Here is a 288,358-nt window from a genome sequence, read left to right as displayed (position 1 = left end):
ACTTGAATAAAGATTTTGCACTTAACAGATAGTATACCCGTAAGGGTCATCACATTTCATAGTTAGTTAATAATTTTACTGTTTTATTAAAGTTCTCTATCTATCCGTGGAAGTACGAGTACAATGTACATAGTCAATGCAACTTTCAAGTGTCCTCACCTCCCATAGAGGGAAGCTTAGATATAATATTAATTTGTTTTATAGCATTCCAAAAAATTGTATATCTGTTTGCTAACCTGTAACTGTTGTTTTCTTTTCCCAGTCCGGGAGTACTGGATTTAACAGGGGGGAGTGCGGCACCCCAGGGTCCTGGTCATCGCAGTGGTATTGCTTTCCTCTTGGGGAGAGTGATGCTACGTTTGGAGGCAAAGAAGGATAACTGCATCCAGGTATCACGGACATGCAACACATTTCACACTCCAGACCACCAGGGGGAGCTTCTGCTCCTATTTATTAGGTCACTCCCCATATATATATATAACTGGTAGTCTGTAGGGAAAGTCAGTCAGTTCCTGGCAGAGCTCCAGACAGGAGTTCTGTTAGTTCCAGACCAGAGTCTGAGGAGGACAGAAGGTTAAAGGAGCTGTGCATGCCCTCAGAGCTGCAGCTCCCAGAAAGAGACATTGAAAGGCAGAATTGTATTGCAGGGAGCGTGAAGGAAGTCGAAGCAAAGGAGAGGATACCAGAAGGGGACCAGCCCCGCTCAAGCTGTCTACTTCTTAAGCGCAACATCCCGGTAGCCGGAACACCGAGGGAGTAAGGACCTCTACGCCTTATTTCAAAGACCGGCAGGACAGCTAATTGCAGGTTACATGTTCGCACCTACACCCAGGAGGCACGGTGACACCTACAGAGCCGGGTTATCTAAGAGACCCTATAAACAAGCTCAAGTCACCAGTCATACGGGTTTTGTCCTATCCTACATGGGGGACAGAGAAAATGAACACCACATCTGTGAGACCCTTATATGAAGCCATAGGCCATAAGGGACTACACCACTGCAGCGCAAAGGAAAGCTATTGATTTCCACCTGGACAAGGGGACTCAGGACTTGCCTCCAAATTGGCCGGACTCTGCCTGCCCCATGATCTGGTGCCCTGGACTGTGGATGCTGAAGTCTTCAGTAAAGGTAAAGAGACTGCAACCCTGTGTCCTCGTTCTTCATTGCGCCATTCATCATTCACCATCTACACACTGAGAAGCCCTGGGGACATACTTTACCTGTGGGAAGGTATACCATCTAGCTGCCATCACATCACCCCAGTGGACCCCTTAAAGCAGCGTCGGTCACCCTGACCGAATACCACAGGTGGTGTCGCGAACCTAATCTCTATCACTTTAAAGACCTTTCCCTTTTACTTGGGCGCCCCAGGGTCATGGACCGGGTCAGCCACCGTGACATCCCCCTTTGAGCCGACCGGACCCGGTACCGAGTACCCCCTTGCCCTGACGGGGCGCTCCAAATGTCCCCTGGGTTCCCCCTTTATAATAATGTCCTGAGAACCGCATAAAAAGTAATAATGCTGCAGGGTTTAACTTTGGACTCCGATACAGTTAAGGGTTGGGGTACTGCCTGGTAGAAGTCAAGCCATGACCTTCCCTACCAAACTGGAGACCCCCAAGGCTCTACAGACACAGGAATAGATTACATAGTGTCCTATGGGGTTATGCTGTAGAACCCCAAGAGTTATGTGGTCAGACTGTGAATCATATTATGGCCGAGTCATATCAAATTATATGTTGTTTTTTTTCACTTGTGGAGAAATCAATAAGGTAGAAATATAATAAAGTACGATGTGCCCCCTGCCAAAACATCCTTAAAATAAAGGCAGACCGTCCATGTCTTGCTTCCACATAAACCATGTCCCATTCTCCTAGGCCATGCCTGCAATGTAAGATAGTGTGCTCCTTTGTGTATAGGAACAGGAGACTTCCCAATGAAAAACTGTCTAATTAAAGGAATGGGATTCTGGCAACAACTCCGAATCCCTCGGCCACCAAAGTTAGGGGCATATAAAACAGGCAGCGAGTATAATTCACTGTGACAGGGTGTTGGCGCTAATTCATCCTTCATCTAGTGCTCACGATGTTATTGTGGCTGCATGATATTTCCCCGGAACTGTGACCGGTGGCATTGTGACAAGGAGGACAGAGGTTGGAATTGACCCAAACTTGCCAACTTTTTTACATGGAGATGATGGGATTGTGGCCAAATTTTTATTTGCAGACTATGCCTCATCCATCCACACCCTATTTCCTGACCCCAGCATGTGGATGCTGGTGCTTGAGCTGTAGGCACAAAAATTTGGGACATTTTTTTTAGACACATTGGGACAACAATAAATTAACTGTAGCTTGCTTAAGTTTGTCCAGCTTTAGGACCATTTTTTTTTACTTACATTTATGCATTTGGGACTAAAAATAATTTTCCAATTGGACTTTGATAAAACTTTTGCCTTCTATAATCTCTGTGTTGCACTGTTTATTGCTGGCTGCAGAATAAGTTCACTGAAAATCTGTCCGTGAGCTCACTCAGATTGAATGATGGGAGAGTTTATTTCTCTGGACCATGAAGATAAATCAACTGAGAAGAGCTTTGTAAGAGACAGATACGTTGCAAAGAGCCCGTAAAAGCCAAATGTTGCACAATTTTAATAAAACCCAATTGCAAAAAGAAAGATTTTAAGCCAACAAATACATGAATTAAAATAATGAAAATAGTAATTGTTTCCAATGTTGGAAAAAGTGATGGCCATATGGAACTGGTGACAGCTTAAAATTTTCACTAGGTGGTGAAGTGAGTGGTGGGTTGATTGTTTTTTTAAAATGAATCTGTCAGTAGGGTTTTGCTATGTAGTCTGAGAGCAGCATGATGTAGGGGCAGAGATCCTGATTCCACTCCCTGGACTTCTTGGTGCAATTTTGATAATATCTCTTTTTTAGAGTTCTCTGAATGCTGAGCTGTGTATAACCCCGCCCACATCACTGATTGGTGTACATTGTCAACAAACTGCCAATCAGTGGTGGGGGCGCAGTTATACAGATTAGATGGACTACCAGACATGTAACACCTAGTCCTGCAGTGATAATTTCCTACTGATAAAACACTGATTGTATTGAAACTACAGCAAGTTTCTGAACAAGTGAAACATCGTTGGAATCAGGCTCTCTGCATTTACATTATGCTGCTCTCAGATTAAATAGCAAAAACCTGCTGCCAGATTCCCTTTAAATATCCAAATAAATAAAGGTAGACATAGCTAGCGGAAGGTCAAATGTTGAAGTCCCACCAGATTCTCATATAATAATTATAGGGGATAACTCAGGAGACTCTTTGCGTGGAACAAGACAACTACAGGACACAGTTTTATAAGTGGTAAAGTCTATATTATCACACAGTGATTCAAACAGGTGCAGAGAGAAACTCAAGTCCACAACACTTGGTGCAAATAATAAACGCAGCTTAGCAGTCTATAGGAAACTTCAGAGGAAAATGCAATCAAGCAGAAAGTCTATGAAGCACAGTTATTCTTGAGGATACTTGACACAAATAAATCCTTGTCTTAGTCCAGACACAGATAGATATGCTTATAGGCAGTTCAAATCATATCTTAAGCTCAACCAGGGAGGCCTGGTTAATAGTCTCAGGTTAATGCAAAGTAGCAGCTGCTTACGTGTCCAGCAAATGCAGATGAAGTAAACACGAGCAGCAGATGAAGGAGGATTACTGGAAACTTGTGTATGCAGCAGGAACTCAGAGCAGAGTAGCAGGACCACCCCACAGGTTCACAGGAGCAGGTATATAGCCAGGGAGTAATCAGAGGTCAGGAGCTGGATGCAAGGCAGAATACTCTAGCACAGACTGAAGGCTGGGGTGGAGTTTTATAGCAGGAAGACACAGTGCACATGAGACCAAAGATGCCATCTTGGAAGAGGGCAGTAATGCACAAAAGGTAAAAAATGTTCAGAGTCCTGACACCTCATGTCTAAGGGTATGTTTCCACGTTCAGGAAATGCTGCATGTTTGACGCTGCTTAGTGCCGCAGCGTCAAACACGCAGCATCCAGATGTTACAGCATAATGGAGGGGATTTCATGAAATCCCGTCTCCGCTATGCAGTAAATCACGCAGGCAGCAGATCCGCGTAAATGGACATGCGGCGTGTCTTTTCAGAACGCAGCATGCCTGTTTACAATGCGGCGACGCTACGTCGCCGCGCCGTAAATGTACCATAGACTATTATTAGATGCGGTAAAACCGCATCTAATGATTAGTCACATGCATAGTAACTGCGTAAATGCAGCTTACTACGCATGTCTGCTGGCTCACCTGTCCCGCCGCCGGAAGTCCCTCGTCCACTTCAGTTCTCGCGATAACTTATCTTATCGCGAGAACTGCCGTGCACGTGACCGGGGGTTATCTCCAGTCACTAGGCTGATTCTCACAAACAGCTGATCAGCTGATTGTGAGAACGCTGCAGTGTAGGTGATCACTGGAGAGTTATCTCTGGTGATCATCTACAGGCTCTGCTACATCTAGATGTCAGGCATCCAGATGTAGGAGAGCCGGACTCGTCTAGACTGTGTGCACATACAACACACAACATAGAACATACGCCATACAACATACACCATGCAACATACAACATGCAACATGCACCATGCGACATACAACTTGCACCATGCGACATACAACATGCACCTGGATCACCCCCAGGCGCAGGGCAGTGGGGTACTCGGTACCGGGTCCCTTCTGTCTCGGTTCTGGGGATGTCACGGTTGCCCGACCCGGTCCGTGGCCCTGCTAAGGGGCGCCCAATTAAAGGTGTAGTTAGTTGTTGGTACGGTGTTCGTGACGCCACCTGTGGTGTTCGGTCAGGGTAACCGACTCTGCTTAGGGGTCCGCTGGGGTGATGTTATGGCAGCTAGATGGAATACCTTCCCGCAGGTGAAGTATATCCCCAGGGCTTCCCAGTAAGGTAGATGATGATGGTGTAGGTCGCAGTAAATAAAGAGGACACAGGGTTGCAGTCTCTTTACCTTTTACTGTAGACTTCAGCATCCACAATCCAGAGCACTGCTAACAGGGCTAGTTGAATCCGGCCGGTCCGAAAGCACATCCAGAGTTCCCTTTGCAGGTGGAAATCAGTAGCCTTCCTACTAGCGCCTGTGTGTTGTAGTACCTCCCTGCTGAGCACCACGGGATAGTCCTGACAACTGTTGTGTATGTTTCTGATATTCTCTCTCTCTCCGTTCCCCAGATGGTATGGATAGGACGACCCATATGACGGGGTAGGCCTGGAGCTATTTTTTAGGGACCCTAGAGACGCCCCTCTCCCACAATTTGCCTCCGTTGTCTTCATTAGGTTAAAGGTTGGGCAGCCAACTTGGAATTAACTGTCCTGCCGTAGTTTGAAGTAATGCGTACAGCCTATTACTCCCTCGGTGTTCCGGCCACCGGCTACGCGCCTCAGAAGGATGTTGCCAATCTTAAGGCAGAACTCCTCCCGGTGTTATCTCCTTGTGCTGTGATCTCGTTTCTCACTTCTCCACAATATACTTCGCTTCTTGTCCTTTCTTAGGATGCTGCCGCAATGAGGTGCAGGCGCAGCTCCGTAACGTTCTATCTCTCGCTCAGTCTCTGCCAGGATCCCACCCCTGACAGGGACCTCTGTCTGCAGCTCAGATGTTCCTCCTTCTCTCCCTGTCTGCCTGACAGGTCTTTCCTGGGTCTCACCCAGAAGCGTTCTCTCCTAACTTCCTATCCAACCCCCAGTTTTACCCGAGTGTGAGGAGTGGCCTAATAGATAGAACCTTTTACCTCCCTGCTGAGCACCATGGGATAGTGTCATGTCGGACGCTATTCACACTAGGGCGTCCGACAGACAGCGGTAATTCCGCATTCGTCCACTATGCGCTCAGTGGCACCAGCTAGATTTCATCTAGGTTGTCCGGGGTTAATCTAGCTGATACTCGGATTACAGGCTGGGTCTCGCCCACTGCCTTTAAATCAGAGGTGTCAAACTGCATTCCTCGAGGGCCGCCAACAGGTCATGTTTTCAGGATTTCCTTGTATTGCACAGGTGATAATTTAATCACCTGCACAGAATGATTCCAGCACCTTGTGGAATGCTAAGTTAATCCTGAAAACATGACCTGTTGGCGGCCCTCGAGGAATGCAGTTTGACACCTCTGCTTTAAATAGTTCTGCTGAACTTTTGGTGTCGCCGATTATAGCTTGTGTCTTGTGCCTGGTGATCTCGGTCTGGAGTGGTGGTATAGGAGAGGAAATATCGTATCTGGTGGTGTATTATCCTTTGTCATATTTCTCCTTCCTATATTTGTATTTGTTTTGCCCTGTGCACACTATAGTGTTTTCCTGTGTGTCTGCGGCGTGGTGCGTTTTTAGTTTTCCCTGTCTGTGCTTTCTGTAGGGGTTGGTGTGAGGTTTTATCACTGGGTGGCGGGTGGAGGTTTCAGCTTAGTACTGAAACAGGAGTCAGGGTCAGGCCTGGCGGCCCAAACATGCACACCTTCACTGTAAACTCTGGGAGAGGGCAGACAGGGTTTCGCTAGTCTGAGGGATATTGCAGGTGCCCGGGTAATCAGCTGTAGTCTACCCAGTACCCCCGTGACATTATAATCGGCCCCAAAAAATTTTATTCCATGGATCCCATGACTTCCATAACCCGCCAGCAGGAGGCGCTGTCCTTACAGGTCACTGAGTTGAAAGGGGCAGTCCAGCAGCAGGGTCTTGTAGTATCTAATGTGCAAGCTGAAAATGCAGGTAGAGTTGCAGAGCCAAAGATCCTTTTGCCTGAGAGGTTTGCTGGGGAACGCAGTAAATTTGTTGTCTTTCATGAAGCTTGCAAATTGTATTTTCGTATGCGCCTGATTTCCTCGGGTAATGAGGCTCAGCGTGTGGGCCTGGTGTTGTCATTGCTGAACGGAGACCCCCAAGCTTGGGCGTTTTCTTTACCATCTGATTCAGCTGCATTTAACTCAGTGGAGAGTTTTTTTTCTGCTCTTGGACTCATTTATGATGATCCGGACAGATTGGCTTTAGTAGAATCTAAAATTCGCGCTCTCCACCAGGGGAGTGAATGGCGGAGGATTACTGTTCTGAATTTCGCCGCTGGGCAGTGGACACGCAGTGGAATGACCCGGTGCTGCGGAGTCAATTTGTTCATGGGGTTTTGAGAAGGGTTAAACAAGCCCTTCTGATGTATGAGACTCCTGCTTCTCTAGAGTCTGCTATGAGTCTTGTTGTTCGCATTGATCGCCGTTTGCGTCAGGGGGTACAAGAGACGTCGCCTTTGGGTGAAGGCGTAGGCGCACGTGAGGTTGCTGCATGTGAGCCCACGGAGCCTATGCAAATCGCAGGGGTGTCACATCCTCGAGTCCCCTCACTCAGGAAGCAGGGAGCCTGTTTTTGCTGTGGTAAAGATGGGCATTATGTAAATGCTTGTCCTCTGTTACCTAAGAAAAAGCGCATCAGCGGAAAACTACTAAGCTCAGAGGGTGTGGAGGAGACTAATCTGAGTTTATGCATATCTTCCATTGTGGTCTCTCAATGTATGCTCCCTTCCAGGGTTTTGGTCGCTGGCAGAGGGCTGCCTATCACTGTTTTTGTGGATAGTGGTTCGGCCACTAATCTCATTGATGAGGAGTTTGTGCGCACGGCCGGGTTCACGGTCGAAAAACTGCCTCATCCTATCCGGGTGGTCACCATCATTGCTGCTCCTCTCCCACAGGGGGAAATTACTGAGTTTGTGGCTGAAGTGAAACTCCACATTGGGGTCCTACATTCTGAGCAGGTTACATGTAGGGTGCTCAGTAATCTTCCTGCACAAATGGTTTTGGGTTTTCCATGGTTATCTTTGCATAACCCGGTGATTGATTGGAAAACTCAGGACATAATCCAGTGGAGCGGATTTTGCCAGAAGAATTGCCTGGCCACATGTGTGTCAGCCGTGACTCCTAGCATTCCTGAGTCACTGCTGGATTTTGCGGATGTGTTCTCAGAGAAGGGTTGCTCAGAATTGCCACCACATCGCCCCTATGACTGTACTATCAGGTTTAAACCTGGGGCCAAATTGCCTAAAGCTAGGATATTTAACATCTCTGGTCCTGAGAGGCAAGCATTAAAGGATTACATTGCTGAGAGTCTGAGCAAAGGGCACATCAGGCCTTCGTCCTCGCCTGTGGCAGCGGGGTTCTTCTTTAAAAAGAAAGATGGCGGACTACGCCCGTGTCTGGATTTCAGGGAGTTAAACCAGATTACGGTTCGTGATCCATACCCTATGCCACTTATACCTGATTTGTTCAACCAGGTGGCTAGTGCTAAGTGGTTCTCCAAGCTTGACCTCAGGGGACGTACAACCTCATAAGAGTCCGTCAAGGTGATGAGTGGAAGACAGCTTTTAATACTCCTGAGGGTCATTTTGAACATTTGGTGATGCCATTTGGGTTGACCAACGCGCCTGCAGTATTTCAACATTTCATAAATGATGTGTTCTCGCATGTTTTGGGGAAATTCGTTATTGTGTACTTAGATGACATTCTCATTTATTCATGCAACTGTGATACTCATTTACAGCATGTCAGGCAGGTGTTACAGCTTCTCAGAGAGAATAAGCTCTATGCTAAACTTGAGAAATGTGTATTTTCGGTTCAGGAGTTGCCTTTCTTGGGTTATATTGTGTCCGCTTCAGGGTTTAAAATGGACGCCGCTAAGGTGCAAGCGGTGCTGAGTTGGGAACGGCCTGATAACCTAAAAGCGCTTTAGCGGTTCCTTGGGTTTTCTAACTACTATAGGAAGTTTATCAAAGATTTTTCTACCATTGCTAAACCGCTTACTGACATGACGAAAAAGAGTACCAATTTCTCCGCCTGGCCTGAGGCTGCTGTGCGCGCATTCGAATTTCTTAAGAACAGGTTTGCTTCGGCCCCCATTCTGGTGCAGCTGGATGTATCGAAACCATTCACCGTGGAAGTCGATGCGTCTGAGGTTGCAGTGGGGGCGGTGCTGTCACAAGGCTCATCTTTGGGCGAGTTGCGTCCATGCGCCTACTTTTCCAAGAAGCTGTCACCCGCCGAACGTAACTACGATATCGGCAACAGGGAATTGTTGGCTATTAAGTTGGCTTTTGAGGAATGGCGACACTTCTTGGAGGGGTTAGTCCACCAGGTTACAGTTATCACCAACCATAAAAACCTGATTTATCTGGAGTCAGCCCAGCGCCTGTCCCCCAGGCAGGCTCGCTGGGCATTGTTTTTCACGCGGTTTAACTTTTTTGTTACTTACCTACCGGGGTCTAAGAACACTAAAGCAGATGCTTTATTCAGGTGTTTTCCGGGGGGAGAGCCTCGGGAAGATCCGGTACCCATCCTCCAAAAAGGTGTAGTGGTCTCGGCTCTCACGACAGAGGTTGAGGCTGAGATTGCCCGAGGCTCAGGAGGAAGTACCACCAGAGCTTCCCATTAACAAATCGTTTGTACCGCTCCATCTTCGCCTAAAGGTGTTGGGTGAGCATCATGATGCTGTCCTGGCTTGCCATCCAGGGGTTAGGGGTACCTTGGAGTTGGTGTCGCGTCGGTTTTGGTGGCCCAAAAATCTGACAGGATGTGGTCTTGTACGTGTCAGCATGTACCACGTGTGCTAGGGCTAAGACGTCTCGCTCCTGTCCTGCTGGCACTTTACATCCGCTAGGGGTACCCAGTAGGCCATGGACGGAGATCTCCATGGATTTTATTACAGATTTGCCCTCCTCAGCTGGGAACACGGTCATCTTGGTGGTTGTTGATCAGTTCTCAAAAATGTCTCACTTTGTGTCCTTACCTTCGTTGCCTAACGCTAAGACTCTGGCTCAGGTATTTGTACAGGAGGTGGTCAGACTTCACGGGGTTCCGTCTGACATTGTGTCTGATAGAGGTACTCAGTTTGTGGCAAAATTTTGGAAAGCATTTTACTCACGGCTGGGGATCAAGTTATCACATTCTTCGGCGTTTCATCCTCAGTCAAATGGTCAGACCGAGCGTATGAACCAGAATTTAGAGCAGTATTTACGCTGCTTTGTTTCTGACAATCAGGAGGAGTGGTCGAAGTTCCTTCCTTTGGCGGAGTTTGCGATAAATAATCACCGCCAGGAATCATCTGGGGAGTCCCCGTTCTTTTGTGTTTACGGGCATCATCCTCAATTTTCTACTCTGCGTCAGAGGGGCTCTGCTGGCGTCCCGGAGGAGGACCAGCTAGGAGCACAACTGTCATCTGTCTGGAGGAGAGTGAAACAGCTCTTGCTGAGTGTGGGTGCTAGGTACAAACGTGTGGCTGACAGTAGACGTGTGCCAGGTGCGGACCTGAGTGTGGGTGACTGGGTGTGGTTGTCCACAAAAAACATCAAACTCAAAATACCATCCCTGAAATTAGGTCCAAGGTTTATTGATATATAACGTTGATATATAACGTGTTCCACAGATCGTTGTTAAAAAAGGTGGTGGGTTCCGTGGACACGATGCCGACGTCATCTCCAGTTTTGGTGGATGGCAATTTGGAATTTGAAGTCTCCAAGGTGGTTGACTCTCGAGTAGTGCGCCGCACATTACAGTACCTGGTACACTGGCGAGGTTATGGGCCGGAGTAGAGGTCTTGGGTACCAGCCTCAGACATTCATGCGGACCGGCTGGTCAGTATGTTTCACCGCCGCCATCCGGACAAGCCGGGTCCTATAAGTCGTCCCTGGGGTCCCTCGTTAAAGGCGGGGTACTGTCAGGTCGGACGCTATTCATACTAGGGCGTCCGACAGACAGCGGTAATTCCGCATTCGTCCACTATGCGCTCAGTGGCGCCGGCTAGATTTTATCTAGGTTGTCCGGGGTTAATCTAGCTGGTACTCGGATTGCAGGCTGGGTCTCGCCCACTGCCTTTAAATAGTTCTGCTGAACTTTGGGCGTTGCCGATTATAGCTTGTGTCTTGTGCCTGGTGATCTCGGTCTGGAGTGGTGGTCTAGGAGAGGAAATATCGTATCTGGTGGTGTATTATCCTTCGTCATATTTCTCCTTCCTATATTTGTATTTGTTTTGCCCTGTGCACATTATAGTGTTTTCCTGTGTGTCTGTGGCGTGGTGCGTTTTTAGTTTATCCTGTCTGTGCTTTCTGTAGGGATTGGTGTGAGGTTTTATCACTGGGTGGCGGGTGGAGGTTTCAGCTTAGTACTGAAACAGGAGTCAGGGTCAGGCCTGGCGGCCCAGACATGCACACCTTCAGTGTAAACTCTAGGAGAGGGACAGACAGGGTTTCCCTAGTCTGAGGGATATTGCAGGGGCCCGGGTAATCAGCTGTAGTCTACCCAGTAGCCCCGTGACAGATAGTCCTCACAACTGTCGTGTATGTTTCTGATATTCTCTCTCTCTCCATCCCCCAGATGGTATGGATAGGACGACCCGTATGACGGGGTAGGCCTGAAGCTATTTTATAGGGACCCTATAACCAAACAGAAACTTAGCTTCTCTTGGAGAGACTGACAACGAATGAATTCAGGAGAGATCAAAATAGCACTGAATACATCGACAGCAGGCGACAACTGAAAGTCCAGGTGAGCTAAATAGGAAACCAGCTAACAGATAACGAGACAGCTGATGCCAGCCCCAGACCTGCAGAATGACACAAAGAGCCACCAGAGGGAGCCCAAAGACAGCACTCACACAGTACCACTTGTGACCACAAGAGGGAGCCCAAAAACAGAGTTCACAACAGTACCCCCCCCTTGAGGAGGGGTCACCGAACCCTCATCAAAACCCCCAGGGCGATCAGGATGAGCCACATGGAAGGCATGAACCAAATCGGCCACATGAACATCAGAGGCGACAACCCAGGAATTATCCTCCTGACCATAGCCCTTCCACTTAACCAAATACTGAAGCCTCCGTCTAGAAATACGAGAATCCAAGATCTTCTCCACCACGTACTCCAATTCGCCCTCAACCAGCACCGGGGCAGGGGGCTCAACAGAAGGAACCACAGGCACCACATACCTCCGCAACAAAGACCTATGGAACACGTTATGAATGGCAAACGACGCTGGGAGGTCGAAACGAAATGACACCGGGTTAAGGATTTCCAAAATCTTATAAGGACCGATGAAGCGAGGCTTGAATTTAGGAGAGGAGACCTTCATAGGAACTTACTGAGAAGACAGCCATACCAAATCCCCAACACGAAGTTGGGGACCCACACCACGACGGCGGTTGGCAAAGCGCTGAGCCTTCTCCTGTGACAACTTCAAATTGTCCACCACATGGTTCCAAATCTGCTGCAACCTATCCACCACAGAATCCACCCCAGGACAGTCAGAAGGCTCAACCTGACCCGAGGAAAAACGAGGATGAAAACCAGAATTGCAGAAAAAAGGCGAAACCAAAGTAGCAGAACTAGCCCGATTATTAAGGGCAAACTCGGCCAATGGCAAAAAAAGTCACCCAATCATCCTGATCAGCAGAAACAAAACATCTCAAATAAGTTTCCAAGGTCTGATTAGTTCGCTCGGTTTGGCCATTCGTCTGAGGATGGAAGGCCGACGAAAAAGACAAATCAGTGCCCATCTTAGCACAAAAGATCCACCAAAATCTGGACACAAACTGGGATCCTCTGTCAGACACAATATTTTCAGGGATGCCGTGCAAGCGAACCACATTCTGAAAAAATAGAGGAACCAAATCGGAGGAGGAAGGCAACTTAGGCAAGGGCACCAAATGGACCATTTTGGAAAAACGATCACACACCACCCAGATGACAGACATTCTCTGAGAGACTGGAAGATCCGAAATAAAATCCATGGAAATGTGCGTCCAAGGCCTCTTCGGGACAGGCAAAGGCAAAAGCAAACCGCTGGCACGAGAACAGCAAGGCTTAGCCCGAGCACAAATCCCACAGGACTGCACAAAGGAATGCACATCCCGCGACAAGGAAGGCCACCAGAAAGACCTAGCCACCAAATCTCTGGTACCAAAAATCCCAGGATGGCCTGCCAACACCGAAGAATGAACCTCGGAAATAACTCTGCTGGTCCATCTATCTGGGACAAACAGTCTCTCTGGTGGGCAACGGTCAGGTCTATCTGCCTGAAATTTCTGCAGCACTCGTTGCAAATCTGGGGAAATGGCAGACAAAATCACTCCCTCTCTGAGGATACCAGCCGGCTCTGAAACTCCCGGAGAGTCAGGCACAAAACTCCTAGAAAGAGCATCAGCCTTCACGTTCTTCGAACCAGGCAGGTACGAGACCACGAAATCGAAACGGGAGAAAAACAATGACCAACGAGCCTGTCTAGGATTCAGCCACTTGGCAGACTCGAGATAAATCAGATTTTTGTGATCAGTCAAGACCACCACACGATGCTTAGCTCCCTCGAGCCAATGTCGCCACTCCTCAAATGCCCACTTCATAGCCAACAACTCCCGATTACCAACATCATAATTCCGCTCGGCAGGCGAAAACTTTCTTGAAAAGAAAGCACAAGGCTTCATCGCAGAGCAATCAGAGCTTCTCTGCGACAAAACAGCCCCTGCTCCAATCTCAGAAGCATCAACCTCGACCTGAAAAGGAAGAGAGACATCAGGCTGACACAAAACTGGAGCCGAAGAAAACCGGCGCTTCAGCTCCCGAAAGGCTTCCACGGCCGCAGGAGACCAATTAGTTACATCAGAACCCTTCTTGGTCAAATCCGTCAAAGGTTTAACCACGCCAGAAAAATTAGCAATGAAGCGACGGTAAAAATTAGCAAAACCCAAGAACTTCTGAAGACTCTTAACAGATGTAGGCTGACTCCAGTCATGAATAGCCTGGACCTTGACTGGGTCAATCTCAATAGTAGAAGGGGAAAAAATAAAACCCAAAAAGGAAACCTTCTGTACTCCGAAGAGACATTTTGAGCCCTTCACAAATAAGGCATTAGCACGCAGGACCTGAAATACCATCCTGACCTGCTTCACATGGGACTCCCAATCCTCAGAAAAGACCAAAATGTCATCCAGATACACAATCATAAATTTATCCAGATATTCTCGGAGATGTCATGCATGAAGGACTGGAACGCAGAAGGAGCATTAGAGAGTCCAAAAGGCATCACCAAGTACTCAAAATGGCCTTCGGGCGTATTAAATGCTGTTTTCCATTCATCCCCCTGTTTAATACGCACAAGGTTATACGCACCACGAAGATCTATCTTGGTGAACCAACTGGACCCCTTAATCCGAGCAAACAGATCAGATAATAATGGCAAAGGATACTGAAATTTGACCGTGATTTTATTTAAAAGACGATAATCTATACAAGGTCTCAGAGAACCATCCTTCATGGCCACAAAAAAGAATCCTGCACCAAGAGGGGAGGAGGACGGGCAAATATGTCCCTTCTCTAAAGACTCCTTTATATAACTCCGCATCGCGGCATGTTCTGGTACAGACAAATTAAAAAGTCGTCCCTTAGGGAACTTACTACCAGGAATCAAATTTATAGCACAATCACAATCCCTGTGAGGAGGCAGGGCACCGGATCTGGGCTCATCAAATACATCCTGGTAGTCCGACAAAAACTTAGGGACCTCAGAAGGAGTGGAAGAAGCAATTGACACCAAAGGAGCATCGCTATGAATCCCCTGGCAACCCCAACTTGAAACAGACATAGCTTTCCAATCCAGTACTGGATTATGGGCCTGCAACCATGGCAGACCCAAAACGACAACATCATGTAAATTATGCAGCACAAGAAAGCGAATCACCTCCTGATGTACAGGAGTCATGCACATGGTCATTTGAGTCCAATACTGAGGCTTATTCTCAGCCAATGGTGTAGCATCAATTCCCCTCAGTGGAATAGGGAATTCTAAAGGCTCCAGGACAAAACCACAGCGCCTGGCAAACGACAAATCCATCAGGTTCAGGGCAGCACCTGAATCCACAAAAGCCATAACCGAGTAGGATGACAAAGAACAAATTAAAGTAACAGACAAAATGAACTTAGGCTGTATAGTACCAACGGTGACAGTTTTAGCGATTTTTTTTAAGCGCTTAGAGCATGATGAGATAACATGAGTTGAATCACCACAGTAAAAGCACAACCCATTTTGACGTCTATGACTTTGCCGCTCAATTCTGGTCAGAATTCGGTCACATTGCATAGACTCAGGTCTCTGTTCAGAAAACACCGCCAGATGGTGCGCAGATTTGCGCTCCCGCAAACGCCGATCAATCTGAATGGCCAAAGCCATTGAGTCATTCAGACTTGCAGGCGTGGGGAACCCCACCATAACATTCTTAATGGCTTCAGAAAGACCTTCTCTGAAATTTGCAGCCAGGGCACACTCATTCCATTGAGTAAGCACCAACCATTTCCGAAATTTTTGACAATACACCTCAGCTTCATCCTGACCCTGAGAGAGAGCCAGCAAGGCCTTTTCTGCCTGGTTCTCAAGATTAGGTTCCTCATAAAGCAATCCAAGCGCCAGAAAAAACGCATCCACATTCAGCAATGCAGGATCTCCTGGCACCAGGGAGAAAGCCCAATCTTGAGGGTCACCACGTAACAGGGAGATAACAATTCTAACTTGCTGAGCGGAATCACCAGAGGAACGAGGTCTCAAAGAAAGAAATAATTTACAATTATTCTTAAAATTCAGAAACCTAGATCTATCTCCAGAAAACAACTCAGGAATAGGTACTTTTGGCTCAGACATAGGACTGTGAACAACAAAATCCTGAATGCTTTGCACTCTTGCAGCAAGACGATCCACACTAGAAGTCAGACTCTGAATATCCATGTCTGCAGCTGAACTTAAAGCCACCCAGAGATTAAGGGGATGAGAGAAGCTGGACAGACTGCAGCAAAGGGAGAGGAAAAAAAAAAATTGTACTCAGGACTTCTCTTATCCCACTTCTGCGATGCATTAAACACTTTTTGGCCTGCTGTACTGTTATGATCCTTAGTGGCTGAGGATCACAGTATAGACTAGCTAAGTTACTGAACATAGAACGAGCTCTAGGGAGGTGGTAACTGGACTGACCGCAAACCTGATCCTAACAAACACACTAAAGGTAGCCGGTGAACGTGCCTAAATTCCTGGACGTCTCGACGCAGCCTGAGAAACTTGCTACCCCTATAGAGAAAGTAAGACCTCACTTGCCTCAGAGAAATGACCCCAAAGATATAGGAAGCCCCCAACAAATAATAACGGTGAGGTAAGGGGAAAATACAAAACGTAGAAATGAAAACAGATACAGCAAATGAGGCCCACTAATACTAGATAGCAGAAGACAGACAGGGAACTGTGCGGTCAGTAAAAAACCCTATACAAAATATCCACGCTGAGAATTCAAGAACCCCCACACCAACTAACGGTGTGAGGGGAGAAACTCAGCCCCCTAGAGCTATCAGCAAGCAAGGAAATCACATATTAGCAAGCTGGGCAAGGACAAATAAATAACCAAGAAACATATAGAACACTGATGAGCAAAAAATAACCAAACAGAAACTTAGCTTCTCTTGGAGAGACTGACAAAGAATGAATTCAGGAGAGATCAAAATAGCACTGAATACATCGACAGCAGGCGACAACTGAAAGTCCAGGTGTGCTAAATAGGAAACCAGCTAACAGATAACGAGACAGCTGATGCCAGCCCCAGACATGCAGAATGACACAAAGAGCCACCAGAGGGAGCCCAAAGACAGCACTCACACAGTACCACTTGTGACCACAAGAGGGAGCCCAAAAACAGAGTTCACAACATTCTCCACAATATACTCCGCTTCTTGTCCTTTCTTAGGATGCTGCCGCAATGAGGTGCAGGCGCAGCTCCGTAACGTTCTATCTCTTGCTCAGTCTCTGCCAGGATCCCACCCCTGACAGGGACCTCTGTCTGCAGCTCAGATGTTCCTCCTTCTCTCCCTGTCTGCCTGACAGGTCTTTCCTGGGTCTCACCCAGTAGTGTTCTCTCCTAACTTCCTATCCAACCCCCAGTTTTACCCGAGTGTGAGGAGTGGCCTAATAGATAGAACCTTTTGCTCCCCCTGGTGGCCGGAGTGTGAAGTGTAGTGTGTGACTGTGATACCTGGTCAGGTGAACTCCTTTAGTGCCATCAGACGTACCATCACTCCCCCTGGTGGAAAAGCGACAATACTGCAACGACCAGGACTCTGGGGCGCTGCACACCATGCGACATACGACATGTACCATGCAACATGCAACATACAACATGCACCATGAGACATGCACCATGCAACATACAACATGCACCATGCAACATACAACATGTACCATGTGATATGCGACATACAACATGCACCATGCGACATACAACATGTACCATGAGACATACAACATGCAACATGCGACACACAACATGCACCATGTGACATGCAACATACGACATGCAACATGCGACATGCACCATGCGACATGCAACATACAACACATACATACACTACATACATATAGACATACAGTACATTAAACATAGAGTACATACTCACCATCACCTTGTCACCTTGATCCCCGAAGCCATTATCACCTGTAAAAAATATTAAAATAGTAAACAAACACTATAGTCCCTGAGTCCACAGATATCCAATTAAAACGAGTGTCCCACGACGATTTCCCGTGGAGAGCAGCCACATCAGCTGATGCGACCGCTCTCCAGGGGCTCCAGGAATACAATGACAGAAGGTATCCTTCAGCAATATATTCCTACGCCCCTGTGAGAAATAGTCTCTAGTCTCACATGTGGCACTGCTGTGTGGGAAAATTCCCACGCAGCTTTTGCCATAAAGTGAGACCCTGAACTAAGGTAACCTCAGTGATACACAGCAGGAGCCATTGTCTCCTGTCAGTGTGTCACTGGAGGGCCTATAGAGCAGTGACATCACCCGATGTCAGTGTTCTATAGGGGACATCGTCGTGGAACATTCGTTATTAATTGAACTACGGCGGACAGGTAGTATACGGTTGGTTTATTATTTTAATTTTTTTGCAGGCGATTGAGTATGGTAAGTACCCAGTCATCTAGGTAATTTCGCAATGCATCTCTGGGGACGGAAGCTGCCGAGAGCATCGGGAGGAGCGGGAAAGCTGTGGAGGTGACGGAAGGTCAGAATAGCATGATTTTTTTATTTTTTTATATCTTTTTACTATTGATGCTGCATAGTCAGCATCAATAGTAAAAGTAAAAAGTTGGTCCGGGATGGGGCGACACACTGGCGCTGACTGGAGGGAAGTAGGGAGGGGCCAATTTGCTGCCGGACTAAACCTGTCGCTGATTGCTCGCGGCCGTCCGTCCGCGACCAATCAGCGACTCAGGATTTCCGTTACAGACAGAAAGACAGACAGACAAACAGACGGAAGCACCCCTTAGACGATTATATAGATAGATGGATAATCTATCTATAGATATATTTATAGATAGATATATCGATAGATACATAGATATACTAAACATCGGGCTTGGTATTATCTATATATCGTATCTATCTATTATCTATCTATCATCTATCTATTTATCTATCTATTATCTATCTATCGATATATCTATCTATCTATCTATAGATATATCTATCGATAGATATATTTATAGATAGATAATAGATACGATAGATACGATAGATACGATAGATAGATACGATAGATACGATAGATAGATAGATACGATAGATCTATCTATTATCTATCTATCCGATATCTACCATCTATCTCTCTGTGTGTGTAAACATTATTCTTCAATGGAGTATGTAAATGAAGAAAGAGGTTGGACAAGAAATGACATCACGATTTTTTTTGTGTATCTTTATTGAGCTTACAAAAACACACACAAATCTGCATGAAAAAAGCGCATGAAAAACGCAGGTGACCTGCCAGTGACCTCAGGTGCAGATTTGGTGCAGATTTTACTTGCGTCAAATTCTGATGGCATCCTGATGCAATCCTGACGGTGGAAACATACCCTAAGAGGGGCCAAATGTCCCTCTGCTACATAAGGAGACACCTAACACAAGATGGGTGGGGGGCTATGACCACATTTGCATTGGAGGCCCTGAACTTCTCTTATTAAACCTGTCATCATAGCTCTTTAAAAATATGAAGCAAACGATTCATTCATGGTGGTACTGTCGGAGGGTGGGAGATTTCCAGGCAAGACTCATGGGGCAGCACTGGTTAATTTCCTAAGTGCAGTTTTACAAGTGACACCATCAATCATGGTCCCTTCCTGCAGCTCCCGGCTGTAACAATCACTTATTATCTATGAGGTTTGCACTCTGTGGAGCTGAGATTGAAAGCCGTTGTGTTTATTGGATGTTTTTAAATGATCATTGCCCCCATTTTCTTCCTGCGCTCCATAACGCTGAGCGTAACCAACCACATTTCCAAAAATGGACTAAACTTTTGATTCCAGTTTGTATCAGCGATCGCGCCATGCATCTTTTTGCATTCGGGCTGTCTGTAATCAGAGAACAGCGCCTGCTTTTTACAAAGTGCAACTCCTGTCCATGAGTTCGCCTGACTCCCATTCCCCTTGGGCTAAATCTCATACACAGCCAAGTAGACCGTTTCTCCTAATCTCTTCGAGCCCCTTTAGGAGCGTGTTCACACGCATACATTTTCGGCTGTGGATTTTGTACCCAAGCTATGGCAAATCCGCACCAAAATCTATTAGTGTTAAGTGGAGTTTTGTAGTAGATTTTGATGTGGATTTGTTACACCCTTTGGCATGGCAAAATCTGAGATGCAAATCGGCAGCATAAATTGACACGCCGTGGAATTCAAATTTTTGCAATAGGTCAATTTCTGCTGTGGATTTTTGGCCATAGCGTGTAAATGGGATTTAATGACCACAATGCTGCCAAAAAAGAAGCTGGAGATTTTCAACCCTCAAATCCGGAGGGAAAATCTGCAGCATGTTTGAACATACCGAAAGGAAGTGTCACAGCAAAGTGGCTCAAGAAGTGGAGGAAAAGTGCTAATGAGTGGGCGGGAGAAACAGACAGAAGGAGGTGGTATAAAGAGTGGTGTGAAGTGGAAAGCGCCTCTACGAGACAAGAATAGGACAGTGAAGTGGCTCCCTCTGTCACATTTTCTGCATTACTAGTGATAACCAGGTTCAGTTCTTATATCTAGGGCAGTGTTTACTAAAGTCTGGTCTATACAGCCCCCAACATGTCATGTTTTCAGGATTTTCATAGTATTGTGTAAACAGGTGACGAGATGAAACACGCAGATAAGAGCAAGGCGGAATTAACCAACTTACCTGTTTATTTCAATAAACCTGTCCCGCCTGCTGCACTAACCCAGACTGTACCCCGTACCGTATGTCAGTGCTGGAAGAAAAGGCCCGGCACACTCGTGCCTCCGATCCACCAGGACTGATGTCCACTTCCAGGTCAGTGTTGCCTGGACGAACGAGAGTTGGGTCCCAGGACTTGACCAGCGCAGAGTGGTTCTCCGATCTTGCCTGATGTGGATCTGGACTTGAGGTATTGACTGGCATGGCCTGGTTCATGGAACTTGACTGGCATCATCTGGACCCCACTCATGTGCACACTTCAACCCGCGGGTTCAGGCCTCATGGCTCATTCTGGGATCTCAGCCTCGGCGTTCCTCTGAACCCACATCCTGATCATCTCACTGGTTGGCGCCAAATCCTTTCCCACCTCACTGCTCTGGCCTCTTATATTGGGGAACTATGTCATCAAGGCCACGTGACCCAGTGCTCTGTCTTGACTCCTCCTTCCCAAAACTCATTCCCTTGCTTTTGGTTCCATAGGGTCCTGATTGGGCAGTGGGTGGCAGTCTCCGAACACAGTTGATGCATAGCACTATGTGATCTCAACCTTTGCGGAACACCTTCTTACAATTGCACAGGTGATGGGGGTGTCATCAAGGCATCAGGAATTCTCTCAGCTGTGCAATGCCATTGAAATTCTGAAAACAGGAACTGTTGGGGGCCGTGAGGACTGGAGTTTGGGAAACACTAATCTAAGGTCAGGATATGTCCACATATTTCTGTTTTCTGAAAATCTGTAGACTGGAGATTTATCATGTACAGATTCACTGCCGGTTGCGCAGACAAACCTGTTATTGATCCACTTTCTTCCCATATAGATTTTTATTTGCCAACCCAGGATGTTGGGATATCTCATAGAAACTAATTATTTGATTTTCTGAAATGTGGTCCCAGGTTTCAAGCTCCCAACCTCTTGCACAGCAGGAAGGAGTTTTAGTAATAAGTCACAGGCTGGACTGCTAAAGATAGCAGGATTGTTTTTTTCTGTTTAATTGCCAGTCCTAACGCTAAACATAGAATAAAAGCTCACCGACACAAAAAGAGGACTTTGAAATCCTCCAAAAATTGAAAAAAGTCACAGAGAAAAAAGCAGAGATGTTTACCTGCTGAAGCCTCTAACCAAATGCACTAGCAGGGTGCAGCAGACCCGATTAATGATGGCAAAATGTAAGGACCCTTGATGCGGGTTGCCAGCTTACGTATTGAGGCCCCAATATAAACTAATACCTTACATACATTGATATCTGGGTTTTTTTTTGCACTTTATCTTGCAGGGCGCAGTCGGACCAAGATGGCTCTGTAAACTGTAGGCCTCTATTCACACAGCATGCATTTTGTAGCACTGGGCGGCCCGCCTGTATGTGCGTTAGTAATAGGCTGTAAACCAGATGCTCTGCATTGCGTGTGTGAACAACGCCACATACAGACTATTATCTCTTATCTTTTTGTGCACTAATGCCAAACAGCCAACACTGGATTGAAAGTGGTTGTTTCATCGGTATTTTTTACACCTGTGTGTTTGCCATCATTAATCGGGTCCGCTGCACCCTGCTAGTGCATTTGGTTGGAGGCTTCAGCAGGTAAACATCTCTGCTTTTTTTGTCTGTGACTTTTTTAATATTAAAGGTAGAATAAAAGTCAAGAAAAAAAAAACAAACCTAATATGATGAAACTTACGCAATAAATAAGAAGGAATTGCTATAACAAAAATGCATCTGTGGTCATCTGAACAAGTGCATAAAAAATGTCACTGTGTATATGTGTGTTTAATGTGTACATACATATTGTAGGATTTACTTTCTCTGGTAGGCATTAGACCTTAGGTGTCAGTCACACAGGCAATGTAAGCTTTGACACGTGAAATTTTTATTGCATTCCACAGGTTGCACAGCACCAAAACAAAATCATAAACATAAATCCCTAGCCTTGTCCAGGTGCTAACTAAACAGAACAGGCCCTGGCTACTCATACATGGGTGAGCTAGCCCCAGCCCGATCAAACAAAACAGCTATTGTGCATAGCAACCACTGAGCAACTACTTGTGGTTCTCTGCACACGGCCTGTGCATTTAATTAGGATCACATATGTCAGTGTGGGCTCACCTAAAGAGGTTAAAGTCCTTTCTTCCAGAGCAGACTTCATACACAGAAGAGGCACAATCCCACCAATTGCAGTATCTCCTTCAGCCCGAGCTCCAGCAACTTCCAGTCTCCATTCAGAGAGAAACCCTAGCATGTCTCTCTCTCTGCTTCAGTACACATTTTGGCTGATCATTCACCAGCAGCATATTCAACTCTGCTTCTTTCAGCAGACTGCCACTCCATGAAGCTACTTCCTGGTTCTTTAGCAAAACCCTACAGGTGAATCTAATCAACACCTTTCAGAGCTGGGATCCAACCCTGTCCTTCCCCGCTACGTTTCCCCCTCTCTGCCTAAAGCCGAGGGCTGGGCACCATTGTGACAACAGAGGGTCATTCTACCAAAATTGGTTATTGGTTCCCAGCTCCTGGGAGACATCATTCACACATTTCAAGCAGGGTTCTGCTCTCAACAGGTTACACACAGAGCCCTGCCACTACACAATACACGCAATGCTCTGCCACCTACAGACTACATCATGTACATAGGCTCTGCAACCTGCACATCACGCGCACAGGCCCTACTGCCTGCTACATGCAGTTACTCAAGTATCACTGTCAGTGTCTGTTCCTGGTATGGATCCCCAAAATTCTGATGAATATTCCATAGGTATGGTGAATTTAGGATTTGTTGGTGTCCCTGGGATTTGTCTGGCAAATTAGACACTGCTGGGGATTTATTGTGCTCCTGAGCTGGTGGTGGTGGGCAGGGGTAAAACTATATTAATACATTTCATTGGCTGGGGGCTATAATGGGATGTGTTGTGTTAACATTACATTATCAGTTTTTACGGACCACCCTTCAGCGTTTGAGCAGTGAGGGTTCCACCTCTAGGACATGCACATCTGCACTTAAAGGGGTTGTCCATTACTGAACAACTTCTTAACAGCTCCATTGTCCATCCTAAAATAGAAAAAATGTCATATCTCTCAGACTGGCGCTGTTCCTCCAACTGAAGTGCTGTGTCCTCTGGTAACATTGTTACATGTCATGACCGCTGCAGCCAGTCAACAATCGCTGATTGACTGCAGCTTTACTGCTGCGCAGAGTGGACAGAATACTGATGATAGGATGATGATGCTCATTTTCTTGATGCACCCTACTGTCCAGGTAGTTATGCCCCTAGAATATCTTCCATCTCTGTGATAAAAAGGCCAAAAGTCCAGTTTTTTTAAATCAGACCACTAAGGTGATGGTTATACAATACTGCATAAAAAATGTTTTGTTTTTTTTCAGCTTTTGAAGATGTACCTGAATAATACATGGGTTGAGAAAACAAATGTCCCATGATTTATGGCTCAAATGGAATACAGCCTTTTGAGCTGTTGGACCCGAGAGTGCTCTACTCAATTGTGGGTCTAAACCTAAGATAGAAACGAAATTAGCAAATACCCTGCTGCAAGGAAATAAAATGTAATATTGTATAATTAATAATATAGAGTTCTTATTAAACACTATTTTTGATTAAAAAAAAGCATAAAAACCATCCCACCGCGTCAAGGTGACTTTATTGGGACAGTTCTATTCTATCTCTAATATTAAAATCTTACCATGTGTCAAAAATGACCTCAATGTGAATAAGGGCTGAGCAAGAGCGAGGCCCAACTGTGGACACCCGGCAATGGGAAGCTGTATAAATACTAAGTCCAGATCAAAGAAAGGGAGACCAAACCGAGACAAATGAGCCTGAAAATAAGTTGGTATATATAGTATGCAACATATAGGATCATGTTCAAACTGGCCAGTAAACAGACAAGACCTAAAGATAGATAATATACGTTGCATTAAATTTTGAAAATAAGTGTTGCAAAGTAACGGAGACGACTATCGTGGAGTCTGATGCCCACAATGGCTTCTCTGTTACTCATGTGGACACCAATAAAAATAAAATATCAACATTTGGGATCACATTAAAAAAATAACAGTGAGACTCCCAAATGGAAAAAAATCTTACTATGAAATATCAGGTTAGATATAATTGATAATGACTTCACCTCCGTCTATGAGATATGCCACCAAGCACTGTAACCAATAGCCAAAACATGATAGTAAATCAATAATGATGGTCTCCATGCTCATATACATGCCATAAGGACAACTCCACAAAGTAGAGATAATCTGTTTATTTCCCCTTCACCCGTCGACGGTAGAGAGAATGGAGGAAAAGAGGAAAGGAAAAGAAGGAGAATTAGGTTTGGGAACAAAGCATCGTCATTGTGGAAGCAATTAACACCGAGGAGATGACCCTGCCACAGCGAGAATTTCATTGCTGGGATTGCCAAGGATTATTCGCAGCATAATAAAACATTTGTAGGACACAATTATCTGCTTATGACTATGTAATTACGGTAGGCCATGGGATGAATGTCTTGTTTGCTTTATAAAAATCAACACAAGGTAATTTGCTTTACGAGAAGATCCACCTTCACATTTCACGAAATGGCCCCAAGTTTAAATTGGAAGAGTTCAGAGAAGATTGTCAAAATATTAATTCTGTGCGCCCCTTCAGGCTTTGATCAGATCATTTTTACTGTATGCCTTTGGTATGGACTAGAAGTATGACATTGGACATTGAAAAGGTACGGTATTTATAGAAACATAATGTGGCGCCCCAGGGTCCTGGTCGTCACAGTAGAATTGCTTTCCTCACGGGGAGAGTGATGTTACGTTTGAAGGCAAGAAGGGATAACTGTAACCAGGTACCACATACATGCAACACATTCACACACCAGGCCACCAGGGGGAGCTTTTTATCCTATTTACTAGGTGATTCCCTATATATATATATATATATACAGTATATATATATATATCTGGTAGTCTGTAGGAAAAGTCAGTGAGTTCTTGCCAGGAAACAGACTGGATCAGTCTGGGCAGCAGAGGGTTTACGGAGCTGTGTAGCCGCAGTGAAACAGTTCCCGGAAAGAGACATTCAGAAAGCCGAATACATTGCAGAGAACGTGCAGGAGAGCAGAGCACAGGAGAAGATACCAGGGGGAGACCAGCCCCGAGCAGGCTGCCTCCTCAGGCACAGAGACCAGTAGCCAGAACACCGAGGATCATAAGACTTACATCAGAGACCGGCAGGACAGCTGAATTCCACGTTCCCTGTCCGTCTTAGCACCCAGGAGGCACGTTGACACCCTTAGAGGCTGGGGCGTGCTAGAGTCCCTATAAACTGCCTCAAGTCACCAGTCATAAGGGTCGTGTCCTATCCTATATGGGGGACAGAGAGAAAGAACATCTGGGAGGACCTTATGTGAAGCCATAGGCAGTAAGGGACTACAACACCACGACGCTAGAGGAAGGCTTTGATTTCCATCTGGGTAAGGGGACTCCTAACTTGCCTCCAAGCCGGCCGGACCCTGCCTGCCCTGTGATCTGGTGCCCTGGACTGTGGCTGCCTAGAGACCTCAGTAAACAAGGTAAAGAGAATGCAAACCTGTGTCCTCGTTCTTCACTGCACCTTTCACCATCTACCATCTACACACCGGGAGCCCTGGGGATATACTTCACCTGTGGGAAGGTATACCATCTAGCTGCCATAAAATCACCCCAGAGGACCCCTTAAAGCAGCGTCGGTCCCCACTGACCGAATACCACCGGTGGCGTCACGAACACAAACTTTATTCCCTTTAAAGGCCTTTCCCTTTTACATGGGTGCCCAGGGCCACTGACCGGGTCGCAGCCACCGTGACATCCCCGTGAGAACAGCAGGACCCAGTACCGAGTACCCCACGGTCCTGGTGGGCGACTCAATAACGTCCCAAGGAAGGCCAGAAGGACAAATTTTTGGCTTCTGTTGGGTCAATGGAGTGCTATTAATGAATTACACAAGTAGTTCAGTTGACTGCCTATAAACATTCATATGGAGAGGTAACTTTCTATATCTCTGAAGTCTGCGTATTGTGTACATCAGCAGCATTTCCATTCACTGCATTTTGCAGAGGAAGGTACCATAGGTTCTTTTTAGCTAAAATAGTGATTTTTGTATACTAAGTGAAGGCTTTGCTCTAAGAGAGCTTTGATAGATCACCAAAATGTATCTTTTCTAATTTCGACATATACTGTATGCATGCATGATATATACATCTTAAACCAAGATAGCAAACGTAAATTCTACTTAGAACAGATGAGCAAATTAATTAGTTAAACTGAATTGAATTTTTAGGAATTTGCTGAACATTCCATAAGCTAGAGAAGGATTACATGATCTTGTCCACTCCCCATAATGCATTGCCGCTATCACATCACATGGTGCAGCACAGCAAATAAAAAAGGAAAATTAGAGCCAGTATAAAAGTCAAAATAGGAAATGCAGCAGCCACTTTGTGGTGAATCTGGATAGTGAGCAGACATAAACAGCTGTGAACTTAATCATAGAGATAGGGAGAGAAAAAAACATTATTGATAGTGTTGTGAATTTGGTTTCTGGGCTCCCCCGGTGGTTTCTGGTGGTACTGCACTTATGTGCTTCATCTCCTCTGTTCACCTGTTTCCATCAGGATGTGGGAGTTGTCTATTTAGCCTTGCTCCTCAGTCATTTCTATGCCGGCCAACAATGTTACCAGAAGCCTTTCTGTTGCATGTTCCTGCTCCTAGACTACTATCAGCTAAGTTGGACTTTTAGTCCTAAGTTTGTTTTGCATTTTTGTTCCAGTTCTCTGTGTTAGAATATTTCTGAGGCTGGAAGCTCTTGTGAGCTGAAATTGCCACTCTGGTGTCATGAGTTGATATTAGAGTCTTAAAGTAATTTCAGGATGGTGTTTTGAAAGGGTTTTCAGCTGACTGTGAAGTTCCCTTTTCTGTCTTCCTACTATCTAGTAAGCGGACCTCAATTTGCTAAACCTATTTTCATACTTCGTATGTCAATTTCCTCTGAAATCACCGACAATATATGTGGGGGCTACTGTCTGCCTTTTGGGGAAAATTTCTCTAGAGGTAAGCCAGGTCTGTGTTTTCCTCTGCTAGGGTCAGTCAGTCCTCCGGCTGGCGCTGGGCGTCTAGGGATAAAACGTAGGCACGCTACCCGGCCACTGTTAGTTGTGCGGTAGGTTTAGCTCACGGTCAGCTCGAGTTCCCATCTTCCAAGAGCTAGTCCTTTGTATGCTTTACTACGTTCTCTTGCCATTGAGAACCATGACATGATAGCGTGTGTGACAGGACAGCAATGAAGAACAGCTGCTATCCATTTAGCCATAGCCATATAGAGTTGTGCTTTCTTGGCCTTGTGTGAATTCTACTTTATGGGACAAATAAAAATTGGACAGCACCCGGACGACGACAATCACATCGCAATCCTTGGACTGACCGGCGCTCGTCACCCGAGCATGACAGATGTATAGAAATACCCTCAGGTCAGGAGAGCCGCCGGCCAGTCCGAACACTTGATAGTGATAGTCATGCAAGTTATATGGCCTCCAGACTGCACCTCAGGCTAAGGTCCTGCAATGAGTATTTTGCTACAGTACATGCGATTTATTGTGTTTCCACACATATAGCCCGGCAACCTCATGTACCCCTGTAACCCCCACATACTGTATATCCCTCAACCCCCACATGCATCCCTGCAACCCCCATATATAGCCCCGCATATGTACCCCCACATATGTACACCTCCATAGCCCTACAACCCCCATATGTATCCCCACATAGTCCTGCATATATACCCCCACATAGCCCTGCAACCCCCATATCAGTCAGTGCACTGTCCGTGTGAAAACTGAACACATATCAAGACAGCAAAAGGCCACTGTAAATGCTGATCTGCCTGAGCCCCAAGGCCACATTCACACATCCATTGTGAGAGATAAAATCCAAGAGAAACAGACCAATGTTTTCTCAGGTGTCATCCTAGTTGTACCTATTTGCTTCTGTGGGTAGAGGAGTCCATGCTTCCAAGGCAATAAAAACCTTTGGAAGATCATGATTTTACTCAAGTTTATCACTAAGCAACAAATCCATGATGAAAAATGGAAGCAAAAGTGAAGTCTCCGATCTGCATCCGTGTCTCACGGATCCCCATAGACCTGAGTGACCAAGTCTGATCAGCTGATAGGATCAGATTAAGACCTGTTCTAAGTTACAGGGATCTCACTACCAGATCAATGTGTGACTGAATACATCTATTCTACTTTATGGGACAAATATGGGAAAAATAATTGGACAGCACTCGGACAACAACAATAGCATCGCAATGCTTGGACTGACCGACAGCTCTTGTCACCCGAGCATGACAAGTGTATAGAAATACGCTCAGGTCAGGAGAGCCGCCGGCCAGTCCGAGCACTTCGATGTGATAGTCATTCAAGTTATACGGCCTCCTGACTGCGCCTCAGGCTAAGGTCCTGCAATGAGTATATTGCTACATGCGATTTATTGCATTTCCGTACATATAGCCCAGCAAACCCATATGTAGCCCTGCATATGTACCCCTGCAACCCCCACATATATCCCTCAACCCCACTTACAGCCTGCAATCCCCACATAGTCCTGCAACCCCACAGCCCTGCATATGTACCCCCACATAGCCCTGCAACCTCCACATATAACCCTGCAACCCCCATATCTACCCCCACATAGTCCTACATACCCCATATCTACCACCCTGCAACCCCCCATATCTAACCCCCATGTTTAACCCCACATAGTCCTGCAACCTCCATATCTACCCCCACATAGCCCTGTAACCCCCATATCTACCACCACATAAACCTGTAACCCCCATATAGCCCTGCAACCCCCATATCTACCCCCACATAGCCCTGCAACCCCATAATAATAATTACCCCCCAAAATAATAATGACCCCCAAATAGTCCTGCAACCCCCATATCTACCACCACATAGTCCTGAAACCCTACATCCCTCCATATCAACCCCCAGATAGTACTGAAACCTCCATATCTACCCCCACATAGCCCTGCAACCCCCACATATACCCTGTAACCCCATAATAATAATTACTCCCAAAAATAATAATGACCCCACATAGTCCTGCAACCCCCATATCTACCCCCACATAGCCCTGCAACCCCCACATACACCCTGTAACCCCATAATAATAATTACCCCCCAAAATAATAATGATCCCACATAGTCCTGCAACCCCCATATCTACCACCACACAGTCCTGAAACCCTACATCCCTCCATATCTATCCCCACATAGTCCTGCAACCCCCATATCTACCCCCACATAGTCCTACATCCCCCATATCTACCACCGTACAACCCCTCATATTTAACCCCATATTTAACCCAACATAGTCCTGCAACCTCCATATCTACCACATAAACCTGTAACCTCCACATAGCCCTGTAACCCCCATATCTACCACATAAACCTGAAACCCCCATATAGCCCTGCAACGCCCATATCTAACTCCCACCCATATCTACCCCCACATAGTCCTGCAACTTCCATATTTACCACCACATAAACCTGTAACCCCCATATCTACCACAACATATTCCTGCAACCCCTATATCCAACCCCAACATAGTCCTGCAGTCTCCATTTCTACCCCCACATAGTCCTGCAACCCCCATTTCTACCACCCATATCTACCCCCACATAGTCCTGCAACCTCCATTTCTACCACCCATATCTACCCCCACATAGTTCTGTAAACTCCATATCTACCATCACATAAACCTGTAACCTCCATATCTACCACCACATATTCCTGCAACCCCTATATCTAACCCCCACATAGTCCTGAAACCTCCATATCTACCCCCACATAGCCCTGTAACCCCATAATAATAATTACCCCAAAAAATAATAATGACCCCCATATCTACCCCCACATACCCCTGCAACCCCATAATAATAATAATTACCCCCAAAAATAATAATGACCCCCATATCTACCCCCACATAGTCCTACATCCCCCATATCTACCACCCTGCAACCCCCATATCTAACCCCCCATATTTAACCCCACATAGTCTGCAACCTCCATATCTGCCCCCGCATAGCCCTGTAACCCCCATATCTACCACATAAACCTGTAACCCCCATATAGCCCTGCAACCCCCATATCTAACCCCCACCCATATCTACCCCCACATAGTCCTGCAACCTCCATATCTACCACTACATAAACCTGTAACCCCCATATCTACCACCACATATTCCTGCAATCCCATTATCTAACCCCCACATAGGCCTGCATCTCTCATATCTAACCCCATATAGTCCTGCAGCCTATATTTCTACCCCCACATAGTCCTGCAACCTCCATATCTAACCCCCACATAGTCCTGCATTCTACCACCCATATCTACCCCCAACATAGTCCTGCAACCTCCACATAGTTATGCAACCCCATAATAATTACCCCAAAAAATAATAATGGCCCCCATATCTACCCCCATATTTACCCCCAAATAGTCCTACCACCACATAGTCCTACCACCACATAGTCGAACCTCCATTTCTACCACTCATATCTACCACCACATAGGCCTGCAACCTCCATATCTAACCCTACATAGCCCTACAACCCCCATATCTAACCCCCACATAGGCCTGCAACCTCCATTTCTACCCCCACATAGTCCTGCTACCTCCATATCTACCACCACATAGTCCTGCAACCCTACATCCCCCCATATGCACCCCCCACATAGTCCTGCATCCCCCACATAAAGCCCCGTATATGTACCACCACAGAGTCTTATAACCCCCACATATAAAACCCCATATCTAACCCCCACATAGGCCTGCAACCTCCATATCTACCACCACATGGAGGTCTGCAACCCCCATATCTACCCCTACATAGTCCTGCAACCTCCATATCTACCAGCACATACACCTGTAACCCCCAAATTTACCACCACATATTCCTGCAACCCCTATATCTAACCCCACATAGTCCTGCAACCTCCATTTCTACCCCTACATAGTCCCGAAACCTCCATATCTACCACCAACCTCCAAATCTACCACCTCATATTCCTGTCCTGCCACCTCCACATATTCCTGCAACCTCCACATATTCCTGCAACCCCTATATCTAACCCCCCACATAGGCCTGCAACCTCAATTTCTACCACCACATAGTCCTACAAGCCCCCATATATAACCCCCACATAATCATGCATCCCCCACATATGTACAACCTCTGTCTTGTAACCCCCACATATGTACCCATTGACAATCCATCACAGGGTCAACATGAAATCTTTTTTCAACACTCGGTGGGCAGGGAATTATTCATGCGTTCATCTATATATAAGCTTCTGATCAGCACTCCCCAGGACTTGAACTCATGTCTCCACGTTCAAAGGCTGTTGCTCTACCCCCTATGTCTACCCCCACATAGTACTGCAACCTCCATATCTACCACTACATAGTCCTGCAACCCCCATATCTAACCCAACATAGTCCTGCAACCTCCACATAGTCCTGCAACCCCATAATAATTACCCCCAAAAATATATGCTTCTGATCAGCACTACCCAGGATTTAAAACTCATGTCTCCACGTTCAAAGGCTGTTGCTCTACCACTGAGCCATAGCTTGTAATGAATTTGGTCATCTTGACCTCTATTGCAGGCACGGAATCCAGTAAAAACAAAAACTCCATATCTACCCCCACCTAGGGCTTCAACCTCCATATCTACCCCCACATAGGCCTGCAACCTCCCTTTCTACCACCCATATCTAAGCTCCACATAGGCATGCAACCTCTATATCTAACCCCCACATAGCCCTGCAACCTCCATATCTAACCCCCACATGTAATGAGAGCGAGGAGAGAATTTGGTCATCTTGACCTCTATTGCAGGCACTGAATCCAGTAACAAGAACATACATATCCATAGAGATACATTGAATATATAACAATGTATTTCTATGGTCCCTGTATACTAAGGTGAAGAAAAATATTGATTCCCATTTCTACCCCCACATAGTCCTGCAACCTCCATATCTAACCCCCACATAGTCCTGCAGCCTCCATATGTACCACAACATGGAGGTCTGCAACCCCACTTCTAACCCCCACATAGACCTTCAACCCTATATCCCACCCATATGTACCCCCACATAGTCCTGCATCCCCCACACATAGCCCCACTACATAGTCTTGTAACCCCCACCTATGTACCACATGACAACCCATCACAGGGTCTATATCCAACCTTTTTTCAACCCTCAGTGGGCAGGGAAATATTCATGTGTTAATTTACGTATATATAAGCTTCTGATCAGCACTCCCCATAACTTGAATTCATGTCTCCACATTCAAAGGCTGTTGCTCTACCACTGACCCACAGCTTGTAATGAGAGCCAGGAGAGAATTTGGTCATCTTGACCTCTAGTGCAGGCACTGAATCCAGTAAAAACAATATACATATCCATAGAGATACATATACATACATATACATATCCATAGAGATACATATACATATACATATAACAATTAATTTCTATGGTACCTGTATACTGAGGTGAAAAAAAAATATTGACCCGCATATCTACCCCCACATAGGCCTGCAACCTCCATTTCTACCCACACATAGTCCTGCAACCCCCATTTCTAAGCTCCACATAGGCCTGCAACCACTATATCTACCACCACAAATTCCTTGCAACCTCTATATCTATCCCCCACACAAGCATGCAACCTCCATTTCTAACCCTCATATAGGCCACACGTATCTAACCCCCACATAGCCCTGCAACCCCCATTTCTATGCTCCACATAGGCCTGCAACCTCTATATCTAATCCCCACATAGGCCTGCAACCTCTATATCTAACCCTCAGATATCCCTACAACCCCCATATAGGCCTGCAACCTCAATTTCTACCACCATATACAGGTCCTTCTCAAAAAATTAGCATATAGTGTTAAATTTCATTATTTACCATAATGTAATGATTACAATTAAACTTTCATATATTATAGATTCATTATCCACCAACTGAAATTTGTCAGGTCTTTTATTGTTTTAATACTGATGATTTTGGCATACAACTCCTGATAACCCAAAAAACCTGTCTCAATAAATTAGCATATTTCACCCGTCCAATCAAATAAAAGTGTTTTTTAATAACAAACAAAAAACCATCAAATAATAATGTTTAGTTATGCACTCAATATTGGTCGGGAATCCTTTGGCAGAAATGACTGCTTCAATGCGGCGTGGCATGGAGGCAATCAGCCTGTGACACTGCTGAGATGTTATGGAGGCCCAGGATGCTTCAATAGCGGCCTTAAGCTCATCCAGAGTGTTGGGTCTTGCGTCTCTCAACTTTCTCTTCACAATATCCCACAGATTCTCTATGGGGTTCAGGTCAGGAGAGTTGGCAGGCCAATTGAGCACAGTAATACCATGGACAGTAAACCATTTACCAGTGGTTTTGGCACTGTGAGCAGGTGCCAGGTCGTGCTGAAAAATGAAATCTTCATCTCCATAAAGCATTTCAGCCGATAGAAGCATGAAGTGCTCCAAAATCTCCTGATAGCTAGCTGCATTGACCCTGCCCTTGATGAAACACAGTGGACCAACACCAGCAGCTGACATGGCACCCCACACCATCACTGACTGTGGGTACTTGACACTGGACTTCAGGCATTTTGGCATTTCCTTCTCCCCAGTCTTCCTCAAGACTCTGGCACCTTGATTTCCGAATGACATGCAAAATTTGCTTTCATCAGAAAAAAGTACTTGGGACCACTTAGCAACAGTAAAGTGCTGCTTTTAAGTGGCTTTACCTGGGGAATGCGGCACCTGTAGCCCATTTCCTGCCCACGCCTGTGCACGGTGGCTCTGGATGTTTCCACACCAGACTCAGTCCACTGCTTCCTCAGGTTCCCCAAGGTCTGGAATCGGTCCTTCTCCACAATCTTCCTCAGGGTCCGGTCACCTCTTCTCGTTGTACAGCGTTTTCTGCCACATTGTTTCCTTCCAACAGACTTACCATTGAGGTGCCTTGATACAGCACTCTGGGAACAGCCTATTTGTTGAGAAATTTCTTTCTGGGTCTAACCCTCTTGCTTGAGGGTGTCAATGATGGCCTTCTTGACATCTGTCAGGTCGCTAGTCTTACCCATGATGGGGGTTTTGAGTAATGAACCAGGCAGGGAGTTTTTAAAAGCCTCAGGTATCTTTTGCATGTGTTTAGAGTTAATTAGTTGATTCAGAAGATTAGGGTAATAGGTCGTTTAGAGAACCTTTTCTTGATATGCTAATTTATTGAGACAGGTTTTTTGGGTTATCAGGAGTTGTATGCCAAAATCATCAGTATTAAAACAATAAAAGACCTGACAAATTTCAGTTGGTGTATAATGAATCTATAATATATGAAAGTTTAATTGTAATCATTACATTATGGTAAATAATGAAATTTAACACTATATGCTAATTTTTTGAGAAGGACCTGCATAGTCCTACAACCCTACATCCCCCCATAGTCATGCATCCCCCACATATGTACAACCTCTGTCTTGTAACCCCCACCTATGTACCCCAGGACATCCTTTTTTCAACACTCGGTGGGCAGGGAATTATTCATGCCTTAATTTATACTTAATCTTCTGATCAGCACTCCCCAGGACTTGAACTCATATCTCCACATTCAAAGGCTGTTGCTCTACCACTGACCCACAGCTTGTAATGAGAGCCAAAAGACACTGAATCCAGTAAAAACAATATACATATCTGTAGAGATCCATTCATTATATAACAATGTATTTCTATGGTCCCTGTATACTGAGGTGAAGAAAAATATTGATCCCCACATCTACCCCCACATAGTCCTGCAACCTCCATATCTAACCCCCACATAGTCCTGCAGCCTCCATTTCTACCCTCACATAGTCCTGCAACCCCCATTTCTACCAACCATATCTACCACCACATAGTCCTGCAACCTCCATATCTACCACCACATATTCCAGCAACCCGTATATCTAACCACCACATAGGCCTGCAACCCCATATCTAACCCCACATAGTCCTGCAGCCTCCATTTTTACCCCCACACAGTCCTTCAACCTCCATATCTACCACCACATATTCATGAAACCCCTATATCTAACCACCCACATAGTCCTCCAGCCTCCTTTTCTACCCATACATAGTCCTGCAACCCCCATTTCTACCACCCATATCTACCCCAACATAGTCCTGCAACCTCCACATAGTCCTGCAACCCCATAATAATAATTACTCCAAAAAATAATAAAGGCCGCCAAATCTACCACATAACCCTGCAACCCCCATTTCTTCCACCCATATCTAACCTCTACATAGTCCTGCAACCTCCATATCTACCACCACATATTCATGAAACCCCTATATCTAACCACCCACATAGTCCTCCAGCCTCTATTTCAACCCCCATATAGTCCTGCAACCCCCATTTCTACCACCCATATCTACCCCCACATAGTCCTGCAACCTCCATATCTACCACCACATAGTCCAGCAACCTGTATATCTAACCCCCACATAGGCCTGCAACCCCCATATCTAATCCCACATAGTCCTACAGCCTCCATTTATACCCATACATAGTCCTGCAACCCCCATTTCTACCACCCATATCTACCCCAACATAGTCCTGCAACCTCCACATAGTCCTGCAACCCCATAATAATAATTACTCCAAAAAATAATAAAGGCCACCATATTTACCACATAACCCTGCAACCCCCATTTCTTCCCCCCCCATATCTAACCTCTACACAATCCTGCAACCTCCTTATCTACCACCACATATCCCTGCAACCCCCACTTCTAACCCCCACATAGGCCTGCCACCTCCGATTCTACCACCCATATCTATCCTCCACAACCTCCATTTCTACCCCCACATAGGCCTGCAACCTCCGTTTCTACCATCCATATCTACCCCAACATAGTCTTTACACCACCATATCTACCTCCACATGGAGGTCTGCAATCCCCATTTCTAACCCCCCACATCGGCCTGAAACCTCCGTTTCTACCACCCATATCTATACCCTCACATAGGCCTGCAACATCTACTGTATATCTACGACCACATGGAGGTCTGCAAACCTCATATCTACCCCCACATAGGGCTGCAACCCCCATATCTAACCCCCCACATAGGCCTGCAACCTCAATTTCTACCACCACATAGTCCTACAACCCCCCACATATGTACAGCCTCTGTCTTGTAACCCCCACCTATGTACCCCATGACAACCCATCACAGGGTCTATATCCAACCCTCAGTGGACAGGGAATTATTCATGCGTTAATTTATATATAAGCTTCTGATCAGCACTCCCCAGAACTTGAACTCATGTCTCCACGTTCAAAGGCTGTTGCTCTACCTCCATTTCTACCCCCACATAGTCCTGCAATCTCCATATCTACCACCGCATGGAGGTACGCAACCCCCACATAGCCCTGCAACCCCATAATAATAATTACCCCAAAAAATAATAATGACCCCCCATACTACCCCCACATAGTACTGCAACCTCCATATCTACCACCACATAGTCCTGCAACCTACATATCTACCCCCACATAGGCCTCAAATCTCCATTTCTACCACCCATATCTAACCCCCACATAGGCCTGCAACCTCCGTTTCTATGACCCATATCTAACCCCGCATAGTCCTGCAACCTCCATATCTACCCCCACATAGGCCTGTAATCTCCATTTCTACCACCCATATCTAACCCCCACATAGGCCTGCAACCTCCGTTTCTACCACCCATATCTATCCCCCACAACCTCCATTTCTACCACCCATATCTAACCCCACATAGTCCTGCAACCCCAATTTCTACACCACATAGCCCTGCAACCCCCATATCTAAACCCCACAAAGGCCTGCAACCTCAATTTCTACCCCACATAGCCCTACAACCCCCATTTCTACCATTTATATCTATCCCCCACATTTCTATGGTCCCTGTATACTGAGGTGAAAAAAAATATTGACCCGCATATCTACCCCCACATAGGCCTGCAACCTTAATTTCTACCTACACATAGTCCTGCAACCCCCATTTCTACCACCCACATCTAAGCTCCACATAGGCCTGCAGCTTCTATATCTAACCCCCACATAGCCCTGCAACCTCTGTTTCTAACACCCATATGGTAGAACCCCCCTGCAACCCCCATATCCTCCATTTATACCCTCACTTCCTGCAACTTCCATATCTACCACCACATAGCCCTGCAACCCCCATATCTAACCCCCACATAGGCCTGCAACCTCCATTTCTACCACCAATATCTACCCCCCACAACCTCCATTGCTACCACCCATATGGTAGAACCCCCCTGAACCCCCATAACTACCTTTTCTACCTCCACATAGGCCTACAACCTTCATTTCTTCCACCAATATCTACCCCCACATAGGCCTGTAACCTCCATTTCTACCCCCACATAGTCCTGCAACTGCCATATCTACCACCACATGGAGGTCTGCAACCCCCATATCTACCCCCACATAGGCCTGCAACCTCTGTTTCTACCACTCATATCTACCCCCAGATATCCCTACAACCCCCACATATGCCTGCAACCTCAATTTCTACCACCACATAGTCCTGTAACCCTACATCCCCCACCTATGCACTCCATCACAGGTAATACTCAGCACACTCCTCAGCGTTAATTTATACAACCCAGGCAAAAATTATGGAATCACCGGCCTTGGAGGATGTTCATCCAGTTGTTTAATTTTGTAGAAAAAAGCAGATCACAGACATGGCACAAAACTAAAGTCATTTCAAATGGCAACTTTCTGGCTTTAACAAACACTAAAAGAAATCAAGAACAAAAAAATATGGTAGTCAGTAATGGTTACTTATTTTAACCAAGCATAGTGGAAAATTATGGAATCACTCAATTCTGAGGAAAAAATTATGGAATCATGAAAAGCAAACAAACAAAAAAACACTCCAACACATCACTAGTATTTTGTTGCACCACCTCTGGCTTGCAGCTTGCAGTCTCTGAGGCATGAACCTAATGAGTTTCAAACAGGACTCTTCATCAATCTGGCTCCAACTTTCTCTGATTACTGCTGCCAGATCAGCTTTGCAGGTTGGAGCCTTGTCATGGACCATTTTCTTCAACTTCCACCAAAGATTTTCAATTGGATTGAGATCCGGACTATTTGCAGGCCATGACATTGACCTTATGTGTCTTTTTTCAAGGAATGTTTTTCACAGTTTCTGCTCTATGGCAGGATGCATTATCATGTTGAAAAATGATTTCATCATCCCCAAACATCCTTTCAATTGATGGGATAAGAAAAGTGTCCAAAATATCAACACAAATTTGTGCATTTATTGAAGATGTAATGACAGCCATCTCCCCAGTGCCTTTACCTGACATGCAGCCCCATATCATCAATGACTGTGGAAATTTGCATGTTCTCTTCAGGCAGTCATCTTTATAAATCTCATTGGAACGGCACCAAACAAAAGTTCCAGCATCATCACCTTGCCCAATGCAGATTCGCGATTCATCACTGAATATGACTTTCATCCAGTCATCCACAGTCCACGATTGCTTTTCCTTTGCCTATTATAACCATGTTTTTTTTCTGTTTAGGTGTTAATCATGGCTTTCGTTTAGCTTTTCTGTATGTAAATCCCATTTCCTTTAAGTGGTTTCTTACCGTTCGGTCACAGACGTTGACTCCAGTTTCCACCCATTCGTTCCTCATTTGTTTTGTTGTGCATTTCCTGTTTTGGAGACATATTGCTTTAAGATTCAGGTCTTGACGCTTTGATGTCTTCCTTGGTCTACCAGTATGTTTGCCTTTAACAACCTTCCCATGTTGTTTGTATTTGGTCCAGATTTTAGACACAGCTGACTGTGAACAACCAACTTCTTTTGCAACATTGTGTGATGATTTACCCTCTTTTAAGAGTTTGATAATCCTCTCCTTTGTTTCAATTGACATCTCTCGTTTTGGGGCAATGATTCATGTCAGTCCACTTGGTGCAACAGCTCTCCAAGGTGTGATCACTCCTTTTTAGATGCAGACTAACGAGCAGATCTAATTTGATGCAGGTGTTATTTTTTGGTTTGAAAATTTACAGGGTGATTCCATAATTTTTTCCTCAGAATTGAGTGATTCCATAATTTTTCCCCTATGCTTGGTTAAAAAAGTAACCATTACTGACTACTACATTTCTTGTTTTCTTTTAGTGTTTCTTAAAGCCAGAAAGTTGCCATATGAAATTACTTTAGTTTTGTGTCATGATCTTCTTTTTTTCTACGAAACTAAACAACTGAATGAACATCATCCAAGGCTGGTGATTCCATAATTTTTGTCAGCACTCCCCAGGATTTGAACTCATGTCTCCACATTCAAATGCAGTTGTTCCACCACTGAGCCACAGCTTGTAATGAGAGCCAGGAGAGTATTTGGTCGTCTTGACCTCTATTGCAGGCACTGAATCCAGTAACAACAATATACATATTCATAGAGATACATTGAATATATAACAATGTATTTCTATGGTCCCTGTATACTGAGGTGAAGAAAAACTTTGATTCCCATATCTACCCCCACATAGGCCTGCAACCTCCATATCTAACCTCCATATCTATCCCCCCACATAGTCCTGCAACCTCCATATCTACCACCACATATTCCAGCAACCCGTATATCTAACACCTACATAGGCCTGCGACCCTCATATCTAAGGCTACTTTCACACTAGCGTTTTTTTGCATACGTCGCAATGCGTCGTTTTTGCGAAAAATGCATCCTGCAAAGTCGTTTGCAGGATGCTTTTTTTCCCCATAGATTTACATTAGCGATGCATTGCGACATATTGACACACGTCGCAACCGTCGTGCGACGGTTGCGTCGTGTTGTGGCGGACCGCCGGCCGCAAAAAACGTTACATGTAACTTTTTTTGTGCCAACGGTCCGCCATTTCCGACCGCGCATGCGCGGCCGGAACTCAACCCCCACCTCCCCGCACCTCACAATGGGGCAGCGGATGCGTGGAAAAACAGCATCCGCTGCCCCCGTTGTGCGGCGCTTGCACAGTATGCGTCGGTACATCGGGCCGACGCAGCGCGACGGCCCCGTACCGACGCTAGTGTGAAAGTAGCCTAACCCCACATAGTCCTGCAGCCTCCATTTCTACCCCCACATAGTCCTGCAATCTCCATATCTACCACCACATGGAGGTACGCAACCCCCACATAGCCCTGCAACCCCATAGTAATAATTACCCCAAAAAATAATAATAACCCCCCATAGTACTGCTACCTCCATATCTACCACCACATAGTCCTGCAACATACATATTTACCCCTTGAACTCATGTCTCCACATTCAAAGGCAGTTGCTCTACCACTGAGCCACAGCTTGTAATGAGAGCCAGGAGAGAATTTGGTCTTGACCTCTACTGCAGGCACTGAATCCAGTAACAACAATATACATATTCATAGAGATACTTTGAATATATAACAATGTATTTCTATGGTCCCTGTATACTGAGGTGAAGAAAAATATATTTTTTCCCATAAAAGAAGTAATATCAGCCTCAACACTGCAATTCTCCAATGCAGGTTCTTAGGCCTCAACACTGCAGTTCACTGCATGGGCAAACATTATGGGAGTATCAACTTCCTAATAATGGGAACATTGCTTTCAGGTGGCTATCCTGTACGTCTGTTCAAAGGGTTATTGGGGTCAGGGCCGGCGTGAGCACCTGGCGTACCCAGGCAAGTGCCAGGGACCTGAGCAGGCAGGGGGCCAACTCGCCATCGGAGACACCTGCGCACTATGGGGGCCCGGTGTCTGTGCTAGTGCAGACACCCGCGAGTGGGCCCCTCTGCTTGATCAGGGTCCTGGCACTTGCGATACTTACCTCTCTCAGCTCCACCGCTGCAGCGTTTGATGACTGTGACTTTCAGGTCAGAGGGAGTAATGATATCACATCTGTGCGCCCTCTGCCTGAGCAGTCACAGTTGAGAGAGCTGGAAGACGACGAAGCTGAGGAGTCCGGAGCAGAGCAGCAGCCAGCGATGAGAGGTGAGTATTTAATTTTTTATGTTAGGAGCATTATATATGGGGACCATCATACACTGGAGCATCATATATGGGGCCCATCATGTATGGGGCTCATTATGCACTGGAGCATTACATATCGGCCCATCATACACTGGAGCATCATATATGGGGCCAATTATATATGGAGCATGATATGGGCACATCATACACTGGAGCATTATATTTGGGGCCCATTATATATAGAGCATTATATGGGGCCCATCATATACTGTATGGATCATTATGTGAGGCTTATTATACTATAAGGACCATTATTTGGGGCTCATTATACTGTATGGAGAAATATATGGGGCTCATTATACTCTATGGGGCCCTGGAGCATTATATGGGGCCAACTATATATGGAGCAATATATGGGGCCCATCATATACTGGAGCATTATATGGAGCCCATCATATACTGTATGGAACATTATATGGGACCCATTATGTATGGAGCAATATATGGGGCCCATTATACAGTACGGAGTAATACATGGGGCTCATTATATTGTATGGTGCAATATATGGGGCCTATTATTCTGAATGGAGCAATATATGGTGCCCATAATACTGTACGGAGCAATATATGTGGCTCATTGCACTATATGTAAGCATATAACCCAGGCCCATCGCCGTAAGCTCAGAGGTGGGCAACACTCCATTCAAATATTAAACATAGTGATCCAAAGGGCAGTTATTAAACTGCATACTGAATCAAAGAAGTGTCAACTTTTTGAATAAAATGTTATAACTTTATTAATATACACAACACATAAAATCAGACACACATAATAAAAACAATGCCTCATCAACTTAACCCCTTAGTGACAGAGCCAATTTGGTACTTAATGACCGAGCCAATTTTTACAATTCTGACCAGTGTCACTTTATGAGGTTATAACTCTGGAACGCTTTATCGGATCCCGCTGATTCTGAGACTGTTTTTTCGTGACATGTTGTACTTCAAGTTAGTGGTAACATTTCTTCAATATTACTTGCGATTATTTATGAAAAAAATGGAAATATGGCGAAAATTTTTAAAATTTTGCAATTTTCAAACTTTGTATTTTTATGCCCTTAAATCAGAGAGATATGTCACAAAAAATAGTTAATAAATAACATTTCTCACATGTCTACTTTACATCAGCACAATTTTGGAAACAATTTTTTTTTTTGTTAGGGAGTTATAAGGGTTAAAAGTTGACCAGCAATTTCTCATTTTTACAACACCATGTTTTTTTTAGGGACCACATCACCTTTGAAGTGATTTTGAGGGGTCTATATGATAGAAAATAACCAAGTGTGACACCATTCTAAAAACTGCACCCCTCAAGCTGCTCAAAACCACATTCAAGAAGTTTATTAACCCTTTACGTACTTCACAGGAACTAAAACAATGTGGAAGAAAAAAATGAACATTTTACTTTTTTTTGCAAACATTTTACTTCAGAACCATTTTTTTTAATTTTCACAAGTGTAAAAACAGAAATTTAACCACAAATTTTGTTGTGCAATTTTTCCTGAGTACACCGATACCCCATATGTGGAGGTAAACCACTGTTTGGGCGCAGAGCTTGGAAGTGAAGGAGCACCGTTTGACTGTTTCAATGCAGAATTGGCTGGAATTGAGATCGGACGCCATGTCGCGTTTGGAGAGCCCCTAATGTGCCTAAACAGTGGAAACCGCCCACAAGTGACACCATTTTGGAAACTAGACCCCCCAAGGAACTTATCTAGATGTGTGGTGAGCACTTTGAACCCCCAAGTGCTTCACAGAAGTTTATAACGTAGAGCCGTGAAAATAAAAAATCGGATATGTTTTCACAAAAATGATTTTTTCGCCCACAAATTCTTATTTTCACAAGGGTAACAGGAGAAATTAGACCACAAAAGTTGTTGTGCAATTTCTCCTGAGTACGTCGATACCCCATATGTGGAGGTAAACCACTGTTTGGGCGCACCGCAGAGCTTGGAATTGAAGGAGCACCGTTTGACTTTTTCAATGCAGAATTGGCTGGAATTGAGATCGGATGCCATGTCGCGTTTGGAGAGTCCCTGATGTGCCTAAACAGTGGAAACCCCCCACAAGTGATACCATTTTGGAAACTAGACCCCTTAAGGAACTTATCTAGATGTGTGGTGAGCACTTTGAACCCCCAAGTGCTTCACAGAAGTTTATAACGTAGAGCCGTGAAAATAAAAAATCTCATTTTTTCTACAAAAATGATCTTTTTGCCCCCAAATTTTTATTTTCACAAGGGTAACAGGAGAAATTAGACCACAAAAGTTGTTGTGCAATTTCTCCTGAGTACGTCGATACCCCATATATGGGGGTAAACCACTGTTTGGGCGCACCGCAGAGCTTGGAAGAGAAGGAGCGTCGTTTTACTTTTTCAATGTAGAATTGGCTGGAATTGAGATCGGACGCCATGTCACGTTTGGAGAGCCGCTGATGTGCCTAAACAGTAGAGACCCCCCACATATGACACCATTTTGGAAACTAGACCCCTTAAGGAACTTATCTAGATGTGTGGTGAGCACTTTAAACCCCCAGGTGCTTCACAGAAGTTTATAACGTAGAGCCGTGAAAATAAAAAAATCGCATTTATTCTACAAAAATGATCTTTTTGCCTCCAAATTTTTATTTTACCAAGGGTAACAGGAGAAAATGGACCCCAGAAGCTGTTGTACAATTTGTCTTGAGTACGCCGACACCCTATATGTGGGGGTAAACCACTGTTTGGGCGCATGGCTGAGCTCGGAAGCAAAGGAGCGCCATTTGACTTTTCAATGCAAAATTGACTGGAATTGAGATCGGACGCCATGTCGCGTTTGGAGAGCCCCTGATGTGCCTAAACAGCAGAAACCCCCCAAAAGTGACCCCATTTTGGAAACTAGACCCCCCATGGAACTTATCTAGATGTGTAGTGAGAACTTTGAATGCCCAAGTGCATCACAGAAGTTTATAATGCAGAGTCGTGAAAATAAAAAATATATATTTTTTAACAATAAAGATTTTTTAGCCCCCAAGTTTTTATTTTCACAAGGGTAACAAGAGAAATTGGACCCCAAAAGTTGTTGTCCAATTTGTCCTGAGTATGCTGGTACCCCATATGTGGGGGTAAACCACTGTTTGGGCGCACGGCAGAGCTCGGAAGGGAAGGAGTGCCATTTTGGAATGCAGACTTTGATAGAATTGTCTGCGGGCGTTATGTTGCGTTTGCAGACCCCTAATGTACCTAAACAGTAGAAACCCCCAACAAGTGACCCCATTTTGGAAAATAGACCCCCCAAGGAACTTATCTAGATATGTGGTGAGAACTTTGAATGCCCAAGTGCTTCACAGAAGTTTATAATGCAGAGTAGTGAAAATAAAAAATATTTTTTTTCCCACAAAAAAGATTTTTTTAGCCCCCAAGTTTTTATTTTCACAAGGGTAACAAGAGAAATTGGACCCCAAAAGTTGTTGTCCAATTTGTCCTGAGTATGCTGGTACCCCATATGTGGGGGTAAACCACTGTTTGGGCGCACGGCAGAGCTCGGAAGGGAAGGAGCGCCATTTTGGAATGCAGACTTTGATAGAATTGTCTGCGGGCGTTATGTTGCGTTTGCAGACCCCTAATGTACCTAAACAGTAGAAACCCCCAACAAGTGACCCCATTTTGGAAAATAGACCCCCCAAGAAACTTATCTAGATATGTGGTGAGAACTTTGAATGCCCAAGTGCTTCACAGAAGTTTATAATGCAGAGTAGTGAAAATAAAAAATATTTTTTTTCCCACAAAAAAGATTTTTTTAGCCCCCAAATTTTTATTTTCACAAGGGTAACAAGAGAAATTGGACCCCAAAAGTTGTTGTTCAATTTGTCCTGAGTATGCTGGTACCCCATATGTGGGGGTAAACCACTGTTTGGGCGCACGGCAGAGCTCGGAAGGGAAGGAGCGCCATTTTGGAATGCAGACTTTGATAGAATTGTCTGCGGGCGTTATGTTGCGTTTGCAGACCCCTAATGTACCTAAACAGTAGAAACCCCCACAAGTGACCAAATTTTGGAAACTAGACCCCCTAAGGAACTTATCTAGATATGTGGTGAGAACTTTGAAAGCTCAAGTGCTTCACAGAAATTTATAATGCAGAGTAGTGAAAATATAAAAATATATTTTTTTCCAACAAAAAAGATTTTTAGCCCCCAAGTTTTTATTTTCACAAGGGTAACAGGAGAAATTGGACCCCAAAAGTTGTTGTCCAATTTATCCCGAGTACGCTGATGCCCCATATGTGGGGGTAAACCACTGTTTGGGCGCACGGCAGAGCTCAGAAGTGAGGGAGTACCATTTGACTTTTTTAGCGCAAAATTGGCTGTCGTGTTTGGAGACCCCCTGATGTACCTAAACAGTGGAAACCCCCCAATTCTAACTCCAACCCTAACCCCAACACAGCCCTAACCCTAATCTCAACCCGATCCATAATCCTAATCACAACCCTAACGATAATCACAACCCTAACCCCAAAACAGCCCTAATCTCAACCCTAACCATAACCCTAATCAAAACCCTAAATCCAACACACCCCTAACCCTAATCCCAACCCTAACCCTAATCCCAACCCTAATCCCAAACGTAACACTAATCCCAACCCTAATCCAAACGCTAACCCTAATCCCAACTCTAACCCTAACTTTAGCCCCAACCCTAACTTTAGCCCCAACCCTAACCATAACTTTAGCCCCCGTCGTCACAAAAAAAGTTCAATGTAACCTTTTTTTTGTACGTCGCGTCCGCCATTTCCGCGGATGCGTGGCCGTAACTCTGCCCCCTCCTCCCCAGGACATAGACTGGGCAGCGGATGCGTTGAAAAACTGCATCCGCTGCCCACGTTGTGCACAATTTTCACAACGTGCGTCGGTACATCGGGCCGACGCATTGCGACCGCCCCGTACCGACGCAAGTGTGAAAGAAGCCTAAGGCTACTTTCACACTAGCGTCGTACTCGGCCCATCGCAGTGTGTCGGGCCGACGTACCGACGCTAGCGTTGTAAGCGCCGCACAACGGGTGCAGCGGATGCTGTTTTTTCAACGCATCCGCTGCCCCATTGTAAGGTGCGGGGAGGCGGGGGCGGAGTTCCGGCCACGCATGCGCGGTCGGAAATGGCGGACACGTCGCACAAAAAAGTTACATGTAGTTTTTTTTGTGTCGACGGTCCGCCGAAGCACGACGCATCCGTCGCACGACGGATGCGACATGTGGCAATCCGTCGCAATGCGTCGCTAATGCAAGCCAATGGAGAAAAAACGCATCCTGCAAGCACTTTTGCAGGATGCGTTTTTTCTCCAACGACGCATTGCGACGGAAGCCAAAAAACGCTAGTGTGAAAGTAGCCTAACTCTAACCCTAGCCCTAACCCTAACCCTAAATTTAGCCCCAACCCTAACCCTAACCCTAACTCTAACCCTAACTCTAACCCTAACTCTAACCCTAACCCTAACCCTAACCCTAACTCTAACCCTAACCCTAACCCTAACTCTAACCCTAACTCTAACCCTAACCCTAACCCTAACCCTAACCCTAACTCTAACCCTAACCCTAACCCTAACCCTAATTTTAGCCCCAACTTGTCTTCTCCTGCCGGCCGGCAGATGGCAGCAGATGGCGGGCGCACTGCGCATGCGCCCGCCATGATGAAAAAGCCGGCTGGCAGGAGAAGACAGAAGAGGACCCAGGGACCCCGGGTGAGTATGATAGGGTCCCCGAATCCCCCTATTTCTCTGTCCTCTGATGTGCGATCACATCAGAGGACAGAGAAATAACTGATCGCTTTTTTTTTTTTTTTTTTTTTTGCGGTCGCCGGTAAACTGTTAATTACCGGCGATCGCAAAGCAGGGGTCGGTGCAAACCGACCCCGATCATGTTCTTTGGGGTCTTGGCTGCCGGGGGGGGTCTCGGCTACCCCCGGCAGCCGAGACCCCAAAGAACATCCGGGTGCCGGGCGGCGGGTGCACTGCGCGTGCGCCCGCCATTTTTTCCCGGAAAAAAGATGGCGGCGCCCATGGGGAGACACGAGGAGCACCGGGGGAGGTAGGTAAGTATTGGGGGGCTATTGGGGGCCATCGGGGACCACATTTCTCTGTCCTCCGATGTGCGATCACATCGGAGGACAGAGAAATTAAACGGCAAATCGCGTTTTGTTTTTTTTTGTTGCGACCGCCGGTAAACGGTTAATTACCGGCGATCGCAACTCGGGGGTCGGTAAAAACCCCCCGAATCATGTTCTCTGGGGTCTCGGCTACCCTCGGCAACCGAGACCCCAGAGAAAATCCGACTCTGGGGGGCGCTATTCACTTTTTCCACAGCGCCGTTAATTAACGGCGCTGTGGATTAAGTACCCTTAGCGGCCGCCGTTAAAAGGCGTATCGGCGGTCGTTAAGGGGTTAAAATAAATATTATGGCAGATAGGAGTAGAATAAATCTAATGGCTAACAGAAACACCTGCGGGAATATATGTATTACTATTGTTAAGTAGCCTGGTGCACACAGAGACTAAGGGTACCGTCACACAGTGCAATTTTGATCGCTACGACGGCACGATTTGTGATGTTCCAGCGATGCATTTACGATATCGCTGTGTCTGACACGCTACTGCGATCCGGATCCCCGCTGAGAATCGTACGTCGTAGCAGATCGTTTGAAACTTTCTTTCGTCGTCTAGTGTCCCGCTGTGGCGGCATGATTGCATTGTGTGACACAGGTTGTATACGATGTGCGCACAGTAACCAACGGCTTCTACATCGCAAATACGTCATGAAATTATCGCTCCAGCGCCGTGTATTGCAACGTGTGACCGCAGTATACGACGCTGGAGCGATAATTATACGACGCTGCAACGTCACGAATCGTGCCGTCGTAGCGATGAAAATGGCACTGTGTGACGGTACCCTAAGTCTCATACCAAAATTGGGTGTGGCACCTATAGGAAAGCGCTTAGTTCCCTTTATTTAATAATTGCAATACTGCATATAATGCGAATATTATTCTCAACAAAGTGCTACAAATACAGAGAAAAACTGTTGCGACGTAGTATATGGGCAAAGGTGAAATGCCCAATATACACGTCCAAAAAGGCAAAAGCACCAAAATCAGCCTTTAGATCTCACACTAAAGTAGTTCAGTGATAATAATCAACATAAGCTGCATCAAAAACACGCCCCCAAGAGGAAGCTATTGCGAAACGTGCGTAGGGGTTAGTGCAGAGACTGGCGTGCCACATGTGGCTGGCTGCAGGAGACACCACATTTGAGGTAATATGTATTAATAAAGTCTTGTTCCCTTTTATCCAAACTGTGTAACACATCTGTGTTCAGTGAGCTATTGCCTGTATGAGATGTATTATATGAGTAGGCGAACGTATTGAATTAAGGTCAGCTTCACTGTGTGCTGCGCACTGTTTTTGATGCAGCTTATGTTGATTATTATCACTGAACTACTTTAGTGTGAGATCTAAAGGCTGATTTTGGTGCTTTTGCCTTTTTGGACGTGTATATTGGGCATTTCACCTTTGCCCATATACTACGTCGCAACAGTTTTTCTCTGTATTTGTAGCACTTTGTTGAGAATAATATTCGCATTATATGCAGTATTGCAATTATTAAATAAAGGGAACTAAGCGCTTTCCTATAGGTGCCACACCCAATTTTGGTATGAGACTTAGGGTACCGTCACACTAAGCGACGCTGCAGCGATAGCGACAGCGATGCCGATCGCTGCAGCGTCGCTGTGTGGTCGCTGGAGAGCTGTCACACAGACCGCTCTCCAGCGACCAACGATGCCGAGGTCCCCGGGTAACCAGGGTAAACATCGGGTTGCTAAGCGCAGGGCCGCGCTTAGTAACCCGATGTTTACCCTGGTTACCAGCGTAAAATGTAAGTACATACTTACATGCGTCCCCCGGCGTCCGCTTCCTGTAATGACTGAGCGCCGGCAGTAGCAGGGCACAGCGGTGACGTCACCGCTGTGCTGTGCTTTCACTTTCAATTTGCGGCGCTCTGTCAGTGTGGGAAGCGGACGCCGGGGGAAGCATGTGAGTATGTAATGTTTGTTTTTTTTTTACATTTTACGCTGATAACCAGGGTAAACATCGGGTTACTAAGCGCGGCCCTGCGCTTAGTAACCCGATGTTTACCCTGGTTACCAGCGTAAAATGTCGCTGGTATGGTTGCTTTTGCTGTCAAACACGGCGATACACGGCGACCTAGCGACCAAATAAAGTGCAGACCTTCTAGCAGCGACCAGCAATTTCACAGCGGGATCTAGATCGCTGCTGCGTGTCAAATACAGCGATATCGCTACCTAGGACGCTGCAACGTCACAGATCGCTGGCGACGTTGCTTAGTGTGACGGTACCTTAAGTCTCTGTGTGCACCAGGCTACTTAACAATAGTAATACATATATTCCCGCAGGTGTTTCTGTTAGCCATTAGATTTATTCTACTCCTATCTGCCATAATATTTATTTTAAGTTGATGAGGCATTGTTTTTATTATGTGTGTCTGATTTTATGTGTTGTGTATATTAATAAAGTTATAACATTTTATTCAAAAAGTTGACACTTCTTTGATTCAGTATGCAGTTTAATAACTGCCCTTTGGATCACTATGTTTAATCATTGTACTATATGCAGCATTATATGTGGCTCATTATACTGTATGGAGCATTGCATGGGGTACATTATTCTGTATGGAGCAATATATGTTGTTCATTATTCTGTATGGAGCAATATGTAAGGCTCATTATTATGTATGGAGCATTATGTAATGCTCATAATACTGTATGGAGCAATATATGGGGCACTTTATTCTGTATGGAGCACTATGTGGTGCCCAAAATACTGTAAGGAGCAAAATATGGGGCACATTATTCTGCATGGAGAATTATGTGATGCCCAAAATACTGTATGGAGGACTATACTTTCTGGTTTCTGACCTATTGAAGAATTTACAATAGATATCACTCATGTAATGTAAGAAGTGAAATCTTTGGCATTGTACTATACCTATATTTCTCTGCTGTAACTGTGCATTATGAATTGTGGTATGTGTTAAAGGGGCCTACTGAGACTCCTTCACCCGGGGCCCACGAAAACCTGAAGCCAGCCCTGATTGGGGTGCGACCACATTTGGGGAAGGTCTTGCATTCACTTCATGGGCAAACAGTATGGGAGTACCAATTTCCAAATAATGGGAACGCTGCTTTCAGGTGGCACTCATTTACATCTGTTCAAAGGGTTATTGAGGTGCGTCCACATTTGGGGCAGGTGCTACATTCACTGCATAGGCAAACAGTATGGGAGTATCAACTTCCTAATAATGGGAACATTGCTTTCAGGTGGCCACCCTGTACGTCTGTTCAAAGGGTTATTGGGGTGCGTCTTAAATTTGGGCCAGGACAGGCCGTGCATTCACTCATGGGTAAACAGTATCGGAGTACCAACTTCCAAATAATGGGAACGTTGCTTTCAGGTGGCACTCATCTACGTCTGTTCAAAGGGTTATTGGGGTGCATCTACATTTGGGGAAGGCCTTGCATTCACTTCATGGGCAAACAGTATGGGAGTACCAACTTCCTAATAATGGGAACATTGATTTCAGGTGGCCATCCTGTACTGTACGTCTGTTCAAAGGGTTATTGGGGGTGTGTCTAAATTTGGGCCAGGGCAGGCCTTGCATTCACTTAATGGGCAAACAGTATAGGAGTACCACCTTCCTAATAATGGGAACATTGCTTTCAGATGGTCATGCTGTACGTCTGTTGAAAGGTTTATTGGGGTGCGCTCACATTTGGGGAAGGCATTGCACTCACTTCATGGGCAAACAGTATGGGAGTACCAACTTCCTAATAATGGGAACATTGCTTTCAGGTGGCACTCACTGACGTCTGTTCAAAGGGATATTGGGATGCGCCTAAATTTGGCGCAGGGCGGGCCTTGCATTCAATGCATAGAGAAACAGTATGGGAGTACCAAATTCCTAATAATGGGAACATTGATTTCAGGAGGCCCTCCTGTACGTCTCTTCAAAGGGGTATTGGTGTGCATCAAAATTTTGGGCAGCCCTGCCAATCACTGCATACGCAACAACAGTATAGGAGACCCAGTGTTTAATAATGGGAACAACAAAGCATAGCCGGCTGATGGCTCTCTAAAAAGAGGCTTTGTGACTTTCAGAGTCCCTCCTTCATAAATGAAACAGGATGTGTCTGATAATGTCACACACCACATGGCCAGATAAGGTTGCAAAATGACATTTCCCAGTGAATGCATTTGTCTTGGTTGAAAGCAATGCTAAAGTTGAAAAATGCATAAAAAACGCTACGTGTGAACATAGCCCAAGTGGTGGAGGAGAATTTTTGTTTTTGGTTATTTATTTTGCCGTATATACAAGTCATAACCCTGGAAAGGATATTCCTTCACATATTTCCCAGGAAAATCCATTTTGATTTCGTTTTTGTATGTTTTATTGTGAGTATGTAAAAGTGGCGTAAGACTCTGACAACATTGTTCACAGCAGTGACCTGGGAGTCATAAATGTTTCCGGGGTCTTCCCCATGCTGATCCCATGTCATTTCAGTACTGTTCCCATTGATTTCCGTAATTTTTAGTCCATCTGCAGACTGCCGGGGGGGGGGGGGGGCCATGGTAAAAATGCTCACGTTTCCCAAAGACTTACATTGGGCTCGTTGCTCGGGTCGAGCACCCCAGCATTCCAATTTGCTCGATCCGAGCAACGAGCACCTGAGCATTTTAGTGCTCGCCCATCACTACTTCTTTCCCGCGCTTCCTGTACACTACACACGGGTCATGGGACCTGTCCGGTCCCCCATTCTTTCCCTTCGGCAATGCTGGACACAGCCTCGACCTGGCATGACTTAGGTACCCTCAGCCCGGTCTTCCTCCTTACACTCCCGCCCACCTTTACCTCGCCATTCCATGGGCGAGAGTTTCTTCATCAGACGTTCACACTTTTCCATTTCTTGCATAATTCATTGCCAAATAAACTGGTCTTGTTCATAACGATTGGGAGGTATTCCAGCTATCGTTCGTTCCATACGACGTAGTTCAGGTGCAGTGGTAGAGGATGGGAGCATATCTTGATCTGACTAATCGGCCATCTCTGGGGTTTCAGGCCTACGTATTTGCAGCGCCCCAGAGTCCTGGTCGTTGCAGTACTGATGCTCCGCCGCTAAGGGGGGTGTCAGTATGTCTGATGGCACTTAAGGAGTTCACCTGACCAGGTATCACAGACACCAATACACTTCACGGTCTGGCCTCCAGGGGGAGCTAAGGGTGCTATGTATTAGGCCACTTCTCACAATCTGGTAAAACTGGGGGTTAGATAGGAAGTTAGTCAGAAGCTGACTGGGTTGGAACCAGGCAACATCCTGTGGCACAGGGTGTTGCAGGGGAAGATTCAGGGGGGTCCCTGTCAGGGGTGGGATCCTGACAGAGGCCTAGCGAACAGAAAGAACGTTACGGGACCGCGCCTGCACTTCATTGCGGCGGTACCCCAAGAAAGGATAAGAAGCGAGGTTTATTATGAAGAGTGAGAAACAAGATCAACGCACCAAGGAGATAACACCAGTAGGAGTCGTGCTGCAAGACAGAGGCAACATCCTACTGAGGCGCGTAGCCGGTGGCCGGAAACGCCAAGGAAGTATTGAGCTCCAGGCCTTACTTCAAACCTACGGCAGGACAGTCAGTTATAGGCGGGCTGTCTTACCCAAAATCACCTAAGCAGACATAGGGGGCAACAGTTGGAGAGGGGCGACTCTAGGGTCCCGGAAGACCTCCAGGCCTACCCGTCATACGGGTGCGTCCTAGCCATATCATCTGGGGGACGAAGAAGAACATCAGAATCAGTTGTGAGGGAACTTCAGAAACAGACACAACAGTTGTGAGGACTATCCCGTGGTGCTAAGCAGGGAAGGACTACAACACACAAGCGCTAGCAGGTAGGCACAGATTTCCACCTGCAAAGGGAACTCTGGAGGTGCCATCGGACCGGCCGGTCTCAGACAGCCCTGTTAACCGTACTCCGGATTGAGGATCCTGAAGCCTTCAGTAAAGAGTAGTGTTGAGCATTCCGATACCGCAAGTATCGGGTATCGGCCGATACTTGCGGGTATCGGAATTCCGATACCGAGATCCGATACTTTTGTGATATCGGGAATCGGTATCGGGATTAATATCAATGTGTAAAATAAAGAATTAAAATAAAAAATATTGCTATACTCACCTCTCCGACGCAGCCTGCACCTTACCGAGGGAACCGGGAGCCTTCTTTGCTTAAAAGGCGCGCGTTTACTGCCTTCCGTGACGTCACAGCTTCTGATTGGTCGCGTGCCGCCCATGTGACGGCGACGCGACCAATCACAACAAGCCGTGACGTAATTTCAGGTCCTGAATGCCTAATTCTAGGCATTCAGGATTTGAAAATTACGTCACGGCTTGTGATTGGTCGCGTGCCGCCCATGTGACGGCGACGCGACCAATCACAACAAGCCGTGACGTAATTTCAGGTCCTGAATGCCTAATTCTAGGCATTCAGGATTTGAAAATTACGTCACGGCTTGTGATTGGTCGCGTGCCGCCCATGTGACCGCGACGCGACCAATCACAAGCCGTGATGTAATTTTCAAATCCTGAATGCCTAGAATTAGGCATTCAGGACCTGAAATTACGTCACGGCTTGTTGTGATTGGTCGCGTCGCCGTCACATGGGCGGCACGCGACCAATCAGAAGCCGTGACGTCACGGAAGGCAGTAAACGCGCGCATTTTAAGCAAAGAAGGCTCCCGGTTCCCTCGGTAAGGTCCAGGCTGCGTCGGAGAGGTGAGTATAGCAATATTTTTTATTTTAATTCTTTATTTTACACAGTAATATGGATCCCAGGGCCTGAAGGAGAGTTTCCTCTCCTTCAGACCCTGGGAACCATCAGGGATACCGTCCGATACTTGAGTCCCATTGACTTGTATTGGTATCGGGTATCGGTATCGGATTAGATCCGATACTTTGCCGGTATCGGCCGATACTTTCCGATACCGATACTTTCAAGTATCGGACGGTATCGCTCAACACTAGTAAAGAGGTAAAGAGACTGCAACCTGGTGTCCTCGTTATTCATCGCGACCTGCACCACACCACAACATTCTCAACTTTCATTGGACGCCCCTCAGCAGGGTCACGGACCGGGTCTAGCCACCGTGACACTCCCAGAACCGAGACAGAGAGGCCCGGTACCGGGTACCCCTCGGCCCTGCGGCAGTGGGGGCGCTCCATATTTCCCTAGGACTGACAGGCAGCAGACTATCCAAATCCAAGAACAAGGCGAGTGTTTCTTCTTCATCACAGTCGAGAACCGTTGGGGTGAGTGTCTCAGTGGTGTTCGGTACTCTCTCTCCTTCTTAAGGACCCTGTGACAAGCAAGGACGCAAAATTCTGCAGTGGACTATTCAGCTAGGCGCTCCTTCTTCCCGTTCAGGTTGAACTCCATACACTAGCCCATTGGACCCAACTCGGAGTTTGACTCGATATTTTTTTTTTCCCATCGATGCTTCAACTTGCCCCAGGGCCGCTTGTTTCAGACCAACACTCTGTCTCCGGCCTTGAGAGCTGTCCCTCGAATAGGTGTCGTTTCATGGTGTTGGAGTTCCTGAAACTTAGTCTGCACCAACCGGTGAAGAGTCTGCAACCGATGTCGATGTTCTCAGACCCAGGAAGACACACCCATGTCCATGGACAGTCTTCTTCCGGATCCAACTCCAGCTCTGTAATTTCCTGTCCCTTTCGCCCGAACAGCAGGGTATACGGAGTGTATCCTGTTGTACTGTGCACTCGGTTGTTGTGCACCCAGATCAAATAAGCCATATACTCAGGCCACCCTATTTTCCGATCATCTTTCAATGTCCTGAGCATCTGAATCAGCATCCGATTGAAGGATTCACAGGCTCCATTCCCCTGAGGATGACAGGGCATCGTCCTTCTCTTCTCAATCTGGTACAGACGATGTAACTCCTCCATCACTTGACCTTGGAAACAAGCGCCTTAGTCAGAATGGATCCTCTTCGGGCAACCATACACCCTGATGAAGTCTCGGCAGATGGCAGTCCGATCCCGAGTTGGAGTCAACATAGCGAACTTGGTAAAGTGGTCAGTCATCACCAGACATTGTTCATACCCTAGAGGAGCTGGGCCCACGATCAAGAAATCGATCATCACATCCGATTAAATTCAAACAATTCCATGGGCAGTATGAACACTGTCTTCAGCCGATCATGTTCAACCATGGGCACCTGCCAGTATCCACTGGTCAGAACCAGGGACAAGAAATATTTTGCCTTTCCCTAGGCAGATAACAACTCCTCGATTTGGGGTAGTGGATAGGAGTCCCGCACCGTACAGACATTCAGTTGTCCGTAATCGACACAAAATCACAGGGTTCCATCCTTTTTCTGGACTAAAACGATGGGAGCCGTCCACAGGCTCTGACTCTTCCATATGATTCCACTCTGCAGCATGTGAGCCAGCATCTCCTTTACCTCTTTGTACATCGGAGGTGGTATCTGCCGATATCTCTCCCGGATCAGGGCAGCACTTCCTATATGAATTTCATGGGTTACAGCCGTGGTACACCAAAAGTCATCTTCATGATGAGCGAAGACCTCCTGGTAGTGCTCCAGTACAGCTTACACCTGTTGCACCTGTTGCGAGGAGAGTCCCATCAGTTCGGCCCGCTTATGTTCCAGAATTTGGCAGCCCTCCTTCAGGCCTCCAGTCGGATGTTCCAGCATCATCGTGACGGCTAGGGTCCAGGGGTCCCCTTACATGGCTGCCAATTGTACGGCTTCTGGTTGTATCAGCTCTTCCGGCATTCCCAACACCTGAGCCACTTCACTTTTAGGCGAGAAGGTGAGATCTTCTTCCCCCAGATTGATGCACCGCACTACCACGTTACCATCATGGACTGTGGCTAATGTCCAAGCGACGAGGAGTCCCGAGGGTATCTGATCCACTACAGTTTGGCTCGATCTGCACCTCCACCCCTTCGAGAGGCGTACAAGCCTGTACTGGCAACGTGAGCACGGTCTGACCAGGCAGTAGAGCGAGTTTAGCTGTTGCAGGGACTATCACCTTTCCTAGAACCTTCCCTTTGCTTGACGTTTCCTGGGCCTGGTCAACCTATATCAATTGTTGAAACACCTTCATCTGGTGGGTGCGTCGACTCCATTGGTCCAGAATAGCATCTTGTGACTCCCTTATCAAGAGGGTTCCGAGTTCCTTCAGCACTTTCATTCCCAGAGTCACCGCAGGACCGATGCCAGTGCTGCTGGTGACTAACACGACTCCTTTCTGGCCCACATCTTTGCCACATACCATAATCTGCATCCAGACCACCCCCGCGACTGGGATGGGCAACTGATTGGCTGCCGTCAGCTTGATTACTGGGCCCCATTCTGGCCGCGTCACCTGAGGAAAATAACGTCTGAATTGTGTTTCCTGCATGGTGGTTACCTGCGATCCAGTATCGACCAGACAGCGAACGGCTCATCCATTCATCTGAGCCCATTCTAGGGAACTCATAGAAATTAAACATTTTGACTGCATTCTCTCCTCCTTGGTCTTTCAGGCTCCGGGTGGCGTCTCCCAGCCACGGAGCCCACTAGTTCAACGGCCACAGAGCTAGGGGACGCCCTCGTCTCGCGCACCCTCGGGCATAGTGTCCGGTGTCCCCACACTTGAAACAAGTCGGATTTCTCTCTGTGCGGGGTTGTCCCATTTCTTGGCACTGTTCAACTAGCAAGCGGGGCTTGGAGTCACTCCTATCTCTAGGCACCTTCGAGGCTGCAGCGGGGGCTCCTCTTAGGCTGGACCACTCTTCTCGCATGTCCCACATTTCCTTCCGGATCTCACGGGCCCTTTCTGGTTCTGTTGCGGGCGAGGTGGGTACCCCATTGCTCTGGACCATCCCTGCTAAGGCTGCTGTCCTCTGCTCCTGCTCTCTTTCACGTGCTTCTGCCCCAGCTTTTAAGAAGGTCATGCGCGGCCTAGCACGCTGGCACTTCTGCCAAGCTTGATTATTAGTGAGGTGTGTCTAGGGCCCGCCACGAACTGGTCTCTCAATATGACATCACGGGGCCCTACTCCTATTACCCCCACATCATACCGCCGGGCAATATGTGTGTGTATCTCTTGTAACGCATTAATGTATTGCGTCACTGACTCCCCCCCTTTGGATACGGCTGAACAAGCACATCCGCAATTCTCCAACATTGGTGGGGTCTCCATGCATCTCTTCCAGAATCTTGAACACCTTGGTCAGCGTGTCCTGTTCATGAGGGGCCTCACCGTCATCACCGTCCAGGGCCATCATAGCAATCTCTGCCTGCATGGCAGGAGTTATGGGATGCATCCTTAACATGCCTTTAACTTGCTCAGTGCAGTCCCACAGCATAATATTACTCCCCGTAAATTTAGGGAGATTGCTGAGCATGGCCCCCAGCGGGGGCGGTGACCTCAGATGAATCCCAAACAAAATCACGGTCCATCTTCTGGCGGCAACGGGCGGTCACCAGTTTTGCACACTGAGCCCTTAGTCCATAAATCTGTGCAGCCGAAGTGGGGATCGCTACAAGAGTCTATGTCTAACTCAGGTGCTGCTGCGCATCTGTCAGAAATGAGGAACACACCTCAGGGTCCTGCATCTGGCCCCCGTTCACCTGCGTGAGCACTGTACTCTGCTTAGCCAGGCGCACGGCACTCTACACACCCACTGTCTCACTGGAGCGTTCACGCAAGTTCTGCTGAGGCACATCTCCACACTGCCTCTGTAACTGCGGAGTGCACCGCACACCTCCCTATGCTCTTCCCACGCTTCCTGTACACTACCCAACTTAGCCACGCCCCCTCTACCGGGGTCATGGGACCTGTCCGGTCCCCCATTCTTTCTCCCCGGCAACACTGGACGCAGCCTCGACAGTTCCGGACCCGCCATGACGTAGATTCCCACAGGCCGGTCTTCCTCCTTACACATGTACAGGGTACATAGTTACAGTAGTAACTGAATGTTTGCATTGCCAAAAGAAAGCCTACTCAAAAGTCACTTAGGGACCACTGTTCCCCTTGTGGACAATGTCAGTATTCATAGGTAAACGTAAAGGTCAGGCAATGCTATCTGGGAAAAAATTAAGCAAATTAGCTCATGGACGAAGAATACTCTACAGGTCAATGTCCAACTGATTAATAAGCGTTGCTACATGACTTATAGGGTGGTTACCTCCAAAGGAGGCACCAAAGAGCAAGCAAAGGAGAACACATTTGCATACTTATTCTAACTAGAACCCCCCTTTAAGTACATTTTTTGGTTATTAATCTGTAGTAATACCGTATATTTCTACCTTCCTTCTAACAAGATATTAAGTTTTAGGAATAGGTCTTCGCTGGACGTCCATCTCTTGACCACTACACATCCCTTGAACCTCAATGGCCCCAATGCAAAATCTCCACCAGGGTCCTCAATCATCACGAGTCTTTAATAGTACCGAACTTCTGATATGGACCAAAGAGACCTTTCGGGCCGCCCTAGTGAGTGAAGGTTATGAGCGGAGCACTACCTGGGCCATAAATTATGCACATAATCAGATACACATTGTCTTTTTTTTATGTATCGCCAAACCATCAGAGTGGAGCTTGTGATATCAGATCAACCACTAAATAATGAATGGAGTCATTAGCCAAATGTATCGAAGCTTGGACCATTACCCAACCTTCTACGCCTCCCCGCTCTCACATACGCTGACCATCTTGGCAGCAGGTATATAGGATGGTGGATGTTCTGCCAGATGTTTTTTTTTTAGGATGTGAGTGATTTGTACTGTGAGATTCCCAGTCTGTACCCTGCAGCATCAGAGAGAGGAGGAGCAGAGCGTCCAGGCTCGGTGGATGATATCACTGTGTAGCTCTCTGCTCCTCTCAAATCCACAGCTGCAATCCTGCTGCTCCCCTCGCCTCTATTCGAAAGGCAAGCACACCCAGAACGAGGAGGGGAGGCACACGCCGCTGACATCCCTTTTGTTCCTTCTCCTACCAGGTAGGCTGTGATGCACTGAGTGGCATCCACATCCGTACGCCATTCGATGCGGTGTATGGGATCACGGCGGGGGAGACATGTCAGCGAATGAACCTGCTCGCTCTCATTTGCATGCTATTGCATTGTTTGCTTCCTTCAATGTCTCTTCGTTGGAAGCGATGAGGTACAATACGTTTCTCCCTTAGGGTTGCACAATGTAACGGTACAGTGCGTGCAAGATCCGAAAAATGGTATATGTACCCCTATAGAGGATAGCAATGTACAGAGGCGCCACTTCATATTACAGTATCTCCACCTATCCATGGATGTGTCTATATGGGCGTGTGTGTATGGCGACAATGTATGTCACATATGTATTATGGGGAGGCCAATAGATAAGAATTATCTCTGCAGATCCCCATCATTTTGGCCTCTTCAACCATTTTTATACAACCTGAGATTTATTTATTTTATTTATTTATTTACATAATATCGGATTGAATATTTTATAGAATGTCATTGTATCGTTTCAATTTTAATCTATAGAACGTATATATAAATGCTGATTAAAAAAAAAAAGGAAAAAGTCAGATTGTACAAAAATGGTGAAGGGACCGATGTATGACGTCAGCAGATGCTTACAGAGTTGGGGGATGGGATTAAGTTTTCTCCAGTGGGATGTGAAAGATAACAGTGGACCCCATTCATAAATGTGTACCGGAGGGCTCTCCTCAATCATCCAATTAACCCCATCGTTTCTTACGAAGCACAGGAACCACTAGGAATCCTACGTGACGAGGCTCCCTATCGATTCTTGCAGCCTCATGTTTTAGGCATTCTATAGGGGGCTTATTGAGTTGTATAGGTGGGGATTGGACAGCTGGCCGCTCCTGGTGAGACAGGACTGAGGTATTCTCAAGGTTACGTATTGTTACTGAAAGCTGGGCACAGGGAGGAACTTGCGGTACAGAAGGGAGCGGGGCTGGGCAGTTGCCTTCACCGTCCTTACTTGACCAGGTAAGGTTGGTGGTCCCCAAGTGACCACCAGCTCGTCTACTAGTGGATAGATCTGGTTTTCCACAGCAGCTTTCCTCATCTATAAACCAGAAAGTAAAAAGTTTTAGGTTCAGAATTTACCAAAATCACAGAAAACAGGAGCAAGAAATGTGTCACTGTAATACCATGGAAGCAAAATAGCAAGCAATAGCCACAATTTAGTTACCGCCGGGCGTGAGGTGGTGACGTCACGTCCATGATTTACGTGACTGCTGCAGCCAATCACAGGCATCAGTGGGGATGCATGCATGCACAGCACATGACCGCTGTGGCCAGTGATCGGCTGCAGCACTCACATTCATGATAGACGGGATGTCATTATAAGGCTGGCAGGAACCATGGGAGTGGCAGGGCATCACATAGGCGAGTAATGGTTATTTTATCATTCTTACATATTTCCTGCTCTCAGGCCATTTTTAAAAATTCCAGAAAATCCTTTACATTTTTTGGGTGATTTATTTGGTTGTCACTTTTGAGATAGGAAAGGTGTTATAAAGATTGTAGCTTTCAAGATGGAAACAGGATCTATCTATCTATCTATCTATCTATCTATCTATCTATCTATCTATCTATTGTATCTATATATCTATTATCTATCTATCTATTATTTATCATCTATCTATCTATCTATCTATCTATCTATCTATCTATCTATCTATCTATCTATCTATCTATCCATTATCTGTCTATTATCTATCTATTATCTATATATCTATTATATTATCTATATCTATTATCTATCTATCTATTATCTATCTATCTATCTATTATCTATCTATCTATTATATTATCTATATATTATCTATCTATCATCTATCTACTATTTATTATCTTAGAAAATCTATCATTTATCTATTAATTATTATCTATCATCTATCTATCTATTTATCTATTATCTATCTATCTATCTATCTATCTATCTATCTATCTATCTATCTATCTATCCATCTATCTATCATCTATCAATCTATTATCTATTATCTATCTATTATCTATCTATTATATTATCCATCTATTATCTATCTAACATCTATCTATCTATCTATCTATCTATCTATCTATATATCTATCTATCATCTATCTATTATCTATCTATTATCTTTCTATCTATCATCTATCTATTAATAATTATCTATCATCTATCTATTTATCTATTACCTATCTATCATCTATCTATCATCTATCTATCTATCTATCTATCTTTCTATCTATTATATATCTATCTATTATCTATTTATGTATCTATCTATCCATCTATCTATCTATCAGATATCCATCTATTATCTATCATCGATCTATCTATCTATCTATCTATCTATCTATCTATCTATCTATCTATCTATCTATCTATCTATCTATGTGCAACGTTTCAGTCTAGGATGTGGACCTTTCTCAAGCTTGAGAAAGGTCCACATCCTGGACTGAAACGTTGCACATGGGCCAATAAACCACTTTTATTTTTTCTATTGAAGTGCTGCCTTCATTTTTCTGGACAATAGCATGAGGTTTGGTATATACCTGGAAGGATTTTTTGCACCCTTTGTTTTCTTTTGGTGCTGCTTTTTGTTTTCTTTTTCTATATCTATCTATCTATCTATCTATCTATCTATCTATCTATCTATCTATCTATCTATCTATGGTAAGTGGGCAGAGTTGTCGGTGTCCATCTTTGCACAGTAATCTCAGTGTCAGGATGGATGTCTTCTACTCATTATGGATGCTGCTTTCCATTTCTCCAAGGCTTATGATCAATAACTGTGTCACTCTCTGGGTACACACTTCAGATAGGACTTTTCTTCTTTAACCACATGAGGGCACAGATTGTACATTGTGCATGGGGATCTGGGTGTCAGGCTGCAGCTGGGGGTGGGTGGGAGAGAGACGCGATAACTGTTGCTTGAGCCAAATACGTGCTTTAGTCTATTTTTACATGGATGCTGATAATTATTGCTAAGTAGGATTTACCCTTAAAGGGAACATGACAGTGTGGAGAAGAGCATGATTTAGAGCAGAATGAGCTGAGCAGATTGATGTATAGTTTTGTGAGAAAAGCTTCAGCACAACATGTAAATTGACTGATCTAAATTCTGGTCTGAGGAGTCCGGTGGGCGGTGCTAACCTCCTACTAGACTCCTCTAAGAGCAAAAAGAGCAGAGCTTTAGAGCATGAAAAGACAAGTAATACAGAATATTTTCGCATAAAACTATATATCAATCTTCTCGTCTCCTCCTGCTCTATAACATGCAGTATTCAGAATGGACATTTTAATTTGACAATTTAAAAAAAGCTAATTTATCAAAATATTTGGTCTGATGTTGTTGAAGGCCAGCTTCTTTGATCTCATGGTTGGAATTAGCTTACACAGACTTATTTTGAGACCCAAGATGTTTCTGTAACGTAACCCAAATGGATGGATGAGGGTGCGTATGTCTACGTATCTTCTGTGCATGGTCAGATCTCTGCGGTGGAGCATCCTTCTGTTGACTCGAAATGTCTTCCAGTCAGAGGCGTTCTGTATAATGAGCGAGTCTTGATGTTTTGTTACCAAGGAGATGGGAAACCTGATTACTGGGACAGGGAATTGGGAAATGGGTGGAGAGAGATCATGTAAGATTGCTGCCAATACAAAGACTTGCTCTGTAATCTGGCCGCTCTCACTATCTGCGTGATGCTACCCAGAAGATGAGCCGGATGCTGATGCCAATGATTTTATTAAATTAATGAAGTCCACACAAATTATCTCTGTTTCTGCTGTGGGAAGTAAGGCTCTGTTCACATTTCTGTTTGTAATTAATCCGGTAGTAAAAAAAAAAAAAGAGGGATCAAAGACGAATGCAGCTTTTGGTTTCCGTTCTGCACCCCTTTTTGTTCCAGGTTCTTATAAGCGGTATCTCTGAGCCTCTCTAGTATCCTGGGCTCAAATGGATGACTATCCATTACCATCCTTTTCTCATAGACTTGAATGTAAAAAAAAAAACTGATCCAGCAGCTATCCATACATTGGGCCAGATGTAAAGGTTGTGTTTTGATCTGGCTAAAAAATGGCTAGCCGCTGAATTATAATCAGACTGAAAAGATTTTAGGACATGTTCGTCCCCCATGGATGGATCTGTTTTTTATTATGCCAAAATGGATCCAAAAAAACAGAAATGAGTACGGAGCATATGAGAATAGCCTAAAATAGCTTTAGAGGTTTACTATATGGTTTCATTTAGCAGCATATCCCAGCTAGTGATGAGCGAGTGATCGCTACTTCAGTTTGCATTGGGTGCTCGGGTACACACTGAGTATGGCGGGTGCCTGAGCAACATGATCGAGTCGCCACCCTGCATGTTTCGCAGTTGTTAGACAGCCAACAAACATGTGGGGACAGCCTGCTTTCCACCTTTATTGGCTGTCTAACAACTGCAAAACATATGTGGTGGGGACTTAAGCATGCCGGTGTGTAGCCGAGCACCCCAGGCACCCCAGACACTTCAGTAGTGAGCACTTTCGCTCATCACTAGTCACGACATATTAGTAGTAGATTAACTTCTCACCCCAAGCATACCTACTACATCAACTTCATCATCCTTAAAGGGATCAATTCAACTCTGCTACATCTTTGGTAAATGGAGATCTTCCATTGGCCGTGGTATACTATATGTGATAATCTATCCCTAGGATATGCCACATTTAGGTGAACAGTGACATTTTGACTACCGGTACCATCAGGGATCATGGGAATGAAAGCACCATAGGTGCTGTTATAATGGGGCGCATCGGGGTTATGGTGCCTAAGGGTTTCCATAGCTATCGTACTAATAATGGTTTGCTTGATCATTCATCCGCCAGTTATCTCCCCCATAGTCCTCCATATACAGGAGTGTTCCTGTGTCCTCTACATTAAAGCCACGGCCAGAGTTCATATTTTTTTGAGAAAACTAAAATATCAGACATGCTGGATCCTTATCTCTTCCTACATCATCAGTCTGGGTACAGTCGGAAGGCCACCATACACATTAGACTGTCAGCTGAGCCGGCCGATATTGATGGGTTTGGCCAACATATGGGGGCATTAAGGGGGACCAAAGAGCTCTTTACCACATAAGAAGACATCAGTATTATACAGTTGCCGCTGATCAAGTCACTGCTTTCACTTTATCACACTCATAACATAATGTCTTCATATGCGACACAGGAGTCTTTGCACCCCCACAAGCGCCAGGACCGGTGTGTGAATACATCCCCTCTAGCCATGGTCCCATTATGTATTCTGCTCTAGAAAATGACATCCAAAATCTGGTTATGAACCAAAACTAAGCTACGTGTTCTCTTTACTCATCTGTTCTGTCAAATGACGCGTCTTAAAAGAGCCTTAAAGAGATTTTCCATAACAGATTATTGAGGATATCGATGTTTTGTTTTATCCATAGTGGCCTGACCCCTGGCTATTATAAGAGTGTAGAAGTAGTGTTTTTCCAGAAACAGCAGCACATCCATTCATCAGGCTAACCAACTTTCAGGATATCTGGGAGGTCTCTGACCACATAAATTCTTAGCCCCTTTTTAAGTCATGCCCATTCCACTCCCCACTACTCTATACCCCATTATTTTCTCCATGGGGCTCTATCTCCATCAGCCCAGGGTCGCGCACACTAAATCTACTGGAGCGTCATCTTCATTTAGGTTTCAACAGCGCTCAGGAAATTGTCATTTCTTCTTGGAGACTGAAAAGTCCCCTTTTTCCAAGAGCCTCTCGGACATCCCACTTTCCTTTGGCAAGCTTGTGGCACATGCAGCTGTGCCTGATATGGCAGCGAAATACCATTCAGCTGAATAGGACTGAACTGTTCACCCAAAGATGTGGTCGAGTAATAGCCCCTTTATGCTACCGATCAGCAGGCGTCCTGTTGGGTCAGACCTCACAGATTAAATGTTCATTGCCTATCTTTAGGATGGGACACCAATATTTAGTCTTGGAAAACTTCTTTAACCCCTATTCTTATTCGCCTGTAACTGAGTGTGAAGAAATATGGCTGTGGACTACAACATTGACTAAAAGATATCAAGCGTTGGGTTATCCTTCCATGTGGCATGTCTCCTACATACTTCAGGATATTTCAATGCAACAAAAATGCAAAAATCAGCACAATATAAATGGCCATTCAGAGTGCAACAAAAGCAATATGGTTCTGAACACCCAAAATTACCAAAAGCCGCAAAGATCTGTTGCTGCTTCAGTTGAGTAGCCCCCTAACTTTCCTCCACGGACCTTTCCACCATCACAGTTCTGCCTCAAATGTGTCTACATAAGTACCTCAACACCTTCACATGGATGAGATAACATTGAATAAATATTGGAAGAAGGCAGGGCCGGACTGGCCATCTGGCAATTCTGGCAAATGTCAGGTGGGCTGGTCCAGTTGTGGGCCGCATTTAATTATTCTATTAACAGAATATAGGCCTATGTGCTTTGAATTGCCAGGGCTGAATTTCACTCCAAGTCCGTCCCAGGGAGAAGATATACACTCACCGGCCACTTTATTAGGTACACCATGCTAGTAACGGGTTGGACCCCCTTTTGCCTTCAGAACTGCCTCAATTCTTCGTGGCATAGATTCAACAAGGTGCTGGAAGCATTCCTCAGAGATTTTGGTCCATATTGACATGATGGCATCACACAGTTGCCGCAGATTTGTCGGCTGCACATCCCAAAGATGCTCCATACAAGGCAGGATGGATCCATGCTTTCATGTTGTTTACGCCAAATTCTGACCCTACCATCCGAATGTTGCAGCAGAAATCGAGACTCATCAGACCAAGCAACGTTTTTCCAATCTTCTACTGTCCAATTTCGATGAGCTTGTACAAATTGTAGCCTCAGTTTCCTGTTCTTAGCTGAAAGGAGTGGTACCCGGTGTGGTCTTCTGCTGCTGTAGCCCATCTGCCTCAAAGTTCGACGCACTGTGCGTTCAGAGATGCTCTTAGGCCTACCTTGGTTGTAACGGGTGGCGATTTGAGTCACTGTTGCCTTTCTATCAGCTCGAACCAGTCTGCCCATTCTCCTCTGACCTCTGGCATCAACAAGGCATTTCCGCCCACAGAACTGCCGCTCACTGGATTTTTTTTCATTTTCGGACCATTCTCTGTAAACCCTAGAGATGGTTGTGCGTGAAAATCCCAGTAGATCAGCAGTTTCTGAAATACTCAGACCAGCCCTTCTGGCACCAACAACCATGCCACGTTCAAAGGCACTCAAATCACCTTTCTTCCCCATACTGATGCTCGGTTTGAACTGCAGGAGATTGTCTTGACCATGTCTACATGCCTAAATGCAGTGAGTTGCCGCCATGTGATTGGCTGATTAGAAATTAAGTGTTAACAAGAAGTTGGACAGGTGTACCTAATAAAGTGGCCGGTGAGTGTATATCTAAAATGCATCCTTGGAAGACAATGTGATAGTTTTTTTTGCCAGAAATTGTAGAAGTTTTTGAATCTTGGATTGTACTCCTGGTGTGCAGGTAGATCTACGAGCCTGAACTCTTAGCTAAGAAGGTCGATTGTATGTAAAATTATTGTAGGAAACAAAGACGTGAACATATTGCATCTATGCTGCAGTCCATAATTTTGAAATCAATATCGGGCAGGCATGCTTACTCAGGCTTTAAGAGACATCGTATGCTTCATCGTAAGTGCCAGATGGTTGAATGATCAGTCAAAAGCCAACAACTCCAGGCTTAAATACGTACATTTATATTCCTTGTCATAACATCTTTGTGTTTTTGTTCTGATGAAGAAGCAGTGTTGCCCTGAAACAAACAAACAAAAATCCGTATTTTCAGCTATTTCTTAAAATTTCTGGTATTGATATGCCCAAGGGTGCACTACTAAAATACAATGGGGCAGATCTATCAATATGCTAGGGAAAGACGTTCTTCATGGTGTATTGCCTATAAACCAACACATGAGACCTCCTTGTATTGAAGACTTTTATAAATTGTGATTTCGAGGATGTGTGGGGACAGTAGCTAAAATGTAATGTGCTTGTATCTTCTTCTCGTTTGGTGGGAGGAATGATTGGAAGCCCCCTATATACATCATGTGGTCTACCAGTCTTGCAGCAATAGGTACATTTGGCTATTACCCTAATGCGTATGGGCAGGTGAAATATCAGCTGTCATGGTAAATGTGGCTTGTCATGTCCCGTGTGTGGTTATTCTAGTAGGCACAGACATGTCAGGGTCTTGCTTTCTAAGGTAACGTGAGTGCCAATCATTAGCCTGAATGATATAGAAGGGAGAGGAGGGAGGAGACAGTAAAGAAATGGCCATCTCATCTTGTATATAGGTAGGTGGTTGGTAAAATTAAAACTTAGTCCAGAATGGATGACTATGGCTGCAGCATCCTTTAGTTACAGAGGTATTCTTTGTAGAGTAATTTCATTGACAAAGACAAGAATATTTCATATGGGGAGAGGAGAAGTGTTAGGAGACAGCCAGGAAGTGTCCATGTACACTTGTATGCAGGTGGGTGACTGCGAGACCAAAACACTCAACTCTATAACTCCAAAATGGTTATAACATCATCATATTACAGGAATAGGTTTTATAAAGTAACATGATTGACAAACATAAGACTGACAGATATGAGGAGGGGAAAAGTGTCAGGAGACAGTAAGGAAAAGTCCATGTACACTTGCATGCAGGTGGGTGACCGGGAGACCAAAACACTCAACTTTATAACTCCAAAATGGATGACTATGGTTGCAACATCCTTAAATTACAGGGATATATATGTTTTGTAGAGTAACATGGTTGACAAACGCACAATTGACAGATATGGGGAGACGAAAAGTGTTAGGAGACAGTAAGGAAGTGTCCATGTACACTTGTATGCAGGTGGGTGACCGGGAAACCAAAAAACTCAACTCTATATATCCAAAATGGCTGTAATATTTTCATATTACAGGGATATGTTTTGTAGAGTAACATGATTGACAAACACAATAATGACCGATATGGGGAGAGGAAAAGTGTTAGGAGACAGTATGGAGGTGTCTATTTATACACGTAGTCAGGTAGGTGACCAAAAGAGCAAGACTCTCAGCTCTATGGCTAAAAAATGGATAGACTATGGTTGCAATATGTTCTAATTGCAGGGATTTTCTTACCTGATTAACAGGAATGACAAATGCAAGACTGAGATATATGGGTAGAGGAGAAGAAGGAGACTACAGGGAAGTGTCTATGTGTACTTGTATGCAGGCGGGTGACCGGGAATCCAAACCATTCAGCTTTGTAACAATTATTGACTATGAGTGAAATATCCTCTAATTACAGTAGGAAGTTGATACTATAATGTAAAAGACATATATAACATAAAACTACAACTCTATAAAATACAACAAATATAGTAAATATATATTTAAGAAATAGGAAATGACTGAATCAACTGCCTTGTCACGCCATGGCATCTTTGACACCACATCGCTGGTGCGAGTCCATCAGTTTCCCTAATTACATCCTGAACTACACATTTATTGGTAACCCAATCTTTGCCGATACCGTAGTACACATGTTACAGACTGCAGAGGTATCATTTACAATACACAGCACTTAATGTAACTAAGATAAAGCTTCTGAGCTTAGTCCTTCCAGCGTGATGGTTGGAGATTGATCAAAGCTGGAGCAATGGTGGGTCCGGGGAAGTGAATGAATGACTTGTAGTCTATGTTGGATCTCTGGGGAGCACCGGCTGCTCACGTTCTGTGATTATTACACAGCTCGGTGCTTCCATGGGGCGGTGGCTCTTGGAAAAGGAGACTCTGTGTTCATGTTCAGCAGCAGGGGGTCTCAGTGAGCAGTTCGAGAGAAGATAAATGGGTCTGGAGGACTATCGGAAGTTCATTTACTCTGTCGCCTTTTTTCGGCCTTCTGAATACAAATTCCTGTACATGAGCAACAGTGTATCTGTGAAGTCGTCATTTACAATAGCAGTTGACTACATATCAGGAGACCATACATTGAGTGCATATTAATAATTAATTTTGAAAAATGCGGTGGCATCTGTCATAGTACCACCCATAAGGTCCTATCTTAATGGGGTTGTTCAGGTTTGGCACAAAAGTCTGCAGTCATTCTATGTGACTACAGACTTGTGAACCCTCACAACACGCACAATGCGCGCTGTCAGGATTTTCTGGTGACAGCGTTGAGACCAGGTGGACATGAGACTACAAGTTTGCAACATGCATACATCCAGCCACATTTTGACTTGATGTGCCTAACCGCCATCAATCCACTTGTATTGACCAACTGAGGCCGCGCACGTCTATGTTGAACGTGGCCAGGAGTATCCCTTCGCTACCATCAGAGAATCCTGACATGGTGCACTGTGCGCCCTGTGAGTATTCACAAATCTGCAGTTAGACAGAATGACTGCAGACTTTTGTGCCAAACCTGGACAACCAGGCAAGAACTGCACGCTTGCAAGATCTTTGCTATAGAGTATGTAAGTGCTGCTCTGAAGATGCCTGGATCTGACCAGACTCTGGGCATGGAGTGCATCCAGTTTGGACCAGCAGCACAAGCATGCCAATCTGTCAATTATTCAGAGGCACAGTGCAAAGTAGGAAGCCAGGAGCCAGGGGAGCAGTGCGCTCCTGCAGATGGAAGATGAGAACAAACCTCAAATGGTCCTTAAATGTAAAATTTATTTGAATTCTTTTTTTGCGTGTTGCAATTTAAGATAAGGGGCTTGCATTTCTCCCCGTTTCTTCTTATAATTGGAAACACAGAATTTTTTGTGATTCTACATCACCCACAGAAATGGGGAGAAGTCTGAACTCAGATCTCCAGCCCCATAGGTGTTACATGGATGTGATATTAGAAATGTCATCATTGCTTGAGACCCCATTAGAAGCCCCAACAATACCTATGACAAAGGGGATATGGTGTGATGCTTGGTGAACTTTTTTTTCTAAAAAAAAGTCAAAACTGTGTCTGAAATTAAAGCTGAGCCTCATTTACCTTAATTCTAGTCCTGAGTTGAATCCCATTGATTAGTCAATGATTAAAGCTTATGGTGGAGAACCCCCTTAAAGGGTTTTATGGTTGAAACTAGAAGTTGGCACACCATGAATATCTGTTCTTAAAGAGTTCATATTGACCAAGGGGATATTTTTGGCCAAAGTTACTAATGAGCCAATGCTGTCTAGTTCGTCCTGATGGCCTAAAGGTTACTGGTGGCTTCACTACAGAACCTCAAATAGAGATGCTTTGAGTATGGAGGATGCTGGATTGAGACGGTTTTACTCTCATGTTGGTTGTTCTGTTGCCTTGGGAGAATCTGTAATCATTTACCAGCTCGATGGACCCATAATATGTGCAAATAACTCCTCCGAATAAAGGACAAAGTCTTCACGTGCCAAACATGGGCATGACTTGGTTCCGGCTCGTGTGTAAAGTGAACCTTTCACTACTCCAAAGTTGTCTCTTTTAGTTTATGCTTGTATTTTTCATTAAATAAAAATTCTTAGGCACTAGTGAAGAGCGAATCTGCTGAAATCTGAATTCGGCAGATTCTCTCAAATTTGCACCAAAAATTTGATTTCCATTGAATTTATTAGTCATAAATCCAATGTACATGAACATATGTAAAAAAGGTGAAAAAATTATACTGTCCCATCGGGCGGTTCTGCTCCGGTCTGGTGACCGGTGTGGTCTTCTCTGGGCCATCTTTGGAATCTTCCTGCCATATCCACCACATTCTGGTACTCAGGATCATTGGCAACTTCTGGGCTGGTTAGACTGCAACGTTATGACGTTGCGTGATACATGTCACAATGTCCTGTGACATCATGACATCCCGATTGAATCAGTGCAGAAGACACCAAATATGCCGGGCATTGGAAGAAGCCAAACATGGCACTGGTGACTGTACAAAAGATAGATGAAGGCACGGTGAGAATTATTATTATTTTATTTTTTTTAACCCCATCCTAGAACTTCCTTTTAATCCAGCTCCATCAAAAAAAGTGTTTACTTTGTTGGATTCACATGAATCAAAACACAACAAAAAGTATTCTGGTGAATCGGAATTTTTTTGTGCGAAATTCGAAGTAAATTAACTTTAAAGTTATCATTCTGCATTGTGCTGTTCCTCATGGGTGTTACCATGTTATCAAAGGGGTGTGTCCTTACAGCTCTGGATATGGTCTGCTCTGCATCATAGTGTGCCGTGACACACCCTCAGCAGGTAACACCCAGTTTTCAATGTATTCATAGACTTCTAGGAGGAGAAACAGAGGAATGGAACAATGAGTTATAGGGATAAATGTCCCAGAATTGTTCATTCGCCAAGAATACAAGAATTTACCAAGTCAGACATGTCAGGAGTGCTGAACGATTCTTCTATATATAGTTTTGGGGTGTCTATCTGTCTGACAAAAAATAGAGTTGGATACATCCTTTTTGGAGACTCTGTTTCTATGGCCTAAAACAAAATGTTGGACGAGTATCCACAAGGGCTCGTGTGCATTACCCTGGCATTGGGATCCATTATACCATGAGCATTTGCAGTTTCTAAATGACATAAGAGGTAAAGGGAGTGAGGAAAGTAAAGTAAGAAAATTTGAGAAGTGGCTTTTAAATGCCGTTGTATAAATCCAATCATGTCCCCATTGTATAATGACAGCAGGAATCAATCAGCGGCATTACCCCAGGTGAGAGCGACACTGTGTTGCTAAGCAACAGGAGTCGTGTAGGAAACGCCACTCTCCGCTCTTATTGATTTCTTGGCACAAGAAGAACAGTAAAACCACGTGTGAACACTACTTTTGACCACATAAAACAGGTTTTCCTTGAAAACTGGGATTATGAAAACATCTTAATTACTGTAGTAGCAAAATATTTCTATCTATCTATTCAAAGAAGCTTTATTGGCCGGACTACATATACATTAGTTTTGCCAAAGCAAATGTAGAGTAGGGAATAGGGACTGTAGGGATGATGGATGGGGGCACATCTGGGGTGAGGGCTATTTATTAGGGATGAGCGAGTGTGCTCGTTGATAATCGGGTATCAGGACCCTGTGGTCCGGAACCGGCCCCTTTCCTGGAACCACCAAGGCCCGAACCCAGGCCACAGCCTTCCCTGTTGGGGCTCTTGCGGACTGCGGATGAGAGCCAGGATCCAGGAACTGGTGAGCCGGCAGCGAGGTCTAGGCTGGTCAGAAGAACAAGGAGGTGAGCCAAGGCCAAAGCTGGAGAAATGCTAGCTCACTTTCCTGCCGCAAGGTACCGAGAGTTGACATCCCAGGGGGAGGTTGTTACATACTGTATGACTAGCAGCAGAGATAAGGGTCCATCGAAGAATTTGGCTCCCGTCATCACATCTCGTTCAACCAGAGGAAAGCAGAGACAGAACACTTATCTTGAAGGCTGCAAGAGCAGACGGCTGAAACCATGGTCACGTTCTCAAAATAGAGGGGCAACATTGCGGGTATACAATGGGTGTGATCCCAGAAAGAAGGGCGCAGGACGAACCCTTCTTGAGGCATGAGGGGGCCTGGGAGAGGCTCCTTGAGGTGGCTCAAGATGAGGCTAATACCACCCCCAGAGATCAGACTGTTCTTGGGGTTTCCCACCTCCTATGCGGGAGCAGGCAATGGTGCAGGTGATACAGAGGGCTGTCGCCCATTTCTACATGTCGGGGGCTCCAGTACTACCAAAAGCCGGGTCACTTACAGCACAGGATCCTGGGAATCGGGCTCCAGAAAGCAGGTAGAGGCAGTCCCCTCAGCCTCCCAAGGAAGGAGAACCGGACACCTGAAAAGGATTACTGTATTACCTCCCTTATAATTTGTTCCTGACTTTGAACTTTGTGCAAAGCCTTTATCTTTATGAGTGTAGGAATGCAGCAACTGCACTTTAAAATTCTTTGAATGAGTCCCACCAGTTACTTGCTTTCTGGGGTCTATGGATGACTGGATGACCGTCCTTATCATTTTCTGATGATTTTACACCTTGTGCCAAGCTTTTATGAGTGTAGGAGTACAGCAACTACACTTAAAAAATATTTGCATGAGGCCCGCCAGTTGTTTCCTTTCAGGGGTCTATGGTTGACTGTATGACTCTGCTTTATAATTTTTTCCTGGCTTTGAACTTTCTGCAAAACCTTTATGAATGTAGGAATAAAGCACTACACTTTAAAAAATATTTGAATGAGGCTCGCCAGTTGTTTCCTTTCTGGGGTCTGTGGATGACTGGATGACCCTCCTTATAATTTTTTTTTTGGATTTCCACTTTCTGTAAAGCCTTTATGAGTGTACGAGAACATCAACCAATCTTTCAAAATATTTACATTCAAAACATATATCTGGATTCAATTACTCTTACATACAGTATTAATTTCTTTGAGGTACTTTTCTGTGTTATATAACACTCCAAATAAGCATTGAAAAATTTGTCTGAATTCAGTTAGTGATCCATAGAGCATTATGTGTTTTCTGTGACATTAGGGTGGTATATAACAGTCCCAAAAAACATTTAAAAATTTGTCTGGATTCAATTAGTCATCCATAGAGTTTTAGATGCTTTTTGTGACATTAGGGTGGTATACAACACTCTAAAAAAGCATTGAAAATTTTGTCTGGATTAAGTTAGTCATCCATCCACTGTTAGGTGCTTTTTGTTAAAATTTGGTGGTACATAACGCACCAAACAAGTGTTGAAAATTTAATCTGGATTCAATTTGTCATCCATAGAGTATTTGGTGCTTTCTGTGAAATTTTGCTGGTACATAACACTCCAAAAAAAGCCTTGAAAAATGTGTTAGATATCCATAGAGTATTACATGCTTTGTGTTAAATTTTGATGGTATATAACACTCTAAAAAAGCATTGAAAAATTTGTCTAGATTCAATTTGTCATCCATACAGTTTTAGGTGCTTCCTGTTAAATTTTGGTGGTATATAACACTCCAAAAAAGAGTTGAAAAATGTGTCTTAATTCAATTTGTCATCCATAGAGTATTTGGTGCGTACTATTACATTTTAGTGGTATATAACACTACAAAAAAGTGTTGAAAAATTTGACTGGATTAATGTCATCCATACAGTATCAAGTGCTTTCTGTGACATTAGTGTGGTATATAATACTCCAAAAAAGCATTGAAAAATATGTCTGGATTCAATTAGTCCTCCATAGAGTATTAGGTGCTTTCTGTTACATTTTGGTGGTATATAATACTCCTAAACAAGCGTTGAAAAATTTGTCTGGATTCAATAGCTCATCCAGACAGCATTACATGCTTTGTGTTAAATTTCAGTTGAAAATAAAACAAGAAAAAAAACCAAGGTTTCTATGGATTCAATTATTCATCCCTACAGTTTAACATGGTTCCTGTTGCATTATGGTCATATATAAAACAAAAAAAGTTCCAAAATTTGTTATGGATTCAATTAGTCATCCATACAGTTTACACTCAATCCAATTGGTAATTCAGCTCAGGCAGTCTCTTCAAAACTTTCACATTTTATTAGAAAAATTATTTAAAATAAGTAATCTATTCAGCATAGAAGTCACAAGCCCCCAATGTGGGAGGAGTTCTATGGACAGACACATTTCTAACCTAGCAGTTCTTAATCCTTGCATACCATCCTGGACAAAAAAACAACCTTATATACCAAATCCTATCACAGCCATGTGATTGTTACCACATAATCACTAATAGTATTCTTCATCTGTTGAGAAATATGCATTATTTAGTTAACTCATTATATAAGCTAAATACATTTTCTTTTATAAAACACACATATACACGATAGACATCAAAAACAAAAACAAAACAAAAAAATAAAGGCTGCAATAAATTTAGAAATGTATGCATAAATGATGTCAAATCCTTTTTGATATTCATCCTAAAGGTGCTCTCGTTTGCATCATATAGATCCACCACCATTCCCTATTTAAAAGTTTTCTATGGTGGTCACCTCCTCTACATGGTTTAAAAACCTTTTCTAATCTGATAACCCTCCACATAAGTGGTGTCCCCATTATGGTGTAATGAAAAATGTCTTGAAGCCACTGAGCATTTCTCCATCTTAATATTAGCTGCATTAGATAGATGGCATCTAATCCTGACCTTTAATTGATTAGTGGTACATCCCACATACTGGATTTTACAAATTAAATATACTACATAAGTGGTGTTGCAATTTATAAATTTCTTAACTTTATATGATTTATTGGTAATCGTGGAGGAGAATTCCCTAGTATTCTCGACATATGGACATCGCACTTGTATTTGTTGCAATCATGTCAAGAATACTAGGGAATCACTTATTCCTCTGCAACCTTCAGCTATTGGGCCTCAAAGCTGGATACCTGGCATGAGCTGTCCCTCTATACCTTGGAGATGTTGTGTTGCTGAGTAAGTGGATTTTAAGTGTCAAAACCGACAGGCGTTTTCGCCTGTCAACAGAAAATGCTGACAGGCTCACTCTAATAAAAATGAACAAAGCCTGGATTAGCCCCAACTTTTCCATACCAGCAGATGACAGCAACACATAAAGTGTTTTTAATCTTCAATATTTGAATGAAACCTGACAGTTGTTGACTCAAAGAGTGTATGGATGACCCTGCTTATAATTTTTTCCTGGTTTGCACTGCGTGCAAAGCCTTTATGAGTGAAGGAGTACACAACAATACTCTGTTCAGAATATTTGAATGAAGTACTACAGTTGGTGCTTTCAAGGGTCTATGGATGACCCTGCTTGTAATTTTTGGCAGGCTTTCCACTGTGCAGAACTTTTATGAGGATAGGAGTACCACAACTATACTTTGTTCATAATATTTGAATGAGGCAAAAAAGTTGGTGCCTTGAAGGGTGTATGGATGACCCTGCTTGTAATTTTTGGCAGGCTTTGTACATAGTGCATAGCCTTTATGAGTCTAGGGGTACCACTACATGGCAATTTGAACAGAATGTGTATGAGACACTCCTTTATGTTTAATACAGGGTGTATCATTTTGGCAGTATTTACTTCCTTCATAAATTTAACTGAAATTTCCATTTTTTTTAATAAACAATTAAATTTTGGTTTACTTAAATTCTAATTTTTTAAACATCCTTCTTAAATGTTGCCTTATTATCATTATACAGGAAAAAATGTTTCTTAACATTTTTTTTCCTGCGAGCTCCAATTACTCGATTTTGAATGTTTTATTGTCAGTCCTTAAAGTGGAGTAAAAGTGTGACCCTATTGTTCTCAGAAGAGATCTGGGAGTTAGAGATGCTTCCAAGGGTCTTCCTCATGCTGTGCTCCTTCTATTCAGCACTTTTTCCATCCAGTTGAATATTTTTACTGCCCCCCAGACCTCCTTGTAGGGTCTGCTGGAAAAATGCTGGGATTTTCCATTGACTCCCATTACACTCATTACCTTAGCGTACTCTGTATGAATAAACCTATAGTAAATCCTCGGATGGTTCCTGAATCTTCCGACCACCGTCATTCTTCTTTTACTAGATTACCTGTAAGATACATTGGCTTTTGTATGTTTTTCTTTTTAGCAGAAAACATAAAATTGCTTTTATCTGTGACCTCCGCGCCTCTTCTGTCAATGCAATTTACCCATCGCATATGTCAGAACGTCTATAAAGCGGCTCATTTATTCATAATGGAGGTTCATGCTCGTCGTTATGTTTGCTGGACAAGACATTATCCAATTATTGCTGTGTCCGTATGCGATATGCCTTTTATGTGACATTTTAAATGGCAATTGCACATCAAATAGAAGAATCATCTATTATGATTTCATCAATATATATTAGAAATATAAATAATATTAAACCATTATATCTTAGTTATTTAAAGGAGTTGTCTGGGTCAGAAAATCAGATTTCAGTCACTATAGGAGGGAGTCCCAGCTATCAGCCATGGGAAGGAGCACCCAGCACAGCTGTACAATCCACAGACAGATCACTAATGTCAGTGAGAATTGTGCAATACTCCATTTCACCTCTGGAGGCACTGCAGGGAAATAAGAATCTTGATGATCAACTCCCCCCATTCCCACTCCAAACTTCCCACAAGATCACAGCTGATCGCTGGAGGTTTTTAAGCAGCTGTTAAAAAAAATGATGAAAAGTAGGAACTCTTTCATAAAAGAAGTGATAATATATTATTTTTATCAATTGCCAAAATGCAAAGTGAGTGAAGAAAAGTGAAATCTAAATCCCATCAATATTTGATGATCGCCCTTTGCCTTCACCAATTTGTCTCGGCACTTGTACTTGCACATAGTTTTTGAAGGAACTAAGCAGGAGATTGTTCCAAACATCTTGGAGAACTGACCACAGATCTTCTGTGGATGTCACTTGTGTAAATCCTTCTGTGTCTCCATGTGATCCCACACAGACTTGATGACGTGAGCTCAGGGATCCATGGGGCCCTGATCATTACTTTCCGGACTCCTTGTACTTAATGACATTGGCTGGATTTTTGGGGTCTGACTCTTTGTTCTACTGTAGAATATATTTAAGGCGAATCACACGCCTCCCTGATGATATTATATGATGGATAAGTATCTGCCTGGACTTCTTAGCATTGAGGACATCATTAATCCTGACCAAATCTCCAACTCCATTTGCTAAAATGCAACCCCAAGCTTGCAGGACCATCTTCACTGCTCCTGCAGACTCTCATTATTGTGCCGCTCTCCAGCCCTTCAGCAAACCAACTACCTTCTGTTACAGCCAAATATTTGACATTTTGACTCATTGGTCCATAGCATCTGCAGCAGTTTTTCTGCACCCCAATTCCTATGATTTGTGCATACGTAGTTAGGTCTCTTGGTCTTGTTTCCATGTTGAAGGTATGGTTTTTGGCCACAATTCTTCCATGAAGATCACTTTTCTGAACACTAAATGGGCGTAACTGGGTCCCAGTGGTTACTGCCAGTTCTGAGTTGATGGCACTGCTGGACATCTTCCAATTTTGAAGGTAAGTAAACATGATGTGTCCTTCATCTGCTGCACTAAGGGTACCGTCACACAGTGGCATTTTCATCGCTACGACGGCACGATTCGTGACGTTCTAGCGATATAGTTACGATCTCGCAGTGTCTGACACGCAGCAGCGATCAGGGACCCTGCTGAGAATCGTACGTCGTAGCAGATCGTTTGAAACTTTCTTTTGTCGCTGGATCTCCCGCTGTCATCGCTGGATCGTTGTGTGTGACAGCGATCCAGCGATGCGTTCGCTGGTAACCAGGGTAAACATCGGGTTACTAAGCGCAGGGCCGCGCTTAGTAACCCGATGTTTACCGTGGTTACCAGCGTAAAAGTAAAAAAAAAAAACAGTACATACTCACCATCTGATGTCCGTCAGGTCCCTTGCCGTCTGCTTCCCGCTCTGACTGACTGCCGGCCGGAAAGTGAGAGCAGATCACAGCGGTGACGTCACCGCTGCACTCTGCTCTCACTGTACGGCGGCACTCAGTCAGAGCAGGAAGCAGACGGCTAGGGACCTGACGGACATCAGATGGTGAGTATGTACGGTTTGTTTTTTTTTACATTTACGCTGGTAACCAGGGTAAACATCGGGTTACTAAGCGCGGCCCTGCGTTTAGTAACCCGATGTTTACCCTGGTTACCAGCGAACCTCGGCATCGTTGGTTGCTAGAGAGCGGTCTGTGTGACAGCTCCCCAGCGACCACACAACGACTTACCAACGATCACGGCCAGGTCGTATCGCAGGTCGTGATCGTTGGTAAATCGTATAGTGAGACGGTACCCTAAGTTTCCTTGGCCGACCATTGCATCTACGGTCCTCAACGTTGACCATTCTTAGTGCTTCTTTTAAAGAGCTTGAAGAGCAGATCTTGGAATCCCAGTCTTTGCCACAAAGAGACCTTGCTGATGCCATATAACTACCTTGTGTCTTGTTGCAGTGCTTAGATTTGCCAGGGTGTATGACCCATGACATAAAACTGCCTACTTTGTAGAAGAGATTGGCTGTCCCTCACCCAATTTGAAGCCTCCTACACAGCTGTTTCTCTTTTAATTCAGTTGTTCTAGTCATCTACTCTATCTATATCCCAGTCTTTATGTCTTCCTCTCATCTATTATTCCAGGTGAACTCAGGGGCTTGATTAAAGTAATACTATATACAAGACAACAAGTAGAGAGAAGGGGGGGGGGACATAAAGTCAGGGAGAGTGTTGGTATGTATTAAAGGGGTTTTCCTCTATAGACACATATCCTCTTCCTTATCTCTTATTTCTGTGCAGCTCAACTAATCCCCCCTTGCAGTCGCAGAACATTAATTACATTAAAGGGGAGGTTCTGGATCAATACAGTATCGGATAGCCCTAAACATGGTATTTGTGTGATCATTTACAGTATTCAACACATCCCTGGAAGACGTAGAAACTATTTTCCACTCGATTGATTCCCTTTAATCGATTACCTCCACCACAATGGACGGTCCCTATGATACATAGAAGAATTTATTGCAATAAGTGCATTTTCACTGGTTTTCTAGATAGTGGTAATATTATTGATGTAGCAGATCTGAGTGTGCAAAACAGATCAATATATAAGGTTTTGAGATACCCGATGTGACCAGACTTGGTTTATATATGATGGCCACCATCATTTAACCTTCATAGTAGTACCCGTGTTTGTGGTTGACCGCTACCTTTACGGCTGATATATGTGACTTTTCTACAAGCTCATCACTAGAACTGAGCGTCTATTCCTGCCACTGTTTTAGGCATCTTGTTTCCCTGCCCTTGCTCCAGGGTATACGACCTTAGTTTTCTCCAGATTCTCACCAAACACATCCATTGTTCTATTATTGCAGATGTTAAGGCCAGGGGGCAGCTAACTTAATTTGGAAGAGGTTAGGCTGCATCCATGTTCTACATGCTTGCCTCTGTTTTTTAAAGAGTTAATTTAATTCCGTCTTTAATTATTTCGGAAGTCCGGTGAGTCCGGCAGTCACTTTCTTGCCTGTGAACACTTCGCTCTCTGGTGAGGCTGCGGGAACAGTTTGTAATGGAAGCATCAAGAGGACATTGACTGCCGGCAGATTTGTTTTTGCCTTCAGTTCCCAATTAGGAAAATGTTTGTTTCTTTTCTAAATATTTAGAATTTTTATAATAATTTAAATAAGATTTGCAAAGTTGAGCTCCCCCTGTCTGCGATATTCTGGTGGGAAAATAAAGGCAATGAAATTCTACAGTATGGAGAACATAACTGGATGTACATCTACTCATCAATGGAGGAGAGCGCACACATCGTGGTGGTGGTGGCGGTGCATTTATTGACATGGTTTTCTTAAGGCCAAATTTATAGGTTTGCGGTTTGGAATGGATGCCATGCAGAAGAAGCAGGTATGGCATCTGTGTGCCTTCTATGAAATCTATGAGTTTGGTCCACGAAACTCGGACATGTCCCCACCTTCTTGGAAGACCGTAGACTATCATCTGTGATATCTGATAAAAAGTGAAAGGCACACTGTGTGAAACATGGAGGTGTGAATGAGCCCCTAATGACAGACTGCCTCAATGTGTAAAACCTAATCTACCATGTTCCATTATTTGAGCAGGCACAATCATGTGAGTGCACACAATTGTGTAAGCCTGCTGTGACACCGGTACCGATGCTTTTCTCCTCGACTCCAGCTTCGCAGAGTGACCATTCTTGGGATTTGAGGCTCTGGCCAGTGCAGAAGCAATAGGGCTAATGTTATTAGTTTTGGGTTTCTTCCTGCTGTCAGCACTGGGTGGGGGCTGCTCTTTACAGAAAACACCTGAGAGTCAGTTTCCACTGCCAGTCAATGTTGTTGCTACCTGGTTTTACATGTGCTCTGTCCATCTGTTCTTTCACCCTGAGTTATCCTGTTCTCTGACATCGGCTAGTTTACTGAGATTGACAATTTTGTGCCTCCTGTCCCAGCTACCCGACTATTTTTCTTGCCATCTTGCACCACTGAACAGCAGTTGACTCCGTGGCCCTAGCCAAGGGAACCCCAGTGTAAGTCCAGATCTATGTTCAGGAGTTAAAGGGTAAAGTTCAGGGCAACCCCTGTGTTCCGAAAAATGGCGTAGTTAGTATGAAACCTGTTCATGGTAGCCATTTTGGAGATGCCACGTGACCATGGACAATGTTCTTGTGACACATGCATGTGTGCAGGTACAAACATGTGAGCACACCCAATTATGTAGGCAGGCGCAATCATGTGAGCAGGCACAATTATGTAAGTACGTACAGTTATGGGAGAGTGTGCAATCAAGTGCACGCACAATGAGCACAACCGGTCATGTGAGCAGTCAGTTGACCCTACCCCACCATGCACACATTACTTATGTATGTAAACACATCTCATGAATCATTAATTTAATGAATGATGGAAGATTGCTACAAAAGCTTAAAATTGAAGCTGCTGCTAGAGAGGAAAAAATGGGGTCAGGTCTCTCTTGACTAACCCACATGACACCTGTGCCGACCCTGAAGGATTCTAGAATGGCCCTGATGATATTGTTATTGCTCATATTCCACCTGCCATTTGCCATAAGTTTGTCTTTTTTTCCTGCTTTCCTTGACCTTGGAGAGGTTTTCTTTTGTTCCTGTGTCTATCCTTTCACACTCCTCTTCCCTGTATATAAATCTAGTATTTTTATCCAAATTGGTGTGGTCCTCAAGAAGAGACCCACATAAAGAAGTGGAAGACCACACCCCTTTGACTATCAAGAGGAAAGTAGAGTGTGGACACAATGTATCAGGCTTCTTTTCCATTCTCCTGGTGACTTTTTATTATGTTGGGCGAATTACTTTTTGGACAACAATTCCCCTCCCGACCGCCGCACACATCAGTTTGGCAGAGTGTGCATGTGTTCTGAATAGGGAGAGGGCAGTAAGCCGCAGTCAGATACTTCTGCCATCTTCTAATAAGTTAAGGATTGGACTCCAACAGTGTATTGCTTCTTTCCTCAGATATCTGCCATTAAAGAAAAATGTAGCCTCTCCAGTGTGGTCTTGGACCTTCACAAAGAAAGCAGCCATGATTTTCTAATCTTGGCCAACCCCCCAGCCGATCTCATGTTTTAGTAAATATTTGTTTTTCCTTTATAATCCTGGGGTATCTTTTCCTATCTGTTCCTGCTAGAAATGCAATAATAAACTGACTACTATTGAATAGCATAAATCCTCCCAAATTCTGCACCCCCTATTGACAACGGTAACATCTAATTGACAATTTATTCATACATTTCCAGGAGGAATAACAAAGGGATAACTCGTTGCACAGGTAAAAATACAAAAAAAGACATTCAATCAAGCGGGACCTTTTTAGGGGTTTACGTCTCAATAAACGGATTCTAATTGATTGCATTTTCTTTGACTTTTTTTTTGCTCATTGTTTTTGATTATGGGGCTGTAAGCAGCGAAGTCTGCAGAGGACACAGATTGCAGCCAGTGGAGCGTACTCGCTTGTCCTTTCTAGAAGACTGGACCATTGAGGCTCTGCTGGTGTAACAGAGGGAATGTTAATGGAAGGAGGGGCGAGAGGGACACCAGGCCAGCTCTTGAGTAATTTCGGGAGCAGATGGAAGCCTCAGGGACATAGAAGAAGAAAATTATATTATTATAGTAATCTAATGTACAGGGAAAATTCTAGATAAAGTCACCGTAGACCCCAGCAGATCTAGGCAGACAACCAAATTATTGCCTTTTATTTGCTTTCTGTGACCATTATGTGGCTTATGATGATGAGGGCGTCCAAGCAGAACTTATCTCTGGCTGCCCCTGAGGACCAGCCCCAGCAGCTGGACCATTGGGAATTTTACTGGGGTGACTGGTTGGGTCTATGTAAGGTGACCTCTCCGCTCCTGTTTCATGAACATGTTAAGATAAGGCGGAAAATTGACAGATATTTAGACAAAGGGAACAGGACTTTATAAAGAGGGATGAGGTCAGTTCCCGGAAGATGATAGCAGAGGACTGGGGGGTTGATAAGCAGTAAGGGCTGACTGGGGGGGAGGGGAAAACATTACCAGGTATTTCCGATCATCGTTGAGTCACAAAATTGTAATCTACATGGATTTTATTTACATAATTCTGAAAAGTGAAATAGAAAATTAGGAGACCACCCGAAATGAAATGCAATGGGAAATGGTCATTAGTAGCAAGTCGTAAAAGGAGGGATTGTAGATGGATAGATATATATATGCAGCGTCCCAGAGTCCTGGTCGTTGCAGTACTGTGGCTCCGCCACTATGGGGAGCTACGGTGCGTCCGATGGCACTGAAGGAGTTCATCTGATCAGGTATCACAGACACCAATACATTTCACAGCCGGGCCTCCGGGGGGAGCTAAGGGTGCTATTCATTAGGCCACTCCCCACCATAGTGGGTAAACTGGGGGTCAGGCAGGAAGTTAGATCAGAAAGCTGACTGGATTGGACGAAGCAACACCTAGTGGCAGAGGGTGTTGTGGAGGAAGAGACAGTAGGGTCTCTGTCAGGGGTGGGATCCTGACAGAGGCTTGGCATTGGAAAGAACGTAACGGGTCCGCGCCAGCTCCGGGAAGCGGCGGGGCCCAAGAAAGGACTAGAAGCGAGATAGATTGTGCTGAGTGAGAAACGAGATCAAGCAATAGGAGAATTCCAGTAGGGGTCGTGCTGTAAGACCGGAGCAACACCCTACTGAGGCGCATTACCGGTGGCCGGAACGCCGAGGGAGTATTATAACATTCAGCTTCAAGCAATACTCTAAACAGCGGCAGGACAGTCAGTTTAAGGCGGGCTGTCTAACACATATCACCTATGCAGTCTTGGGAGGCAATTGCGGGAGAGGGGCGTCTCTAGGGTCCCGGAAGAACTCCAGGCCTACCCGACAAACGGGTGCCGTTCTAACTGTAACATCAGGAAGGGACGGACGATTAGAAGAACATCATTTAATCGAGTTGTGAGGGAACTTAAGAAACAGACACAACAGTTGTGGGGTACTTTCCGTAAGCACAGCAGGGAAGGACTACAACACATAGCGCTAAGCAGGAAGGCACCGATTTCCACCTGTGAAGAGAACTCTGGAGGTGCCATTGGACCGGCCGGACTTGCGCAGCTTGGTGAACCGTATTCTGGACTGAGGACTCAGAGATCTCCAGTAAAGAGGTAAAGAGACTGCAACCTGGTGTCCTCGTTATTTACCGCGACCTGCACCCCACAACTGCACCGTTACAACACCACTTATTGCACCGGACGTCTGTTGTGAATTTGGATTCTGGGCTCCCCCGGTGGCTACTGGTGGAATTGAACTGGTGTCTTCATCTTCTCTGTTCACCTGTTCCCATCAAGATGTGGGAGTCGCTATATAACCTTGCTGCTCTGTTAGTTGCTTGCCGGTCATCAATGTTATCAGAAGCCTCTCTGTGCTTGTTCCTGCTCCTAGACAACTACTAGATAAGTTGGACTCTTGTCCATGTTTGTTTTTGCATTTTGTTCCAGTTCACAGCTGTAGTTTCGTTACTGTGTCTGGAAAGCTCTTGTGAACAGGAATTGCCACTCTGGTGTTATGAGTTAATGCCAGAGTTTTAAAGTAATTTCTGGATGGTGTTTTTGATAGGGTTTTCAGCTGACCATGAAAGTGTCCTTTCTGTCTTCTGCTATGTAGTAAGTGGACCTCAAATTTGCTAAACCTATTTTCATACTACGTTTGTTATTTCATCTCAACTCACCGCCAATACATGTGGGGGGCCTCTGTCTCCTTTCGGGGTATTTCTCTAGAGGTGAGCTAGGACTAATATTTTCCTCTGCTAGCTTTATTTAGTCCTCCGGCTGGGCTGGGCATCTAGAATCAACGTAGGCATGCTACCCGGCCACTGCTAGTTGTGCGTTAGGTTTAGTTCATGGTCAGCTCAGTTCCCATCTTCCAAGAGCTAGTTCCTATATATGCTTATGCTATGTTCTCTTGCCATTGAGATCATGACAGTTTGACCGGCCCGCAAAGTGTTAATTGTTTGGGCTGAAGCAGGAGAAAAAGAAGTGTTGAAGGGAAATTTTTTTTTTTTTTTTTTTTCCCCTCAGAGTTTTGCTGCCTAGCCCTTAATTGCTGTCTAGCTGCTTCTTACCTCCTCTTAACCCTTGAATGGCTCTGTGTCCACCTGTTTGTAATGGATCTTCAGAGTGTAACTGCAGGTTTGAATAATCTCGCCACGAAGGTACAAAATTTGCAAGATTTTGTTTGTCATGCACCTGTATCTGAGCCGAGAATTCCTTTGCCGGAATTTTTCTCGGGGAATAGATCCGGGTTTCAGAATTTTCGAAATAATTGCAAATTATTTTTGTCTCTGAAATCTCGCTCTGCCGGAGACCCTGCACAGCAGGTCAGGATTGTGATTTCCTTGCTCCGGGGCGACCCTCAAGACTGGGCATTTTCATTGACACCAGGGGATCCTGCGTTGCTCAATGTGGATGCGTTTTTTCTGGCCTTGGGGTTGCTTTATGACGAACCTCATTTGGAGCTTCAGGCAGAAAAAACTTTGATGTCCCTATCTCAGGGGCAAGATGAAGCGGAAATTTACTGCCAAAGATTCCGTAAATGGTCTGTGCTTACTCAGTGGAATGAGTGCGCCCTGGCGGCGACTTTCAGAGAGGGTCTCTCTGATGCCATTAAGGATGTTATGGTGGGGTTCCCTGTGCCTGCGGGTCTGAATGAGTCCATGACAATGGCTATTCAGATCGATAGGCGTTTGCGGGAGCGCAAACCAGTGCACCATCTGGCGGTGTCCACTGAGAAGTCGCCAGAGAGTATGCAGTGTGATAGAATTCTGTCCCGAAGCGAGCGGCAGAATTTTAGACGGAAAAATGGGTTGTGTTTCTATTGTGGTGATTCTACTCATGTTATATCAGCATGCTCTAAGCGCACTAAAAAGCTTGGTAAATCTGTTTCCATTTGCACCTTACCGTCTAAATTTATTCTATCTGTGACCCTGATTTGCTCTTTGTCATCTATTACCACGGACGCCTATGTCGACTCTGGCGCCGCTTTGAGTTTTATGGATTGGTCCTTTGCTAAACGCTGTGGGTATGATTTAGAGCCTTTGGAGACTTCTATTCCTCTGAAGGGGATTGACTCCACCCCATTGGCTAATAATAAACCACAATACTGGACACAAGTAACTATGCGTATTAATCCGGATCACCAGGAGATTATTCGCTTTCTGGTGCTGTATAATCTACATGATGATTTGGTGCTAGGATTGCCTTGGCTGCAATCTCACAACCCAGTCCTCGACTGGAGAGCTATGTCTGTGTTGAGCTGGGGATGTAAGGGGGCTCATGGGGATGTACCTGTGGTTTCCATTTCATCATCCATTCCCTCTGAAATTCCTGAGTTCCTGTCTGACTATCGTGACGTCTTTGAAGAATCCAAGCTTGGTTCGTTACCTCCGCACCGAGAGTGCGATTGTGCCATAGATTTAATCCCGGGTAGTAAATACCCAAAGGGTCGTTTATTTAATCTGTCTGTGCCTGAACATGCTGCTATGCGAGAATATATAAAGGAGTCCTTGGAAAAGGGATATATTCGTCCATCGTCATCTCCCTTAGGAGCCGGTTTTTTCTTTGTGTCAAAAAAAGACGGCTCTTTGAGACCATGTATTGATTATCGGCTTTTGAATAAAATCACTGTTAAATATCAATACCCATTGCCGTTGCTGACTGATTTGTTTGCTCGCATAAAGGGGGCCAAGTGGTTCTCTAAGATTGACCTTCGTGGGGCGTATAATTTGGTGCGAATCAGGCAGGGGGATGAGTGGAAAACCGCATTTAATACGCCCGAGGGCCACTTTGAGTATTTAGTGATGCCTTTTGGTCTTTCTAATGCTCCGTCAGTTTTCCAGTCCTTTATGCATGATATTTTTTGCGATTATTTGGATAAATTTATGATTGTGTATCTGGATGATATTCTGATTTTTTCGGATGACTGGGACTCTCATGTCCAGCAAGTCAGGAGGGTTTTTCAGGTTTTGCGGTCTAATTCTTTGTGTGTGAAGGGTTCTAAGTGTGTTTTTGGGGTACAGAAGATTTCCTTTTTGGGATATATTTTTTCCCCCTCTTCCATTGAAATGGATCCTGTCAAGGTTCAAGCTATTTGTGATTGGACGCAGCCCTCTTCTCTTAAGAGTCTTCAGAAATTTTTGGGCTTTGCTAACTTTTATCGTCGATTTATTGCTGGTTTTTCGGATATTGCTAAGCCATTGACCGATTTGACTAAGAAGGGTGCTGATGTTGCTGATTGGTCCCCTGATGCTGTGGAGGCCTTTCGGGAGCTTAAGCGCCGTTTTTCCTCTGCCCCTGTGTTGCGTCAGCCTGATGTTGCTCTACCTTTTCAGGTTGAGGTCGACGCTTCTGAGATCGGAGCTGGGGCAGTGTTGTCGCAGAAAAGTTCTGACTGCTCCGTGTTGAGGCCTTGTGCCTTCTTTTCCCGTAAATTTTCGCCCGCTGAGCGGAATTATGATGTTGGGAATCGGGAGCTTTTGGCCATGAAGTGGGCTTTTGAGGAGTGGCGCCATTGGCTTGAGGGGGCCAGACATCAGGTGGTGGTATTGACTGACCACAAAAATTTGATTTATCTTGAGACCGCCAGGCGCCTGAATCCTAGACAGGCGCGCTGGTCATTATTTTTCTCTCGGTTTAATTTTGTGGTGTCATACCTACCGGGTTCTAAGAATGTTAAGGCGGATGCCCTTTCTAGGAGTTTTGAGCCTGACTCGCCTGGTAACTCTGAGCCCACAGGTATCCTTAAGGATGGAGTGGTATTGTCAGCCGTTTCTCCAGACCTGCGGCGGGCCTTGCAGGAGTTTCAGGCGGAGAGACCTGATCGTTGCCCACCTGATAAACTGTTTGTTCCTGATGATTGGACCAGTAGAGTCATCTCTGAGGTTCATTCTTCTGCGTTGGCAGGTCATCCTGGCATTTTTGGTACCAGGGATTTGGTGGCAAGGTCCTTCTGGTGGCCTTCCCTGTCACGAGATGTGCGAGGCTTTGTGCAGTCTTGTGACGTTTGTGCTCGGGCCAAGCCTTGTTGTTCTCGGGCTAGTGGATTATTGTTGCCCTTGCCTATTCCTAAGAGGCCTTGGACGCACATCTCGATGGATTTTATTTCAGATCTGCCTGTTTCTCAGAAGATGTCTGTCATCTGGGTGGTGTGTGACCGTTTTTCTAAGATGGTCCATTTGGTTCCTCTGCCCAAGTTACCTTCTTCTTCCGAGTTGGTTCCTCTGTTTTTTCAAAATGTTGTTCGTTTGCATGGTATTCCTGAGAATATCGTTTCTGACAGAGGGACCCAATTCGTGTCTAGATTTTGGCGGGCATTCTGTGCTAGGATGGGCATAGATTTGTCTTTTTCGTCCGCTTTCCATCCTCAGACGAATGGCCAGACCGAGCGGATTAATCAGACCCTGGAGACATATCTGAGGTGTTTTGTGTCTGCTGACCAGGATGATTGGGTTGCTTTTTTGCCATTGGCGGAGTTCGCTCTCAATAATCGGGCCAGCTCTGCCACTTTGGTGTCCCCGTTTTTCTGTAATTCGGGGTTTCATCCTCGATTTTCCTCTGGTCAGGTGGAATCTTCGGATTGTCCTGGAGTGGATGCTGTGGTGGAGAGATTGCATCAGATCTGGGGGCAGGTGGTGGACAATTTGAGGTTGTCCCAGGAGAAGACTCAGCTTTTTGCCAACCGCCACCGTCGTGTTGGTCCTCGGCTTTCTGTTGGGGATTTGGTGTGGTTGTCTTCTCGTTTTGTCCCTATGAGGGTCTCTTCTCCTAAGTTTAAGCCTCGGTTTATCGGCCCGTATAAGATATTGGAGATTCTTAACCCTGTTTCCTTCCGTTTGGACCTCCCTGCATCCTTTTCTATTCATAACGTTTTTCATCGGTCATTATTGCGCAGGTATGAGGTACCGGTTGTGCCTTCCGTTGAGCCTCCTGCTCCGGTGTTGGTTGAGGGTGAGTTGGAGTACGTTGTGGAGAAAATTTTGGACTCTCGTGTTTCCAGACGGAGACTCCAGTATCTGGTCAAGTGGAAGGGATACGGCCAGGAGGATAATTCTTGGGTGAATGCATCTGATGTTCATGCCTCCGATCTGGTTCGTGCCTTTCATAGGGCCCATCCTGATCGCCCTGGTGGTTCTGGTGAGGGTTCGGTGCCCCCTCCTTGAGGGGGGGGTACTGTTGTGAATTTGGATTCTGGGCTCCCCCGGTGGCTACTGGTGGAATTGAACTGGTGTCTTCATCTTCTCTGTTCACCTGTTCCCATCAAGATGTGGGAGTCGCTATATAACCTTGCTGCTCTGTTAGTTGCTTGCCGGTCATCAATGTTATCAGAAGCCTCTCTGTGCTTGTTCCTGCTCCTAGACAACTACTAGATAAGTTGGACTCTTGTCCATGTTTGTTTTTGCATTTTGTTCCAGTTCACAGCTGTAGTTTCGTTACTGTGTCTGGAAAGCTCTTGTGAACAGGAATTGCCACTCTGGTGTTATGAGTTAATGCCAGAGTTTTAAAGTAATTTCTGGATGGTGTTTTTGATAGGGTTTTCAGCTGACCATGAAAGTGTCCTTTCTGTCTTCTGCTATGTAGTAAGTGGACCTCAAATTTGCTAAACCTATTTTCATACTACGTTTGTTATTTCATCTCAACTCACCGCCAATACATGTGGGGGGCCTCTGTCTCCTTTCGGGGTATTTCTCTAGAGGTGAGCTAGGACTAATATTTTCCTCTGCTAGCTTTATTTAGTCCTCCGGCTGGGCTGGGCATCTAGAATCAACGTAGGCATGCTACCCGGCCACTGCTAGTTGTGCGTTAGGTTTAGTTCATGGTCAGCTCAGTTCCCATCTTCCAAGAGCTAGTTCCTATATATGCTTATGCTATGTTCTCTTGCCATTGAGATCATGACAGACGTCCCCCACTGACAGACAGGGCCACGGACCGGGTCTAGCCACCGTGACAACCCCAGGACTGAGACCCAGAGGCCCGGCTCCGGGTACCCCTCGGCCCTGCGGCGGTGTGGGGGCGCTCCAACTTGGCGTCACGAACAGGATCTACTTAAGCCTGAAGAATCAGGTCATGTGTGCCTTGGAACTGTGATTTACTGTGCTTGGACTGTACTTTATTTGCAAAGACTGTGGATTGTCGCTTGCCGCCAAAAGTTCGCGCCAAAACCGCCGCCATTACAGCGCTGAGGAGAGCGCAGGAGAAGAAGAAGGGCGTGGAAGTGGGCGTGAACAAGCTGGAGAGCGCGAAAGACAATGGCCGCCCAGTCTAAATATCTCGGCCCCTTGAAGACGTGTCCGTCAGCAGCCGAGATCCGCCTCCTGATCCTCAATGGTGGGCAGAGACAGAGAAAACGAAACCGCCCACGAAGGAGAGAGCGGGAAAAGGACCAGGAAGAAGAAGTGAGCGACATGGAGGACGCCATGGCGAGCCGCCCGGAGCGTGGGGTCGGAGCAGAGGACTCCCCCAGCCACCCGGAGGGGCACCGCAACCAGGCCTCCACCGCTGATGCTGAATTCCTGCAGGCCGGATTGGACGAGCTCAGCGACCGACCCCGGCGGACGCAGCTGAGCACTGAGGCCGGGTGGAAGAAGGCCATCATCAGGAGCCTCACCAGACGTCTGTCGGCAGCCTCATCTGGTCCGGAGCAGGAAAGAAGTCCCAGCGCTCCGAAGCTGGAAAGCAAGGCCCTGCCGGAAAGCGAGATGCTGCAAACGGAGATGACAACGCCGCAGCACAAGGCCCCGCAACCAGCGTTCCAGACCCCAGCGGAGACGGAGCAGATCGGCACCGGAGGAACCGCATCTGAAGCAGGTATGAAGGACGACCCTGCCCTGACAACTGACACCCCTCCAGCGACTGCTAGTGCCACAGCTGCTGACCTCTTTCCAGTGACTGATCTTGCAGCAGCCGCTACCTCTGCTGCAGCAAATACCCATACTCAAGCTGCGCAGACCTCCATCGCTGCGCATGATTTAACAGTACATGAAAGATGGATTAACGGCGTTTGTCCAGCACTGGGTGTAACCCTGGACCTCACTTTTCCCAGGCCAGGAAGGGTTAAGTGCCAGGTGCAGCCCTGGAAGCCGTCCAACTAAACCTCGGAAACCTGAAACTGTAAATAGTTAACTGTTTATTTCCTTGCTGTTTTGCTGCTAAAACCCGTCCTGGGTTAACTCTTAAAGGGATCCCTATTGCTTTTTATTTTTGCTTTCACTTTCATTTTTGCTTTTTTGTTCCACAATGTTATAAAAACTGCTGAATCATGAACAATGCATGATACAAACTTCTTGTAAATAGTTTGCACCTTCTTAAAGGTGCTATCTACTGGTTCTATATGAAGCAAGGACACTTTGCGAAGATATTGTTTTTTGAAAACATCACTGGAGTCCTTATTACAAACAGACTTGCAGCTTGAGGAGTTGCACTACCTCATAGAGACTTGGTCCCCTCTTAAAGGGGATGTTCACTGATGGTACTTAGAGAATGATGTTGCTCTAAAAAGAAAGTTAATGATGCTGCTGATATGTACAAGTTGTATGTAACTAAATTGTTGAAAGAAAGAAGTGTTTAATAATGTGTTCTGAGATAAAGTAATTATTGGAAAGATGCAGTAGACCCGTAGGGGCAGACATAGTGTCCTGCATAGTTGTTAGCAAGAAAGTAAAGATAGAAGTTAATGCTCTAAGAAAATGTTTGGTAATGTTGATAGAAAATGGGGATAGAAGGTAAACCCTGAGTCCTCCGTAGAAAGCCAGTTCATTGTAAAGAAAGAGTTAAAAATGTGTTGCAGAGGACAGAAAGTGAACCCGTAGGGGTTAGGTAGTGAGTCCTCTTAGGAGCCATACGTAGATGGCTCAGTGCTTCTAAAACTGAAAGTAATGTTATGTTCTATACTGTGTATAGTAGTTGAAAAGGCAGTAGGCCCTGGCTGAACGGGGCGGTCCTGTAACTGAAAGGAGAGGCAGTAGGTCTGGTGCCGATAGGACAGGCGGTCCTGCAGATTTAAAGAAGGAGAATGGAAAAAGTTAAATTACCTTATAATGTGATTATAGGAAGGTCTTTAGTGGATTAAGAGTGTATGTCCTTAAAGGCAATGTTAAATTATTGTTCAACAATTTTGCACTTAGTAGAATACCCGGTTGGGTAACAGAAGTTAATTATAGCATGTTGCTATGATATTTTACTATGTTTGTAACGTTCAAGTGTCCTTACCTCCCATAAAGGGAAGCCTGTTCAAATATGCTTATTGTTATTGCACTCAACAAAATTGTATGTCTTTTTGCTAACTTGTATTGTTGTTTTCTTCCCAGTCCCGGAGTACTGTGTTTAACCAGGGGGGAGTGCAGCGCCCCAGAGTCCTGGTCGTTGCAGTACTGTGGCTCCACCACTAAGGGGAGCTACGGTGCGTCCGATGGCACTGAAGGAGTTCATCTGATCAGGTATCACAGACACCAATACATTTCACAGCCGGGCCTCCGGGGGGAGCTAAGGGTGCTATTCATTAGGCCACTCCCCACCATAGTGGGTAAACTGGGGGTCAGGCAGGAAGTTAGATGAGAAAGCTGACTGGATTGGACGAAGCAACACCTAGTGGCAGAGGGTGTTGTGGAGGAAGAGACAGTAGGGTCTCTGTCAGGGGTGGGATCCTGACAGAGGCTTGGCATTGGAAAGAACGTAACGGGTCCGCGCCAGCTCCGGGAAGCGGCGGGGCCCAAGAAAGGACTAGAAGCGAGATAGATTGTGCTGAGTGAGAAACGAGATCAAGCGATAGGAGAATTCCAGTAGGGGTCGTGCTGTAAGACCGGAGCAACACCCTACTGAGGCGCACTACCGGTGGCCGGAACGCCGAGGGAGTATTATAACATTCAGCTTCAAGCAATACTCTAAACAGCGGCAGGACAGTCAGTTTAAGGCGGGCTGTCTAACACATATCACCTATGAAGTCTTGGGAGGCAATTGCGGGAGAGGGGCGTCTCTAGGGTCCCGGAAGAACTCCAGGCCTACCCGACAAACGGGTGCCGTTCTAACTGTAACATCAGGAAGGGACGGACGATTAGAAGAACATCATTTAATCGAGTTGTGAGGGAACTTAAGAAACAGACACAACAGTTGTGGGGTACTTTCCGTAAGCACAGCAGGGAAGGACTACAACACATAGCGCTAAGAAGGAAGGCACCGATTTCCACCTGTGAAGAGAACTCTGGAGGTGCCATTGGACCGGCCGGACTTGCGCAGCTTGGTGAACCGTATTCTGGACTGAGGACTCAGAGATCTCCAGTAAAGAGGTAAAGAGACTGCAACCTGGTGTCCTCGTTATTTACCGCGACCTGCACCCCACAACTGCACCGTTACAACACCACTTATTGCACCGGACGTCCCCCACTGACAGACAGGGCCACGGACCGGGTCTAGCCACCGTGACAACCCCAGGACTGAGACCCAGAGGCCCGGCTCCGGGTACCCCTCGGCCCTGCGGCGGTGTGGGGGCGCTCCATATACACTGCTCAAAAAAATAAAGGAAATACTAAAATACCACATCCTAGATATCTCTGAATGAAATATTCCAGTTGCAAATCTTTATTCATTACATTGTGGAATGTGTTCAAAACAATAAAAATGTTCAATGTGAATCAAAATTAATATACCATGGAGGTCTGGATTTGGAATGATACTCAAAACCGAAGTGGAAAATCAAATTACAGGCTGATCCAACTTCAGTGGAAATGCCTCAAAACAAGGAAATGATGCTCAGTAGTGTGTGTGTCCTCCACGTGCCTCCCTACAACGCTTGGGAATGCTCCTGATGAGGTGGTGGACATTCTCCTAAAGGATCTCCTCCCAGACCTAGTTTAAAGCATCAGTCAACTCCTGGACAGTCTGTGGTGCAATGTGGATGGAACGAGACATGATGTTCCAGATGTCCTCGATTGGTTTCAGGTCTGGGGAACGCGCGGGTCAGTCCATAGCATCAATGCCTTCATCTTGCAGGAACTGCTAACACACTACAGCCACATGACGCCTAGCATTGTCAATCATCAGAAGGAACCCAGGGCCCACTGCATCTGCATATTGCCTTAAAATTGGTCTGAGGATCTCAACCCAGTACCTAATGGCAGTCAGGGCACCTCTGACTACCACATGGAGGGCTGTGCGCCCCTCCAAAGAAATGCCTCCCTACATCATTACTGACCACTGCCAAATCGGCCACGCTGGAGGATGCTGCAAGCAGCAGAACATTCTCCACGGCGTCTCCAGACTGTTACATGTGCTCAGTGTGAACTTGCTCTCATCTGTGAAGAGCACAGGGCGCCAATGTAGAATCTGCCAATCTTGGTGTTCTCGGGCAAATGCCAATCACCCTGCATGGTGTTGGGCTGTAACCACAACAATCACTTGTGGACGTCGGGCCCTCATACCACCCTCATGCAGTCTGTTTCTGACACTTTGAGCAGATACATGGATGTTAGTGGCCTGCTAGAGGTCATTTTCCAAGGCTCTGGCAGTGCTCCTTCTGCTCCTCCTTGCACAAAGGAGGAGGTAGCGGTCCTGCTGCTGGGTTGTTGCCCTCTTATGGCCCCCTCCACGTCTCCTGGTGTACTGGCCTGTGTCCTGGTATCTGCTCCATGCTCTGCACACTGTGCTGTCAAACACAGCAAACCTTCTTGCCACAGATCGCAATGATGTGCCATCCTGGTTGAGCTGCACTACCTGAGCCACTTGTGTGGGTTGTAGACACCATCTCATGTTTCTGTATCTTTAGGGGTGAGAGCAATAACGAAATGCTAAAGTGACAAAAACTACAGCCAAAAAGAATGAGGACAGAGGAATGGTCTGTGGTCACCCGCTGCAGAACCACTCCTTTTTAGAGATTGTCTTGCCAGTTTCCTATCATTTCTACCTGCTGTCTGTTCCATTTGCACAACAGCAGGAAAAATTGATTCACAATCAGTGTCAGTGTTGCTTCATAACTGGACAGGTTGGTTTCACAGAAGTGTAATTGACTTGGAGTTACATTGTGTTGTTTAAATGTTCCCTTTATTTTTCGATCAGTGTTTATAGATGATAGATAGATAGATGATAGATAGATAGATAAATGATAGATAGATAATAGATACTGTAGATGATCGATAGATAATATATAGATAATAGATAGATAGCAGATAGATGATAGATAGATAGATAGATAGATAGATAATAGATGGATAGATAATAGATAGATGATAGATAATAGATAATAGATGGATAGATAATAGATAGATGATAGATAGATAATAGATGGATAGATAGATAATAGATGGATAGATAAATAGATAGATAGACAGACAGATAGATAGATAGACAGATAGATAAAAGATGGATAGATAATAGATTAGATGATAGTTAGATAATAGATAGATGATAGATAGATAGATAGATAGATAGATAGATAGATAGATAGATAGATAGATAGATAGACAGTTTTGGTCAACAACCCCCAGAGCCCTTCTTCCCGACTTCCCAGCCCTCCACCTCCAAAACCAACTTCTCCACCATTACAGAAGATCAACTCTCCACTCTACTCTCAAGATCGCATCTCACCACCTGTGCACTTGACCCGCTCCCATCCCACTTCATCCCAAACCTCGCCACAGTCTTTATCCCAGCCCTAACCCATCTCTTCAACCTATCACTAACAACTGGTGTTTTCCCCTCAAGCTTTAAACATGCCTCCATCACACCTATCCTCAAAAAGCCTTCTCTTGACCCATCCTCGGTATCTAGCTATCGCCCTATATCACTTCTCCCCTATGCCTCCAAACTACTGGAACAACACATCTACCTTGAACTGTCCTCCCATCTCTCTTCTTGCTCCCTCTTTGACCGCTTACAATCTGGCTTCAGGTCACACCATTCTACTGAAACTGCCCTAACTAAGGTCACCAATGACATCTTAACCGCCAAGAGCAAGCGACACTACTCTGTCCTCCTCCTCGACCTGTCGGCTGCCTTTGACACGTGGACCATTCCCTATTACTACAGACCCTCTCATCCCTTGGCATCACAGACTTGGCCCTATCCTGGATCTCATCATACCTAACAGACCGGACATTCAGCGTCTCCCACTCACACACCACCTCCTCACCTCACCCCCTATCTGTCGGAGTCCCACAAGGTTCAGTCCTTGGGCCCCTGCTCTTCTCCATTTACACCTTTGGCCTGGGACAGCTCATAGAATCTCATGGCTTTCAGTATCACCTCTATGCTGATGACACGCAGATCTACATCTCTGGACCAGATATCACCTCCCTACTAACCAGAATCCCTCAATGTCTGTCCACTCTTTCATCCTTCTTCTCCGCTAGATTTCTGAAACTTAACATGGACAAAACAGAATTCATCATCTTTCCCCCATCTCACCCCCCAACGAACATATCCATTACAGTAAATGGCTGCCCACTCTCCCCAGTCCCACAAGCTCGCTGCCTCGGGGTAATCCTTGACGCTGATCTCTCCTTCAAACCACATATCCAAGCCCTTTCCACTTCCTGCCGACTTCAACTCAAAAATATTTCATGGATCCGTACATTCCTCAACCAAGAATTTGCAAAAACCCTAGTCCATACCATCATCATCTCTCGCCTTGACTACTGCAACCTCCTGCTCTGTGGCCTCCCCTCTAACACTCTCGCACCCCTCCAACCTAATCTAAACTCTGCTGCCCGACTAATCCACCTTTCCCCCTGCTATTCCCCGGCCTCTCCCCTCTGTCAATCCCTTCACTGGCTCCCCATTGCCCAGTGACTCCACTACAAAACCCTAACCATGATGTACAAAGCCATCCACAACCTGTCTCCTCCATACATCTGTGACCTCGTCTCCCGGTACTTACCTACACACAACCTGCAGTAACCACCGATCGACCAAACCGCTGCATGACCAGCTCTATCCTTACCTACTGTATTCTCACCCATCCCTTGTAGATTGCGAGCCTTCGCGGGCAGGGTCCTCTCTCCTCCTGTACCAGTTATGACTTGTATTGTTTAAGATTATTGTACTTGTTTTTATTATGTATACCCCTCCTCACAGGTAAAGCGCCATGGAATAAATGGCGCTATAACAATAAATAATAATAATAATAATAGATAGATAGATAGATAGATAGATAGATAGATAGAAGGAGATAGATGAGGTAGATTAATAGACAATAGATTTAACCCCTTAACGACCGCCGATACGCCTTTTAACGGCGGCCGCTAAGGGTACTTAAACCACAGCGCCGTTAATTAACGGCGCTGTGGAAAAAGTGAATAGCGCCCCCCAGAGTCGGATTTTCTCTGGGGTCTCGGTTGCCGAGGGTAGCCGAGACCCCAGAGAACATGATTCGGGGGGTTTTTACCGACCCCCGAGTTGCGATCGCCGGTAATTAACCGTTTACCGGCGGTCGCAACAAAAAAAAAAAACGCGATTTGCCGTTTAATTTCTCTGTCCTCCGATGTGATCGCACATCGGAGGACAGAGAAATGTGGTCCCCGATGGCCCCCAATAGCCCCCCAATACTTACCTACCTCCCCCGGTGCTCCTCGTGTCTCCCCATGGGCGCCGCCATCTTTTTTCCGGGAAAAAATGGCGGGCGCACGCGCAGTGCGCCCGCCGCCCGGATGTTCTTTGGGGTCTCGGCTGCCGGGGGTAGCCGAGACCCCAAAGAACATGATCGGGGTCGATTTGCACCAACCCCTGCTTTGCGATCGCCGGTAATTAACAGTTTACCGGCGACCGCAAAAAAAAAAAAAAAAAGCGATCAGTTATTTCTCTGTCCTCTGATGTGATCGCACATCAGAGGACAGAGAAATAGGGGGATTCGGGGACCCTATCATACTCACCCGGGGTCCCTGGGTCCTCTTCTGTCTTCTCCTGCCAGCCGGCTTTTTCATCATGGCAGGCGCATGCGCAGTGCGCCCGCCATCTGCTGCCATCTGCCGGCCGGCAGGAGAAGACAAGTTGGGGCTAAAATTAGGGTTAGGGTTAGGGTTAGGGTTAGGGTTAGAGTTAGGGTTAGGGTTAGAGTTAGGGTTAGGGTTGGGGCTAAATTTAGGGTTAGGGTTAGGGCTAGGGTTAGGGTTAGGCTACTTTCACACTAGCGTTTTTTGGCTTCCGTCGCAATGCGTCGTTGGAGAAAAAACGCATCCTGCAAAAGTGCTTGCAGGATGCGTTTTTTCTCCATTGGCTTGCATTAGCGACGCATTGCGACGGATTGCCACATGTCGCATCCGTCGTGCGACGGATGCGTCGTGCTTCGGCAGACCGTCGACACAAAAAAAACTACATGTAACTTTTTTGTGCGACGTGTCCCACATATTTCAGTGCCACGTGCCACGTATTTAAGTGACACGTGCCACGTATCAAAGTGCCACGTGCCACATATTTCAGTGCCACGTATCAAAGTGCCACGTGCCACGTATCAAAGTGCCACGTGCCACGTATCAAAGTGCCACGTGCCACGTATCAAAGTGCCACGTGCCACATATTTCAGTGCCACGTGCCACGTATCAAAGTGCCACGTGCCACGTATCAAAGTGCCACATGCCACATCTTTCAGTGCCACGTATTTAAGAGACACGTGCCACGTATCAAAGTGCCACATGCCACATATTTCAGTGCCACGTGCCACGTATTTAAGTGACACGTGCCACGTATCAAAGTGCCACGTATCACGTATTTCAGTGCCACGTATTTAAGTGACACGTATCATGTATAAGTGCCACGTGTCACGTATTTAATTGCCACATATTTAAGTGCCACATATCAAGATTTTCCATGGAGAACAGACACATCCAGAGATATGTCTGCTCTCCACGGCTGCAGCAACACACTGACAGGAGCCATAGTTCCTGTCGGTGTGTCACTGCGCATGCGCGAGCGAGTTTACCGGCGGTCATTGACCCCGGCACTCTCGCTTAACGGCAGTGCTGCGTGGGAAAGTTCAACGCAGCTGTACTGCTGTTAACCGAGACGCCGGAGTCATTGAACTCCGGAACAGTACGCGATACACTGCTAGGAGCTTCGCTCCTGGCAGTGTATCGCCGGAGAGCAGCCGATCGGCGTGGGACACTCGTTTTATGGATTCTGCGGACAGGGAGTATGAATTTGGTTTATTATTTTTGGATTTTTTCCTGGAGGATCGAGGGCTTCGCCTACAAGTGTGCTGTTGGTGAGTATATACTCTGTGTTATATGTTGTATGTACTGTGTGTCATGTATGTGTATTGTGTGTAGGTGTTTTGTGTAACTTTACAATTGTGCTAAGTCGCCGGACACAGGGACAACTCTCCCATCATAATACCGGATGGGAGTAGTAGTCCCATACGGCGACTTAGCACAATGGTGGCACTAGCGTCGCATGGGGACACACACACGCACACACACGCACACACACGCACACACACACACACAGAAGGACTCCATGCTGCTTCACTGGGGGGCGGGGGCTTCCCTCTTCCTGTCCGACGTCACGTCCGGTCCTGGGTGTCAACCCCTCCGTACAAAGACGCCGACACCCAGGACAAAGGCGCTGTGTGTGGAAGGTAATATGGGGCCCTAGGGGGATACGCAGACACGCCGCTGCGTAAAGAATTGACATGTCAACTCTTTTTACGCCGGCGTGTTTGCAGACAAAAGCGCCGCGTTTTTTTGCGGTGTGTCTGAACGGCAAAGTGAATTTCTCATTCACTTTGCCGGCAGACGAAAATGACATTGCGCATTTTTGAAAAGCGCCCGCAAAATAGCGCTCAAAAATGCGCTATGTCTGAAAGTAGCCTAAGGCTTCTTTCACACTTGCGTCGGTACGGGGCGGTCGCAATGCGTCGGCCCGATGTACCGACGCACGTTGTGAAAATTGTGCACAACGTGGGCAGCGGATGCAGTTTTTCAACGCATCCGCTGCCCAGTCTATGTCCTGGGGAGGAGGGGGCAGAGTTACGGCCACGCATCCGCGGAAATGGCGGACGCGACGTACAAAAAAAAGGTTACATTGAACTTTTTTTGTGACGACGGGGGCTAAAGTTATGGTTAGGGTTGGGGCTAAAGTTAGGGTTGGGGCTAAAGTTAGGGTTAGAGTTGGGATTAGGGTTAGGGTTTGGATTAGGGTTGGGATTAGTGTTACGTTTGGGATTAGGGTTGGGATTAGGGTTAGGGTTGGGATTAGGGTTAGGGGTGTGTTGGATTTAGGGTTTTGATTAGGGTTATGGTTAGGGTTGAGATTAGGGCTGTTTTGGGGTTAGGGTTGTGATTATCGTTAGGGTTGTGATTAGGATTATGGATCGGGTTGAGATTAGGGTTAGGGCTGTGTTGGGGTTAGGGTTGGAGTTAGAATTGGGGGGTTTCCACTGTTTAGGTACATCAGGGGGTCTCCAAACACGACAGCCAATTTTGCGCTAAAAAAGTCAAATGGTACTCCCTCCCTTCTGAGCTCTGCCGTGCGCCCAAACAGTGGTTTACCCCCACATATGGGGCATCAGCGTACTCGGGATAAATTGGACAACAACTTTTGGGGTCCAATTTCTCCTGTTACCCTTGTGAAAATAAAAACTTGGGGGCTAAAAATCTTTTTTGTTGGAAAAAAATATATTTTTTTATTTTCACTACTCTGCATTATAAATTTCTGTGAAGCACTTGAGCTTTCAAAGTTCTCACCACATATCTAGATAAGTTCCTTAGGGGGTCTAGTTTCCAAAATTTGGTCACTTGTGGGGGGTTTCTACTGTTTAGGTACATCAGGGTCTCTGCAAACGCAACATAATGCCCGCAGACCATTCTATCAAAGTCTGCATTCCAAGATGGCGTTCCTTCCCTTCCGAGCTCTGCCATGTGCTCAAGCAGTGGTCCCCCCCACACATGGGGTATCAGTGTACTCAGGACAATTTTGACAACAACTTTTGGGGTCCAATTTCTCTTGTTACCCTTGTGAAAATAAAAACTTGGGGGCTAAAAAATCTTTATTGTTAAAAAATATATATTTTTTATTTTCACGACTCTGCATTATAAACTTCTGTGATGCACTTGGGCATTCAAAGTTCTCACTACACATCTAGATAAGATCCATGGGGGGTCTAGTTTCCAAAATGGGGTCACTTTTGGGGGGTTTCTGCTGTTTAGGCACATCAGGGGCTCTCCAAACGCGACATGGCGTCCGATCTCAATTCCAGTCAATTTTGCATTGAAAAGTCAAATGGCGCTCCTTTGCTTCCGAGCTCAGCCATGCGCCCAAACAGTGGTTTACCCCCACATATGGGGTGTCGGCGTACTCAAGACAAATTGTACAACAGCTTCTGGGGTCCATTTTCTCCTGTTACCCTTGGTAAAATAAAAATTTGGAGGCAAAAAGATCATTTTTGTAGAAAAAATGCGATTTTTTTATTTTCACGGCTCTACGTTATAAACTTCTGTGAAGCACCTGGGGGTTTAAAGTGCTCACCACACATCTAGATAAGTTCCTTAAGGGGTCTAGTTTCCAAAATGGTGTCATATGTGGGGGGTCTCTACTGTTTAGGCACATCAGCGGCTCTCCAAACGTGACATGGCGTCCGATCTCAATTCCAGCCAATTCTACATTGAAAAAGTAAAACGACACTCCTTCTCTTCCAAGCTCTGCGGTGCGCCCAAACAGTGGTTTACCCCCATATATGGGGTATCGACGTACTCAGGAGAAATTGCACAACAACTTTTGTGGTCTAATTTCTCCTGTTACCCTTGTGAAAATAAAAATTTTGGGGCAAAAAGATCATTTTTGTAGAAAAAATGAGATTTTTTATTTTCACGGCTCTACGTTATAAACTTCTGTGAAGCACTTGGGGGTTCAAAGTGCTCACCACACATCTAGATAAGTTCCTTGGGGGGTCTAGTTTCCAAAATGGTATCACTTGTGGGGGGTTTCCACTGTTTAGGCACATCAGGGACTCTCCAAACGCGACATGGCATCCGATCTCAATTCCAGCCAATTCTGCATTGAAAAAGTCAAACGGTGCTCCTTCACTTCCAAGCTCTGCGGTGCGCCCAAACAGTGGTTTACCTCCACATATGGGGTATCGACGTACTCAGGAGAAATTGCACAACAACTTTTGTGGTCTAATTTCTCCTGTTACCCTTGTGAAAATAAGAATTTGTGGGCGAAAAAATCATTTTTGTGAAAACAAATGCGATTTTTTATTTTCACGGCTCTACGTTATAAACTTCTGTGAAGCACTTGGGGGTTCAAAGTGCTCACCACACATCTAGATAAGTTCCTTGGGGGGTCTAGTTTCCAAAATGGTGTCACTTGTGGGGGGTTTCCACTGTTTAGGCACATTAGGGGCTCTCCAAACGCGACATGGCGTCCGATCTCAATTCCAGCCAATTCTGCATTGAAACAGTCAAACGGTGCTCCTTCACTTCCAAGCTCTGCGGTGCGCCCAAACAGTGGTTTACCTCCACATATGGGGTATCGGCGTACTCAGGAAAAATTGCACAACAAAATTTGTGGTTAAATTTCTGTTTTTACACTTGTGAAAATTAAAAAAAATGGTTCTGAAGTAAAATGTTTGCAAAAAAAAGTAAAATGTTAATTTTTTTCTTCCACATTGTTTTAGTTCCTGTGAAGTACGTAAAGGGTTAATAAACTTCTTGAATGTGGTTTTGAGCAGATTGAGGGGTGCAGTTTTTAGAATGGTGTCACACTTGGTTATTTTCTATCATATAGACCCCTCAAAATCACTTCAAAGGTGATGTGGTCCCTAAAAAAAACATGGTGTTGTAAAAATGAGAAATTGCTGGTCAACTTTTAACCCTTATAACTCCCTAACAAAAAAAAAAATTGTTTCCAAAATTGTGCTGATGTAAAGTAGACATGTGAGAAATGTTATTTATTAACTATTTTTTGTGACATATCTCTCTGATTTAAGGGCATAAAAATACAAAGTTTGAAAATTGCAAAATTTTAAAAATTTTCGCCATATTTCCATTTTTTTCATAAATAATCGCAAGTAATATCGAAGAAATGTTACCACTAACTTGAAGTACAACATGTCACGAAAAAACAATCTCAGAATCAGCGGGATCCGATAAAGCGTTCCAGAGTTATAACCTCATAAAGTGACACTGGTCAGAATTGTAAAAATTGGCTCGGTCATTAAGTACCAAATTGGCTCTGTCACTAAGGGGTTAAAGATAGTAAAACTATATATAATAACAGATAAGTAGATAGATCGATACATATAATGGCTGGGTAACTGTGTTATTATTATTTTTTGCTGTTTTCCTCCTCTCTTTTCTCCATGTTGTCTTCCTCTGAGGTCTTTGCTCCTTAGTCCTCTCTGCCTGTTGTCAGTGCGGTTTTCTTTGCGGTTCCTGGGCGGCATTGGGTGTAATGAATGGCCCCAGTCTCTTCCTCCGCTCTTGCACTGGCAGCTCAGTGTTCTGGCTCCTCGCTCCGCACAGTCGGTCTTTTGTTCGCCTGAAGTTGCTCTTTGATTTCATTATTTCTTTCTTTCTTCCTTACTCCACTTGGCCTTTCTTTCAGTTCTTTGCCTTGTTCCAAGAATTGCTCTGGGCCAGTCACAAACAGCTGTGGGGACGATTAACTCCACATCCAGACTCCCAGAAGGGTTCCTCACCAGCTTGTGTGTTGTACAGAAACATCTGTCTACATGGAAACTGCCAACAAGTTGCTGTTAACAGATCTGTTATCTCTATTTATTCACTGCTTTGAGTATAGAATAATGCCATGTCATTAAGGAATTAGAAAGACCCATAAAACAAAATAAGTGGAAATGTGATTAGTCACTTAACCTGCTTGCTGATGGTTTCCTTGTTGAGACTTTTTTTTATATATTGCTAAAGGAAAAAAAATAAATAAAAAATAAATACATATATACCTACATAAGAGGCAGCATATGTGCTTATCACTACATAACAATAGGGGCTAATTATTATTACTATTATTATTATTATTATGGAGTGATAAGTATACTTGCTGCCTCTTACATTGCTATTTCTTTGTGGCTAGACTGTGACTACATCTCTTTTATGTGATTATGGCTTGATTATATAATATTGGCATAGTATATTGGCATTTTGTTGTCCTCTCTTTTTTATTATTATTATTATTATTAGATGATGTGCAGCGCCCCAGAGTTCTGGTCGTTGCAGTACTGTGGATCCGCCACTATGGGGAGCCATGGTGCGTTCGATGGCACTGAAGGAGTTCATCTGACCAGGTATCACAGACACCAATATGTTTCACAGCAGGGCCTCCGGGGGGAGCTAAGGGTGCTATTCATTAGGCCACTCCCCACCATAGTGGGTAAACTGGGGGTCAGGCAGGAAGTTAGAGGAGAAAGCTGACTGGATTGAACGAAGCAACACCTTGTGGCAGAGGGTGTTGTGGAGGAAGAGACAGTAGGGTCTCTGTCAGGGGTGGGATCCTGACAGAGGCTTGGCATTAGAAAGAACGTAACGGGACCGTGCCTGCTCAGCATAGCGGCGGTGCCCAAGAAAGGACTAGAAGCGAGATAGATTGTGCTGAGTGAGAAACGAGATCAAGCAAAAAGGAGAATACCAGTAGGGGTCATGCTGTAGGACCGGAGCAACATCCTACTGAGGCGCATTACCGGTGGCCGGAACGCCGAGGGAGTGGAATAGCATACAGCTTCAAGCCATACTCCAAACAGCGGCAGGGCAGTCAGTTTAAGGCGGGCTGTCTACCACATATCACCTATGAAGTCTTGGGGGGCAATTGCGGGAGAGGGGCGTCTCTAGGGTCCCGGAAGAACTCCAGGCCTACCTGACAAACGGGTGCCGTTCCAACCTGAATAACAGGGAGGGATGGAATACGAGAAGAACATCAGTGAATCGAGTTGTGAGGGAACTTAAGAAACAGACACAACAGTTGTGGGGTACTTTCCGTGAGCACAGCAGGGAAGGACTACAACACATAGCGCTAAGAAGGAGGGCACTGATTTCCACCTGTGAGGAGAACTCTGGAAGTGCCATCGGACCGACCGGACTTGCGCAGCCTGGTGAACCGTATTCTGGACTGCGGACTGAGAGATCTCCAGTAAAGAGGTAAAGAGACTGCAACCTGGTGTCCTCGTTATTTACCGCGACTTACACCACCGTTACTGCACCATCATCATCACTTATTCTACCGGACGTCCCCCACTGACAGACAGGGCCACGGACCGGGTCTAGCCACCGTGACAACCCCAGGACTGAGACCCAGAGGCCCGGCTCCGGGTACCCCTAGGCCCTGCGGCGGTGTGGGGGCGCTCCAGATGTGTCCATCATTTTGTCTGTTTTCTTTATTGATATGGTCCGGCCACTAGGCACATTCATTAAGCAGTACGACGCATGTTGTGAATTGTTACGCTGTTTTTCTTATCTGTGCCCCTACATATTAGATCATACACACAATCCTGGTCTTCTTAAGGTACCGTCACATTAAGCGACGCTGCAGCGATATAGACAACGATGCCGATCGCTGCAGCGTCGCTGTTTCGTCGTTGTGTGGTCGCTGGAGAGCTGTCACACAGACAGCTCTCCAGCGACCAACTATGCCGAAGTCCCCGGGTAAAAATGTTAAAAAAAACAAACACTACATACTTACAATCCGGTGTCTGTCGCGTCCCCCGGCGTCCGCTTCCCTGCACTGTGTCAGCGCCGGCCCTAAAGCAGAGCGGTGACGTCACCGCTGTGCCCTGCTTTACGGCCAGCCGGCGCTGACACAGTGCAGGGAAGCGGACGCCGGGGGACGCGACAGACATCAGAACGTGAGTATGTAGTGTTTGTTTTTTTTTACATTTACACTGGTAACCAGGGTAAATATCGGGTTACTAAGCGCGGCCCTGCGCTTAGTAACCCGATATTTACCCTGGTTACCAGTGAAGACATCGCTGGATCGGTGTCACACACACCGATCCAGCGATGTCAGCGGGTGATCCAGCGACGAAATAAGGTGCTGGCCTTCTAGCTCCGACCAACGATGTCACAGCAGGATCCTGATCGCTGCTGCGTGTCAAACACAACGATATCGCTATCCAGGACGCTGCAACGTCACGGATCGTTGTCGTTATCGTTGTTAAGTTGTTCAGTGTGAAGGTATCTTTAGGGTCCATTACAATCACATCTTGTGGTTTTGGAATAATTCCTTATAGCCACTAGGCTTTTTTAAATGGTTTTAAATGCATGTTTTTTTTGCAAGTAATCAATAAAACAATGTTTGATATTATGGTGATCCTTGTGTACACATACCTCTTTGCTCTTACCTATTGTGAATTGTGGATCCTGTGTTATCTACTGTATATAGAGGTGTTATCAGTCATTGTACAGGAGGAGGAGGTGAGCTGTGACATCACTATTCTGAATGGTGGATCCTGTGTTATCTACTGTATATAGAGGAGTTATCAGTCATTGTACAGTAGGAGGTGAGCTGTGACACCATCTATTGTGAATTGTGGATCCTGTGTTATCTACTGTATATAGAGGTGTTATCAGTCATTGTACAGGAGGAGGAGGTGAGCTGTGACATCACTATTGTGAATGGTGGATCCTGTGTTATCTACTGTATATAGAGGAGTTATCAGTCATTGAATAAGAGGAGGAGGGAGGAGGTGAGCTGTGACATTCCCTATTGTGAATGGTGGATCCTGTGTTATCTACGGTATTTAGAGGTGTTATCAGTCATTGTAGAGGAGGAGGAGGTGAGCTGTGACATCACTATTGTGAATGGTGGATCCTGTGTTATCTACTGTATATAGAGGAGTTATCAGTCATTGTACAGGAGGAGGATGTGAGCTGTGACACCACCTATTGTGAATTGTGGATCCTGTGTTATCTACTGTATATAGAGGTGTTATCAGTCATTGTACAGGAGGAGGAGGTGAGCTGTGACATCACCTATTGTGAATGGTGAATCCTGTGTTATCTACTGTATATAGAGGTGTTATCAGTCATTGCACAGGAGGAGGAGGTGAGCTGTGACATCACCTATTGTGAATGGTGAATCCTGTGTTATCTACTGTATATAGAGGTGTTATCAGTCATTGTACAGGACGAGGAGGTGAGCTGTGACATTCCCTATTGTGAATGGTGGATCCTGTGTTATCTACTGTATATAGAGGTGTTATCAGTTATTGTACAGGAGAAGGAGGTGAGCTGTGACATCACCTATTGTGAATGGTGGATCCTGTGTTATCTACTGTATATAGAGGTGTTATCAGTCATTGTACAGGAGGAGGAGGTGAGCTGTGACATCACCTATTGTGAATGGTGGATCCTGTGTTATCTACTGTATATAGAGGTGTTATCAGTCATTGTACAGGAGGAGGAGGGAGGAGGTGAGCTGTGACATTCCCTATTGTTAATGGTGGATCCTGTGTTTTCTACTGTATATAGAGGTGTTATCAGTCATTGTACAGGAGGAGGAGGTGAGCTGTGACATCACCTATTGTGAATGGTGGATCCTGTGTTATCTACTGTATATAGAGGTGTTATCAGTCATTGTACAGGAGGAGGTGAGCTGTGAACACCTATTGTGAATGGTGGATCCTGTGTTATCTACTGTATAGAGAGGTGCTAGTGCAGCACCCCAGAGTCCTGGTCGTTGCAGTAATGTTGTTCTTCCACCAGGAGGAGTGATATTACGTCTGATGGCAATAAAGGAGATCTTCTGTCCAGGTATCAGAACCACACATAACACACTTCACACTCCAGTCCACCAGGGGGAGCAAAGGTTCTATCTACTAGGCCACTCCTCACAGTTAGGTAAAACTGGTGGGTTGGTTAGGAAGTTAGGCAGAAGCTGACTGGGCTTCACCCAAACATTAAGAGCTGGATGGAATTTGGCAGAAGCTGGCTGGAGTGGGTTCCAGCCAGATCCAAACTGCGGTCTGAGGAGTACGAGGGTCCACGGAGCTGCGCCTGCCCCACGTGCGGCAGCATCCAAAGAAAGAGACATTGAAAGGAAGTGTATTGCAGTGAGTGAGAAACGAAGGCATAGCAACAAGTGGATACCAGAGAGGATAGTGACCGAAGAGAAGCAGTATCTTCTGGTGCGCGATCCAGTAGCCAGAATACCGAGGGAGTAAAGTGCTCTACGCCTTGCTTCAGAGATTGGCAGGACAGTCAATCCCAAGTTGGCTGCCCGACCTTAATACCTAGGAAGACACGGTGGCAACTTGTGGGGGTCGGGGCGTCTCTAGGGTCCCTATAAACAAGCCTCAGGCCATCAGTCATACGGGTTTTGTTCTATCCGACCACGGGGAACAGTGAGAAGAGTAATAACAGTGAGGACCTTATTAGAGCTTATGCAAGTGAGGACCTACTGTGTAACTGGGCGCATAGGAAGGCTATTGAATTCCACCTGGACAAGGAGACTGGATTTGCCTTCAGACCGGCCGGACTCTGCCTACCCTGTGATCCGGTGCCCTGGACTGTGGACACTGAAGCATTCAGTAAAGGTAAAGAGACTGCAACCTTGTGTCCTCGTTATTCACTGCGCCTCACACCATCCATCGCCTACACCTCTGGGAAGCCCTGGGGATACACTTCACCTGTGGGAAGGTATACCATCTAGCTGCCATAACATCACCCCAGCGGACGCCTAAGCAGCGTCGGTCACCCTGACCGAATACCACAGTTAGGGTCACGAACATCATATAAACTTTTCCTTTTATTGGACACCCCTCAAAGGGCCACGGACCAGGTCAGGCCACCGTGACATCCCCCGAACCGAAGGACCCGGTGCAGAGTACCCCATTGCCCTTACTGTGGGGGCGCTCCAAAATCTTGGCGTCATGAACAGGATCTACTTAAGCCTGAAAATCGGGTCATGTGCGCCTAAGAATTGTGCCAGAACTGTGATTTGCTTAAGGACTGTGTACTGCCGTTTACCGCCAAAACCGCCGCCATTACCGCACCATGTGGCGTGCAGGAGGAGTGGGGCATGTCATCGTGGGCGTAGCCTGGAAGAACGGCGCGAAAGTGGAACCAGCCCCTCACAGAAACTACTATGTCAGAAAAATATGCCCATCAACCAAAGGAATCCACCTCCTAGTTTGGGATGGTGGAGGAAGAAGGAACCGCCCTCCAGAAGAGGAGGAGGGGGAGAATACCTGCAGTGCTGTCCGCCAATCAGAAGCCGAAGAGGCCCCGCCGCCATGTATGAACCCGGAGGTTCTCAGCGCGGAAGTCGAGGAGCTGTGCCGCCAGCTCCGGAAATCCTAGTACCACGCAGCTGCCAGCGTCCAGGAGCAGCTGCGCAGCCAGCCGACGGAGCCGCCATCTGCAGTGGAGGAGACCGGCACCGGAGACACCACAGCTGCAGGTAAGCAATCCGAACTTGCCCCAGCCACCGATGAGACCCTCCTAGTGCCCATCGACTCCCTGCCATCGCCACCTAGAGACTCGGAGCCATTGTCACCAGAGGCTCCACATTGCCCAACATCGCCCTCATCTGGCCAGGTGAGGGAACCAACAACAGCCGCCATTCCTGAAAGAGCACCTGTCGTTCTGTGCTCCAGATGTGCTGGTGCCTTAGTGGAGCAAAGAACTGTGAGCACGCAGACTCCCATCAGGAGTACAGACACACTCTACGTAGTACCTGGTGGTAGCCGAAACCCAGCAGGACCACCTCCACCGGTACTACCCCCAGAGTGGCACCAATAAACCTCGAAGGATCTGAAGATTGTATATAGTTTAAAAAAAAAAACTTTTCCTGTTTGTTTTGCTGCTTAAAAGCCCGTCCTGGGTTATGCCTTAAAGGGATCCTCAGTTCCAGGAGGATTCCAAGTTTAAACCTGTTTTGTACACGTTGTCCTTGTTTTTAAAGAACTGCAGAAACATGGACTGTTGCATGATCACAAACTGTTCCTGTAAATAGCTTGCACCTTCTTAAAGGTGCTCTCTACTGGTTTTACAAGAAGAGCTTTTCGAAGAGACTGTTCCCGATGACATCGTGAAAGTTCTTGCTGTTTTACAAATTGATGATTGACTTGCATCCTGATTAAGTTGCACTACCTCAGAAGAGACTGGAGATTTCCTCTTAAAGGGAATGTTAGTTGTTGCACTTTCTCCAAGAATGATAGTGTTGCCTTAAATAGTTAGATAGCAATAATGTTTTACATAGTGATAGTATGTAGCTAGGAATTGAAATGTTTAATGATGTACTTTGAATAAAATTGAAGTTAAAGTAAATGTTAGGTTTTATAGGAATAAACTGAAGAAAAATGCAGTGAGCCCGTAGGGGTAGACAGATAGTCCTGCATATGTAGAAGAAGTGAGAATAGCATATTGATTTGCACTTTGAAGTTTTATAGTATGCCCTTAGAGGGTACTCGCACTTAAAGAAAGAAAGACACAGTTTGTACTTGCACTTAATAGATAGTATACCCGTATGGGTGATGGTCGTTTATAGTTAGTTAATAATGGTTATTTGCTTAATTTAAAGTCGCGCGCACAATGTAAATATGTTATTGTTTGCAACGTTCAAGTGTCCTCACCTCCCATAAAGGGAAGCACTGTTAAATTAATTTGTTTTATAGCATTTCAAAAATTTTGTAAGTCTTTTTGCTAATGCATTGATGTTTTCTTTTCCCAGCCCGGGAGTGCTGGATTTAACAGGGGGGGAGTTTAGGAGTGCAGCGCCCCAGAGTCCTGGTCATTGCAGTAATGTCGTTCTTCCACCTGGGGGAGTGATATTACGTCTGATGGCAATAAAGGAGATCTTCTGTCCAGGTATCACAACCACGCACAACACACTTCATACTCCAGTCCACCAGGGGGAGCAAAGGTTCTATCCACTAGGCCACTCCTCACAGTTAGGTAAAACTGGTGGGTTGGTTAGGAAGTTAGACAGAAGCTGACTGGGCTTCACCCAGACAGTAAGAGCTGGACGGAGTTTGGCAGAAGCTGGCTGGAGTGGGTTCCAGCCAGATCCAGACTGCAGTCTGAGGAGTACGAGGGTTCACGGAGCTGCGCCTGCCCCACGTGCGGCAGCATCCAAAGAAAGAGACATTGAAAGGAAGTGTATTGCAGTGAGTGAGAAACGAAGGCATAGCAACAAGTGGATACCAGAGAGGATAGTGACCGAAGAGAAGCTGCATCCTTCTGGTGCGCGATCTGGTAGCCAGAATACCGAGGGAGTAAAGTGCTCTACGCCTTGCTTCAGAGACTGGCAGGACAGTCAATTCCAAGTTGGCTGCCCGACCTTAATACCTAGGAAGACACGGTTGCAACTTGTGGGGGTCGGGGCGTCTCTAGGGTCCCTATAAACAAGCCTCAGGCCATCAGTCATACGGGTTTTGTTCTATCCGACCGCGGGGAACAGTGAGAAGAGTAATAACAGTGAGGACCTTATTAGAGCTTATGCAAGTGAGGACCTACTGTGTAACTGGGCGCATAGGAAGGCTATTGAATTCCACCTGGACAAGGAGACTCTGGATTTGCCTTCATACCGGCCGGACTCTGCCTACCCTGTGATCCAGTGCCCTGGACTGTGGACACTGAAGCCTTCAGTAAAGGTAAAGAGACTGCAACCTTGTGTCCTCGTTATTCACTGCGCCTCACACCATCACCTACACCTCTGGGAAGCCCTAAGGAAACACTTCACCTGTGGGAAGGTATACCATCTAGCTGCCATAACATCACCCCAGCGGACCCCTAAGCAGCGTCGGTCACCCTGACCGAACACCACAGGTGGCGTCAAGAACATCATATAAACTTTTCCTTTTATTGGACACCCCTCAAAGGGCCACGGACCGGGTCAGGCCACCGTGACATCCCCCTATTGTGAATGATGGATCCTGTGTTATCTACTGTATAGAGGGGTTATCAGTCATTGTACAGGAGGAGGAGGGGAGCTGTGAACACCTGTTGTGGATGGTGGATCCTATGTTATCTACCGTATATAGAGGTGTTATCAGTCATTGTACAGGAGGAGGAGGTGAGCTGTAACATCACCTATTGTGAATGATGGATCCTGTGTTATCTACTGTATATAGAGGTGTTATCAGTCATTCTACAGGAGGAGGAGGTGAGCTGTGACATCACATATTGTGAATGGTGGATCCTGTGTTATCTACTGTATATAGAGGTGTTATCAGTCATTGTACAGGAGAGGGGAGGTGAGCTGTAACATCACCTATTGTGAATGATGGATCCTGTGTTATCTACTGTATATAGAGGTGTTATCAGTCATTGTACAGGAGGAGGAGGTGGGCTGTGACATTACCTATTGTGAATGGTGGATCTTGTGGTTATCTACTGTATATTGAGGTGTTATATGTGATTGTACAGGAGGAGGAGGTGAGCTGTGACATTACCTATTGTGAATGGTGGATCCTGTGTTATTTGCTGTATACAGAGGTATTAACAGTCATTGTACAGGGGGAGGAGGAGGTGAGCTGTGATATCACCTATTGTGAATGGTAGATCATGTGTTATCTACTGTATGTAGAGGTGTTATCAGTCATTGTACAGGAGGATATGGTGAGCTGTGACATCACCTATTGTGAATGGTGGATCTTGTGTTATCTACTGCATATACAGGTGTTATCAGTCATTATAAAGGAAGGAGGAGGAGGTGAGCTGTGACATCACCTATTGTGAATGGTGGATCCTGTGTTATCAGCTGTGTATAGAGGTGTTATCAGTCATTGTACAGGAGGAGGAGGAGGTGAGCTGTGACATCACCTATTGTGAATGGTGGATCCTGTGTTATCAGCTGTATATAGAGGTGTTATCAGTCATATTACAGGGGGAGGAGGTGAGCTGTGACAACACCTGTTATGAATGGTGGATACTGTGTTATCTACTGAATATAGAGGTGTTATCAGTCATTGTACAGGGGGAGGAGGTGAGCTGTGACATCACCAATTGCGTATGATGGATCCTATGTTATCTACTGTATATAGAGGTGTTAGTTATTATACAGGAGGGGGAGGAGGTGAGCTGTGACATCACCTATTGTGGATGGTGGATCCTGTGTTATCTACTGTATATTGAAGTGATATCAGTCATTGTACAGGAAGAGGAGGTGAGCTGTGACATCACCAATTGCGAATGATGGATCCTATGTTATCTACTGTAGAAGTACAGTATGATGACAATTGTACAGGAGGAGGAGGTGAGCTGTGACATCCCCTATTGTGAATGGTGGATCCTGTGTTATCTACTGTATATAGAGGTGTTATCAGTCACTATACAGGTGGAGGAGGTGAGCTGGAACATCACCTATTGTGATTGGTGGATCCTGTGTTTTCAACTGTGTAAATAGAGCGCCCCCACTGCCGCAGGGCTGAGGGGCACCCGGTACCGGGCCTCTGCGTCTCAGTTCTGGGGTTGTCACGGTGGCTAGGCCCGGTCCATGACCTTGCTGAGGGGCGTCCAGTGAAAGTTGAGAATGTGATGATGTTGTGGTGCGGTGCAGGTCGCGGTGAATAACGAGGACACCAGGTTGCAGTCTCTTTACCTCTTTACTGAAGGCTTCAGGGTCCTCAGTCCGGAATACGGTTAACCGGGCTACCTGAGTCCGGCCGGTCCGATGGCACCTCCAGAGTTCCCTTTGCAGGTGGAAATCTGTGCCTACCTTCTAGCGCTTGTGTGTTGTAGTCCTTCCCTGCTGTGCTTACGGGATAGTCCTCACAACTGTTGTGTCTCTTTCTGAAGTTCCCTCACAACTCGATTATGATGTGACCCTACAGTCGCCCCTCTCCAAATGTTGCCCCCTGTGTCTACTTAGGTGATTTTGGGTGAGACAGCCCGCCTAGAACTGACTGTCCTGCCGTAGGTTTGAAGTAAGGCCTGGAGCTCAATACTTCCTCTGCGTTTCCGGCCACCAGCTACGCGCCTCAGTAGGATGTTGCCTCGTCTTACAGCACGACTCCTACTGGTGATTCTCCTTGTTGCGTTGATCTCGTTTCTCACTCAGCACAATATACCTCGCTTCTTGTCCTTTCTTGGGGTACCGCCGCGATGAAGTGCAGGCGCGGTCCCATAACGTTCTTTCTGTTCGCTAGGCCTCTGTCAGGATCCCACCCCTGACAGGGACCCTCCTGAATCTTCCCCTGCAACACCCTCTGCCACAGGATGTTGCCTGGTTCCAACCCAGTCAGCTTCTCTCTAACTTCCTATCTAACCCCCCGTTTTACCAGATTGTGAGGAGTGGCCTAATACATAGCACCCTTAGCTCCCCCTGGAGGCCAGACCGTGAAGTGTATTGGTGTCTGTGATACCTGGTCAGGTGAACTCCTTCAGTGCCATCAGACATACCATAGCCCCCCTTAGCGGTGGAGCAACAGTACTGCAATGACCAGGACTCTGGGGCGCTGCATAAATATCTAAAACCTGTTTTAAACATTATGTCACTTCCAGATGATACATTCAGATGACGCTATACCTTGTGCCTTATTGCTAATTTCGGACATATTCCATTACTCCATCACGCAGTACTTTCACCACTAGGGGCACTCTTTGAATGGTCAGCATTTCAGCCTCCATATTTAATTATAGAATTCCAATAATTAACACCAGCGTCCTTCCAATAGCGGTAAACTCTTTTCTTAACAGCAGCTATTGATTATGTTTGTCAGGATATTCCAGACCTGCCCTTGTGCCCCTCAATCCAATCTCAGCTGCATTCTCTCTTTTAAAGCTGCAAGGATCAATAGTGACGTGAGAAGTCCCATAAATAATGAGTGATGTATGGAGTGGAGTCGGCCCCCCGGTCTGCATGCAATATCGCTAATTGCATCCCCCTTATGTGACGATATACACAGAATAATGCGCAACGACGATCTACTGGCGACATACCCTCCTTATACCGTATAGTCGGGACCTATGGCAGACACAGACAGAAGGGGCCCCTGAGCAAGAGCAATATATGGACCCCCTGCAGCAGAATACCTCATCATAAAGCACAATTCCACCTGCTTTGGAGGTGGATGTGGCCCTGTTACCTCTTGGACCCCTGTGCGGGTGGATGCATCAATAATATGTGCGCCCCTGCATGGGATATGGAAGGATTTAAGTCTTTCTAAACTCCATGCGTCTGGATGCAGCAGTGGCGCCATATGTTTCTCCAGACTTCGTGCTTTTTATATAGATTTTCTATATTGGTAAGAAACAGATGCGGCAAAGAAAAGTTTCCCAACTTAGTTTGGAATTTGTCACAACTCACAAAAGTTTGGTTCATGAGCAATAATACGCTGAACTCTGCTACATCTTTATGGGCTATACTGTCCATTTGTTCATCAGTACGTGACTTAGACACTTAGATACTTAGAAGGAAACAGAGAAAACCTTTTTTTCTTATTTTTCCTGTCCAGTGATGGTGATCGGCAATGACTCATTCAGCGGAAAAAAATGGATACTATATGCATAATTCATTACAATACAGCAATATTAAAACTGCCCAGCAGGCGTTCAATAGTCATGGACAGAGCAGATAATGTGGTCTTCTGACCCCTGTAAATCTCCACATTATGCTACCCATAAGGACTCATTCCTATTTCGCTCCATGCTTCTCTTGTTCTAAAGGGAGTAACATTCCCTTTAAGGTGCAATGAATAGAGTGAGGAGAAACTGATTATCCAGTCTCTTCTTCAGGATCCTCATCTAAAATAAAAAGAGGTACAAAAGGTGTCTCTTGCTTTGGAGGACCTAGAATTTCCAAGCATTGTATTTCTACTTTGTAATGAAGCATTTGACCTATGGGGGCACTGCAGGGGAATTGAATACTTGCAGCCAGCTTTCCTCAGCAGATTCCTAGAGGTCTTAGCATCCCAAAACCCAATTGTAAAACTTCCTCAAATCATCCAGAAACCTTATGAGTTGCAGTTTCCTAGGTCATACCATATGAATTCCTCAAATTTCAACTGCATTATCCAAAAAGTAACTGTTTGTAGAAGTAGAAAGAATATATGGCAGTGGCCCTCTGAGGCCTTCATTGCCAAGTCTTAGTGAACACTGAGTCCCAGCAAGAGTAAACAGTGGCAATCATGATGGTGCGCGTAGCTCTCCATAAATGGTGCCCATTCACAAGGTGAAGCGTGTAGCTCTCCATAGATGGTGCACCATCCACAAAGTGAAGGGTATACCTCTCCATAGATGGTGCATCATCCACAAGGTGAAGCTTGTACCTCTCCATAGATGGTGCCCATCCAAAAGGTGAAGCTTGTACCTTTCCATAGATGGTGCCCATTCAAAAGGTGAAGCTTGTAGCTCCCCATAGATGGTGCCAATCCACAAGGTGAAGCTTGTAGCTCTCCATAGATGGTGCCCATCCACGAGGTGAAGCGTGTACCTCTCCTTAGATGGTGCACTGTCCACAAGGTGAAGCATGTAGCTTTCCTCAGCAGATTCCTAGAGGTCTTAGCATCTGGAAACCCAATTAAGAAACTTCCTCAAATCATCCAGAAACCTTATACAGTGGGGAAAAAAGTATTTAGTCAGCCACCAATTGTGCAAGTTCTCCCACTTAAAAAGATGAGATAGGCCTGTAATTGACGTCATAGGTAGGCCACAACTATGAGAGTCAAAATGAGAAAACAAATCCAGAAAATCACCTTGTCTGATTTGGCAAGATTTATTTTTCAACTTATGGTGGAAAATAAGTATTTGGTCACCTAAAAAGATGCAAGATTTCTGGTTCTCACAGACCTGTAACTTCTTTAAGAGGCTCCTCTGTCCTCCACTCATTACCTGTAGTAATGGCACCTGTTTGAACTTGTTATAAGTATAAAAGACACCTGTCCACAACCATAGATGGTGCCCATCCACAAGTTGAAGCTTGTATCTCTCCATAGATGGTGCACTATCCACAAGGTGAAGCTTGTACCTCTCCATAGATGGTGCACCATCCACAAGGTGAAGCTTGTACCTCTCCATAGATGGTGCCCAGTGTTTTGGAAATTTCTCCTCTCAGATGGGCAGCTGGCACATATATTGGCACTACAATGAACAATGGGCACTACTCTCAATGTAATGTAGTAAAGGGCCGGCACTATAGGTACCAAAGTAAAAAATGAGGTTGGCACTATATACACTACATTAAACTACGGAGCTCAGTACTGTTGGCAACATAGTGAACTATAAGGCTGGCACCACACTAAATAATGAGGCTGGGCACAGGTAGGACAGGGGCGACCCCAGTGTGAGATACACATTAGCACGGGCACAGAGCCGTGATTGTGCTCAGGATGGGTACAGACACATGGCCGTGCGGGGCACAGATTGCCTGTAGACCAGAGAGAGAATATTAGCTTTGTGGTATCACATTAGGGAATTGTCATTTCCCTCATTGCTCTGCAGATTCCCGAGGTCTCGTTACACCGGACACGACTCTACTGCATCCAAGCCGTACCTCATCCGGTGTCAGTGCAACGTACCGCGGCTTGTTCCAGGTCTGAACGTTCGCTGAGCCACCATTAGAAATTTATTTCATGTAGTTGTTATCTCATCGCTTATCTGGACTATCAAGTCAAAAATATCTCCCCAAAATAATAGAATCTAATAAATAATAATATAAAATAATGCAAATAAATCCTAACAAAGTAACAAATGATACGAAATAAATCCATAAAATAAATGTATATAAAATACAACTAATGATACAAAAATAATGCAACAAGTCCTAACAGAAACACACAGAGAACGTCCCTCATAGTGGCCATATTCTTCTGCCCCTTGACCCACTCACAAACTTGACTATTTTATCTACTCATTCCCATTTGTCTTCAGATCCGATTGATGGGATTGATCTTAGTACGTTTTATTTAAAGGCAATGTTTTTCTTTTCTTCCTGTGTCTCTCTGTTCCTGAGATATGGACGATCTCCTTGTAAATAAATATAGCCCTGTTAGCTAAGTGGGTGTGGCCCTCAACTGTTCAACACGCCCACTTGGTTATATGGACTGGACTTGATTTACAGTATATTTTGTAGAGAGGGGGTTGTATCTCAGGAACGGAGAGGAGGAGGAACACAAGAAAAACATTGCTGGATTCAGGAGACCAGTGGCATTTACACCAGGTAAAAGCATTACACAATTGTGACAGGTGACAAGTCGTCTTCCAAGGGGTTATCCGTCCAATATGTATCACAAATCCATAGGCTAGATCACAAGTGTATGGTCTGCGGGGTCCAATCACTGGGACCTCCACTGATTACAGATACAGGAGTCCGGTAGAGGCGGCAGAAGTGAGCATGTGTGACACCGCTCCAGTGGCTGCCTATAGGAGTGGTGATTGCGCATGCTTGTATACATGTAGAAGTGAATGGAGCAGGGATCACACATGGAGGCGAAGGCTTCATTTACACAAGGGATACGGTAACCACATTCTCATAATTGGTAGCGGGCTCAGTGGTCAGACCCCCAGCAATCATTGCATGCTCATAGCACTACTCTACTAATACTAGTGCAGAGGTAATACAGTTTAGGAAAGGAATTTAAAAAAGAAAGGAAAAAAGAGAGGAAAAAAGAGAGGACAAAAGAGATGAAGGACAGAAAGAAAGAGAGAAAGAAAGAAGAAAAAAGAGCAATCTAGAACAAAAGAATGAGAGGGAAAAAAGAAAGGGGAGAAAGAAAAAAGGAAAAAAGAGAGAAAATAAAAAAGAGAGGAAAGAAAGAGAAAAGAAAGAAAGGAAAAAAGAAAGAACAATTGGAATAAAGAAAGGAGAGAGAAAAAAGAGAGAAAGAAAGAAAGAAAAAAAGAAAGAAAGGAAAAATAGAGAGAATAAAAAAAGAGACGAAAAAAGAAAGAAAGAAGGAGAGAAAGAAAGTCACCTTGCTATATGTGAATGCTATGGCCAGTCGCCTTCAGGGCTAGCACTACATATACCATCCTACATACATTTTTCCAGAGTGTTCCTTTAATAATATGAGCACATAATTCTGGATTTATTAACAGCTTTAACATCGGAGGTTTCATTAGAAAGATGCATTGTGAGACTTGTACATAATTCTTCGTTATGACGTTACAATTGTAGATGTCTCTCTAACATTGTGCAGAGTTTAATGTCTCCAGAAACCGCAGCCTGAATTACCATAAGCGCGGAGTATCTGCCGGTGTTGTGCCCATAAATTGCGCAGACAAGCACAGCGTGTTCCCTGTCAGTGCAAGGGAAGAAAATCATTTGTATTATTTTGGAGAAAGAGCAAGAAGCACAGGCTGCAGAGAACATACGAAGCCGTCAGACAGATCAGCCCTTGTTACAACTCTCCAGCTGAAGTTTGCTGCCTTGTTTTTTTTATGGATCGCTCAATACCTTTTTAATTTCAGCTCAGGGGATTTAAAAACAATATATATTTTATTTCTCACCATAAAGATGCTTAGATAAAAGGTTTTTTTTCAATAGAAACAGCGCCACTCTTGTTAGTAGGTTGTGCCTGGTATTACAGCTTAGTCTTGTGCGGCAATAACAGATCAGTCAGAAACAAAAAATCACAATAAAGCTGTTTGTAGACGTCATATTTTCATTATGACGAGAATGAGGTTTAGAAAAAAACTTTTATTTATGAGTAAACTGCCCTCACATCTACACAGAAGAACCCTGGATCAGGTTCATAGTAAGAAAAGACTGATGTAGCGCTTGTGTGTCCATATTTGGTCTTTGGATCGTGTTGTTTTTCTTTTCGAAAGAACGGCAAATAAATACTAAATATGCAGAATCCTCTCCGACTTGACATTTTGCCTTTCAGCAACATTGGACCATGGGTTGTGTCTCCTCCGCTGCTCTCGTCTGAGGTCTCATCCATTTCTATTATTTATAATGTTCTGTAAACATTTCATCTCGTTCTTTTAGACGAGCCTGCAGAAAAGAAAGTTTTGGTGAAGAGTTTTGAGCGGTACAAGTGATGAGTCATCTAGATCCGGGCCAACGGTAAAATAAAAAGATCTCTTGCTGATGTCAGACATTGATTTTAACAATGAAGAAGTTTGATAGCTGCACTTAACCCGCGGAACTCGGAGGAGAAGAATGTTCTACTTACCGAAAGAGAAAAACATTTCTATTTGTAAACAGATTTAGTCTAAATGGAAGCAAGAATGAAAGAACGTCGTCCCACCCAGGACCCACATCTGTCACTGTCCCAAGCCATTCAGACGGAATTGGAGATACGGTTCGCATGTTGGGCTCTTCCCATTCTTTAGGACCTCCAAAAATTGAGCTCACCTCTGTCAAACGAGGTGGGGCTAATGTTGTCCTTCTTGGTTCATCTCATCATTGGAGATCGAGTCTGCTATTACCATCCATCCATGATGGAGCACATTGGTTTTTTGGGAACCTTTTGGGTGGATGTTAGGAGTAGGGGTTATAGACATGGACCCAAGTCTTTTTTTTTTAATCAAACGTGAGAAATCTTTTTCGATCTACAGATGTTATTTCGCAACATGCAATGGCAAAGTTGGCCAGGTCCCGCAGAGTATTATTGAAGCCTGGTTCCGACACTCCAGCTAAAGACATCCTTCCCTGGAGGTGACTTTGGAGCCACCACTTTCCTCCAGGTTTTCTAATATAATGTATATGTGTAACGTGGGGCTGGGCGGTAGCCGTGGTGAAGGTATTAGTCTCTTACGCTCCCGGCACGCTACATGAATATGGGGTCCTGACCGGTTGTGTGGGCTTCATCTATCAGGGCGTTATGGCTTTGCAGGCTGTGTGATGCCGGTGACTTTGGCTAGCCAGGACTGGATGTTGGGCAATTCAGTGAGGGAGAGACCGCCACTTGAAAATAAACAGTCTTTTATGTAGCATTACCTTTGTGGGAGCTATGTACAATAGATTGCGGGGGCATCACTTCTCAAACATTTCCTTTACAACATGGAGCATCTTCACACACGGTCTCTCTACTTCTTCCAAGTTTACTTGTTCCTGCGTCAGGTTCCTCTGTCCTCACCACCACCCAGCACACTACTATAGCTCAGTAAGGGAGAGTCCTGTACTTCATCCCGCGGTTCCATGACTGTTTTCCTTTAGGGGAGTCAGCTTGCCACTATGGCCGGTACTTAGCTTCTCTGCTTGCTGACGCCTTGGATCTCCTACTCGGGGTACTCTCTCTTTTCATCTCGCACGTCCTGTTCCATCATGATGCCTTACCTCTCTGAGTTGTAGACTCGGTGCCATACTGATAGGTGTCCTGTCCCAGGAAATATCTCCATTGCATCACTCTGTCCTTAGGTTAATGTCCTTCCTCTATTCTAGATCTCGCTATCCACTGTCTCGGTCTTCACCTACGTCAGGGACACGCACATCACGCAGCTCTGTTCACTCTTCTGACCTTAGGTCTGCTTCTGGAGCATGATGGGCACTATCTTCTTTCCTGGCAGTAAACTGTCTCTGTCCCTTCACCTTAACTCTCCCGATCAGGTCTACTCCCAAACATTAACTCTAACACTCCCTACTGTCTGGTGTTAAACAACACTGTCACTAATGGTAAAGTTCCAATACACATTTCACACTATAACAATGCACATTATACATCATAACAATACTCATGTCTTCAGGGGGGAAAGTGAGCAATATGTCCATCTCCTTACATTTGTATGGTAATATGTATATATGAACATGTTCTGCATAGATGGAGGCTGGGACCTTAGAATAATTTTTCTCTGGTGGGACCAAGAATCTCCAGTCGAACACTAGATAACAGCTATGGTCACCACTACCCAACTCAATAGTATGTTGACCACACAGTGGATAAAAGCAGGCTACACCTTGTGTCATATTTGCCTTAAATCATGATTCTTCGATACTCTGTGTACAGATATTAATGCTACATGTGCCAATATATGACCACCCTGTCGTTTTGATTTATGAGCTGCCGCCTGCTGAGAGATTTGCTGTCATGTGGCATTAATGTAGAAAAGTTGTAGACAGGTAAGGGTGGTCACATCTTTTTTCCACTATTACATTAGCAAATTTCCTAATGGATCAAGTTTTCGAGGATAGGTTCTTTCACCCAGAGTTTTCTCTATAGATACTGGGAAGTCATATTTTTGGTCTGAAAATAATGGATGTTCATTAGAAGGGGAAAGTTGGAAAGGTCAATGATAAATGTTCAATATTCTCCTCCATGTATATCTTATTGGTTCACCAAAGTCATTAAAGGTAACAATTCACATCGAAACTCATTAAACAGTTCCTTGGGTTATCATCGATTGATCCTTTAGGACTAGAGACATGATTCTGGCAGCATCTAATAACCATGTTGTTCACTTAGAGAATGTCTGGGTTTCAGCTAGATCCAGCAGAGAGCATCATTAATTAGTGGAATAGCCAGGGTGCTCGGAGAAAGCATGGATGCAGCCATCTGATGCAGAACAGAGAGTTTTTTGGTGTAACACTATGAATTCCGCACTCACATTCCGTTCCCTTGTAGCTTCAGTGAATGTGGCTCCATTGTGTGTGACCGAGGAGCTCAAGCTCTTGGCAGATGAAAGCAGAGGAACAGTTGTGGTGCCCAAAACATTCTTCTACTGTAATTGGGGTCATTCTGGTGACTTTCCATAACCTTTGCTCCTGCCTTAGATAAATTAGCTACAATAACCACTGGTTAATGTAATAAGGAAACTGGGAAGAAGACGTTTATTTGTCTGTTATCGATCGATATGTCCAGTATTCCACTCTAAAATAGATTTTCCATCCCTGAGACTTAAAATTGAGACCTTATATATGGAAGTTTATTTCTCAGGGGATAATATAAGGGTAGGTAGATTCCTAGTATAATTTCGAGATCAAGTTATCATTGTCTTTAAGATCTTTGATTTCAGTCAATGAATAAGAATGATTCTTGGTAAAGCTATGATGACACAGGTGCATGGCGGGTCGTGTTGGCATTAGCTTTTAACCTTTTTAGCATTCCAGTTCCTTGGACTATCCCAGCAAAATATGGACTGCTGGGATTTATGGTACTGGACGTTTTATGGGTCAATCAGCAGTGAGTCCATCACAGTAGTGAAAATTAACCAGATAACCAGACTGAAGAGGAGAAGACAAGTCCTAGACCACTGGGTCCAAGTTATGGCTATTGGTCCCAGCGTGGTTACTGGTTGCATGCCAGGCAAGGAACAAGGCACAGCAATGGTCAAATCAAGAGGCAAAGCAGAGATTATTAGAAGGTGTGGTGTCATGATCTCAATGGCAAGAGAACATAGCATAAGCATATATAGGAACTAGCTCTTGGAAGATGGGAACTGAGCTGACCATGAACTAAACCTAACGCACAACTAGCAGTGGCCGGGTAGCATGCCTACGTTGATTCTAGATGCCCAGCACCAGCCGGAGGACTAAATAAAGCTAGCAGAGGAAAATATTAGTCCTAGCTCACCTCTAAAGAAATACCCCGAAAGGAGACAGAGGCCCCCCACATGTATTGGCGGTGAGTTGAGATGAAATAACAAACGTAGTATGAAAATAGGTTTAGCAAATTTGAGGTCCACTTACTACATAGCAGAAGACAGAAAGGACACTTTCATGGTCAGCTGAAAACCCTATCAAAAACACCATCCAGAAATTACTTTAAAACTCTGGCATTAACTCATAACACCAGAGTGGCAATTCCTGTTCACAAGAGCTTTCCAGACACAGTAACGAAACTACAGCTGTGAACTGGAACAAAAATGCAAAAACAAACATGGACAAGAGTCCAACTTATCTAGTAGTTGTCTAGGAGCAGGAACAAGCACAGAGAGGCTTCTGATAACATTGTTGACCGGCAAGCAACTAACAGAGCAGCAAGGTTATATAGCGACTCCCACATCTTGATGGGAACAGGTGAACAGAGAAGATGAAGACACCAGTTCAATTCCACCAGTAGCCACCGGGGGAGCCCAGAATCCAAATTCACAACAGTACCCCCCCCTCAAGGAGGGGGCACCGAACCCTCACCAGAACCACCAGGGCGATCAGGATGGGCCCTATGAAAGGCACGAACCAGATCGGAGGCATGAACATCAGATGCATTCACCCAAGAATTATCCTCCTGGCCGTATCCCTTCCACTTGACCAGATACTGGAGTCTCCGTCTGGAAACACGAGAGTCTAAGATTTTCTCCACAACGTACTCCAACTCACCCTCAACCAACACCGGAGCAGGAGGCTCAACGGAAGGCACAACCGGTACCTCATACCTGCGCAATAATGACCAGCGCGCCTGTCTAGGATTCAGGCGCCTGGCGGTCTCAAGATAAATCAAATTTTTGTGGTCAGTCAATACCACCACCTGATGTCTGGCCCCCTCAAGCCAATGGCGCCACTCCTCAAAAGCCCACTTCATGGCCAAAAGCTCCCGATTCCCAACATCATAATTCCGCTCAGCGGGCGAAAATTTACAGGAAAAGAAGGCACAAGGCCTCATCACGGAGCAGTCAGAACTTTTCTGCGACAACACTGCCCCAGCTCCGATCTCAGAAGCGTCGACCTCAACCTGAAAAGGTAGAGCAACATCAGGCTGACGCAACACAGGGGCAGAGGAAAAACGGCGCTTAAGCTCCCGAAAGGCCTCCACAGCATCAGGGGACCAATCAGCAACATCAGCACCCTTCTTAGTCAAATCGGTCAATGGTTTAGCAATATCCGAAAAACCAGCAATAAATCGACGATAAAAGTTAGCAAAGCCCAAAAATTTCTGAAGACTCTTAAGAGAAGAGGGCTGCGTCCAATCACAAATAGCTTGAACCTTGACAGGATCCATTTCAATGGAAGAGGGGGAAAAAATATATCCCAAAAAGGAAATCCTCTGTACCCCAAAAACACACTTAGAACCCTTCACACACAAAAAATTAGACCGCAAAACCTGAAAAACCCTCCTGACATGCTGGACATGAGAGTCCCAGTCATCCGAAAAAATCAGAATATCATCCAGATACACAATCATAAATTTATCCAAATAATCGCGAAAAATATCATGCATAAAGGACTGGAAAACTGACGGAGCATTAGAAAGACCAAAAGGCATCACTAAATACTCAAAGTGGCCCTCGGGCGTATTAAATGCGGTTTTCCACTCATCCCCCTGCCTGATTCGCACCAAATTATACGCCCCACGAAGGTCAATCTTAGAGAACCACTTGGCCCCCTTTATGCGAGCAAACAAATCCGTCAGCAACGGCAATGGGTATTGATATTTAACAGTGATTTTATTCAAAAGCCGATAATCAATACATGGTCTCAAAGAGCCGTCTTTTTTTGACACAAAGAAAAAACCGGCTCCTAAGGGAGATGACGATGGACGAATATGCCCCTTTTCCAAGGACTCCTTTATATATTCTCGCATAGCAGCATGTTCAGGCACAGACAGATTAAATAAACGACCCTTTGGGTATTTACTACCCGGGATTAAATCTATGGCACAATCGCACTCTCGGTGCGGAGGTAACGAACCAAGCTTGGATTCTTCAAAGACGTCACGATAGTCAGACAGGAACTCAGGAATTTCAGAGGGAATGGATGATGAAATGGAAACCACAGGTACATCCCCATGAGCCCCCTTACATCCCCAGCTCAACACAGACATAGCTCTCCAGTCGAGGACTGGGTTGTGAGATTGCAGCCAAGGCAATCCTAGCACCAAATCATCATGTAGATTATACAGCACCAGAAAGCGAATAATCTCCTGGTGATCCGGATTAATACGCATAGTTACTTGTGTCCAGTATTGTGGTTTATTATTAGCCAATGGGGTGGAGTCAATCCCCTTCAGAGGAATAGGAGTCTCCAAAGGCTCTAAATCATACCCACAGCGTTTGGCAAAGGACCAATCCATAAGACTCAAAGCGGCGCCAGAGTCGACATAGGCGTCCGTGGTAATAGATGACAAAGAGCAAATCAGGGTCACAGATAGAATAAATTTAGACGGTAAGGTGCAAATGGAAACAGATTTACCAAGCTTTTTAGTGCGCTTAGAGCATGCTGATATAACATGAGTAGAATCACCACAATAGAAACACAACCCATTTTTCCGTCTAAAATTCTGCCGCTCGCTTCGGGACAGAATTCTATCACACTGCATACTCTCTGGCGACTTCTCAGTGGACACCGCCAGATGGTGCACTGGTTTGCGCTCCCGCAAACGCCTATCGATCTGAATAGCCATTGTCATGGACTCATTCAGACCCGCAGGCACAGGGAACCCCACCATAACATCCTTAATGGCATCAGAGAGACCCTCTCTGAAAGTCGCCGCCAGGGCGCACTCATTCCACTGAGTAAGCACAGACCATTTACGGAATCTTTGGCAGTAAATTTCCGCTTCATCTTGCCCCTGAGATAGGAACATCAAAGTTTTTTCTGCCTGAAGCTCCAAATGAGGTTCGTCATAAAGCAACCCCAAGGCCAGAAAAAACGCATCCACATTGAGCAACGCAGGATCCCCTGGTGTCAATGAAAAAGCCCAGTCTTGAGGGTCGCCCCGGAGCAAGGAAATCACAATCCTGACCTGCTGTGCAGGGTCTCCGGCAGAGCGAGATTTCAGGGACAAAAATAATTTGCAATTATTTCGAAAATTCTGAAACCCGGATCTATTCCCCGAGAAAAATTCCGGCAAAGGAATTCTCGGCTCAGATACAGGTGCATGACAAACAAAATCTTGCAAATTTTGTACCTTCGTGGCGAGATTATTCAAACCTGCAGTTACACTCTGAAGATCCATTACAAACAGGTGGACACAGAGCCATTCAAGGGTAAAGAGGAGGTAAGAAGCAGCTAGACAGCAATTAAGGGCTAGGCAGCAAAACTCTGAGGGGAAAAAAAAAAAATAAATAAAAATATTTCCCTTCAACACTTCTTTTTCTCCTGCTTCAGCCCAAACAATTAACACTTTGAGGGCCGGTCAAACTGTCATGATCTCAATGGCAAGAGAACATAGCATAAGCATATATAGGAACTAGCTCTTGGAAGATGGGAACTGAGCTGACCATGAACTAAACCTAACGCACAACTAGCAGTGGCCGGGTAGCATGCCTACGTTGATTCTAGATGCCCAGCACCAGCCGGAGGACTAAATAAAGCTAGCAGAGGAAAATATTAGTCCTAGCTCACCTCTAAAGAAATACCCCGAAAGGAGACAGAGGCCCCCCACATGTATTGGCGGTGAGTTGAGATGAAATAACAAACGTAGTATGAAAATAGGTTTAGCAAATTTGAGGTCCACTTACTACATAGCAGAAGACAGAAAGGACACTTTCATGGTCAGCTGAAAACCCTATCAAAAACACCATCCAGAAATTACTTTAAAACTCTGGCATTAACTCATAACACCAGAGTGGCAATTCCTGTTCACAAGAGCTTTCCAGACACAGTAACGAAACTACAGCTGTGAACTGGAACAAAAATGCAAAAACAAACATGGACAAGAGTCCAACTTATCTAGTAGTTGTCTAGGAGCAGGAACAAGCACAGAGAGGCTTCTGATAACATTGTTGACCGGCAAGCAACTAACAGAGCAGCAAGGTTATATAGCGACTCCCACATCTTGATGGGAACAGGTGAACAGAGAAGATGAAGACACCAGTTCAATTCCACCAGTAGCCACCGGGGGAGCCCAGAATCCAAATTCACAACAGTGTGGGCTGCGTTCGTGGTAAGGATGTGATCTGGAGAAAATAAGAAAGGTTTCTTATTCACATCAATGCATTTCAGCACCGGACTGGAACCTTTCTCAAGGTTTTTTACCTTGATAAAGGTGCTGTTTCGCTGAGAGACTGACACCTTTCTCAAAGTTTTTCACCTTGACAAAGGTGCCGTTTCGCCGATGGACTGATGCCTTTCTCAAAGTTTTTCACTTTGATAAAGGTGCCGTTTCACCAATGGACTGATGCATTTCTCAAAGTTTTTCACTTTGATAAAGGTGCCGTTTCGCTGACAAACTGACACCTTTCTCAAAAATTTTCACCTTGATAAAGGTGCCATTTCGCCAATGGACTGACGCGTTTCTCAAAGTTTTTCACCTTGATAAAGGTGTCGTTTTGCCGATCGACTGATGCCTTTCCCAAAGTTTTTCACCTTGATAAAGGTGTCATTTTGCCGATGGATTGATGCCTTTCCCAGAGTTTTTCACCTTGATAAAGGTGCCGTTTCGCTGACGGACTGATGCCTTTCTCAAAGTTTTTCACCTTAATAAAGGTGTCGTTTCACCGATAGACTGACAACATTCTCAAAGTTTTTCACCTGGATAAAGGTGCCGTTTTGCCAATGGACAGACGCATTTCTCAAAGTTTTTCACCTGGATAAAGGTGCCGTTTTGCCGATGAACTGATGCCTTTCTCAAAGTCTTTTACCTTGATAAAGGTGCTATTTTGGCACCAGACTGGAACCTTTCTCAAGATTGCTTACCTGGAGAAAGGTGCCGAAATGTGCTGGTGTGAATACAAACTCTTTTTATTCTTCTACATCTTTATCTTTCCATATTTCTAAATATAAGTCTTTTATATTTCTACAATAATAGATAAAAATCTGTTTTAGTGAATATATATTTTCCCAGACAGATGACAGTTGGTGCTTGTAAAATTCTATGGAGAACTTGCAGCCGAATGTCTGTGTCTACCTCCAGCTCCTCCCACCTCTATAGAGTTTTAAAAGCCCCAACTGTCAATTCTTCTCTCACTAATGGGAATGTCTGTATTTACTGAATACATATTTTAGACATTTGTTCCCATGAATTGAGACTGAAACGCTAAGTCCAGGAAGAGGAAAAAGCAGATTTCGCTGATAAGATATATTATAAAGTTGCTTATTTTCACATATACTATTGACTTATGAACTAAAAATGAAAAGGATAATCTTTAACTCCTTATGAGGTACACGAGAAAATGGTTTTCAGGCTGGGGCAACAGTGTCATATTGCACCCTACTGTTTGCAACACCTTTGACATATTTGCCACGGGCTCCTCAATCCCGGCAGATCTTGGCCTCTGTTCAGATTCGCCTGGTGCCGATGCTGGCCCCATGTTGAATAATCTAATAGGCGGCAAATTGGACATATCCAGAAGCGTATTATGAAGTGCAAAGTATGAGGGCACCAGTGCATGCATTTCTGTAAGATTCCCCCGGCTATTCATAAGGGGGTGCACATACTTGTGCAGATATGGACGGCTTGTTTCTGATAATAAGGGGATTTACTATTCAAAGACCGATTGTTAAGGGATGGCTGGTGCCGGATTTAATATTCATCTGGACGTTTGCGGTTTGCTTTTCGCTCCTTTCTTGCTCCGTAATGAATGCATGTGGTTGGAACGTTCTGCATTTCTCACCTCGGTGGATGGATTATTTATAGCCCTATTAAATGAGCTGAGGACCGGCTCCTAATCCATAATTGGCTCCATAATTAATCTCAGCTTGTACCGTGGCTCGGCTGCATCCCCAATTCAGTGTCATTTTGGTTGATAATAGTGAAAACCTGCACCCTCTCCCCTCCGGTCTCCGCTCCCCTTGTGTACAAATAAACAGCGCCAATTATTCTGAATTACTGTATGTTCTGCTGGAGTATCGGTCATACCGTCAGGCAGGTTGGATGTAGGGCAGGATGACGATTTTCATAGAGAATTTTTTTAGGAGGATTTTGAATACTCTCCCTGTTTGTTTCAATGTAAAATCCATTCTGCTGTTCACACAGCAAGGTTTTTTTCTACTTTTTTATGAGATTTATAAAATTCAGGAAAAAAAGAAGTGACCTGTCATTTCTTTGCAATGGATTCCTTGTGGAACCAGCTCCAAAATTGACACTGTTGTCATGTCAAACGGCTGCATGGAAAAACAAACTTTTCAGGGATGTAAAACAAATTCAAAAAGCACACAAAATACGCTCACATGCATATATACAGTAAACATTACACACACCATACAAAGCAGTGCAGTCAGTGGCTCACTGGTAGTATTACTGCCTTCTGTGGCTCACTGGTAGAATTTCTGCTTCTGTGGCTCACTGGTACAGTTTCTGTATTATGTGGCTTACTGGTAGAATTTCTATCTTCTGTGGCTTACTGGTAGTGTTTCTGTGTTGTGTGGCTCATTGGTAGAGTTTCTGCCTTCTGTGGCTCACTAGTAGAGTTTCTGTCTCCTCTAACTCACTTGCAGAGTTTCTGTCTTCTATGGCTCACTGGTACAGTTTCTGCATTCTGTGGCTTACTGGTACAATTTCTGCATTCGGTGGCTTACTGGTAGAATTTATGTCTTCTGTTGCTCACTGGTAGCGTTTCTGACTTGTGTGGCCCACTGGTACAGTTTCTGTGTTGTGTGTCTCATTGGTAGAGTTTCAGCCTTCTGTGCCTCACTTTTAGAGTTTCTGCCTTCTGTGGCTCACTGGTAGAGTTTCTGTCTCCTCTAACTCACTTGTAGAATGTCTGCCTTCTGTGGCTCACTGGTGCAGTTTCTGCATTCTGTGGCTCGCTTGTAGTGTTTCTGACTTTTCTGGCTCACTGGTACAGTTTCTGTGTTATGGGGCTCATTGGTAGAGTTTCTGCCTTCTGTGCCTCACTTCTAGAGTTTCTGCCTTCTGTGGCTCACTGGTAGAGTTTCTGTCTCCTGTAACTCACTTGTAGAGTTTCTGCTATCTGTGGCTCACTGGTAGAGTTACCGCCTTCTGTGGCTCACTGGCAGAATGTCTGTCTGCTGTGGCTCACTGGCACAGTTTCTGCCTTGTGTAACTCAGTGGTACAGTTTCTGCCTTGTGTAACTCACTGGTACAGTTTCTGTCTTGTGTGGCTCAGTGGTACAGTTTCTGTGTTGTGTGGCTCATTGGTAGAGTTTTTGCCTTCTGTGCCTTACTTGCAGAATTTCTGCCTCCTGTAACTCACTTGTAGAGTTTCTGCCTCCTCTAACTCACTTGTAGAATGTCTGCCTTCTGTTGCTCACTGGTACAGTTTCTGCATTCTGAGGATTATTGGCAAAATTTCTGTCTTCTGTGGCTTACTGGTAGAGTTTCTGCCTTCTGTGGCTCACTGATGGTGTTTCTTCCTTGTGTGGCTCACTGGTACAGTTTCTGCCTTGTGTGACTCACTGGTACAGTTTCTGTCTTGTGTGACTCACTGGTAGAGTTTTTGCCTCCTGTAACTCACTTGTAGAGTTTCTGCTATCTGTGGCTCACTGGTAGAGATACCGCCTTCTGTGACTCACTGGTAGGGTTTCTGCCTTCTAAGACTCACTAATAAAGTTTCTGCCTTCTGTGGCTCACTGGTAGAGTTTCTACCTTAAGTGGCTTACTGGTAGAGATTCTGCCTTCTGTGGCTTACTGGTCCAGTTTCTGCCTTCTGTGGCTCACTGATAGAGTTTTTGTGTTCTGCGGCTCAGAGGTAGAGTTTCTGCCTTCTATGCCAAAGTTCTAAGTTTCAGTCCTGAAAAAGTTAGTTTATCCAGGATTCTATAATTTTTTTTTTACTAAGGGTCTAAGAAATAACAGGAACCCAGTTGTTACCTACTTGCCTGTTGTGCCCTTTAACAATCCCTGCTGGCAGAGAGCAGTCACAGACTGCTCCGCTCCTGCGGCTTCCACTGGCATCACGTTGACAAAGCAGTTGCTTCTTATCCCATCTGCTCTGTTGATGGGCCATGCCTGCTGATTTTGACCACACTCTTGGACATGTTGCTGCGATTTTGCATGGACCACTTGGTCTGAGGACTCATTTGGACATGTGAACGACCCCATAGACTGACATAGGTAGGAGAGCGATTCCTGAAAATCACTGATAGCTCTCGTATGAAAAAAACTGATGTGTGAATGAGAGCTTACTGGGCAGGGCCGGACTGGGACTAAAATTCAGCCCTGGCATTTGAAGTTACACAGGCCCACTTGTCACATGGTGACTGTATAATATCTTTGTACACTTGTAGGCAGGGCCGGTTTTAGGCAAAGTGGGGCCCTAGGCAAAGTTTAAAATGGGTCCCCAAATGCTAACATATTGCACATCACACAGAAGCCTTTCTGTTGTATTTACGTGCGCTGATCTCAGGCCGCTAAACGAGTTTGATCGACAATACTGAAGTTGTTCCACGCTTGTTTCCCGGCCTCTTTCCACCAGCTGAGGAATAATGATGAGACAGAACGATCACTAATAGATCACTAACAGATCACCATACAGTATCATGTTTTCAGCAGCACATCTACAGTTTACACTGGCAATGTGCTGCTGACAACAAGGCTTTTTGTTCCAGCAAAAACAATCCGAATATGCAGCATTTTACTTGTTTAGTAAAATACACCCCATAGTCCTCCATATATTATAATGTGCTCCATAGTCCTCCATATAGTATAATACACTCCCTATAGTCCTCCATATATTAAAATACACTGCTCAGTCCTCCACATAGTATAATACACTCCTCATAGTCCTCCATATAGCATAATACAATCCTCATAGTCCTCCATATAGCATAATACAATCCTCATAGTGCTCCATATAGTATAATGCACCGCCACAGTCATCCATGTAGTACAATTCACTTCCCATAGTATAATGCACCCCATAGTTCTTCATATAGTATAACGTATTCCCCATAGTCCTCGATACAGTATAATGCAGCCCACATATAGTATAATGCAGCCACCCCAGAGTATAATGCAGCCACCCCAGAGTATAATGCAGCCACCCCAGAGTATAATGCAGCCACCGCACAGAGTATAATGCAGCCACCCCAGAGTATGTAACCCCCATAGAATATAATACAGCCCACCTCCCCATAATATATAATGTAGCCCCCCATAGAATATAATGCAGCCCCCCATAGTATATAACGCAGCCTCCCCCATAGAATATAATATACCCCCACAATAGTATATAACACAGCCACATAGTACATAACATGGCCTCCCCCATAGAATATAATATACTCCCCATAGTATATAGCAAAGCCCGCATATTATATAGCACAAACCGCATAGTATACAGCACAGCCTGCATACTATAGCACAGCTCGCGTAGTAGATAACACAGCCCACACAGCAGTATTCAGCACAGACCACACAGTAGTATACAGCACAGACCACACAGTAGTATACAGCACAGCCCACGTAGAAGTATACAGCACAGTCCACACAGTAGTATACAGCACAGCCCACAGAGTAATATATACAGCACAGCCCACAAAGTAATATATACAGCACAGCCCACAAAGTAATATATACAGCACAGCCCACAGAGAACTATATACAGCACAGCCCACAGAGAACTATATACAGCACAGCCCACAGAGAACTATATAAAGCACAGCCCAGAGTACTATATACAGCACAGCCCAGAGTACTATATAAAGCACAGCCCAGAGAGTACTATATACAGCACAGCCCAGAGAGTACTATATACAGCACAGCCCAGAGAGTACTATATACAGCACAGCCCACAGAGTACTATATACAGCACAGCCCACAGAGTACTATACACAGCACAGCCCACAGAGTACTATATACAGCACAGCCCACAGAGTACTATATACAGCACAGCCCACAGAGTACTATATACAGCACAGCCCAGAGAACTATATACAGCACACAGTAGTATACAGCACAGAGCACAGCCCACAGAGAACTATATACAGCCCACAGTAGTATACAGCACAGAGCACAGCCCACAGAGAACTATATACAGCCCACAGTAGTATACAGCACAGAGCACAGCCCACAGAGAACTATATACAGCACAGCCCACAAAGTAATATATACAGCACAGCCCACAGAGAACTATATACAGCACAGCCCACAGAGAACTATATACAGCACAGCCCACAGAGAACTATATAAAGCACAGCCCAGAGTACTATATACAGCACAGCCCAGAGTACTATATAAAGCACAGCCCAGAGAGTACTATATACAGCACAGCCCAGAGAGTACTATATACAGCACAGCCCAGAGAGTACTATATACAGCACAGCCAACAGAGTACTATATACAGCACAGCCCACAGAGTACTATACACAGCACAGCCCACAGAGTACTATATACAGCACAGCCCAGAGTACTATACACAGCACAGCCCACAGAGTACTATATACAGCACAGCCCACAGAGTACTATATACAGCACAGCCCACAGAGTACTATATACAGCACAGCCCAGAGAACTATATACAGCACACAGTAGTATACAGCACAGAGCACAGCCCACAGAGAACTATATACAGCCCACAGTAGTATACAGCACAGAGCACAGCCCACAGAGAACTATATACAGCACAGAGCACAGCCCACAGGGAACTATATACAGCCCACAGTAGCATTCAGCACAGAGCACAGCCCACAGATAACTATATACAGCCCACAGTAGTATACAGCACAGAGCACAGCCCACAGAGTACTATATACAGCCCACAGTAGTATACAGCACAGAGCACAGCCCACAGAGTACTATATACAGCCCACAGTAGTATACAGCACAGAGCACAGCCCAGAGAACTATATATAGCACACAGTAGTATACAGCACAGAGCACAGCCCACAGAGTACTATATATAGCACAGAGCACACAGTAGTATACAGCACAGAGCACAGCCCACAGAGAGCTATATACAGCCCACAGTAGTATACAGCACAGAGCACAGCCCTCAGAGAGCTATATACAGCCCACAGCAGTATACAGCACAGAGCACAGCCCACAGAGTACTATATACAGCCCACAGTAGTATACAGCACAGAGCACAGCCCACAGAGTACTATATACAGCCCACAGTAGTATACAGCACAGAGCACAGCCCACAGAGTACTATATACAGCCCACAGTAGTATACAGCACAGCCCACAGAGTACTATATACAGCCCACAGTAGTATACAGCACAGAGCACAGCCCACAGAGTACTATATACAGCCCACAGTAGTATACAGCACAGAGCACAGCCCAGAGAACTATATATAGCACACAGTAGTATACAGCACAGAGCACAGCCCAGAGTACTATATATAGCACAGAGCACACAGTAGTATACAGCACAGAGCACAGCCCAGAGAACTATATATAGCACACAGTAGTATACAGCACAGCCCACAGAGTACTATATATAGCACAGAGCACACAGCAGTATACAGCACAGAGCACAGCCCACAGAGAGCTATATACAGCCCACAGTAGTATACAGCACAGAGCACAGCCCACAGAGAGCTATATACAGCCCACAGTAGTATACAGCACAGAGCACAGCCCACAGAGAGCTATATACAGCCCACAGTAGTATACAGCACAGAGCACAGCCCACAGAGAGCTATATACAGCACAGAGCACAGCCCACAGAGAACTATATACAGCCCACAGAGAACTATATATAGCACAGAGCCCACAGTAGTATACAGCACAGAGCACAGCCCAGAGAGCTATATACAGCCCACAGCAGTATACAGCACAGAGCACAGCCCACGAGTACTATATACAGCCCACAGTAGTATACAGCACAGAGCACAGCCCACAGAGAACTATATACAGCCCACAGCAGTATACAGCACAGAGCACAGCCCACAGAGAACTATATACAGCCCACAGCAGTATACAGCACAGAGCACAGCCCACAGATAACTATATACAGCCCACAGCAGTATACAGCACAGCCCACAGATAACTATATACAGCCCACAGTAGTATACAGCACAGAGCACAGCCCACAGAGAACTATATACAGCCCACAGTAGTATACAGCACAGAGCACAGCCCACAGAGAGCTATATACAGCCCACATCTCTTCTCTTCCTCCCCTCACCTCCTCCGAGAATGGCCCCACAGTCCAGAAAAAAAAACAAACTCTCCTCACCTCTCCTCGTGCCCAGCGTTGCTTCCTGGTTCCTGCTCCTGTCTCAGCAGCTGCAGTCTGCCCGGGACACAGCAGGTGCGCGATGATATGACATCATCGCGCACCCGCAGTGTCAGAGGCAGAGCGGGGAATGATGGGCTCTCTCCTCCATCATTGCATTCAACTGTACCGGCGTCTATACGCCGGTATAGTTGAATGCGACGGCGGGGGCGGCGGATTGAGCGGCCCACCACTGGCACCGGCCCTTCTGGCATTTGCCAGAAGTGCCCTATGGCCAGTCCGGCCCTGTTACTGGGGTATTTAGATACCGTCACAGCCCAAGAGCTGGATCTTTGCCCTGCGGGCAGGAGAACCTTCTGTAGACCTAGCACAATGCAATCTCATCTTCAGTCTTCAGAATGCAGTCATTTTCTTTTTGATAGGAGTTATACATATTATTTGTATTTCAGGAAGGGAACGTTTGATGGTTGTTTTGTAATAGACTGGGATTGATCGGTCGTAGAGGCTCAGGGCCAAGTAGGAATGAGACAGGTTCTATACAATAGCCGCACTTGGGAAGTAGAAAAGAAACAGCAAAAATAGTTTATTTCCCCGGTCTGCAGAAAATTAGTGGGTAGAAGCCAAATCCCCTTCGCACAATGTGTCTTTGCAATTCCAGATACCGGTAGATCCTTTTTTTATTCAACCCCTTTAAGGAACAGACATGCAGGTCTGAATGGAAACAAAGCCTGAATCTGCATTGCACAAGGGCCATATTTCAAGCTGTGATATCTGGGAAAGCGCTAGTCATGAATTTGAAAAAGGTTTATAGCAGGAGAGAAGTGAAGCGATTTTCAGGCCGTCTCTCCGAGGATCAGATCTGTCATACCGAAAAACCATTTTGATGTTCCTGCCTCTTTAGAGGATTTTCGCACTCCTGTCCCCCTCTTCTCTTTTCTTTTGTATGAAAGGCACAATCCACGGAGTAAAAATCCTTGAAGGGGAAAACATCATAAAAGGATTTATTCTAAAATGTATCATCCGAACTGTAAACATTGCAAACGTTGCGTCCATTCAGTGTGTGACCGCTGATGGCAAAGGTGGATGGGTATTAATAGCGGCCTCACCATTCACCCTACACCAATTTCTTCACGAATCCAAGGTCTAAAATAAGTCCAGAAAATGATCTACTGTTTAAATCAGATTTTTATGTTATTTTTTTTAAATATCACTATGTGTAAAAAAATATATAATTCTAATTTCTAATGAATGGGTCCAAAGGTCATTGTACAGGAGGAGAGCTGTGACATCACCTATTGTGGATGGTGGATCCTGTGTTATCTACTGTATATAGAGGTGTTATCAGTCATTGTACAGGAGGAGGAGGTGAGCTGTGACATCACCTATTGTGAATGGTGGATCCTGTCTTATCTACTGTATATAGAGGTGTTATCAGTCACGGTACAGGAGGAGGAGGTGAGCTGTGACACCACCTATTGTGGATGGTGGATCCTGTGTTATCTACTGTATATAGAGGTGTTATCAGTCATTGTACAGGAGGAGGAGGTGAGCTGTGACATCACCTATTGTGAATGGTGGATCCTGTCTTATCTACTGTATATAGAGGTGCTATCAGTCACGGTACAGGAGGAGGAGGTGAGCTGTGACACCACCTATTGTGAATGGTGGATCCTGTGTTATCTACTGTATATAGAGGTGTTATCAGTCATTGTACTGGAGGAGAAGGTGAGCTGTGACATCACCTACTGTGAATGGTGGATCCTGGGTTATCTACTGTATATAGAGGTGTTATCAGTCATTGTACAGGAGGAGGAGGTGAGCTGTGACATCACCTATTGTGAATGGTGGATCCTGTGCTATCTACTGTATATAGAGGTGTTATCAGTCATTGTACAGGAGGAGGAGGTGAGCTGTGACATCACCTATTGTGAATGGTGGATCCTGTGTTATCTACTGTATATAGAGGTGTTATCAGTCATTGTACAGGAGGAGGAGGTGAGCTGTGACATCACCTATTGTGAATGGTGGATCCTGTGTTATCTACTGTATATAGAGGTGTTATCAGTCATTGTACAGGAGGAGGAGGTGAGCTGTGTCATCACCCATTGTGAATGGTGGGTCCTGTGTTATCTACTGTGCATAAAGGTGTTATCAGTCATTGTACAGGAGGAGGAGGTGAGCTGTGATATCACCTATTGTGAATGGTGGATCCTGTGTTATCTACTGTATATAGAGGTGTTATCAGTCATTGTACAGGAGGAGGAGGTGAGCTGTGATATCACCTATTGTGGATGGTGGATCCTGTATTATCTACTGTATATAGAGATGTTATCAGTGACTGTACAGGAGGAGGAGGTGAGCTGTGACATCACCTATTGTGAATGGTGGATCCTGTGTTATCTTCTGTATATAGAGGTGTTATCAGTCATTGTGCAGGAGGAGGAGGTGAGCTGTGACATCACCTACTGTGAATGGTGGATCTTGTGTTATCTACTGAATATAGAGGTGTTATCAGTCATTGTACAGGAGGAGGAGGTGAGCTGTGACATCACCTATTGTGAATGGTGGATCCTGTGTTATCTTCTGTATATAGAGGTGTTATCAGTCATTGTACAGGAGGAGGAGGTGAGCTGTGACATCACCTATTGTGAATCGTGGATCCTGTGTTATCTTCTGTATATAGAGGTGTTATCAGTCATTGTACAGGAGGAGGAGGTGAGCTGTGACATCACCTATTGTGAATCGTGGATCCTGTGTTATATGCTGTACAGTCAGAGCAGGAGAAGTATCAGTGGGTCCACAACCAGTAGACCACCAGCAATAGCATTCTCTAAGACTTGCAGTATTAGATTATTTTGTAATGGGGACAATTGCCAGTGGACAGTGTGTTAGACAATCCGTCTAGTAGGTCCAAGAGGAACTCTGGCCTTTATCCCCTACACAGGTACCTGGATTTAGACAGGGCCCCGTAGATTGCATCCACAGAGCGGCTGCTGGTCAGTGCAGCGATTTGGCAGATGTTGATCAGAATGCTGGTCGGTAACAAGAGGTCACAATCTGGGACAAAATCATAATATTGTAGAAAATTGAAAGCACAATCCAAGGTTAATGACTGGTATAAAGCGGCTGAGGAAGAGCTGGGACATAGGAGGGCACCAGGGAAGTGTAAGCTACAGTAAGGGAAATAAGTATTTGATCCCTTGCTGATTTGGTAAGTTTGCCCACTGACAAAGACATGAACAGTCTATAATTTTAAGGGTAGGTTCATTTTATCATTGAGAGATAGAATATCAAAAATAAAAGCCAGAAAATCACACTGCATAAATTATATAAATGTATTTGCATTTTGCAGTGAGAAATAAGTATTTGATCCCTCTGGCAAACAAGACTTAATACTTGTGGTAAAATCATTGTTGGCAAGCACAGCAGTCAGACGTTTTTTGTAGTTGATGACGATGAGGTTTGTGCACGTCAGGAGGAATTTTGGTCCACTCCTCTTTGCAGATCATCTCTAAATCACTAAGATTTTGAGGCTATCGCTTGGCAACTCGGAGCTTCATCTCCCTCCATAAGATTTCTATGGGATTAAGGTCTGGAGACTGGCTAGGCCACTCCATGACCTTAAAGGGACTTTGTCACCTCAAATTGGCGGGATATTTAAATGACTTTCTACCTGTCCGATGGGCGGCGTTTCATCTTCATTTCTCCATCCCGTTCGTCCCTGTTGTCTGCAATATATTAGTGAATTAACCTCAAATTGGTGGGATATTTAAATGACTTTTTACCTGTCCGATGGGCAGCGTTTCATCGTCATTTCTCCATCCCGTTCGTCCCTGTTGTCTGCAATATATTAGTGAATTAGAGTACTTGAGCTCCATAGTTGGCGCTTGCGCAATGCAATCTTCGATCGTGCACGCGCAGTATGCTTTGCCCAACTGCGGGCAAAGCCAAAAAGCATTACTGCGCATGCGTCCGCACACTATGTCCCAAAATTATTTCGCTGTGTTGCGGGACATAGTGCGTGGGCGCATGCGCAATAATGCTTTTTGGCTTTGCCTGCAGTTGGGAAAAGCATACTGCGCATGCACGACTGAAGATTGCATTGCGCACACGCCAACTATGGAGCACAAGTACTCTAATTCACTAATATATTGCAGACAACAGGGACGAACGGGATGGAGAAATGACGATGAAACGCTGCCCATCGGACAGGTAAAAAGTCATTTAAATATCCCACCAATTTGAGGTGACAGAGTCCCTTTAATGTGCTTTTTGAGCCACTCCTTTGTTGCCTTGGCTGTATGTTTTGGGTCATTGTCTTGCTGGAAGAAGCAGCCACTACCCATTTTTAATGTCCTGGCGGAGGGAAGGATGTTGTCACTCAGGATTTTATGGTACATGGCTCCATCCATTCTCCCATTGATACGGTGAAGTAGTCCTGTGCCCTTAGCAGAGAAACACCCCCAAAACATAATGATTCCACCTCCATGCTTGACAGTGGGGACGGTGTTCCTTGGGTCATAGGTAGCATTTCTCTTCCTCCAAAAACAGCGAGTTGAGTGAATTCCAAAGACCTCAGTTTTTGTGTCATCTGTCCACAGCACCTTCTCACAATCACTCATAGAATCATCCAGGTGTTCATTGGTAAACTTCAGATGGGCCTGCCCATATGCCTTCTTGAGCAGGGGGACCTTGCAGGCACTGCAGGATTTTAAACTTTTACGGCGTAATGTCTTAGCAATGGTTTTCTTGGTGACTGTGGTCCCAGCTGCCTTCAGTTCATTAACAAGTTCCCCCCGTGTAATTTTAGGTTGATCTCTCACCTTCCTCATGATCAAGGATACCCCATGAGGTGAGATTTTGCATGGTGCCCCAAATCGATGTTGATTGACAGTCATTTTGTATTTCTTCCATTTGCTTACTATTGCACCAACAGTTGTCTCCTTCTCACCCAGCGTCTTACTTATGGTTTTGTAGCCCATTCCAGCTTCGTGCAGGTCTATGATCTTGTCCCTGACATCCTTAGAAAGCTCTTTGGTCTCGCCCATGTTGTAGAGGTTAGAGTCTGACTGATTAATTGAGTCTGTGGACAGGAGTCTTTTTTAATGGTGACTATGTAAGACTGCTGTCTTTACTGCAGGTGACGAGTTGATAAGGAGCGTCTAACTCAGGGGTGGGCAATTAATTTTGCCATGGGGCCGCATGAGAAATTGGGATGGTTTTAGAGGGCCGGACTAATATAATTAACTCTGCTGTACAGGCATCGGCAGGGTCAGTTGCAGTTTCTAGTGTTTTACCTATTTACCCCTGTGAGTTCTACACAATCAGAATACCGGTGTGACGGAGACACTGAAGACATGGGGCCAATACAGACCTGGTCCTGGCAGCAGAGTGAGACCTGAAGGGCCACACTGAGGCCATGTCATAGGGAGGAAGGAACAGGAGACTGGAGGGGCCACACTGAGGCCATGTCATACAAAGCAAGTCATCTGCACTAATAGGAGAAGACAACATGTGCAGAGTCTGTCTGTTCTCCCCGTGTTTCCTCCCGCATTCCAGAGACTGATAGGGAATTAGATTGTGATAATGTCTGTACAGGGCTGAGGACTATGGTGGCGCCATATAAGAGAGTGACAGAAACACACACACATACCTCCTCCTGCAGAGCGGCCCCGCCGTGGGCGGACAGGACCTGTGTGACGTCACAGTCATGTGATCTGTCACATGGGGAGGGGTCACATGATCAGGAGCAGAGCTCCAGATTTCCAGGACTCTGATATGCTAAAATCCGGTCACAAGAATGATTGACACAGCCGGGAGCCAATGCCTCCTGTTGCTGTGTCAAGCGCATACAGTTCCGACAGCGTGTGGATGAGCTCGGGGCCTTCACTCCAGCCGCCAGTGGTCCTCCTCAGAAGCGTCTGGCCGAGCGGTGCCGGGGGCGGCTGTCTGAAGTGACAGCTAGCTGGCGGGCAGTTTAAAATCATCAGGCTGGCCGGACGCGGACCGCGGGCCGCATCTTGCCCAGGTCTGGTCTAACTGGTCTGTAGGAGCCAGAACTCGTTAATGGTTGGTAGGGGAACAAATACGTATTTCTCACTGCGAAATGCAAATACATATATATAATTTATACAATGTGATTTTCTGGATTTTATTTTTCATATTCTATCTCTCAATGTTAAAATTAACCTACCCTTAAAATTATAGACTGTTCATGTCTTTGTCAGTGACCAAACTTACAAAATCAGCAACGTATCAAATACTTATTTCCTCCACTGTATAACTGGCACCTCTCAGCAGTATGCTGGGAGTTTCTTTCAGGTGTGATGCTTTCTCATTTGTCATAGCAGGGATCTGATTCCTCCTGCTGGACGGTGCACACCCATACTGCGAGACTGGGTGGCACTACAGGTCCCAGCCACACTACCAGGAGATTCTGATCCTGACATCTCCTTCACCAACGCTGCCTACAGAATGGCTGATGACAGATGCAGACTGATGCAGACATTACAGGAGCAGGTCCGGATGGAGACGTGACAAATATCTGTCAAACAAACCAATTTTGGTTGAACTGGCTGACAGTGTGTAAGGGGGCTTCCTGAGTGACCCCCTGACAGATAATATCCGGAGGAAGACATGTCTAATTGCACTGCCCATTCAAGGTTCACACCAACGCTCTGATTTCCGTCATTCTTTTAGAATTAGATTTATGGAATTAATGGCCGAGACTCATTCATTAAATGGCTGATTCGATGGCATCAGATGTACCCCAGTGACTTAAAATGGGGGCCTTCAGGGGTGGTGCCAGTTTACCAGAAGCTCCTGGACAGATGTGACCCTGCCGCAAACGTAGACAAAGTCCACGGGAGTGTGTACTGACGTAAGTGATCGGCTCGTATCATAAAATGTACTGTGATCAATGAAGAAGACCCCTGTGCAAGAACAGTATATGGGCCCTTTGCAGTCCAGGTAGTGGCCCCCTGACCTCTCAGGCCCCTTGGTGCACCGGTTGCACCAATGATGTGTCCGCCCCTGTATACTTTTTGTAATATTTGACCCACCCTATGTATCTTGACTTTCTATGCAGTGACTTCTCAATGCTCGATACACAATGAATCACTTCATTCTCGGGAAGAATTAGTCATAAATAATGGAGGTTCCAAGTCAAGGCCATGCTGACGTTTTTCTCTACCGTCGTGGCTTTTTTACCGCAATGCAAGGTCTTCCCTTCTTTACAAAGTCTCAATATGAAAAGAACAGAAGGTGCTACTTATGTAACCAAGAGATGGCATAAAGCACATCCCCCTCAGTGTCTGCTGCGACAAGGTCCCGCCAGCTCTACAATAACCATGCATCAAGCTTATGTTATAGCAGAACCTTTGTCAAGCTTATTATCTGATGTTCTAAGTCCATAGAAAAAAAAGTAATATTAATAAAAGTTAAGAAAATAGTAGCTTCCGTCAACTCAAATGCATGAAAGGGCTGAAAGTAAAGAACTATACTTCTAGAAACAGCGCCACGTGCTTGGTATTGCAGCCTACTCACTTGAGTAGGAGTTGATTTGTAGTATCTAGGAACAGCCACTAAATTCTAGACATTTATTCTGATTTCAATTATATACAGCCGGAGCTGATCACCGGGGGTTTGGAACCCACACCGATCTGATGTTGATGGTTTATCCAATATATAGGTCATCAATATATCAATTCTGGACAGCCCTTTAATTTCTTATTGGTGGAAGTCCAACTCTCAGCTCCCTCAGTGATCGGGCTGCATCACTCCAGAAGTAGCACGACTCCATACATCATGTAGTGGCCATAAATGGTACTGCAGCCTCTCCCAGTATTAAGAAGAAGGTGCCCTTAGAATGGAGGTGACTAAATATCACAGTGTCCATCTCATTATGGTGATGGGTTGTGCCACCTAAAATAGAAGGGCTCGGCCTTTTCTTCCCTCTGCTTATCACTTTCCAATCTGAAGCATGCACAGTACGCAACCAACAATGGACCCTAAGACCAGATCTGGTTTATAGGATACCTCTATGTTCAAAAGCCCTTTACAGAATCTGTCAGCAGGTTTTGTTATGTAATCTGAGAGCAGCATTATGTCGGGGCAGAGACTCTGATTTCAGCGATGTATTGCTTATTGGGCTTGGTGCAGTTTTGTTGCAATCTCTGTTGTCTCTTCTGTAGATGTAGCAGTGGTCAGAATACCGAGCCTTGTATAACCCGCCTACAGTTCTGATTGGCAGCCTCCTGTGTACACTGTACATAACCTGCCAATCAGTGGAGGAGGCGGAGTTACACAGATTAGCTGGACTGTGGCACTTGAGACCTAGTCTTGTAGTGATAATCTCCTTCTGATAAAACACTAATTGTATTGAAGCTACAGCTCGCAGCCTAATACGTGACACATCCCTGGAATCAGGCTCTGCCCCTGTATCAGATTAAATAGAAAATAACTGCTGACAGATTCCCTTTAAAGAGGTGGGATGATAAAAGAAATCTAGCATGGAATGTAGAAACACTGACCTCTCTATAGGTTTTCCTTCCTTTCTGTAGGGAAATATATCTCACAATTGATTTTCATTACATAAACTCATATGATGATCTGCGTCTGATATTTAACCTGTTTTCCGTTCTATTTCGGGAGGATAGTTTTAATGAAATCCCAGTTTACGGAAACTCATTCTCATCCATCCATTCTTCCCGAACAACAAACCTATGATGAGATTCCATGGCGGCCATCCTGACCTCCATTACGGGCTACCATTGCCCGGATCCGGTTGTGTAGAGGTTGTTTATTCTCTATTTCTGTTCCTACATTTGTTGTCAGAGGCTTGGAATTTCCAGTCCAGTAATATGTGGGTTGTGAGGACAAAGCTCCCACTTGTTCCAGTGGGAAAGGACAGAACTGGAGTCATTTCCTCTTCGGAGAATCTATATTTTGAGTGATTTTGGCATTCACGCTGGGCATGTGACCAGAATGACTTGTTATGAAGATTTCTATGTGCGCCATTCTTACACATGCTGGGTCTACAACATATACATTATGATCAAAGACAAAGCAAAGTAATTGCTGGAAAATGAGTAAGATAAGACCTTGGTGGAAATGGTGACTACTGTGAAGCCTACTGTTATGGAGGACAAGTCATTCTACGACTTTCCTGACACTTCTCTACATCCTAAAGGAACACTATGCCTAGAAATGAAGGTTTAACCATCCTTCATTATTTGTTAGTGGTGTCTCTTATCAGTGTTGTGTTCAATTGCAAACAGAAAAAAGGGGAGAGGCTCCTGCTGCAGAAAATTTTGTCTTACAGCAAAACAAAGGAGAGGGAGGCAGAAGGGCAGTGACTATTTTGACACACGAAGATTTTATTATATATTTCTCAGTTTACTGACACAGGTGCTGAGCTGACCCATCACTGTGTCACACTGTGACTGTATGCAATTAGGGATAGGGGCCCTGCATAGTACCTTAGGCTGGGGCCCTAACTATCCCTGCTCTCAAAGCTACCTCTGAAAGTGAGGAGGTTTGGACCTCGTGTCTCACTGCTCTCCTATTATACCCTAAAGGCCCCGTCTCACTAAGCGATTTACCAACGATCACGACCAGCGATACGACCTGGCCGTGATCGTTGGTAAGTCGCTGTGTGGTCGCTGGGGAGCTGTCACACAGACCGCTCTCTCCAGCGACCAACGATCAGGGGAACGACTTCGGCATCGTTGAAACTGTCTTCAACGATGCCGAAGTCCCCTTGCAGCACCCGGGTAACCAGGGTAAACATCGGGTTACTAAGCGCAGGGCCGCGCTTAGTAACCCGATGTTTACCCTGGTTACCAAAAAAAACAAACAGTACATACTCGCCTTTCGGTGTCCAGGTCCCTTGCCGTCTGCTTCCTGCTCTGACTGAGATCCGGCCGTACAGTGAGAGCAGAGCGCAGCGGTGACGTCACTGCTGTGCTCTCAGTGTACGGCCGGCAGTCAGTGAGAGCAGGAAGCAGACGGCAAGGGACCTGACGGACATCAGAAGGCGAGTATGTATTGTTTGTGTTTTTTTACATTTACGCTGGTAACCAGGGTAAACATCGGGTTACTAAGCGCGGCCCTGCGCTTAGTAACCCGATGTTTACCCTGGTTACCAGTGAAGACATCGCTGGATCGGTGTCACACACACCGATTCAGCGATGTCAGCGGGGCCTCAACGACCAAAAAAAGGTCCAGGCCATTCCGACACGACCAGCGATCTCGCAGCAGGGGCCTGATCGCTGGTACGTGTCACACATAGCGAGATCGCTATGGAGGTCGCTGTTGCGTCACAAAACTTGTAACTCAGCAGCGATCTCGCTAGCGATCTCGCTATGTGAGACGGGGCCTTAAGATGTCCCCTCACCCTCCTCCAGGAATCCCAGGACAGAACTGATAGTATATTCACTTAAGACAAACAGGGATAACAAAAAGCAACAAACATACAAAGCACTCACCAAAGGTAGAGAGGTATAAAGGGAAGGGTATAAATGTACAAACCAAATGGGAATAAGACAATGAGAAAAGCATACATCCAAAAACAGCACACAACAATCTCCATCAGCAAAAATGATCTCCCACTCAGCACAGCAACTCCAGGGAACCAGGAAGTAGAACTTTCACTGGCAAGGAAGAGAAGGTCTGGCCAGATTTTATAGAGAGAGGAAATGACCAGATCAGAAGCAGCTGTGAGATGTGAGCAGCTGCATGTTCCTAACCAGCATAGAAAGGGCCTTTAACCTCTTCAGGACTAAAGGAAACGAAAGCCATTTATTATGGGACACGAAACACACAGGTTAAATGGAAGACCTGCGATTCACAATATGTAATGATTTTCTAATCCTGGATCTCCCAGCAGGACGTGACACACTGCCATCTTCCATACTCCAAGTGAGTACGTTCTGATATTAGTGCAGCTGAAGGCAGGAACATCCTATATAGTGTTGATATTACTGCAAACCTGTCAAGTTTCCTAACGCTAATTTTACAAGTTATGCTCCAGAATTGTTGTGTTCTGGGGGATGCAATTAAATAGTATAATAGAACAGGTGCCAGATTAAGGTTAGCACATGGTTTAGTCTCTATAAGATTTCTGGAACCTGACCCCCACCTGTCGCCCTCTATCACTGCCATGTATAGGAGAAGTCATGTGTATGGACAGCGATTTATATTAGAGCAATGTCTGTGTTTTTAGCTTTCCTAATTTGTTAAGGAGTAACATTTCTCCTTGTGTAGAGTGACATGCCTGGCATACCAGTGTAAGGAGACTTATAGGCCTTATGCTCCTCTCTCAAATTAAATATGCAAATTGCCTTTTTAGTAAGGAAGAGGACTTGAACTCTTGTGCCACTTATTGGAAGTAGCAATAATAAAAGTCAATATCGATCCTTTATCAAGCTTTGCCACATGACTTAGGATAAAAGCCACACCAGAATATCAATTTACAGACACGGTGTTTCGGGTGCTGCTCCTCGTCAGTGCTTGCTGAATGGAGCTCTCTTTTCCTGAGACATGGAGCTATTAGAGATAAACAATATATTCAGCACCCATATAAACAGTGACTACTGTGGATATAACTTTAATTAATAGGGTTGAGACTTGTTGCAAACTTTAAAAAAATAACCTTTTCCCCTTTAAATTTGGTGCAGGCATTTCCCTTTAAAGTGACCCTCTATCCTGGGAATGGAAAGTGACTACATTTCTCATGTATAGTCATCCTAGTTGGTACTCTCCATTTGCTTCCTCTGATCAGATCGGCGTTCCTTTCCTTTTAATCCCAAAATGTCCACTGCAGTGACATGGGGCTTGCATCTCTTAATCAGGAGGAACGTACCGCCAATATGAGTAAAGGAGGCGGCTGGAGGCAAATGTGAGTATATATTCCAGTCCTAGGGTGGAGAGTTACTTTAATATTGAACCATTGGCCATATATACAGTTTGGGCACGCCTGGCCAAAATTACTGTTATTGTGAACAATTAAGCAAGTTGAAGATGAAATGATCTCTTTAAGGCCTAAAGCGAAAAAGAGGATACATTTCCTTTAAATTTTAGGAAAAAAAAAATATATTTTTTTCATCTTTTACATTTAAAAAATTACAAAAAGGAAAATGGACCAATGCAAAAGTTTGGGCACCCTGCATGGTTAGTACCCAGTAGCACCCCTTTTGAAAGTATCACAGCTTGTAAACACTTTTTGTAGCCAGACAATAGCCTTTCAATTCTTGTTTGAGGGATTTTCATCCATTCTTCCTGTGAGAATTTCTCCAGTTCTGTGAGATTCCTGGGTTGTGTTGCTTCCTCTGCTATTTTGAGGTCTAGCCACAGATTTTCAATGATGTTGAGATCAGGGGACTGTGAGGGCCATTGTAAAACCTTCAACTTGCGCCTTTTGAGGTCGTCTATTGTGGATTTTGACGTGTGTTTAGGATCATTACCCATTTGTAGAAGCCGTTCTCTTTTCACCTTCAGATTTTTTACAGACGGTATTATGTTTGCATCAAACACTTGTTGATATTTCATTGAATCCACTCTTCCCTCTAACCATGAAATGTTCCCCGTGCCTTTGGCTGCAACACAACCCCAAAGCATGATTGGTTCACCCCAATGCTTAATGGTTGGCGAGATGTTCTTTTTCTGAAATGTCGTGCCATTTTTTCTCCACACATACCTTTGATCACTGTGGCCAAAGAATTGTATTTTAACCTCATCGGTCCATAGGATTTGTTTCCAAAATGCATCAGGCTTGTTTAAACGTTCTTTTGCAGACTTCTGATGCTGAATTTTATGATGAGGATGCAAGAGAGGTTTTCTTCCAATGACTCTTCCAAAAAGGCCATATTTGTGCAGGTGTCTCTGAACAGTAGAACAATGTACCACAACTCCAGTCTGCTAAATCTTTCTGAAGGTCTTTTGCAGTCACGTGGGGGTTCTGATTTGTCTCTCTAGCAATCCTACATGCAGCTTAAATTTGCTTGGTCTTCCAGACCTTATCTTGATCTCCACTGTTTCTGTTAACTGATATTTCTTAGTTACATTTTGAGCTGAGGAAAGGGCAACTTGAAAACGCTTTGCTATCTTCTTATAGCCTTATCATGCTTTGTGGGCCTCCACCATTTTCATTTTCAGAGTGTTAGGCAACTGCTTGGTAGAACCCATGGCTGCTGGTTTTTGGCACAAGGTTAGCAGAGGCTGGGATCTTATAAAGCTGGGAAATTTGTATCACCTGGCCTTTCCCAGTGATGATAGTGAACAAGCCATAATCCTAACAGGATAATTAAGGTCTGAAACCTTGGTCACAGTTATCTGAGCACGCACATCATTATCCTTTTTGTAATTTTTTTCATATTTCCTTTTTGTAATGCTTCATTTCACCTCTGGAGGTGCTGTAGGGAAATTTAACTCTTGCTGCAGGACACGTTCATAGATCACTTCTGGTGAGTGCATGATTCTATTTTGGGGACGTAGATTACAGTACTCCAACCCCTTTAACAGTACTGGGCTTTGCTACTTAACTCTCGTGTTCCTCCCTGTGACACTTGTGGTTGTATCGGCTGATACACATATTATCCACCCATTTGTGCATTTGCATTATGTTCTATAAATGTTGCTCCTGTTTTTCCCTCTTGTGGTAAAGTCAAGTCAGCATCAATAACCGCCCAGAATCCTTCTTTCAACTATAAAATTGACATTCCTTATGCTCCCCTGCCTGATATATGGATGTATTTCCTAGCATAGACATCCGATGCAATCACTATGCTTCCAAAACCGTCACCTCCCTCCTCCCTTCCTATCTGCATCAAGCCCCCCCAGTCTGTATTAACCATCGACTGGAAATGCATTGCTAAGGAGAATGCTAATAGTGTGCCACTGTTAATGGCGAGGCTTTCAAGCCTTGCATTACCTGTAAGTGCTGCCATAATGGAGATCATAATTGCCCAGGAAAATGTCATTTTATTTCAGTCTGCTTCTTGCAAGCTTCAGCCGCACCCTATTTACGATTTGCAGAAATGAATGCAGCAGACGAGATCCTGGAGCACAGCGTCCGCCTGACTCCATCCCTGTACCCGCAGGTTCTTTCAAGATTTTTTTTTCCAGTTGACTTTCCTTTTATTCTTGCCGTTTGGTAATCTGATGAGCGAAAAAATGAAAAAATAATATCAAGAGCAGGCTATGATTATACTGGTTGACCCATCGGAGTTTTGGTTGGTCAACTGGCAAGAGACAGGGGCTCCATGGGGGCAGATGGGACTGGTGGCGATGTTGGCTGTAGTCATATCGGAACATATTGTAACATCTCTGTGGTTATCCTTGAGGTTCAGTGCTCATGTAGACACATGGCATCACAGCTCATCCAGTCACCTTGGCCAAGATGCACGGCATTCAAATTCTGTATAGTTGCACTTCTTATTCCAAGAGTTAAGAAAGATCATGATACTCCAAAGAGATGAGTTTTCAATAGAAGATTCTTTAGTGTCTTGGAAGTCCATCTTTATTATGCATGGGATGTTTCTTTTGGTGTGTTCACAGCTAGTGGCGTAACTAGAGTCCAATGGGCCCCTGTGTAAAAGTTGGACTGCCCGCCGCCTACTTATTGGTCAAATATATTGGCTCTTGTAGAGTTCTAAATCCTATAAGGCTAAATGTGTTCCCCTCCCTCCCCCATTGTGAAGTAATGTCCCCCATCCTGTACAAATGTCCCCCATCCAGGGACCCTTCCAGGTATATATATCCCCCTATCCCGATATATATATCCCCCATCCTGGGCCCATTCATGGTAAAATGCCCTCCATCCCAGTATATATGGCCCCCTTCCTGGACCTCTTAATGGTAAAATGTCTCCCATCTTGGGCCGCTTTCTCGTAGATGTGTCCCCCATCCTGGTATATATGTCCCCCATCCTGGTATACATAACCCCCATCCTGGTATATATATCCCCCATCTTGCTATATATGTCCCTCATCCTGGTATATATGTCTCCCATCCTGGTATACATAACCCCCATCCTGGTATACATGACCCCCATCCTGGTATATATGACCCCCATTCAGGTATACATGACCCCCATCCTGGTATATATGACCCACAATCTGGTATATATGAATACCATCCTGGTATATATGTCCCTTCTTGCTGAAACTCTCTCTCATGGTACAATCTGGTGAAGGTCTCAAGGACCGAAATGTAACCTGTATAAAGTTGGATTGCCTACTCATCAATTGCACCCTAGCTCAGTAATGAGATGTTAGTAGAGCCATCGTTCTGGCATGAGTTTGTACATGAGTAGATAAGCCCAGATCATTTAGTAGACATTAGCAGCTGTTCATGTGCAGTTAAGTGCGTGTATTGTAAGAAAGATTATAGATATATCGTACTCTTCAAACATCCATTTAGGAAATTTACGGGCTGCTGGCAGCTCTGGCTTCTTGTGTCTGGCATTCGGTAGAGTCCTTAGTCTTCCCGGAGTCATTTCTTAGTTTTGGCTATTGACTTCTACTTTGAAAATGAAGCCATTGCATCCTCATTTTAGTATTTGTAAGGAAGAACAATTTTTTTTCCCATGGTTTTAGGATGAGGCTAACGACACTTCTGGCCAGGGTGACTTTGTGGTTGTAGAATAAAATGCATTGCTTAGTGTGTGCGCTGGACACAAGGAGGAAAGATGCCAACTAGCAAGCCACCTGACTTTCTTTGGTCTGAGACAGTATTCAGACACAAATACTTTGTCTCAATTCAAGGAAAGTTTGATGTTGCATCAATGAAGTTTGGTGCAATATACAATTACATGGAGCAAGACCGCCACCCAAGAGTCATGGTCAACTAATACCCCACCATAAAGTCCTAGACTCAAGGCCCCATACACATTAGACAAACGTTGGCCAAACATGCTTACATCGTCAGGCACAGCCAACAGTCTAATATTCTCCTCGCCTCTCGAGTCTCCTCCGACAACTGATATCTGTGGAGATTCGGATCTTCCATGTCCGATTTCTGACAGCCAAACATTACAGGAGATGAAAAGAAACTCTCTCCAGTGTTAAAGCAAAGCCAGAAATGGACAAGTTTAATTTTTTTTTAGCTGATAAATTACTTTAAATGGGTTATCTCATCGGTCTGTAATGCTTTCACATATGGCATCACAGAGGGAGGTAAGGACCCTCTTATGTGCCACAATGGAGATCACTCTGTAAGAGCATCCCCCAATCTGGCACTTTTGAGCCATCAATGTATTTCATGGACACCCATTTACTTGAATAGCCGCCATGTAACGATACATGGCTTCCCCTTGGCAAAATCATTTGTTTGCCTGTGGTGCCGAGAGCCGTATTCTGACGAACTCAATCTCAGTTCTGGTTAAATGAGCAATAACTATGTAGTGTCCATGCACCATGATTATGGACTGATTAGTACTCGGCAGGGTGGCTGGAGTTTCAAGGTTGTGCCATGTATAAAAGGGGCTCATTTCAAAAGCTAAGCCAGCCCCATTCTCTGTCTCTGCATCATCAAAAATTCAATACAGGTATAATTTGAGTATCCACTATCTTCCAAAACATATCAGTTAATCACTTGCTCTGAAATTGCCCTCTGTATTACTTTGTAAGGAAATTTAGATTTTAACCTCCTGTATTTAGACACGCATAGATCTTGTGGGCTACATAACATAACAATTTTTTTTGGTCTGCCAGCAATTCAGTGGCTTCCGCTTATGGCACATGGACAGAGCAGCAGCTTCTTTTCTGCTCTCCTATATTGATGAGGCGTGGCTGCTGATGTCATGCTGACTTCTGTCAATCAGCATGATGTCAGCAATCACGCCTCGTTGACAGAGCAGCCTGGGAGAAGTAGAACTGCTCTGTTGATGTTGAGCAGATGAATCGACGGCGGGAGCGGTCAATGACCAGCGCTGGGTATAATAATAGTTAGCAACTACCTACCTGTTAGCTTATGGCCCTTAGTAAAAAAAAAAAGTAGTCCCAGATAACCCCTTTAATGGGGACCATTATTTTCTATCAGCCCTGGGATTCAGGGTTCAAATCTTACAAAAGAGTAACATCTACATAGAGTTTCTGTGTTCTTCCTTGAGAGGATTTTCTCTCCCCAAAAATCCCATTCATATGCTTCCCAAATTAGTGTTGACTTAACCCTTTCATCTCATCAATTTTTATAATATAAGAATAAGACGTAAGAGCCTAGAAGAATTAATGCCAGAAGGCAAGATGCATTATGTATCCCACAACTAAGTTCTATACCATTTTCCCTAAAGGCCAGCAAGACACTATCATCTAGAAGCATACCCTGAATTATCTTCTTGAGTCGAGTTGTCTCATTAAAACCCGATGCTTGTGTTTATAAATATAAGTATTTAAAAAGGAGGGGGAACCACATAAATGTAAGGATAACTGGTGGAAAGTCTTCTATTTCTACAACCTTGTACTTCCATCAGGCGTTAACGATAAGTCGTTTGTTTCCTGGAGGTTTCATTAATGAGATGTAGAATTAGTAATCCTTTTCTGTAATCCTTATCCACCGGGAAGTCATGCTTGTTATCGGTCTGTAATCACAGAGCAGCCTTTAACCATTTAGCTGCTAGGATGCCGGCAAGTGTTGACTTTACGTCGGCTTTTAAAACTATTAATTGCTTTTCAAGCATAAAGGGTTAACTTTTTTAGGATAATTGGTCTCAGGATCCCAAGATGATTAAATTGCTGAAAAAACTTAGGGACACGTATGTGTGGTTATTTATCAATTGTACACATGCAACCAAGAGCCGACCAAGATGCACACAACGTTCATAGCACTGGTCTCGTAAGGGGTGAAGGGACCTGTTTTTGGCACCCGCAGAATACAGGACCCTGCAAATCAATTGTTATACCCCTGCATGCTTCACAGTACAGTATAGGAGCGCTGGTAAAAAATCTAGGCAGTACATTTTCTAACTGAGGAGGGGGCCGAGCTTGCATCAGGAGACTTATAAGCCAGGCCATGATTTTCTAGGAAGACTGGATGCAAATAGTCACTTTAAAGAGGAAGAGAACAGTCATAGTTCCACCTATTGGAGGTAACCACCCTATAAATGACCCTATATCGAGGTTCACCACATGATATTCAGCCAAACCAGTGTCTTCTCCAAAAGGAAAAGATCTTCATCCATCAACAACTGTGTCTACCTTTTTGCCTCTTGTCAGTGCAAAGTAGGAGACTGGTTGGGTGGAATAAAAGCCGTAAAAATGTGACGATATGAGGTCCCAGATGACCTGTAGTGGTGACCATTGGAGAAAAGGACATCTTAATCTCCCTTAAATGAGTATTCTGAGATGAAACGTCTTGATAATGGATGGTCGTGCCACATGGTAGCCAATCACAACATGTTCTCGGAGAAACATCATCTCTGGTCATCTGATGTCACCAGAGACTTTATAAGATTAATTAATGTCTCAGTATACCCTTCAAGGAGTAGAGTCACCCATGATAAAAACAAAAAAAAATCCATGGGGTGATAATGTTTTTCGTGTTGCGTTGGTCTCTAATCGTATGCTGTGTTTAGACCACCCGACTTGTGGCACTAAACAACCGTTGATTGGCTATTTGGTAGCTGATCAACATTTAATAGTCTGTATATATAGGTCAACTGTGCTTGCGATGATCACAGAATGATCAGTCATGGATCATTTTGTGAATATAGGCTAACTTTGTTCTCGGCAGCACAGGATGATGTGCTGCCGAGAGTGATGATCTTTTATGAAAACCAAAATATTTTTTCAAAAACTAGAAAAAATGTCAATTCAGCTCAACACTTATGTTTTAGAGATAAGTGTCCCAGGAGACTTCCAGGGTGGACAGTCCTTGGTCTGGATGTGGTGCATAGAGTATGACCTGGTCTGGCTTCCAGGTCAACTAGTTCTCAATGGTCCAAAAAGCTGAAGTTTTCCAACCCCAAAGAAAAGTAATGAAAACTTAGCCTTTAATTAAATAGGATAGAAAAAAGAAGACTATAATGACGCGTTTTGGGTTTTTCTACCAGAATCATGTAAGCAATATGGGTCTTCTTTTTTAATATGTGCATATACTCCAAATTTTTTTTTATCGTATATGGTTGAAGCTGGAAAACATCCTCTTTCAAATATTTTTTCACCAGACAAACAAGCGGTTTGCTAATTCACTGTGTGGTTGGATGCCTGTATACACTGCCCAATTATTGGAAAAAGAGCATTTCTAGGAACAATTGTTACCGACACACGTGATCTTCTGTACAGAAATGCGAAGGGTCTAAAAAATGGGCATCCACGGTGGTTGTCACTCTTTGACCTAAAATTCTGTTCCCAAAATGATATACTGAATGGCAATACCCTTTATTTTACCGTAACCCATTCGAAGGGTGCTCTTTTCTTGAGGCTCGGGTCAATGATATGAGATTTGTAACACCATCATGCCCTTAATCAAAGTGATTAATGTATGGAGATGCTTCCCGATCTGCCTCATTAGCAAGTTTCTCATGTTCCTTACTTGAAGTCCTGATTGTATTATTCCTATGACTCATCTTCTGGTCTCTTAGTGTTTCCTGGATTGTATGTGATACACAAGACGGGCAGAAAATTTATTCTCAAGGTGTCTGGGATGGAACATGAGTAGACGTCGGAGTGCTTCATGTGGAAGTCGGTCTTCAGTCAATTACTTGGAATTTGTTCTCCTTGTCCTTCATTTAGTGAACGCAAGGTGCAACGTTTTGGGCATAAATCTGTCAATCAGCTCTTGATAAACCATAATTGTCTACTCCGTCTTCACAGGGAAAGGCTTCCAACTTCTTGAAATAGGCTCTTTCTTATTGAAAACCTTCAATTTTTTACTGACATGATTTGTATAGTCTGAATATGTAGAACTTACTGAAGTCATCAAGAATCTGTAGGACAAAAAAGGGTCATTTAGAAGCTGGAACGTATCGGCATAGTCATTCTTATGTCCACCTGTTTGTTTTTGTGTGTCATATTTTGTTGGCGTTTACTCATAGTTCACCCAGGGGTAAGTGCAGCGCCCCAGAGACCTGGTCGTTGCAGTGATGTCGCTCTGCCACTAAGGGGGGCGATGTTACGTCTGATTGCACTAAAGGAGTTCACCTGACCAGGTATCACAGACACACTCCGGCCACCAGGGGGAGCAAAGGGTTCTATGTATTAGGCCACTCCTCACACTCTGGTAAAACTGGGGGTTGGATAGGAAGTTAGAGAGAAGCTGACTGGGTTTGCCCAGGTAACATCTAGTGAGAGGAGAGCGTTACTTGGGAAGATTCAGGGGGGTCTCTGTCAGGGGTGGGATCCTGACAAAGGCCTAGCGAAAGGACAGATCGTTACGGAGCCGTGCCTGCACCTCATTGCGGCGGCATCTTAAGAAAGGACAAGAAGCGAAGGATATTGTGGAGAAGTGAGAAACGAGATCACAGCACAAAGGTAATAGAACCAGTAGGAGTCGTGCCCCCGAGATCGGCAACATCCTGAGGCGCGTAGCCGGTGGCTGGAACGCCGAGAATGTAACAGACTCTACGCATTACTTTAAACAAACGGCAGGGCAGTTAACTCTAGGTTGGCTGTCTCACCTTTTACACCTAATGAAGACAACGGAGGCAATTGTGGGAGAGGGGCGTCTCTAGGGTCGCTATAAAATAACTCCAGGCCTACCCCGTCATACGGGTGCGTCCTATCCATATCATCTGGGGGACGGAGAGAAAGAACAGAAACATACACGACAGTTGTGAGGACTATCCCGTGGTGCTCAGCAGGGAGGTACTACAACACCCAGGCGCTAGTAGGTAGGCACTGATTTCCACCTGTAAAGGGAACTCTGGATGTGCCTTCGGACCGGCCGGTCTCAGCCAGCCCTGTTAGCAGTGCTCTGGATTGTGGATGCCGAAGCCTTCAGTAAAGAGGTAAAGAGACTGCAACCCTGTGTCCTCGTTATTTACTGCGACCTACACCACCTCCTACACCTTTAATTGGACGCCCCTTAGCAGGGCCACGGACCGGGTCAGGCCACCGTGACATCCCTAGAACCGAGAGAGACCCGGTACCGAGTACCCCGCTGCCCTGCGCTTGCGGCCGCTCCAACTTCATACTAAAGTGGATCGCGTAGTAAGCATCAAAATTGGTGCCCATTACCATTCCAATTTTTGGTAAATGTTTGCCCTCTAGACCTTTTCCATAATTTGTGGACCAATCCTCCCACTATTCTGGAAGTAAGAGCTCTACGCAGATCCTTTCCACCCAATATCAGAGGGAATGGCACCAAGATTGGGGTCCCACTTTCCCATGACCCCGTAGCACCCATATTTTACATCAGAGCAAGTCCTTCCCATAAACCCTATAAGGGTATATTGACTTCATTAAAATGAATCGTTTTTGCTCCCCATCTGAGAGCAGCTTATTGTGGTGGCAGAGACCCTCATTCCAGCAATGTGTCGCTTACCGGGCTGCTTGCAGTTTTATCTGCTGCAGATTTAGAATGCTCTGAATGCTGAGCTCCATATAACCCCACCCACACCACAGATTGGCAGCTTTCTGTGTGTACATTGTGCATATGCAAAAAGCTGGAGGGGCGGGGTTACACAAAGCTTATGAATATGGAAGACTACCTGGCAGCAGGTTTACTAGTCCTCTAGTGATAATCTCTTGCTGATAAAACACTGATTTTATCAAAACTACAGCAAGCAGCCCAGTAAGTGACACATCACTGGAATCAGAGTCTCTGCCCCTACATCATGCTTCTCTCAGATTAGGTAGCAAATACCTTATGATAGAATCTCTTTAAGGGTACACTGAAGTCTTCCTGTAATCATGTGTATATCGTGGCATATTGGGTACGTGAATGGCCACTACAACATCCCCAGGTGATGTGTAGTAACCTAAATTTTAGCCTTTATGTCAGGAGAACATCCCCTTCCAACTTCAAACTGTGGAATCTGTTGCAATTTTAGGCAAACAGCAAGTGAAAATGTAAAAGGATTTTTTCATGTTGATCATGCAGTCTGATCTGCCAGCGTCATGTTAGGGAGCAGGAGGAGCCGAGTAGATCGATGTCTAGTTTGGTGGAAAAATATTTAGTAGATCTTGTCTTCTATTCATTTTTATTTTCTGCTTTAGCGTTCAGTGGGCGGTCCTAACAGCTGCTCTGCATAATTACACATACAAATAACAGTAGGACCGCCCACCGGACTCCAAAGCTCAGAATGAGCAGGAATTAAAATGAATATATTATGGGATCTGATAAATCTTTTCCTACAAAACTATATATCAATCTACTCAGCTAATACGGCTCTATAATATTCTGCCTGCAGGCGGACTGGAAAATCAACATGACAAGTTTCCTTTAAGGAAACTTAAAGAATTCTTTTTACAAAAACGGCACCTTTATTGTCAATCTAACATCCCTGCTCCTATTTTAGATGAGTATCTAGAATTTTTCCAATCCTAGAGGATTTTTGATTAGGCGACTTGACTATTGGCTGACTACAGCCGACCTTCAATAAGGCTCAGCTTGTATCTGACAGCTCCCCCACCCCCACACCTTTCCTCTTCCAGCTGATTCAGGTCCTCGATGATGATGATGATCATCCAGATGTTGGCGCACAGGGACCGTGCAGTGCAGAATGATGAGCACAGGAGATCAATTGTCCCATCATTCTATGTGGCTGCAGTAATGGATCTGTCGATACGCGGTTATGTTTTCAGCTTTTTAACCCTGTAACCTTTTCTGGAATTCTTCGAACATTTTTTTTCTTTCTTACAAGCACAGATCGGATATAGAGAAATGGCACGCCGTAATCATTTATTAATAAGCCGGTCTGGCTATAATAAGCCAATTACAGGAAGATTATAGTGCATTTTTGGCCCTGTCTGGTAAGCTTAAAAGGTCCCATTAAATCCTATTTAATGGTTCCCATCGTGACACGGTTAATCGAAAGAGGGGTTTCGCCCGCTTAGCATCCCCCCCAAGGAGTATACACCTACAAGGAGCCTAGTCTTGGTTGGTCCAGTTCCATTTGCTACTAGGTATCAAGAACCTGTTTGGGGCAATTGGCGCCTGCAAGGTCTATAACAAAGAGTTTGTAAGCGTAGCGCTCCTTATCTAGGAGATGGGCGGCCACCTCTGATAGACTGCAGAGGTGGCCGCTAACCTATTCATTGAGCCGTAAACCGTAGAATTTACAATTCCTCAATTCTTGAGAACAGAGATAATTTTTAATGGGAAGTAAATTGCAAAATTGTTGGTTGACTTTGCAAATTTTACCCCTTTAAATGATCCCTTGCTTTAAATAATCCCCGTCAGAGTGGCCGTATAAGCCTTATAATAAAATGAGCTGGACATAAACCATTAGACGGCCATTCTGATACAGAATTTACAAAGCACAGTAAGTACACCAGCCTCATCGGGTCTAACAGATCTATAATGTATGCAGTTTGTGGTCTGAAATTTGGTGACAGATCGCCTTTAAAATCCAACATCCAGGATTGGTCGGGGAGCTGATTTTGTCTATGTTACGTAGGATAAATCTACACGACAAACACGACTCTGCTGCGTCTGACACGCTCGGCTCTGCTATGTCTGTAGCACACATTGAAATATTAAAGAAACACGTTGGCAATGGAATCAGACCAGAAAAGCGTGCGGCGGAGCTGCGGTGTCGTGTCACTGTGTTACATTGTGTTCACTGCCGCAGGTTCTAATTGTTTTGCAGCCAGGGATGGAGATATACATAAATCATGACATCACCGGCAGCCAATCAGAAGCCTCCGCTGCAGAGACCAGAGCCTGCGGCTGTCATTACAGGAGTCTTTTAACTATTTGGCTGCCATGATCAAAGCTAATAACACATTTTATTATGGCAATATATATTATCTATTTCCGTTAGGATTCTTTACTGTCAAAGCCAAAAATGCATCCTACCAGATAAATTGGAGGTTTTATGGAGAGCGATGTCTTCACAGCCACAGTGACTGCTCTGCCTGTAGAAGGGCTCCTGCACATGGCGGTATTATGTCTGTGTGGTATATGCAGCTGCAATAGGGCTGCCAAGGAGGTGCACGAGTTCTCCCCCATTCTCCAGGTAGATGACTATTTTCAATGTCCCCTAGTGGGGACTAAAAAAAAAAAATATATATTAATAAATTACTTAAATTTTAAATCATCTTCCTTTCCCTTTAAGATGTTATACGTGCCCCTCAACGGTATTAATAAAAACACCATCTCGCCACGCTACAAAAAGCGTCTTCACACTCCTGCTTCTATGGAAAATTTAAGAATTTACGAATTTTCAGATCTCAGAAAATAGCGTCACAAACCAATTTTTTTCTTACGAAATTCGGATTTGTAACCTTTACAATATGAAAAACTATACAAGTTTGCTATCGTGCACCTGGAGGCCCTGGCTGAACAATGCTTTCGAGTCTGATTAAGGGGTTTATTTTACTTGCTTATATAGATCTTTACCCACATCATCACTGTACCCATTGGGGCTTACAAAACACAGACCTGCATAACCAACAACCTTTGAAAAGGTTTGTTGCGGTCCCCAGAGAACTGAGAGATGCCGGCTGCCTTCTTCCTATATTCAAATATATACGCATCTTATCATTGTTAAACGCATACTAGCAGTTGTAGGTTCATGCGATACAACTGTATATTAAACATTGCAATTGATCATTGTACTTAGCTTGGTGCTTTATTCATGTACTGATGGTGGTTCTGGTGATGTATTCATGTACTTACGGTGGCTCTGATGATGCGTTCATGTCCTGATGGTGGTTTTAGTGCTGCATTCATGTACTGATGGTGATTCTGGAACTGTATTTATGTATTTACAGTGGTTCTGGTGATGCATTCATTTACTGACAGTAGTTTTGCATTGCATTCATGTATTGATGGTGGTTATGGTGCTGCACTCATGTACTGATGGTGGTTCTGGTGATGTATTCATGTACTTACGGTGGCTCATGTCCTGATGGTGGTTTTAGTGCTGCATTCATGTACTGATGGTGATTCTGGAACTGTATTTATGCACTTACAGTGGTTCTGATGATGCATTAATTTACTGACAGTAGTTTTGGCATTGCATTCATGTACTGATGGTGGTTCTGGTGCTAAATTTATGTACTGATGTTGGTTTTAGCACTGCACTCATGTACTGATGTTGGTTTTAGCACTGCATTCATGTACTGATATTGTTCTGGCCCTGCATTCACGTACTGATGGTAGTTCTGGCACTGCATTAATGTACTGACAGTGTTTCTAGCACTGCATTCATATACTGATGGTGGTTCTGGTGCTGCACTCATGTACTTATAGTGGTTCTGAAGCTGCATTCATGTGCTAATGGTGGTTCTGAAGCGGCATTCTTTTACTGATGATGGTTTTGGTGCTGCATTCATGTACTGATTGTGCTTCTGGAGCCATATTCGTATGATGACAGTGGCTCTGATCTTGTACACATGCAATCGATAACATCATTCACGGCTGTGTTAATACTTAAAAATCCTCTAACCTAAGAGTCTTGAGAGAATGAGGATGATTTGGCAAGTTTCTGCTCAGATTCTGCTCCAAAAACTCAGTGTAAATTAGGCTACTTTCACACATCAGTTTTTGTGCCGTCAGGCACAATCCGTCAAATTTTGAAAAAAAAACGGATCCGGCAAAAGTTGCCGCCGGATCCGTTTTTTCTCATAGACTTGTATTAGCGAAGGATTGGGACAGATGGCCTCACATTTCATCCGTTTTTCGCTGGGACTGTCGAAAATTGTATTTCTGGCGACCGGAGAAAACGGACATTGTAACGTTTTTGTGGTGTCCGTCGAAAAAAGGGACAGTGACCGATCCATCGCCCTCCGTCATTTGCTATAATGGAACCCTATGACGCCGGATTCAGTTTTTTTAAACTAAGCATGCATTATCCATTCTGGGGTCTCTCCCTCTCTCCTGGTCGGATCCGGTGGAAAAAACGGACCCGTCGCATCAGTTTTTCACAATTTGCAAAGGATCAGTTTTTTTCAAAATTCGTCGGATTGAGCTTGACCGCAAAAAACTGATGGGTGAAAGTAGCCTTAGTGTGTTCACACTGATTTTTTGCAAGAGAAACTCTTCAAAGCCTCAAAACTTGATTCTGGTAATGCATTAATGTACTTATGGTGGTTCTGGTGCTGTATTCATTTAAGTAACCCTTTAATTTTTTTTTGCTGCCCTTGGGATTGGTTCAGTATGTCAATGTGGCTCTTGGACCAAATAATAATATGCACCCCTGCCCTATCACTATGTCTTTGGAGTGTGGGAGAAAACCAGAGACCCGGGAATAAACCCATGCAAACACGGGGAGAACATACAGACTCCTTGTAGATGTTGTCATTGGTGGGATTTGAACCCAGGACCCAAGTGCTGCTGTTTAGGGACTTTTTGGGACATTTAGGGTAATTATTTCTCAACTATTTACCAAAGTTCTATGGAAACCACACAACATATTCCAACATTATTGTAGCTTCCTTGCTATAGTAAGTTATTTGGGCAGCTGGAGTTCGGTGAACATAAAGCGACGTAATTCTTCTTGCCATGGAGATGCCGCTGATCACATAAGAATGTGGATTCTCGGTGCAGTCAATCATTCCACCACCATCAAATTAATACTTCCTTAAGGACAGCAGCCGTTTATGTCTTCTGCTGATTCATTATTCTCTAGTGCATAAACCACCAGACACTTTTTTTTGCACTAGTAGATAAATGTGCGGCTGTATAAGCAGGATGTCGGAAGAAGGCGGCTGCTGAAGAGTTGCTCAGAGCTTCCTTCTACTTCTGTCATCAGGCAACTAAAGAAGTGTTCTACAGATATTCCTAGATACTGATTTCTGTACCCTCACAATAATTAGACCACCCACTAAAAGGAACCGACGTCCATGTGGTAATGTCTGGTACTGCACCCAGACCTTAGAACGTTCTTGCAGAGCGCATGTGGGCAATTCATTTTTCAAAAGGGCCATTTGCGGAACTAAGATTTGCGTACATGGCCCAACGAATTGAGTAGGTCGAAAACTTGATTTAAGTTATGTTCCAACCAGATCTACAAAACTCAAATAAAAAATGGCAGCACTTATTTCAAAAAGGTGAAGAATGGTATTTGTTCAAAGTCCACGTGCGCAATGTTTTGGCTCTGGGAATGAGCCGTTTATAAGAAATTGCCAGAGCCAAAAAGACTTGGGCTTGGAATAAATACTAGACTTCGACTTTTTGGAAATGGGAGTGCTGCCATTTTTTTTATTTTATATCTTCAGTAGTCTAGTGGCCCTCACTCTGTTGTTTGCTCCCGTTCTTTATTTAATTGGTGGTGTTTTATTTTTTCTTTGAATTATATATATATATATATATATATATATATATATATATATATATATATATATATATATATTAGCTTCAAGCCCAAATGCAATATCTATAGATTTTGGCACATTTTTTGCCTGCGTCTAGGCACTCACTGTTGACCTCTAAGATGAAGTTTGCAACTATTATGGATCATCAAAAAACAGACAAGTACAGTGCTTCCAAGTTCCAAGTTATGGTTTTTTTCACAAATAAATGCAAGTCATATCGAAGAAGTTTTACCACTATCATGAAGTACAATATGTCACGAGAAAACAATATCAGAATCACCAGGATCCGTTGAAGCGTTTCAGAGTTATGACCTCATAAAGTGACAGTGGTCAGAATTGTAAAAATTGGCCCTGTCACTTAGGTGAAAACAGGCCTCGGGGTGAAGGGGTTAAACGCAGCTTAGCAGTCTATATGAAACTTCAGAGGAAAATGCAATCAAGCAGAAAGTCTATGAAGCACAGTTATTTTTGAGGATACTTGACACGAATAAATCCTTGTCTTAGTCCAAACACAGAGATAAGCTTATAAGGCAGTTCAAATCATATCTTAGCTCAACCAGGGAGGCCTGGTTAATAGTCTCAGGTTCTTGCAGAGCAGAAACAGCTTACATATCCAGCAAATGCAGATGAAGTAAACACGAGCAGCAGATGAAGGAGGATTACTGGAACTGGTGGATGCAGCGGGAACTCAGAGCAGAGTAGCAGGATAACACCACAGGTTCACAGGAGCAGGGAGTCACCAGAGGTCAGGAGCTGGATGCAAGGCAGAATACTCTAGCACAGACTGAAGGCTGGGGTGGAGTTTTATAGCAAGAAGACACAGTGCACATGAGACCAAAGATGCCATCTTGGAAAAGGGCAGTAATGCACAAAAGGTAAAAAATGTTCAGAGTCCTGACATTAGGGATAATATACACAGTGATGTCACAGTACAGGGATAATACAAACAGCAATGTCACAGTACAGGGATAATATACACAGCAATGTCACAGTACAGGGATAATAAACACAGTGATGTCACAGTACAGGGATAATACACACAGCGATGTCACAGTACAGGGATAATACACACAGTGATGTCACAGTACAGGGATAATACACAAAGTGATGTCACAGTACAGGGATAATACACACAGTGATGTCACAGTACAGAGATAATATGCACATTGATGTCACAGTACAGGGATAATATACACAGTGATGTCACAGTACAGGGATAAAATACACAGTGATGTCACAGTACAGGGATAATACACACAGTGATGTCACAGTACAGGGATAATACACACAGTGATGTCACAGTACAGAGATAATATACACAGTGATGTCACAGTACAGAGATAATATGCACAGTGATGTCACAGTACAGGGATAACATGCACAGTGATGTCACAGTACAGGGATAATATACACAGTGATGTCACAGTACAGAGATAATATGCACAGTGATGTCACAGTACAGGGATAATATACACAGTGATGTCACAGTACAGGGATAATATACACAGTGATGTCACAGTACAGGGATAATAAACACAGTGATATCACAGTACAGGGATAATATACACATGTCACAGTACAGGGATAATACACACAGTGATGTCACAGTACAGGGATAATACAAACAGCAATGTCACAGTACAGGGATAATGTACACAGTGATGTCACAGTATAGAGATAACACACACAGTGATGTCACAGTACAGGGATAATACACACAGTGATGTCACAGTACAGGGATAATACACACAGTGATGTCACAGTACAAGGATAATACTCACAGTGATGTCACAGTACAGGGATAATACACACAGTGATGTCACAGTACAGGGATAATACACACAATGATGTCACAGTACAGGGATAATACACACAGTGATGTCACAGTACAGGGATAATACACAGTGGTCACAGTACAGGGATGATACACACAGTGATGTCACAGTACAGGGATGATACACACAGTGATGTCACAGTACAGGGATGATACACACAGTGATGTCACAGTACAGGGATAATACACACAGTGATGTCACAGTACAGGGATAATACACACAGTGATGTCACAGTACAGGGATAAAACACACAGTGATGTCACAGTACAGGGATAATACACACAGTGATGTCACAGTACAGGGATAATGCACACAGTGATGTCACAGTACAGAGATAATACACACAGTGATGTCACAGTACAGGGATAATACACACAGTGATGTCACAGTACAGGGATAATGCACACAGTGATGTCACAGTACAGGGATAATACACAGTGATGTCACAGTACAGGGATAATACACACAGTGATGTCACAGTACAGGGATAATACACACAGTGATGTCACAGTACAGGGATAATACACACAGTGATGTCACAGTACAGGGATAATACACACAGTGATGTCACAGTACAGGGATAATACACAGTGATGTCACAGTACAGGGATAATACACACAGTGATATCACAGTACAGGGATAATGAACACAGTGATGTCACAATACAGGGATAATACACACAGTGATGTCACAGTACAAGGATAATACTCACAGTGATGTCATAGTACATTGATAATAAACAGTGATGTCACAGTACAGGGATAATATACACAGTGATGTCACAGTACAGGGATAATATACAAAGTGATGTCAAAGTACAGGGCTAATACACACAGTGATGTCACAGAACAGATAATGCACACAGTGATGTCACAGTACAGGGATAATACACACAGTGATGTCACAGTACAGAGATAATATACACAGTGATGTCACAATACAGGGATAATACACACAGTGATGTCACAGTACAGGGATAATACACAGTGATGTCACAATACAGGGATAATACACACAGTGATGTCACAGTACAGGGATAATATACACAGTGATGTCACAGTACAGGGATAATACACACAGTGATGTCACAGTACAGGGATAATACACACAGTGATGTCACAGTACAGGGATAATACACAGTGATGTCACAGTACAGAGATAATATACACAGTGATGTCACAATACAGGGATAATACACACAGTGATGTCACAGTACAGGGATAATACACAGTGATGTCACAATACAGGGATAATACACACAGTGATGTCACAGTACAGGGATAATATACACAGTGATGTCACAGTACAGGGATAATACACACAGTGATGCCACAGTACAGGGATAATACACACAGTGATGTCACAGTACAGGGATAATACACAGTGATGTCACAGTACAGAGATAATATACACAGTGATGTCACAGTACAGGGATGATACACACAGTGATGTCACAGTACAGGGATGATACACACAGTGATGTCACAGTACAGGGATAATACACACAGTGATGTCACAGTACAGGGATAATACACATAGTGATGTCACAATACAGGGATAAAACACACAGTGATGTCACAGTACAGGGATAATACACACAGTGATGTCACAGTACAGGGATAATGCATACAGTGATGTCACAGTACAGAGATAATACACACAGTGATGTCACAGTACAAGGATAATACTCACAGTGATGTCACAGTACAGGGATAATACACACAGTGATGTCACAGTACAGGGATAATACACACAGTGATGTCACAGTACAAGGATAATACTCACAGTGATGTCACAGTACAGGGATAATACACACAGTGATGTCACAGTACAGGGATAATACACACAGTGATGTCACAGTACAGGGATAATACACAGTGATGTCACAGTACAGGGATAATACACACAGTGATATCACAGTACAGGGATAATGAACACAGTGATGTCACAGTACAGGGATAATACACACAGTGATGTCACAGTACAAGGATAATACTCACAGTGATGTCATAGTACATTGATAATAAACAGTGATGTCACAGTACAGGGATATTATACACAGTGATGTCACAGTACAGGGATAATATACAAAGTGATGTCACAGTACAGGGCTAATACACACAGTGATGTCACAGAACAGATAATGCACACAGTGATGTCACAGTACAGGGATAATACACACAGTGATGTCACAGTACAGAGATAATATACACAGTGATGTCACAATACAGGGATAATACACACAGTGATGTCACAGTACAGGGATAATACACACAGTGATGTCACAATACAGGGATAATACACACAGTGATGTCACAGTACAGGGATAATACACACAGTGATGTCACAGTACAGGGATAATAAACACAGTGATGTCACAGTACAGGGATAATACACACAGTGATGTCACAGTACAGGGATAATATACACAGTAATGTCACAGTACAGGGAGAGCCTGAAGATCCACCTCTTCCGACAAGTCTACAACCTGTAGTAACCACCGATCGACCAAACCGCTGCATGACCAGCTCTATCCTCACCTACTGTATTCTCTCCCATCCCTTGTAGATTGTGAGCCTTCGAGGGCAGGGTCCTCTCTCCTCCTGTACCAGTTATGACTTGTATTGTTTAAGATTATTGTACTTGTTTTTATTATGTATACCCCTCCTCACATGTAAAGCGCCATGGAATAAATGGCGCTATAACAATAAGTAACAATAATAATAATAATAATACACACAGTGATGTCACAGTACAGGGATAATTGTTATGATCTGGTAACCTTGGAGCCGCATGAGAGACTTTCTCAGGAGAGGTGGTACCTGTACTGACCGCAAACCCTAAACTAACACCGCAACTAGAAGTAGTCGTGGGATGTACCTAACACGTCCTAGACATCTCGACACAGCCGGAGGACTAAATACCCCTATAGATGGAATTGGGAATTCTATCTTGCCTCAGAGCAGAACCCCAAAGGATAGGCAGCCCCCCACAAATATTGACTGTGAGTATAAGAGGAAAGACACACACAGGCAGAAAAACAGGATTTAGCAAAAGAGGCACTTCTAGCTAAATAGAAAAGGATAGGACAGAATTCTAAGCGGTCAGTATTAAAATCCTAAAAATATCCACAGCAGATAATACAAATATTCCACATCTAACTAAAGACATAGAAAGTATATCTGCATCTCCTGAGAATCCAGCATGACTGAAAAATCCAAACAAAGTCTAAGCTGGACAAAAACACAATAAATTGCACTGAATTGCAAAGCACACTGCATGTGTGCAGAGACAAAAAACCAGACACTTAGCTGAATTTGGCAGCAAGGCATGAGGAGCCAGAGAGAGATGCAATCCCTCCAAGTACAATGGACAACTGGCACAGACTCATGGATCCTGCACACCTAAATACCTAATAGAGCTGCAATCAGCAGAAACACCTGCCCGGATTACAACCCCAAGACAACTGCACTACCACCAACAACCACCGGAGGGAGCCCAAGAGCAGAATTCACAACAGTACCCCCCTCTTGAAGAGGGGTCACCGAACCCTCACCAGAGCCCCCAGGCCGATCAGGACAAGCCAGATGAAAGGCACGGACCAAATCAGCAGCATGGACATCAGAGGCAAAAACCCAAGAATTATCCTCCTGGCCATAACCCTTCCATTTGACAAGGTACTGAAGCCTCCGCCTCGAAAAGCGAGAATCCAAAATCTTCTCAACCACATACTCCAACTCCCCATCAACCAACACAGGAGCAGGAGGATCAACAGAGGGAACAACGGGCACCACATATTTCCGCAATAAAAATCTATAGAAAACATTATGGATGGCAAGAGAGGCCGGAAGGGCCAAACGAAAAGACACCGGATTGATAATCTCAGAAATCCTATAAGGACCAATAAACCGAGGCTTAAACTTAGGGGAAGAAACCTTCATAGGAACATGACGGGAAGACAACCAGACCAAATCCCCAACCCGAAGCCGGGAACCAACACACCGACGACGGTTAGCAAAACGCTGAGCCTCCTCCTGAGACAACACCAAATTGTTCACCACATGAGCCCAAATCTGCTGCAACCTGTCAACCACAGAATCCACACCAGGACAATCAGAAGGTTCAACTTGCCCCGAAGTAAAACGAGGATGAAAACCAGAGTTACAAAAGAAGGGTGAAACCAAGGTAGCAGAACTAGCCCGATTATTAAGGGCAAACTCGGCCAATGGCAAGAAAGCCACCCAATCATCCTGATCAGCAGACACAAAGCATCTCAAATAAGTTTCCAAAGTCTGATTAGTTCGCTCGGTCTTGCCATTTGTCTGAGGATGAAATGCGGAAGAAAAAGACAAATCAATGCCCAGGCTAGCACAAAAGGCCCGCCAAAACCTAGAAACGAACTGGGAACCTCTGTCAGACACAATATTCTCCGGAATACCATGCAAACGAACCACATGCTGAAAAAACAACGGAACCAAATCAGAAGAGGAAGGCAATTTAGGCAAAGGCACCAAATGAACCATCTTAGAAAACCGGTCACAAACCACCCAGATAACCGACATCCTCTGGGAAACTGGAAGATCTGAAATAAAATCCATAGAAATATGCGTCCAGGGCCTCTCAGGGACCGGCAATGGCAAAAGTAACCCACTAGCACGGGAACAACAAGGCTTGGCCCGCGCACAAGTCCCACAGGACTGCACAAAAGAACGCACATCACGCGACAAAGAAGGCCACCAAAAGGACCTACCAACCAAATCTCTGGTACCAAAAATACCAGGATGGCCAGCCAACACAGAACAATGAACCTCAGAAATCACTCTACTAGTCCATCTATCAGGAACAAAGAGTTTCCCCACTGGACAGCGGTCAGGTTTGTCAGCCTGAAATTCCTGCAGAACCCGTCGCAAATCAGGGGAAATGGCAGAAAGGACCACCCCTTCCTTCAGAATGCCGACCGGCTCAAGTACCTCAGGAGAATCAGGCAAAAAACTCCTAGAGAGGGCATCAGCCTTAATATTCTTAGAACCCGGAAGATACGAAACCACGAAATCAAAGCGGGAGAAAAACAGGGACCATCGAGCCGTTTGGCAGATTCGAGGTAAATCAGATTTTTATGATCAGTCAAGACCACAATACGGTGCTTGGCTCCCTCAAGCCAATGTCGCCATTCCTCAAACGCCCACTTTATAGCCAACAACTCCCGATTGCCGACATCATAATTGCGTTCAGCAGGCGAAAACTTACGGGAAAAGAAAGCACACGGTTTCATCAAGGAACCATCAGAATTCCTCTGAGACAAAACGGCCCCTGCCCCAATCTCAGAAGCGTCAACCTCAACCTGAAACGGAAGAGAAACATCTGGCTGACGTAACACCGGGGCAGAAGTAAATCGGCGTTTAAGCTCCTGAAAGGCAGAGACAGCCACAGAGGACCAATTCGTTACATCAGCGCCTTTCTTAGTCAAATCGGTCAGGGGTTTAACCACACTGGAGAAGTTAGCAATGAAACGGCGATAAAAATTAGCAAAGCCCAAAAACTTCTGAAGGCTCTTCACGGATGTGGGCTGAATCCAATCATGAATGGCCTGAACCTTAACCGGATCCATCTCTATAGATGAAGGAGAAAAAATGAAGCCCAAAAAAGAAACCTTCTGCACTCCAAAGAGACACTTAGACCCCTTCACAAACAAAGCATTATCACGAAGGATCTGAAATACCATCCTGACCTGTTTCACATGAGACTCCCAATCATCGGAAAAAATTAAGATGTCATCCAAATATACAATCATGAATTTATCAAGATAATTCCGGAAGATATCATGCATGAAGGACTGAAAAACAGATGGAGCATTAGAGAGCCCGAATGGCATCACAAGGTATTCAAAATGGCCTTCGGGCGTATTAAACGCAGTTTTCCATTTGTCACCCTGCTTAATACGAACAAGATTATATGCCCCCCGAAGGTCAATTTTAGTAAACCAACTAGCCCCCTTAATCCTGGCAAACAAATCGGAAAGCAAAGGTAAAGGGTATTGAAACTTGACCGTGATCTTATTCAAGAGGCGATAATCAATACAGGGTCTCAAGGAGCCATCCTTCTTAGCAACAAAAAAAATCCCGCTCCCAACGGTGAAGAAGATGGCCGAATATGGCCTTTCTCCAAAGACTCCTTAACATAACTCCGCATGGCGGTATGTTCCGGCACAGACAGGTTGAAAAGTCATCCCTTAGGAAACTTACAGCCTGGAATCAAGTCAATAGCACAATCACAGTCCCTATGCGGTGGAAGGGAACTGGACTTGGGCTCATCGAATACATCCTGAAAATCAGACAAAAACTCTGGAACTTCAGGAGAGGAGGAAGAGGAGATTGACATCACAGGAACGTCATCATGAACCCCCTGACAACCCCAACTAGTCACAGACATAGACTTCCAATCCAGCACAGGATTATGTACCTGCAACCATGGAAAACCCAGCACAATAGCATCATGCAAATTATGCAACACCAGAAAACGACAATGTTCCTGATGGGCTGGCGCCATGCACATGGTCACCTGTGTCCAAAACTGGGGTTTATTTTTAGCCAAAGGTGTAGCATCAATGCCCCTTAAAGGAATAGGGTTCTGCAAAGACTGCAAGGGGAAACCACAACGCCTGGCAAATTCAAAGTCCATTAAGTTCAAAGCGGCTCCTGAATCCACAAACGCCATGACAGAAAATGACGACAATGAGCAGATCAAGGTCACAGATAACAGAAATTTAGGTTGTACAGTTCCGATGGTAACCGAACTAGCGATTCTCTTTGTATGCTTTGGGCAGACTGAAATGACATGAGAAGCATCGCCACAATAAAAACACAACTTATTCTGACGTCTGAATCCTTGTTGTTCCGTTCTAGACAGAATCCTATCACACTGCATAGGCTCAGGCATCTGCTCTGAGGACAACGCCACAGCACGCACAGGTCTGCGCTCCCGCAAGCGCCGATCGATCTGAATGGCCAGAGACATAGAATCACTCAGACCAACAGGCGTGGGAAACCCCACCATAACATCTTTAACAGATTCAGAAAGACCCTTTCTGAAAATTGCCGCCAAAGCATCCTCATTCCATTTAGTCAGCACAGACCATTTTCTAAATTTCTGACAATACAATTCTGCCGCTTCTTGACCCTGAGACAGGGCCAACAAGGTCTTCTCCTCTTGATCCACAGAATTTGGTTCATCATATAATAATCCTAGAGCCTGAAAAAATGCATCTACAATAAGCAAGGCCGGTTTCCCAGATTCCAGGGAAAATGCCCAATCCTGAGGGCCGCCACGCAGCAGGGAGATGACAATTTTAATCTGCTGAATGGGATCACCAGAGGAACGAGGCTTCAGAGCAAAAAACAATTTACAGTTGTTTTTAAAACTCAAAAATTTGGACCTGTCCCCAAAAAACAAATCAGGAGTAGGAATCCTAGGCTCTAAAAGTGGAGTCTGAGCAATATAATCAGAAATACCTTGTACCCTAGCAGCAAGCTGGTCTACATGAGAAACTAATCCCTGAACATCCATGCTAGCACAAGACTCCTCAGTCACCCAGAGGAAAAGAGGGAAGAAAAGACAAAGCAGGCTACAGAAAAAAAATGGCTTTCTTCCCTTCTTCTGAGATGCATTTAACTCATTGTTGGCCAGTTGTACTGTTATGATCTGGTAACCTTGGAGCCGCATGAGAGACTTTCTCAGGAGAGGTGGTACCTGTACTGACCGCAAGCCCTAAACTAACACCGCAACTAGAAGTAGCCGTGGGATGTACCTAACACGTCCTAGACATCTCGACACAGCCGGAGGACTAAATACCCCTATAGATGGAATTGGGAATTCTATCTTGCCTCAGAGCAGAACCCCAAAGGATAGGCAGCCCCCCACAAATATTGACTGTGAGTATAAGAGGAAAGACACACACAGGCAGAAAAACAGGATTTAGCAAAAGAGGCACTTCTAGCTAAATAGAAAAGGATAGGACAGAATTCTAAGCGGTCAGTATTAAAATCCTAAAAATATCCACAGCAGATAATACAAATATTCCACATCTAACTAAAGACATAGAAAGTATATCTGCATCTCCTGAGAATCCAGCATGACTGAAAAATCCAAAGTCTAAGCTGGACAAAAACACAATAAATTGCACTGAATTGCAAAGCACACTGCATGTGTGCACAGAGACAAAAAACCAGACACTTATCTTAGCTGAATTTGGCAGCAAGGCATGAGGAGCCAGAGAGAGATGCAATCCCTCCAAGTACAATGGACAACTGGCACAGACTCATGGATCCTGCACACCTAAATACCTAATAGAGCTGCAATCAGCAGAAACACCTGCCCGGATTACAACCCAAAGACAACTGCACTACCACCAACAACCACCGGAGGGAGCCCAAGAGCAGAATTCACAACAGATAATACACACAGTAATGTCACAGTACAGGGACAATACACACAGTGATGTCACAGAACAGGGATAATATACACACAGTGATGTTACAGTACAGGGATAATACACACAATAATGTCACAGTACAGGGATAATACACACAGTGATGTCACAGTACAGGGATAATACACACAGTGATGTCACAGAACAGAGATAATACACACAGTGATGTCACAGTACAGGGATAGTGTACACAGTGATGTTAATATTATGACCACAGGACTGGAAGTAATGACATTTTGACCAGTCACCTGACCTCTGAGGCTACTGATTGGCTGCAGGATCCAGGTGATAGATGTCATGGGGTTGCCATGGAAACTAAGGACCTGCAGCTTTCTACTCTGTGTGGGGTCCCCAGGGATGGTAAAGTGAGAGGAAGGGAAGCCCTGAAACTAACAGCTCAGTAAGTGGAAGGAACGGGGTAGACGGGGGAATCTGTCCTGGCTGGCGTTGTTTTGCAAGACTTTCGGGAATGGCAAGGGTGATAGATGAACTGGATGTTCCACCGTTCTTCAGTCACCTGTTCTGAGGCTGCAGAAGACATCTGATGGAGGTGTCACATGAGTGCTGCAGGCAATCAGTGGCTGGTGATTGACTGCAGACTTGACGTTTTGCCTGAGTGTAAGAGGAGTGGCTGTAATCTTGGAGGTGAATAACATTTTTTATATCTTTTTCACTTCCTTGGACCTATTTATTAGGTGTGTTCAGTAATGGATAACCCCTTGAAGCATTTTGAGAATATGGCCCATTAATAGACAACTAAGCTGTCAATATTCTCATGAATTCTACTAAACATTCCGATGCCTTTATCTGTATTATTGTAAATGTTTTATCCCAATGGTGATAATTAGCATAAGTTGCTAGAATACATTGATGTATATTATCTGTATATATGACTTGCATCCCACTCATGGACAACGCATCATGGCCGCCATCTCTTAATTCGGTCATCCTCTTCTTTTTGTTTCCAGTATTGACGGTAAACCTTTGCAAATAAATTGCAGATGCAACTAAAGAGCGGCAGAAATAGACATGAGCGCAACGTCGTAGGCTGCATATTAAGCATCAAATATTACAGCTTTACGTGTCGAGGGGGTTTAACACCGTACAGTAGGGTGGGGCGCGCGGAGGGGGCAGGGAACTTACATGTATTATTGAAGATGCACTCAGAAGTGGTTACGCTGATATTTGAGCATCATCACCAGCGCGCTGTCATGGGGTTGCCATGGAAACTAAGGACCTGCGGCTTTCTACTCTGTGTGGGGTCCCCAGGGATTGTAAAGTGAGAGGAAGGGAAGCCCTGAAACTAACAGCTCAGTAAGTGGAAGGAACGGGGTAGACGGGGGAATCTCTCCAGGCTGGCGTTGTTTTGCAAGACTTTTGGGAATGGCAAGGGTTAAAATTTTGGTAGAAGCCCCTTCATTTGTTAACTGCATGATAATCAATGTTGACCTTCAATGCAAGGACATCCTTAGTCTCCAACCTCTTTTGTTTTGACCTTTGGGAACAAGTAGGGCACAAAAATTGCATGCCAGAAAAAAATGGCACAGAACCAATACATCCTCCGATACATCCCCCCAATATGGCACCCTAATATATTGGACATTAAATGGCATGTTGGACACTAGCCTTAATTTCATCAAGCTGAAAAGACCACTTGTAATAGACAAGAACTTGTGGTGGCATCACTGGGGGTTTAGGGTGCATCAGGATGGGCTTCCATACTTGCCAACATGTCTCTTGGGGCAATCTGGTGAAGTCCAAACCCCACCAGAGAATCGTTGAACCCCAACGTCTGGATAGGGTTCACCTAAACACTGTCCTCTATCGATTTCCCGAATTAGCTTTGATTGTATCTGAAAATTCGGAACAGTTGTCAGCAGAGTTGGTAAAAATCAATATCCAGGACCCATTCCTTCGGTCACACCGGTAAGCTGAGACTGCTTCACCATGCTCTTCTGGAGCCACCTCTTACCATTTGGCATCTCTGGCTTTTTTTTTGATTACCCTTTGCTAGTTACACTGTCACATGTGCGTCATGACTCTAATCTGAAGAGGAGCCGCGGATGCCGGAAAGTAAGAGGTGGTTCTCATGGTTCCGTCAAGTGGCCACAGATTACTGATGTACCCGTGGATGCAAACAGATACACACCATCTTTAGTGGCCAGAAATGGGCTACATGGTAACATAGAACCAGCAACCTGACTCAAAAGTGACGCACAAGTAGCAAGAAGTATGTGAGGATTGGATTTCTAGTGACTTGTGTGTCCACATTAACTTTCATTAAGTTGCAGTGTGACTTCACCATTTTGCAATTTTTGGCCTCACAATGTGCGTCTTGGATGAAGTCATATTTTAGCCTTAGCCAAAGAAAAATTTAAAAAGAATAAAAAAACAAAAGAAAGAAAAATTACGTAGAGTTTTATAGGTACTAATGTACTCGGTTAATGTAACGTATTGTGATGAAGGTATAATGCAATTTATGTGTAGCATCTAGGGAAAGTACAGGATTAGGTTTGGGCATCAAGTATAGGATAGGGCTCATAGTTTAGCTACGAATGGAAAAGATTCAGTTGTGGGCATATTAGATATAGGAAGTGAGTTTACAGGTTAGTATATACAGTTAAATGGTTAGGACCAGCCCAGCCAAGGGAGGGGGAAAAATCATAGAAAAAGGGGAGCTCTTCCTGGTTTTAGTCAGACAGATAAGAGTTGGAGATTAGATGGGAGAAAAAGTGTTAGTAGAAGTTCAAGGCCAGAGGGCATGAGAAGTACGGACTGTTTGGCAATATGAGAATGTCAGCCACTATCTTCAGTGGACATTCCTGTAAGGTTCGGGGCCTACGGCCTGAACTAGGCACTGGGAAGTGCGCCTTATTCCTTTCCAACAAATGGAAACCAGACGAGGAAACATATGAGGGAGACGGGATGGAACTCATGGAAACTCTGAAGCCAGACAGAGTGTTCCAGGGGCCAAGGGAGCCATTAAGCAAAGGGATAGTTCAGGCGGAACAGAGAATGTGGAAACGTACCGTGCTGTAACTGCAACTGAACTCAAGATGCTAAGTAAAGTTGAACTGTTTGTTAAGAAGCGAGTCTCCCCTGATTTGTGTGCGGATGTCCCTAGATCCGGAATGGTGGAGACAGAGGAGGCCTTTGGCCTGAAACATGAGTGTACCTCACCACACAGGAATCGGGACACTGTTTATTTGTAGGGTACCAGGGTGTGGGAACAAAGCAGCCCCTCGCCCATGACTACCGCCCTGAGCACTTTACTCTACCTATGTGGGTGATGTAGACACCGGAGCAGCGGCGGAGAGGCAGCACTGGGAAGAGTAAATAACTTTTTTTTAATTATTATTATTTTAACCAAGCGCTGGTCGATGTGGTATTAGCATGGGTCGCAGATGACAGACCTCCGCCGTTCATAAGATCATTGTCATATCCTAGTGATAAGCAGTCACTTATGAGATGGTGTACCCTCTATACAATGGATTTACAGCCGAATCCGATGATTTTGGCAACAACCAGAGGATAGGTGATGATGACATGTAGGATGGAAGCCGCGACCCTACATTCACACCAAGGGATCTCCAGCAGTAGCCAAGCTCAGCGCTCCATTTTCCAGCCCCTTTCTAGGGATTATTGGGGGTCCTAGTGGTAGGATTCCCACCTATCCTCTAAGCATCACTTATCTTTCTGATACCAGTATACATGCAGGTAGTGATCTGTTCTTATCACTCCACAGCAGAGAAACCGTTCATTTCTTTATATTGGCTACAAAGTCCCTAAATCCTGCGTCTACTTCACGAGTCAGCATTTCTCCTCTCCTCCTGCCCAGGAGGGTTTGTAATGAACTCGATCCTAAAAAAAACCCCATTGTGCCGAGCTGCATTGTAATGAGTATGATGCCCGTTCTCCTGACTAAACACGAGATGCCAGGCAGCATCCTGCGCCCGGGTCTCCAAAGTAAGCGCTGTCACATCTCATCCAGGGGAGGCTCGGAATTGTCAGACCGATGCGACATCATTGTTTGCTACCTTGCACCACAGACAATGATGACTGTGTGCAGCTCCCACGTGTTTCATCGCTTCTTCTGGGGATGCCATGTCACTCGAGCCCTGAGCTGCAGCCTCAGTGTCACATCTCTCAGTCATCCCATCACTTTCTACCCTAATAGGCAGACCTGCTAACTCTGAGCTGTCATCTGCCTCATTAACCCTGCGCGGACGGAGCCTCCCCGTCTATCGTCTTACAATTTATTCAGCTTTACCCTTACTATGTGAGACACGGGGGGGCGCGTGCCACCTCTCCCGTAAGATGAAGCTGTCTGCAGTACAACGCAGAGGATTTCTTTTATTAAAGGACCTAATGTGTCAAATTAAGTTTTTATTTTGAAAATGTTTCTTATATTTTCCATATCACTATATTAACAAGAATAAACAAGAAGACTTGAAATATTCACTACTGGCCACTTGGTCTGATATTGGACTTGTATTTTCTGCTCTATTAAGTAGCCACTCTCTGACCGTATTGAATTGTATAGAAATATTTTCTAAGCATGCTCTGATCTGGGCAAAATGTTTTTGTGCTGTGTAAGGAGGTGAGCTGTGACATGTGTATAGAGGTGTTATCAGTCATTGTAAAGGAGGAGGAGGAGGTGAGCTGTGACAATAACTATTGTAAATGGTGGATCCTGTGTTATCTACTGTATATAGCGGTGTTATCAGTCATTGTACAGGAGGAGGAGGTGGGCTGTGACAATAACTATTGTAAATGGTGGATCCTGTGTTATCTACTGTATATAGAGGTGTTATCAGTCATTGCACAGGAGGAGGAGGAGGTGATCTGTGATATCACCTATTGTGAATGGTGGATCCTGTGTTATCTACTGTATATAGAGGTGTTATCAGTCATTGTACAGGAGGAGGAGGTGAGCTGTGACATCTCCTACTGTGAGTGGTGGATCCTGTGTTATCTACTGTATATAGAGGTGTTATCAGTCATTGTACAGGAGGGGGAGGTGAGCGGTGACATCAGCTATTGTGAATGGTGGATCCTGTGTTATCTTCTGTATAAAGAGGTGTTATCAGTCATTGTACAGGAGGAGGAGGTGAGCTGTGACATCTCCTACTGTGAGTGGTGGATCCTGTGTTATCTACTGTATATAGAGGTGTTATCAGTCATTGTACAGGAGGAGGAGGTGAGCGGTGACATCAGCTATTGTGAATGGTGGATCCTGTGTTATCTACTGTATATAGAGGTGTTATCAGTCATTGTACAGGAGGAGGAGGTGAGTTGTGACATAACCTATTGTGAATGGTGGATCCTGTGTTATCTGCTGTGTATAGAGGTGTTATCAGTCATTGTACTGGAGGAGGAGGTGAGCTGTGACATCACCTATTGTGAATGGTGGATCCTGTATTATCTACTGTATATAGAGGTGTTATCAGTTATTGTACAGGAGGAGGAGGTGAGCTGTTACATCACCTATTGTGAATGGTGGATCCTGTGTTATCTACTGTATATAGAGGTGTTATCAGTCATTGTACAGGACGAGGAGGTGAGCTGTGATATCATCTATTGTGAATGGTGGATCCTGTGTTATCTACCGTTTATAGAGGTGTTATCAGTCATCGTACAGGAGGAAGAGGTGAGCTGTGACATTGCCGCAGATGGCTGTGAACGGTTCGTCAATCTGGCAGACCAATCACAGCAGGAAATATCAGCACCTACGGCATGATCATTGCAGGAGGTCGGTGCTGATATTGGCTGAGCTCCTGCAGTAACAGGCCAAGGACGGTGCCAGCACCAACACTGGCTCATTAACCCTCCAGATGCCATGATAGAGCATGGTAGCGATATTCAGAAAGTTGTGAGAGGGAGGGTGTTCCCTCTCTCACACCCATCTGCACCCCCATGACGTGATAACGGGGAGCCTATGGTGGTCATGGCACCCGGAGGTCAAACAATGACCTCCTGGTGTGCCATATACGATGGCCCCTAACATCCAGCCACAGGCTGGGTGAAACAGGAGAACTGTCTGTGCAATAATGCTGGCCTCATGTGGAGCGGCCCCCAAACGCAGGGCAGCAGGGTACTCGGTACTGGGTCTCTCTGTCTCGGTTCTGGGGATGCCACGGTGGCCCGACCCGGTCCGTGGCCCCGCTAAGGGGCGCCCAATTAAAGGAGTAGGTAGAAGTCTGTCAAGTGTTCATGACGCCACCTGTGGTATTCGGTCAGGATGACCGACGCTGCTAGGGGTCCACTAGGGTGATGGAATGGCAGCTAGATGGTGTAACTTCCCACAGGTGAAGTATGTCCCCAGGGCTTCCCTTGATGAGTAGATGGTGATGGTGTAGATCGCAGTAAATGACGAGGACACACGGTTGCAGTCTCTTTACCTTTTACTGTAGACTTCGGCATCCACAATCCAGAGCACTGCTAACAGGGCAAGCTGAGACCGGCCGGTCCGAAGACACATCCAGAGTTTCCTTTACAGGTGGAAATCGATAGCCTTCTTACTTGCGCCTGTGTGTTGTAGTACCTCCCTGCTGAGCACCACAAGATAGTCCTCACAACTTTTGTATCTGTTTCTGATGTTCTCTCTCTCCGTCCCTCAGTTGGTATGGATAGGATGCACCCGTATGACGAGGTAGGCCTGGAGTTATTTTATAGGGACCCTAGAGACGTCCCTCTCCCACAATTGCCTCCGTTGTCTGCTTAGGTGAAAAGGTGAGACAGCCAACCTACAGTTAACTGTCCTGCCGTGATTGAAGTAAAGAGTAGAGCCAGTACTTCCTCGGCGTTCCGGCCGCCGGCTACGCACCTCAGAAGGATGTTGCCACGATCTTAGGGCACGACTCCTCCCAGTGTTATCTCCTTGTGCTGTGATCTCGTTTCTCACTTCTCCACAATATACTTCGCTTCTTGTCCTTTCTTAGGAGGCCGCCGCAATGAAGTGCAGGCGCGGCTCCGTAACGATCTGTCTCTTGCTAGGTCACTGACAGGGACCCCCCTGAGTAGTGTTGAGCATTCCGATAGTATCGGGTATCGGCCGATACTTGCGGGTATCGGAATTCCGATACCGAGATCCGATACTTTTGTGATATCGGGAATCGGTATCGGGATTAATATCAATGTGTAAAATAAAGAATTAAAATAAAAAATATTGCTATACTCACCTCTCCGACGCAGCCTGCACCTTACCGATACCGAGGGAACCGGGAGCCTTCTTTGCTTAAAATGCGCGCGTTTACTGCCTTCCGTGACGTCACGGCTTCTGATTGGTCGCGTGCCGCCCATGTGACGGCGACGCGACCAATCACAACAAGCCGTGACGTAATTTCAGGTCCTGAATGCCTAATTCTAGGCATTCAGGATTTGAAAATTACGTCACGGCTTGTGATTGGTCGCGTGCCGCCCATGTGACCGCGACGCGACCAATCACAAGCCGTGACGTAATTTTCAAATCCTGAATGCCTAGAATTAGGCATTCAGGACCTGAAAATTACGTCATGGCTTGTTGTGATTGGTCGCGTCGCCGTCACATGGGCGGCACGCGACCAATCAGAAGCCGTGACGTCACGGAAGGCAGTAAACGCGCGCATTTTAAGCAAAGAAGGCTCCTGGTTCCCTCGGTAAGGTGCAGGCTGCGTCGGAGAGGTGAGTATAGCAATATTTTTTATTTTAATTCTTTATTTTACACAGTAATATGGATCCCAGGGCCTGAAGGAGAGTTTCCTCTCCTTCAGACCCTGGGAACCATCAGGGATACCGTCCGATACTTGAGTCCCATTGACTTGTATTGGTATCGGGTATCGGTATCGGATTAGATCCGATACTTTGCCGGTATCGGCCGATACTTTCCGATACCGATACTTTCAAGTATCGGACGGTATCGCTCAACACTACCCCTGAGTCTTCCCAAGCAACGCTCTCCTCTCACTAGATGTTACCTGGGCAAAACCCAGTGAGCTTCTCCCTGACTTCCTATCCGACCTCCAGTTTTACCAGAGTGTGAGGAGTGGCCTAATACATAAAACCTTTTGCTTCCCCTGGTGGCCGGAGTGTGAAGTGTTTTGTGTGACTGTGATACCTGGTCAGGTGAACTCCTTTAGTGCCATCAGACGTACCATCACTCCCCTTAGCGGCAGAGCGACAATACTGCAACGACCAGGACTCTGGGGCGCTGCACATGCATTGCAATACATGACATAAAAACAAATAAATAAAATTACATAAATAAACACGTCTGGAACTATCTGACCTATAAAACTGTTCCACTAGTTAAACCCTTCAGTGAACATCGTAAAAAAAATAAAATAAAGATTGTAGCAAAAAACATGATTTTTAATCACACCGCTGGAAAAAAAGGGAATAAAACGTAATCAAAAAGACAAATGTAAATAAGAATGGTATCACTGAAAACGGCATCTTGTCCCCCAAAAAACAAACAGTCATACATGTCCATCAGTGGAGAAATAAAAAAGTTATCGCTATCAGAATAAAGTAATGCAAAAGCAATATTATTTCTATAAAAGTTTTTATTGTGTAGAAGAAACAAAACATAAAAAACTATATAAATTGGGTATTGCTGTAATCTTACTGACCAGAAGAATAAAGCTGCCTTATCAATCATACCACATACAGAACGGCATAAAAAAAATAAAACAAAAATACAATTCCCGAATTGCTGTTTTTTGTTCATTTTGCCTCCCAAAGATCGCAGTAAGGCTTGGCGCACATTTATCCTGCGCTCTACGCTGAGCACTTACATCGGGGCTTCCGTGTAAATCTCTGAAATACCTGATTCAGACAGAAACCCTGGCAGAATATTCCCTATAATGAGGCAGATGGAGACACTGTGGATGCCATCGTGCCCATGGTCTGGTGGTGTCAGTCTTTTTAGGCATGCATGCACCTCTGAAAAGCCGGATACCACTGAACAGAGGCCAGAAGGAGTCCAGAGTAAATCTGCTGCCTCAATATAGTGAATAGATCTCTCAGGGGTTTCATCCGAACCACATATTTTGTAGATTTAGATAGAAACCCCAAAGTACATGCTCAGTGTACAGCCCTAGATAAATGTGATTCTGTACCCCAAAATGCCACCAACAAAAGCTTCTACTCAACCCACAAAAAACAATTCCCCACTCAGGTTTGTCATCTGTTAATGGAAATATAGGGAACTTCAACTTAACTAGTAGCTCAAAGGCTATGGAAAAGTCACATGGATCCTCACACCCCCACAAAAGAAATCTTGCAAAATATGCACTCTCAAATCCACATGTGGTGTGAATATGATCACTGCACCCCTAGATGATTTCATTAAGAGGTCTAGTTTATAAAATTGGGCATTTATGTGTGTATTGCTGTCCTGACACCTCAGAAGCTCTGTCAATGTGACATGTCATTTTTAATTTTCACAATCCAATGTTTTAAAATTCCGCAAAGCACCTGTGAGTTCAAGATGCTCTCCACATCTCTAGATAAATTTCTTGAGGGGTGTAGTTTCCAAAATAGGGTAACTTGTGGGTGGTGCCACAACTCTGCTCCCTGTATTACATCTGATGGTGAAGACTCCGGGGCTGCGTACTTTACTGAGCTGCTGAATCAGCCCTATATCTGTCCCCGTCCCCCACCCAGGGAAGGGGGGAGTAATAGTGTATGTTTTGTTTATGCATACTGAAAATGCCAGTCATACAAATATGCACTTATAGACAACAGAGAGGAAAAAAGGAAGGAAAACCAAACAGGAGAGGGTGAGGATTTGCACACAGACGAAACAGCAAGCAACAGTCACAGATCAATACTAAAAACGCCTCTACCACCAACTGACTCCTCCACTCCGCACCAGAAAGTACAAGACCAACACTGGCAATCCAAATTGCCAGAGGCAAGTATAAATAGGAGAGAGGAGTGGCCAATTCTGAACAGCTGAGATCATCCAAGCAGGAAAGCTTCAGAGACTCTAAGCTGAACACTTTAAACCAGGGGTCCCCAACCATCGGTCTGCAGACCAGGACCGGGTCGTTAGAGTTCTTTTAGAAGTTAGAGTCCGTCTCTCTGTATCTCTGTCCCGGCGCATCAGCTTCTTCCCGAGCCGAGCTGTCACGTGGTACCACTCATTAAGGCCATGAATATGGATGCGACTTAACTCCCATAAGAGTGGAGCGCATATTCATGACCTTATTGAGTAGTGCCACGTGACCGCTCGGCACAGGAAGAAGCTGACACGCTGGGACAGATATTCAGGGACATTCAACGATGGTGCGAGGAGGGTAAGTTTGACGGAGGAGGATGGGGGAGGACAGGGGAGGACGGGGGAGGATGGGTGAGAACTGTGGAGGATGGGGGAGCCCGGGGGAAGCCCAGAGGAGCCCAGCCATGCATACAAGATAGGACAGGGGATAGGGGAAAGGACAGGTCAGATTTGGGAAATGAGGCTCGGTCATCAACGTACAAAGTGTCACGGTCCTTAAGGGGCTAAAACTAATGCTAGGGTCGCTCTCGGTGCCTAAGGCAATGTTTATAGAAAGATCCCCCCAACGCCCCTGAATCCTATAGTTTGGATAGCCGTTGGGCGGGCACTTCTTCAGCTATCAGCCATATTAATCTATATACTTAGCTGCGTGGGCAGACAAAGGGTGAGAAAACCATAAATAGAACTTTAAAAGAAATCGTACCCCAACGTTGATGTCCTACTCTACCAACCATAAATCGTACAAAGGAGATGAGTATAGGTAGTGAAGGGACACCTGTAATCTAGGACCATATTCAAGACAGTCCTGTCTCCTAGGCGCCATTGAATTACTCACTGCAGAGTACAGGCTGCCATGCACAGTAGCCTACATTATGACTATGGGACGTATTACCAAGAAGCAGCAAAACTACAAGTAGTTGTTATTTTTTACTCCTTCTAGGCTACATAAATGGGCAACGCTGATGACTGAAGTATAATAATGCTCAGGTTCACACTTTTTCTTGCAAAACCAGCTGCCCTGAACCCCAGTCACAGGACTCCGTGTGCAGGCCCGGATTGATAATCTGCCCAACCGGCCATTTTCCTGCTGGGCCGCAATTAGTGATGGGTAGCTCCTGAATGAGCCGGCTCAAAGAGCCGGCTCTTTATAGTGAACCATATGAGTCGGCTCCTGGCAAGGAGCCATATAAATTTTAAACGGCTCCTTGCCAGTTCCACAGACAGTCACTGATCCTATTTAGCCACAACCCCAAAGCGGAGACTGACAATGCATCCTCCTGCCCGTTGCGGCCACCTGCTGCATGCATGCAGTACTCACAGCCTAGCCTCCCCCATTGCCCTCAAGCCTGCCTGCCCATTCACATTAAAGTTCACAAAAACAAACTGTACTCTATGTGACAGACTGTTGGAATTAGTGTATGTGTCAATTCTTAAAGTTGCTATCACATCTTGAGACCATCAATTCCGCCCAGTGTGAACATGGCCTAAAATGTGTCACTGTAAGGCTACGTGCAAAGTCGTATTCTGTTGCTGATTTGCAGGTTGATTTTGTGTTTGTTACTTTTTACAGCAAATAATATAAAATCTGGTTATTCTGGAAATTATACTCTTTTATGTCATAAATGGCCATGTGTGAAGATTTTTGCTAAAATGATGGATTAAAACATTCCAGAATTTGGCTGTAAATTAAAATGCAAAGGTAAAAAATGAAGAGCCATTTTGGGAGCCAAAAGAACCGGTTCTTTTTGGTGAGCTGATCCAAAAGAGTCGGCTCACCCAAAAATCGCATTTTACCCATCACTAGCCGCAATGCATTGTGGGCCTGCGGGCTGGCGGCGCCCCCTCATCCGGCCACTCGCCCAATGATGCGGCCACCGGCCCGTTTTTCCTGCCACCGGCCCTTTAAAACTGCACATAGCATGGGTTAAGAACCTGGGTGGAGAGAGAGCGCTCTGCTGTCCTGCCCCTGGCTGCAGTACTGAACATATCAGGGACACTGTCACCCAGGGAGTCCGGAGCTCCTACCCTCGCCTGCCTGCAATCTCGGGCGGCTGTATAGTTCAGTCTGGTGGGTGAGTGACTGTTCCCAGCCCAGAAACATGTGTAAATTAAAATATGTTATTCCCTGGCTTTTTTCCTGGTCCACACCTGGCTGTAGGCAGGCTGCCCACTGGGACTGGGGCTTAAGTTATGAGTTCTGTTTGCTGTATATACATTATATAGGTTATACTGGCTGCTAAATCTGTGTATAATCACAGTATCACCTATATAATGTATATATAGCAGTCTATATACAATATACAGGTGATACTGTGACTTATAAATACAATATATGGGTAATTCTGCTGTATATATGTTACATAGGTAATACTGCGACGATACAGTCCAGTCACAGTATCACCTATATAATGTACAGTATATACAGCAGAATCACCTATATGATGTATGCAACATAATATAGGATATAGTATAATGTTGTCTTCATATAGTGTATAATGTAGAGTTGTGCATATATTTTATATATAGTAAGATAGCGCTTACTGCATATGTTGGGGGACACTCGCTTGGCAACGGGATAAACGCAGACATGCACGGTTTTTCACTTAAACAGTCTATCTGGTTTATTTTATGCAGCATAAACCGGGTCATGCACAGTTCATTATATACATTTTATACGGCTTCAACTCATAGTCAATAAACATGCCGGACTTCTCACTTCATCCAGTTACCATGGGTGACCGTATGCCGACCAGTTGATCAATGTCCATGGAACACAACAAGCACCAACAGTCTGTTCCCCTGGCAGATACTTCTCTGCCGCTATGATAGCCCACTTCCCAAGTGTTACCTTTCTGGAGCTCCTGCTCCACACGCTAACCTCCTGTCAGTCCCCTCTCCTCTAGGGAAGCTGCCGAACTGGGATCACCGACACGGACAGAGCCTTGCTCACCAGGCCACCTGACAGTCGAGATTCTCAGATGGGCTGTAGCTCCATCAATGCAGTGCCGTTGCAGACTCTGCATACATTTGGCCTTTCCATGTGCTCTTCAGGACATCCGTCCCCACCTGGGACCGTCCAACACACAGGTCACTGCATGTGCTGTTCAGGACGTCCGTCCCCACCTGGGACCGTCCAACACACAGGTCACTGCGTGTCCTTTTCAGGACGTCCATCCCCACTTGGGACCGTCCAACACACAGTTCTCTCAGTGCGCTATTCAGGGATCTGATCCTACTCCCAGGATCTCCCAATGCACAAGTCTCTCAGATCCACCGCCTCTCAGTGCGCTATTCAGGGATCTGTTCCACACTCAGGATCTCCCAACACACAAGCTATCTAGGATCTACACACTCTTCATTACAGAGATAATGTGACCACACCATGGTCACATTATAAACCCGTAACCCCACCCCCTGGGTGAGAGGTGTGTGTGGTTAGCCAGACCCGCCCAGCTCTCCAACTAACCCTGCAAGCCTCCCTTTACAAACTATACAAATACTTGTGGGACTACAGGTCCCAGAACAACAACATTACTTCAGGCTTACAGCGCAGAATCCCTCTGGGACACATACCGGCCATTTACAATCCTGCCGGTCATTGTTTCACCATCATAATCAGAGATACGCCTCCATGCACATCCCGAGGAGCACCTACAGCGCCCCCTAGCTGTAACGGGTCACTGCATCACAATATATATATATATATACAGTATATATATATATATATATATATATATATATATATATATATATATATATATATATATATATATATATATATATATATATATATATATATATATATATATATACACTGCCCCAAAAAAAGGGAAAACTTAAACAACAGAATATAACTCCAAGTAAATCAAACTTCTGTGAAATCAAACTGTCCACTTAGGAAGCAACACTGTTTGACAATCAATTTCACATGCTGTAAATGGAATAGACAACAGATCAGATGGAAATTATTGGCAATTATCAAGACACACTCAATAAAGGAGTGGTTCTGCAGGTGGGGACCACAGACCACATCTCAGTACCAATGCTTTCTGGCTAATGTTTTGGTCACTTTTGAATATTGGTTGTGCTTTCACACATGTGGTAGCATGGGACGGACTCTACAACCCACACAGGTGACTCACATAGTGCAGCTCATCCAGGATGGCACATCAATGTGAGCTGTGGCAAGAAGGTTTGCTGTGTCTGTCAGCATAGTGTCCAGAGGCTGGAGGCGCTACCAGGAGACAGGCCAGTACACCAGGAGACGTGGAGGGGCTGTAGGAGGGCAACAACCCAGCAGCAGGATGGCAACCTCAGCCTTTAGTGCAAGGAGGAACAGGAGGAGCATTGCCAGAGCCCTGCAAAATGACCTCCAGCAGGCCACAAATGTGCATGTGTCTGCATAAACGGTTAGAAACCGACTCCAAGAGGATGGTCTGAGTGCCCGACGTCCACAGATGGGGGTTGTGCTCACAGCCCAACACCGTGCAGGACGCTTGGCATTTGCCACAGAACACCATGATTGGCAAATTCACCACTGGCGCCCTGTGCTCTTCACAGATGAAAGCAGGTTCACACTGAGCACATGTGACAGACGTGACAGAGTCTGGAGACGCCGTGGAGAGCGATTTGCTGCCTGCAACATCCTTCAGCATGACCGGTTTGGCAGTGTGTCAGTAATGGTGTGGGGTGGCATTTCTTTGGAGGGCCGCACAGCCCTCCATGTGCTCACCAGAGGTAGCCTGACTGCCATTAAGTACCGAGATGAGATCCTCAGGCCCCTTGTGAGACCATATGCTGGTGTGGTTGGCCCTGGGTTCATCCTAATGCAGGACAATGCCAGACCTCATGTGGCTGGAGTGTGTCAGCAGTTCCTGCAAGATGAAAGCATTGAAGCTATGGACTGGCCCGTCCATTCCCCAGACCTGAATCCGATTGAACACATCTGGGACATGTCTCACACCATCCACCAACGTCACATTGCACCACAGACTGTCCAAGAGTTGGCGGATGCTTTAGTCCAGGTCTGGGAGGAGATCCCTCAGGACTCAGGAGACCATCCGTTGCCTCATCAGGAACATGCCCAGGCATTGTAGGGAGGTTATACAGGCATGTGGAGGCCACATACACTACTGAGCATCATTTCCTTGTCTTGAGGCATTTCCACTGAAGTTGGATCAGCCTGTAACTTCATTTTCCACTTTGATTTTGAGCATCATTCCAACTCCAGACCTCCGTGGGATATTAGTTGTGATTTACATTGATAATTTTTAGGTTTTATTGTTCTCAACACATTCCACTATGCAATGAATAAAGATTTACAACTGGAATATTTTATTCAGTGATATCTAGGATGTGGGATTTTAGTGTTCCCTTTATTTTTTGGAGCAGTGGCAATAACATACCTTTATCTGCTGTGGAACTGAAATGTTGCCAAATGGGCTAATAAAGAGTCCACCTCTCCCCCGCTTGGTCAGGGCCCCGGCACTTGCGATACTAGCCTCATCCCGCTCCTCCACTGCGGAGTCTTCTGACTGTGACGTTTCAGGTCAGAGGGTGCTATGACATCAGGTCTGTGCACCCTCTGCCTGAACAGTCACAGTGCAGAGAGCCGGAAGACACCGACGCTGAGGAGTCCGGTGCAGAGCAGTGGCCAGCGAGGAGAGGGGAGGATGTCATTTATTTTTATGTTTTGAGCAATATACTGGAGCATTATATGGGGAACATTATGTATAGAGCATAATATGGGGCCCATTATATACTGGAGCATCATATGGGGCCCATTATATATGGAGCATCATATGGGGCCCATTACATATGGAGCATTCTATGGTGCCCATTCTGTTTGGAGTTTGGAGCAATATGCGGGGCCCACCAATATACTGGAGCATTATATGGGGCCCATCATATTCTGTTTGAAGCATTATATGGGGCCCATTCTGTATGGAGCAAGGTATGGGGCTCATTATAGTCTTTTGAGCATTATATGGGGCTCATTATACTGCATGGAGCAATATATGGGGCTCATTATACTGCATGGGGCATTATATAGGGCTCATTATTCTGCATGGAATAATATATAAGGTTCATTAATCTGTATGGAGTAATACACAGGGCTCATTATACTGTATGGAACACTATGTGGTACCCATAATACTGTATGAAGCATTATATGGGGTTTATTCTGTATGGAGCAATATATGGGGCTCATTATACTGTATGGAACATTTTATGGGGCCATTATTCTGTATGGAGCAATATATGGGGCTCATTCTGTATGGAGCATTATATGGGGCTCATTCTGTATGGAGCAATATATAGGGCCCATCATATACTGTATGAAGAATTATATGGTGCTCATTTTGATTGGAGTTTGGAGCAATATACGGGGCCCACCATATACTGGAGCATTATATGGGGCCCATCATATTCTGTATGGAGCATTATATGAGACCTATTCTGTATGGAGCCAGGTATGGGGCTCATTTTACTGTATGAAGCATGATATGGGGCTCGTTATACTTTATGGAGCATTATATAGGGCTCATTATACTGTGTGGAGCAATATATGGGGCTTATTATTCTGCATGGAGCAATATATGGGGTTCATTAATCTGTATGGAGCAATACACGGGGCTCATTATACTGTATGGAACACTATGTGGTACCCATAATACTGTATGGAGCAATATATGGGGATCATTATACTATATGGGGAAATATATGGCTCATTATACTGTATGGAGCATTATATGGGGCTCATTCTGTATGGAGCAATATATGGGGCTCATTATTCTGTATGGATCAATATATGGGGCTCATTATTCTGTATGGAGCATTATATGGTGCTCAATCTGTATGGAGCAATATATGGGGCTGATTATACTGTATGGAGCAATATATGGGGCTCATTATACTGTATGGAGCATTATATGGTGCTCATCATTTTGTATGGAACAATGTATGGGGCTAATTATACAGTATGGAGCATTATATGGGGCTCATTATACTGTATGGAGTTATATATGGGGCTCATTATACTGTATGAAGCACTATGTGGTACCCATAATACTGTCTAGAGCAATAAATGGGGCTCATTATACTGTATGGAGCACTATGTGGTACCCATAATACTGTATGGAGCAATATATGGGGCTCATTATACTATATAGGGCAATATATGGGGCTCATTATACTGTATGGAGCATTATATGGGCTCATTCTGTATGGAGCAATATATGGGGCTCATTATTCTGTATGGATCAATATATGGGGCTCATTATTCTGTATGGAGCATTATATGGGGCTCATTCTGTATGGAGCAATATATGGGGCTCATTATACTGTATGGAGCATTATATGGTGCTCATCATTTTGTATGAAGCAATGTATGGGACTAATTATACAGTATGGAGCATTATATGGGGCTCATTATACTGTATGGAGTAATATATGGGGCTCATTATACTGTATGGAGCACTATGTGGTACCCATAATACTGTATGGAGCAATATATGGGGCTCATTATACTGTATGGAGCACTATGTGGTACCCATAATACTGTATGGAGCATTATATGAGGCTCATTATTTTGTATAGAGCAATGTACTGTCTGGTTTCTGACCTACTGTACAATAGTTATCACTCATGTAATGTAAGAAGTGAAATCTTTGGCATTGTACTGTACCTATATTTCTCTGCCGTATCTGTGCATTATGTGTTGTGGTATGTGTAAAAGGGGCCCACTGAGAATCTTTCACCCGGAGCCCACAAAAACCTGAAGCCGGCCCTGTATGCACTGCACAGTACCACTTCTCCTGTCCTGTTGTCGAAGAGGCGACATTGGACTTTGGGAGGGTCAATATTGGTTTAGTATTTTCAGTATTACTATGGTCAAATAAAATATTGGAAAAGCTGTTTAAATGGATTATACCAAGTAACCCGCTCTTCTCTGGATAGGGGATAACTTTCCAATTGCTAGAGATCCGACTGCTGGGACCCCCATGATCTTGAAAATCGGAGCTCTGTGGAGCCCAATGTAAATGCAGCTGTGGTCGATCATACGCACTGTGGCGCCATTCACATGTGGCTCTTCAAATATCTCCTTTTAGGAGAGTGAGGGGCGCAACATAGTAAAGCTCTGATTGGTGGTGGGGGGAGTGTTATAGCATATGGGCTGGTGGGGTTTGTGTGGCAGGGCTGCTTTTTTGTCCCAGCCCGACCCTGTCTGTGTGGCCCCTGTCCACCATCTATACTGTAGGATGGAGGGCAGAGCAGGATTAGTGATAATTCACATTATATTATGTCGGCTCTATGCTCCCATTGTACGATCTCCATTCTCATATATCTGTATCTGACTCCTGTGTAATTAATGAAGTCTGCATCATTATGTGGATGACATCAGCCAATTAATGCTCGTTATTAAATATCATTAGGGAGCTACAAGAATCGGTAATGAGGGCACTTATCTGCATGATTTTGTTTTATTTATGAGCAATAATTTTATTTTCTAGGTTTAAAGTGAATCTGTCTACAGGTTTTTGCTATGTGATCTGAGTGTAGCATGATGTAAGGGCAGAGGCCCTGATTCCAGTGATGTGTCACTTATCCTTATCCTTATCCTGTTTCAATAAAATCAGTGTTTTATCAGCAGGAGATTATTATTAGAGGACCTGATGTCTCGTGGCCCTCTGGTCCAACCATGTTCTCACCAGTAGTGTAACTAGAGTCTGATGAGCCTTGGTGCTAAATTTGGACCTGGGCCCCACCCTCATGTTGGTCAGATGTATGAGCACTTGTAGTGTATTAGATGCTATAAAGACATATGTGTTGACCCCCCCATTTAATGGTATCCCCCATCCTGAGGCCTTCCTATAATAATGTCCCCATCCCAAGCCCCTTCCTAGTATAATGTTCCTCTCCCTGGGCCTCTTCCAAGTGTAATCTTCCCCTTCCTGGGCCCTTTCCTCTTATATTTTCCCCATCCTGGTATAATGTCCCCCATACTGTAATAATTTCTCCCATCCTGGTCCCCTTCATGTCACCATTCCAAGACCTTTCTAGTAATAATGTCCCCTTCCAGGCATAATGGACCCATCCTGTGCCCATTCCATTTATAATGTCCCCCCTCCTAGGCCCCCTATTTTTTCCCCCATCCTGGACCCCTTCGTAGTATAATGTCCCCCATCCTATAATAATTTCCACCATGCTGGGCCCCTTCCAGTAATAATGCCTCCCATCCTATGCCCCTTCCTGATATAATGTCCCCCATCCTAAGCCCTTTTCAATAATAATATTCCAACACATCTAAAAATAGAGAAAAATAAGTAGACAATTCTTCTAACCTTTCGTTGCGTGAACGTTGCACAGCATTTTCTTCCATAGGTGCATAATACATTTCAACTGAATGCGCATCTGAGGATGTACATCCAGTTGAATTAGGCGCTGCTGTCGGTAGGTCCCTCTTTCACATGGGCCCGTTCACGGTCACACTCTTCAACCAATGATCGCCAGATTTCTGTCAATATACAGTGTACACAGGAAGCTGCCAATCGTTGGTGTGGGCGGAGTTATACAGAGCTCAGCATTCAGAGCTCTGCTAGAGCTGCAGCAGAAAAAAACAGGGATTATATCACAACTACTGCACCCAGTAAACTAAGTGATACATCGCTGGAATCAGGGTCTCTCTCCCCACATCATGCTGCTGTCAGATTACATAGCAAAAACCTGCTGACTGATTCCCTTTAATAGCCTTAGATCTCATAGAAAAATTGTCAGTTTATACATTTTTTCTATTTTATAGTTGTTTTTAGTTATTTTATCTCCTATAGACATTCTTCTAACTGATGTCACAAATCTGCAGAGTAAAATGACGTTTGGTGCAGATTTCACATTTTGCAATGCAATCCGCAGTATTTCCAAAACTCACGATTCGGTGCAGATTTTGCTCTTGGATAATGTTAGTGGTGGGGCCAAATCAGAATGTACCGGGAAACAAAAGGCTTGTAAAAGCCAAAATGGTGCAAAATTTTCAATGAAACCCATTAGCAAAAATGATTTTTAGCCCAAAATACACGTACTTAAGAAAGAAAAATCCATCTTTACTGACCTAATGTCTCATCATGTGAGTCACCTACTGTACCAGATATCTAAATGGAAAGCGCAGCATCTTTAGGAAGAAACTTGGAAATGGAGATGTGACCCGTGTGCCAATCACCATGTAAATGGCTTCCAGTTCCCAACAAAAAGGATGTTCTTCGAACCGGATGAAAAGTGGTATGTGGAGCTTAGGAGACCTGCCAAGGAGAGTCCCATGGGCCCGGTCTCAGCGGCATCAATGTCTCTATTGGTTTCTAAATTGCAGGTTTTTTTTGTCTTCTATCCGGTACTTCCCGGCAGTTTTGCTGCCAACGTCAGGACAAACACATTCAAGTGAAGGAGATGTAACTTTTTTTATTTCACAAAGGCGGGAGAATTCACTGACCGCTGAGCTACGGCTTCTTGCGCCAAGCCTTTATTTCATCTTGCGTAATCTTATTCCGTTCGCTTTTCCGTTCCCTCGCTAGCAAAGTGGGTCAAATTGCAAAACATCAAAATCAACGCCACCCATAGAGGACTACAAAATTACATGGCTTTCTGGGGGGCTGCCTAACCCCATCACACATCACACTTTCCCATGTTTTTGACCTGATTTTTTTTTTTTACGTCCATACCATCAACCCAGTACAGCTTTTCGCCACCGACAAAGAACATGCCCAACACAGAACGTGCCCGACATAGAACATGCGTGACATAGAATGATCCTGACATAGACGGTGCCCAGCATAAAACGTGCCTGACATAGAATGTTCCTGACATAGAAGGTGCCCAACATAGAACATGCCTGACATTGAACGTGCCCGACATAGAATGTTCCTGACATAGAAGGTGCCCAACATAGAACGTGCCTGACATTGAATGTGCCCGACATAGAACGTGCCCAACATAGAACGTGCCTGACATAGAACGTGCCCGTCACAGAATGTGCCAACATAGAACGTGCCCGACACAGAATGTGCTAACATAGAACGTGCCTGACACAGAACATGCCCGACATAGAAGGTGCCCAACATAGAACGTGCCCGACATAGAACGTGCCTGACATAGAACGTGCCTGACATAGAACGTGCCTGACATAGAATGTGCCCGACAAAAAACTTGCCCGACATAGAACGTACCTGACATAGAACGTGCCTGACATAGAAGGTGCTCGACATAGAACTTGCCCAACATAGAACGTGCCAGACATAGAATGTGCCCGACATAGAACGTGCCCGTCACAGAATGTGCCAACATAGAACGTGCCCGACACAGAATGTGCTAACATAGAACGTGCCTGACACAGAACATGCCCGACATAGAACGTGCCCAACATAGAACGTGCCTGACATAGAACGTGCCTGACATAGAACGTGCCTGACATAGAACGTGCCCGACATTGAACGTGCCTGACATTGAACGTGCCCGACATTGAACGTGCCCGACATAGAACGTACCCAACATAGAACATGCCCGACATAGAACGTTCCCGATATAGAATGTTTCTGACATAGAACGTGCCCGACACAAAAATTGCCCGACATAGAACGTATCCAACATAGAACTTGCCGACATAGAATGTTCCTGACATAGAAGGTGCCCGACATAGAACGTGCCTGACATAGAATGTTCCTGACATAAAACGTGCCCGACACAGAATGTGCCTGACATAGAACGTGCCCAACATAGAACGTGCCTGACATAGAATGTTCCTGACATAGAAGATGCACGACATAGAATGTGCCCGACATAGAACGTGCGTGTCATAGAATGATCCTGACATAGAAGGTGCCCAACATAGAATGTGCCTGACATAGAACGTTCCCGACATAGAATGTTCCTGACATAGAAAGTGCCCGACACAGAACGTGCCCGACACAGAACATACCCAACATAGAACGTGCCCGACATAGAATGTTCCTGACATAGAAAGTGCCCGACATAGAATGTTCCTGACACAGAACGTGCCCGACACAGAACATACCCAACATAGAACGTGCCCGACACAGAACGTACCCAACATAGAATGTGCCCGACAAAGAATGTGCCCGACATAGAACGTACCTGACATAGAACGTGCCCGACATAGAACTTGCCCGACATAGAACTTGCCCGACATAGAACGTGCCCGACATAGAATGTGCCCGACATAGAACGTGCCCGTCACAGAATGTGCCAACATAGAACGTGCCCGACACAGAATGTGCTAACATAGAACGTGCCTGACATAGAACGTTCCCGACATAGAATGTTCCTGACATAGAAAGTGCCCGACACAGAACGTGCCCGACACAGAACGTACCCAACATAGAACGTGCCCGACATAGAACGTGCCCGACATAGAACGTGCCCGACATAGAACGTGCCTGACATAGAACGTGCCTGACATAGAACGTGCCTGACATTGAACGTTCCCGACATAGAATGTTCCTGACATAGAAAGTGCCCGACATAGAATGTTCCTGACACAGAACGTGCCCGACACAGAACATACCCAACATAGAACGTGCCCGACAAAGAACGTGCCTGACATAGAACGTGCGTGACATAGAATGATCCTGACATAGAAGGTGCCCAACATAGAACGTGCCTGACATTGAATGTGCCCGACATAGAATGTTCCTGACATAGAAGGTGCCCGACACAGAACGTGCCCTACACAGAACGTACCCAACATAGAACGTGCCCGACAAAGAACATGCCCGACATAGAATGTTCCTAACATAGAACTTGCCCGACACAAAAATTGCTCGACATAGAACGTACCCAACATAGAACATGCCCGACATAGAATGTGCCCGACATAGAACGTGCCCGACATAGAATGTTCCTGACATAGAAGGTGCCCGACATTGAACGTGCCTGACATAGAATGTTCCTGACATAAAACGTGCCCGACACAGAACGTGCCCGACACAGAACGTGCCTGACATAGAACGTGCCCGACACAGAAAGTGCCCAACATAGAGCGTGTCCCCTTTTTCCTGCTGTACGTACCCCCCGTTATTAGTGCCGTATCATCTCTTGTATAAGACAAGGACATCACGGCCCCGGGCAGGATCCTCCATGCCTTGCTTGCTTATGCCCTGGTGTTGACCCTCTGGCAGGTTTACTCTTCGCTACCTTCAGTCGCCCCCTTTCCATGACATTTCGGAGTGACTGCCCCTCTTCCCCTTTGATTCTGCAATCCTTCCAAGCGCAGTGATAGGCTAGAGGATTAATGGCACAATTGGATCTATAGGGGGCTTTACTGCAAATCCCATGAAAGTAGTCACTATTAGCCCAATTTATGTTCTCCGCTATTTTCCCTTGATTATGTTTTTGCATCCAGAACGCTGCAGGCAGTCATGGACTGCCTAAGGTTAGAGTCAGATATATGGAATTCCTGACGTCGGCCAAATAGCCCCCCAGCTGCCTGATAACAAATTATTAGGTCTGCACTGCAAGGATCCAATGGCATTTATCCCTCGTTATAACCCCTTAGATGCAGCGGCCACTGTCCACCTTTAGCATCTAAGGGGTTAAACTGCTTCAATCAGATCATCAACCACCGCAGCATCTGTGGAGCATAGTAGGTGGATACTTGACAGGGTGCAGGGCCAATTTAGTGCCTTGTCCCGCACACCAGGTACTTCTGACGTCATCAACGGCCGTATTCCGTTAGATTTACTGTAAGCACGACATCATGTATAATAATATATTAATGCTTGTAACAAGGGCCACAAATTTCAAACATTTTATAGTATTTTTGTATCATTATTTTTAGTGTTTTTATATATAATGTTGGTATATTATTAGTATTATTATTATTGTCAATAATAGTAATAATAATAGTAATAGAAATATAATAATACTACAAACATAATGATATATTAAAATAAGCTATATGTAATTTTATTATTCTTATAAATATAATGCATAAACATTTTATAAACATAATTTATATATATAAAATCAATAATAATAATAGTAATATATAATTAAATAATAATATATAATTATTTAATAACAATACTAATAATAATATTATTAATAATATACAATTATTAATAACAATAATAATATATAATAAAATATATAATTATTAATAATAATAATAATAATAATATACTAAAATAAGTTATATATAATTTTATTATTGTTATAAATATGATGCTATACCAACATAATTTATATATATAAATAATAATAATATTAATAATAAAAAGAATTATAATAATAATAATACATAATTAAATAATAATATATAATTAATTATTATTAATAATAATATAATTAAATAATATATAATTAAGAATAATAATTATAATAATACATAATTGAATAATAATATATAATTAATAATAATATAATATATAATTATTTATTAATAATAATAATAATAATAATAATATAATTAAATAATAATAATAATAACAATAATAATAATACATATCTTTCTTGAAAAAGTGAGAACACTTCAGATGGTTGTGGTCGGGTATTTGTATGCAAGGTTTAGAATTTTTAAATATTCTACAAAAAATAGATGAGGGCTGCGCCCATCATTGTGCGTGTATAGTGGTTGTAGTCAGTGCAGAGGAGAATCCTTCCTGTTAGGTGTACAGGTGACAGCAGTATAGTGCGGTGACCTCAGAGCTGCGCTCCCTGACGTGTTGACAGGTCGCATTTTTAGTATTAAAAGCCTCTTCCCAATCCTGGTGACAATAGTTACGTGCTAGAATTTGATTAGTGAATTGCTCTCCCCGAACGCTGCCTCCATTACTCATCAGCGCCTTATGTCAGTGACAGGAGACTTTGGGGAGAACTCGCAGATGTCTCGGCCTCCGCTTATCTACACGGTTTATTACAAGAATTTCCGTGATAAGATAAATTACAAGGTTTCTTATTTTCACGTGTAGTATTGATTTAGGAAATAAAAATTGAATTGACAGTTCCTCTTTAAGTGGTTGATTTCTCTTCAGCGCCCCCCACAGGAGAAATCAGGCATTACATAGTATTTAAATTCCATGTGGTAGTGTATAATGAACAGATTTGTCAGATCCTCTAGTTTGGGAGACTTAGGTGATAAAGAGTTATGATACTGGGGGAGGGGCAGATATTTTTGTAAACTTTTTATTTACATGGCTGATAACAGGGAACAATTGATTGCATTCAAAAGTACAAAAGTGAGAAAGTCTCCGGCTCTTGTTTTGAATACTTTGATGTTAAACTATTGGATACCTGTCCCCGGAAGAGCAGTCACCCCCTTTTCCTATAACTTATGGGGGCACAATGAATATCACAGGGGTGGGGTCCCTCGCTCAGGATCCCCCCAATTAGCGGCTAATGACAATTGCAAACAGTCTTGATTTTTCAAAGTCAGAGCAGAAAGAGACTACAAAAGAGACAGGGGATGTCAAAACCACCCCCAAAATAGTCATTTGGGGGGGATATTTTCCCAACACCTGTCTGAAAAACTCACAACCCTTGTGGCTGTGACTACATGAGAAATGGACGGTGTAACCAGGGCGGCAGAGGTCGGGCGCACACCGATAAATCAGACCATCAACCTCATCTATCAGATCAATAAAATGGGAAAAAAGTCACAATAGAGGAAGGGAGAGAATGGAGGGAGACAGGGGCGGTCGTTACTCCATACCCCCTGAATAATTCACCCCAGCAGCAGATGTCCGCGGGCCGGTCTCCACCCAGGGCTGCCACTAGAAATTTCGGGGCCCCATACTGGCAACATTTTCGGGGCCCCCTTAAGACTCCGCCCAGGCTCCACCCCAGCCCCGCCTCCAAACCTCGAACTGTCTACAGCACCACCGCTGACTCTTGGAAAAACTACACTTCTCACCAATCACACATTAACAGTTCCCATCACCAGATCACACACATAGCCAGCAGATTTTGTTTTGGCCAAAAGGTTTTTTTAATCTGCCACAATGACAAGGTAGACTCTTTTGGCCGGGCCCTACTCTACTCTAACTTATTAAACATTTGTTAAAATATGCAATACAATTTAGGTATATTTTTATTTATTTTTCAATTTTTCAAATGACCAATAATTCCACATACAAGGGACAAATAACACAACACCATGACCAGACACCACATTATCACCACATAGTGACCTATAATACTATCTACAAGGAATAAATACCACCACACCATGTGCAGACCACATATTACCACCACAGTGACTGAACAATATCGCATACAAGGGACAAATACCACAGCAGCATGTACAGACCACATATTACCACCACATGGTGACCAACTACATACAAGGAACAAATACCAACACAACATGACCAGACCACATATTACCACCACACGGTGACCGAATAATAGCACGTACAAGGAACAAATGCCACCACACCATGACCAGACCACATATTACCACCACATAGTGACCAAATAATAGCACATACAAGGAACAAATACCGCCACACCATGGCCGGACAACATATTACCACCACATTGTGACTGAATAGTACAAAACTGATTAATAAAAAAAAAATACTATCACCATAAGTGCTATTATACATAGGAGATCTGTACTTAGTATGCAGTGTCTGTGTACAGGTAATACAGTGGTCACTGATGCCATTATACACAGGAGCTCTATATATAGTGTCAGTGTACAGGTAATACAGGGATCACCAGTGACATTATACACAGGAGCTCTATATATAGTGTCAGTGTACATGTAATACAGTGATCACTAGTGACATTATACACAGGAGCTCTGTATATAGTGTTTAGTGTACAGATAATATAGTGATTACCAGTGACATTATACACAGGAGCTCTGTATACAGTATACAGTGTATGGTGTCAGTGTATAGGTAATACAGGGATCACTAGTGACCTGATACACAGGAGCTCTGTATACAGTGTATGGTGTCAGTGTATAGGTAATATAGGGATCACAAGTGACATGATACACAGGAGCTCTGTATACAGTATATAGTGTATGGTGTCAGTGTACAGGTAACATACTGACTCACCAGTGATGTCTCTAGCTGAAGTCCTTCATCTTTGCGTTTCTTTTTAATCCAGCGCAGACCGCCATCACTTCTTTCAGCCAGGACTCGTCTCTGCATAAAATAACCGTTATCTAGAGCACCGCTTCCAGAGCACATTCCCCACTTTTTTCCTTTCTTCTACACTACACATCTGAATACAGACATTCACCCACCATTAATATTTACTGTAATTGGTTATTATGCAACCCACCATTCCAAATATAAATTATAATACGCCACTGAGCCCCTTCTAGCTATACATAGCCACTTTCCCCATTTAATATATAAATTAATTAGCACCTGTACTCTTTCCCCCAATTTATTTCCAGTCACTTTATCCTCAACGATCCCACTATGTACCTCCCGCACTAACCCTAACTTCGATTCATTATAGTTACATGCCCCTTCTGCCTCAATTCATTGTCATGTCTTCTCTCTCTCCCACCTTCTATTCATTATCAACTGCTCTTCCCCACCCTCAAAATTCATTATTTGCTCTCCCTACCTTCAATATACCATTGGCTCTCCCCACCCCCACCTTCAATTCAATTGCTGTCCACCATCCCTCACACTCACTTGATGTGCAGTCCTCATCACCCCCACTTCATCATTTGCAGTCCACCTTACTTCATCATTTAGTCCCCTATCCCCTTCACTTCATCTGCAGTCCCCCTTACTTTATCATTTGCAGCCCCCTATCATTTCATCATGTGCAGTACCCCCTCAAACACAATTCATCATCTGCAGTCTCCATCACCCCCACTTCATCATCTGCAGTCCCCATCACCCCCACTTCATCATTTGCAGCCCCCTATCATTTCATCATGTGCAGTACCCCCTCAAACACACTTCATCATCTGCAGCCCACTATCATTTCATCATGTGCAGTGCCCCCTCAACCACACTTCATCATCTGCAGCCCCCTATCATTTCATCATGCGCAGTGCCCCCTCAAACACACTTCATCATCTGCAGCCCCCTATCATTTCATCATGCGCAGTGCCCCCTCAAACACACTTCATCATCTGCAGCCCCCTATCATTTCATCATGCGCAGTGCCCCCTCAACCACACTTCATCATCTGCAGCCCCCTATCATTTCATCATGCGCAGTGCCCCCTTAAACACACTTCATCATCCGCAGTCTCACTCTCACCCACCTCACCCATTTAAAAAAACAAAAATAAAAATGTTTTTTATACTTACCTCAGTCGTTCCGGGGCGTCTAGTGTTTCCAGCAGTGAAACAGCAGCTAGAATGTATGGGCTGCTGAGAGGACCTGACAGGAGCCCCTACATTCTAGCACATTCACTACTGAGACTGCTAGAATCAGAGGCGTAGCTAGGGTTTCAACTTAGGGGGGGCGAAACATCTGAGTGGGCCCCTAACCAGCTAACCCTGATTACAGCGACGGTTGCGCACTCTAGTTGTGAATATAGGGGAACCTCAGAATATGACCCTACTGTTATTGAAAATAAATCTATATACAAAAACGAACATTAACTTTACCGCCATATTGTGACCATATGCAACTTTGATGGTCACAATACTCCGAGTGTCCCTATAACAATGATGCTTAAGTGCCCACTTAACATTTAATAATGTCCCCTAAGTTCCCCCATGTACTGCTCCATTATACACAGTATGGTGAGCTTAAAGCTTCCATATACACAGTATAAGGCCCCCACAGCTCCCCTATACACAGTATGATGATTCTATAACTCCCCGATACACCGTATGATGTTCTCACTGCTCCCCTATTTACACAGTATGATGTTCCCACTGCTCCCCTATAGATGAGCCCAATGCTCCCCTATACACAGTATAATGCTGACAGAACTCCACTATAGAAAGTATAATGCCCCCCAGAGCTCCCCTATATACAGTGTAATGGGCCAACAGCTCCCATATGCACAATATGCCTTCACAGTTTCCTATACCCAGTATGATGGGCCGGCAGCTCCTGTCAAACAGTATGATGTCCCTCACAGTTCTCCTGTACACAGTATGATGGGCCCACAGCTCCCTTATACACAGTATGATGGGCCCGCAGCTCCCTTATACACAGTATGATGGGCCCGCAGCTCCCTTATACACAGTATAATGGGCCCGCAGCTCCCTTATACACAGTATGATGGGCCCGCAGCTCCCGTCAAACAGTATGATGTCCCTCACAGTTCTCCTGTACACAGTATGATGGGCCCACAGCTCCCTTATACACAGTATGATTGGCCCGCAGCTCCCTTATACACAGTATGATGGGCCCACAGCTCCCGTATACACAGTATGATTGGCCCGCAGCTCTCGTATACATAGTATGATGGGCCCGCAGCTCCTTTATACACAGTATGATGGACCCGCAGCTCCCGTATACACAGTATGATGGACCCGCAGCTCCCTTATACACAGTATGATGGGCCCGCAGCTCCCTTATACACAGTATGATGGGCCCGCAGCTCCCTTATACACAGTATGATGGGCCCGCAGCTCCCGTCAAACAGTATGATGTCCCTCACAGTTCTCCTGTACACAGTATGATGGGCCCACAGCTCCCTTATACACAGTATGATTGGCCCGCAGCTCCCTTATACACAGTATGATGGGCCCACAGCTCCCGTATACACAGTATGATGGACCCCAGCTCTCGTATACATAGTATGATGGGCCCGCAGCTCCTTTATACACAGTATGATGGACCCGCAGCTCCCGTATACACAGTATGATGGACCCGCAGCTCCCGTATACACAGTATGATGGACCCCAGCTCCTTTATACAGAGTATGATGGGCCCGCAGCTCCCGTATACACAGTATGATGGACCCCCAGCTCCCTTATACACAGTATGATGGACCCGCAGCTCCCGTATACACAGTATGATGGACCCGCAGCTCCCGTATACACAGTATGATGGACCCGCAGCTCCCGTATACACAGTATGATGGGCCCGCGCTCCTTTATACAGAGTATGATGGGCCCGCAGCTCCCGTATACACAGTATGATGGACCCCAGCTCCTTTATACAGAGTATGATGGGCCCACAGCTCCCGTATACACAGTATGATGGACCCCCAGCTCCCTTATACACAGTATGTGCCCACAGCTTCCTTATACACAGTATGATGGGCCCGCAGCTCCCGTATACACAGTATGATGGATTCACAGCTCCCGTATACACAGTATGATGGACCCCCAGCTCCCTTATAAAAGTATGATGGGCCCACAGCTCCTGTATACACAGTATGATGGACTTACAGCTACCGTATACACAGTATGATGGACTTACAGCTACCGTATACACAGTATGATGGGCCCGCAGCTCCCTTATACACAGTATGATGGGCCCGCAGCTCCCTTATACACAGTATGATGGGCCCGCAGCTCCCTTATACACAGTATGATGTGTACACAGCTACCTTATACACAGTATGATGGACCCGCAGCTCCCGTACACACAGTATGATGGACATTTACTCATCCTCCGGCGTATTCAGTATTTTGTGTCACTGCTGCAGTGCCGCTGCTCAAACTTGTGAGCGCAGCTTCTGACAGGCCAGAAGTTAGAAGCTATGTCAAAAGCGCTCAATGTAAGACTATGAGGCTATGTGCACTTTGTTGCGGATTTACTGCGGATTTCCTGTGTTTTTTGTGCAGATTTCACCTGCGTTTTACCACCTGCGGAATCCTATACAGGAGCAGGTGTAAAATGCTGCGGAATCTGCAAATAGAATTGACATGCTACGGAAAATACAATGCAGCGTTTCCGCACCATGTGCACTGTGGATTTGACTTTCCATAGGTTTAAATGGTACTGTAAACCAGATGGAAAACTGCTGCAGATCCGCAGCGGCCAATCCGCACCGTGTGCACATAGCCTGAGAGTGAGAACGAGGCCAGAACGAGGCTCCCATAGACTCACACTGATTAGTGACCTCTGCGCTGCTCCATGAAACACTGGAGCCTCGGACAGGCCACAAACTGCAGGAGACGGAGCCAAGAAGAGACTAAGGCTACGTTCACATTTGCGTTCGGCGCTGCAGCGTCCCCGCATGCGTCATGCGCCCCTATATTTAACATGGGGGCGCATGGACATGCGTTGCACTTGCGTTTTTTGACGCATGCGTCGCTGTGGTACATGCGTCAGGGCACAGAGGACGCAGCAAGTTGCAGTTTTTTCTGCGCCCAAAAACCATGCAAAAATGGACGCATGCGTCACAAAACGCTGCGTTGTGCATTCGTTCACATTTGCGTTGTGCGTTGCGTCGCCGACGCTGCGGTGCACAACGCACATGTGAACGTAGCCTAAAACAGATGAAGACGCCAGAAGGTGAGTATCAGACAGGGGGCCGGGGACGAGGATTTTCAGCACCTGGAAGTGGTGCTGTAAATGTGATGCAGGTCTTGGTTACTGTATGGGGGCTCCTTATACTAACACTCATAAAATACCCAGGTGGTACGTATCAAAGGCCCCCTACCCCCCATCTCCAGCCTCCCCGTACATATACTATCATAACATAACATTATAATATTCAGCCCCCAGTGACCTGTCCCCCTCCCCCACAATACCCCCATCGTCTCACATCCACCCCTCAGTGCCCTGTCTCCCCTCCCCCACAATACCCCCATGGGCTCACATTCACCCCCCAGTACCCTGTCCCCCCTCACCCACTTTCAGCCCCCACAATACCCCAAGGGTCTCATAGTGACATACCTGAATTTAATAAACCTAAAATGTCCGATCCCCAGCACTTACTGATAAAGTTTGCACTGCAGGCAGGACCAGGAAGTGTCAGTGAAATGCAGGGTGTGGGCTGGGCACTAGGACCCAGCGTTCCTGAGCCAATCCCAGCGTGCACAGAGTGAAGAAAACTGCAGCCGGGGAAAGCTTCATGATCAGGTCAGAGGGGCGAAACCATTCACTTCAGGGGGGAGACTCTGCAGCCGTCACTGTGCTAGTAGCCAGCCTGCAGCTTGTCAGACGGGAGCAGACATTATACTGCTCTGCTCCTATGCGGTGTTCTGCCTCGTCACAGAAGTGGCCCTGGCTCCCGGTGGGCCCCTTCATGTGACAGGGCCCGGGGCGATGGCCCCCTCTGCCCCCCCCCCCTACGCTACTGGCTAGAATGGATGGGCTGCAGTCAGGACCTGCAGGGAGCCCATACATTCTAGCTACAGCCGAGCAGGAGCTGTGCAGCCGACTAGGTAAGACGGCCGTGCACAGCTCCAAGAAGGCTCCCGGGCCCCAGCGCCGACATGTGCGCCGCAGTGCACAGTATTTTAGTGCATGATGGGGCCCGATCAGTAGAAGCACAGCAGTGGGGCCCCGGATCTGCGGGCCCCTCTGTGCACTGCTGCTGACCGGGCCCCATACAGCAGTAATGCCTGTAATGCCCTGATGGCGGCCCTGTCTCCACCTCATCGCTATTTCTGCCCATTTCAATTATTTACCTTAGGAGCCGAAAAAAACAGCAAGATGTGAAAGATTGTAACCTCCCCTGGTATCTACAAGAAAGCCATTATCTGCCGGCGACATAACTGCAACCTCACATCACAGGCGTAATGTGCACTGCGCCCAACCGACCATGAAGCATCAGGTGCCGCAGAAAGCTCCAAACAGATCAGCCCCAAGACAGAGCCGGAGTCTCACTCCAGATCTATCTATCATCTATTATCTATCTATCTATCTATCTATCTATCTATCTATCTATCTATCTATCTATCTATCATCTATCTATTATCTATCATATATCTATCTATTATCTATCCATCTATTATCTATCTATTATCTATCATATATCTATCTATTATCTATTTATTATCTATCTATTATCTATCCATCTATTATCTATCTATTATCTATCTATATTATATTTATCATCTATCTATTATATATATATATATCTATTATCTATCTATCTATCTATCTATCTATCTATCTATCTATCTATCTATTATCTATCATTCTATTACACAGGTCAACAAAAAAAAAATTTTTTTCTGGTGTCCAAAATATTTTAATGAATTTGGGGTATTTTTGGGGTGCTGATTCTGAATATGTCATCAGTTTTGCCAGATTGGCTCAAGTTTTTGAGATTTTTGGTATCTTATTTATAGCACTTGTTGGTAAATGCGACGCATCATCTCATTAATTTCTTTGGATTAGTACTTGAACTGAGCAGTTCTCAATATAGTTTTGTGTTAATTAGTGTTCTAAAAGTTTGTTCATAGCTTGATTTTTGCACTAACTTTATGTTGTTGTCTGTTTTCCAGTGAAAAGCATGAACTCATCAAGAAGAAGTTGTCTTAACGATCCAGACTCATTCTGTTACATTTGTGGTGAATACACACTGCCAAAACATAGAAGAAACATAACAGACTTCGTAAAAAAAGTGTATTTTGCTTATTTTGGGGTTATGCTTGGGGACCAAGACAAGTTTTGGGCACCACACATAGTGTGCAAAGCATGTATCGAATTATTACGAAAATGGAGCAAAGGACAAAGAAAAAGCTTCAAATTTGGTGTTCCAATGGTGTGGAGAGAGCCAAAAAATCATCATGATGACTGTTATTTCTGTGCAGTGCAAGTGCAAGGATTCAATAAGCATAAGAAACGAAAATGGGAGTAACATGGAATCTGCAAGAAGGCCTGTCCCTCATTGTGAAGATGTGCCTGTACCTGTGTTTACCATAAATAACAGTCATCATGATGATTTTTTGGCTCTCTCCACACCATTGGAACACCAAATTTGAAGCTTTTTCTTTGTCCTTTGCTCCATTTTCGTAATAATTCGATACATGCTTTGCACACTATGTGTGGTGCCCAAAACTTGTCTTGGTCCCCAAGCATAACCCCAAAATAGGCAAAATACACTTTTTTTTACGAAGTCTGTTATGTTTCTTCTATGTTTTGGCAGTGTGTATTCACCACAAATGTAACAGAATGAGTCTGGATCGTTAAGACAACTTCTTCTTGATGAGTTCATGCTTTTCACTGGAAAACAGACAACAACATAAAGTTAGTGCAAAAATCAAGCTATGAACAAACTTTTAGAACACTAATTAACACAAAACTATATTGAGAACTGCTCAGTTCAAGTACTAATCCAAAGAAATTAATGAGATGATGCGTCGCATTTACCAACAAGTGCTATAAATAAGATACCAAAAATCTCAAAAACTTGAGCCAATCTGGCAAAACTGATAGCATATTCAGAATCAGCACCCCAAAAATACCCTAAATTCGATGAAATATCTTTGGCACCAAAAATGCTGTTGACCAGTGTTATCTATCTATTCTCTATCTATTATCTATCATCTATATATCTTTTATATATCATCTATCTATGAATTGCCTATCTACATTGGGGAAAAAAAGCATTTAGTCAGCCACCAATTGTGCAAGTTCTCCTACTTACAAAGATGAGAGAGGCCTGTAATTGACATCATAGGTAGACCACAACTATGAGAGTCAAAATGAGAAAACAAATCCAGAAAATCCCCTGGTCTGATTTGGCAAGATTTATTTTGCAAATTATGGTGGGAAAATAAGTATTTGGTCACTTAAAAACATGCAAGATTTCTGGCTCTCACAGACCTGTAACTTCTTTAAGAGGCTCCTCTGTCCTCCACTCAAGAGATATTATTACAAAGATAATCAGCACAGAATTCTCATCCTATAAACACAATGGCGTTTACAGGAGGACATTCCCTTTAAACAAAACAAATGGATTTGTGATGAAAAAAAAGTTTGGATACTGATAGAAACTACATAGACAGAATTGCCCCCAGTCTTCCTCAAGGCTTTTTTTTCACCATTGTCCTACTTTTTGTGAATTTTAGTATGTGCCAAACCGAAGGAAAAAAAACAACAACTTAAAATCCATTAGCCATAATCAGTCCAGGACCTCATTAAATTTTCAGCAGTGGCTGGAGTGACCATATGGTGGTAAAGCAAAGATTTTACCAAACAGCTGCCGGGATCCTGCATCAGACGCCGCTCACATTTCATGGGAATCTTTTCATGCTCTGTCCTGATCGCTGCCGCGTCCTGCTGAGGGTTTGGTGCACTGTACAAGCCTTGGGTGGATGTTACTTTGATTAGTTTTGATACTTTGTTCGGTTAAAGTGAATAGTTCTGTTTAGTCCTTACTATTAGTCATTTTTTTCCGTTCTAGTTAAAGGGGTTGTCTGCTAGGACCCTCAGCAAACAACAGATTTGGCTCAGGCACATTGCCGTCTGCTCTTTACTCAATGCATAGGGCTATATGGAAATTTAGCATTGCATGTCAGTCCCTGTTAGCAGCTTTCATCTGTAGCTCTTAAAGGGGAGGTTGTGAGTGTGAATTCATATGCACTAATAAGAGTTGTTGCAATGAGGCCACCCCTTTAAATATGGCTTACATCTAGCTTGGGGAGGCAATGACTGATACAAAGTGACTTGTGACTGTAAGAGAGGGTTCATTGCCGATTGCATAAAAATACATTGTAAGATATCATGTCACAATCACACTTCTAAAAGGGAATCTGTGAGTAATACAATCAGTGTTTTATCAGCAGGAGATTATCACTGCACGACTAGGTATCGCGTGCCAGACAGTCCAGCTAATCTGTGAAACCCCGCCCCCACCACTGATTGGCAGGTTGCATACAGTGTACACAAGAAGCTGCCAATCAAAGCGCAAAAGCAGAGAGGAGGCGGGCACCGCAACAAATATATTACACAGGGATCTACCACGTGCATATAAAAAACACAGAAAACAAAAAAGAGGATAGATATGCACACTAGTGGGATCAACCAATAATAATAGTCTTTATTACAAATAAAGAAGCTGCCAATCAGGGATGTGGGCAGGGTTATATGCAGCTCAGCACTCTGAGCACTGCTTCCATCTATAGCAGATAAAAAAGAGATTCTGTCAAAACTGCACCAAGCAGCCCGGTAAGTGACACATCACTGGAATCAGGGTCTCTGCCTTTAAATCATGCTGATCTCAGATTACATAGTAATAACCTGCTGACAGATTCCCTTTAAGGGTGACCCCATTTTCAAATGACACTAACCTGGAGTGGCGTCTACTGACATTTAGGGGGAAACACTGACATTTTTCATATTAACCAACGGACGCCTGACATTTCGTGTTCTAATAAACAGAAAGTCAATATCTCAACAGAAAGCAGCAATAATCTCATATAACAATAAAGACAATTAGAATCATATACAATAATATAATTAAAAAAAAGGAAAATGCCGTCATCAGCCACATGTGGTTGTGTGCACAGGCTTCTTTTTGTTCCCTTTCCCCTCCTCCCACCCCCACAGCCGAAATCAGATGTTAAGGTGACGGAGTAAAGTGTCTCCACTTAGGACCAGCATCAAGATTATTGCTTGTGTTACCGGCCGTATGTATGGGGGAGGAAGGGAGATCAATACGGCCTGTCTGTGAGCCGTGCTATATGGAGATTCAGCCCAGAAACGAACATGGATCTGGGAAATGTAATAATAAGGAAAAAGAAAAAGAAAGATAAGTAATAATGAACTGAAAAATAATCACAGGAAAATGAAAAAAAATTATATTATAAATAATAATGAAACACTATAAATGCATAATATAATAAATAATAATAATAATAATAATAATAATAATAATAATAAAAAAAATAATCACAGGAAAATAAAAAAGTATATTATAAATAATAATGAAACACTATAAATACATAATATAATAAATAATAATAAATAAAAAAAATAATCACAGGAAAATAAAAAAGCATAAACATTTTAAGTAATAATGTTATAAATATATAAATAATAATAATATACTAAAAAATAATCAGGAAAATGAAAAAATATATAAATACTAATGATACAGTATAAATACATAATAGAATAAATATTATTATTATTATTATTATTAATAATAATAATCTAAAAATAATCACAGGAAAATTAAAAAAAGCATTAACATTATAAGTAATAATGATACACTATAAATATATAATAAATAATAGTAATAATCAACTAAAGAATAATCCGGAAAATGAAAAAAATATATAAATAATAATTATACAGTCTAAATAAATAATATAATACATAATATTATTATTATTATTATTATTATTATTATTATTATTAATAATAATAATAATAATAATAATAAATGAAAGAATAATCACAGGAAAATAAAAAAGCATAAACATTATAAGTAATAATGATGCACTATAAATATATAATAAATAATAATAATAATAAGCTAACAAATAATCAGGAAAATGAAAAAATATATTATAAATAATAATGAAACACTATAAATACATAATAAAATAAATAATAATAATAGTAAATTAAAAAATAATCACAGGGAAAAAAAAGCATAAACATTATAAGTAATAATGATACACTATAAATATATAATAATAATAGTAGTAAATTAAATAATCATAGGAAAATAAAAAAGCATAAACATTATAAGTAATAATGATACACTATAAATATAAAATAAATAATAATAATAATAATAAACTAAAGAATAATCAGGAAAATTTAAAAAATAATAATGATACAGTAGAAATACATACTGGCATGGGTTCTATAGCATGCAGACCTTCTGCATTGGAGTCTAGGGGCTATAATTGGGGTGACTGGGTTCTTATTATGAAGCACATCTGCTCTGCATGTTACACAGGAGCGGACATACTATTGGGGCAACCAAAGGCCCAAGGAATGAGGGGTCCCACTTCTACCTCCAAAGTAGGTGGACTTGTGCATTATGAGGGCCTGTTGGACTGCAAAGGGCTCCCAGACTGATTTTGCCCAGGCGCCCCCTTCTGTCTGTGACTGCCCCTGGTGTTACACCTACAGTCACATAAGATTCTTAAAATGATTTATTACAGATCTGTGTCTATATCAATAAACCCCACATGTCGGCGAATACACCAGTTACACACTGGCTACACTTACAGATGGGATGGAACAATAGTGAGATTTTATGGAGGCATGTGGTGCTGGGTGAGTGCATGATCTCAGCTGGCACCCTGGGCTCTTAGTCATTTACCCATCTTGCCTCATCTCCCGGAGAGACTCGCTCTATCTGCCAGACATGGAGGTCTCAGGAGAAGCTGACGTGGTTTTGTTCTATAATTAAAGAGACCTGTTTTCTTTCATTCTTGTATGTAACAGACAGAGTGTGATGAATGCAGACAGGGAGTGCTGGGATTCACCTCCTTCCCTGCATTACATAGGCATGAGCATGTGTGTGTATACAGTGGGTATGGAAAGTATTCAGACCCCTTTACATTTTTCACTCTTTGTTGCATTGCAGCCATTTGGTAAATTCAAAAAAGTTAATTTTTTTCTCATTAATGTACACTCTGCACCCCATCGCGACTGAAAAAAAAACAGAAAGTAATTTTTGCAAATTTAATAAAAAATAAAAATGAAATATCACATGGTCATACCCTTTGCTCAGACACTCATATATAAGTCACATGCTGTCCATTTCCTTGTCATCTTCCTTGAGATGGTTCTACTCCTTCATTGGAGTCCAGCTGTGTTTAATTAAACTGATAGGACTTGATTTGGAAAGGCGCACACCTGTCTATATAAGACCTCACAGCTCACAGTGCATGTCAGACCAAATGAGAATCATGAGGTCAAAGGAACTGGCCAAGGAGCTCAGAGACAGAATTGTGGCAAGGCACAGATCTGGCCAAGGTTACAACAGAATTTCTGTAGTACTCAAGGTTCCTAAGAGCACAGTGGCCTCCATAATCCTTAAATGGAAGAAGTTTGGGACCACCAGAAGTCTTCCTAGACCTGGCCATCCAGCCAAACTGAGAAGAGCCTTCATGAGAGAGGTAAAGAAGAACCCCAAGATCACTGTGGCTGAGCTCCAGGGATGCAGTAAGGAGATGGGAGAAAGTTCTATAAAGTCAACTATCACTGCAGCCCTCCACCAGTTGGGCTTTTATGGCAGAGTGGCCCGACAGAAGGCTCTCCTCAGTGCAAGACATATGAAAGCATGCATAGGGTTTGCTAAAAAACACATGAAGGATTCCCAGATTATGAGAAATAAGATTCTCTGGTCTGATGAGACGAGTATAGACCTTTTTGGTGATAACTCTAAGTGGTATGTGAGGAGAAAACCAGACACTGCTCATCACCTGCCCAACACAATCCCAACAGTGAAACATGGTGGTGTCAGCATCATGCTATGGGGGTGTTTTTCAGCTGCAGGGACAGGATGACTGGTTGTCATTGAAGGAAACATGAATGCGGCCAAGTACAGAGATATCCTGGATGAAAACCTCTTCCAGAGTGCTCTGGACCTCAGACTTGGCCGAAGGTTCACCTTCCAACAAGATAATGACCCTAAGCACACAGCTAAAATAGCAAAGGAGTGGCTTCAGAACAACTCTGTGACCATTCTTCACTGACCCAGCCAGAGCCCTGACCTAAACCCAATTGAGCATCTCTGAGAGACCTAAAAATGGCGTCCACCAACGTTCACCATCCAACCTGATGGAACTGGAGAGGATCTGCAAGAAAGAATGGCAGGGGATCCCCAAATCCAGGTGTGAAAAACTTGTTGCATCATTCCCAAAAAAACTCATGGCTGTACTAGCTCAAAAGGTTCTTCTACTCAATACTGAGCAAAGGGGCTGAATACTTATGACCATGTGAAATTTCAGTTTTTCTTTTTTATTACATTTTACAAATTGTCTACATTTCTGTTTTTTTCAGTGAAGATGGGGTGTAGAGTGTACATTAATGAGAAAAAAAAAGAACTTTTTTGAATTTACCAAATGGCTGCAATGAAACAAAGATTGATAAATTTAAAAGGGTCTGAATACTTTCCGCACCCACTGTATATGTATGGATGGATGGATGGATGGATAGATAGATAGATAGATAGATAGATAGATAGATAGATAGATAGATAGATAGATAGATGATAGATAATAGATAGATGTTAGATAATAGATAGATAGATAGATAGATAGATAGATAGATAGATAGATAGATAGATAGCACAATGTGTCACATAACTCTACTGAACCACAAATGTGTTTATGTAACAAGTCTTTGGCTACAGACATACAGTATCCCTTGTGCTTTTATTGCAACTGCAGCATCATGTAGCATTGGGCTCATATGACCATACTGTGTACCATGATGCCCACTGAATACTATGGGCCCAGAATTGCAGATTTCTCCTGATAGGTAACATGGTGAATTGCCATAAGGCAGCACAGTCTTTGGTGGTCAGTACTGACTGGTGGGGACACTATGCAGAGATATGCAGAGTCTATACATATAGCGTTTAAAGGAAATATAACAATAATACATATAATAATAATAATAATAATACAATAGTAAATGTAATAATAACGACTCATGAGCTGGGAGCTGTGACGGCTGCACCATCTCCATATACATACATACATATATATATATATATATATATATATATATATATATATATATATATATATATATAGTATTCTGCCAGTGCTGCACACAGCAGGGAATCCCATCATCTCTGGAGAATGACTACCATTTCCATTGCTTTGGACGCTATGAAGGAGTTAATGCCTCCACCTCTCCTGCCTCCTCCTCTTCCTCAGCCTCCCTGATCCGCGCTGTGCTGTATCCGCTGTGATTGCTCTCACTCACCTCCTCTCTCTCCCTGACAGGTGGACGCGTGTAAATAAATCACCCGGGACGAGGAGCCCCCGCCATGTCACCCGCAGCTCGTGTTCTGGGGACTCTCCTGGTGACCCTGCTCTGCAGCCGCAGTCGAGCGCTGGACTTACCGAAAGACTGTGAGTACCCGCCGTCCCTGGCACTGCCCCGTCCTGTCAGGTCAGCACCGCGGAAAGGGGCAGCCACAGCCTCAGCAACTTTGCAACAGGCACAACAGCCTCAGCACTGTGGCCAGGGGCAGCTACAACCTCAGCACCATGGCCAGGGGCAGCTACAGCCTCAGCACCATGGCCAGGGGCAGCTACAGCCTCAGCACTGTGGCCAGGGGCAGCCACAGCCTCAGCACCATGGCCAGGGGCAGCCACAGCCTCAGCACCATGGCCAGGGGCAGCCACAGCCTCAGCAACATTGCCACGGGCACCACAGCCTCAGCAACGTGGCAAGGGGCAGCCACAGCCTCAGTAACACGGTCAGGGGAAGCTACAGCCTCAGCACCGTGGTCACAGGCAGCCACAGCCTCAGCACCATGGCCAGGGGCAGCCACAGCCTCAGCACCACAGCCAGGGGCAGCCACAGCTTCAGTAACACTGTCAGGGGCAGCTACCGCCTCAGCACCATGGCCAGGGGCAGCCACAGCCTCAGCACTGAGGCCAGGGGCAGCAACAGCATCAGCATGGTGGCCAGGGGCAGCTACAACCTCAGCACCATGGCCACGGGCAGCCACAACCTCAGCACCACAGCCAGGGGCAGATGCAGGCTCAGCAACATGGCCATGAGCAGCCACAACCTCAGCACCGTGGCTAGGGGCAGCCTCAGCACCGCAGCCAGGGGAATCCATCACCGCAGCACCATGGCCAGGAGCACCACAGCCTCAGCAATGTGGGTAGCCACAGCCTCAGCAATGTGGCCAGGGGTAGCCACAGCCTCAGCAACATAGCCACGGGCACCACAGCCTCAGCATTGTGGCCATGGGCACCACAGCCTCAGCACCACGTCCAGGGGCAGCCACAGCCTCAGCACCACGGCCAGGGGCAGCCACAGCCTCAGCACCATGGCTAGGGGCAGCCACAGCCTCAGCGCCACAGCCAGGGGCATGCACAGCCTCAGTACCACGGACAGGGGCAGCCACAGCCTCAGCACCGCAGCCAGGAGCAGCCACAGCCTCAGGACCATGGCCAGGGGCAGCCACAGCCTCAGCACCGCAGCCAGGGGCACCACAGCCTCAGCATTGTGGCCAGGGGCAGCGACAGCCTCAACAACATTGCCACGGGTACCACAGCTTCAGCAACACGGCCAGGGGCAGCCACAGCCTCAGCACCATGAACAGGGGCAGCCACAGCCTCAGCACCATGGCCCGGGGCAGCCACAGCCTCAGTACCATGGCCAGGGGCAGCCACAGCCTCAGTACCATGGCCAGGGGCAGCCACAGCCTCAGGACCACGGCCAAGGGCAGCCACAGCCTCAGGCCCATGGCCAGGGGCAGCCACAGCCTCAGCACCACAACCAGGGGCAGCCACAGGCTCAGCACCATGGCCAAGGGCAGCCACAGCCTCAGGCCCATGGCCAGGGGCAGCCACAGCCTCAGCACCATATCCAGGGGCAGCCACAGGCTCAGCACCATGGCCAGAGGCACAACAGCCTCAGCATTGTGGCCAGGGGCAGCGACAGCCTCAGCAACATTGCCATGGGTACCACAGCTTCAGCAACGCGGCCAGGGGCAGCCACAGCCTCAGCACCATGGCCCGGGGCAGCCACAGCCTCAGTACCATGGCCAGGGGCAGCCGCAGCCTCAGCACCATGGCCAGTTGCAGGCACAGCCTTATTATCACGGCCAGGGGCAGCCACAGCCTCAGTACCATGGCCAGAGGCAGCCACAGCCTCAGCACCGTGGCCAGGGGCAGCCACAGCCTCAGCACCGTGGCCAGGGGCAGCCACAGCCTCAGCACCATGGCCAGGGGCAGCTACAACCTCAGCACCATGGCCAGGGGCAGCTACAGCCTCAGCACCATGGCCATTGGCAGCCACAACCTCAACACCACATCCAGGGGCAGCCACAGCCTCAGCAACATGGCCAGGGGCAGCCACAACCGCAGCACCGCGGCTAGGAGCAGCCACAGCCTCTGCACCGCAGCCAGTGGAAACCATCACCGCAGAACCATGGCCAGGGGCACCACAGCCTCAGCATTGTGGCCAGTGGCAACCACAGCCTGAGCAACATGGCCACGGGCACCACAGCCTCAGCAACGAGGCCATGGGAAGCCACAGCCTCAGCAACATTGCCACGGGTACCACAGCCTCAGCATTGTGGCCACGGGCACCACAGCCTCAGCACCACGGCCAAGTGCAGCCATAGGCTCAGCACCACGACCAGGGGCAGCCACGGCCTCAGCACCATGGCCAGGGGCAGCCACAACCTCAGCACCGCGGCCAGGGGCAGCCACAGCCTCAGCACCATGGCCAGGGGAAACTATCACCTCAACATAATGGCCAGGGGAACCACAGCCTCTGCAACGAGGCCAGGGGAAGCCACAGCCTGACCAACATTGCCACGGACACCACAGCCTCAGCATTGTGGCGACAGGCACCACAGCCTCAGCACCACAGCCAGGGGCAGCCACAGCCTCAGCACCACGGCCAGGGGCAGCCACAGCCTCAGCACCACGGCCAGGGGCAGCCACAGCCTCAGTACCATGGCCAGGGGCAGCCACAGCCTCAGCACCATGGCCAGGGGCAGCCACAGACTCAGTACCATGGCCAAGGGCAGCCACAGCCTCAGCACCATGGCCAGGGGCACCACAGCCTCAGCACTGCAGCCAGGGGAAGCCACAGCCTCAGCAACATTGCCACAGGTACCACAGCCTCAGCACCACGGACAGGGGCAGCCACAGCTTCAGTAACACTGTCAGGGGCAGCTACCGCCTCAGCACCATGGCCAGGGGCAGCCACAGCCTCAGCACCGAGGCCAGGGGCAGCAACAGCATCAGCATGGTGGCCAGGGGCAGCTACAGCCTCAGCACCATGGCCATGGGCAGCCACAACCTCAGCACCACAGCCAGGGGCAGATGCAGGCTCAGCAACATGGCCATGGGCAGCCACAACCTCAGCACCGCGGCTAGGGGCAGCCACAGCCTCAGCACCACAGCCAGGGGAATCCATCACCGCAGCACCATGGCCAGGGGCACCACAGCCTCAGCAATGTGGGTAGCCACAGCCTCAGCAACGTGGCAAGGGGTAGCCACAGCCTCAGCAACATTGCCACGGGCACCACTGCCTCAGAATTATGGCCATGGGCACCACAGCCTCAGCACCACATCCAGGGGCAGCCACAGCCTCAGCACCATGGCCAGGGGCAGCCACAGCCTCAGCACCATGGCCAGAGGCAGCCGCAGCCTCAGCACCACGGCCAGGGGCATGCACAGCCTCAGTACCACGGACAGGGGCAGCCACAGCCTCAGCACCGCAGCCAGGAGCAGCCACAGCCTCAGGACCATGGCCAGGGGTAGCCACAGCCTCAGCACCGCAGCCAGGGGCAGCCACAGCCTCAGCACCAAGGCCAGGGGCAGTCACAGCCTCAGTACCACATCCAGGGGCAGCCATAGCCTCAGCACCATGGCCAGGGGCACCACAGCCTCAGCATTGTGGCCAGGGGCAGCGACAGCCTCAGCAACATTGCCACGGGTACCACAGCTTCAGCAACGCGGCCAGGGGCAGCCACAGCCTCAGCACCTTGACCAGGGGCAGCCACAGCCTCAGCACCATGGCCCGGGGCAGCCACAGCCTCAGTACCATGGCCAGGGGCAGCCACAACCTCAGTACCATGGCCAGGGGCAGCCACAGCCTCAGCACCGCGGCCAAGGGCAGCCACATCCTCAGGACCATTGCCAGGGGCAGCCACAGCCTCAGCACCACAGCCCGGGGCAACCACAGCCTCAGCACCACGGCCAGGGGCAGCCACAGCCTCAGCACCACATCCAGGGGCAGCCACAGCCTCAGCACCATGGCCAGAGGCACCACAGCCTCAGCATTGTGGCCAGGGGCAGCGACAGCCTCAGCAACATTGCCACGGGTACCACAGCTTCAGCAGCGCGGCCAGGGGCAGCCACAGCCTCAGCACTATGACCAGGGGCAGCCACAGCCTCAGCACCATGGCCCGGGGCAGCCACAGCCTCAGTACCATGGCCAGGGGCAGCCGCAGCCTCAGCACCACAGCCAGTTGCAGGCACAGCCTTAGTATCACGGCCAGGGGCAGCCACAGCCTCAGCACCATGGCTCGGGGCAGCCACAGCCTCAGTACCATGGCCAGGGGCAGCTGCAGCCTCAGCACCACAGCCAGTTGCAGGCACAGCCTTAGTATCACAGCCAGGGGCAGCCACAGCCTCAGTACCATGGCCAGAGGCAGGCACAGCCTCAGTAACATGGTCAGGGGCAGCTATAGCCTCAGCACCGTGGCCAGGGGCAGCCACAGCCTCAGCACCATGGCCAGGGGCAGCCACAGCCTCAGCACCATGGCCAGGGGCAGCTACAACCTCAGCACCATGGTCAGGGGCAGCTAGAGCCTCAGCACTGCGGCCATTGGCAGCCACAACCTCAGCACCACATCCAGGGGCAGCCACAGCCTCTGCACCGCAGCCAGGGGAAGCCATCACCGCAGAACCATGGCCAGGGGCACCACAGCCTCAGCATTGTGGCCAGGGGCAACCACAGCCTCAGCAACATGGCCACGGGCACCACAGCCTCAGCATTGTGGCCACAGGCACCACAGCCTCAGCACCACGGCCAGGTGCAGCCATAGCCTCAGCACCACGGCCAGGGGCAGCCACGGCCTCAGCACCGTGGCCAGGGGCAGCCACAGCCTCAGCACCACGGCCAGGGGCAGCCACAGCCTCAGCACCATGGCCAGGGGAAACTATCACCTCAGCATAATGGCCAGGGGCACCACAGCCTCTGCAACGAGGCCAGGGGAAGACACAGCCTGAGCAACATTGCCACGGACACCACAGCCTCAGCATTGTGGCGACAGGCACCACAGCCTCAGCACCACAGCCAGGGGCAGCCACAGCCTCAGCACCACGGCCAGGGGCAGCCACAGCCTCAGCACCATGGCCAGGGGCAGCCACAGACTCAGCACCGCGGCCAGGGGCAGCCACATCCTCAGTACCATGGCCAAGGGCAGCCACAGCCTCAGCACCATGGCCAGGGGCACCACAGCCTCAGCACCATGGCCAGGGGCAGCCACAGACTCAGCACCGCGGCCAGGGGCAGCCACATCCTCAGTACCATGGCCAAGGGCAGCCACAGCCTCAGCACCATGGCCACGGGCACCACAGCCTCAGCACCGCAGCCAGGGGAAGCCACAGACTCAGCACCATGGCCAGGGGCACCACAGCCTCAGCACCACAGCCAGGGGCAGCCACAGACTCAGCACCATGGCCAGGGGCAGCCACAGCCTCAGCACCACGGCCAGGGGCAGCCACAGCCTCAGTACCATGGCCAGGGGCAGCCACAGCCTCAGCACCATGGCCAGGGGCAGCCACAGACTCAGCACCGCGGCCAGGGGTAGCCACATCCTCAGTACCATGGCCAAGGGCAGCCACAGCCTCAGCACCATGGCCAGGGGCACCACAGCCTCAGCACCGCAGCCAGGGGAAGCCACAGCCTCAGCAACATTGCCACAGGTACCACAGCCTCAGCATCGCGGCCAGGGGCAGCCACAGCCTCAGTACCATGGCCAGGGGCAGCCACAGCCTCAGCACCATGGCCAGGGGCAGCCACAGCCTGAACACCACACCAGCACTTGTGATAAATGGCAGCAGCAGGTGCCACACTTGTCATTAGGTTCTCACAGTCCATAGGGAGAAACTCATTCAGTCAGAACAGCAGCTCCGAGACTGTCTGTGCCTGCAATGTATATAGGAATGGAGCAGAGCTGGAAAGGCTGGGTGGATTTAAAGTTTAAAGCAGCCTTAAGCAAGAATAAGTAATCACCAACGTATATTATCTATCTATCTATCTATCTATCTATCTATCTATCTATCTATCATCTATCTATCATCTATCTATCTGTTGTCTATATATTATCTATCATCTATCTATCTATTTATCTATATATTATCTATCTTTCTATTATCTATCTATCTATCTATCATCTATCTATCTGTCTTATTATCTATATATTATCTATCTATCTATCTATCTATCTATCTATCATCTATCTATTGTCTATATATTATCTATCTATCTATTTATCTATCTATTATCTATCTATCTATCTATCATCTATCTATCTATCTATCATCTATCTATCATCTATCTATCTATTATCTATAAATTACTGTATCTATCTATCTATCTATCTATCTATCTATCTATCTATTTTCTATGCAAATTGCCTCTTCTGAGAAAAAGAGGACTTAACTCTATAGCGCCACCTGTTGGAAGTAGCGATCCTACAAGTCACAATCAACCCTTTAACGAGTCGTGCAACATGACTTAGGATAAAAGCCAAATCAGTATCTCAATTCGCAGACACGGTGTTTCGGGCTGTTGGCCCTCGTCAGTGCGAAGCATGAGAACTGATTTGGCTAGGTGAGAGGCTGTGGCCAGGGGCTCCACAGCCTCAGAAACAAGGCCAGGGGAAGCCACAGCCTCAGCAACATTGCCACGGGCACCACAGCCTCTCACCTAGCCAAATCAGTTCTCATGCTTCGCACTGACGAGGGCCAACAGCCCGAAACACCGTGTCTGCGAATTGAGATACTGATTTGGCTTTTATCCTAAGTCATGTTGCACGACTCGTTAAAGGGTTGATTGTGACTTGCAGGATCGCTACTTCCAACAGGTGACGCTATAGAGTTTAAGTCCTCTTTTTCTCTGAAGAGGCAATTTGCATATTTAATTTCCCAGAGGAGCATTGCACGGCGAATAAGCCTCCTTACCTTGACAAGCCAGCTGGTATGTCATTCTCCATAAGGAGAAAAGTTACCCCTTATATATTATCTATTTATCTATCTATTATATATCTTTCTATTATCTATCTATCTATCTATCTATCTATCTATCTATCTATCTATCTATCTATCTATTATATATCTATCTATTATCTATCTATCTATTATCTATCTGTCTATTATCTGTTTATCTATTTATCATCTATCTATCTATTATCTATCTATCTATCTATCTATCATCTATCTATTATCTATATATTTATTATCTATCTTTCTATTATCTATCTATTATCTATCTATTATCTATCTATCTATATATTATCTATCTATTACACTGGTCAACAGCATTTTTGGTGCCAAAGATATTTCATCGAATTTGGGGTATTTTTGGGGTGCTGATTCTGAATATGCTATCAGTTTTGCCAGATTGGCTCAAGTTTTTGAGATTTTTGGTATCTTATTTATAGCACTTGTTGGTAAATGCGACGCATCATCTCATTAATTTCTTTGGATTAGTACTTGAACTGAGCAGTTCTCAATATAGTTTTGTGTTAATTAGTGTTCTAAAAGTTTGTTCATAGCTTGATTTTTGCACTAACTTTATGTTGTTGTCTGTTTTCCAGTGAAAAGCATGAACTCATCAAGAAGAAGTTGTCTTAACGATCCAGACTCATTCTGTTACATTTGTGGTGAATACACACTGCCAAAACATAGAAGAAACATAACACACTTCGTAAAAAAAGTGTATTTTGCCTATTTTGGGGTTATGCTTGGGGACCAAGACAAGTTTTGGGCACCACACATAGTGTGCAAAGCATGTATCGAATTATTACGAAAATGGAGCAAAGGACAAAGAAAAAGCTTCAAATTTGGTGTTCCAATGGTGTGGAGAGAGCCAAAAAATCATCATGATGACTGTTATTTCTGTGCAGTGCAAGTGCAAGGATTCAATAAGCATAAGAAACGAAAATGGGAGTAACATGGAATCTGCAAGAAGGCCTGTCCCTCATTGTGAAGATGTGCCTGTACCTGTGTTTACCATAAATAACAGTCATCATGATGATTTTTTGGCTCTCTCCACACCATTGGAACACCAAATTTGAAGCTTTTTCTTTGTCCTTTGCTCCATTTTCGTAATAATTCGATACATGCTTTGCACACTATGTGTGGTGCCCAAAACTTGTCTTGGTCCCCAAGCATAACCCCAAAATAGGCAAAATACACTTTTTTTTACGAAGTCTGTTATGTTTCTTCTATGTTTTGGCAGTGTGTATTCACCACAAATGTAACAGAATGAGTCTGGATCGTTAAGACAACTTCTTCTTGATGAGTTCATGCTTTTCACTGGAAAACAGACAACAACATAAAGTTAGTGCAAAAATCAAGCTATGAACAAACTTTTAGAACACTAATTAACACAAAACTATATTGAGAACTGCTCAGTTCAAGTACTAATCCAAAGAAATTAATGAGATGATGCGTCGCATTTACCAACAAGTGCTATAAATAAGATACCAAAAATCTCAAAAACTTGAGCCAATCTGGCAAAACTGATGACATATTCAGAATCAGCACCCCAAAAATACCCCAAATTCGATGAAATATCTTTGGCACCAAAAATGCTGTTGACCAGTGTTATCTATCTATCTATCTATCTATCTATCTATCTATCTATCTATCTATCTATCTATCTATCTATCTATCTATCTATCTATCTATCTATCTATCTATCTATCTTTCTGTCAATTATCTATCATCTATTATCTATCTATTATCTATCATCTATTATCAATCTATATCTATCTGTCTATTATTTATCTATCATCTATCTATCTATCTATTATCTATCTATCTATCTATCTATCTATCTATCTATCTATCTATCTATCTATCTATGTATTCCTATCAGTAGAGTCACACGTGGTCTGCAGTTCTCGTTCTCCCCTGTATCTCCCACATGTGGTTATTACATGATGCTCTGTTTTCCCCATCGGTTTTGTCTTTTGCTGAGGTCTCACATATTATTAATATTATGTAGCAGAACATTATTTCCTTCGTGCCTTGGATGGCTGGTGACGTTTGCAGTTTTTGTGCCTTTTTCACCTTTGGCTTTAATGAGGAGAAACATCATACAGGCGTCTTTGTGTGCAGTAATGTGCATCTCTCCATGGAGTTTTCTCCAGGGACATTTGTGAGGCACAAGATCCGCACATACTCGTCACATGTCGGATGTCTGGACCAGTCTCCATGGATAGACATGCTCGGGTCACCACCGTGACTCCCAGCCATTCATGTGTTAACCCTGCCTTTCTTGGCCCTGGTAATCTCAATCATTCCTTTGAAGCACAGCCTTAATGGACACCGCTGAGAAATCACACAGTGACATATGTTGGCCACTGGTCTTGTAGTGGCTTTAGTTGCCATTAGTCCTGGAGATTTGAGGGGACAAATGTGTGCTATTCTCTCCGCCAGTTATCATTTACCACCCACCACGGCCATGATGGACTTCAGTTGGGCTAACAATCTGCATTAAGTGTCTAAATAGTCAAGAATGAGTGCTGTGAACAAGTGCAGCCCTTCTGCCCACCAGGACCCATGTCCATCTATTGCCTCTTTCAATTAAATCCCTGGTGACAGGAGTTGTCCAAAAATGTTGTGACTTCTTAAATGATGAATATGCGGTGCTGAATTTGCAATTTGTCGCAAGTACGCGTCATGGCTTGTTTTACATAGGACTGCAAGAAACTCACATCATCAGTCAAAAAGTGTAGAAAATCTGTTAGACATGAGTCCACCACGACCGGACTTTCGAATACATAATTAATGTGTCGAGATAATAGTCGCGGGGATCTCACAAAGTGTTCTGCATGTGGTGCCTGGGGTTTTGCATAGGACTGCATGTTATTAAAGCAACAGTAATGCAGTCCTAGAAAAATAACCAGCGTCTCTGGCGCCGTGTGATCGCGGCAGCTCCACAGTTTACAATCTGTCAAGCACATTAGTAATAACCATAAAGTAAGACATCAGACGACGGGAGCCTGAAATGTGGAGATTACGAGACGTCTGCGGGATGAAAGGACGGACAAGGGGGCGGCTAAATCCACTCTTTGAAAATCTTATTAGGGGCTTGCAATCTTTTTCTTTTCTTATTTTGTTCTCTAGCACAAAAGATGCGGCATGTTCCTGGTGGTCCACAAATTGTCCCAATTGGTTTCCCATAGGGTTGGAATAGAAAAGATCCAAGGTGACTTTGAAAGCGGAGATTATCAAGCGTGAAGACACCGGCGCGTGTAGATGTAGCAGAGTGCTAGGTGTGCATGAAGTCCCATGTAAAATCAGAAAAGTCACATTCTTCCATAGTCATATATGGTTCATGTCGGTAATCTGTGGCCTCCAACTCTGAGCCCTGGAATCTTCCACCTACTTACTGGCATGCTCAGCGCCTCTTCTGTCGACATCCGCGGTCTGGAGCAACATTGTTGTTCTGGAATCACGTACACATGGGTCTAATAATCAGAAGAGACTGCCGATCAGTGGTTGTTTAATCCTGTGTCTGGACAGGTCCACAAAACGATCCTTTTGTGCACATAGAATATCAGTCCTCTCGGCAGCACATGTGCTGCCGAGAACGATGACTGATGATTTTTTTAGGCAAGGTTAAACATCATTTCATCAGACGAGTGAGCATTTTGATTATTCCTTGGCTGATTGGCAGCCTGATTACACTGCCCAATTATATGGAAACCGCTATTAGGATCGCTTACGATGTGATGATGTCATTGATTATTTGCAGTCCTATGTAAAATGACCCATAACGCATTTATTATGACACAATTGATTGAGCCAAATGGCAAACTCAACTCCATAAATATGACATAGTCTTTACTACAACCTTGATCACCAGGAACTGAGGCATAGTGGATGCAGAAGAAAGAGTTGGGCATGGGCCCTGGTGGGCAGAGGGACAAATGATGCAGGAGGAGGCGAAGAAGTAGTCTTCAATATGTTCATAGCAAATGCTTATCCAGGTTATTAAACCAACCGATATGTATCAGGGCTGACGTGGTTGATAAGTGGTCCATGATCTTCAATGCCCAGGACTCAGGCCAATCTCAGTGCATTCTCCGGGTTCTCAGTTCAAACCAAACCAGGGTGATCAACATGGGTTTGTTGTCATCTACCAAAGGGTTTCCTAAGAATGCTTCACTTAAAGGGAATCTGTCAGCACAGAACAACTGTTCAAACCAAGCATGGTGCACCCTCGGTGTTGCCAAAGTGCACCCTCGGTGTGGCCAAAGTGCACCCTCGGTGTGGCCAAAGTGCACCCTCGGTGTGGCCAAAGTGCACCCTCGGTGTGGCCAAAGTGTACCCTCGATGTGGCCAAAGTGTACCTTCGGTGTGGACAAAGTGCACCCTCGGTGTGGCCAAAGTGTACCCTCGATGTGGCCAAAGTGCACCCTCGGTGTGGCCAATGTGCACCCTCAGTGTGGCCAAAGTGCACCCTCGGTGTGGCCAAAGTGCACCCTCGGTGTGGCCAAAGTGCACCCTCAATGTGGCCAAAGTGCACCCTCGGTGTGGACAAACAGTTCACTGCACCTTCCCACCTTCTTGTTTTTCATGCATCTCCCCTTTCTATGGCTCCTGAAAAGCCAAAGCTGTCAATCAAAGAAGACACCGAAGGAGATAGATACAAAACAAATAGGTGGTACGGTGCACTGAGCTGCTCGGCCACGTCATGGGTGCACCGAGCACCTGTGCTATGTTCGAACAGTCATTTTGTGACGACAGACACCAGGATTAGGAGAATAAGCTTACTTTTCTCCAAAAGAAAGGGTCATGTGTGGTATTTCAGCTCTGCTCTGTTGAGGTACCTACAGTACCGGACCCAACCTCTGGTCTGGTGTGGCCATGTTTTTGAAGGAAAGTGGCCATGATTTCCTAAGCGTAGACAACTTCGTTGTAACGTTTGTCTCATTAGCACAACTCCAGTCATTATGCCGCCTATGGACATAATTTTTATAAATGGGGTCTCCTTCTACACAGAATAGAGAGCCCCACTATTCTTTCCTTGCCCAGTATCTTTTACCTTACCATTACTTTGGTCCATTAGAAGGCTTTATTCCTGGGCGAGGGAGGCAATGTCAGTAGATGTCATGGAGCCTCACTGGGTGAGCGTTCTGCAGCAGATACACAGACGCAGGGACCGGAACAGACATTTCATCTCTTATTAAATCTCCACTTCAACCTCCAGTGAGAAATCTTATAAGTGCTGATGGCAACATCTTCAATAAATCCTAAGTGACAAGCCCGAGGCGGAGAGGCTTAATTTTTCCGAGAAGCCAGGGTAATGGTGACACCTCATGCTTCTGACAACATCTTAACCTGACTCTTTTACCCGTCACCTCACCAGGTCAGGGCTGTTTTTCTGCTGTAGGATGGTATTATGCCACTTTGTGTTATATGGACCAGCCCTTCACAAATAATGACTTACAAATCGTTTAAAAATGGCAGTCTATGTGCACAGAACGAACTATTACTGATTGTTTTGTGCTCATGTGGAGGGTAGACTTCCTGTCTAATGAGGCTACTGAGTGACTGCCAATCGGCAGTCATTCAGTGGCACCATCGGCTAGTGTAAATGAGCCTTTACCCTCGAGACCCTGACTGACTACCCAAGGGCAACATAAAATGCTTATGGATCACCACCATGGCTCTTATATGGTATATCTGGGCCTCTGCCAGGGCTCTCCTTGATACTTCAGGTCAGCTGAAGTCAGCTGATACTGATGTTTTTGTGCCCCATATCTTTGATAGTCCAACATTCCGACCGATCACATGTAGGCCATAATGTTTAGCTTTGGAAAACCTTAAGAAACCAAATTATGGATGTAGTTAATTGGATTAACCCCAAAGCTAACTCCATATCAAACTTGAGTCCCACCACAATAACATTGAGAGAAGCTAAAATATTAGTGGTGTTCATGTTGGCCAAAGGTGGTGGCATGATTGAGGTGTGCCTTGGCTAAAACCTCCAACAAATTGGGTTGGTATGACTTCTGTCTGTGGTCCTGGCAAGAGAGCTTTAATAAGACATTCTTTATGAGGGCAGATAGAGTCACTTTGGCCTCCATTCCGACAACATCCATCTTTTTTAGGTGGCACAAAAGCATGATAAGCCTTGCGTTTATGTCCACCTAAAAATATGGACACAGCTGGACAGGAGGTCAAATGAAGTCCATTGTTACTCCGACTGCTACATTATAGTGAATGACTCTATTGGGGGGGATCCATCTGAAACCCTTTTTGGGGGGGCTTTAGATAGAAACTCCAATGCATATGGCCAACGTTGAGCAGAGTATAAATGTGAACTGAGCGTTAAGGAAGTATTTCCATCTGAAGTATTTATGGCAAAGTCACAAGATCTAGCATAAATATCAAGGAGCTGAGGGTCTCGCCTCTGATACTTTCACCTAGGACTCAATCAGGATCTCTGGCAGCTGTAGCTGTAGGAACATTAATTAAGAAAAATCATCTACTCATGCTATGAATTTGATAGGGAAAGCAAGGAATGTGGCAAAGCATTTCCTACAAGGACTTCTTTCTCCCAATGGGTAGATAAGTCCCCCAAAATATCATCCATTTATGGCATATCCTAATTTTATATATCTGTCACCATCTAATATGGTGGGCTATCGCTCTCTTTCCTCTATATCCATGAAGCACAATTAGATTCCTACTAAATTGAATCATTTGCATTCGTGTGTCGCCTCCGTCTTTACATTTTTTTCTTAAGTGCTGTACCCTATATTCTGCCAAGGTCATAAAAACGCGTCGAGGACGCCACCACCATTATTTCCAAGAGCTCCGACTTGCCCTAGTTTTAGCTGGAAGCAAGCTGATTGGAGACAGTGAGTAATTCCCGAGACTTGCCAGTTGTGAGCTCCCCGCGCCGTCTACAATCCTCCTGTTATGTCTCGCTAATTGTTTTGCTACATGAAGAGCGCGCGCAGCTTTAAGGTTCGGTCTTTCGGGTACAGGAAAAAGTAAGAAACTACTAAGAATGTATATTCTAGGGATTTTAAAGCCACGACTGTTATTAGAGTCTTTATATAACATTGTATTCATTACTGTGAAAAAGTATCTGCTCCCCTCTCACCCCCGCCTTTAGATGACCCTTTTAGTTTTTACTCAAGTGTTAATATAAAATCCAAACACTGTATGATTATGAATGCTTTTTTAACACATTTATCCAACAAAGATATCAAGTTAAATAAGTGTTATGTAAATTTAAAGGGTTTTTTTTTGCTGGATTTTGTAATATAAACTGAGGACCACATCCAATTGCTGCTGCTCCACTAATTCTGGAACACTTTTTCTTTCTCTTCTGTTCCCATCCATTTCAAAGTTATAAGCCCCAGTAATAATTATGCAAATTTTCCCTCCAGCTACTTGCTTGTGTACCAAAAGTTTTCTCTGTGGGCGTGGCTGTGTTCTGATTGGCTAGCATCATAGGAGAAAGAGAAAACGCCCCCAATAGAAGTCCTGTGGTGTAGGACTAGTTGTTTGAAGGGAAAAAATTGCACCATTGTAGGTTCATAACTTTGGAACGGAGGGGCACAGAAGAAAAAGGAAAACTGTTCCAGAATCAGTGGAACAGCGACAATTGGATTTTTTTCACCACTTAAATAAAATAGAACCTAGACATGTGTTTGGTGCCTGTGAACCCGGAGAATCATAAAGGCAGGTCAGTTTTAGAATTTAGTGAACATGGTAAAAAAAAAACAATTGTGGAATTCGATTTTTTTTTTCCGTTCTTTGATACACTGTATGGTAAAATCAATGGTGTTGATCAAAAGTACAACTCATCCCGCAGAAAAACAAACCCTCACATGGCCATGTTGATGGAAAAATAAAACGTTATGGCTCTGGGAAGAAGGGGAGCGAAAAACAAACGCAAAAATGGGAAAACCCCAAGGTCGAGAAAGGGTTAAATGAAAAATCCACGGTAAGGTGCTCTTTAAATGGGCTTGAGACAGCTGGAGGAGTCGCAGATTGTAAAGCACTGCTGTATAGCATGATATTTTACCATATAACACCATCAGAAGTAAGGCGATAAGCAGGGTTGGCATCAGTGAACGCAGGCAAATTTCAGAGTTCACTGTGCCTGAAGGCCAACTTAGCCCAGATTTCCATTAGCGACATCCGCGGGACATGTACGATGGATATGTGCACTTCATATCAATAGTCATATTAAGTGCCCCCTCCAGAATGGTAATGAGAAAACTTCTACAACCCTACTATCAACCCAAAAATTAAGTGCCCCCTCCAGAATGGTAATGAGAAAACTTCTACAACCCTACTATCAACCCAAAAATTAAAAAGTTGTAGCTCTTGGAACACAAGGAGGAAATATTGAAGTGAAGCTAAAGATCTAGCCAATGAACTAGGAACTGTAAGCTACCTAAGATATACTGTACAAGCTATACCGGCGTACATTGCCCGAACCCCCAAAATCCAGACTAAATATCTATGCTTCAGCCTGTGAGCTGCATCGATTATCATCTGAGGAAGCTTCACTGTGATATCATGTTGTGTAGTCATTTGGCTAAACCTCGGAATATGCATTCATGGCCAAGTCTGAAAAACCTGGCAATGATCCATTGGGCCAAATGACAGAATTGGCCCATGTTGATGGAATTACTTCTACGTAAAATTACCAGCGGCAAATTACTACAATGCATCAAAATCCAATGACTTTGATTTTCATTGAGATGAACTTCAAGAAGGACACAGTTTGGAGCCAGATCTGTAATCCTCTTGGAATAAATCTGGTAAAACATATGGGATCGTTATTAGCCATTTGGCTACGGATTTAAGGTTTTTAGGATGCTACATGTGTGAAGTGTAAATCTGGAGAGTATGATTAGATGGGTGAGAAATCATTTTTTACTTGACCCAATTTTATTGAAAAGATTCCTCAAGGGCATGTACATAACTCCCAGTAAGTAGAAGACAAGATATGAATTAGATGAATTAGTCTTCTGTAATTTGGTCCAAAAAGTGGGAGCTTGGAGACCATGGCTATGTTTTGTTTGTGGGGAGTCAGGGTTAGAATACAATTCGATCTTGTGTACGAAAATTTTAGTCTTTGGTCCAATTTGATTGAAAAGGTTCCTCAGGGGCAGGTATATAACTCAGTTATTTGAACACAAGATATGGATAAGATACTTTTTTGTTCCATTTAATCCAGCAGGTGGGGTCTTGGAGACCGTGGCTATGTTGTGAGGAGGTCATGTCGAGGGATGTCCATGGAATGTTATTAGACATTTGTCATTGAATTTATGTGTTTTATGATGCTACATGTGTGGAGTGTAGATCTAGAGAATATGGTTACATGGGTGTGAATGCATTATCACTTGGCCCAATTTCATTGAAAAGGTTCCTCAGGGGCAGAAAACTAAACTATCAGTTACTAGGATGCAAGATATGGATACAATACCATCTTTTTCCATTCGGTCCAAGAGGTTAGCTTTTGGAAACCATTGCTATATTTCTGAGGAGTTCACGTTGAGGGATCTCCATGGATTGTTATTAGCAATTTGGCACCAGATATAAGATTTTTAGGATGTGTGGACCATAGAACTGGAGAGGTGGTGAGCAGGAAAATGTAAATTTCATTGAAAAAGTTCCTCAGGGGCCGGTACATAAAAATCTCAATTATTTGAGCACAACACATGGATGAGATACGGTCTTCTTCCATTTGGTCTAAGATGTTGGTTTTTGGAAACCATTGCTATGTTTGTGAGGAGTTCATGTTGAGGGACGTCCATGGATTGTTATTAGCCATTTGGCATTAGATTTAAGTTTTTTTTAGGATGTGTGGAGTGCAGAACTAAAGTGTACAATTAGATTGGTGGGAAAGCATTAGTTTGTGACCAAATTTAATTGAAAAGGTTCCTCAGGGAAAGTGACATAATCTGAGCTACTAAAACACAAGACATGGATAAGATACTATCTTCTCTCATTTGGTCCAAGATGTGAAATCTTGGTTATGGTGTGTAGGAAAATGTTAGTCTTTGACTCAATTCAATTCAAAAGGTTTCTCAGGGGCAGGCACATAACTCTAATTTACTAGAATACAAGGTATGGATATGATACTGTTTTCTCTCATTAGATCCAAGCGGTGGGATCTTGAAGACCATGGCTGTGTATGTGAGGAGTTCATGTTAAGGGATGTTAGTCTTTGACTCAATTTAATTGAAAAGGTTCCTCAGGGGCAGGCACATAACTCTAATTTACTAGAATACAAGGTATGGATATGACACTGTCTTTTCCCATTAGATCCAAGCGGTGGGATCTTGAAGACCATGGCTGTGTATGTGAGGAGTTCATGTTAAGGGAAGTTAGTCTTTGACTCAATTTAATTGAAAAGGTTCCTCAGGGGCAGGCACATAACTCTGATTTACTAGAATACAAGGTATGGATATGACACGGTCTTCTCCCATTAGATCCAAGCGGTGGGATCTAGGAGACCATGGCTGTGCATGTGAGGAGTTCATGTTGAGGATGAAGATATCCAAGTAGAAGACATGTAAAGTGTCTGAGCAGCCACACATCACAGCCATGATATATTGTTGAGCAGGGCACTCTACTTCCCTGGACATGAACTTCTATAACGAGACCTCTGTTTGGAGCACAATTATCAAATTTCTATAATCCTCCTTTAGATCACTGAAGATTTCCATCAGTATTGCCATAGTATTGTCATAGAAACCCTAATTATTGAATTAAAATCTTCCGAAAATAATTCTGCTTCTCTCCGAGCTTTATGTTACACGCCGATGAGCGAGTTAATAATATGGCTGCCAATAATAAGCTGCCAATCCCTCCTAGGCATTATGGCTTTGGGTTTGGATTTACTAATCTCGTTCCTCTGCATTACTACTAAAGATCGGTATAAATCACCGGATATTCGGTATCTGCCTGACAATGGGATCCATAACCTAGCCTTGCACTAATGCTGGTTAAGGTGGTCCCCCCTAGAGAGGATCAGGTCACTGTATCATATATCCTTTGTCCTAAAGCTGCCTGGACATTCTTCATGTAAGGCGGTAGAACTGGCTGTGCATCCTCCATACAAGCAGATCCGTCTTATTATATTCTTATTATTACTTGTTACTTCTTATTTATTCCGGTACTGAATTACCATATATTATATTCAGCGGTACGCAGCATGATTAGGCAAGATGTACATTATAATTAATTTGATTATAATTATTTAAAGGTGAAACGCGTTGTAATAACCTTTATAATGTGTCTGCATGGAAGGTGCTTGTATTTGTCAGCATTATAGATAGCCATAATTACACATCAGGTCACAGAAACTGCTGGTTAAAAAAAAATAGTTACTCATTATAGACCCACCTTATGATTTCTTAAAGGGGTGTTCCAGCTTTTATTTACAAGTAAACTAATATATACAGAACAGACCAAAAGTTTGGACACACCTTCTCATTTAAAGATTTTTCTGTATTTTCATGACTATGAAAATTGTAAATTCACATCGAAGGCATCAAAACTATGAATTAACACATGTGGAATTATATACTTAACAAAAAAGTGTGAAACAGCTGAAAATATGTCTTATATTCTAGGTTCTTCAAAGTAGCCACCTTTTGCTTTGATGACTGCTTTGCACACACTTGGCATTCTCTTGATGAGCTTCAAGAGGTAGTCACTGGGAATGGTTTTAACTTCGCCGGTGTGTCCTGTCAGGTTTAATATGGGTGTGTCCAAACTTTTGGTCTGTACTGTATATATTAGTTTACTTGTAAATAAAATCTGAAATACCCCTTTAAGAAATCATAAGGTGGGTCTATAATGAGTAATTTAATTTCAAATAGGGAACCATGTAGCAACTAATCCCAATACAGCGTCCATTTTTCTAAGATCAAAAGTGTCCAGTTTTCCTCTTATTTTGTTTCCGCTGTTCCCCGGGCCCTGAGCATTCTGCTTTTTGTTTTTTTTAAATCCGCCATACGGTTCCAGAGATATAGGCTTTTTTATTTGTTATTAGTTTTTATGGTCTTTCCAAAGGGGCGTGACTCACAGAGAAATAATGCAAAGCAGTGTAAAGACACGCCCCCGAGGATCATGCAAGCATTAAATGAGCACTAAATAAAAAGGCTTATATCTTTGGAACCGTATGGTGGATTTATGAAAAAAACCAACAACAGAATACTCAGGGAAGAGGCGGGAATAAAATAAGAACAAAAACTGGACACTTCTTTTTAAAGAACACAACTTTGTAATTGAGTTTTTTTTCCTTTTTTTTTAATTTTTCTCTTTACGTCGCCATGCTAGGGCTTATTTTTATTTGCAGGGTGAGTTGTAGTTTTAAATAACAACATTCAGTTTACTGTACAATGTACTGGTAAATGGGGAAAACATTTCCAAGTGCGGCGAAATGGTGTAAAAAATTGAATTTTTTTTTGTTTAGTTTTTACAGCATCAATTCTGCAGTAAAAATGACTTTGTGATGTGATTCACCCGGTCAGTATAATTATGCAGATACCAAACCTGTATAGTTTTTGTTACATTTTAGCTGTTAAAAAAAATTCTGAACTTTGTTAAAAACGTATTTGGTTTGTGCCGCCATTTTCTTAAACCCATAACAGCGGAGGGACGATAGGTGCTGGAACAGGCGCCCCATTCAGCCAGAGATTAACAGTGGCTGTTAAATGTGAGCAATCAGAGCAATTAGCATCTTCCTTAAATGTGGGGTTTTTTTGGCCTCTTCCTTTAATATGATGAATTAAAACCAACATTTAGGATTAATATAGATAGTAATACTCATCCCATAAAAGATAACGTGTCCTATATCTGTGTGATTGATTGAAAAGAGTTACAAACTCTCCCGTCAGATCATCAGAATGAGCTCACTGATGGATTCTCAGTTAACTCATTCTACAGCCAGCAATAGACAGTGCAAAACAAAGGCTATGGCAGGCAAATAGTGCAAAATGTTGAATGAAACCCAATTGCAAAGTGATGTGCCTGTTAAAGAGACTAAACGCAATAGCAGAACTATGAGTACAGCTCTGAAGAGGCACAAAGTAACGGAGCCTTTTATTATAGGGTTATGTCGAATCACATTGTCTCTTCCCCATTTTACTGGAGTAATTAATGTTATCTAAGGATTGGCAGCCCATACAGTAATAAATGATAGCCTCTCTGCCTGATAACAATGGCATCATTAGCGAGCATAATACACGTCTCTTTCATCTAAGTCTTCCTTTTCCCTCCCTGCTCATTTGCAATTTACAACTCTAAGTCATTCCTTTTATGTTTAATACTGGAATATAAAAAAAAGAGATAATGCACTTGATGAATGGCTAATTAGCACCAACCAAATATGTGCAGCCACAGGGCGCGCTGTCTGCATGGATCAGCGGTGATCCCATACTTTTCAGGAATATGCTGGAATGCCTTTTTTTCAGTGGAAGCTGTATGCAGAGAGCGCCCCTAGTGGGGGAATGCAGAATTTCAACTTGATGAGAAGCAACTTAGCTCTTTACTTATTTCCTTCCTGATATATAGCGCCATCATTTTTTTGTAGCGCTGTACAGGTATTATTATCTCTGTCCCCATTGGGGCTCACAATCTAGATTCCCTATCACTATGTCTATGGAGTGTGGGAGGAAACCAGAGAACCCGGAGGAAACCCAGGCAAACATGGGGAGAACATACACACACCTTGCAGATGTTGTCCTTGGTGGGTTGAGAACCCAGGATTTCATTGCTGCAAACAACACCATGCTGACCACACTGCCCAATAACTGAGCAACAGTGCTACCCATTAAACCACTGTGCGGCCCAACAGTGCTGACCACTGAACATCTGTGCAGCCCAACAACTGAGCAACAGTGATGCCCACTGAGCCACCACGCTGACCAACAACTGAGCAGCAGTGCTAACCACTAAGCCACCGCGCTGTCCAACAACTAAGCAGCAGCAGTGCTTACCATTAAACCACTGTGCTACCCAACTGTGCAGCAGTGCTAACCACTAAGCCACTGTGCAATCCAACAACTGAGCAACATTGCCTACCCACTGAGCCACCATGCTGCAGAACTAATGAGCGACACTGCTGCCCACTGAGCCACTGTGCTGCCCAACATCTGAGTAATACTGCTGCCCACTGAGCCACTGTGCTGCCAACAACTGAGCAACGGTGCTTGCTACTGTGCTGCCCAACAGTGCTGACCACTGAACAACCATGCTGCCCAACAACTGAGAACAGTGCTAACCACTGAGCCAACATGCTGCCTAACAGTGGTAACCACTGAGCATCCTTGCTGACCAACAACTGAGCAACAGTGCTAACCACTGAGCCACCATGCTGCCCAACAACTAAGCAACAGTGCTAACCATTAAACCACTGTGCTACCCAACAACTGTGCAACAGTGCTAACCACTGAGCCACTGTGCAATCCAACAACTGAGCAACATTGTCTACCCACTGAGCCACTGTGCTGCAGAACTAATGAGCAACACTGCTGGCCACTAAGCCACTGTGCTGCCCAACATCTGAGTAACACTGCTGCCCACTGAGCCACTGTGCTGCCAACAACTGAGCAACGGTGCTTATACCATTAAACCACTGTGCTGCCCAACAGTGCTGACCACTAAACAACCATGCTACCCAACAACTGAGAACAGTGCTAACTACTGAGCCAGTGTGCTGCCTAACAGTGCTAACCACAGAGCATCCTTGCTGACCAACAACTGAGCAACACTGCTAACCATTTAACCACTGTGCTGCTGCCAAATAGTGCTGACGACTGAGCCATCATGTTACCTAACAACTGACCAACAGCACTAACCTAATGAGCCACCGTGCAACCCTAGTGCAAGACCACAAGTAAGGCCAGGGTCACACTTGCGAGTGCAATGCGAGAAACTCGCACAAGTCTCTCGCATCAATACCCAACACTGCCGCTGGCACTCGGGACCGGAGCGTTCAGCTGCATAGAAATACATGTAGCCACACACTCCGTTCCTGAGTGCCGGCTGCATAGGGAATTGATGTGAGAGACTTGTGCGAGTTTCTCGCATTGCACTCGCAAGTGTGACACCGGCCTAACAGTGTGTGTGGTCATCACCCGAAAACTACAGATTCTCACGCCCTCCTAACACAGATCCAAATTCTTCATGTAATTCAATGACATGAATCGATTCCCTCGTCTCTACCAAGACATGTCAGTATTATAATGAGGTGCCAGGAAGATAATGAGGAGTCAGTGATATATTGAATGAGGGGCCCCCCTGTTTTGGGGTCCCTTTTTTATGTGCACCTAACAGTAAAGTAACCCATCATTGTAACCTTTTACTCATGTGCTCATTATACTGTATCTGTCTACTGCTTAGGTAATTATTCTGTATCCATGTACTGCTTAGGTCATTATTCTGTATCCGTGTCCTGCTTAGGTCATTATACTGTATCCGTGTGCTGCTTAGGTCATTATTCTGTATCCATGTACTGCTTAGGTCATTATTCTGTATCCGTGTACTGCTTAGGTCATTATTCTGTATCCGTGTACTGCTTAAGTCATTATTCTGTATCCATGTGCTGCTTAGGTCATTATTCTGTATCCGTGTACTGCTTAGGTCATTATTCTGTATCCGTGTACTGCTTAGGTCATTATTCTGTATCCATGTACTGCTTAGGTCATTATACTGTATCCGTGTACTGCTTAGGTCATTATTCTGTATCCATGTACTGCTTAGGTCATTATACTGTATCCGTGTACTGCTTAGGTCATTATTCTGTATCCATGTACTGCTTAGGTCATTATTCTGTATCCGTGTACTGCTTAGGTCATTATACTGTATCCATGTACTGCTTAGGTCATTATTCTGTATCCGTGTGCTGCTTAGGTCATTATTCTGTATCCGTGTACTGCTTCTATACATGTTCGCTTGTTCCGCTTGCACTAACTGTATCCAGTCTCTGCGATCTCTGGTAACTCTGCTTTCTCTTCCTTTCTTCCTTCCTTCATTTTGCTTGTGCTAAATGGAACCTGCAGATGAATTTCCAGCAAGTAAGTTCCCATTTTCTGCCCACTGAGTAGAAGCTTGTGCGTATGAAATTTACATTGTCGGCTTTAACCCTCTCCCTCCCACCCAACTCATACAGTTCATTATTAGAATTAGAACCTGAGTTTTGTCAGATTCATTAATTTGTACGTGGATGAGCTGCAATACCGGACACAGCCTGTGGACAAGGGAGGCGCTGTTTTTGGAAAATATAAAATAACAGACCCTTTTTCCAAATTTAAGACATTTTAGATAGAGCCTGGGTAATGCATCCTGCCTCCTCATTTGGGGTAACCACGCCCAGAGCATGCTAGGTAAATTTGGGCAAATAAAATGATCCGTGGGGCTATTGCAAGCCAAGGGTAGGATGTTATCCAGGGGGGACACCTTTCTTCTTACAAGCTGCACTCTTATTACCAGGAATGGAAATTGTTTGACTAAATTGTAAAATATTGATACAATTCTTTCTTATCTTTCCTTATTGTCCAAGGTGAGAGGTGCAAGATGATGGGTTTGGGAAAAAATATGATTTTACAGCACGCTGTCAGGAGATGTTTATGATATATGTGTCTGTGTGGCCACCCAGTGGCTGTGATGGGAATTGCAGCCTGTTTTTTATGAAAATTTGCAATCCTTTAGGTCATTTTTATTTCCTTACTTAAATGCAGTGTATATTGGGCTAAACATTTTGGCTAATGAGTTTCATTAAAAATATTTGGTTTTCACAGGCTTTATTTATCTCGCACATTGCTCGTTGCAGATGAGTTAACTGAGGATCAGATAGTGAGCTCGTTCTTACGAGGATTTTATACCTCTTTTGTGCTGATTTATGACAGTGTCAAAATTCTGTGCAGCTTTGATGTCATTTATGCGAATAAGTACAGAAGAATTAAAAAAAAGACAGTTATAAGAGTTACAAAATCCCCATCGGAACGAGCTCACTGACTGATTCTCAGTTATCCCATTTTACAGTTAGCGATGTACAGGCAAACAAAGTGTTACATATTTAATGGAACTCAATGGTAATAATTATTTTTAGCCCAAAATGGCCTCCACATAGCCCTCCAAACAGTATAATGGTCTCCACATTGCCCTCCAAACAGTATAATGGCCTCCAAATAGCCCTCCATATAGTATAACAGCCCCTAAATAGCCCTCCAAACAGTATAATGGCCTCCACTTAGTCCTCCATATAGTATTACAGCCCCCACATAGTGCTCCAAACAGTATAATGGCCTCCACATAGCCCTCCAAACATTATGATTGCCTCTAAATAGTCCTCCATATAGTACTACAGCCCCCACATAGTGCTTCAAACAGTATAATGGTCTCCACATTGCCCTCCAAACAGTATAATGGCCTCCAAATAGCCCTCCATATAGTATAACAGACCCCACATAGCCCTCCAAACAGTATAGTGGTCTCCATATTGCCCTCCAAACAGTATAATGGCCTCCACATAGCCCTCTATATAGTATAACAGACCCCAAATAGCCCTCCAAACAGTATAATGGCCTCCACATAGCCCTGTATATAGTATAACAGCCCCCAAATAGCCCTCCAAACAGTATAATGACCTCCACATAGTCCTCCATATAGTATTACAGCCCCCACATAGTGCTCCAAACAGTATAATGGCCTCCACATAGCCCTCCAAACAATATGATGGCCTCCACATAGCCCTCCATATAGTATAGCAGACCCTACAAAGCGCTCCATAGGCCCAAAATACAGGCATTTAAGTAAAAAAATAATGTCCACATTCTATAAAAAGATTTGTATTAAGTAATTGGGGGCAAATATATATGGGATTGCCCACAAAAATGCACAATAGTTATTTCCAATTTTATTTGGCTTTTACTAGTACCAGTGATAACTTCTTGGTAAAGTTGATTTTTTCTCTATAAATCTGTATGTTTTTCCTTCTTTCAGCACAGTTATTCCCTCCATCTTTCATCGAGCAGCCCCCAAAACTTTACGTCATGGATCCAAGCGATAATATTACACTCAAATGCGAAGCTAAAGAAAACTCCAGAGCTACGTAAGAACTTCTTTTGAGAAACGGTACCATAAAGGATGAATGTGAAGCTCAACCATTGCTACATTCATGTTTTTGGATTTCTGAAATTTAAAAAGGAATTTCCTCTAGTGGGGAAAAAAATTAAAAATAGAAAAAATAATAATTCCCATACCAGCGCCGCTCTTCCGTACTCAGAGCTGTGTTCCCCATCTGTATGTTAGTATCCACATTAACTTCCATGGTGATTAAAGGGATTGTCCATTACTGGGTGACCCCTTAAAAATGGGCCCGGACTGGTGAACATTATTCTTTAAAGAAATACTTCCTGCTCCGGCGCCACTCTTCCATGCAGTGTTTCCTACTGATGTCTTAGCATCAACATATGAGCGCTGCAGCTGATCAACGGCTGCTGGTCATTCTATGCAACGTTCATGTGAAGTCCAAACATCAACTTCTAGTAGAGACTTCCGTTGAGTGCTGCAGACAATCAGCAGCCACTGATTAGCTGCAGCGTTCATTTTATGCCTCCAATCAATGTCAATCCCAACATTGAACACAGCACTGTATTCGGATAAGTGGTGTCAGTCAAGAAGGTGAGTATTGTCTTTTTTGTTTGTTTTTAACCTCCTTTGGCCCTTTAATAAGGGGTGGACAATCCCTTTAACCATTACATTGACAAAGGAATCGTGAGAGACAGGGAAATTAGTTTTGGAGCCATTTGAGACCTGTACCCAACATTTTCTTTTGTTGTAAGGTATATGTGGGAGAAGGATGGAGTGCCATTTGAGACAAACGACACCAGAGTCTTCCTAAAAAAGAATTCGGGGACTATGATTATTTCCCCTTCCAATGGGAACATGAGGGATTTCCAAGGCATATACCGCTGCTTTGCCAGTAATGAACTGGGCACAGCGGTGTCAAATGAGATGCGTGTTATCATAGAAGGTATGTTTGATGTTTTTTTTGTATTTTTGAGCGTTCACAGAATTTCACCTGTTAGGGCAGCAGTTTGTCCTCCAGAGCTGCGTGCATGTCACAGGAAGTTCCAACGTTTGTGATAGCTATGGAGAATCACCTAGCTGCCCAGTTAGTGACTCAATACAAGACTACACGGACTCTTCACAGGTGAAAACATTGCCAACCACATGATAGCCCACACACAGGGGCGTATACAGAAATCATGGAACCCCAGAGCTAAATTCTTTATTTGGACCCACCTACACAAAAAAAATATTCAGCAGGATCACAGAAGAGCATATCTCACAACCTTGCAGCCCATACAAAGTAATTTACTCCTATCAAAGCCCCTAGATTCCCCTCTCATGGCCCCCATAAAGTATAATGGCAACAATATTGCCCCCCAAACATAGTATGATACCCCCACAGTGGATGCCTACCTACAAAGTACCCTCCACACACACAGTTTGATGACCCTATATTACCCACAAGCCCGCAAAGTGTGATACCCCCACAGTGATCCCAACATAGTATGATAGCCCCGACACATCCCTCCGTACAATATAACTGCCCTTACACCCGTCCACACAGTATGATGCCCCATACACAACTCTATACACATTATGATGGCCCCAACAACCCTCTACAATGTATATTGGCCCGCAGACAGTATAATGGCCTCCACATAGCCCTCCAAACAGTATAATGGTCTCCACATTGCCCTCCAAACAGTATAATGGCCTCCAAATAGCCCTCCATATAGTATAACAGACCCCACATAGCTCTCCAATCAGTAAAATGGCCTCCACACAGCCCTCCATATAGTGTAACAGCCCCTAAATAGCCCTCCAAACAGTATAATGGCCTCCACTTAGTCCTCCATCTAGTATTACAGCCCCCACATAGTGATCCAAACATTATGATTGCCTCCAAATAGCCCTCCACATAGTATAGCAGACCCCACATAGCGCTCGAAACAGTATAATAGCCCCCACATAATCCTTCAAACAGTACAATGACCCCCACATAGCCCTCCAAATTGTATAATGGCCCCACATTACCATCCAAACAGTATAATGGCCCTCACATAGCTCTCCAAACAGTATAATGGCCCCCACATAGCCCTCCAAACAGTATAATGGACTCCGCATAGCCCTCCAAACATTATAATGGCCCCACACATTCCTCCAAACAGTATAATGGACTCCGCATAGCCCTGCAAACAGTATAATGGCCCCCACAGAGCCCTCCAAACAGTATAATGCCCCCACATAGCCCTGGCATAAGACCCTCCCAACTCATGGGCCCCTTGGCGTCCAAGTTGTTTGCTGCTGTCAGCGATACGCCACAGCCCACACAGCTGGAATTTTTATTTTTGATAGGCCACATAAAATTATTTCAAAATAGCATACTACCTAGTTGCAAATGATAAGATCTGCAATACAAATAAGCCTTAATTAACATTTCCTGGCAATAATGAGAGGCTGGCATTATTAAAGGGGAAAGAATTCTTATGAAAGTGATGAATGACCTTCACAGGATGTGTAAAAGCGCAGTCATCATTTACTTCTACCTGCATCGGCTGTGCACTGTTGCTATGGAAACGGTTGCCACAGCAACTCTACTGCTGATGATGGAAGGTGGGGAATTAAATATTATATGCACCCCCGGTACTCCGCTGTCTTGGTTAACCAACCTAAGCCATCTTTATAGCATGCCGAGACGGGTATCGTCATTAAAGTCACTCTGAAGCAGTGCCCCAATAATGCCAGCCTACTTTTACCCTGTTGATGCCACGAAAAAGGCACTATTACTGTGTAGGGGCAGTAGAGGAACATTATTACTGGTAAGGCACTATTACTGTGTAGGGGCAGTAGAGGAACATTATTACTGGTAAGGCACTATTAATGTGTAGGGGCAGTAGAGGAACATTATTACTGGTAAGGCACTATTATTGTGTAGGGGCAGTAGAGGAGCATTATTACTGGTAAGGCACTATTACTGTGTAGGGGCAGTAAAGGAGCATTATTACTGGTAAGGCACTATTATTGTGTAGGGGCAGTAGAGGAGCATTATTACTGGTAAGGCACTATTACTGTGTAGGGGCCATAGTAGAGCATTATTACTGGTAAGGCACTATTACTGTGTAGGGGCAGTAAAGGAGCATTATTACTGGTAAGGCACTATTACTGTGTAGGGGCAGAAGAGGAGCATTATTACTGGTAAGGCACTATTATTGTGTAGGGGCAGTAGAGAAGCATTATTACTGGTAAGGCACTATTACTGTGTAGAGCAGTAGAGGAGCATTATTACTGGTAAGGCACTATTACTGTGTAGAGGCAGTAGAGGAGCATTATTACTGGTAAGGCACTATTACTGTGTAGGGGCATTAGAGGAGTATTATTACTGGTAAGGCACTATTACTGTGTAGGGGCAGTAGAGGAGCATTATTACTGGTATGCACTATTACTGTGTAGGGGCATTAGAGGAGTATTATTACTGGTAAGGCACTATTACTGTGTAGGGGCAGTAGAGGAGCATTATTACTGGTAAGGCACTATTACTGTGTACGGGCAGTAAAGGAGCATTATTACTGGTAAGGCACTGTTACTGTGTAGGGCCATAGTGGAGCATTATTACTGGTTAGGCACTATTACTGTGTAGAGGCCGTAGAGGAGCATTATTACTGGTAAGGCCCTATTACTGTGTAGGGGCAGTAGAGGAGCATTGTTATTGGAAAGGCACTATTATTGTGTAGGGGCAGTAGAGGAGCATTATTACTAGTAAGGCACTGTTAATGCGTAGGGGAAGTAGAGGAGCATTATTACTGGTAAGGCACTGTTACTGTGTAGGGGCAGTAGAGGAGCATTATTACTGGTAAGGCACTATTACTGCGTAGAGGCAGAAGAGGAGCATTATTACTGGTAAGGGACTGTTACTGTGTAGGGGCAGTAGAGGAGCATTATTACTGGTAAGGCACAATTGCTGTGTAGGGGCATTAGACATTAGAGGAGCATTATTACTGGTATGGCACTATTACTGTGTAGGGGCAGTAGAGGAGCATTATTACCGGTAAGGCACTATTACTGTGTAGAGGCCGTAGAGGAGCATTATTACTGGTAAGGCACTATTACTGTGTAGAGCAATAGAGGAGCATTATTACTGGTAAGGCACTATTACTGTGTAGGGGCAGTAGAGGAGAATTATTACTGGTAAGTCATTATTACTGTGTAGGGTCAGTAGAGGAGCACTATTACTGGTAAGGCACTATTACTCTGTAGGGGCAGTACGGGAGCATTATTACTGGTAAGGCACTATTACTGTGTAGTGGCATTAGAGGAGCATTATTACTGGTAAGGCACTATTACTATGTAGGGGCCATAGTGGAGCATTATTACTGGTAAGGCCCTATTACTGTGTAGGGGCAGTAGAGGAGCATTATTACTAGTAAGGCACTGTTACTGTGTAGGGGCATTAGAGGAGCATTATTACTGGTTAGGCACTATTACTGTGTAGAGGCATTAGAGGAGCATTATTACTGGTAAGGCCCTATTACTGTGTAGAGGCCGTAGAGGAGCATTATTACTGGTAAGGCCCTATTACTGTGTAGAGGCATTAGAGGAGCATTATTACTGGTAAGGCACTATTACTGTGTAGAGCAGTAGAGGAGCATTATTACTGGTAAGGCACTATTACTGTGTAGGGGCAGTAGAGGAGCATTATTATTGGTAAAGCACTATTACTGTGTAGGGTCATTAGAGGAGCATTATTACTGGTAAGGCACTATTACTGTGTAGGGGCAGTAGAGGAGCATTATTACTGGTAAGGCACTATTACTGTGTAGGGCAGTACGGGAGCATTATTACTGGTAAGGCACTATTACTGTGTAGTGGCATTAGAGGAGCATTATTACTGGTAAGGCACTATTACTGTGTAGGGGCCATAGTAGAGCATTATTACTGGTAAGCCACTGTTACTGTGTAGGGGCAGTAGAGGAGCATTATTATTGGAAAGGCACTATTACTGTGTAGGGGCAGAAGAGGAGCATTATTACTGGTAAGGCACTATTACTGTGTAGAGGCATTAGAGGAGCATTATTACTGGTAAGGCCCTATTACTGTGTAGAGGCCGTAGAGGAGCATTATTACTGGTAAGGCCCTATTACTGTGTAGAGGCCGTAGAGGAGCATTATTACTGGTAAGGCACTATTACTGTGTAGGGGCATTAGAGGAGCATTATTACTGGTAAGGCCCTATTACTGTGTAGAGGCCGTAGAGGAGCATTATTACTGGTAAGGCACTATTACTGTGTAGAGCAGTAGAGGAGCATTATTACTGGTAAGGCACTATTACTGTGTAGGGGCAGTAGAGGAGCATTATTTTTGGTAAGGCACTATTACTGTGTAGGGGCATTAGCGGTGCATTATTACTGGTAAGGCACTATTAGTGTGTAGGGGCAGTAGAGGAGCATTATTACTGGTAAGGCACTATTATTGTGTAGAGGCAGTAGAGGTGCATTATTACTGGTAAGGCACTATTACTGTGTAGGGGCAGTAGAGGAGCATTATTACTGGTAAGGCACTATTACTGTGTAGGGGCAGTAGAGGAGCATTATTACTGGTAAGGCACTATTACTGTGTAGGGACAGTACGGGAGCATTATTACTGGTAAGGCACTATTACTGTGTAGGGGCCATAGTGGAGCATTATTACTGGTAAGGCACTGTTACTGTGTAGGGGCAGTAGAGGAGCATTATTATTATTGGAAAGGCACTATTACTGTGTAGGGGCAGTAGAGGAGCATTATTTCTAGTAAGGCACTGTTACTGCTTAGGGGCATTAGAGGAGCATTATTGCTGGTAAGGCACTATTACTGTGTAGGGGCAGTAGAGGAGAATTATTACTGGTAAGGCACTGTTACTGTGTAGGGGTAGTAGAGGAGCATTATTACTGGTAAGGCACTATTATTGTGAAGGGGCAGTAGAGGAGCTTGATTTCTGGTAAGGCACTATTACTGTGTTGAACGCACAGTCCATCTATAGAGGCACAACGAGAGATACTATTAATATTTTGGGGAACTAAGGCAGGACTATTACTCTGTTGGTGGCACTGTAACGTCGGTGTCACGTGTACCTGTTTATGGGCCATTACGGACCACGATGCCTGGATCCGAACGTACAGTCTCATAGACATATATAAGGCTATAAGTTTGGGACAGCAGACCAGCCAACAGAGAATGGCACTGTCGTCCATATACGAACTGTTCGTGTGACCCCGGCATTACATTGTGGGGCACAAAGACAGACACTTTTTTATTTGCAAGGAATCAGTATAAGTATTTTTTCAGCACTATTAGTTTGCAACAACAGTAACAACAGTTAGTGCACCATTATTTAAGAAGTACAGAATGCATTTAACTACAAAGAAGACACAGTAATGAGGGCACCTGGGGTAGCAGCAGGTACAGTAAAGAGGACACTTGGGGTAGCAGCTGGTACAGTAAAGAGGACACCTGGGGTAGCGGCAGGTTCAGTAATGAGGGCACCTGGGGTAGCAGCAGGTATAGTAATGAGGGCACCTGGGGAAGCAGCAGGTACAGTAATGAGGACACCTGAGGTAGCAGCAGGTACAGTAAAGAGGACACTTGGGGTAGCAGCTGGTACAGTAAAGAGGACACCTGGGGTAGCGGCAGGTTCAGTAATGAGGGCACCTGGGGTAGCAGCAGGTATAGTAATGAGGGCACCTGGGGAAGCAGCAGGTACAGTAATGAGGACACCTGAGGTAGCGGCAGGTACAGTAAAGAGGGCACCTGAGGTAGCAGGTACAGTAATGAGGGCACCTGGGGTAGCAGCAGGTACAGTAATGAGGATAGCTGGGGAAGCAGCAGGTACAGTAATCAGGGCACCTGGGGAAGCAGCAGGTACAGTAATGATGACCTGTTAGAGGGGTAGTAGATTTGAACACTTGTGTGACGATGTCTTCATTTTCCAAGATGATAAACATGCATTGCCCATGTGTCTAGTACCATCTATAATTACTATGATGCTCAAATCAGATTGCACCTAATGTGATGGTTTTCCACCTCCATCAAATAATTATACGATGCGCTCATCCCCAGCTACCCCTAAATGGCAGAAAGATAACATACAGCCTGTAGAAGCTGAAGAAGGAGACTCAGTTGAGCTGCCATGCAATCCCCCAAAAAGTGCTGTACCTCCACGGATCTTCTGGATGAACAGAGGTGAGCGATAATCAACCATTAGCGTACCACTTGAACCCCTTACCACTGCTGCACCTCTACTCTGGTGGTCATCGGCAGGACTGTGGAGTCGGATTTGGAGTCGTGGAGTTGGTGACCATTTTGGTGGAGTCGGTATAAAATGGACCAACTCTGACTCCTAAAATATATAATAAATTGGGTCAGGGAAATCGAGGAGTCAGAAGTATGTCTTGCTGACTCCACAGCCCTGGTCACTGCCGGTAGTCCCAAATGGCATCCCTTTCATCTTTCTTAAGGCTGCTGCTGTGATTCATGCAAACATCAATGCTGAGGCCAGTGATTGGCAGCAGTGGTTACGTGAATGATGGATAGGTTGTCATAAGGTCCAATGTCAGCAAGGACCATAGCACAATGGCATCGGAGTGGTGGGGTTTCAAGGAGTAAGTTTGCACTTAGATAAAGTATGATGCACCCCTACTCATCGCCATCCTCATTATTTATGTGGATAAAACAGCATGGTCTTTAGTATTGACCAGACATAAGCATTGCTTATTTTGTCATCTTATATCACTCCCTACTCTTTGCAAAAGTCTGGAAAAAAAATTGTACTACATACTGAGACTAAAACTGTACATTGTCCAATTCCCCTTGTCTCATAAATGTATTTCTGTGTTCCTTTCTTTCACCTCAGCTCTGTTACATATAATTCAGGATAGTCGTGTCTCTATGGGCATGAATGGAAACCTCTACATCTCCAACGTGAAGGAAACAGATCAGCATCCAGACTACATGTGCCATGTCCAGTTTGTCGGAACCCGAACCATTATGCAAAAGGAACCCATCGAACTCAAAGTCTCTCGCTGTAAGATTCCCCTTAATGGATTTTCCCCATTTGGGATTTGTCATAAATTTGTGGTCAATGAGGATCCAACAGTTGGGACCCCCCTCAATCCCCACATCTTCTTTTAAGCTTTCTCTGCACAGATTAAATGGGGCAGTGATACAGCTCCATACAGGTTGGGTGGCTTCATCCCCTTCTCAAAATCATTGGGTATCCTAGAGGTCACCCCAAAAAACCTGCACATTGTAGCCAAAATGCCATCACTTACCAATAGGGCATTTAAGTTTATAAATTCTATGTAAGTGACCCGTCGTTCACTTTTTAGGCTTTTGAGTAGATCTCGAAGGAACTTGGAATTATTAAAAATGATTTTGATCCAATGTTCTGTCTGATCAGTAGTAGGTCAGGAGGAATCGTTCTCTGTATGTTGTACCTGAAATAATTAATTTCACATTTTCTTCCGGCAGCTAATTCTGTGAAGTTCCGGAAGCCCAGAATGATGATGCCATCAGGTAGCATAAGTCATTACTTGGCCTTACGAGGCGATCCTCTACAGCTTGAGTGCATCTCTGAAGGACTGTGAGTTTGGTGATTTGTTCCTTCGTATATTGTGACTTTATTTGTTATTTTATTACCTTGCAATCATAGAAAGGAAACTCCAATGGAGACACATTGGTTTCTTCCAAGATGCCCCTACTACCAAGAGCAGATATAGAGGAGAGTGGGCTCTTATGGCAGGAGCAAAAAAAAACATTGGTACATGGTGTCTCCATCCCATACTGGTATCAGCACTGTCTGGTACTTGTTGATCCTTTGACCAATTTCTTTGAGAACAAGAACACCTTGTGGCCTTCTGGCTACTTTTAGCCTCCATTATCTGCTAATGGGCCCCCATAAATGTTAGCTGAACCCCCCAATATTAGAGGAATTGGTCAATAGTATTATGTGTATTGGGTCCCCCAACTCTTGCTCCAACAGATGGTGTTGGGAGAGAGAAGGAACTGGCCAATCCTTTTACTCTCCGGGACATAAGCCAATGCTAGAGGAGTCTCTCTCGTAGAAAATATGAGTACTTGGCTGAGCTGAGCATTTTTGTGCACGGGGGGATCGCTCATCTGTGTGTATGGTAGCCTTACGATAACTTACTTGCCATCAATTCCAGGACAATCCAACAAACCAGATCACAAAAGGTTTAGCAGATTCCCATCCAAGACCTTTTTCGTGGTGTTCTTCTACTTCCTTTCATGGTCTTAGTCCATATTACGATGTGTCATATTGGGAATGTTTAGCCAAGGCCCCTATTTTGTTTTGTTTTTCTATACCCTCCATTTTTGTGGGTTTTCAATTAAAATAATATTTCTCAAAATGGGACGGACAACAATTCCAAACACAACCAATGGACTAGAGTGGCACTGCTCCTAGGAAGAAAAGATATATATCTATTTTTTTGGGTTTTGACAAGATTAGGTTTGGGTGTGCTATCTTATGATCGTAATCGTTTGATCTGTATTTCTTGACATCATATTGCTCACTTTGAACAGCCCAACACCAGAAAATAGATGGACAGCTAATACTGGAAATGCGGGTCTAGAACATTTCCGTATCGACGACTATAAGAAGACTCTTTATATTGAAAGCATCCTAGAAGAGGATGATGGAGAATATGAATGCATTTCCAATAACACGGAAGGCGAAGTGAGACATAAATACATTGTCCGAGTGGAGTGTGAGTACGGTCACTCATTTAGTTATAAAGTCATTTGTTTTCCCTACAGCTCCTCCACAGGCCAAATGAAGTATTATACATTGCCCATTAGACAGAATCAGATAGCAGGTTTTTGCTATGTAAAGACAGAGGCCATGATTCCAGCAATGTGTCACTTACTAGGCTTTGTTGTCCAGTTTTAATAAAATCAGTGTTTTATCAGCAGGAGATTATCACTACAGGACTAGGTGTCATGTACAGTGTGAGAAGACTAAGTACGAAGGGATGAGTGGAAGGGAGCCCAACACTTGGGACCCATAGGTAGATCTAAGGTCACCCTGTCTGTCTTAAACGTCCCTATATAGGTTCTGTACCTAACCCCTGCCTGACCCTGGCAATAAGCCCTACTTAGGGAAGAACGGGGTGTGCACTAGTCAATCCCCACTACCACTATAGACAGCTAGAGTAGACACTTATCTTGAGTAGACTTAGAGAGGTAACACAGATGCCCTCCAAACACCAAACAGGAGGATAGCCGACTTCTATAGCTCCAAGCCTCAGTAGGGGAAAATAGAAATATCACCGGCTATTCCCAGAAGCAGACAGGAAGTCTATAACACCCAGTCCAGGTGTGTCAATTAGAGCCGGGGAGGAGGTTGCCACTGGGTCCAAGAATCAGAAGGATTAGGAAGGTGTTTGCAAAGCCAACCGCAGAGACCTTCTGCAGCCAGATGCAGTGCAACTGTCTGCAGTCTCTGACACACCCGTGACACTAGGTGTCTGGTGCCTCCTGGTCCGACCCCGCCCCAATCACTGATTGGCAGCTTTCTGCCCATGTACAGTGTACACGTAATGCTGACAATTAATGGTGTAGGTGGGGTTATACAATGCTCAGCATTCCGAGCTCTGCAGAGAAGACGAGTCTATCCCAAATGCTGCACCAAGTAAACAAAGTGACACATCGCTGGACTCAGGGTCTCGGTCCCTACATCATGCTGCTGTCAGATCACATAACGAAAACCTGCTGACAGATTCCCTTTAAAAACAATGGATTGTTGGACATGCTGAGTCCCCTGGAGTGCAAGACGCTCTTCATAGCAGCAGTCTCTTATGGATAATAGGTGATCATGACTTGGGACTCCATCTATTAATTTAGGTCCACCTCTGGATTGTGCTCGGCATTTCCCGTGTCGCCAACTGTGTGAGACAGGGGCTGGCTTTGTCATTTCAATAGCCAATGATGGGGGATATCCTACCAAAATGAGCCAGGAAGGCCTATGTTGTGCACGAACCAAATGTGGACCTGCCACAACCCTAGATTGGAGGAATTTTCTGAGATTGTGTCACCTTTGTTTATTGATGTGTAGTAGTATGTTGTATCATTTGCTACTAGTTATCTAGTCATTGGGTATTAGCGGTTTACACCCTAGCAGTTTCAAGTTTAATAATTATCCAATTGTCCTTTTTAGCTGCTCCGTTCTGGATCAACAGGCCGAAAGATGAAATCCGAGGTCCAGGAGAGCACGTTAAATTTACCTGTGAGGTTGAAGGAAAACCCAAGCCTAAAGTCAGCTGGAAAATAAATGGAGAACCCCTAACGGGTATGTAGAAGGCTACTGTCTACCTTCTTGTAGTTTGGCAAATGTTGGCGGTACACACCATAGATGTTAGATGGTGATCGGACTAAGGAAATACTTATTGATCTCTCATCCACCAGAGACTCTTGGATCTTCCATGTATTTTGGTCGAGGTAGGTGTTATGGTAGACCAGTTGACTAGTATGGACCAGGATGGAAAACCAGAAAAATAGACTAAAAGAGCCATGATTGAATGACCATGTATAAAGTCACAAGAAATGTATTGATTTCTTGCGTTTTCATTGAAAAATTTCTTTCCTTTTTACATCCGCAGATTTGGGTCCAAATCGTAAAATGGAAGGTGGAAATTTAATATTACAGAACCTGAAGACAAGTGACACCGCTGTGGTCCAGTGCGAGGCGCGAAATCAACATGGACACATACTAGAGAACGCTTATATCTATGTCGTCGGTAAGTCTTCTGGAGTCAGGACCACATATTCAGATCTAGTCAAGTAAATAAGGCAGCACACTGCAGCGCTGAAACATGCAAACATGAAACATGAAAACTGAACTGCATTACTGCACTAGAAATATGAAAAATGAGAGCGTTTAGCGCATAAAAATGGCCAATTTTATGTGTACCTGGTAGCCACTTTAGGGCATCTCTCGTATACCAGGTCCTACGCTTTCCTTTCATCGCTGAGAATAAATGTCTCCATCTGAATGGGTACCTGTGAAACCTCTTCTTAGACTAACATTCTCTCTTTCTGTGGAGGGGTAATGGACCTGTTGCGATTTAAACACCTGTGACTAGGAGGCGGAGTGCTCGGTCAGAAGGCTAAAGAATACATTTCAAAAAACTGACCGTCACATCCAAACATAGACTAAGTGTGAACAGGTGCTGAACCTAGAGTCACCAACTCATATACAGTCAAGTAAATAAGGCAGCACACTGCAGCGCTGAAACATGCAAACATGAAACATGAAAACTGAGCTGAACACTAGAAATATGAAAAATGAGAGCGTTTAGCGCATAAAAATGGCCAATTTTATGTGTACCTGGTAGCCACTTTAGGGCATCTCTCATATACACATATTCAGATCTGGCATTGGTGAGCCCGGTTCTCAGATGGCGGTCCAGGCTTTGGATAGGTGACAACTTGCCTAATTCAGAAACATGGTGGGGAAGGGACTTCTCTTAACCTCCACTATCGCTACAGCCAGATTGTGACTTTCATAGATGACTTTTCTAATTCCTTACCTTCTTTAATAAATAATAATAATCTTTATTTTTCTATAGCGCTAACATATTCCGCAGCGCTTTACAGTTTTGCACATATTATCATCACTGTCCCCGATGGGGCTCACAATCTAAATTCCCTATCAGTATGTCTTTGGAATGTGGGAGGAAACCAGAGAACCAGGTGGAAACTCCGCACACGGGGAGAACATACAAACTCCTTGCAGATGTTGTCCAAGGTGGGATTAGAACCCAGGACTCCAGCGCTGCAGTGCTACCCACTGAGCCACCGTGCTGCCCTACTTTACTCCTTGTCTAGCACATAGGTATGGTGGCTCCAAGGATGTAGCAATGTTTTTTGGAGTTTCTGTAGGGACTTTTTCCACATAGCTGGGTTTTGCCATGGCTTTTGGCCTTATGGTGCTATGCTATGTGTATCTTTAATGGTCATACTTTTCTTCCTACAGAACTGGCCCCAGTTATCCTGACTCCAGATAGAATGAATTACTCGACCGTGGAGAACATTAATGTTTTCCTACATTGCAAATTTTTTGGTTCTCCTACTCCAGTCACTCACTGGTACGTATGTGTTTGTAACCAGCTACAGCCACTAAACTCCAGTTTAGATTCTTCCAACAGTTGGGCCAAGACCAACATTCATAGTCCGACCACAGCCCACGAAGTCCGGACAGGACGTTGTCTCCTGACCTGAGATCAACAGCTTCATATATGCCTATGAGGTTGGGTCAGGAGATCCGCGGCCGGTCTGGACTTTACTATCTACACTCTGACATTCAATGTTGGACATGTGATAGTAGTTTTGCCCGTGCACCTGGAAAGAATGTTTGTATACAGGGTATCACTATAAAAACAAAGGAAGGATAATTAGATTTTAAGGTCTGTCAACTATTTCCTAACCAATCCCATCATCTTTCCGAGACATCTAAATATTTGCAATAATTTTATTTTTTTTAATTGTGTGTTAAAACGGAAAATGAAAAAAGCTTTTGTATGACAGCCGTAAACCCAAAAATTGTAGGATTTTATTTTTATAGCAAAGGTCATTTGTATAGTTTCATCGGGATGATCAAAATGGTTGTAAATAGGGACTTAGCTTAAAATTGACATTATAGTTATAGGCTTACCTCTTATATTTGCAGGTACGACAGAGATATGAGGTCAGTGGTGATGAGGGATAGTTTCAACATCCTCACTAATGGCAGCATGGAAATTTCAGACGTGACCAGTGAAGACGAAGGACTCTACTACTGCACGGCCTCCAATAGCCAGGGCAACATGACCATCTCTGCGTATTTAGATGTCAGAAGTAAGTTCTTAAGGTTGGAAAGTTCTCTGCAGCCCATGGTCGGATCTGAGCGTCGTTGTTCTTGTGTCAGCCATCATTTTCTTCCAAGGGTATCTGAATAACGAGACATCGCCAGTAGAGATGAGCGGATCTAACAATATTAGCATTTGCCAAATTGGGCAGATTTTACCGAGAAATTTGAATTGCAGAAAAATTATTCTCTGCAAATTGGATGTCCAACAACAAAGAATAATAAGCGGAAGATGTAAAAAAAACAACAACAAAAAGTATACTCATCTCACCACTCACCTGTCCGGTCCTCTGCTCACTGGTTGCCATCTGGTGCTCAGAGCTGCTTCTTCTTATCTTATCACGACCTGCTTCTCCTTGCCTGTTCAATCTAGCTCGGACTTGTTGTTGCATCAAGGCCACGAGGGTCACTGTGCGTCACACTTCGTGACATCAAAGACGTGTGACGCACAGTGACTTCTGAGTTTTGGTCATAGTCTTTGGCTAGAGTGAACAGGCCAAATTACGATGGCAGAAAGAGGAGGCTTTCAGGAACGTACTGTGAGCCACCAGCTTCTTTGACCTGTTTACTCTAGGCTGGGATTTCCAGCTGTGACCAGGCCTCTGAGATCACTGTGTGTTGCCTGTCTGAGACGTCACGACCTCCGAGGCCTAGACGTAGCTGGAAGTCCTGGCCTACAGTGAATAGACCGGAAGATGAAGCTTGCCTCGGAAGGAAAAATAAGTGGCTCTTAGGATATGAAGGCTTTGAAGTGAGTATAATTTTTTTTCTGTTTTTTTAAACTTCTACTGGCCATCTACAGTTCAGCAAAATGGCGGCTGGATGGTAACTCGTTCTGTCAACTTGGGCAGAGCCGCCAAGCTCAATGATTGTCTACAAAACTAGCAAAACTCTATATGCATATACACGGAGTCTTATTGAAGAGTTTTCGGAGGAAAAACTCAGCAGAATCTGCAAGGTTTTGAGAAGTTTTAAGTTTTTGAGGAAGGTTTGGAAAGTTTCTGCTCCAAAAAACCCTATAATAGCTCTATTTGCATATGGCTATGGAGTGGAAACTAGTTTTGAGTTTTGGAGAAGGATTTGAAAATGTTCTGCTCCAAAAACTCAGTGTGCACTTAGCCTAGGAACTAAAGAGTTTTTCGAGGAGTTTTTGAAGCAGAAACTAAAGGTACCTTCACACTAAACAACTTTCCAACGAGAACGACAACGATCCGTGACGTTGCAGCGTCCTGGATAGCGATCTCGTTGTGTTTGACACGCAGCAGCGATCTGGATCCCGCTGTGATATCGCTGGTCGGAGCTAGAAGTCCAGAACTTTATTTGGTCGTCAGATCGGTGTGTATCGTCGTGTTTGACAGCAAAAGCAACGACGTCAGCAATGTTAAACATGGAGCTAACGACCTGTGAGAACGATAAGTGAGTCACCGTTCCGTCACAGGATCGCTCCTGCATCGTTGTGGAGCTGCTGTGTTTGACGTCTCTACAGCGACCTAAACAGCGACGCTGCAGCGATCGGCTCGTTGTCTATATCGCTGCAGCGTCGCTGAGTGTGATGGTACCTTAAGTGTAAATTGACAAAGAGTTTTTAATGGAGTTTTTGGAGCAGAAACTCTCTAAATTGTCCTTTAAATTTCAAAACACAAAAATGTGGAGTTTCTTCTCAGTTTCTGGTTCAGAAGCTCAGCAAAAATACTTTTTGTGTACATACCCTTGCACATTTTTTGGAATTCCTCCAACCTTTATTGGGCTCTAAAAAAACATTAAATTAAAAGTTCTAGAGCCCCCATATCCCAAATTTTACCAGCTTACATTATGATTGTCTCATTCTACAGATGCCACTCAGATAATCACTCCTCCGGAGACCCAGCGGGTGAGAAAGGGCGGAAAAGCCACTTTTGAGTGTATTCCTGTATTTGACCCAAGGATGGAGAATAAAGGCGTGGAATGGAAGAAGGACGGCATGGATATTAGAGAAGATGCTGCAGATGACAAGTAAGAGAGACTCTGATGTGGGGGGGTCCGATTTTTATCGCTATTGTGATATTATATATGCCAATTTTTGTACAGTAATCACTATTTGGGGTGAGAATAGAACATTAAAGAGAACCTGTCCCATTTTACAAGCAGTTATATCAGCACACTGATAATATGGCTCATGGGAGAAGATTTTGGATAAGTTGTATTTTATTTCATTTAATCCCTGCTCTTTCAATGGTTAGGAGTCCAGTGGGCGGTCATACAAGAAATCCTCTTAATAGGACCGCCCACTGGACTCCTCTAAGTGTAGAAAAACCATGATTTTTAGAGCTTGTTCACCTAACAGGTTGACAATTAGTTTTATTTTGTCTTTACAGGTATTATATTGAGGACTATTCTCTGAGTATAGCAAACGTACAAGAAGATGACCAGGGGGTGTACACCTGTGTGGCTCGTAGTGAACTGGACGCGGTAGAGAAAACTGCGGTTCTTGTGATGATTGGTCAGTATATAGAAGGGATTTAAGATGAAATCCAACTAGTCATGTAAGAAATGCTTTCTGGTGGGAATACCTGTTCCGTACATAGATCACTATATGGCGGCACTTGGAAAATGTGTCGCCATACGAGCTCAATCAGAGCAGATAGCGCCGCTGAGAACGTGGTGCCCACCTTTTAGTCGAACGACATTTCCAGATGTGATGCTTTTTTCAAAGTTTTGAAACTATTATTTATTACCACTATTTTTGTACTTTAAAAAAAAAATATCAAAAATTGAACGTAAAAATATATATTTTTATTATTTTTCAATTATTTTTCCCAGATCTTCCAGAACCTGCCTATGACTTGGAGCTTTCAGATCGTCAGGACACAAGTGTCATCCTCACCTGGACCCCAGGAGAAGACAATAATAGCCCCATTGATGGTAAAAACCCTGCAGTAGAACTTGCTCTCAAATTCACCCGTTTATTATTTATTCTCTTGATTTACAGACTCGTTCTTATTGTAATTAAAGGGAATCTGTCGGTAGGATCCACTTTCCTGAGAGGTCTACATGGGCATGTAGGTCATGGAAAGTTGATTAAAATGACACCTTGATATCTGTGATCCGATGTCTTATTCCAGAGAAATCCACATTTTTCTTAACATGTAAATGAGCTGTTAAGATCTAAGGGCCGGACATAGATCTACCCAAAAATCTGCCTCCAGATATTATTGTAAATGACAGGGAGTTACCATTGTGAGACATGTAATAACTGACAGTCCGCTTTCCTGATCTCACACTTGTAACTCCTCCTTTCATTTACACTAACCTCTGGAGGCAGATTCTCGGGAAGATCTATGTCCGGCCATAGATCTTAACAGATCATTTACATATTAACAAAAACATGGACTTCTCTGGAATAAAACATCGGATCTCAGATATCAAGGTATAATTTTATTCAGCTTCCTATGACCTACATGCCCATATAGACGGCTTAGGAGGGTTGATCCTACTGACAGATTCCCTTTAATAGTACAGAACTTTGATCCCCTTGATACATTTTGTTCCCCTCACGTGGTCCCTTACGCTCATTTTTGTCATCTAGAGTTCATCATAGAGTTTGAAGAAGACAACTTTGAGCCTGGGATATGGCATGAGCTAACGCGAGTGGATGGAGATGAGAACAGAGCCCGCCTGAACCTTTCTCCCTACGTCAACTACCAGTTCCGAGTTATTGCAGTAAATGAGTTAGGACCCAGCAATGGAAGTACATCGTCCGATCGTGTCAAGACACCCGAAGCAGGTGATAAAGAAGAGAGAGCAATAAGGAAAATAAATAATACATTTTTATTTTACATTTTCTGCATTAACGTACATTTCTTGTGTTAATTTTTTTAATCATAGCGCCCACGAGGAATCCCGTCGATGTCCGAGGCGAGGGCACAGAACCGCACAATATGAGGATCACTTGGAAGGTAAATTGGTATCACAGAGGTTGAACATGGAAATACTGGATGACACCCCCCCCCCCCCAAAAAAAAAGAAAAAAATAGAATTTGCATGTTTTGCAGAAACAGCCCCACCTATGAGTGGTGCAAAGCATTTTATTTAAATCTTTATTTCAAGGGTGCTAGTCTATTGGGATTTCCAACTTACTTAGAGGTATATATATATTTAAATATATACTGTATATACTGTACATATATTATGTATTTCTTAGGGTATGGTCCAACGGTGAACCTTCAAATATTTCATAGTGCCATGTTCACCTTCTACCTCCTGCAGGGGCAAATGAGCACCCAAGTTTGCTTGTAATACCCCAGTTAGGGGTCACGCAGGCGTCAATTTTTTTTTTACCGCGTTTCATCAGACTTCGGTTAGAGTTTTATTAGTGTTTTTCACTGATGAGAAAAAAGAAGATTCTCCACCTTCTCCCATCAATCAGCCTGCAGAAAAAGGATCCGACACAAATGGCATCTAAATCCCTGACCCATGGACTTGTATTGCCGATTTTGATATGAAACTTGGATAAATATCAAACACGTCTACGAGATTTTACACGGACTACATGACCCCATAGATTGTCATAGGTACTATTGAAAAAAATGGATAGCACTCGTACATGAAAAACTGACGCCAAAATGAGGCTTTATTCAGACGTCTGATGTTCTCGTACCAGTACTATTTTTTCATGAATAGTACTCGTTCCTATGATAGTCTATGGGGCTATTTTCCATGGAGATTTTTCACGTTCCATGGAAAATGGCAGGGACAGGTCCGATTTTGATTAGACACTTCAAATTAGTAAATATTAAGTAGTAACTATCTCACTAAGGATATGGCCAGATGTGAGGTGGTGCAGCTTTGACAGCTTTAAGCCCACCATGGGCTGATGCTTTCCGCAAGTGGTCAGAAATGGACACAAGATTAGGAAACATCATTGTACGGCAATTGGCCACAACGGTGGGTTGAGTTTTGGCTACATGCGACTGGCGGCATCTTCTGGCCCTAAGTCACTTTCCCATAGCTAATTGACTTCAGGTTGGAGGTAGAGAGGTGGGTACTGACTCTCTTTATGGAGACCAACTATGTATGGCGCCTTATTGCTAATGTTTCTTGGGGAAAAAAAACATGCAAATTCGTTGACTAAATGTATTTTTTTCTGTAGCCTATGAAAGGAATTGATTGGAACGGGCCTGGATTTGCATACATTGTAAAGTGGAGGCGGCAGAATCAGAATGAACGTTGGAATGAAAAGACGGTCACGGAAAATGTTATCTTTGTGGAGAACACCAATACATTTGTACCCTATGACATTAAAGTCCAGTCTGTAAATGACCTCGGCAAGGGTCCAGAGCCTAAACTCATCACTGGCTACTCAGGAGAAGACCGTAAGTGTCAGTCATCTGCCATAGGAATATGAAATACACATGCAACATGCTGTGCAAAATGGGAAAAAAAAAACAGAAATATCATCGATACCTCAGGGAGTCGTGATCAAGGACCCTAGAACATGGACTCTAGAGGAGGATAGTTTGAGAAGAGTAAGAGGACACAGAAGTGGTGGTGAAGTGCAGCTTAGGGCGGATTATACGATTGTCTGAACAGGTTGGTTTTCTAGGTTATTCTTCACTTTTTGAAGAGTAAAGATAAAGCAGTGTCTATTTTGAGAAGTGAATTCCAAATAAGCGGAGAAGCGCAGGAGAAGTTTTAGAAGCAAGATGGAGTACAGCAAGGGGAAAGAGGAAAAAAATAGGGAATAAAAAATCTATTAAAATAATTGGCTTTTCTGAGGAAGTGAATTCCAGAAAAGTGGAGAAGCACAGGAGAAGTCTTAAATACACTATTAAGGCGGGAAGTTGTAGGATATGAGAAGAGGGAAGGAGAATAAAGTGGGGGCATAAAGCGAAGATGTCCAGGAGGGTCCAACCTGTAGAGGTGTTTCTTTAATATTACAGTAATCTGGGACATGATGAAGACAAGTACAAAAATTTCACTAGTGGTCGACCCCTGCACCACCTGCAGATGACCTTACTGAATATTCCACCCCAGCCAATGCCTACATTTCACCCTTCCATGTTTTCATTAGAAAAGCAGTAAGGTCCCACCACCATGGTGAGAAGTAACCAAAGTAAGGAGAACAGTGTTAGGTCACAAGTATACACCTATTCTTCTTTACTCCGGTCTCCTCCACACTCCGTCTTGTGCATTTTACCCAAATTGTAACTCATGTTTTCCTTTCCTATGCCTTCTAGAGATAACATGGAAAATAGAAATACATACTTAGTAGTCCAAACACTTAGGGAATCAGCAGCACACGTTGTGTCCATTATAATAGAGGTCACACTCTTGGCAAATGAGAAGTAAGTGCATGTTAAGTGGCTAGCTAATACTATTCATTCTCTTTGTAGTTCCCACCATTATCCCTGAAAATATAGGATTAGAAGCTATTAATGACAGCACAATCAAAGTGGCATGGCTGCCGGTGCAGAAGGAAGGGTTAAATGGCAGACTAAAGGGGTTTCTGGTAAGTAAAACTATTTCAAGAATCTCTATACTTTCAAATTTGATCTCATTTGATAGATATTGTAATAAACATAGAAACTGCACATTCCGTAATTTAATAATTATGTTGTCTGACTCCCAAAATATCCCCCCCCCCAAAGTGTAGGTCAAAGGGGTGTCTTCCTTCTATCTAACTTTGCTGTTCACTGCCTGCTGTCAGGTGTAATCTGTTTTTAGTACCAGAGATGTAGAGACAGATTTCATGAAGTGGAGAGGGGGTGGTCTTTGTCTCTATAGAGATAGTAGGGGCGGGTGTTTGTGTCTATACAGTAAGTAGGGGTGGGTGTTTGTGTCTATACAGTAAGTGGGGGCGGGTGTTTGTGTCTATACAGTAAGTGGGGGCGGGTGTTTGTGTCTATACAGTAAGTGGGGGCGGGTGTTTGTGTCTATACAGTAAGTGGGGGCGGGTGTTTGTGTCTATACAGTAAGTAGGGGTGGGTGTTTGTGTCCATACAGTAAGTGGGGGCGGGTGTTTGTGTCTATACAGTAAGTGGGGGCAGGTGTTTGTGTCTATACAGTAAGTGGGGGCGGGTGTTTGTGTCTATACAGTAAGTGGGGGCGGGTGTTTGTGTCTATACAGTAAGTGGGGGCGGGTGTTTGTGTCTATACAGTAAGTAGGGGTGGGTGTTTGTGTCCATACAGTAAGTGGGGGCGGGTGATTGTGTCTATACAGTAAGTGGGGGCAGGTGTTTGTGTCTATACAGTAAGTGGGGGCGGGTGTTTGTGTCTGTACAGTAAGTGGGGGTGGGTGCTTGTGTCCATACAGTAAGTAGGAGTGAGTGTTTGTGTCCATACAGTAAATGAGGGCGGGTGTTTGTGTCCATACAGTAAGTAGGGGTGAGTGTTTGTGTCCATACAGTAAGTGGGGGTGAGTGTTTGTGTCCATACAGTAAGTGGGGGCGGGTGTTTGTGTCCATACAGTAAGTAGGGGTGAGTGTTTGTGTCCATACAGTAAGTGAGGGCGGGTGTTTGTGTCTATACAGTAAGTGGGGACAGGCTTTTGTCTATACAGTAAGTGGGGGCGGGTGTTTATGTCTATACAGTAAGTAGTGGCGGGTGTTTGTGTCTATACAGTAAGTGGGGGTGGGTGTTTATGTCTATACAGTAAGTGGGGACAGGCTTTTGTCTATACAGTAAGTAGAGGTGAGTGTTTGTCTCTAAACAGTAAGTAGAGGTGGGTGTTTGTGTCCATACAGTAAGTGGGGACAGGTTTTTGTCTATACAGTAAGTCGGGGTGAGTGTTTGTCTCTAAACAGTAAGTAGGGGTGAGTGTTTGTCTCTAAACAGTAAGTAGAGGTGGGTGTTTGTGTCCATACAGTAAGTGGGGGCGGGTGTTTGTCTATACAGTAGGTAGGGGTGAGTGTTTGTCTCTAAACAGTAAGTAGGGGTGAGTGTTTGTCTATACATTAAATAGGGGTGGGTGTTTGTGTCCATACAGTAAGTAGGGGTTTTTTTACAGTTAGTGGGGCAGGTATATGTCTCTCTATACAGGTAGTCAAGGTCTGTTTAGGAAGTGGGATCGGTCTTGTCTCTCTGCTCCTGCTCTTTTGGCATATTGCATAAAGGCATAACAAAAGGAAAGGCTTTTAGTTCAGAGCAATCATGCAATTGAATAATAAATGAAGGCTGAGAAGGGAGATAAAGGAAGTTCTAGCACATATAGTGCTGGCAGAATGTTGATGAAAATTAAATGCTCACAAAGAGTCTATTGTAAGTATATTTGACTAGTATGAGAACCAAAAATATTTTTTTCTATAAATGACATGAACATTTTAAGGAGGAAAACCAACTACACCAATTGTAAATCCATGATACGGTAGTTTTTGGTTTTCTAAAAAAAAGCACAATCATTCTAGAATAGAAAGTAGAACTCCATATCTGGATTTGTAGATCATTGTGCCTTACTGCCTAATTTGTTGTTCACTGCCTGCTGTCAAGTGTAATCTGTTTCTAGCAGTAGAGGAGACCGATTTTATGAAATTTGGGCAAGTATTTGTCATTCAATGTAAACAATCAGTGCTCCAGCGTACAGCATGGATGGAGTGACAGAAAAAAGAGCAAAAAGCAGCAGTCAGCGCCAGCAGAGATTATATTGTCCCACTATCGTTTTTGACAATATCTGCTTATCTCACACAACTGCAACCTCATAGATCCGATACGTCGCTCAAAATGAAAGGCACAAAAACAAGCTAACCGTGCACGGAAATGTCACCCACACGTCCATCTATGGCCTGAAGCCTTTCACCAACTATTCAGTGACCGTCCATGTACTAAACGGGAAAGGAGAGGGCATCGGAAGTGAGATGCAGACCATCCGAACAGAGGAGGGCGGTGAGTTCACAGACACAGAATATAAAATGTATATAAATGTATATCATGGAGGAGAAGAACAATCCTAACGATGGCAGCACAGTAAGGAGCTAATATGGCTCGTATCGGTCCTGATGGTAGCAGGCTTACAGATGACACGACAGTATGACCACTGCTATGGCCTCTGGGGTTTTCATGGACCCTATCGAATGTGTGATTTATGGGCATCACATTTTTGTGTGCATCTGGTTATGACTGCCATTTTTCAATGGGATTGATGGTATGGACATCATCTATTATTGGCACACATATATGTTCATCCATACTGCTTGCATGTTATGTACCCATTATTATTGTGCCGGTGCCCGTTCTGGTGGAGGGTATCTATACATTGGGGCATTCCAATATTTTTGGCCACTGGTCTATCTTTCAGCTCAGAAGGGGCTTGGGTACATGAAATGTCTGTTGTATTTTTATCATTATCCTTTTTATTGTCACTTTTAGGCTAGGGTCACATGACCGTGTATTCTCTCATCCGAGAAAAATCGGGCCGATTATGCTAATCACGTTCTGTTCCGAGTTTGATCTGAGTTTGATCCGATTTTCGCGGATGAGGCGAGGATGGAAAAAATAATGTCTCCTTCTCCATCAGTTTGCGAAAATGGGACTGTACTCAGATGTCATCCGAGTGTGGTCCAATTTTTTTCCATGGACTCACTGTCTTACTGGCTCTGCTCGATCCAATTTACAGATGCAAATTTTGCATGCTGCAATTTCGCCATGTGCTCAGCCCCATAGAATAACATTGGTGCCAGTGCAATCTGATGTTTTGTCAGATTGCACTTGTGCCGAAGTACGGTCATGTACACATACTCTTACTAATTGGAATCGTTTTCTTGCAGTTCCATCACCACCCACCAGTTTGCGAGTTGAACGTCTTTCCGACAGCTCTTTGGCATTATATTGGGGGCCACCTGAACATCCGAATGGGATCATAACAGGATATAAAATTTCTCATCATCTGGGTAAGTTTTTTCCATTTTGATACTCTGTGTTTCATTGATAACATTAATACTTCATACCTACTTATAGAAAATTTCCATAACAGGTCATATTAAAATAAATGGACTCTGTTCCCTCAGAGGCAACTCTACTAAATGACAAAAGTTCACGGGTCCAATCTGTTTCTTTCTGGCGAAAAGTGAATGCAATTTTTTTCTGGCTTCCATTGAGTAGTAGGGGCTGGGGTAGTTTTAGCTCCTAGTAGAGTGGCCTCTCAGGGAACCAGAGGAGATCACAGTGAGGATTTTTTGCTCTCAGAATAGTTTCTCTAGTAGCTTTCTCCCGCGCTCATCGTCATCCTCTGCAGGGTAAAAATTGATAAGAACCCTATTTCAGATTTTATTTTACCTATAATGATTTACACAAATTGAATATTTCATCCCATTAATTATGTTCTGCTTTTGTCATGTCATGTCCCAGCAAAACGTCATCGTCATCTTCATCTTATAAAGTAGTGATGTCTAGTGATGGGTGAACCCGAACAGTAAAGTGTGGGTTCCGTACCGAACACTCATTGTTCAGGCATAGACCCCGCACACAGATTTCTCCAGGAAGTCTGTGTTACTGTTCGGGTTTGGCCCCACTGAACATCGGGTGTTTCCCACACTGTCATCTGCATGACTTCGCGAGAAGCACCGGCGTCTCTGATCAGCAGTAAGATTATTCTTGCTGTGCGTTTATTTACAATATAACTATAGGAATAGTAATGGATAGGTGTCTTATAGATGCCTCTCTATTACTAAGTCATGGACTTGATGTCACCAGACTATACAAAAGTGACATCAACTCCACAAATATTACCCCACTACAGGGCAAGTGGAAATAGCCAGGCAAAGCACCAGCATTGGCACATCTAATAGATGTCCCCTCACAAGCCTGTGAATACCAGCCAGCCCAGCTATCTGCTTTAGCTTGGCTGGTTGTCAAAAATTTTGGGTGTATCCCATGCCTTTTTTTATATTATTTATTTAATTAAATAATTTTAAAAAAAACAGCATGGGGACCCCTCTATTCCTGATAAACAGCCAAGCTAAAGCTGACAGCTGGGGGCTGCAGCCCGCAGCTGTCAGTTTTGCCATGCTGGTTATCAAAAATAGAAAGACCCCACGTCATTTTTTGTATTTATTTATGGCGCAGATGCAGGCTGATGAATACTCTCATCAGTGGCTCCTGCTCTCACTGTTATTAGCGTCAGCGTTAGGCTGATTGGAGTATTACTAACATCAGCCGGCACCTCTTTGATCAGTGGTAAACTTTTTAACACCGATCACAGCTGCTGGCTCACGCTGTTATCTGTCAGCATGGGAACCGCAGCTCTCTGACTGGCGGTAATGATCTTACTGCCGATTACAGGCAGTGTTTGCCACGCTGTCATGCAGATGACAGCGTGGAACACAACAGATGTTCGGGCCCCCCATTCATCTGAATGGGGTTCAGGTACGGTTCTGGTACTCGAATCAAACTTTTTTTAAATGTTCGGACAAACTCGTTGGACCCAAACATCCAGAGGTTGCCCTATCACTAGTGATGTTGTCAACGTGTTGAAATGGGATTTTGTTCCTGACCCTTCTTCCATCTCTGCACAGTGAGTAAGGATCATGCCGACTCATTCTTGCTGCAAACGATCAATGACCCAGCTCAGCAGAATTGGACATTCCACAACATGAGCACCAAAGATACCTACAAGTTCTATGTTTACGTCAAAAACTCTGCAAGAGAAAGTCTACCTGCCGAGATAGAAGGCAGCACCATGAAGGAGCTAGGTGAGAAAGATGGATGGTGGATTAGAGTTGCATTTCATTCAATAGTAATTGCTGTTGTATTTTCTGAAGCAATCTGGTTAGCCAGTCTATAGACCACTACAGAATGCACAGAGACCCCAGAGACTCTCACACTCCTTCACCTATTCCATCTGCTTTCTTCTCATCCCTTCTCTATTCTCCTTTATTCTGCTCTCTTGTCACCTCTGCTACTTTCATCTGTCTTCTGTTCTCCTTTCCTGTCTTGTCAATTTTACCTTTTCTTCTTTCCTTTAATTTGATTCTCTATTGTCGTTACTTCTTTTCTTATCCTTTTCTTTTTTCCCTTTCTTCTCATCTACCCTCCTCTTTTCTTTATTCCTCACATCTCTCTTCTCTTCTGACCAACTTTCTTCTCGTCTCCCTTATTTGTGCTTCTATTGTCATCTATTATCTCTTCTCCTCTATCTCTCATCTCCCTTCCATTCTTTCCCTATTTCTCCCTCTGTCTGTCTCTTCCTCTTTCACTCCTTTCCTTCCTTCCCTCTCCCTCCCATCTCTCTCCTTTCCTTTCCAATCTCTCTCCTCTCTCTCCCAATCTCTCTCGCCTCTTTCCCTCCTCCGTCTCTCTCTCTCCTTTCCCTCTCTTTCTCCCTCCCTCTCTCTCTTCTCTCTGCCCCTCCCTTTCTTTCTTTCTTTCTGTTCTCCTCTCTCCTGCTCTTTTCTTTATTCCTCACATCTCTCTTTTGTCCTGACCAACTCTCTTCTCCTCTCCTTTATTTGAGCATTTGTGCATCAATTGTCATCAATTATCTCTTCTCCTCTATATGTCTCTCATCTCCCTCCCTCTCTCTTCCTCCCTCTGTCTCCCTCGATCTCCCTCTCTCTCCTCTTTCCTTCCTTCCCTCTCTCTCTCTCCCTCTCAATCTCTCTCCTCTCTTCCTCCTTCTCTCTTTCTACTTTCCCTCCCTTTCCCCCTCCCTATCTCTTCTTTCTCCCTCCCCCCCCTCATCTTCTCTCCCCTCCTCATTTCTTTACTCCTCACATCTCTCTTCTCTTCTTTTTTTATCTCTTATCTTCTCCCTTATTTGCTCTTCTATTGTTATCTGTTATCTCTTCTCTTTTATTCTTTCCAGATTAGCTATCTACTCACTCTGCTTCTCTCTCTGTAGAGACCCTTGCTCTTGCTGGCAGCGATTTAAATAGGCACAGGCAGCATATTCTTATGTGCAAATAGCGAGTGGTGTATTAGAACTTCATAAACCATCCCTATTCACAAAACAAAACAGCCTTGTCTTGGCACAAAGAGAAAAAAAACAAACAAAATAGTCCATAAATACATACATACATCACAGGCTCAATATCAGTCCTGCACTCAGATCTTCTTGCAGGGACTGAGTGATACAAACAGGGTGTTTCCTCCTCCACACACACACACAGAAATGAAGCAGCTTGTTCCAAGTTCTGAAAATGAAAGTAAGGGAACGGCCAGTCCCTCCCAGCTCTATGGCTGTTCCTAAAACCTGGACCCGAAATCCAGGTCCGTTAAAAACACCTCTCAGCACTATGCATGCTGGAGCCTACTCCTCCGGGTCCTACACTACCAAGACTTGGCACCTCGGTGACACATACCTCCCGTCCAGGACCTGTCAAGGATACCAAGTTACAATATATATTGATTATTTTATCTTCCCATCTTCTCCTGTCTTTTCTTAGTTTTTCTCTTTTGATCTGATATTTTTCCACCCCTTCTTTTTCTTTTCATTGGATTTTGGATGCCTTATATTTATACCGGATACCGTGGTTTGTCGTGATACTTATGGCCTTGTTGAATAGATTTTCTACCAACTCCCATAACAATGACATAGATATTAGCTTTAGATATAGCTCTGGTTTACTGTATTATTTATTTTGTTTTTTCTTTAGAATTTCCACCAGTTCTGAATATTTCAGTTTCAAGAACGTCCAAATGTATCACCATAAAATGGAGACCACTGGATGGACATAGAAATGTTGAACTCAAAGTACAGATGAAAAACAAAAGCAGTAAGTGATAAAAGGAGACAAGGAACTTGTCTCCTCTGTTATTGTTAAGTTCTTGGGCTTTATTGGGTGTTATCTGCAGGGTTCTAGCGGCATATGTGGCAATGGGCTGGAAAATAGCTTTCGTCAATCAGTTTTTATCTTAGAATCATAAAAAGCCTCTTAAAAATAACCTAATGAAGTTAAAAGGTAACTATATTTTCAAGTCACTTTTCAGATTAAGCTATCCTTATCCTTATTATGTGACTTTCATCCACCATTTTCCCCAGTTTTCTTTTCTGCGGGCTCTTTTTCTAATTTGTAATTCTCTCTGAGCTGGTGGGAGGAAATTATCTGCTATGATCTCTCCCCAACACAGTAGAAAGAAAGAGGGATTCATGTGTTTCATTCTTTAGGTAGCACAATTTAAAAAAAAATAAAAACTATAACAGCAGCAACATCAAGAAAATTAGACAGCAGTACTAAGCAGTGTAAACGTGAATCCAGCTCTGAGGTGGGCTAAACGACGTGTTAGAAATCTTAACACGGTCTTTCTGTCTCTGCTTGTGCCTGTTTTCTCCCTCTGCTCCTCACTTCTGCTCCTCTATTCATAGAGTGTTCTAGGAGGTGTAACCTGACTCCTCACTGTGCTAGAAGCCTGTCTTGTCTTGGCCAAGACAGAGTTAAGCTGTAATTTTTCAGAGTGTATGAAAAGTTCAGGATCAGGGGGAAGAAATAAAAGTGTTTCATAAGGGAGGAAGAATGTAGAATTTTCTGCTAAGATTCATTGCAAAGACTTCTGATTATGCAAAGCTTGTGGAAAGTAAGGCTCCCATATAAAAACTGGTCCTAGAATTCACACTTCTCTTTCCCATTTGCAGGTAGTTCGTGGCAGCAATACGATGTGAACGCTTCCGAAGCAGAATTCAAATTTGGCGAACTACAACCCGGTGAAATTTATTTTGTTCGTCTCTTGGCATTAAATCATTCTCATTATGAGGAAATTTGGGGAGTCGAAACTCCCACTCTGCCATCAGGTAGGAGCAAATGCAAACTAAGTACTGATTCAATTACCTATTATCATGATGCTCCGCCATGAAAAGGCTCAATAGAAACAAGAGCGAGAAAAGTGGAAGGAAATGTGTCAGGATGTTTAACCCCTCCAAACCCACTGACTAGCAACACGGAAACCAGTTTAGACATGGGACCCCATTCCCACCTCCAGTATTTGGTTAGTATTTTACATCAGTATTTATAGCCAAAACCAGGAGTGGGTGATAAATGCAGAAGTGGTGCATATGTTTCTATTATACTTTTCCTCTAATTGTTCCTCTCCTGGTTTTGGCTACAAATACTGATGTAAAACACTGACCAAATACTGATGGCCTATGATAGTCTTAGGGTGGGTTAGGGAATTGAAGTTAAGATGCTTTATGTTTTATACTATGGCATTATTATGTCATTTATGTTATTTTAAAGATGGAAAATTTGTATTTGGAGTTTATCAATAAAAATGATTTGATTTAAAAAAAAAATGAGAAAAGTTAGATTATTATGGCAGCGCAGAGGCCATAATGGAGATAGCGGGTAATGACAGTGTGTGTATGAGCAAAATAACAGAGGGACATAGATAGATAGATAGATAGATAGATAGATAGATAGATAGATAGATAGATAGATAGATAGATAGATAGATAGATAGATACAATTATGAAGAAAAAGAAGGAAAAACATTGAAAAGATGAGATTTAGATAGTGATATGGATAACACACAACTTTCACACAACTGTAAATAGATAGATAGATAGATAGATAGATAGATAGATAGATAGATAATAGATAGATGAGTAAATTATTACTCGTGTCTCTTCTTCCCTTTTCTTTCCAGCTCTTCCTGATGAGAAGGGATTTGCGAGTCAGGGCTGGTTTATTGGGTTGATAAGCGCCATTGTCCTCCTGCTTCTCATCCTGCTCATCCTGTGCTTCATCAAACGTAGCAAAGGTGGAAAATATTCAGGTAAGTTATCAGCCTTCCAGAGCTAAGACAAAGATTTATAGACTTGGATGTAACAAATTATCTTCTCCCCCAAGGGGAGCTATGCGGGAAATAGGAAGATCTATTCCACTGAAATCAAACTCCCTGCAGCTTCTCCTCCGCGGCTCCGTGCTTTGATTCTGTCAATGGAAACGGCCTGTAGGTTTGCAGCTAGGCTTTCCTTCACCTGGGGCAGTTCCTTACTATGGGGTATATTTATATATCTATTCTAAGGTAGAAATACTTGCTGGCACCCTCTGGCATGCCACAGCCGAGGAAGAAGTCTCCTATTACCAGGGTTCTACGAGTTTACATTAATTGGGGCAATGCTTCAGCTTTGTCAATGGAAATATTCAGCATAATTGAATTTATGTTTCTCCTCACCTAGTGGAACTTCACTTACTTATGGTGTTTTATCTAAATAAGACACCCTACCTCGTTGGCCCGACTTGGCACCCATCACAGAGTGCAGAAAGTACCACCCCTCTCCTTTACAGTGCAGTCACACATAAAATGTTCAAGTGTTCTCCAATTTTCTTTTTTTTATTGGACCGTATTCGTCTCGGACCCATCAAGTCTCACAGATCCATTCACACATTTGTAAAAATGATGGATCCTAGAATGAGATCCATGAAACTCAGAGCACGTCCTATGCCGACCCAATGACAAGGATCAGAATAGGACATAGCTCAGTGGTGCCCGATAAAGAAATCCGAGTGTCTCTCTTGATGCACCAGCAGTAGAGATTGTATAATGTGGCAGGTACCAGATTTTAGAAAAGTTTTATGCAAGAGGAGAGATTTTGAGGGAACTTCCATGAAGCTTCCAAGTTCTATAACTACTTTCAGGGGGAAGAAACAGGATAACATGTATTTTGGAAAGTTTCTCACCAGGGTTCAAGCTAAAGGTGAAACGAAGGCGACAACCATAGGTTCTCTGACCAGTTCTGGAACTTCTATCAGTTCCATATTCCAACTTTTTATGGCACTTTTCATGTTTAGACTTTTTGACTTTTTGTTTTATTCAGTGAAAGATAAAGAAGACACCCAAGTGGATTCTGAAGCTCGTCCGATGAAAGATGAAACATTTGGAGAGTACAGGTACCAAAAAAAGACTAGTGATTGTAGTGCAAGCAAGTTAATATAAGGATGACTCTGGCCTATGGTCTTCTCCGGTCATGGACATTCCAGTAGATGCCTTCTACTAAGTGTAAAGGGTCTACATGTTCTGTATTATGGTATGCTAAAATCTATTGAGGATTGCATGAGTTTTATTGATATTTTAGATTTATATTTTAGGGTTCTGCACTCTATAGAGCCCAGTATTTTGGCCCTGGGATCTTTGATCTTCATTGATATAATCTTTCTAGGTTGAATTCTTTTTTTATTAATTGATAGGCTTGCATAACATTTTTTCTTATGGGTACATCGATGATTTTCTTTCCTGTATTTTGTTTTTATTTCTACAATCTGTATCAATTTATAGCAACTATCCAAATTACAAAGAAAATACTGTATTTTATAAGCCAGAAAGTATATTTCCATTTTCACATTTTCTTATAAGGCCAAGACTATAAATGTAATAGAAAACCAGCAGGAATCTTTGTTACATCTGTAACACTTATTTATAAACAGCAGTTGGGTTTCGCACAAATATATTTTTATGACACTCGTCAAGAAGGAAAACGACACCAGGTTTTTCTTTTTTGCGTTACACAAGGAGGAACAGACTTTTCTGTCATCTGCTGCAAATTATTATGCAAATACTATTTGTGTTTTCAGATTTGGCAATTTTTATGCAACTAAAAGTGAGGAGGTAAACAGAAGAAGATTAATTCGGAATCGTTTCCAGGCAATTCTAAAATCAGCAACAATCAGTTCATCATCCAAATGATAAATTGATGCAAATGAGAATATCGCAAGTCCTTCAATCATTAGCGTCTCAAAACACTATCAACCTGCGGATATTGGGTTAATCTTTAGCTTTCCAAAGCTGCCCGGCCGTTGCACTAAAAATCCGGCTTTCAGTCATAGAGGCATGGCTTCAGTCACTGCTCAGTGCATCATGAGTGTTGGCTGTAACGACGTCTCGACACTGACTAAAAGCCGGCTCAGCAGTGCATCTATACGGAGCCGGCTGTCAGTCAGTGCCACGGGCATGGTTACAGCTGTCGCTCACTAGGTACTGAGCAGTGACTGAATCCGTGCCGCCGCTCCTCTTTGACTGAAAGCCGGAAGCTGCCGAGAGGAATAAAGTTAATTTCCTCCCACCAGGCGACCGGGCAGCTTTGGAATGCTAATAACCTGCAGAATAACCCCTTATCTGCAGATTAATAGCGTTTTGGAATGTGACAGATTCCCTTTAAGCAAAATTCTTTACAAGTCATTATATTGTCATTGATGGTGTCTCATTATTGCATCCAATATATAACTACATACTGTACACGTCTTGTTCCAAGATCTGAAGATTTTCTCGAAGGCCATGTTCACATGCGTCTTTTAGATGTCAACATACCCGCTGAGTTTTGCCTGCAAAAGATGCTAACGGAAAATGGCGGTGTTGTTACTGAAACGTCTTTTTTATGTCTTTTCTGACATCTTTTGTTGAAGTTTTGCTGACAGAGTTTGTTTTTTTCAAATTGCATGTACTAAAAATGAGCGGCTTCCAAGCAGAACGGACCGGACACTTCTTTTAGCTGCCTTGGAAGCCTGAAGAGTTTAAAAGATGATAAAAAATTGCTGAACATATGAACAGCAAATCGTTTTGACATTGCAGTGAAGTGCACCGCTATCCACGGTGCTGAATATTCACTTAGGCCGAATTCAAACAGTGATTCACAGACCCACCGCGGGTCTCCTGACATGAACTCAACAGCCTCAAACATATATGAGGATGTCAATTTTTTCTTTAATAGATGCATGTATTTTCACAAAAAAATTTGACTTGTTTAACATGTGCAGCCTCTGTATATCACTGAAACATAGCTGGCTGCACAAAAAATGAGTTAATCAGTGACTGAATCAGCGAGCTCATTCTGACCACAGGATATGCAGCACTTATATCTGATATACTGAACTTTCTTCTAAACTGGTTTCTAACCACATCAAAGTTCCAAAGTTGCAGTCAGCGATGTAATGGGATACATAGAGGCTGTAGAATCCAAACTGTAACACATTTTTATTAAACCTTATTGCAAAATAATTTTTAACCTAAAAAAGGCATGCATTGAAGTGAAAAATGGTGTCCATATGCCTTTACATTTACACTCGTCTCTTGTTCATAGACAGTGCTGGTTTTGCTGGTTCACTTGAATAGCACTTGGCTGCAGTACCAGGTGCAATCCATAGATAAGAGAGGCGCTGTTTTATTAAAAAAAAAGTAGACTCTTCGAATCTTAATAAACCTCAACAGAACAAACATGATTAATAATCCTTCTTGAAGGAATTTCGGGGTACCTTTATTGTCACAGTATACCATTTTGGAACCCATAGTGATATTTGGTAACTGGGAACAATCCTACACAATCACTTGGGCTCCCAGCTTTGAAAAACCGGCACAGCAAATCAAAGCACAGGCCACATTGAGGTGTTGAATTATTGTAAAGATATTAGATGAGTCGATTTTAATTATGTAGCAGAGTTGAGTTCACTAATTGGTCATAGCTCCTTGTCTTACATGTGGTCTCCTGCTGCATTCTCATTTATCATGTATGACAAATTCAGCTCTGTTTCATCTTTATATATTCATCTCAACACCTGCTTATATTCTCCAGCACATCAATGATGGTGTAAATGCTACAAAAACCAAACCATTACAGATTAACACTAATACCCACCCTGCAGAGAGGCTAAAACAATGAGGCCGCCAAGTGTAAGCACTGGATACATCGATGACATCTACACATATTCAGAACCAATGGATTAGCCATAAATAAAAAAGAATGCCCCTCCCCAATATGGTCACTACGTCATTTTCTAATGGAAGACAAACCCCTTTAATAGGTTTTTTTTTTTAGTGAATAAAGTTTTTCTTTTTTGAAGGACTTGGACTGGCTAAAAACAAACAGTGTAAAACTTTGTCAATCCCAGCAGTGCCAGTTCTGATGCTTACTTGCTCACTGTCATTTCTACTTTCTATTCCCACCTGTACACAGCATAAAGACCAGTTCAGCCAATCACTGGCCATATTAGAGACATACTTAAGCCAGTCATTGGCTAAGTGTTCATTTCTGGCCAATTCTGGTGTGTCAAGATGGAACCAGGAAGTAAAGTCCAAAATGGGCTACCGTAAATAAGTATCATAAAGAAAGCTACAGGGTATCAATGAGGATGAATATTATATTTTTATATTCTTTTAATCAATCTGAGACCTTTAAAAAATGCTTCTAATTCCCTGGACACTCCCTTTAAGGAGGACCTGTCACATATTATAAATATGTGATTTTTTTTATATGGTGTAAATGCCGCTGTTCTCCTGAATCCTGCGCTGTTTTTCTTTTCTTCCTCCGCCTCTCCATTCCTGAGATATGACCCCATTCTTCCCTGTATGTAACTCTATCAAACTGGGTGTGGTCACCAACAACTCTCTCCATGAGCGCCACACCCAGTTGGGTAAAAAGACAACATTGTGTACCAGGAATAGAGGGCCATATCTCAGGACAGGAGAGGCGCAGGAACAAAAGCAAAACATCGCCGGATTCAGGAGAACAGCGGCATTTACACCAGGAAAAGCATATATTTATGGAAAGTTACAGGTCCTCTTTAAATGGAAAATTTCATCAGATTTTTGCTACTGCATCTGAGAACAGCGTGATGTACGGGGCAGAGATTCCAGCAACATGTCACTTACTGGGCTGCAATTTTGAAAAATCAGAGTAATATTTCAACGTTTTATGGTTTGGAAACACCTGAGAGACAGATTCCAATACATGATTCGATGTTTAGAACCGACTGCCGGGCGTCAGCCCACATACACTGTTTCAACATGTGTGATTGGCATGCCTGACCTTATTCATTCGTTCTCCACTCTCTTGTCCATGCTGCCATCAGATCTCTGGAGAGGTAAGCTGCTCTCACACGGTAAAGTTCCTTCTTACAGATGGGGGATGCGCTTTCTTGCACATTGGGTGTTCATTGAATCAAGTTTATTTCCACCCTTTTGTGCCTCCTTCTTTAAAATCAATTTTTCCTTGACTACATCATCTGGTTATACAATTATGCCTCCAGCCTTGGCTAAATTCGATTTTCAGAAGGGTCTATCAGCAGCTGGCTGGCTAGTAACTGTCTGGTAAGACTATGATGGCTGGATGTAAGAAAGTCAATCATTCTTAAAGCTAACCGGCCAACTAAATTAAAGGCAATGTGTCTATATCGGCAGGATACAATCCATGTAGCATTCACATATATTGTTCATCCTTTTTAGAAGTCAGCCTGGAGTTTCTTGGGTACAGTTGTCCATACTTTTTCTTTTCGAGCCTCTCGACAGATCATTGATAGATGTATGGCCATCGCCAACATTGCCACCCAAGTTTTATCCTTCAGAACGAATAGTGAGGCCCTAAACCTACTTTCTGCTGCTTCTTTGGGCAGTAGAGATGGGAGATGTGATTGCTGATATATTCCAGTAGACATAAGAAGTTGGTGAGGTACCGGGTCATCATTGATAGCCAAACGTCTGGTGGACCGCCATATGTCTGGTCCTATGTTATCACAGAAAGCCACGTTAAGACACAATTTAGTGATATTTCATGGATTCACAACCATATTAGTGTCCTGTATTGTATACAAATGTCTACTATACCATCCATAGGGCCACTGGCCATACTGTTGTTTTGGGTTAATCTAATTTAGTACATTGGCTTATTGATCATTTTTACCCCCATATTCTTGAGGAATCCATGAGTAAAAGAAAAAATGGAGCACCAGCATGTTCAGACCTGTATTGGCTAGGAAAATTGGGAATACCTAATGCCGGACAGGGTCCATAGTGAATGCCAATGGAAAGAAAGTCATGCAGCCCCCATAAGAAACTCTATCCTTTGAACTCACTATTTTTTATCTACCCGAGCTTTGCCAAGTTACAGGGGAAATTATATGTGAATGCTATGAATATCTTATCCATAAAAACTAACGTGGTCAAAGAGTTGGGCAGAAGTCCATAGAAGCCAATCAGCCTGGCAATATCTGGTGACCATGGACCCCTGGCCTGTTATGTGCTCACACTAGTTTTCTATCCTCTGATCGATCCTAAGCAATGACAAGATGCTGCTAGTGTGGCGGTGTCACCTGCACATCCCTAGCACGATGGGAACTTGCCATATACTTCAGTATAGAGAGCAGCGTGCCATATGTAGACATGGCTTATCTCTGTGTGTCACTTCATTGCAGTTCATAGACTGTTATATGGGATATCAATGTGAACCGTGGAGCTGAAATCTCCAAAAATGCATCTAATTCGATTTTTCTTGCTACATTAAAAGTCGCCATTTGCAAATACGGATCTATAGTATACATGTGCATGTTCTAGCCGTGTGTAATGTGGGTCATAGTAATGTCCGGTCTTCTAGGTCTATCTACATGTTCTGTGCATGCCTATGAAAATTCTGACTTTGCATTTGTAGTGCTTCACGACAGCATGGCATTACCCACCAAATTATGGGATTACCAAGTCCGTGTTACAACCCTATTAATTCCCTAGGGAATAATAGGCAGGTTTTTTTGGGAAACACTTTCCTCTAGGGAAACGTGATATTCCCATGATGTTAGCAGAGCTCACTGGACCTGGCTTGGTGTCACTTTGGAGCCCTCATTTTGAGACCACCATGGGAAATCCTACACTTATAGCATATACAGGGAATGGTCATACTCAAAAAATTCCTAATAAGTTCACATTGGCTGAATCATGAAATTAATGTCGGAGAGTGGCTATAATGGGGCAAGGCAAACATTCCCAGGGCTTCTGCTTATAGAGGTAGTGTCTCCTATAATAGTAGTATAATAGTAGGGAATCGATAAAGGGTTTATCTCGTAAAGTCAGCACCTTTTGCAAATGAAATAATTCAGCCATAAGTCATTTTCCACCTCTCTGCTGTGGCTTATATCAGGGCTCCATAAGACCGAATCCCCTTTATGGCGGCCATATGGCCTAACAGGGCAGATAGCACGTAGGTGTCTTACAGGGGGGCTGCAGTAACGTACAACAGGTTCCAACAGTGGGCTTGTCACCAAGGGTACTGCATCCCCAAGATCTTCGGTAATTACTGGGATTTCTACTTTCTATACTGGCTGCCCATTCTGGTTATTAAAGGGGTGTCCCAAGTTATGAATTCCCTACTACTATATAACTGGGCTTTTATCTGAACTATGGGGCTGGATAATACAGTGTATTTTAGGGATACATTCCCACTTATGAGCTTGACCACAATCCATTTGTAAACTGGAAGTCATTGTTACAACAGCATAAACAGGCCTCCATAAACCAGCCACCAACGCCTAGTGGTCTCCTTGTTCCATACAGAACTCCCAAATTCCTGTAAGACAGATTTCTGTGTAAGATCATAAGCCATATCCTACAAAGAACACTCACTGGTAACCAGCTCGTTTCTACATCCAGCCTCATCAGATGGACCTTGCATGCTCACGTTTTATGTTTTTCGAAAAGTCTAATGTCTGTGATTGTGATTGTGTCGTGACTGTCATTCTGTCATTTGTCTCCTCCAACAGCAGTACCTTCTTTAGAAATAGGTAAAACACGTGCACCAGTAACACTATACTGCACCCTCTGCATGTGCCCAAATGCCAGATCCTACTTCTTCCACTCTTACTTGGTCATTTGGATAGAGATTTATTGAGGCGCTAAGCAAATGATGGGGTTCTTCACGTAGGAGTGTAGAAATCTGCTCAAATTGACTGAAATAGAGTCAAGGGAAATCGGGCACAGTTCCAATCATACATCCATGTCTTCACTTGGTTGACCTGTCATCTCCATTATGTTATCCCAATGCTATTCTATGTGAAGCTAAAATTGAGCATTACTTAGGATATATATCGATGTCGTATGACTGAGGCATTCTCCTGAAGAAGCATTGCCTAGAGGGCTGTGCAGATACATGATATGGAAGATTCCTCAGAACCTATGACTCCATGATACTTAATTGTGTTGGTGGTCAACGACTTTTCCATGGTCTGAAAAATAAGTTCGAAAGTTAGAAGAGTCACTGTCTCCATACAGACCTAAAAATATAGGATAATGTCACCTTGAACATTATAATTTGGAACATACATATGGTCTGAGATGTGCCAACAACCTTCCTCGATGACCGTCCATCAAAGCGAAACACCACCCTACCCCTAAAAAGTATAATCACTTTCTCTGCCCATCTCTGTTCCTTTCCTCAAATTCCGACATTCTAGATCTTTTCAATCCTACATGACATTGGGAAAGCAGTGGTAAGACTACAGCATGCCTTCCCTGTCTTTTGTGTGTCCATCACTCAGAAAACGAAAAGCAGTGGCTCTCCCCATGCCACTCCACCAGCTACGTTGGATTGAATAGGACTTTAAGTGGAGGAGGAGGCAGCAGGAGGGGAACTGAGGTCAACAAGGAAAGTGACTGCACATGCAAAATGTATAGTCATCTTTTTAGGTATAAGCTGGAGGGTTGTTTTAAGTGAACTACTTTCTCATGAATTTTTAATGCTTCATAGAATAATATTGAACACCTTGTCACCATTTGATAATTGATATGTCTCCATGCATGGTTCAATATTCTAGACTATTACTTACACTGTCCATTATGTCCCTGCATACATTTATAAGCCATTCATTATGACCCATGAGATGCTTACATCCTTCTGCATCTTATACATAGTAGATTTCTCCTTTCTTGTGTTTTTTTTTTTTGTTATTTGGACCCTCATGCACTAAGCATTGAGTGTTGTCCAGAATTTTGGCAGTGTCCTCACCTCCCATAACTCATTGAATTTGAATGTTCGATTATGAAATGCATGATGAAGCTTATCTGATGGTCATCACTTTGGCATGGTGCCTCTCTCCTTGATGCTTGGAAAGTCATACAATCCTTGTGTTGTATAGTGTCCCTTTGTCCCACTTTTCAAGAATAAGGCCATACACTTTAAATAGCTGTCTCGGCCAATAGCTTTGTCTCCCAAAACCGTCATACTCAAGAACGCTTGATTATGCAAAAGGATTGGAAGTTCAAAGAGGCTAACTTTTGTGATGTTGGGTTAAAAGTGCCTGACCTTCATGATGTTGGAAGAGAGTTGGGAGGCCTCAATTATAGTGCATGGTTGGTCAGTCCCGCCAGATTTGTCCAACATTAATCTGATGTCCCTACGGGCTTAGATGCAACAAATGCAACTGCTATTGGACCCCTGGATAGAGAGAGCCCAGCTGTAACCCTTATTTCAAAAGCTGATAAGACCTGGTGATAAGACCTTTCCATATTCAATATTATGATGGTGTGAGCAATGAATCTCACAATCAGGGAATAGAGATGGGATGATCATGGGCAGATACCATGTATTCCTAAACTAAGCAGATAGGGATGTAATGGTGTTTGCCAGTCTTAAAAGAGCTTAAAGGGGGTTATTCAGAATTGAACAAACATGGCTATTTCTTTCTTAATCAATGGTACACCTTTCTCCAATTTGTGTATAGCTCATCCCTATTCACATCAAAGGCCATTGCATTCACAATGAGTAGAATTTGTTTTTGAAAGAAAGCAACCATTTTTTTCTAATTCTATATGACTGTGTTAACATATATGAGCAAGATTTATGCCAGTTTCAAAGAAGTATGTCCAGCAGTAGACTTATCAGCATCAGGTAAGCCTTTCATATCACAGGAACAGTAATGGTTTATGGGGTGAGGGACGTGCCCATCACTGTCCAAAGTTTTTTGGTTTTTTTTACTTTTTTTCTGAAATATTTCTCTTAAATTTCATGTCTTGCCTGAATTCTGCATTCCTTTCCTTATTTTGTAATCCTCCCATGCAATCATATATATCAAACTTTCTATCGATCATCCTTCTGTGCCTTCCATCAGTCTTGTTTTTATACCATCCGGCCCACATTGCTTAGTTACTCAAAAAGAAAAACTTATACTTTTCTACTGTTTCCAATGGGTAAGATGGGAGGTTCTGAATCAGAACAACATTCAATTCATGCAATTGCATACAGTTACCCACAGAATGAAGGCTGAAAGATAGAAGGGTGTGTTTAGAAAATTTGCAGTAGGGCGTCCCTAAAGTTAAAGTTATATATACTTCTAAATGTAAAAGAAATTATGTGACAGTGCTAACCAAATTTGCTTTTCATTTTTATCCAGTGATAATGACGAGAAACCATTCAACAGCAGCCAACCTTCCCTCAATGGTGACGTCAAGCCCCTAGGAAGTGATGACAGCTTGGCTGACTATGGCGGAAGTGTGGATGTCCAGTTCAATGAGGATGGCTCCTTCATTGGTCAATACAGTGGCAAAAAAGAAAAGGAGGCTCCTGGGGGTAATGACAGCTCTGGTGCAACCTCTCCGGTTGTCCCTAATATTGCTATAGAGTAAAAAAGAAAAAGAAAAAAACACATTTTTGATGGAGGATGGTTTTAGGGGAAATAATCAAGAAAGAACACTTGGGGGGGGGGCAATGGAAAGAACTGGATGGATCTGGAGAATTTATTTTCTGCTTGCAAATCTAATAACCATTTTGGTGCTAGAGTAGCAAGTCGTATATTATGTGGTGAGTCTCTCTTGCACCAAATGGATCGAACTGCTGTACTATTTTTGGACTGCAACTCCATGACTTGTACTAAGCAAATGTATAGGTGCCAACAGATTCTGCAAAGGATGGGTACCAGTGTTCTCATTTTATTTAATAAAAATGAACAAAAAGTGGTGAAAAAAACAACAACAAAGGATAAAAGGAGAAGGACACTCATCGATAAATGTGAAAAATAAAAAAAAAAATGAAAAAACCAAAGGAAGAAAAAAGTTTTAAAAAAAAGCATTTCTCTTTCACGCCAAGTTTCGCATTCACACGAGAACTGTGTTACTTTTCTATGGTGTCTTTTCTTTGTAATGGTCTCTTTCAGTGTGTTTAAAATTCACAAAGGACCCAGAAGCTCTGAGGGTCTCAATATCTGAGCGCAGCTTGCCAAAAAAAAAAAAGAGATAAAAAAAAATACATGAAATCTGAACAATGTATGCATATGTGTGCTTTTCCCAACATGGCAAAATCTTCTGTATGTCTCGTCATCATCATATACCTTCAGCACTCCCATCTGTCAATCAATGAGCCAGATTTCGGGGCGATCATCTTAGCTCCTTCCCTTGTAATCACAGTGAGTTCCCCTTGAAGAAGAAAGAAGTAATGAAAAAGTATTATTTTTTTATGCTGTTTAGTTCACGGCCTCTTATCTGGAAGAGAGGAGGCAATTACTTGTTAGACATTTGCGCGAAACGCGTGTCTGGCATTCTCATGGTCTCTCTTTTGGCAAAACCTAATGTATCATATCACAATTTTCCAGTGGGTTGTTGGATTGCCATGGTAAGTACCGTAGCTTTTTTTTTTTTCTATATACAAGATAGGCTTATTCAATGCAGTGTGGCGTATAGTAAGACCATGAAGTAGCCAATGGCAATCATGCAGGTACCCTCCATTCATGCAATTTGGGGGTCTATTGGCTAATATTTGACTATTGGTTACAGTGCATATGTACTATATGCTCCAGGCTATTACATGCGCTTTATTCAGCAACCTCCATGCACTCAGTTCTGCATGGTGTGCATCTCAGGAGCAATGAAGGCAACAAACCGATTAGACCCCTCTTTTACTGGTTGTGGGGCCTTGAAATTAAGGGGTCTGCCATTGATTACAGGGTTTATTGCATGCTCAGTGCAGAACTGGTCAGCAAATGATAAGAAGTCAGGCTAGCCTTTCACAAGGTTCTTCGTTTCTTTAGGATGTCAGGACCAAAGGAGAACAAATTTCCTTGTATCCCAGTGTCTTTCTCAGGGGGCAGGTGCATCATTATGGCTAAGGTGCTTACTTGGGGGGATCCATGCCAACCACCTTATCTCCTTGTGCCTCAGTGTCCGCCCTGTGACTATTATTATCCATCGCCCCCATGTTTTTGCAGGAACATGCAGCAGTGTTTCCACCCCGGAGGTGGCTGCCTGTAAACCTCAGCAGAATATTTTCAGACAGAATCATTGTGTATATATAAAGGGTATCATTTGTTTCGGCTGAGTAACCACCACCACCACCACCCCTGTCTGTTATCACATCTCACTGTAGATGTTAAATTTGTTTGATTTTTATTTTTTTGGAGTATTGATCAGGAGGGGGAGGATGTGTGAAGGAGAAGAATATACTAACCTACAGTGCCAGGAAAAATATGGTCATATATGTTTCATTATGGGAGAGGCTGCGTCTTGGAGTTGTCCTATGTTCACGTCAAACAGTCATGAGTTCAATGATGGACCTAAATCAAAATTTACATTGGTTTCTAGCTGCATATGATCTACTCATCACAACTGCCTTGTCAGACACTGTGGCTAACATGTTGATGCCTATCCTATGCCTATCATATCCTATGTCCTTGTAGGTCCAGGATCTTTGACCATAATGGTCCCCAAAGATTAGGTAGAAGTCAACCCAATTTAGATGTTCTTGTAGGTCCAGAACCTTTGAACACTGTAATCCCCAAAGATCAAGTAGTAGACAATCCTGTTTCGAGGTGACTTGGAGCCACTCTCTTGCCATTAGGGTCAATGTCTTATTGGTTGGCTCACAAATACAGTAACCCATTAGTGCTTACTGTTATGTCTTGTGTGTCCAATGATAATGCCTATTATAAGTGGACATAAAGATGGAAGCTAGGCCCTCAAGATCGTTTTCTCTGGTAACTCCTACAACAATGGATTCCATGGTTTAAAATCCGCATGGTCCATGATCACATCGTAAATATTTATGAAATAGCAAAAAGATTTGCCATAAATGTCTGATAGATGGGAACCCATTACTATATTTTAGACACACAGGACCCAACCATGTGCTGCCATTCTCTAAAGAAGTCTCAAAAATATCTGACATGTCTGCCATATTTTGATGATGTTTTATATGTAAGGAATGGGATTACCCATTTAATACCCATTTAGATGGAAAGACACATACATGTGGCCAACTGTCTCTTTTTCCTCCATTTTAGGTGGGGGCCCTTGAGTTGGAACCTGCACCTACCACAACATTTCGGCATAGTCTATGGATATGCTATAAACGTCGGTGACCTCCCATAATGATAACAAATGACTGATTAAATCATGAATTTTCTCCATCGTTCACCATCTCAACACTTTCGACTGTTTACTTGATTATTTTTTACCTTTGCATAAGCCACCATTATATCAATTTGCCAATGTTCTTTGTAGCACAGTACACATTTATTTCCTTGTAATTATATATAATGCCATTACTACAAATAGAGGAATTTGGAGGTATATCTGATGAAAAGGTGAAAAAACCCTCATTCGAGGTCATGTTCAAGTAAAGAATAATGTTTGTATAGGACTTAAGCTGAAAATTATGGTAATGAAGTACAAGAGGGTTGTAGACCGTCCATCCAAGCTTATGCCACAACTGCCATTTCTTACATGTTATACATGGTGGTACTATTGTTCCATTGTAGTCTCCATTAGTCGGCCAATGGTTACCCAACCACGGATGCCAAAAGGCTGCTGGCTGATGATACCATCTTGGACCACAGATTGTGCAAGGTCTCTGTAACCCATGCACTGTAGAAGCTGAACGGCATGACTGCCACTTCATATCCACCTCTTTGGTTATTAACTCAGCTTAGAAGTAACAGCAACCCCGCGGAGTGGTTTTTTTTTCCTGGCATTGTCCTTTATTGACAGTGCACATGAATGCTCACACTTGGTGTTTATCCTCCAACTCCAAATGAAGAGAATTAACACTTTTGCGGTCAGGGGTGGAGGCTGCAGGCACCCCTGGAAGTGAAGGGGTTAAAGGGAAATCAAGAAGCACCGGGTAGGGGGAGCAGGTGCGCGATGTATCTTTTTGAATGTAAATAGTGTTTCTGAAGTTTGTATCTGCCGGTAGTGTATAGGCCTCTGTAAGTCCCTGTCTATAGCTTGGTATTGTTAAAGAAGAATACAAACTATATCATGATACAAATGTGTTGCGTGTTTTATTCCGAGTCTTGTGTCAAATTATTACATTGACCCCAAACTGTATGTAGGTTTTCCTTTGCCTTAGGATATAAGATTCAAAGTACTGCCCTCATCCTGTGTCTAATTATCTTCCCCAAGACAAAGTAGCTTACAGCTCAACTGTCTCGTTACCCCTCTTTATTGACCCAAACATTAGCAATGTGTCAAATACTAGGCACATTTCCACCTCATTTACATCTAATCTCCCACTTCCTATACAGAGACAATGCCCTGCCTCCACTTCCGGTAAAGAGATAAAGACCCACCCTACTTCCTGCAGAGACAAAGCTCTGCCTCCACTTCCGGTAAAGAGATAAAGACCCACCCTACTTCCTGCAGAGACAAAGCTCTGCCTCCACTTCTGGTAAAGAGATAAAGACCCACCCTACTTCCTGCAGAGACAAAGCTCTGCCTCCACTTCTGGTAAAGAGATAAAGACACACCCTACTTCCTGTAGAGACAAAGCTCTACCCCCACTTCCTACTGTATACTGAGACAAAACCCTGCCCCACTTCTTGTAAAGAGATAAAGACCCACCCTACTTACTGTAGAGAAAAATATGTGCCCCTACTTCCTGTACAGAGACAACGTCCTGCCTTCACTTCCTGTAGAGATAAAGACCCACCCTACTTACTGTAGGGACAAAGCTGTGCCCCCACTTCTGGTGAAGAGATAAAGACCCACCCTACTTCTAGTAGAGACAAAGGTCTGCCCCCACTTCTGGTAAAGAGATAGAGACCCAGTCTATTTACTGTAGAGATGAAGCCCTGCCTTAATTTCTTGTAAAGAGATAAAGACCCACCCTACTTACTGTAGGGACAAAGCTGTGCCCCTGCTTCCTGTGCAGAGACACAGCTCTGTCCCCACTTCCTATACAGAGACAACGCCCTGCCACCACTTCCTGTAAAGAGATAAAGACCCACCCTACTACCTGTAGACAAAGCCTTGCCTCCACATCCTTTAAAGAGATAAACATGCACCCTACTTCCTGTAGAGACAAAGCCCTGCTTCCACTTCCTGCAGAGAGATAAAGACCCACCCTACTTACTGTAGCGAAAAAGATGTGCCCCTACTTCCTTTACAGAGACAACGGCCTGCCACTATGTTAGAGTTGGCGGATTGCACCAAATAAAAATAAATAAGGTGCAATTGCAACCTGAGGTCCATCGTGCAGTAAACTGCTGCTATTATGAACAAAGACGGATAAAAAACTAGCAAACGTTCCTCCTTAAACACACTGAGTTAACTCCACACACTGTGAATGGAATGCAAAAAACCAAACCCAGAAACTACTCAGAGGTGCACAGAGAGAGGAGTACCAACACAGCTAATCACAGAGGGGTACAGGGAAGGTAAGTACCAGCTCAGCTAACCACCGAGGGGTACAGAGCGGGTAAGTACCAGCTTAGCTAACCACCGAGGGGCACAGAGCGGGTAAGTACCAGCTTAGCTAACCACCGAGGGGCACAGGGAAAATAGGAAGTGTGCGCGAAAGAACACGCGGGTTGAACTTACTCTGTGGTGCAATACAATGTTATCCCCACAGGAAAGTATAGCATACACTCGGGACGGAAACAAATAGTAAATACAGTCAGTGAGAACACGCAGCAAACCACCTCTCAGGAGGAGCCAGAATTCTAATGGCTTGATGCCAGCCCTGAACTCACACAATCTCCTCTTCAGAGGTGACGGAATTCTAATGGCATAGGGCCAGTCCTGAACACATGCTGACACAAAACAGTGACATCCCACTGGTAGCTGATACGGTGCTAAACACACCAAACTAACAGACAAAGCAGTAGCGAATCCACCCACACATGCACCAAACACAAGTGACGCTGGCATGCCCGCATGCTTAGCTGAAAGCCCTTTATGCGCCAGGCTCCACCCCAAACACTCATACCCAGTCGGACAGGGCATTGCCCATGGGCCAATCCGGAGCTGCCACATCACCAGAGCAGAAAGCATCCGAGCACCAATGACAAGGCGCCACATCACGGGCATGCTCAGTAAGGTGATTTCTGGACTTATAATCCAAAGAGTGGGGCTGCCTCTGTATACCACTGGTTATAATAGACTTTAGCTGGAGAGCCAGCAGTAACCATACGTATAACAGGAGCCGGACCAAAATGCTGGGACCAACATCTGCACTAAGCAGCAGATCCAGCAGCTGGACCTGAATGGGAGGCCAGAGTAACAAACAGTGCCTGCGGTACATCCCACACCCCATAGTATTGGTGATGGCATTGATAAGCCAAATGCTTGTATACATAAAAAAGACGTCATCCAGCTGCGCTGTGTCAGAGAGGAAGCGCCGGGCAGCGGACAGGAAGCAGGGCAGCATCGGATCCCTGCAGCTCCGCTTCGCTGCCGAGCTGCAGAGGATAGCCGTCCTGCAGGGGGCTACCTCCGCGGCCCCAATGCAGCCGCTCTGGATTTGCATGCGGACATTGTTAGCCGCAGGCTGAGGCTAACACTGCCCGCTATGTGAAATGAATACGCCCGTGGGGGTGTGGGGAAGCGTGAATATTCATTTCTCTTTAGCGGTGGGGACAGGCTTCTGTCTCCAGCTGCTGCTCAGCTGACACCGGGCGGGCCCCCCTGACTCAGGGGCCCCATAGCTGCTGGGTGTGCCGCTATTAGCGACACACCACTGGCTGGGGGCCCCTACAGCAGTGGGTGACCTAGGCAGCTGGTGGCCAGTATGCCAGCAGTTGTCAGTGCCTGGGCCCACCGGAGAATGCTCCGGTTCTCCGGTGGGCCAGTCCAACCCTGGGTGACATTATGCCAGGTTTGAGGATACCAGGATGGGGGACATTATATTAAGATGGGGGACATTATACCAGAATGAAGAAATTATACCAGAACAGGGACATTATACCAGGATGGGGGACATTATACCAGGATGGGGAACATTATATTAACATTGGGAACATTATACCAGAATGGGGGACATTACACCAGAATGGTGACATTATACCAGGATGGGGGACACTATATTAAGATGGGGGGCATTATACTAGGATGGGGGACATTATACCAGAATGAGGTCATTATACCAGGATAGGGACATTATACCAGAATGGAAAATTGTACAAAGATGGGGAACATTATACCAAGATGGGGAACATTATATAAGGATCAGAAACATTATACCAGAATGGGAGACATTATAGCAGAATGAGTACATTATACCAGGATGGGTACATTACAGTTGTTGGACGATCACTGATCTGGTATTGCTGACCTAATCTCTGGTATTGGTGAGTTAACCTGTACTATGGATAGGTCATTAGTATTACAGGCCTGGCCAAGCCCATAGATATTAGATAAAAACCCCTTTAAGACAGACAAAACATTGTTTTTTTAAAGTTTATTCTGCTAATGAATACATAAACACATGCACTGAACAAGATTTTGGCAGTTATCCTTATCCTGGGGCAAAGATACATTTTTCTCACTTATACTTAGTAAAAACAGTATTTATTGTGAGTCCCTGACCACCACCGGGGAAATGTGCCATTCCAGCTCCTACCGGGGACACAAACTACTCCAACTTCTACTGGGGACTAGTGTTGAGCGATACCATCCGATATTTGAAAGTATCGGTATCGGATTGGATCGGCCGATATCCAAAAAATATCGGATATCGCAGATACCGATACCCGATACCAATACAAGTCAATGGGACACAAATATCGGAAGGTATCCTGGATGGTTCCCAGGGTCTGAGAGAGAGGAAACTCTCCTTCAGGCCCTGGGATCCATATTCATGTAAAAAATAAAGAATAAAAATAAAAAATATGTATATACTCACCCCTCCGGCGGACCCTGGACCTTAGCGGTGTAACCGGCACCTCCGTTCCTAAGAATGCAATGAGTGAAGGACCTTCGATGACGTCGCGGTCACGTGAGCGGTCACATGAGCGGTCACGCGACCAATCACAAGACCGCAACATAATCGCAGGTCCTGTACACTCACTGCATTCTTAGGAACGGAGGCTGCCGGTTACACCGCTAAGGTCCGGGGTCCGCCAGAGGGGTGAGTATATCCATATTTTTTATTTTTATTCTTTATTTTTTACATGAATATGGATCCCAGGGCCTGAAGGAGAGTTTCCTCTCCTCCAGACCCTGGGAACCATACACTGGGAACTTCCGATTCCGATTTCCGATAGCACAAAAATATCAGAACTCGGTATCGGAATTCCGATACAGCGAATATCGGCCGATACCCGATACTTGCGGTAACGGAATGCTCAACACTACTGGGGACACATGATTCCTGATTCTACGATGACGCGTGCCATTCCAGCTCCTGCTGGGGGCACTAGTCATTCCAGCTTCTAGCGTGGACACATGCCATTCAATCTTCTAACGGGGACACTTGTAAAGTGCTGCAGAGCAATAGTCTTGACCGAGCTGCTGTCCAGTTTCGCTCTGGCACTTTACAGACAAGGGGTGTTGTGGGGAAATGGAGTGTCGATGGGCACCCAAGTCTGCTAGCCGAAACCGCATGGACAAGGGA

The 288,358-nt window shown here is 44.4% G+C and overlaps 1 protein-coding gene across 5 annotated transcripts; it reads left to right on the top strand.

Annotated features, from left to right (window-relative positions):
• The first annotated feature begins 59,468 nt into the window (after positions 1–59,468).
• On the top strand, positions 59,469–283,795 carry L1CAM (L1 cell adhesion molecule). Of its 5 annotated transcripts, XM_077283640.1 has the most exons (29): positions 59,469–59,646; positions 214,941–215,069; positions 237,986–238,000; positions 239,928–240,036; positions 240,770–240,960; positions 247,089–247,211; positions 247,882–248,052; positions 248,499–248,610; positions 249,573–249,757; positions 251,206–251,337; positions 251,648–251,785; positions 253,024–253,135; positions 253,717–253,883; positions 255,726–255,885; positions 256,248–256,372; positions 256,693–256,794; positions 257,459–257,656; positions 257,758–257,828; positions 259,022–259,244; positions 260,265–260,380; positions 262,569–262,749; positions 263,631–263,753; positions 265,377–265,553; positions 267,456–267,575; positions 268,433–268,588; positions 269,440–269,568; positions 270,614–270,686; positions 279,933–280,108; positions 282,810–283,795. In XM_077283640.1, exons 2-29 carry the CDS (start codon positions 214,985–214,987, stop codon positions 282,821–282,823), a joined length of 3,684 nt encoding a protein of 1,227 aa, XP_077139755.1. In that variant the 5' UTR covers positions 59,469–59,646; positions 214,941–214,984; the 3' UTR covers positions 282,824–283,795. The 5 variants fall into 5 exon arrangements, with proteins under 5 accessions (XP_077139755.1, XP_077139757.1, XP_077139752.1 ...); XM_077283642.1 differs by lacking the exon at positions 237,986–238,000; XM_077283637.1 differs by lacking the exon at positions 282,810–283,795 and having other exon boundaries at positions 279,933–280,755.
• The last annotated feature ends 4,563 nt before the right edge of the window (positions 283,796–288,358 follow it).

The sequence above is a fragment of the Ranitomeya variabilis genome, chromosome 2 (genome assembly GCF_051348905.1).
Source record: "Ranitomeya variabilis isolate aRanVar5 chromosome 2, aRanVar5.hap1, whole genome shotgun sequence".
Classification (NCBI taxonomy): Eukaryota; Metazoa; Chordata; class Amphibia; order Anura; family Dendrobatidae; genus Ranitomeya; species Ranitomeya variabilis.
Note: the sequence above shows the minus strand (reverse complement) of the source record. Positions and strands in the feature narration are given on the sequence as shown.

Coding starts and splice junctions, on each gene's coding strand:
- L1CAM (XM_077283637.1), top strand. CDS start 214,985: ATGTCACCCGCAGCTCGTGTTCTGGGGACTCTCCTGGTGACCCTGCTC. Junction 248,053..248,498: donor CGAACTCAAAGTCTCTCGCT/GTAAGATTCCCC, acceptor TTCTTCCGGCAG/CTAATTCTGTGAAGTTCCGG. Junction 263,754..265,376: donor TAAAATTTCTCATCATCTGG/GTAAGTTTTTTC, acceptor ATCTCTGCACAG/TGAGTAAGGATCATGCCGAC.